General features: G+C 42.0%; 4 protein-coding genes across 8 annotated transcripts; 3 read left to right on the top strand and 1 right to left on the bottom strand.

Moving 5' to 3' along the window:
* Positions 1-3,105: 3,105 nt before the first annotated feature.
* On the top strand, positions 3,106-85,693 carry LOC145356550 (uncharacterized). Its single transcript, XM_080209312.1, has 18 exons — positions 3,106-3,209; positions 5,109-5,345; positions 17,346-17,469; positions 19,844-19,933; positions 22,432-22,562; positions 29,065-29,117; positions 31,574-31,716; positions 35,185-35,271; positions 43,211-43,282; positions 43,389-43,444; positions 56,279-56,402; positions 56,657-56,748; positions 63,978-64,029; positions 67,853-67,922; positions 68,708-68,792; positions 73,910-73,971; positions 76,179-76,245; positions 85,584-85,693. The coding sequence occupies exons 1-18, from the start codon at positions 3,106-3,108 to the stop codon at positions 85,636-85,638; spliced, it is 1,704 nt and encodes a 567-aa protein (XP_080065438.1). The 3' UTR covers positions 85,639-85,693.
* On the bottom strand, positions 82,306-127,763 carry LOC145356394 (splicing factor U2AF 65 kDa subunit-like). The gene is made up of 11 exons (XM_080209084.1): positions 127,539-127,763; positions 112,490-112,655; positions 109,733-109,836; positions 109,454-109,605; positions 107,597-107,713; positions 104,603-104,741; positions 102,749-102,828; positions 92,026-92,148; positions 89,601-89,687; positions 87,278-87,526; positions 82,306-86,292 (listed from the first exon to the last, which is right to left on the bottom strand). Exons 1-11 carry the CDS (start codon positions 127,585-127,587, stop codon positions 86,161-86,163), a joined length of 1,398 nt encoding a protein of 465 aa, XP_080065210.1. The 5' UTR covers positions 127,588-127,763; the 3' UTR covers positions 82,306-86,160.
* Positions 127,764-133,515: 5,752 nt separating this feature from the next.
* On the top strand, positions 133,516-170,492 carry dhrs7cb (dehydrogenase/reductase (SDR family) member 7Cb). Of its 2 annotated transcripts, none has more exons than XM_080209082.1 (7): positions 133,516-133,735; positions 145,943-146,100; positions 159,930-160,042; positions 161,177-161,387; positions 163,665-163,757; positions 165,395-165,550; positions 167,290-170,492. In XM_080209082.1, exons 2-7 carry the CDS (start codon positions 145,947-145,949, stop codon positions 167,496-167,498), a joined length of 936 nt encoding a protein of 311 aa, XP_080065208.1. In that variant the 5' UTR covers positions 133,516-133,735; positions 145,943-145,946; the 3' UTR covers positions 167,499-170,492. The 2 variants fall into 2 exon arrangements, with proteins under 2 accessions (XP_080065208.1, XP_080065209.1); XM_080209083.1 differs by lacking the exon at positions 133,516-133,735 and adding an exon at positions 138,544-138,632.
* A 13,217-nt stretch (positions 170,493-183,709) lies between these two features.
* On the top strand, positions 183,710-199,367 carry LOC145356392 (protein NATD1-like). 4 transcript variants are annotated; one of them, XM_080209080.1, is made up of 4 exons: positions 183,710-187,192; positions 188,075-188,126; positions 190,411-190,529; positions 196,407-199,367. In XM_080209080.1, the coding sequence occupies exons 1-4, from the start codon at positions 187,037-187,039 to the stop codon at positions 196,521-196,523; spliced, it is 444 nt and encodes a 147-aa protein (XP_080065206.1). In that variant the 5' UTR covers positions 183,710-187,036; the 3' UTR covers positions 196,524-199,367. The 4 variants fall into 4 exon arrangements, 1 of the variants encoding a protein (XP_080065206.1); XR_013889130.1 differs by lacking the exons at positions 190,411-190,529; positions 196,407-199,367 and adding an exon at positions 188,330-190,376 and having other exon boundaries at positions 183,710-186,489; XR_013889131.1 differs by lacking the exons at positions 190,411-190,529; positions 196,407-199,367 and adding an exon at positions 188,330-190,376 and having other exon boundaries at positions 187,160-187,192.
* Positions 199,368-246,411: the final 47,044 nt, after the last annotated feature.

The following is a 246,411-nucleotide window of genomic DNA, read 5'->3' as shown; positions in this document are numbered from 1 at the left end:
AAATGACCCTCTGACAGAAGGGAATATGTCAATTATTGCCCTGAATGCTTTTGTAACTCTTGCTTGTCGACACTGGCTTTTCAATGTTTACGGTAACTTACATGTTTGGTACCAAGTCCAAAATTATGAAAGAGCAGGTACAGAGACAAACAGGAAATTCATGGCAGATTGGTTGGTACATGAGGGACAGGGTTAGGTTAACCTTTCATCCGTGCCTCTTTGTCGAACTTACCAATTTTCAAGGAAAGATGTGTGGTTTTAAGGTGTCTCCTGATGATCCAGATTTCTATCCAGCCTTGATTATGAGTGAGAGTTTTGTAACTGCGTCCAATTCTTTTCACAAAAAGGCTGCAAAAAGGTTGAATTTTCTCCCTCCCCTGGCTCCACCCAGAAGACAATTGATGTTGGGTCAATTGCAATTTTGATGACTGAGATTGACAGCTTTTTATTTGGAAAGAACATCTGGACCTAAGTATCGAAGTCAGGTGAATGGAGTTGAGCCAAAGATCAGTTATGACCAAGTGGTGGAAACAGGTCTGAGGGGTTGAAGGGGGGCATCCCTTGTTCCTATGTTCAAACCTACAATGAAAATACTTCAAAGTGGATACAAATACTGAATCCATGTGACAGCCCAGCTCAAGATCTTTGTTTCAACACCTCATTGATGTTATCATAACTTGGTTGGACGGAGATGAAGAGAAGTTTTTCTCCCAGAGGGTCCTGAGATTGTGGAACTCTCTTCCCCAAAGAGTCGTGGGGTCTGGATCATTGAATATTTTTTAAGGTAGGGATAGGTAGATTTTTGACCAACACGGGAGTCAAAGGATATTGCGAGTTGACAGGAAAGTGGGGTTGAGACAAGGATTAGATCAAGCATAATATTATCAAATGGCAGAGGAGACTGGCGAGGCCAAATAGCCTAATCATGACCCTAATTCCTACATCTGGATGTATAGGAAGGTCATGTAGGTTAAGGGCCAGATTTTCTGCACACCCACATGTGTTTCATTGCGGTAGAGGTGGCCTGCCATTGGCTGGTGAGAGGATATTCTGATCCCACCATTGTCAATGGGATTTCCTGTGGTTTGCAATCCCCTCCTCAGAGGAAAATGTGGTGGGGGGGTTCTCCATCGACTGGACTGAAAGATCCTGGCCCTAAGTACAAACAGAATACGCTGGAAACACTCAGCAGATCAGGCAACATCTGTGTAAAATTCCAGCCTAGAGGTCAAAGGGATACTATTGCCAGAAATTGTCTTCAAAACACATGTATGTGTAACAATGCGATAAGCAAAGGAGATAAGCAAAGCCCACAGTGTAGCTTTATCAGTTGCAGCAGTAGATGGCAAAACTTTGTGGGTTTTAAGTTGTGCATTCCAAAGCTGCCACCATCAGAGAACTGTGAAAATTATAATGATAAGAATGACAGATTTCAATTTTGTTCAAACATATGGTGTGCTAACTTTAGTTGTTCCTGCCAATTTTCCTCCTCCTCTCGCAATGCTGTTGACTTCTGCAGAGATCCAGCTCCCTGGGTGTGGACCGCCTGCCACTACTTTTTGCCTGATCAAGCATTCTTCATGTGTGAAGCTTGATCCAGAAGGCTTGTGGGAGTGGGGTGATGGTGGTGGTCGTGGTGGTGGTGGTGGGGAGGGGGGGGGGGGTGGGTAAACCACAGCTAAGTCCACTTCTATTCTTAACCACAACATAGCTGCCTGCAGACGTTGACTGAATTTGTGATCAAGAGCATGACAGATCTCATGATCTGTCTCTCTAGAGTGATTGAGATCATAATTAAGGACCCCATGCACCCCGGGCATATTCTCTTCTACCTTCCTCCACTGGGAAAAAGATACAAAAGTCTGAGGACATGTACCAGCTGACTCAAGAACAGCTCCTTCCCTGCTGCCATCTGACTTTTGAATGAGCCTACCTTATATTAAGTTGATCTTTCTCCACACCCTAGCTACAACTGTAATGCTATGGGCGGGATTTTATGGCCTCAATTGAGAGAGACTGGAAAATCCCGCCTGAGGACAATGGATATTCCCATTGACCGCCCCTTGTCTGCTCCGATTCCGTGGTGGGCAGGGCGACAGAATTCCGGTGTACATTCTGCACTCTCTCCTTTCCTTCTCTATGTATAGTATGCTTTGTCTGTTTAGTGCACAAAAAACAACTGTATATGAATACATGTGACAATAATAAGCTAAGTCAAATCAAAACAATGCAGAGTTCAGCAAACTCAGTGCAGACTTGGAAGTTGAACCGAGGACGTTGCTGATCTCTACATAAATAGGCTGGGATTTTCCATCCCGACCGCAACAGGCCACATCCACAGGCAAGACCGGAATATCCCAACCCCCTGAATACAAGCAGATGATGCTGGGAACACTCGACAGGTCAGGCAACAGCTGTGAACAGAGAAATAGAGCGAATGGGTGGGAGTTTCATTCTGGGTACAATTAGGGATGGGCAATAAATACCAACGTAGCCAGTGATGCCCACGTTCCATGAACAATTAAAAAATATAGAGCTTGGGATTGTTTCTGGGGCCTAAAACCACACAGGGGGCATTCACTGTCATTTTCACAGTGCTCGTTTAATTTCTCTGGAGATGGATTTACCGTCCAACTGAGGTCAGTGGGTGGGCTCTAAAAGCTGGAGGGCCAATCAGAGACCTTCCAATTTGAAAGAGCAAAAGGGGGTAGATAAGTAGAGGGGAGGACACATACTCAGGGTGTCCTCTCTTCGACTTCTTAAAACCTAAATTAAGAGATGGCTTTTGTAGCCAGGGCACTGTTGTTGAAGGCGGGGGTGTGGGGGTGAGGGGGGTCGGAGGAGTCGCGGGGGGGGGGGGGGGGGGGGGGGGTTGGGGGGGCGGTAGGTGTCCCCACATAGGGCAGCCTGTGGCTGCTCATTCTGCAGGTAGGCTGGGAGGGCTTCTTGGCCTGCCTGGATTATTGGCACCACCTGGGCCAACCCCTGCTCGCTGCTTGGCACCCACCCCCAGGCACCTAATCTGGTTCCCTCCACTTGTGGAAATATAGAAGCCAACTGGAAAATCTCAGCAGGCTTCCTTTCATTGGCCTCAAGTAGCTTATAATGAGCTGTGTTGGCTACCTGTTGTATCTGCAGAAAGTGGCCCGGAGGCAAGATGGAGCCGGGAAGCCATTGTTAGCTCTTGCCTGCCTCCAATTCAAGCCCAAGTGAGGGCTGAACATCCAGCCCAATGTTTCAAGGCAATGGCCTTTCATTAATTTTGAAATGTCAATTCTGTTTCTCTTTTCGTAGTTGCTGCCTGACTTGGAGTGCTTTTTTCTATATTTCAGATTATAGGTTGCCAACCCTCCAAGATTAGCTTGGAGTCTTCAGGAATCAAAGCTCAAATATCACACAGCTGTGTGTGCAATCTTGGAGAAAATCACGAGGATATTAAAAAAGATGGTTTCTTTTGTAGTTTTCTTTGAATATTTTGCTGCACCAGATATAAAACTATTGAAAATGGGGGAAAAGGCTGTTTGACTGATGGTCAAACAGCATCCAATTGGGTAATGCGTCTTCTTTCTTTCCAATTGGTGTAGGAAGACAGTGCTTTATAAGGATGGATGTGTTAGCCAAATAATGGTGACAGGGAGGCAAGTCATGTGATGAAACCTCCAGGAATATTTAATCACAGGTGGCAACTCTAGTACAGCAGGGTCATTTGAGATCTCAGAGGGTGGTCACCCTTTTGCTAGTCATCCCAGGTACAGGTAATTATCCCGTTTTCAGAATTACAAGTTATGGCCAAAGGCAGAACCAGCAAAATTTCAGTGTTGGTGATAGAAGAGCTTGAGGGACAACAGCTGCTGATGTGCTGTTGTGCCTTCTAGTTCCCATAGGTTAGAAATAATCACACCTTGGACACAAAATGCTGGAGTTTCACTGAGCGTATTTCTTGCATCTCTCCATGTGGCTGGTGGACTGACAGACTGATGCACTGTTATTTGGCTGTGTAGCAAAATGTGGCACTCCCGGATATGTTCACACAACAATTAGTTCCTATTTCTTTATGAATAAAGTAACAATATAGCAGTACAACATTTGGGTATGACTTACATGTCCATCTCCTGTATTCTTTTATCTTGTCATTTTGTTCAAATGGGAGTATAACAGGGCTAAAACATCACAATATATTTTTATGCTGTATATATATATTTATACCTATATGGGTATATCCTAGAATTTTGAAACTGTCTAATGACCTTCTAACTGGAACCATAAGTGGCTGTGACCCTTGAACAATAAGAGCTATTTGGCAGGATCACATAAACTTGCATTTTGTTACCACTGCCATCTACATTCAGGGCTAACCACAGGAATGCATGAGTCTGCCTGGACAAAGGACCCTGCAACCTTTCCTTCAAATTCGTAATGATTAGAACCTGAACAATCTTAGGAACCCAGCTGGGGGAACCAGTTAGATTTGCTGTACGGCAAATCAGTCTGCCATCTTCCATTGACCATGCAGTAGCTCAGAAAAAGGACCCTATTCAAGTTTGCATGTCTACCTCTATGTAAATTGTTTCTGCTGGAACTTATGAACCATTGCCTCCAAGACTAATTCTTGGCAGATCATGGGGGTTATCACAGCAGTATTTTGTTTATGACTCTGATGCAAGATAGCTTGCGCAGCACAGTGATGAGCATGACTGCCTCACAGTATCAAGGATCCACGTTTGATTCCTGGGTTGGGTCACTGAATCCGTGGAGTCTGCACATTGTCCCTGCGTCTGCATGGGTTTCCTCCAGGTGCACCGGTTTTCTCCCACAGTCCGAAAGACGTGCTGGTTAGCGTGCATTGCTAAATTATTCTTCAGTGTACCTAAACAGGTGCCGGAATGTGGGACGAGGGGATTTTCACTAACTTCACTGCAGTGTTGATGTAAGCCTTGTGACAATTGTAAATAAAGCTTTAACAGCTGAGTTACTGGAGCAAGCTCAAAACCAAACTTTTCTATTTACTTACAATATAACCATTGCTGAAGTATAATGCATTGAAGTTATGTTACAGTGCGTGCTTTAAGTCATTACCAACTAACACTATCTCCATTCTGCCATCCCAGCAAAGATGCTCATCTGCAGCACAGGCCGCTGCTCCTCACTGCGCATGTGCTTAGTCCCCGCGGGCGGTTGCTAGGGACGCGCCTCCATTACCAGGACAACGGTGGGGCCCGGATTCCCACCCCGGCGCCGGACCGAGGGACAGGCCCCACGAACCAGGCTCGGAAATCCCTCGGCGAAGGCACGCCTCAGGCTGCTGCCATGGCCAAAAGTCAACACGGAGAAGAGACGGCCGCAGGGTGAGTGAACTCGAGTCCGCTCCGGCTGTGAGGCCTAGTATGTCCATCACCCTGTATTACAGCCAGTGTCCAAATGTCCATCACCCTGTATTATATATAGCCAGTGCCTAAATGTCTTTCACTCTATTATAGCCAGTGTCCAATTGTACCCAAAAGAACTCCCCCACCCTGTGTCCAATTGTCCAATATCCTGTATTATAGCCAGTGTCCAATTGTCCATCATCTTCTATTATAGCCAATGTCCAAATGTCCATCAGCCTGTATTATAGCCAATGTTCAAATGTCCATCACTGTATTATAGCCAATGTCCAAATGGCCATCACCGTGTATTATAGCCAAAGTCCAAATGTCCATCACTGTGTATCATAGCCAGTGTCCAGATGTCCATCACCCTACATTAAAGCCAGTGTCTGTCACCTTGTATTATAGTGAGTGTCCATCACCCTGTATTATAGCCAATGTCCAGATGCCCATCACCCTGTATTATAGCCAGTGTTCAAATGTCCATCACTGCATTATAACCAGTGTCCAATATGTCCCATACTCTATAGCCCGTGTCCATCACTCTGTTATAACCAGTATTTCCATTGTCCATCACTGCCTTATAGCCAGTGTCCTGTATGACCCTCATCCTGTATTATAGGCAGGGTCCATGACCCTGTATTATAGCTAGTGTCCTGTATGTCCATCAACCTGTATTATAGCCAGTGTCCAAATGTGCATCACTGCCAGATAGCCAGTATCCTGTATGTCCCTCACCCTGCATTATAGCCAGTGTCCAATTGTCCATCACCCTGTATTGTAACCAGTGACCAATTGTCCATCACCCTGTATTATAGCCAATGTTCTGTAAGTCCGGCACCCTGTATCATGGTCTGTGTCCTATCCCCTGTATTTTGTCTAGTGTCCTATGCTCTGTATGGTGCCTGTATTATGGTCAGTGACCAATGTCTTGCATCATGGTCAGTGTCTTTTATTGTGGCCAGCACCCTATATTATGACTGGCGCTATATGTTATGGCCAGTGCCCTGTATAGTGTCCAGTGTCCTACTCATGGCTCGTGTCTGGTGCCAATATCATGGTGAGAAGTCTCACAACACCAGGTTAAAGTCCAACCAGTTTATTTGATAGTAATCCCACAAGCTTTCAGAAACGGCGTTTCTTCGTCAGGTGTGTGGTAGGCGTCAGAACGGTGTTCCTTCATCAGGTGTGTGGAAGGTGTCAGAACCTTCCACGCACCTGATGAAGGAACACTGTTTCCAAAAGCTTGTGGGATTACTATCAAATAAACTGGTTGGACTTTAACCTGGTGTTGTGAGACTCCTTACTGTGTTTACCCCAGTCCAACGCCGGCATCTCTACATCATGCCTATATCATGGCCAGTGCACTGCCTCGTGCCAGTTTACCAGCCTAAACAGAATCTGCTTGTTAAATGGTACTTTAAAGTGAGACTCAGTTTAACATGTGTGAGGTTGTAGCATGATCAACATTTGGTTTTTACAGTAAGTTCATGAATCAATCCATAACCAGTTTCTACAAGCATTGCTTCCAGGTTGGAAATGAGGTGTGTGTTTTGTGTCCTGGTCTGCGCCGCATCTGTTGGTTTTACTACCAGTGCAATACCTTTGAAATGTTGACATTATTATACTGTTGGAAGTGCAATGCTCAGTTTTCCCACAACAATATCCCATAAACACTGTTGTGATAATCATCTAATTCTCTGTTTTAGTAAAGATTGTTGAGGGGTGTACATTTTCCAGGGTGTGGGGAAAACTGCTGCTTTTCCTTTCACTGAGCCATGGGATCTGCAGAGGCAGATGGGGCCCCATTATACTGACTGATTCAAATTACAATGCAACACTACCTCAGTATCCCACTGAATTGCCAGCCTGGGTTATATGTTCAAGTCTTCTGGTGTGAGACTTGAGCTCGAAACTGTCTGTCTAGGAGATGAGAGGTTTACCAGTCAAGCAAGGCTAACACCTATACAAGTTGAAGGAACAGAAAAGATAATTCTGAAATATCACTTTTAAGTTCTAAGGATAGCACAAAATAGGTCTCAAATCCAAGCTGGTAAAATATAAGTTTAAGACTAAGGTAGAATAAAATATCTGTCCTTGTAGTTAGTCGGTCATGAGTTGCTGAGGTTCTGTTTTTGTTAATTTTTTATTTTATTTATTAATACTTTTGAAAATTTATGCATTCACTTTAATTTATTTAATTCATACACCGATTTTCTACATTCAATTTTTCTTCATACATATGATTAATGTCACTCCAGTGCTGTTGCTTGGTGCATAGCCACCAACAATTGCATTAATCCATGTAAACTGTCGCAGTCAACATCAGCTGTTCTGGTTGAAATGTATTGATACCAATTATTCACTATCTGTCTCGGTCTAGTAGTTTGCAAAGTATCCACTTTGAACCATCAGAGAGGCTTTAAATAGCGCATAGATTGTAAAATGTCTTTCATAGTCAACAATGGGTTACCATGATTAATGTTTACACTGTCTATCATCTACACGGACGAACAAACGTGAAACAAATCACGAGCTAATTTATGCAATTCACATCAGTTTTTAAAAAGAATTACCATCATTGATCAATTTTCTGCTCGTAAAGTATTGTCAGGAAGATCCAACAAGGTGAATGGATGTTTGTTCATTTTAAGTGTGTGTATTTGGTTTTAAATAAAATTATTAGGTTGAATCCAGAGTTCAGAACCCGTATTTGTGCTCACTCCCTGGTATTGCACAATAAGAAGTCTCACAATACTAGGTTAGAGTCCCAACAGGTTTATTTGGTATCACAAGCTTTTGGAGCGCTGCTCCTTCAACAGGTGTACCTAACTGTATTCTGCTTGGCACCCTGAAGCATGCCCAAGACTTGGGGCCCTGTATTGTGCTTGTATATTGAGACAGAAGCCAAGTATTGTGTGTGGCAGGACTCCTTGGTTATTTATTTTTGTCTATTTTAATTCATTTTGTATATAAGATCATAAGAAATAGGAACAGGAGTAATCTCCTCGTGCCTACCCTGCATTCAGTAGGATCATGGTTATCCAAAAATTCCTAATGTCCACTTCTCTGCCCTTTTGCCGTAACCCTTGATTCCCTTACTGATCCAAGGTCTGCTTATCTCAGCCTTAAATATACATAAGGACTCCGCCCCCACAGCTCCTTGTGATGAGTTCTAAAGACTCACAACCCTCTCAGAGAAGAAATTCCTCCTCATCTCAGTCTTAAATTGGGATCCCTTTATCCTGAGACTACTCTGTTTGCTCCTAGACTCCCCTGAGGGGAAACATCTTCTCAACATTTACCCTGTCAAGCCTCTTAAAAACCTTTTATGTTTCAATGAGATCCTCTCTCATTCTTCTAAATTGCAGCGAGTAGAGTTCCAACCTGTTAATCATTTCCTCATAAAACAATCCCTCCATACCAGGGATCATCCTTATGAACCTTCTCTGAAATGCCTCCAGTGAATAATATCTTTTCCTAAATAATGGTCCCAAAACTGCTCTCAGTACTCCAGATGTGGTCTCACCAATACTTTGTACAGTTGCAGCAAGACTTGCCTACTCTTATACCCCAACTCTCTCGAAATAATGGCCAACATTCCATTAGCCTTCCTGGTTAACCGCTGCACCTGTGTGCCAGCTCTCTGTTTATCATGCACCAGTCCCTTTGTGTTGCAACTTTCTGCAGTTTTTCTCCACTTAAATAATACTCTGTTCTTTTGTTCCCCCTTCCAAAATGAACAACTTCACATTTTCCCACATTCTACTCCATTTGCCAACTTTTTGCCCACTTACTTAACCTATCAGTATCTCTGTCAACTGTTTGTATCCGTCTCGCAAATTGTCTTTCCACTTATTTTTGTATTGTCTACAAACTTAGCTGCAGTACATTCACTTCTTTCCTCCAAATCACTAATTTATATTGTAAACAGTTGCGGTTCCCACACTAATCTCTGTGGAATCCCTCTGGTTCTAGTTTGCCAGATTGAAAAAGAACTCCTTATCCCCTCTTGCTGTTTCCTATCCATTTGCCAATTCTCCATCCATGCCAATACCTCCAATACTATGGACTCTTATCTTATGATAACCTTTTATGACATATCTTGTCGAACAGCTTCTGGAAGTCCAAATACAACACATCTACTGGCTCTCCTCCATCCAGTCTAGTTGAGACTCCAATAAATTAGGCAGAGATGATTTTCCTTTCATGAAGCTGTGTTGATTCTGCTTGATTAGATTATGATTTTCCAAATGTGCTGCTATTCCTTAATAATTGATTCCGACATCTTTCCAACAACAGATGTTAGGCTTATCGTTGCCTGCTTTTACCTCCCTCCATTTCTGAATTAAGGGTTTCACACTGACAGTTTTCCAATCCTCTGGTACTTCTCCAGAATCCAAGGATTTTTAGAAAATCACAACCAATGAATTCGCTATCTTCACTAGTGATGGTGATGGTACTTAATTTCACTTTATATTCTTTAGTATTAATGGGATGTTCAAAGTATCTTCCACCATAAAGACCGATGCAAAATACCTGGCTAAAAACAAATTACTGCAGATGCTGGAATCTTTGACAAAGGGTCATCTGGACCCAGAACGTCAGCTCTTTTGTCTCCTTACAGATGCTGCCAGACCTGCTGAGATTTTCCAGCGTTTTCTCTTTTAGGTGCAAAATATCTCTTGAACTCCTCTGCCATTTCATTGTTCCCCATAATTATCTCCCCAGATTCATGTTCTAAGGGGCCTATGTTCACTTTGATCTCTCTTTTTTATACAGTTAAAGATACTCTTATTGTGAGATTGAAGCTTGCCAATAGCATTGTTTGTAAATGCATTACCTGATATTTACCTGAATTTTACAGACCAAGAACATTCCAAGTTTAGCCCGCAACTACCCACCTCATCCCAATCCAACCACAGTATTTGCTGTGTTAGTGAGTACAGCTGAGTAGCAGTTCTAGGGGTACATGTTCATAGCTCCTTGAAAGTGGAAAGCATTTGGCATGCTTGGTTTCATCAGTCAGAATATTGAATACAACAGTTGGGACATCTTGTTGAAGTTGTACAAGACATTGATAAGGCCACACTTGGAAAACTCTGTGCAATTCTGGTCACCCTATTATAGAAAGGATATTATTAAACTAGAAAGAGTGCAGAAAAGATTTACTAGGATGCTACCGGGACTTGTTGGATTGAGTTATAAGGAGAGGCTGAATAGACTGGGACTTTTTTGTCTGGAGCGTAGGGGGCTGAGGGGTGACCTTATAGAGGTCTACAGAGTGATGAGGGCATAGACAAGGTAGATTGTCAATATCTTTTCCCAAAGATAGGGGAATCTAAAACTAGAGGGCATAGGTTTAAGGTGAGAGGGGAGAGATACAAAAGTGTCCAGAGGACAAATTTTAAAACAGAGGATGGTGAGTGCCTGGAACAAGGTGCCAGAGGTAGTAGTAGAGGTGGGTACAATTTTATTTTTAAAAAGCATTTAGATAGTTACATGGGTGCGATGGGTATAGACGTATATGAGCCAAATGTGGGCAATTGGGATTAGCTTGAGGGTTTCAAAAAAAAGGGCGGCATGGACAAGTTGGGCTAAAGGAGCTGTTTCCATGCTGTAAACTGCTATGACTCTTAAGTGTTTCAATTCATCCTCTTGCTGTTGAGATGGAATGGGGAGGAAATCAGTTCGAAAGCTCATTAATGATAGCTACCCACTGAAAATTACAGGAAGATATATGACTCAACATCGGACAAGGACAGAATCAATTTTTGGTTATGAGGTCCTATGCAGTTGAATAGGCTGACAAGACTCTGTATGTTGATCCACTGCAGTATTTTGAAACTTCTGCTATAAGGCCTGAAAAGAATTTTGTTTTGGTTTATGTTGTGACAGAGTTATAGAGGATAAATTGAGATTACAGAGGGTTAACTCCCAGAGATACATAAAATATTTCAGGTTACAATTAGGCTAGTTTCAAGGTACAGCTAAATCAGATATCAGTGTTACCTTCCTGACAGCCAGTTGGTGAAGGAGACCAGAAGTCAATTTTTGCTCAGTTTTAGATTTACTCACAAAGTGAAACATTACAAATGTAAAGCGGAGTTCCTAACTCTGTAACTCACCACCAACATCAGTAAGTGTTTCCATAAACCTCTGTTGATACTAATAAATGTCTCTTTAGATGCTCAAGTCATCATCTAATGATTGCCTTCCACCTTAGTTTATACAATTAAACTTTAATTTATACAATTAACAAAGTGTTTACTTTTGCATTATCTTGGTTACGTTCCATTATCTTTGAGAGAAAGATGCCTGTTAAGTTTTGTCCTGGCTTCAGTAACATTCTGTGGCGTTGAATCTCAGGGGATTCTCACAAACCTCATAAAGTTCCGCATCATGATAGCTGAGGAGGCTCCATTCCCATGTGGATGCATAAGTATATTGTCTATGTGAAAAACAACAGATTCAAGCAGCAAACATGAAGACATATGGGAAAGTGATGGCCTAGTGGTATTATCGCTCAACTAATAATGCAGAAACTCAGCTAATGTTCTGGGGACCTGGGTTCAAATCCCCCCCATGGCAGCTGGTGGGATTTGAATTCAATAAAAATGATCTGGAATTAAAAGTCTAAGGATGACCGTGAAATCATTGTTGGAAAACCCATCTGGTTCACCATTCTCCTTTAGAGAAGGAAATCTGCTGTTCTTACCTGGTCTGACTCACATATGACTCCAGAGCAACAGAAATGTGGTTGATTCTTAACTGTCCTCGGGCAACTAGGGATGGGCAATTATGCTGGCCAGCCAGCGATGCCAATGTCCCACGACTGAATTAAAAAAACCAAAATGAAAACACAGTAAAACAGTGTATGTGAGGAAAAGTCTTTATTCAATTTGATCACACCTTACAATGGCCAACTTTGTAAAAAGCTGGAACTTAGCATAGAAAAATGTCAGGAGTTGGCTCAGGAAAATCTCCTTTATCTTTTTCTGCTTAGCATGCCTTGTCTTGAATTGATCCAGCCATCCGTTGGTGCAGGTGAACTTCTCATGTCCAAATATCTTGGACTGGGGATAGGAACTTTCTTTGCTCAGCCTGCCATGAGCCATGTCAGCAGAGCTTCTTCAATGTTGGGATAGGGAGCTCTCTCTGTTTCTTATTGAGGGAAAGCCTGCTTGTTGAACTGTTCCAAGATGTTTATCTTTGGTGTTTCCTAACCACGGACAAACCCGATGATGCAATATCCTACGTCATTGCAATGACTGCTCTGCAACACGGTTTCTCAATTGTTGTACCAACTCACCTCTCTGATCAACAACACTTTTAACTTTCTCATAGGTTGAGCCATACTCACAGGCTTTGCATCTTCTTTCACAGGGAGATCTCTGTGTTAAGTGATAGATTGCCCAGCTTGATTTTGTGCTTGTGTGGTCTAACTCTACGCTGGTAGGGTCTTGTGACAAGTTTGGATAAATTCAGCTAATCCAGAGTTACGAGTACAGAAATATGACTTACCAAGGGCATCATTTTATGGCATTTGCTATTCTGCCTATGGGAATAGTTCAACATAACTGGAATTTTGTGTTATCTGAAATCGACTCATTAGAATTCCACTGTACTTCTTGCCATTAAGTTGGAATGAGTTACGTTCATTGTGCCCGTGATTTTAAGGAAATAAAAGGAAGAGATCATGTCATTAAAAGGTTATATCATGGTCAACATAAAGTTGAGTGGACAAACAGTGGAGTTGCCTCTCCATGTGATCCATGATAATTTTCCCACTCTATTTGAGAAATCATGGTTGAAGAAGATAAAACTTAACTGAAGTATTGTCAACAGATTGATCAATCCCAAAACAAACTTACAACACTTTCTGGATAAATACAAGAGTGCATTCGAAGAGAGACTTGTCTCAATGAAGGGAGTTCAAATGAAAGTCAATAAAGCCTAATAGTCAACCAGTAAATCTCAGAGCAAGAGCAGGTACATTATGCAATTTGTTCCAAGGTCAAAGAAGAATTAGTATGACTTGTTAACACTGGTGTGTTAGAGCTAGTTACAATGAGTGACTGAGCTATCCCCATTGTACCTGTCATTGAAACCAAATGCTTCTGTTTGTATTTGTGGTGATTTTTTAAAACAACCATAAATCACCATTATGTGCTGATCAATATCTGCTTTCTTTAATTGAAAATTTGTCTGTTGGATTATCAGATGATTAGAAATTCAGCAAGATTGATCTTCCACAAGTATATTTACAGATGAATGTAGCCATTGATTCTCAACTGTTGCTTACCATTCTTTTTCATATAGGTCTTCTTTATTAAAAAAATGCCTTTTGGAGAAACATCTGCACCAGGCCTATTCCATAGATCAATGGATCTGATGTTAAGTGGTCTTTCTGGTGTACAATGTTACGTGAATAATATTCTGATTGCAGGGTCCAGTGAACCAGATCATTTGAATAATTTACAACATTGGGTGTCTTTAAGAACATAAGAAATAGGAGCAGGAGTAGGCCATCTAGTCCTTCAAGCCTGCCCCGCCATTCAATAAGATCATGGCTGATCTGTCGTGACTCAGTTCCACTTTCCCGCCCTCTCCCCATAACTCTTAATCCCCTCGCTTATCAAAAACCCATCAACCCGCTTCTTAAAAATATTTAGCGAGGCAGCCTCCACCACTTCAACGGGCAGAGAATTCCAGAGATTCACCACTCTTTGAGTGAAGAAGTTCCTCCTCAACTCCGTTCTAAACCGCACCCCCCTTTATCTTGAGGCTGTGCCCCCTAGTCCTACTGTCCTTTCTGAGCGGGAAGAGTCTCTCCACCTCTATCCTATCCATCCCATTCATCATCTTATACGTCTCAATGAGATCTCCCCTCATTCTTCTAAACTCTAACGAGTACAAGCCTAGTTTATTCAGCCTCTCCTCATAGCTCAACCCCCTCAACTCCGGCATCAGCCTAGTAAACCTCCTCTGCACTCCCTCCAAGGCCAAAATATCCTTGCATAAGTGCGGCGCCCAAAACTGCACACAGTACTCCAGCTGCGGCCTCACCAGTACCCTATACAGCTGCAGCAAGACCTCCCTACTTTTATATTCAATCCCCCTTGCTATGAAGGCCAGCATCCCATTAGCCTTCCTGACCACCTGCTGCACCTGCAGGCTGGGTTTTTGCGACTCATGCATAAGGACCCCGAGGTCCCTCTGCACCGTCGCCTGCTGCAGTTTTTCGCCACGTGAGTAATAATCCTTCCTACCATTATTCCTACCAAAGTGGACCACCTCGCACTTGCCAACATTAAATTCCATTTGCCAGTTCCTGGCCCATTCGCCCAGCCTATCTAGATCCTTTAAGCACATGGTCGGCATATCAAGAAAGAAAAGTTGTCTTTTTCCAGATGTTGGTCCAGTGTTTGGGTCACATTATTGATAGTAAAAGCCTACATAAAGCATCTAAAAAGATAGAAGCTATTTTAGAAGCACCACGTCTGACAAATGTGATGCAACTGAGGTCTTTTCTAGGATTCATAAATTATTATGGCAAATTTGTTACTAACTTAGCTATATTATTGAAGCCATTGCATAACTTACTGTGTGAAACAGTCATGGGACTGGACAAAAGAATGTGAGAAAGCATACAAGAATGGAAAAGATGCTTTGTAGAAGTCTGAAGTATTGGTTCATTTTAATCTGAAGCTACCTTCACTGTTTGCTTGCAATACTCATGGAGTGGGGCTATCATTTCACATATTATGCTTTTGGGAGAAGAATGACCAAGAGCTTCTGTTTTATGTACTCTGACTAGTCTGAATCTAACAATGGTCAGCTAGAAAAAGAAGCATTGAGTACAATTTTTGGCGTACAAAGGTTTCATCATTATTTATATGGTTGTAATTTCACGTTATTGACTGATCAGTGGCCCTTAGCTATTTTTGGGTCATATAAATGTTTGTTAGCTGCTGACTAATTGCAAAGATGATCACTGATCTTATCTGCAGACTGTTATGGTATAAAGTTTCATCAATCAAAGCGCCATGCTGATGCATTATTGTGCTTACCTTATCTATTGAGCAGATAGTTTTGTGAACATTCTTTATTTTTCGCTGGTAGATCATTTGCCTGTGACAGCTTTTCAATTCAGAGACATAGCAGAGATGACCCTGTGATAGGTAAAGTGATGAGTATGGTATTGAAAGGAACAATAATAGCTGGAATGGATCATATGCATCTGATTTGAAATGTTTTGCGTCAAGAAAACTTGAGTTGACCGTCCAGGGTCGGTGTCTTTTGTGGGGAATCCGAGTGATCATTCCTTCTAGTCTGCCTAGTTCTTGAACAACTACATGAAGGATATTCTGGTATAGTCTGAATGAAGGAACTACATGGAATTATTTTTGGTGTCTGTATCTGGATTCTCAGATTGAAGAAAAAGTGGGTTGGCGTCAATATGTGCACAAATAAAAAATATACCACCATTGTCTCCTTTACACCCTTGGGAGTTAGCAATGATTGGATGTAGATTTTTGCTGGTCCATTTAAGGGTGATATGTTCTTCATCATAACTGACACATACTTAAAGTGGCCAGATGTTGTTATCATGAGATCTATTGAACAAACCATTGAAAAACTAAATGAAGTTTTTGCAAGATTTGGTAATAATGGTTCACAGTTTACTTCACATTTGAGATTATCTCAAAGTAAGTGATATTTAGCAAATAAAATCCACACCTTATCATCATCAACCAATGGATTATCTTAAAGATTCATAGAAACCTTGAACCCCATTCTTTAAAATTTTCAAGAGAGCAAGGTTCATCATCTCAACATGTGAATAGCTTTTTGGCATCTTATATAAACACTACTCATGTGACTTCCCAAAGTTCACCTGCGTTACTACTCTTAAAAAGAAAGTTGAGAACTAGATTTGATTTGTTATACCTCCAGAAACTTCAGAGATAGCAGCGCATCAACAACAATCTAAAGTTGCTAGGTGAGAAGGGCAATATAATGCTCATTTCAACAGGAAGCTTGAGTGGATGACACATAATTATGCCACAAATGAGCAATGGCTTCAACTGTAGTTAGAGCAAAAACAGGTCCAATCTTTTACAAGGTTCAAACCGAAGATGAACCAGTTTGGCAATGCCATACTGACTAGTTTTTGCCATCTCAAAAAGATTTCTCAGAATAATTTCCAGAATTGTTTAGTTATTATATGTGAGTGCTATTATGGAAGGAAAACTTAGTTGAATCTGAGATGCCTAATGATTGTGTTTTTGCTGCTATACAAAATGAGAATGATGCAGAATTAGTTCCAAGAGAAAAAGGTCTACTGAATTTCCAAATCATACTTCTAGGGTGAAGGACAGCCAAATTCCAGAATGTCATATACAACCAAAGAGGAATAGATGTCCTCCTGATTGACTCTTTTTTTAACTGTGTATAATGATTAATGGTGCAAATCTCAATAAACCTGTTGTGTGTTACTTTGAATCTAAGTGTGCAAAACACTTCTTTTTCTTTTTCTTTGCACCAACGATCCCTAGCAGAGCTAGGACATTATAGTTGTGTTACAACTTTAAGGGAAATATTTCTTCTGGTGTTTAGTGTATTAGTTACCTACTAACCAATGTTTAGACAATGTTAATTTTAGTCTGTTACATTAATAGTCTTATAATGTGAAATCTTGTGTGATCCTTTGAATCGGTCACTGGGGAATTCAGATGATTTTTAAAGAGTTATTGGTCTCGGTATTGTAACAAGACAACGATGACCGATAAAGCGACATATTGAATTGGCTCCCTAAAAAGTTTAATAGATGTAATTACAAATTCAGGAGAGACGTGTGGGTGATCAGGAGAAAGGTAAAGAGAAACAAGATACATTTGGGTGGCTGATTACATTGTAGTGAACATTTCTACTTCTGTTTTGTTTTAAAGTTTAAAATATCTATCCATTCCTTAGGCGTCGGACCAATGTGAAAAGACTACATAGCACTCAGGTTGCAAGATCAGCTTGTTCCAAAGCAAAACCATCTGCTTCTGTTAAAGATGTTACAGCAGATAACAGGGATACTTCAGAAGGCCAGGTTAGTGTAAATATAACAGTATTTGAACTTATATTAGCTGCTTTGTAAGTTCCCATGTCGGCAGTAACTCAAAAAAGGGAAAGCATAGCCTAAAGCTCGAGATGTGTTTTGAGTGGATTTTCCCTCCAATTGAAGAGAAGAACAAAAAAAGGAGATTTTGCATCATTAACATAATTATGAAATGTGTATAGGTGAATGTTAATCTCACTATATTTATTTTATTTTAATGATATTTCCAGTTCTGGCTATTTTCTGCTTGTTGAAGTTGCTTCACTCTTGAATTTCATTGACCTCTTAAACTGAATCTTGGGCAGTGTGAAGAAATCTGATTGTTAAAAATTAACATTTTTGTAATTATCCTTTGAACTTTGAAATACAAACAAAGAAGAAACTGGTATTCAAGTTCTAAACAATGTTTGGCATCTGCTTATGTAGTCTGCACTGGAATATTATATGTAAAGGAACTACTTGAGTAACACTCTGGTTATTTTTTTACATGCAAAGATTTATAAAAAAAACAACTGCACCTTCAGATTTTCAATTTCCCAGAGAAGAGAATGGGGAGGACAGTGCTGATCAGTCTGTGGAGACTTTAGGTTTGTTCTGCTTTTAAAGTGATGATGGGTAGGAGTGTTGCTTAGTTGGTCAAAAATGCTTGTGAGCAACTGCAGTGGGCTAAGTGATGACAGAGTTGACAGAGTCCTCTGTGGATGTGGGTAGCCTCCTCCTGCTGCCAGGAATGTGGGATCAGAATTACTGTGACAGCTACAGCAAAATTAATGTTGTGCAGATACTTTGTCAAAGAGTTTAACTGTTCCATTATTCAATTATCAGTCGATGAGCTCATTCTTACCTGGTTTGATTCCGTTTTTCCTCCAGTGGGAAAACAGCCATATCTTGCCTTAAAAGTTAACAAATGAAGTCTTAACATGCACCAGGGTTTTTTCAAATTTCAGCATTTCAACGAATCTCACTTTCTGTTTTCTGGGAGGGAAGCCAGGATGAGCACACTGTGAGAGGAAAAAAAATTTTGGTTTCAGTTCGTTTCACAATTGTTCACATGAGGGTCACCCTTATTTCATTTTACAGTGTAGATTCGTTGTAAATTACTGCACAGGATAAACATCCACCAATTGAAAAATCCATTTCCCACACCAGCTTCTGAATGAAGATGCTAACTTTTGCTGAGTTACAGGCAGATTTCTGTTGTGGACATATGCCCAGGAACCAGCTTGAGGTTTCCTAAGCACATTTCACACAGCAGCCTTGGAATTAGAAGACAGGGAATGCATTCATCTGATTAGTTGAAATTGGATGCAAATCCAGTTGGCAAAGGTGAAAGCAAGCGCTCTAACCTATGGTGGAAACAATGTTATTCCATTCTTTACGAAATGGAATTCAACCTTAGAATCATAGAAACGGTACAGAAAGAGGCAATTCAGTTCATCGTGGCTGCACCTGCTGAAAAGCTAAAAAAAAAATGAACTAGCTGCCTATTCCAGAATACCACCTTCCAGCACCTGCAAATGATCACATTTTAGGTGCAGGTCCACGTACCATTTAAACTGGTTGAGGTTTTCTGCTTTCACTACCAAACCAGGCAGTGAATTGTTATTTTATTACTAACATTATTATTTTGGAAAGGCTTATTTCATCCCTTCAGAACTTCCACCCGCCCATCCCAGTAATCTGAAAATATATCAAAACATTTTGCTTTCTCCTGTGGCACGGAAGGTGAAGAAACAGGAGATTTTATGTAGTAGGAAACTCTATTATGATTCGAGTCCTGGTGCATCTGGAGCAATCAAAAGCCCCTTGTGCTGAATTCAAAAAAACCATAAAGTAAAAAACGTACTCTTGTTTTTGTAAGGATCTGAATTTGTTTTGTTTGTATACAGCAGAGGCAACATACAAGCCAGTCAATACAGGCAAACATAGACGAAAATCTGATGTTTATAAAATCTTAATATTCCCACTCTGTCTCTCTCCCTCTCTGTCTCTTTCATGCACACACAAACACACACACACACACACACGTGACAATTAATCCTTACATATACGGCTGTTTCACTCTTGCCCTCCAACTAATGCAGTCTAACAGCTGTTATCCCTCAGGCTTTCCATATCAGCTATGCAAAGGACATCTGCTTCTCTGAGTGAGATTGCCAAGGAGAGCATGCTCATACTTTAGGGTACTCACATGTTGTAATTCTCCAAACTCGTTACACTTACCATCTTCATAATGAGTGCAGGGAGGATACCTTTTATCAGTTTGAACCAAAATGAAAGGTCAGTACATAACCCACTATGCCTACACATTCTCCCAGCTGAGAACACTGACATTCCATTAACTAGCTCTTGATTATTTTACAAGTTTTCGAAGGAAAATTTGGATGGATGTAGGAATGGCAACACATTAGACCTGCATGGAAAAGGAATAAAAAAGATACATACGTTTGAACGGGTAAGCATTCGCCATTCCTTATTAAAAGGATTTCTTTCCTTTTCTAATTCTTAGTTAAAAAGCATGCATTAAAGCAAGTTACTAGAATTTGTTAGCCTATACAAGGGCGGCGTGATAGCACAGTGGCTAGCACTGCTGCCTTGCAGCACCAGGGACCCGGGTTTGATGCTTGACTTGGGTCACTGTCTGTCGTGAAGTCTTCCCGTGTCTGCGTGGGTTTCCCCTGGGTGCTCCGGTTTCCTCCCACAGTCCGAAAGATATGCTGGTTAGGTGCATTGGCTGTGCTAAATTCTCCCTCAGTGTACCCAAACAGGCGGAGTGCGGCGACGGGGGGATTTTCACAGTAACTTCTTTGGAATGTTAATGTAAGCCTACTTGTGAATCATAAAAATCTGTTTTAAGTCATGAAGTAAGTGTACTTTCTGGATAATTTCCACAGTTTAGTTTCTGATTTTTGAAGATCTTCATTCCTCATGGGCCAATCCTTTACCAAGACAAGTTTTTAAAGGTCTAGATTAATGTTAAAGCACTAGATTAATGTTCTTGAAGATTGATTATGATGAATCAACCTAGTGGGTGGTAAATGGATAGATCTTTCATAGAGCTGGCAAAAGCATGATGGGTTGAATGGCCCCTGCCACACAATTCTATATTAATCATGTTAGGTGATGGAGGAAGTGGGGTGTCATGAGGTCCTGTGGGCGAAGAGGACAGGGGAAAGAGACAAAAGATTTCCTTAATTAGGCTTGTTAAACCTGCCAATGAAAACACTGGGGCTTCATCCACTCATGTGTACACAGTTTTCGTCCAAATTTATAAACAGATTATTTTCTGAATATTTGAATTTCTTTGACCATACCTCCCTGAATATAAAACAAAGGTGAAGAGGTGAATCTGTTAAAGTGTAATGAGATAGAAATGGCAAAATCGATTTATTTCCTTTTCTAATTCTTAGTTACAAAGTGTACATTAAAGCAAATTACTAGAAATTGTTAGCCTGTACAAGTACAGCATGGTAGCACTGTGATTAGCACAGCACCGGGGACTGGGTTCGATTCCTAATTTGGGTCACTTCTGTGTGGAATCTGCAGGTTTTTCCCATGTCTTCTGGTTTCTTCACACAGTCTGGAAGGTGTGAAAGTTAGGTGCATTGGCTGTGTTAAATTCTCCCTCTGTGTACCTGAACAGGCTCTGGAGTGTGGTGACTGGGGTACTTCCACAATAACTTCATTGGAATGTTAATGTAAGCCTACTTGTGACACTAAAAAATAAACTTTAACTTTATAACTTTTGTTATTGTATAGCCCACTCCATCATGGTGTGCTGCTGATAGAAATATGCAAGTCAGTTTGGTTGTGTACCACAGAAGCTCATTTTGGCATAATTGAGCAAATGTGCTGCAGTAATAACTTCTGATTTATCAAGTTTAAATGTAGAGGTCATGCTGCTGTGTTCTTCATCTAAAGAATAAAGGAACCCAGAAAGGTCTTGATTTTAATGTCATTCTGTTTGGTAAATTGAAGAAAATATATCTTACCATGATCTCCTCCTCTCCAGCTGCTGCTTTGCCAGATTTGACTAGAAGCTAGGAGGGGTTTAGGAAGGCTGTTCCAGAGCTTTGGGTTTAGGCAACTGAAGATGGAGCAATCAAAGTTGGGGTTACATGACAGGCAAGAATTGGAGGGCTGGGGACTGGGGGAGATTAGAGATGAGAGGGGCAAGGCCATTGATGGATTTGAAAACAAGAATGAGAATGTTAAAATCAAGATGTTATATGACTGGGAGCCAGTGTCGGTTTGTGAGCACAGATGTGATAGGCGAATGGGATTTGGTGTAAGTTGAGAGTTGGCACAGATGTATTGGATGGGTTGAAGTTTATGAAGGGCAGAATGTGGCCAAAAAAAAAAGCCAGGATTGCATTGCAATTGTCACGTCTAGAGAAAAACAAGACATTAATGAGGGTTTCAGCAGCACTTGAACTCAGATGTAGCTGAGATTGGGTGACGTTACAGTGGGGAAAATAGGCACTTCCAGCGATGGAGCAAATACTTGATTAAAAGCTCATCTCTGTGTCAAATATGACACCAAGGTTACAACCAGATTGGTTTAGTCCCAATGTTGTCAAGAAGGGGATGAAATAAGTAACTGGAAAAACAGAATTTGGAGTAGAGACTGAACAAAATGCTTCAATCTTCCCAGTTTTGGTCTGAGGTTGGCAATGGCAAATGCTCTAAGCTATTGATACCCTCTATACAGAAGTGTACTTATAATGTCCTGACATCCCTGCTTATTTTATCAACCATAATGGGGATTGAGGCAGGTTGTTGTAAATCAGTGATTTATTTGCTCAAGTTGCAAAAGTTAACATCCAATTTTTTCTGAAATCTTGTTCAGATAACGCAATGTACCTTTATAGTTGTAAAGGATATATATTTTTTATATTTGTATTTATAAAGGATGGAATATATTTAGACATCCTGCAATTTACTTTATTACAGTTGCCTGGAGTAAAGATTTTGGACCTGTCCTGTAATTCCATTGATGAAATTGAGAATTTGGAGAATAATTATGAAATTACAGAGCTTAAGCTGTATGGTAATAATATCAGGAAAATCAAAAATCTTGAAAGGTAAGTGATACATTCATTGTGAGATAAATACAATCATTGTTTGGAATCTGTAAGTGAATTAGTTGCACTTCTTTGCTTACACATTCAACCTGTGCCGCTGTGACGCAAGTTCTTTCAAGAATTTAAATCAAGTTTAAAGCCAAACTATGCTGTGATGATTTTCATTACACAACCACATGTACCTGATTCATGTAGATTTACAATTATTGTAAAGCACATTCTTTTAATCAAAAATTTGAAAAACAGAACCCAATGGCAATATGTAGCATGATGTGGAGATGCCAGCGTTGGACTGGGGTAAACACAGTAAGAAGTCTCACGATACTAGGTTAAAGTCCAACAGGTTAATTTGGCAGCAAGACTTCTTACAATATGTATCATCATAATAAAACAGTCACTGGTAAGCTACTTGCTACATGCAAACAAGATAATTTATTTGTATCTGTATCATGCACGTAATGACTGGAAACAACAAGCATGTTTTCAAAATAGTTGTCCAAACTTTTGATTGAAAGACTTGTGCTTTACAATGGGTCAGATGTCCAATGTGATAGGACTCCTGGTCACCTCAGAGGCTGGTTCTGGCCAAATCTTGAATCCTGAGATCAATTGAATGCAGAAAGTAGTGGATTCGCACCAGGCTGGGAGGAGAGATTTGCTATAGTATGTCTTCAGGGGTGGGAAGGGAGCGGGCCTGCCTCACCAGAGGTGTAAGGCAGTTACTTAGCTATCTGGGGAAAGAAAATCTCTTTGTTGAAACCCTTGTTTTGCTGCTGGGGCTTGAACACGACTGTAGTCTGAGTGCACTAGCGCAAGTCCCTTTAAGATTCTGCTCCTTGTGGTTCCCTCTGTCAGTCTTTAAATACTGACAGATAGTTCAAGCATTCTGTGTTGAACTGGGCAGGGACGGATTGGTTGTGATGTGTGTGTTACGTGTTCTCTGATGTGTTTGTGTCTATGTACAGCAGAATATTTCACAGAAGCTGTTTTCCTTGATTTTTAATTCTTATACACCTTCCCATAGAATCGTTGAAACCCTACACTCCAGAAAGAGACCATTGGGCCCATCACGTCTGCACTGACCACAATCCCACCCAAGCCCTACCACTATATCCCTACACATTTACTGACTAATCCCTCTAACCTACGCATCTCAGGACACTAAGGGGCAACCTTAGCATGGCCAATCGACCTAACCCGTACATCTTTGGACTGTGGGAGGAAACCGGAGCACCCGGAGGAAATTCACACAAACATGAGAAGAATGTGCCAACTTCACATAGACAGTGACCCAAGCTGGGAATCAAACCCGGGCCCCTGGAGCTGTGAAGCAGCAGTGCTAACCACTGTGCTACCGTGCCGTCCTTATATGGGTGATGGATGGGTGTATTCTGTACCAACAATTCTGCTGATCAGAAAATTGGGGTGTTGTGAGAGAGCTAGTGATGTGACAGAGCCCATATGTGAGTAAGTCTCTGCCTGAGGTACGGAGCTGTACCTGATGTGCCTGAGGTACGGAGCTGTACCTGATGTGCCTGAGGTACGGAGCTGTACCTGATGTGCCTGAGGTACGGAGCTGTACCTGATGTGCCTGAGGTACGGAGCTGTACCTGATGTGCCTGAGGTACGGAGCTGTACCTGATGTGCCTGAGGTACGGAGCTGTACCTGATGTGCCTGAGGTACGGAGCTGTACCTGATGTGCCTGAGGTACGGAGCTGTACCTGATGTGCCTGAGGTACGGAGCTGTACCTGATGTGCCTGAGGTACGGAGCTGTACCTGATGTGCCTGAGGTACGGAGCTGTACCTGATGTGCCTGAGGTACGGAGCTGTACCTGATGTGCCTGAGGTACGGAGCTGTACCTGATGTGCCTGAGGTACGGAGCTGTACCTGATGTGCCTGAGGTACGGAGCTGTACCTGATGTGCCTGAGGTACGGAGCTGTACCTGATGTGCCTGAGGTACGGAGCTGTACCTGATGTGCCTGAGGTACGGAGCTGTACCTGATGTGCCTGAGGTACGGAGCTGTACCTGATGTGCCTGAGGTACGGAGCTGTACCTGATGTGCCTGAGGTACGGAGCTGTACCTGATGTGCCTGAGGTACGGAGCTGTGTGTGGGCAGAAATACTAACCCTAAATGGAGACTTGGAGAGCAAGAAAGAAAAAGCCTTTAAATCCTTACACTGTTTTGTAACTCCTATTTCTGATTACCTATCTGAAAACAGTCTAGTTAGCCCATTTGAAGTTGAAATGCACAGTAGGCCTTCACAGTAGAATACAAACTAAGAAAATATCTACCATCCGTGCACTCTGTTTTGCAGTGCAACATGCTGAACTCTTGACTGAATCTTTCTTTTGTGTTTCAAAGAATCAGCATTGTACATCACATCTTTTTTTTACCCCTTTTTAAAGGACTAGTTGGAGGTTGTGCCCATTGTTATTGGCTAACTCAATTAAACATTTGCAGTGAGAATAATATTCCTGAAACATTTATGCTCAGCCTGTTGAATTCTCAATTTGATGCCCTTTACGGTGATGGAAGATACAAGTGGAAATTCTGCATTCCTAGTGTGTAAGCAATCGAAATCTATATTAATGACTTGGATGCAGGGATAGAGAGAGTGTACTACAGCCATATTTGCAGAGGACACTGTAATAGGTGGGAAAGCGAGTTGCAATGAGGAAATAAGAGAAATACAAATGCAAATGGATAGGTTTAGTGAGTGGGCCAAAATTTGGCAGATGGAGTTTAATGTGGATAAGTGTAAGGTTATCTATTGTGGTCAGAGGAATAAAAAGGCAATTTATTATCTCAATAGAGAGACTTCAAAATGCTTTGGTACAGAGAGATCTGGTATGAATCACAGATAGTATAGTATGCAGGTGTAGCAAGTAATGAGGAAGGCAAGTGGAATTTTGGGATTCATTGCTAATGGAATAGACTACGAAAGTAGGGAGGTGCTGTTGCAATTGTATTTGGCATTGGTGAAACCGCATTTGGAGCTCTGCGCACAGTTTTGATCCCCTTGAGCAACAATGTAAATGCATTAGAGGCAGTTCAGAGAAGGCTCGTTAGATTGATTTTAGGGATGAAGGACTTGTCTTATGAAGAGAGATTCTTCCGGTTAGGCTTATACCTGCTGGAGTTTAGAAGAATGAGAGGAGATCTAATTGAGGTGTATAAGACACTAGGGATTGAGAGGGTAGACGTAGAACAGATACTTATGGTTTTAGACTAAGGGGTGGCAGATTTATAACAGAAAAGGAGGAATTACTTCACTCAAAGGGTCATGAATCTGGGGTTCTCTACCCCTGAATGCAGTTGAGGCTGGAGCATGAAACAAATTTAAGGAGATATTGTTAGAGACCAGATCAGAAACTCTAAGGTATATTGTGAAGTTAGCCTAGACTCTAACCTTTCCTTTTGATTTTAGGGTGATTATAAGGTATTTTACTCTAGATACAACACAATTGACCCATTAGGAAGCTTTTATTGAAAGAAATTGTATTTAAGAACACAGTTAAAATATAACAAAAAGAATTAACATAACTTTTACCAATTAAAATATTTAAACATGGCAAAGTGTAATTTTTAATAATAAGCAATCTCTATAGTTCTGATTTAAAGTCATATCTCCATAAACATAATCCTTCTTCAGAATTAGTTATCACAAAAAACAGACATGCTCATGTGAATGCTATGTTTTCAGCCTTTTAATTCCTCTGGACAGAGATCCAGACAGGCACCTGTTCTTCTGATTCTCATACAACAACCTCCAGACTGCAGAATCTCAGAGAAGGAGACTTAATTCTGTCAGATTCCACTCCCCAACTCCAGACAGAGAAAACAACCTCTCTCTAAAGATCCCAATAGCAGGCTGCCTTGATTTCTCTGTGTAAGCCTAGCTCCACCCTGTCATATGACTTTACTTGTCAATCAACCTAATCAAACCCCACTCTGCAATATCCCAGGTGACAAAATAACCACCCAACATTAATCAAAACTAAAACAGACATGGTAGCAATTAAGATCAATATGCTGCTGCAGTAACAACGTAGTGCATAGACCTGCTACAACAAATCCTGCACAAAAGTGACACAAGTACACTTGTGGCACAGTATCATCACAGTAGTCAGAGTTTTTAATTAGTAGCAGGACAAAGAGTTATGGGGAGTGGGCAGGAAGGTGGAGATGAGGCCAAGATGAAATCAGCCATGACCGTATTGAATGGTGGAGCAGGCTCAAGGGGCTGAATTCCTACTCTTGTTCCTAGTTCTTATGCTGTGCTTGAAGGGAGCGAGGATGGTAGAGAGAGCTACATGGTTGAAGCCATAATTCTTCACCCCAGTTTCCCTGCTAGACTGTAGGACATCCTTGTACTGTAATAACGTTTTAATTATATATTTCATAAAGATTGCTGAAAACGTTCAGTTAACAAGATTTTATTATATTAGAAATATTCAGTGAATATAATTGAATTCAATCTGGATGCTTTTTTAAAAACAGTCTGATGATTTTTTTTTTCATGAATGAACCATGACAATGTCTGGAGGCTATTTACCAATGCGATTGAACCTGATCTAGTGTTCATCTCAAGCCCACGGGGCAGTTAGATGAAAACAGGATAGGGCTCAGTAACCTCCATTGAATACACTTTTCAGCAGTCGTCATTGGGTAGGATTTGGGGCAAGCAAGTTAATGAGTTTAATTTTTTAAAGTATTTCTTTAGTCCAGGTTTAGTGATATCAGTTATGTATTCTTACTACCATGGCAGCTGAAGTCAACTAAATTAAATAAACTTGATGGATTTTGCTTATATTAAGTGTGATGCCAGTTGATGCCTTGATACAGTAGATCATCACGAGCTCTCAATTAAACTGTTGTTATCTCCTGTGGATAATATTGTAGTATTTTTTAATTTTCACGTACTAAATCACACACAGTTAAGCAGAATAATAGAATGAAAGCACATACATGTGGAGCAATCTACAGTGCAATTTATTACACAAGCACATGTACCACAGTAATTAATGAAGGTTCCTGAAGCAATTGCTCTACTCAGAACCTGGTCACAGCAGGAGACTCCCAGGACGATATGCTTTCGGGATGGCCTCAAGGCATCCCTGGAAGTCAAACATTCCTGTCCACTCATGGAAGGACCTGGCCTGTGACTGACCAAAATGGGGAAGGCACATTGAGAGACTTCACTGGTAACCTGCGGAGGTAAAGTCGAGGCACAAACTTACAAACAAGGCCTCTCCCCAACTCGTCAATCACCATCTGCAGGCTTATAGATCACACATTGGACTTATTGGCTGAAATGGAAAAGCGCTTGATTGGAAAAATAAAACATTGTCCCGGGTCTGCCACTTAGTTGGGACATTATTATGAATTCCCTTGACTGCTGTGCCGAAGATTCTAGGTAGCTGTATTCCTTAGAAATTTAATGGGCAAAAAACCTTCCTGTCAATTTCTTTCTTCAAATCAGTCTCTGTGCTACAACAAAAGTGAAAGGTTTGCAGCATGAGAGACGCAAACTGGAGTGTCTAAGTAGACTGGTCAAAAATCTAGAGATGGGAGGAAATCCCACATGCAACACACCACTAAAGTAGTAAGAAAAAGGATGAGGTGAATGAAGAAATACCCATTTGTCTGCAATATGGCTGAAGCCTCATGTCAATGTGGTTGACTTTTAACTGACCTCTGATGTGGTGTAGCAGGGCACTCAGTTGTATTAAACCACTATCAGTGGTTCAAGAAAAAGGCCCCATCTCTTTACCATTTTCTAACTAGGAAAAGATATCAGTGCCAACTTTGCCAGAAGTGTCCTCATTCCAAGAATGATTTGGAAGAACAACCTGAAAATACAATAAAGTGATGCTAAACTTGATTTTTTTTTGAAACATTGAAGATTATGGGAGGAGAGGATGAGGTGGAGGTGAGGTAAATGCTTATTAAAAATTAGTGTATACATCAGCAGTTAGTCAAGTGTTAAATTAGTGCACAACTGCTATGTACCTGGGTCAGTGGCTCAAAGCTTCAACTAATAGAACTGTGCTGTCTTTATTCACTAAGTGCGTAAACAGACAAGAGTGGGAAGGGGAATGGAGGGGAGGGTCACCGTAATCCCAAGGTTTCAGTGAATCTATAAAATGATATCCCAATCCATTCAAACCCACTACAGCCAGCCAATTCAGAGCTTGATTTCTACAAGATAGGGATGCAGAGCTGATGAAGAATCTGTAAGTTAGTGATAATCTATCTCCCATTTAAGTAGCTAACCTCTGGCAAATTACATAGCAGGATGATGTACTATCCTTGCATTGCACCATTATATTATCACTTCTTACTGTGTGCTGGATGAATGTAATTCAGAAAGTAGCCTAGGACTGTATGGCAATATGGAATTCATAATTTATGTGGTTTACTGTGGATGTCTGATTTAAGCAGATCAAACTATAATTGCAAACTGTTCTTCATTACTTCATCTTTTATTTATAGGTTGCAAGAGCTCCAGATTCTCCAGTTGCAGTTTAATCGTATCACAAGTATAAGTAAGTGAGACTTGCCACAGGTTTTCAGGGTTAGGAGGGAGGTGCAAAAAGTGGAGGATTGCCACAATGTTTAAATTAAAACTATATTTTCAGCTACAGCACCTTGCACTTTAGGAAAAAAACTCTTTGAGTTGTAGAACTTCCTTGAAGGTCCACAAGCGGTCGCAATCAGCAGAAACTCTCAATGATGATGAATTTAGTTGCGGGTGTGACCAGTTTTGTGGGTGGGACCAGCTTTCAGCAAGTGATCTTTTAAACTAAAACGTGGAGGAAAACCAGATTTGCCCTGAATTTGCTTTGACCTTTTGCACCGGTTTCTGATGAGCTGTGTCAAAAAAAATCAGTGCAACCTAATGGAAATGCCAGGCCACTACATCAACTGAATGTAAAACAGAGATCCACAGAACGTTCATTCTATTCCAAGGGAGCAAAGGACTATATAGATTACAGTGATTGAGGCTAATGTTGTATACTGACTTTACATAGACCAATGTATCATATAAATGCAGTGCAGTCATGAATGAAATAATGAAATTTTACTGTCTCTGTGACATAGAGTATTTTAAATTAGGCTTTGAGAAGCAGCAGTTCTGTCTTTTACCCATTATGTAACTGAGTAAGTGGGAGCACGGTGCTTTTTCTGAATAAGCTTTGGGGTGATGCACAGTAATTGTTTCAGTTGATTTTTCTTTCACTTGGTGTCGCAGACAATGAGAGCAGCAGCAACAACAACAACACCACATTCATCTGCTATTTGACACGTTTCTTTGGGGGTAAAGTGTTATACAGGGGTCATCCTCTGAAACATGCCGAAAGCGCTTTTTAGGAAATGATGCACTGTGAGTTATTGATTTTCCACCCATTAGAGGCAATGGATGAATGAAACAATAGATGGAACGTAGGGCTGAATCATGTGCACTGCTTGTCGCCTCTGGAAGAAAAGTCGATCCTGAACTGACTGACTTTAAACAAGGTCACCGCACAACCATTGTACACTCAGGGTGGCCTTAACATGGTGCAAGTTGGACTTCTGCCCCTCAGTTGGAGGAAGTGCTGTCCTGGGAGTTGCTGGCCTGTCTGGTTGGCTGACAGCTCTACCAATTCCAGCAGCATCAGTGGTGGATGGTGCTAGGTCTGCAAGCATCTCCATGAAGATGAGCAATGGTGACTGAATTGAGATAAATCCTGGGCTTTTAGGGTGGGAAGCAATCAGGTGCTCTAGTTTGGTGGATGGGCATCAAAGGGAGATGCAGAGCAGGTTTTGGTGGGGTGGAGGGAAGGGTTAACATCTTGGAGGTGCTTCTCCTAATGTTGCACAGGCACTGCCTAAAAAATGTACCCCTCCCTCCCGCCTTTTAATCAGCTGCATTTTAGAAAGGAAAATGGCCTCCTCACTCGCGTCTGCCTGCCACTGCCCAACAGATAACAGTTCTGGAGGCAGATTGAGGGCTTTAATTGGACAATAATTGAAAGACGAACAGGCTAAGAGGGCCCGTTGGAGTTTGTGTCTAAACCTCCAGTCCAGGGAATGTTTGCTTCCCTCCTCTTGTGCATGGGAAAGCCTGACACCCCTTATCCAAGTCATCATAATTTATGTATGGGCCCAAGAAACAAGTGTTAGCAAATTGCACCCATCACAGCTGATCATTTTCTTGTCCTCACAGAATGTGTATCATGGCAATGGACATTAGATAGCAAAAGGGTTGAAAATTCTAGCTGATTGTTTTTTTTTCCATTTCTCCCTCTCTTTAGCACTGAGATGTTGATGCCATCTATAATGTCCTAGGAAGTCAGCTATGGCTCAGTGCTAGCACTCTTGCCTCTGAGTTTGAGTTCCACTTTGGAGACCTGAGTGCATAATCCTGGCTGTCACTCGAGTACAGCACTGAGAAAGTGTGGCACTTTAAGAGGTGCCATCTTTGGAGGAGACATTAACCCAAAATCAAAGGCTCATAGATCTTCTCAGATGGATATGAACCTGTGGCATCTTTTCCAAATAACAGAAGAGGAAGTCTCCCCAGTTTCCTGACTTATGTTTGTTAAAACAAGTTAGCTAGTCAATATAACATTTACTGTGTGTGTGACCTTGCTGTGTGCATATTGGCTGCTGTGTTTCTTATATTACAACACCAATACAATTCAAAGATACTTCACTGACTGTAAAGAACTTTTAGATATTCTGAAGTCCTCAAAAGCATTATATTCATGCAATGTTTCTCACAAGTGGGAAACTAATGTCAACTGAATCATTGTGGACCGGTGTTCAAAGTATGCAATCTTCCTGGTGTATCTGGCTCAGCTCAGCACCACACCAGAAACTAATATACTTGTTAAGTTATTGAGGTAGTCCTAATGAGCATTGTTTTGGACTCAAATGTACCAGTTAATCCATTGCTGAGTGCAGCGTGGGGCCAAATCTAAAATGTTAGTCGTTAACCTTTCTCTGTCATGTTTAGGGAGAGGTCTGCTCAGATGCCGGAAATTACAACGATTGAGGCTGGACAGTAACCAGCTAATCTGCGTGGAATCACGAGAGTTTTCAGGATTATCACAACTGACGTCCCTGGATATCAGTCATAACCAGTTATCAGACATCACTGTAAGGAGAACTGCAGTGGTTACTCGGGTCTGGGAAAATGGTGCAATTACCCTTTTGTGAATTGTTTTTGATAAGTAGTTTAGGACCTTAACTAGTTTTTAGAAAGTTAACTAAAGTTTACAAGATCAAGTACATTTTAAACAAATGCTTAGAATTTAAGAAATTTATTCTTGGATGTGTAGAAAACAAAATCAAAGTTAGTGGGTATAATTTACTTTACCTCACCTTACTCCAACTCATCGGATGATTTTTAGGCCCCACTGTGGCTGGGATGTGGGGAGGATAGAGGTAAAATTGACACTGCCAGCCAGCAAGCAGTTCCCAGGCTCCATTTAACCCTGGGCCATTTCTTTTGAGGAGTGGAGGTCAGGAATGTGGTAGAGCTATCTGCCCACATGTGATGAGTTTGTTAATGGCTACTTAAAGCCAATGGGGCGGCACAGTGGTTAGCACTGCTGCCTCACAGCACCAGGGATCTGGGTTCGATTCCCAGCTTTGGTCACTGACTGTGTGGAGTCTGCACGTTCCCCCGTGTCTGCGTGGGTTTCCTCCAGGTGCTCCTGTTTCCTCCCTCAGTCTGAAAGACATGCTGGTTAGATGCATTGGCCTTGCTAAATTCTCCCTCAGTGTACCCAAACAGGCGCTGGAGTGTAATGACTTGGGGATTTTCACAGTAACTTCATGTAATGTAAGCCTACTTGTGACAAAATAAATAAACCTTAAAAAAAACTTAAACTTCAAAAACTTTAGAACTTTTAAAAAAATAAAGAAGGCCGACTGGGATTTTCCAGCTGGGCTCTCGGTCCTTGCTGGCAGTAGGGGTTAGCTTAGCTACATGGAAGCAGTTGAGAGAGGGTGTCTCCATTTAGAAGCACCCTGAACCTTACATGCCATTGTCGCCTGCTGTTGCTGATTTCAAGCTGGAAAGCCCACCAGCCCTCCTTTATTGGACAACGATTCCATCCTCTGGTCATTAATCAACCACTTTGGGGAAAGTCAGTGAGATCCCATCAGAATTCCCTTTTCTTCTATAATCTATAGATTTTATGATCGTCGGTTCGGTTTTACATAACCACGACTTCTTCCAACTTCAGCAATGTTTGATTAAGAAAGCCTAAGATGATGGTGAATTCACAAATTTCCTCATTAACTTGCTCAAATCCTGTTGAAATTTGAAAAAAAATAAAGATTTTTTCCAACTAAAAAATGGCTCAACTACATTGCCTGCCCATGTTCTTCATACCAAAATGTACCACCTCAATGTACATTGAACTTCATCTGTCACCTATCTGCCCATTCCACCAACTTGTGTATGTCCTTTTGAAGTTCCATACTATTCTCCTCAGAATTTAGAATGCTCCCCAAGTTTTGTATCGTGTGCAGTTTTTGAAATTGTGCCCTGTACGTCAAGGTCTAGTAGAGGTAGTGATTTTTCTAGGACTATCCTTTTACTTCTTGCTGCCAAATATTATGTTGTTGGGGTGGAGTTGTTTCAATAACTCCCGAAACCTCTTAGTTGCAAACACTCTAACTTTATTGTAACGTATTTGCAGTTATGCGATCACTTTTTTACACTAGCTCCTTTCCACTTTGCTTTCTTCTTGACTCTCAGATTACATCAGTATGTGTCACTTCCTTCTATGACATTACAGACATTTACAGTTCACCTTTTATTGGAATCAATCTAAAATATTCCATTAGCATTTCATATAATTAGAAGGGAAAGATAGTGCAAGAAGCATATATTCTCATTACTCTCTGTTTGAGCTCTTCCAGTCTGGTTTCCACTCTCCTTGTCAGCAAAACAAGCTAGGTCATAGTCATTGATGACAGACTACATAACTGAAACTCAACTTCCCTCTTTGACCTTAAGATCCTTTGATACTATTGACTATTTAGGCACCACTTTCTACATGGTCAATCTCCACGGGACTGCCCTCTTGTGAGTCCACTCCTTTCTGCCCCACTTCTGTCAGTACAGCTCCTCAGAAATGTTTCCCCTCTTTACCTGTACACCTGACATGTCCCAGGGATTCCTCTTAATCATCTTCCATTTATTATGTACATTCAAACTGTTGGCAATGTCTTCTGTAGGCACAGAATTTTCTTAAGTACACTGATGAAGCCTCATGCTGCCTCAATGCATTGACTATCATTGATTTGATTTATTATTGTCACATGTAATGGTATACAGTGAAAAGTATTGTTTCTTGCATGCTATACAAAGTATACTGTTCATGGAGTGCATAGGGGAGTAGGAAAGGAGAGCAGAATGTAGTGTTACAGTCATAGCTAGAGCACCTTATCTGTAAGAGATTGAAATAGAGCATTGTTAGAGAGTTAAAGTAGTTTTAAAAGCATAGAATTAGAGAAATCGCTGTGCTCCGGTGCCATTTTGATATAATTGATTCCATGGCTGCTGCTACCTTTTCCAAATGCCTATTCTGGATTAATTTTCTACTTCTCGGTTCAATTCTGGTAAAGCTGAGACTGTAGCATTTTTGGCTACCAGCAGCAACTGCACAGCTCTGGCCTGGTGCATCCAATGGTGCACAGACTTGGCATCCTACTTGATCTTGAGCCAAGCTTTCAAACCCACAACTGATCAGTTACCAAGCTTGATCATTTTGACTAAATCGCATCAGTCGACCTCCAGAAAAATCCTACTTTGTCTATTTTTTCTTCTCCCTCACCTATTGAAATCCTCGTCCATGTCTTCATCCTTTTCAGACTGACTTCTCCAGCATCTTTTATCAATTGTCTGCCAGTGACACCCTCAGAGCTCTGTGGCTCAAACCCACACTAATTTCATTGTTCTCTTCCTTGCTGAGGCACCTGAAATGTAAGAATGTTTGTCTACGTTTCATGTTATAGATTGCACACCCTTTTTGATTTTCTGAAGAACCTTTTACTGATGTTTTGTTTGCACTTCAGTCACACGCTCCTGATCTACGGACACCTGGTGCGGAGAGGGGAGGGTTGGGACACCGACCTCCTCGTGAACTTGCTCCTGGGCCTGGCGAGACGCGCCATCAATAGGTCCAGGCAGCGGGCGATGGAGGGGGCCGTCCATCCCGACTGTCTGCCCCTCTACTGTGGCTACGTTCACGGCCAGGTGTCCCTGGAGAGGGAGCATGTGGTGTCCGCGGGTGCAGTTGACGCCTTCCGTGCCCGCTGGGCACCGTAGGGGCTGAGGCGCTATAGACCCCGACAATCACATTTTGATTTGATGTGTCTTAAGTTTTCCTTGTACTTTTGCTTTTGTTTGGGCTGTTCCCCTTCCTTTTGGGGGGGGCTGCCCCTTTTACTTTGTCCTAATTTAATTTGAGTTTGTCTACTTGGTTTGACCTGAAAGACCCTGAGCCGAGATGTGAACAAGAGTTAGTCTGTAAGTTAATTAACATAAGCAGCCATGCTGCAGAAGCGGAGGTTCACTGAGGTTCAGTAACTGTATTATGTCTTTACCAGGCTGTGAATGCGTTGCCCTGCCTCGAGGAGCTGCTTGCATCCCATAACAAGCTGTGTGGGATTATTGACCTCAGCAAATGTAATAAGGTCAGTATCAGATGCACAGAACACTAAAAAGCCTTGCTGAATATTTACTGCATCTTTAACAGTTACATCAATAGTATTGTTATCTTCTTCCTTCCGTGCAATGTGAATTTGGAGAATTGGACTGTAAATCTTGATGACAGCAGTTAACTCGTTGCTTGTGTTTTATTAAAAAAATCCTACACTGAGCGAACATGAACTGGTTTGTGAACACTCTCCTCCAATAGTGGATTTTCAAGGGTTGTAGAAGTGGTGTTACTGCCACTTAAATTCTGAAGATCGTGAATATGTGAAATGTACTAAACCCAACATTATCCCAGACCAGGATCTCGGGGTCCTCGTTGATTTGTTACCTGGGTCAGCAGTCTGTAAGTTTTGTCCAATCCAATTCATCATTATTAGGAGCCAGACAGCTTGGCAAATCTTTGAACTCAAGAGTCCATCACATTTTGGACCCTGAAGGAGACCTGTGAAAAATTTCATGACTTTCAGAAGAGAACCAGGAGTTGTGAAAGGAATTTCTGTGTTATGCAAATGATTATGATCAAGGGACTTATTTGGCTATTAAAGGTAGTTTTGACTAAAAAATGGTAATGAAAAATAGTAAGATGTGTATAATTAAAATACATAAATGTGTTGATGAATAAATGAATACTTTAAAATGATCCTACTTGGCTGTCAAAGTTTAAATTTAATTTGATTTATTATTGTCCCATGTATTTATGTACAGTGAAAAATATTGTTTCTTGTGCACAATACAGACAAAGTATTCCATTCATAGAGAAGGAAAGGAGAAAGTGCAGAATGTAGTGTTACAGTCATAGGGAGGGTGTAGAGCAAAATGAACTTAATGCGAGCCAGGTCCATTCAAAAGTCTGATGGTAGCAGGGAAGAAGCAATTCTTGTGTTGGTTTGTATGTGTCCTCAGACTTCTGTATCTTTTTCCTAATGGAAGAAGGTGGAAGAGAGTATATCTGGAGTGGGTGGGGTCCTTAATTATGGTGGCTGCTTTGCTGAGGCAATGGGAAGTGTAAACAGAGTCAATGGATGTGGGGGGGTGGTTCTGGTTTGAATCATGGACTGGACATCGTGACTTTTTGTAGTTTCTTACGGTCTTGGACAGAGCAGGAGACATATCAGGCTGTGTTATAACCAGAAAGAATGGTTTCTATGGTGAATCTGTAAAGGTTGGTGAGAATTGTAGGGGACATGCCAGAATTCCTTAGCCTCCTGAGAAAGTAGAGGCATTAGTAGGCTTCTTAACTATATTTCGGCACTGAGGCACCAGGACAGGTTGTTGGTGATCTGGACACCTAAAAACTTGAAACTCTCGAACATTTCTACTTTGTCCCCATTGATGTAGACAGGGTTTAAATTGGTAGATGGTATAATTTGTGTATTAAATATTGAGAGATATATAAATACGTAAATGTGCTGCTGAACAAGTAGCTATTTCCAAACATGGTTGAATTGTTTTTTTGTGTAAATTCCACCTTCTCTCTTAATACTGGTTATTGATCAATTGATTAAATGTCAGATTTGTCTAGTTTTGTTCTGTTAACCGGCCAAAATGGTCTCGACCAACATAACAAGAAACTCAGATAAAGGTGTAAAGAGAAATCAAACAAATTGAGAGAAGGTGAAATCAGGCCGTAATTTTTTAAAATTTATTCTTTCGTTGGATCTGGCTGTCACTGGCAAGGCCAACATTTGTTGCCCATTCCTAATTGCCCTTAAACAGAGCCACTTAACATCAATCATATTGTTGTGGGCCTGGAGCCACATGTAGGCCAGACCAGGTAAGAACGGCAGATTTCGCTCCCCACATGGCATTAATGAATCAGATGAGCTTTTATAACAATCAAAGGATTTCTGGATTACTAACCCTGTAACATTACCGTTATACCACCAGCTCCCTGTAAAAAGTGGAATAAAAGTAAATTAGCTCATGTACTAAAAGAGACACTGCTGAGGTTGTAGACGTGGATGAATTTGGGTATACAGACAGATGATCTAGTATGTATAATCTTAAATGTACACACTTTACATATTGTGTGTACTTATTAAGTTATATCTATGTCCCTGTAATCTGTTTATAAATGTTTCATGTGTCATGTTCAAGAAAAATAGGCAAATTGATAAGCATGCAAAAATACAAATAAGATGCTATCTACTCTCCAACAGCATGACCAACCAGTGCTCTGCAGCAAGACACAGAACAACGTAATTCATAGAATCAAAGGATCCCTACAGCATAGAAAAAAACCTTTTGGCCCATTGAGTCTGCACTGACTCTCTGAAAGAGCATCTTACCCAGGCCTATCCCCTACCCTATCCCTGTACCGCTGCACATTTACCCGGCTAAGTCCCCCTAATCTACACATCTGGGTACAGTAAGGGGCAATTTAGCATGGCCAATCCACCTACCCTTGATTTGATTTCATTTCATTTATTATTGTCACATGTATTAGTATACAGTGAAAAGTATTGTTTCTTGTGTGCTGTACAGACAAAGTGTACCATTCAAAGAAAAGGAAAGGAGAAAGTGCAGAATGTAGTGTTACAGTTATAGCTGGATGTAGAAAAAGATTAACTTAATGCAAGGTAGGTCCATTCAGAAGTCTGATGGCAGCAGGGAAGAAGCTGTTCTTGAGGTAGTCGGTATGTGTCCTCAGACTTTTGTATCTTTTTCTCGATGGAAGAAGGTGGGAAAGAATATGTCCGGGGTGCGTGGGGTCCTTAATTATGCTGGTTGCTTTTCTGAGGCAGTGGGAAGTATAGACTGTGTCAATGGGTGGGAGGCTGGTTTGACCAATGGACTGGGCTTGTTTTTTGTGGTCTTGGACAGAGCAGGAGCCATATCAAGCAATGATACAACCAGAAAGAATGCTTTCTATGGTGCATCTGTAAAAGTTGGTGAGAGTCGTAGCGGACATTCCAAATTTCCTTAGTCTTCTGAGAAAGAAGAGGCGTTGATGGGCTTTCTTAACTGTAATGACGGCATGGGGGGTCCAGGACAGGTTGTTGGTGATCTGGATACTTAGAAACCTAAAGCTCTCGACCATTTCTACTTTGTCCTCATTGATGTAGACAGGGGCATGTCCTCTGCTACGCTTCCTGAAGTTGAAGATTCTCTCCCTTTCTTTGACATTGAGGTAGAGATTATTGTCATTACACCAATTCACCACATTCTCTATCTCTTTCCTGTACTCCCCTCATCATTGTTTGTGATCCAATCCACTATGTGGTCTTGCAGCAAAGCTGAAAATCAAGTTGGAGGGGAACCTTTGGACTGTGGGGGGAAACCAAAGAACGCAGAGGAAACTCATGCAGACACGTTGGGCAGCACGGTGATACAGCATTGCTGCCTCATAGTGCCAGGAACCCGGGTTCTATTCCCGGCTTGGGTCACTTCTGTGTGGAGTTTGCGCATTCTCCCTATGTCTACGTGGGTTTCCCCCAGGTACTCTGGCTTCCTCCCACACTCCAAAGATGTGCAGGTTAGATGGATTGGCCATGCTAAATTGCCTCCTGGTGTCAGGGAACTAGCTAGGGTAAATGCATGGGGTTATGAGGCTAGGGCCTAGGTGGGATTGTGGTCAGTGCAGACTCGATGGGCTGATTGGCCTCCTTCTGCACTGTAGGATTCAAATCAATGACATGGGGAGAACATGCAGACTCCACACAGACAGACACCCAAGACTGGATTCAAGCCTGGGCCCCTGGCACTGTGAGGCAGCCGTGCCAACTACTTTGCCACGGTGCTGCCCCTACACAGCCGCACGGTGAGGTCTAATAGGGACCGCTAGATAAATAGCTCATAGTGATTAGTGACACGGATAAAGCAATATTAAAGGAGCTACATTTTGCAGATGCATGCTGATAGGCCAATACATCGTGGCTGGAGATCACAGTTGCGATTTGCTCTTTAGAATACATCTGGGAAAGCTAATTAGTGGGCTTGCTTTTCAAAGAAAGCTGTTGTAGCACCTGGAACACATTGAGCATTTCTGCACACCCATGACTTTGCAGGATGTGGAAGAGCAGTTGGCTGTATTATAAATTGCTATTAGGCAAGAAGCTACACCAGTGATCAATCTCATTAATGCATGTCATAAACACATTAGATGCAACTCAAATGAATGTTTCCTTGGTTGAATTAAGTGCTTTGAGGTCCAGGATTCAAGAATCAGACAAGGCCAATACATATTCTGTGAGGTAAGCTTTGTGTGCAATCATTAGGCAAACCTTCAGGGAGCCAGAGTGTTACATGTGGGAATCTTCAGCCTTTCTCAGGTGATTTTCTCTAAATGTAACATATATGGCAAGGAGGACTAACCAAGGGCTACTGCACTCATGGCAATGCAAAAAGAAGTGAACAGCAGATCAAAAAGTATTGGATCCCAGCAACCATAAGTTTAAGTTCATTCATTAGTGTCACAAGTAGGCTTACATTAACATTGTAATGAAGTTATTGTGAAAATCCCTTAGTCGCCACACTCTGGCACCTGTTCGGCTACACTGAGGGAGAATTTAGCATGGCCAGTGCACCTAACCAGCATGTTTCTCGGACTGTGGGAGGAACCCAGAGCACCCGGAGGAAACCCACGCAAACCCAGGGAGTACGTGCAAACTCTGCACAGACAGTGACCTAAGCTGGGAATCGAACCCGGGTCCCTAGTGCTGTGAGGCAGGAGTGCTAATCATTGTGCTGCCCCATAATACAGAACTCTTGTGGACTGTGACACCACAGTTATTTACATGTTGCACAGACAGCTCAACAAGTTAAGGGAAGATTTTAGTATAGTGCATATGAGGGAATGTGATATAGATGTAAGGGACAATCTGAGTATGAATGCGTAAGTGAACTTGATGTTGGACTTCTGGCTTCATTTTAATTACATTAGTAAACTGCAGACACCTACTGGGTGTCTCCAGGAACCACCCTGTTGAGTTACTAACCACTATAGAGTTGCTATGCTTTTGACAGTAGATGCTTGTAAGTAAGTGAGTGATTATGAGAGATAATTAGGAGGGGTGGTGATGGGCTGCCATTAATGTTTTCTTTCCTTTTAATATCTGATTCAATCAAGGTTGGTGAGCGGCTTCAACTTAGAAGGGGACAGTATCTTTAAAACAGAGTGCCGCCAGATTCCAGCATTCCTTTGAATTATAAGTGTATAAAAATGAACAAATGACATAATAGATAGTTAGTTTGCCCCTGTAAATTGTCCATTTACAAATAATCAGAATATTTCCAAATCAGAAAGTGAACTGGGCCAGCCGTATAAATACTGTGGCCACATGAGCAGGTCAGAGGCTGGGAATTTTGTTGTCAATAACTTATCTCCTGTCCACAATCTGCAATGCATGATTCAAGAGTGTGATACTGTCCACTTGCCTAGATGACTGAGGCTCAACATCATCCAGGACAGATCAGCCTGCATGATTGGCAGTGCATCCCCTACCTTGAACATTCATTCCCTCCACCATCAATGCACTGTGGCTGCAGTGTGTACTATCTACTGATGCACCCAAGTCAACAAACCTCCTTTGACAGCACCTTTTGAACCAACAGCCTGTTGGTTTGTTGAGACAAGGGCAGCAGGTGCACAGGAACGTCACTACCGCACATCACCCTGATTTGGAACTTTCTGCTTGTTGCTTCACTGCCACTAAGTCAGAATTCTGGAATTCTCTTCCAAACAGCACTGTGGATATAGCTACACCACATCGACTGCCGTGCTTTGAGAAGGTGGCTCACCATCATCATCTCAAGGGCAACTTGGGGTGGGCAATAAATGCTGGCCTAGCCTGTGAAGCCCATATCCAGTGAATAAATAAATAAATCGGAGCAGTAATTTTTAGACAGTGGAGTGACCCTAGTTGTTGATGTATTCCACCTTCCCAATGATAACGATTGTGGTGAAAATCCAACCTACATTGTCATCCACTTAGGCTGAAGGGCATAGAAGTGGGACAATCGACCTGACAAGTCCACGTGAGCAATTATGCTCCAACCCAGCCTCCTCCCATCTTTCCTTATCTGAATCTATCTGTTCTGTTCTCCATCATTTGCTTGTCTAACTTTCCCTCAAAGGCATCTATACTATTTGCTTCAACCACTCCCTGTGATAGTGAGTTCGGCACTTGAGGAAAATGCGTTTCTTTTGGATTCCTGCACTTTCTTTTTGTAAAGCTCTTTCCCCACAAGTGGAGACATCTTCTCTGAATGGGATTTTGCAGTCCTGTCACAGATGGGGGATAGGAAGTCCCATCCTCTGTATCTACTCTGTCAACATCTTTCATAATTCATACTTCCTCTATTGGGTTACCCCTCAGCTTTTTGCAAGAGAAAAGAAACCCAGCCAATCCATCCTTTCCTGATATGTATACCCAATCATTTCTGATATCATCCTTAGAAATCTTCTTCAGACCCTCTAGGGTGCCTGTATATCCTTTTTATAAGATGGTGAGCAGACAGCACTTGGTGACTTTTTAAGTCTGGCCTAACCAAGGTTCAGTACAGGTTTAGTGTAACTACTTCCCTACTTTTTAATTCTGCTCCTCAAGTAATAAAGCGTAGTGCTTGGTTTGCATTGTTACTGCTAAATAGGGTACTTGTTGGCTCTGTGCTACACGTCCTATGATGTACCCTAAGTAATCGCCGGGAGTGCAGCCCATTCATTGATTCCCTGGCATGACTATGAGGACAAAAAGCCTAAGGTGTAACATCACTTAGCACCTCCCCCCAACCCCCTCCAACTGACTGCTGAAGATTGCGTTGCCTTACGGTGGTGATAAAAATTATTTGCTTTCAGCGATCTTGTATAGAAACCTTGGTTGTTTCCGTCATGACTTACTCACAGGGCTGAAAGTACATAAATAGCCAAATTTGTAGTTTACTAACCCAAACAGTCAAGTTTCCAGACAGATTAGCCTTTAGCAAAGTCTTTAACAAGCAAAGTGCTTTTTTGTGGCCTTGTTCCCAATAACGCTTTTAGCTTGTGGGAAAAACCGTAAGCATCTGTTAATAATGAAAGAAGGGTTGTCGCTCTTCCAATTATTTTCCTCTCGAATGTATTCAGATAGCTGCTGGTTAAATTCAGGTCAGTTTAGACATTTTACCCATAGAAAGTGCAGTGGAATAAAAACAGATCCAAGACTTGGCTCCTGAAAACACTTCCAACATATTTCAACTAGGGCAGCTATAGGATTGCAGCAATTATCCATAGCATTTCTGTGTTAGGGAGGAAATAAATTGCCAGGTTACATTCTTAACAGCTACTGCAAGCAGGCAGCAGGTAAGGATGTGCCACACTCAGCTGTGATGCTACTGTAGTTGAACAGCCTGCTGATGCTTATGGTGTCAGCTCATGTGTGAAGGATTAGCATGTAGTTGAGCTGTTGGCATTTGTAGAACTGCACTTCAGCACAAGTTATTGCCTTCAGGAAAGTCAATTTTAAACTAAAACACAATATCTTTCAAGTTAGACTGCAGTCCCACTTTTTGACTCACTTCAGAGAAGAATCAGCAACAAATTGTTTCTTTTAAAAGTGGTTCGCATGCTGATTTTTTTCAGCTTCCTTTCTCTTCTGTTGGGGACAATTCCACCAGGGCTTGACTCTGGTACTTGATTCTGCCCATTATTTGTGTGTGGAGGATGTTAGTCAATCTAGTGATGCTCTCAGCCAACACCCATACACCCATGTTTCCAGTCAGGGATATCTCTGCATAACAATCAGCAACAAGAACTTTACTCCATCCTCCACCCATAGCCATAAGCCCATGTTAAATGTATGTTGCACATTGGGTAAGATTGGTTTGAAACTGGGGATGAAACCTGAGATCATTCTGGCCTCTCTTATCAGGGAAACTGTAAACATGAAATATAATTCATTGATACATCTTCTAATGCAACATTATTTTTCTTCCTTTCAGTTACAGGAACTGGATTTATCCAACAACAAAATATCAGAGGTCCGAGGGTTGTCCTTACTGGAAACTGTAACAGTGAGTGATAGAACAATTCAATAACTGTGGTCAGACTAATCTCATGTATTTTGCCAGTACTGTCATTATTGAATTGAATTGTGCCGCCTTCTTGTCTCCACCACAGACTGTCAACCTCTCTAGCAATGTTCTATGCAGCACTGAATGTCTCGGATCTCTTTGGTGAGTTTGGAGTCATTGCATAAATCTGTAAAGAAAGCCAGTAGTAAGAAAAGGTTTTTCATCTGCTTCCTTCCACAGATCATGCTTGATTGCTTCAGTCATGGATTACCCCACTCTCCTCCTCCACTATCAAAATCTCAGATTCACATTGCAGCTAGATCTGTTAATCTGAAAGGAGGAATCCTCTGTGCATAGAGTGTGGCAATTAAGACTATAACCATGTTTGCAAGCAATGTCTTGATAGCCTTGTTGCCCCTTATTATATAGAAGAAATTTCTCTCAGTATTTCTGGAGCCCTCAATCCCCTGTTTTTGTCTTATGGGCATTGATTGATCCTGTCTCTTTTCTCTGTATGACTTCTGTTCATATTTTTATAACCTGCCCAGCTTCATGCTTGAGTTATATTTGCATGATGGTGCAAATTCAATAAATCATCTAAAATACTGGTGAGCCAGATCCCCTCTCCACTGTGCTGTCTGGCCTGCTGTCTGTCATGGAGCCCAAGTGTGATGACTGTTGAAGCTTTTGTGCATTTATTTCATGCCCCATTATACATAAAAATCAGTACTAAGTGATCAACAGTCCCATGATTTTATTTCAGGCATTTGATATTCATCCAAGTGTTTATTGCAAAACCAGTTACCTAAAACGTATTCCCTTCTTCATAAACACTAATCTTCCTCGTTTGCGTGCACACCAGATGGGGTACTGTTAGATAATAAATCATCTTGTCCTTTGGCGCCTCCAGCTGCTTTCTAATGTGCTGTTAGAAAAATGTATTTGTGTTTTTCTGTTATTGCTTTCATGTGTTCCCCTTCGCCACCACCGAGGCTGAGCAAATGAGCCACTGATTTCCCCAAAAATTGTTGCCACTGCTTGAGAATACAGCTCTGTACACACTGGCTACCAGGCAGTAAACATTGCGTCGCCTTGCTGAATATTGCAGGAGGATAACCTGATTATTTACAGACCAGATTTGTCTTCTGATTTAATCCCCAACATCTAAGCATTTACATTCATAAATCTTGAGGTTGGAAAGCATGGGGAGCATTGAGGGACAGAACACTGATTGAAAGCCATTTTGACGTGTGTAGGGGACAGTATGTTTAGTGCCTGTTACCCTTCTGTGAATGGGAACCTTTGGTGGATGTATCGTGATGGATGACTGATATTTGACTGCAAGGATTGACTGATATTACAGCTGTTAAATATAACCTTCTTGAAACAAGGTATTAGTTGCTACCTTCCTACACTCACCTACTCCCACCCCCACAAACACAAAAGAAATTCCTCCTGACTCTGCCAATGCTGCCAGTTTGGAGCTGCATGGTTTCTGAATTTAAATCTTGAAATCCCAGCTGAACTGGCCTCTTTGTCTCTGGATGTGTCTTTCTTTTTCACTTGTGTGCACTTCTCTCTTTATCTCGCTGCGTGTCTCCCAACGGTCTTGCTCTCTCCCTTTATTTTTGTTTTATTTATTAGTGTCACAAGTAGGCCTACATTAACACTGCAATGAAGTTACTGTGAAATTCTCCTAGGTGCTTTCCTGCTCTCTCTGCTATCTCTCTGTTCCACACACCATACTCTAGCATGGATCATTGGATGGTGTTGGGAATGTTGACCATTTTATCTCCCAGCCCATGCTCAGGAGTGCTATGTTATAATGCTGTAACTACTACCCTGGCTAAGATTCGCTAATTTAGCACAGATTCAGAAGAATTCTGAATTGCCTGGTTTTACTCTCCTAAATTATTGCCTCTTTTATCTCTCCCCTTGCTCTCAGACCCAAGTCTGTACTACTTTACCAGCTGCGTCGGGTTGTGGAGACTGTCCAGCAGCAGGGTGATTCTGCTGACCTTTCCCATTTTCTGTTGTGCACGGAATCACAGAATCGTCACAGTGCAGAAGGCAATATGGCCCTGAATTCCATTCCTGCACATCCTTGCAACAGTGGAAGTGAAATTCAGAATTTGTAGTGTAAGGAATGTTCACACTTGAGTTTGCACAGAATGATTCCCTTCCAATTCAGCAATCCCCAAAAAACAAAACAATCAGTGTACTGCAGTGCACTAAGCAATCACCAATTCAAACCTCAGTCTATGCTGAGTTCCCTGCATAATGCCCTTGGATTAGAGACCGCAAGAAAGTCTTGCATCTATATTGTACTTTTCACAGCCACCGGACTTCCAAAGGTCTTTACAGCCAATGAAGTATTTCTAACATGTAGCCACAATTGTAATGAAATGTATCAGCTAATTTGCACACAGCAAGCTCCCAGAAACAGCAATAGGATAATGATCAGATAATCTGCTTCTGTAAGGTTGACTGTGGGATAAATATTGACTGGGATTCCAGAGATAACTCCTGTGTTCTTCAGAATAATGCCATGGGATCTTTTACACCCACATGAGAATTTAAAATCTCATCTGAAGATAGCACTCCTGACAGTGTAGCACTCTCTGTGTCAGCCTAGATTCTTATTCTTGCTTTTATGGGATGTGGGCGCCACTGGTTGGGCCGGCATTTATTGCCCATTCCTAATTGTCCTTGAATTGAGGGGTATTTAAGAGTCAACCACATTGCTGTGTGTCTGGAGACCAGACCAGATAAAGATGGCAGATTTCCTTTCCTGAAGGACAGTAATGAACCAGATGGAACCAAAAGAGAAAATGCTGGAAAATCTCAGCAGGTCCGGCAGCATCTGTAAGCAGAGAAGAGCTGACATTTCGAATCCAGATGACCCTTTGTCAAAGCTTTGACAAAGAATCATCTGAACTCAAGACATCAGATCTTTTCTCTCCTTACAGATGCTGCCAGACCCGCTGAAATTTTCTAGCATTTTCTCTTTTGTTTCAGATTCCGGTATCCACGATATTTTGCTTTTATCCAATGTACCGGATGAGTTTTTACAACAATCGACAATGCTTCCCTGGTCATCATTAGACTTTTAATTCCAGATCTTTTAATTTAATTTAAATTTCAGTGGGATTCAAACCCATAGAATCCCTAAGTGCAGAGGAGGCCATTCACAATTGTTTTTTGGGGATTGCTGAACTGGATGGGAATCATTCTGTGCAAACTCATGTGTAAATGACCATTCATCGGGTCTGCACCGACTCTCTGATAGAGTATCTTACCCAGTCCTTCTCCCACCCTATCCTATAACGCATATACCATGGCCAATCAATCTAACCTACACATCTTTAGACATGAAGGGGCAATTTAGCATGACCAATCTACCTTACCTACACACATTGGTCTATTAAGAAGCAATTTAGCATGGCCAATCCTCCTAACCCACACATCTTTGGACTGTGGGAAGAAACTGGAGCATCTGGAGGAACTCCATGCCGACACAGGGAGAACGCGCAAACTCCACACAGACAGTGACCTGAGGCCGGAATTGAACCCCGGTCCCTGGCGCTGTGAGGCAGCAGTGCTAACCATTGTATCACCGTGCTGCTCATCCCAAGATACTTTATTATCCTCACTTAAGTAATCATCATCCACATGACGCCCAATAATCTTGTTCACACTGGGCATCCACATATTACACAATGTGAATGGTAGGAGTGGATGGGGAGCGTGGGATGGTGGGTCACTTAGAAGTGGCTAGGTTGGGAGCTAGCTAACTTCCCCTCCCTACATTTCAGCTATGGCTCACTTGGAAGGATAATTGCCTCAATCAAAAGATTGTAGATTCCAGTCCCATTTCTGCGCCTGAGCACAAAATAATGGGGAGGTAGCAGCGTAGTGGGTTTGTGATTGGACTAATAGGGATTCTATGATAAATAGTGGCCAGCCAGCAACGCCCATGTCCCATGAATGAATAAAAGAAAAATAAACTGCTGCCTATAGAACTATATCTACCAAGAGTTGTCACTTTAAAAAGGGAGGGGAGGAATCTAACATTAGGATAATTTCACAGAGAAAACGTAACTAAGCTGATGATGAAGTCTCCATATCAGCCTCTCAACACATCAGAAAAGAGCAATAGTGATGAGAGTTTATGGGAATCTCTCCAGTGTTGTCACCTTAAGATCAGGGACCCAAGGACCTGTGAATCAGGTAAAGGCCCATTTATAAAAGACTTGTGTCAGATACAGTATATGGAGGTGGATTTCTCCCAGTGATACAAGAATTGCATTTACGGAGAATTTGTGACAGCTGTTAATACACATGGAGTTGGCAGTATCTGTCAGGCTCAGGTTCCAGTACAGGTTGTCATGAGGGCTGAGTGAACAAGCTTGTTTATAATTCCGATACTATTCTCAAAAGCTCACAATTTTTTATTCTCACTGCAAAAGCTATACCTCAGCATGAGATGCCATGACTTCAGTGACTGCAGACTGGGAAGGACAATGATGGCAATATTACTTGTGGTTGGGATTCGATGCTTTTTTTGGATGGTGCGTGGAAGGGTGCTGTGGTTGTGTTGCAGTCACACGTGTTTTTCAATGCTGGTCTGCAGATTCCTGCAGTAGATAAATAGTAATTTTACTCTAAGTGGGCAAGTTTGGGTTAGACGCCTGTTCTTCATTTTGCTTGATTTTACAGTCCATGGAGGTTATCAGGATGTAAAATCGGGCATGGAATCTATCAGGCAACTGACCCAAACCTACCCTGTTCTGGTCAGGCCCTCAAAGTTACAATACCTGCATTTTCTTTAAATAGAATAAATATACCCCCCACCATGAATGCAGTTGTTGCCTAGGATTAATCAGAATCAGAACAAACATCAGACTTCACGTCCCCAGACCCTGTCCTGTCCAAGTTTGCATTTAGATTTGGCACACTCTTTTATGGAAACCACAAGAGTGCAGATTAAACAGGCAAAATGCTGCAGTGATGGTAGTGATTCTTGTGATAGATTTTATTGGCTGCAAATGCATTTGCTGTCCAGCCTTCGTGCCTTTGCTCCCTGTAGCCATACATCTTCGGCACCAGATGTCCCCGGTGATGTATTGTTTCAGCCTTCAGGTCTCTGGAGGTTAAAATAAGTCTTTTATGTAAATCCAGAATTGAGAGCTTTAATGTGAAATCTGCGTGCATGCATATAATTACTGAAAAGTGGCATCAGCTGCAGAGTCAAATCTCATACAATTGCAGCAAGATACTTCTTTCCCATTAACTAAACATAAAAGCTGTTTGTGCACAAGCGCCAGTACCTGAGGAGTGCATTTAAATCCACGTGTCTTTTGGTTTATTTCAAACTTTTGTATATTTGCCTTGGAAACCTAAGACAGTGATAATCTCACTGCTTTATTGTAGCTTTACAGGTCCAGCTGTTTCTCACTCTTAAGGGCAATGAGGCTGCAAGTATATCATATTAATCTGTGGGTAATATGAGTCTGCTCCATCCCCTAAAGCCCTCTCTAGTTTATCTGCAAATAACAACAGCCTGTATTTATGTTGCACCTCCAACATAATAATATCTGCCAGGGCGTTTCACAGGGGTATTGTAAAGCCAAATAAACTGAGTCGGAAAAGGAGATACGTGGGTGGATAACCAAAAGCTTGGTCATTAAAAAAAAAGCATCTTGGGAGGAAAGAGAACTAGAGCAGCAGAAAGGTTTAGGAGGAAATTCCAGAGACTAGGATCTTGGCAGCTGAACAATTAAAATTGGAGATGTTTAAGAGGCCAGAAAAAGAGGAACGCAACTATCTTGGGCAACTGTGGGACTAGAAAAAACAAAGAGATGAAGGAGGAATGAGACCATGGAGGAATTTGAACACAAGGATGAGAATATTAAAATGGAGGTGTTGCTTAACCATGAGCCAGTGTAGATTAGTAAGAGTGGGGATGTGTGAAGAGAGGTCAGAAGCAGGGAATTTTGTGGCGAGTAACTCACCTCCTGACCACCCAGACTCTGTCCACCATCTACAAGGTACCAGTCAGAAGTGTCATGGTAATTTTCTGGATGAGTGCAGCACCAAAAACATTTAAGAAACGTGACCCCATTCAAGTCGAAGCAGTCTATTTGATTGACACTCCATCCACCACCTTGGACTTCTACCCTCTCCACCACAGAGTGCACCAGTTACAAAATACATGACAACAACTCGTCAAGGCTCCTTCGGCAGTAGCTTCCCAGCTCATGACCTCTCCCATCTGGAAGAACAAGGGTAGCAGATGTATGAGACCAGTACAATCTACCTCCAAGTTCCTCTCCAAGCCACGAATGACTGTTGCTGGGCCACATTCCTGGAAATTCCTCCCTAACAGCAGTCTAGTTGTATTTGTGCCACATAGATTTCAGTGATTTAAGAATACAGGTAACCAACACCTTCTTGAAGTCAATCAGGGATGGGCAATAAACATTGACTTTGCCAGTGACATTCACATCCCAAGAATGCATAATGAGAAAACAGCAACAGAGTCTGATCTGAGTTAGTGTATGGGCAAGAGTTTTGGTTGACTTCCATAGAACCATCTACAATGGTCACCTGGCCCATCGAGTCTGCACCAAATCTCTGAAAGAGCATCTTACCCAGGCCATCCCCTCCCCACTATCCCCGTAATGCTGTGCATTGAATATGGCTAATCCATGTAACCTATTACCTAACCTACACACCTATGGATATAGGGGGGGAATTTGGTATGGCCAATCCACCTAATTTGCGCATCTTTGGACTATGGGAGGAAACCAGAGCAAACCCATGCAGGCAGGGGAAGAACGTGCAAACTCCACACAGACAGTCACCTAAGGCTGGAATCAAATCCAGGTCTGTGCTACTGTGAGGCAGCAGTGCTAACCACTGTGCCACTGTGCCAACTTCAGTTTACAGATGGTAGAATGTGTAAGACTGGCCAGGAATGCATTGAAATAATCCAGTCTAGAGGTAATGCACAGAGGTGGATATAGGTGGTCTTAGTGTTGGTATGGGTGTGTCATCAGAATCTCCTCTCGGAACCAACTATGACACTAAGTTTGCAAACTATCTGGTTCCTTATCAGCCAGTTGCCTATGAGAGGATTGGCATTGATGGCTAGAGAATGAAACTTGTGGCAAGGACTATGGCTTCGGTTATTCCAGTATGAGGATGAGAAGGATAAGAAATTGATGACCCTGGTTTATTTTCCTCCACCATCTGTGGGTGTACTCTCAACCATAAAAGCTCTAATCTCTGGAACTTTCTCCTTAAACCTTTCCAACTGTCTTCTCATCCAAGATGTTCCTTAAAACCTACTTTTACAGCGTGTACACGAAACAGTTAGCAGGCTTCAAAGCTGCTAACTACATTCACTTTGGCAGTTCTGCTTAACCAATGGGTTCCCACCTCGTCTGGGCAGGAACCTGATCAGGGCTGGTGGGGTGGGCTGGGTGAATGGTGATGGATTTGATGCTCATCTGGAATCCCATTTTAGCCCCTACATTCCATTCTCTGGGCTATTGGGATTCTCATCCACAGCGGATGGGGTTGGTGAATCCTCACCGATGTGTACAGACCTCAAGCCATTGATGAGCCTTGGTAGTAAATCCAGGTGCATTCCTCTCATGGCCTTGGCAAGAATACAGCACTGTGCTCTCATGTTGCCAGCCTTCCGGTATAACATTGTCCTTCTCCACCCTATACACAATGTGAATGCAGATGCCCTGAGTTGTCTCCCTTTAACAGACATGTCCACATTATTTCCTCCAGAGACAATTTTCTTGCTTGAGGAACTTTCAAGGTCTCCTGTGCATGTGCAACAGATCAATGACTTGATTCCTTATCATAGAATCCCTACAGTACAGTGCAGAAGAAGGCCATTTGGCCCATTGAGTCTATACTGACCACAATCCCACCCAGCCCTATGACCAAAATCCCATGCATTTACCCTAGCTAGTCTTCCTGACGCTAGGGTCAATTTAGTATGGCTAATTAATCTAACCTGCACATCTTTGGACTGTGGGAGGAAACCGGAGGACCTGGAGAAAACCCACACAGACACAGGGAGAATGTGCAAACTCCACACAGACAGTGACCCAAGCTGGGAATCGAACCCAGGTCTCTGGCACTGTGAGGCAGCAGTGCTAACTACTGTGCTGCTGTGCCATCTTATAGGGGGATGATGAATTGAGACCACATGCAAAATGCAAATCTGAACTAAGTGTGCAGGATGGTTGCATTCTTTTGGGTGTCTAGAATGGTCATCTCATCCAATGGCCATTTATGGGTCCTGGATAAAGTCCATAAAACCCACCCAGGTGCCTCCTGGATGAAAAGTTTAGCAAGGTCATACGTTTGGATCAGGATTTGGAGAACAAGGCAAAATCCTATTGAGTGTCAGATCAACCAAAGATAGCACCACCAGCCATCACTACATCCATGGGAGTGGCCTGACCATTCCTGGTCCTGGCTTCATGCGGTCTTTGTAGATTTCTAGTCATTGTGCAAGTGGCTGGAAGCCCATATCTTGAGCAACATCACAGCTCCAATTACAATAGAGAAGCTGCACCAAGTTTTTGCCACTCATGATTTACTGAATTCACTTGTCTCTGATCATGATACAACTTTTACTAATGCCTTGTTCCAGGAGTCCATGCAGACAAGTGGAATACACTATGTTCACACTGCTCCTTTTTATCCAGCTTTAGTGGTTGGTTTAGCAGAGCAAGCTGTGCAGACGAATGAATGAGTGAGGGACTAACAAGAATGATTGGTGGAATCCTTGGATCCAAGCTCTCTCAGTTCTTGTTTCAGTACCACATCAAGCCACAAGCGACGTCAGGGCTCCCACTGGCCAAAATGCTGATGGTAGGAAGCCAAACTCTCACCTGGATCTGCTACTGCCAGATATCAAAGTGAGAATGGGCAGCAGGTAGGAGACAGGAAAAGCAGAAGGAGAGACATGATGCTAGGGAGAGGCGTTTCAATCCAAATGACTGTCTATGTAAGATGTTTCAGCAGTAACCAACATAGATGGTCTGGAGTCGTTCTGAAACAAAGTGGTCTGATCTCTAATGGTGAAACTACCTGATGGAAGAGTTATTCACAGACACCAGGATCACATTTGTCCGCGTCAAGACTCTGGCGCAACAACGTTTCCAGACCACACAGCAGAAGGGAATGCTACTGTGGAAACCTAACAGGAAATAGTTCTTGATGTACAGGGGCATCCAGTGGTCTCTGCTCCAGGAGAGAATGAGGAACGTTCATTCACAGACATCCAACCCACTCTTCTGCCCACAGGCCCAGCTCTGTTGGGGTAAGCTTCACCAATGTGTACTGAGACACCAGGAGGAAAGGTAAATTCGCCGTAGTTCCAGATGACCATAACCTCTCCTTTGAAGGTGAGAGCTGACTGTTGATGATTTAATCTGAAGGTTCCTCGCTTGGGACATTGTCTATGTGGAGTGTGGACATTCTCCTCATGTCTGCATGGGTTTCCTCCCACAATCCAAAGATTGGGTTGATTGGCCATGTTAAATTGCCACTTAATGTCAGGGTAAATATGTAGGGTTATGGGGTTAGGGGCTGGGTGGGATTGTGGTTGGTACAGGCTCGATGGGTCAAATTCCTTCATTCTACACTGCAGGCATTCTAAGATTATCACACCTCAGGCAAGGGGCAAGGTTGAGAAGGTGGGGCCTTCATGAAGAACGTCAATCAGTACGGGAATTTAACCTATGCTTAATGGCGTTGCTCTGCATCACTAACCAATTGTCCAGCCAATTGGGCAAAACCGTCCCCTGTGCAGGTCACAGTGCAGTCGCAAAGCTCCTGAAAGGCTGAAGTACAGTTGAGACATGAGTGCCGTTATGTGTTAGAATTTGAATGACAGACCCAGTTAAAAAGGGGTTAAAAAGTTTTGAAATTTTGGCTGCTTTCACAGGCCTTCAGTACGCAGATATTGTTACTTACCATTCCTTTCCTTAAGGGGATTAAAATTAAGAGGGGAAAGTGTTATAGTGTACACACTAAGCAATTTCCTATTGAATATGTATGTTGCTGTCATCAGTAAATGCAAGTATGCATGGGTGATGTAATCGGTAGCAAGGACTTGCACAGGTTACGTGAGGGATCTGTTCATTGCTGCCGCCAGGTTATATGTCCATGTTGTACTGTTCTTTTATATTTTTGCAAGTAAAGGCGGTGAACCATTCAAATGTCTGTGTCCTCCTTGACAAGCTACCACCCCCACCTTTTTGCCTAAACATTTGGTCGCCTGATCTAATCCTCTTCCTCCTTTGGCTCAGTGTTAATATTTGTCCTTCCTGTGCAGTGCCTTGGGATGCTTCACTATATTAAACATGAACTGTTTCTGACTTTTTTTTGTTCCTTTCTGGTTCTCCTCGATCCTTCACCTGATTTATCATTTCTCTGGTGAGAAAACAAGTGGTCTGCCCCTGACCTCTGCTCTTGTTCTAGCTGCTGCAAGTGCAGAGGTTATCAGGAAGTGACATTGCCCTGCTGATATTCAGCATGCCATTCCCTTCTCCACCCCGCACCCCTTTGGGAAAGCAGTTCTGCATTTAGCATTGCTGGGGTTGGTGTATGTGGGGATTTGTGAATGTGAACCCAGATTCTGTGGTGGACTACCTCAGTGCTGCCTTGAAATATGTCTCCTTACAATCTCTTCCTGCATTGAATTGGGAAATATATTAAATGGTACCATTCACAATCTCTTGCAATTCACATTCACGTTCTTTTTTTGGCATGTGAGGCTCAGTAGTTGCTTATTCTGTGGCAGAATGTTTTCTTCTCAAGGCTTTGTGTTTTAAATCCCGACAAAACTGGTTTCGGATAATCATATTTTCTTCAGGTACCCAGTATACTTTATTTATAGTTCTGTGATCAGCACTCTGGGAATAGAAATCTGGATTTATGTTCAAGAAATTTGATGTGGTGTGAAGTAACGAGGAAAATAAATCACTGCGCAAGCGCTAACAAAAACAAAACACTTTTTTTAATTCATATTGGTTTTGCCAGCTCCGGATGCAGTGCAATTGGATCATGTATTCAGTGCAGCCACGTCAGATCATGCACTGCAAGCTGAATAGAAATTGCTCTGTGTTTTTAAGCCTGTGAATCCAGTGAGCACCAGTTTGGTTTTGGCTTTGTGTGGGGTACAGATTTTTTCCCTGCCCCGTGGATGCAAAGCAAACTGGATGTGTTGGTGGGTTAGGCAGCGTGAATTTGTCAGCCGGGCTCAGCTGGTAACACTTACACTTCTGTGTCAGAAATTTGTAGTTCAGACCACGCTCTGCACCCGAGTACAATGTCTAGGCAGGCTTCTAAGTGTAGTTCCGAGAGAGTGCAGCAGTGTTGGAGATGATGTGATTTGCATGAGATTTTGTAACCAGTGGCGTCCACTTGAGCAATGACCGAGGCCGAGGATACAGTAAGTCTGACAACACCAGGTTAAAGTACAACCAATTTATTTGGTTGGACTTAAACCTGGTGTTGTCAGACTTCTTATTGTGTTTACCCCGGTCCAACGCCGGCATCTCCACATCATGACTACTATCGAGGCCAAGGATCCCAGAGCTCTATGGCAACATTCTTCCCTCAAATAACACCACACATTATCTGATTGTGGGAACCTTGCTGTATGAAATTTGGCTGGTGTCTTTCCCAATGTTACAATAGTAACTGCATTTCAGAAGCATTCCATTGGTTGTAAAGCAAAGTTAAAGTTTATTTATTAGTCACAAGTAGGCTTACATTAACAGTGCAATAAAGTTACTGTGAATATCCCCTAGTCACCACACTCTGGCACCTGTTCAGGTACACTGAGGGAGAATTTAGTATGGCCATTGCACCTAACCAGCATGTCTTTCAGATTGTGGGAGAAAACCGGAGCACCCGGAGGAAACCCATGCAGACACGGAGAACTTGCAAACTCCACACAAACAAGGACCCAAGTAGGAAATCAGGTCCCTGACACTGTGACGTAGCAGTGCTAACCACTGTGCCACCGTGCCATTTGAGATGTTATGAGAACATCAGTAAATTCAAATTCTTACTCCAAGATCTGGATTTTATTTGATTTTTAAATAAAATTGCTGAGAGGGCACCTTCATATTAATGCACCCAACAATTTCTTACCCTTTACTGCAGCCAGGTGCTCCTTTGAAGCAGAAAGGGCTGACCCTTTGGCTGACCCTCCAGCTTTGAGAGCCCACCCCACAACCCTAACCTGCCCCCATCCCAATTAAGGGAGCACCACAGTCAAAATTTGAAAGAGTGATTACATTCCCCTGGGAGTGAGTTCAGGATTCAGAAACATCCCAGCTCCTGCTTCCTGCCCAAAAAGCTTAAATTTAGAGGAGTGGTTGGGGGTGGGGTGGGTGGCAGTGTTGTACTGTTACAGTGAATAACACGTGAGCTCCATTTTGAACAGGAGATATTCTTGCTAATGGTCCCTTTATGGAGTATTGCTCAGCCATCAAAGTAGTTCTTTAATTATCTTTAAAGGAACTGGCTATTCTCTCTCCTGACCGAGCTTTCCTTTTTTTTCCTGGTTTGAGGACTGTTTGATAACCAATGGTGCTGTCATTCTAACTTACTGTTTTGGAGTATGGACACACATAAATTACTGAGGAAACTTGACTGTTTGACACTGAGCAACATGGTCGTATCCTGCACATCCTCTTTGGTGTTGTTTTCCTTTTTCATAGGCAAATATTATAACATTCTCTTGTGCAACTTCCTGTTCTACTTTTGAAAATAGTATTTCGATAATTAAAAATGTATTAAAAGATTAATATTCAAACCCGCGTCTGCAGTGTGCTGAAATCTGTTGTTTTGATGATTTTCATAAGGAGGCATATTCTCCTTCCTGTGAATTCTCAGTCTCCAGCTACAGGTACTATTTTTATTGTGCTCACAGTTGGTGTTTCTTAGTTCCTTGCAGGAGTTGAATCTTGCTGATAACCAGCTGAAGTCTGTTTGCAGCTTCCCTGAGCAGTTCCCTAACCTCGAAGTTCTTAACGTAGTCAACAATTACTTTGATTTCAGAGACGGACTGGTCAGTAAAATAATTTCATTTGAATACAGAACGATCACCCTGAATGATAATTATAACTTTTTATTGACTTTGTTTGTATTTTCCACCAGATTGAGAACAAAATTGTAATGTATGATTATGTGTCTGTTGCTTGTTTTATTAAGTGGACTGGAATGCCTTTATAAGGCAAATTTATGTTTGATTTGATGAATTGCGGTTGCTCGGGGGGTTGCCTGAATTGAAGAGCTAATGATGTCAATGTTCTTTCCTTCAAGAAATCTCTGGCGCAGTGCTTCCACCTAGTGGAATTGAATGTAGCTGGCAACACAGTTGAGACATCAGAGGAAACAGAGGAAGAGCAAACCATGTGAGAACTATAATACTTATCTGTAAGATCTATATATTTATGGGGAGCGGTGGGGGGGTGTGGAGGGGGTGTGGTGGGATAAGTGGTAACGTCATTGGACTAGCAGTCCAGAGGCTACTTCTCTGAGGTCTGGGGTTCAAATCCCATGGCAGATGGTGGAATAATGAATAAATCTGGAAATTTAAATTGTGCTTGCAGGAATGGTGAATATGAGAGCTATCATTGATCTGGTTCTCTAATGTTCTTTAAGGAAGGCAACTCCAGACCCACAACAATGTGGTTGACTCTTAAATGGTCTAGCAAGCTACTCAGTTGTATCAAAACGCTACAGAAAGTCAAACAGGAATGAAACCAGATGGTCCTCCTGCCATTGACCTAGGCACCGTAAATAACAACACGCCCAGCCCTATAAGATCAATTTATCTACATCTGGGGGCTTGTGCCAAAATTAGGAGAGTTGGCCCAAGCAACAGCCTGATATAGTCATACTCACAGAAAGTACAATTAATATCCCTGAAATAACTCCTCCAGGGACCTATGTTCCTTCACCAGACTCCCTTTATTTACAAATTCTATTCCATCCATAGAATGCTTCAGGTACGCAGTCAGAATCCGGAGTGCCAGTGGACCTGACACTCCCATATTTATATACAGGTGAGGCTCCCTGATTGGGCAGGCAGTTACGACCTCAGTTAGGGAGCTCATACTCCAAAAGCCCAACCTCATGGGTCTCGTTGAAGTTATTATAGTCCCAGGTACCATCATTGCCATCACTGGGCATGGCCTGTCCCACTGTCAAAGACAAACTCCTTGACGGATGGTGGCACAGTGATATACAGTCAAGAGGGAGTTACCCTGGGGATCCTCAACATTAACTCCGGATCCCATGAAGTTTCATGGCATCAGGTCAGACATGGAGAAGGAAGCCTCCTGCTGATTACCACATACCATCCACCTCCTTAGCTGCTGCATCAGTATTCCTCCATGTTGAACATCACTTGGAGGAAGCAGTGAGAATGTCAAGGGTACAGAATATGCTCTGGGTGAGGGACTTCCAACAAGAGTGGCGTAGGAGCATCACTACTGACTGAACTGGCTGAGTCCAAAAGGATATAGCAACTGGACTGGAACCTGGCGTCCTCACCAATTGACATAATAGGAGTGACTTCCACACAATTTTGTGGAGACTAAGTTCCATCTTCACATTAAGGATAGCTTCCATTGTATTTCTGGTACTACCACAGTGCTAAATGGCATATACTTCGAGTATAACTGCCAACTTAAAACTAGACATCCAAGTGGGCTATCACCAGCAGTAGAATTGTATTTAATCACAATTTGTAAATTCATGGCCCAATATATTCCCCATTCTACCATTACCATCAAGCCTGGATCAACCTTGGTTCAATGCAGGAGGTCCTGTCAAGAGCATCACTAGGCGTACCTAAATTGAGGTGTGAACACTGTGGAGCTATGATACAGTACCACAGGCCACAACATGCATGCTAAACAGTATAAGTGGCATGTGTTAGGCAGAGCTAAGTGATCCTACAACCAATGGTTCAGATCTAAGCTCTGCAACACCAGTTGTGAATGGTGGTGGACAATTAAACAACTAACTGGAGGAGGAGGCTTCACAAATTTCTGCACCCTCAATGATGGGAACATCCAGCACATCACTGCAGAAGACAAGGCTGCAGAGATGGATTTACAGTTTGTGGGCCCCATGCTTACCTTCATTTTTGTCCCCATCCAACCTCATACCCCTCCCAATCCCATCCACTGTTGTGGAATTATCTGCCACGGGAAAGGTGGAAAATCCCAACCTTTGACTTCCTCAGATAGAGTCATACAGTACAGAGGAGGCCCTTTGGCCCAACAAGTCTGCACCAACAATACTAGGCTAAATCTACACTAATTCCACATTCCAACACTTGGTCTGCAGCTTTGACTCTTATGACATTTCAAATGCTCATTGAAATACTTTCTAAAGGTTATGAGGTTTCCTGCCTCAACTCTCCTTCTAGGCAGCATATTCTAGACTTCTAGGTGAAAATATTTTTACTCTAAATCTCCTGCTCCTCACCTTAAAATTATATGCCTCATTACTGATCCTTCAACTAAGGGGAACAGCTGCTTCATATCCACCCTGTCCATATCCCTCATAATCTTACACACTTCAAACAGGTCCCCTCTCAGCCTCCTCTGCTCCACAGAAAAGAATCCAAGCCTATCCAGCTTCTCTTTATAGCTCAAATGCACCATCCCAAGCAGCATCCTGGTGAATTTCTTCTGCATCCTCTCAATCACATCCTTCCTATAGTGAGGTGATCAGAATTGCACACAGTTCTCCAGCTGTGGCCTAACCAAAGTCTTGTACAGCTCCAACATATCTTCTCTATTCTTATAGTTTATGCTATGACTGATAAAGGCAAGTGTCCTGTACGCCTTTTTAACTACCCTAGTAACCTGTCCTGTCCCCTTCAGGGACCTGTGGGCAAGCACCTCAGATCCCTCTGTTCCTCTGTGCTCCCTAGTGTCCTGCCATTCATTGAGTAATCCCTTGTGCTGTTAGTGTATCACCTCACACTTTCCGGGGTTAATTTTCATCTGCTATTGATCTGCCCATTTGACCAACCCATCTATATCTTCCTACAACCTTAGACCTTTTTCCTCACTATTAACCGCTCTGCTAATCTTTGTGTTACCTGCAAATTTACTTATCATCCCCCCACATTCTCAGCTACATGGTTAATGTATATCATGAACAATAAGGCACCTAGCACTGATCCCTATGGTAAGCCACTGGACACGAACCTCCATTTACTCAAACAGCCTTCTACCACCTCCTACCACTGAGCCGGTTTGGATTCATCTTGCCAAGTTATTCTGGATCCCATTTGTTTTTACCATCTTTATCATTCTCCCATTGTTAAAGGCTTTGCTGAAAGCCATAAAGTTCCAGTTCCTTTTGCCATGCAGGACTAAACTTCTAAACCTCAGCCAACTGCAACAGCCAACCAATCCAGATTCCACAGATATCGGTTTCACCAAAATGGTGTAGTCATAAAGGACCTCCAGCTCTGCTTGTGGTGACATTGATGGCATGGATTCTTCTCAGAAGCCCCAGATATTACCTGGGTCTCTCACCCCTGACTACTCTCCACCGTGTTGTCTCTCTGAATGTCCAATATACAAATATTGTAGTTGTAAATCAGATAAAAGCCTCTTATAACCTAGATAATTCATGTCAATTTTAGACCAGGGTCTCTGGATTACTGGTTAAGTGACAATACCACTACATCACCACCTCCTCTGGTAGCAGGACTGATGAGGGTATTGAAGTTGTGTTGTTGTATGTAGACTTTCAAAAGGCCTTCGGTAAAGTATTACTTAAAAAGGCTTTCCAGCACTGTTGAAATATAGGGAATAAAGGCAACAGGAACAACATGGATATGAAGTTGGTTGAGTGACAGGAAGAGAAAGTAAAAGTGAACCATTGATTTTTGAACTGGAGATAAGTGGGTTTCCCAGGGGTCAGTACCAGGACCACTGCTTTTCTTGATCTATATTAATGACTTCGTTTAATTGTTAACATGTGTTAGGAAAAATATAATAAAGGGGACAATGTCCTTTGAGGCTTTACTAATGATCAGTTACTGTAAACAACGCATGTCCAACTTCTTCAGCGAGCTGTCCCATTATAGACAATTCCGTCACCTAGAGCATCTCAGCTAATCCCAGTCTTGCTGTGGCCCAATGTGGTCACTTGGGGAAGGTGCCAGAGGACTGGCAACAACTGCAGAACTGTGCTCCAGGATGCGAGTTTTAATAAAAGGAGGGAATAAGTATGTCTATAATTAACATTTATCCAGTTTATAATAGACTTTTATCTGATTTACAACTACAATATTTGTAAATTGGATAATTCGGAGAGACAACACAATGGAGAGTAGTCAGGAGTGAGAGCCCTTGGTAATATCTGAGAAACTTGGGTCAGGGATCAAAAGGATTTGCTCTGCTTGGAGCAGAGATAGTTATGGGGTGATTTAGCAGAGATTTCAACAACATGAAAGGTTGTGATGGAATGAGTAGGAAGAAACTTTCCATTGGCAGAAGGTTCAGTAACCAGGGGACACAGATTCAATAAGATAATTGAGAAAAGAACCAAATAGGAAGTACCTGTGATCTTGAACACACTACTTCAAAGGGATTTGGATAAGTACTGGGAGAGTAATTGGAAAAGAACAGGAAACTAAGATTAATTGGATAACACTTTCAAAGAACTGGCAAACGCATGATGGGACAAATGGCTTCCTTCTGTGTTGTACAATTCCATGATATTTGCAGTTTCTTTTTCATTCCAATTTGCTGCTGTTTTCCACTTCTCTAATATAGTGAGTCAAAGTGAAATTGATCTTTTCATTGCCCCTTCATGTCCACACTTCCCAACACAACACAAAAAAACAAAGAACAGTACAGCACAGGAACAGGCCCTTCAGCCCACCAAGCCTGCACTGATCATGGTGTCCTACCTAAACTGTCTGTATCCCTCTATTCCCTGCCTGTTCACGTGTCTATCCAGATAAGTTTTAAATGTCGCTAACGTACCTGTTTCAACCACCTCACTTGGCAGTGCATTCCAGGCCACTACCACCCTCTGTGTAAAAAACAAACTTCCCCCGCACATTTCCACTGGACATTTTCCCCCCTTACCTTGAACTTGTGTCCCCTTGTGACTGTCATTTCTGCCTTGGGAAAAAGCTTCCAACTTTCCTGTGCCTCTTATAATTTTATAAACTTCTATCAGGTCGCCCCTCAGTCTCCATCTTTCCAGGAAGAGCAATCCCAGTCTATTAAATCTCTCCTCATAGCTAATACCCTCCATACCAGGCAACATCCTGATAAACCTTTCTGTAGTACCTCCAGAGCCACCACATCCTTCTGGTAGTGTGGTGACCAGAATTGGACACAGTATTCCAAATGTGGCCTAAACCAGGATTTTAGATAACTAACATAATTTTCCAACTTTTATACTCGATGCCCCAGCTGAAGAAGGCAAACATGCCATATGGTTTCTTCCCCACTTTTGGTGCTGCACACCCAGATCTCTTAGTGTATCTCTGCTCCTGGTGGTTCTGCGATTTATTTTATAGCTCCCACCTGAATCTACCAAAATGCATCACCTTGCATTTGTCCAGATTAAATTCCATCATTAAATTCCATTTCAGATTAAACTAAAGGGCGAAAAGCTGCAGCATGCTATGGTGCAGAGGGACCTGGGGGTCCTTGTGCATGAGTTGCAAAAACCCAGTCTGCAGGTGCAGCAGGTGATCAAGAAGGCGAATGGAATGCTGGCCTTTATAGCGAGGGGGATTGAATATAAAAGCAGGGAGGTCTTGCTGCAACTGTACAGGGCACTGGTGAGGCCGCAGCTGGAGTAATGTGTGCAGTTTTGGTCGCCGCACTTGCGCAAGGATATTTTGGCCTTGGGGGGAGTGCAGAGGAGGTTTACTAGGCTGATACTGGAGATGAGGGGGTCGGACTATGAAGAGAGACTAAATATACTGGGTCTGTACTTGTTGGAGTTTAGAAGGATGAGGGGGGAATCTTATAGAGACGTATAAGATAATGAAAGGGATGGATAGGGTAGAGGTAGAGAGATTCTTCCCGCTCAGAAAGGACAGCAGGACTAGAGGACACAGCCTCAAGATAACCGGGGTGGGGGGGGGGGGTGCAGGGGGGGGCGCAGTTTAGAATGGAGTTGAGGAAGAACTTCTTCACTGAAAGGGTGGTGAATCTCTGGAATTCTCTGCTGGTTGAAGTGGTGGAGGCTACCTCGCTAAATATATTTGAGTCACAGGTAGATAGGTTTTTGACAGACAAGGGAATTAAGGGTTATGGGGAGAAAGCGGGAAAGTGGAACTGATCCACTTCAGATCAGCCATGATCTTATTGAATGGCGGGGCAGGCTCGAAGGGCTAGATGGCCTACTCCTGCTCCTATTTCTTATGTTCTTACGTTCTTATGTTCATCTGCCATTCTCTGCCCAGTTTTCCAGCCTATCAATATCCTACTATATTCTCTGACAATCTTCATCATTATCTGTAATTCCAGCAATCTTAGTATCATCCACAAACTCACTAATCAAACCAGTTACGTTTTCTTCCAAGTCATTTATATACATTACAATATATATTACAAACACAATGGAGAGTAGTCAGGGGTAATCGCTAAGGTAGCATCTAACAAATGAGCTTAGATCAGGGATCAAGATTTTCCAGGCTTACGTGACCCAGTAACACAGATAAAAGAGTTTCTCGGTGGACTTTCATGGTGATCCTCATTTCATATTTTATGCGATTTCAGTGAAGATTAGCCTTATTCTAATATGAAAGCAAATTACTGTGGAAGCTGGAATCTGAAACAAAAACAGAAAATGCTGGAAAGTCTCAGCAGATCTGACAGCATCTGTGGAGAGAGAGAATAGAGCCAGCATTTTGGGTGGAAGACTAGGCGCTTTATTCAATGCCTTGACTAGTCAGCGCCCCCCCTCCCCCACCCAGCTGAAACATCTATAATTTGGAATCCTACCCTCAGCGCTAAGATGAGAATTTTCTTCACCCGACTGCCATGAGCCTTTAAAAGTTAAAGTTTATTTATTAGTCACAAGACTTACATTAACACTGCAATGCATTTCCCGTGAAATTCCCCTAGAAGCCACACTCCAGTGCCTGCTCGGGTCAATGCACCTAACCACATCTTTCAGACTGTGGGAGGAAACTGGAGCACCTGGAGGAAACCCACACAGACACAAGGAGAATGTGTAAACTCCACACAGACAGTGACCCAAACCAAGAATTGAACCCAGGTCTCTGGCACTGTAAGGCAGCGGTGCTACTGTGCTGCCCCGAGTCTTTGAAATCCTCTACCTCTGAGGGCTGTAGATGCCCAGTTACTGAGTCAAGACGGAGATCTGATGAACTTTGGCCACAAAGGAAATCAAGGGATATGATTTTAGAATAAGAAAGTGGAGGTGATATAGAAGTTCAATCATAGCCTTATTGAACAACGAGGAGGCTCAAGAAGCCATATGGCCTACTCCTCCTGCACTTACTTTTTATGTTCTTAATTGGTGCCATAGTGTTGTATTTTACAGAGTCTGTAGAGTGTTGCACTTGTTTCAATCCATGCTGTCATTTAATATCATTGGTAATAACTTTCCCCAGGAACCTCATGGAAATCTCTTACCTCATGCCTCAGCTAGAACGTTTGGATGGGGTGAGTCTGGTCCAGCTTCCTTTTCTAGAGCAGATAAAAGCCTAAAGTCAGTTAGAATTTTTTTTCCAGCTTTCTCTCCCTCTTCTGAAAGTGTAAGTGTATGAGACGTGGTTCCACAAGCATGCATAAAATTGAGCTAAATTATAAATCAAAATACTACAGTGCTGGCAATCTGAAAAACAAGCATTGGAAAAACTCAGCAGGTCTGGCAGTATCTGTGGAGAAAGAAACAGAGTTAATGTTTTGAGTCCAAAATGAGCTATATTATACCTGAGTAACATCGCATCCAAAGCCGTCATCTGCTTGGACTGTAGTAATTAATTAATAAACTAATTAGCTCTAATTAACCAGGTTCAGTAGCCTGGTTCAGTCCCGATCCCTACAGATTGTTTTAAGTTTACATTCAGTTCCCATTCTGTGAAGAAGTGAGCTGATTTGGGGTGCTGCTGTTGGCTGCAATTCCCCAGGATAGACAGGGAAGGATTTGGTTGCTGCTCCTGCTTCTAATCAAGAAATGCTGGAAAGTGTAGGTGATAGATGAAGGCTGATTATAGCACGGCTGTGACACCAGTCCAGGCTGAACAACCTGGCAATGATGACCATCAAGGCATTGTGGCACAGTGGTTATCACTGCTGCCTCACAGCCCCAGGGAGCTGGGTTCAATTCTGGCATTGGGTCACTGTCTTGTGGAATTTGCACATTCTTCCCGTGTCTGCGTGGGTTTCCTCTGGGTGCTCCAGTTTCCTCGCACAATCCAAAGATGTGTAGGTTAGGTGGATTGGCCATGCTAAATGGCCCCTTAGCGTTGGGGGACTAGCTAGATTAGAAGCATGTGGTTATGGGGATATGGCCTGAATGGGATCATAGAACATTACAGCGCAGTACAGGCCCTTCAGCCCTCAATGTTGCGCCGACCAGTGGAACCAATCTAATGACCCTCTAACCTAAACTATTCCAATGTTATCCATATGCCTATCCACTGACCATTTGAATGCCCTTAAAGTTGGCATGGTTGGTGCAGACTGAATGGGCCGAATGGCCTCCTTCTGCACTGTAGGACTCTATGAAGGCAAACCCATGATTATAAATCACCAAGGTAACTGGAATCTATGGAAGCCTAACCCTGTCAGGAGAGATAAGAAGAAAAACAGAATTATTTAAAATACCACAAGTACCATGTTGTCCAAATCGTAGAGTGGAAAGAACGTAGTGTTGAATGCAGTGGGCTTGTTTGTAACATTTCAAAGAAAGCAAAACCGTTTGTTTTTTAGCTGTGGCTTACTGTGTAGTACACCAAAGGATTTCCCCCATGTCAGATCCAGGATCGAATCAAAATGAGGTTTAAACATTTGGCACTCATTGCTTCAGCCCCAGAGTGTGCAAATAAAGTGAAGCTTCCTTATGTTGCTTACCCAATTATATTGTTTAAATTAATAAAACATCACTGCATTGGTTATTTTATCAGTGACTTCCAGATTATCTTAAACCATTTAAATATATTAAGCTGGGTTAAGGGATGGATTTGTGTGATCAGTGACATTCAGTCCAGTTTAGTTAAGAGCTGGTGTAAATCTAGCCGGAGGTGTATGCACTACTGAGAGGTAGTTTTCCATAGTCACTGGGTGAAAATTCCTCTCTTGACAATGTGTCAACTCAGGTGGGAAAAATGGAGTGTAGCCCACTGGCTGCACTACTGGCTTTTCCCAACATATTTTATGACAAAGCATCCTGAAGGCAGGTCCCACGATGTTAACCTGGCGACGCAGGATGAGACCGTTCCAACAGGGTGCCTATTTAAAAACTATAAAAACAAACACAACGGAACTCTTCTTGACTTCTCTCCTTCATGATGTGGAGATGCCAGCATTGGACTGGAGTAAGCTCAGTAAGAAGTCTCACAACACCAGATTAAAATCCAACAGGTTTATTTGGTAGCACAAGCCACAAGCTTTTGGAGCACTGCCCCTTCATCAGGTGAGTCTCACCTGATGAAGGGGTAGCACTCCTAATAAACCTGTTGGACTTTAACCTGGTGTTGTGAGGCTTCTTACTGTGCTCCCTTCTTCATTCCATGGGCTAGGGACACCCCCCACCGCCCCCCCCCCCCCAACCTAGAGTACTGTTGGGCATGACTGTCTTTCCCCCTAGGGCTGTATGTAACTGTGCACCCCTGGTGGGGACCATTCTCCAGGTTCCCGTTTGTCAGGACCTGTTGTAATCCTACTGACATGTTGTCACACCAGTGTGGGCGGAACTCGCCACATGGGGGTTAACAGAGCGGGGAAGCCCACTAATGATATTGAAATACATGGTAATGGTGTTCCTGACCTTTCATGGCAGGAACACCATTACGTCATTGGTGGAGATAATTGAATGGGGAAATCCCACAAACTGTTTTGGGACTCCCCTTCAATTCTCTGCTCCTTTACTGCTAAAAATGCGGGCAGGAAATCCTCCTCATTATATTTACATGGCTTGCAATGCAACATAGTCGAGGTGAAGGAAGCTAGTCCAATATGGAATTGGTGAATCATATTGTAGATGCAACTTAAAGGGAAGTAGCCTTTCAAAGTTAAGTGCTTAGATGGGCAAAAGTTCTTTGCATCCATTAGAGAGGGTCAAAATAATGATGTGTCTGCAAGGACTTGGGGAAAGAAGTGACAAAGACATTAGAATGAAATGATAAGAGCGATATGTGGTACATTTACATAGAGCTTTCCCTTTTTATTTTTCACTTCTTTAGGAGTAGCGTGACCCGGCAGCCACATCCACTTTATCCCCATAAAGCAGCGTGTGGGTCGCAGGAATGCTGAAAATGGATCACTGGGCCAACCTGTTTAAATAAAAATGTGGTGTTCTGTGGTCCTTTCCCAAACGTGGCAAGATGTTCTGTGATTTTGTTCAAAAGAAAAGTGGGATGTTCTGTTCACAGTGCGCAATTTGTAGGAAGTGGCATGACAAAGAGGATCTCTCGATGTAGCCAACATCGAGTGCACATGTTGGCACTCAGGAGGAAAAGCTTAGTGTTGCCTGATACAATTCAAGTTTACGTGCACTTTACGAAAAGAAAAGATATGGGGGGGTGGATTTTTAAATGTACAGTAAATCCTGTTTAGATTGCGAGTGTACAAAAGAACAAAGAACAACACAGCATGGGAAACAGGCCCTTTGGCCCAACGAGCCCACGCCGCCATTTTAACAGTGGAGTAGTGGAGGTACTGCAGCTTGCCTGGTCAGTGAGGGGTGGCCATGTTATAAAAGTGGGTCGCTGGACAAAGAATTTGCAAACTACTGCTGTAATGAACAGTAGTGATGTGGGAAGTGGTTATTAGAAGGATTTCCCTCTTAGGCACTCTAGAGTAACGACGTGCAATGTTCTTATAATAAGCCTGGTGTGCAAAGATAAGGAGTGGAGAGAACCTTGCAGTCACTGAGTCCAGACCTGCCTGCAGAATACAACACGGTAGCCTCCCTGGTGGATGATAGTGTTGAGGTACATTGTGTCTCTGACAACTCGACAGAATCCATTGACTGCCTGTGGTGGAACCCAGCTTGCCTGAAACCCTTTTATTCTTCTGGTTCTTCCTCCAACAAATAGAGCGGGTGTTTTGATTAGGATATCCACGTTAGCAAACGGGTTTGTGCTCAAACTCATGACTGCAAAACCATTTCACTCTCTCAAGGTTAAATAAAGTAAAAGCTGCATCCTAGACTGTCTGTTGCAGCACAACAGTACTTGTGTAACTTCACTGAAATGACAGTACTGGAAATGCCACACTGATGCTTGTCGCTGAATAATCGGTCTTTGTCGTTCTGCTGTAGGTTCCTCTTAACCCAACCAATGATGAGAAGCAGAATGCTTCATTAACGCAGAAATCAACCTTGGCGAGTGGTAAGTTACTGTGTAGGAATTAGTAAAACACTTGAATCTTTGACTTAGTTTATACGTATGCCATCGTACTTAATTTCTTAGTTGAAGGTGGTTTAGAGGAGGTTTACTAGATTGCTTTCTAGAATAAGCAGATTGACGTGAGGAAAGATTAGAGAAACCGAGCTTGTTTCTACTTGAGTTTAAGAGAGAGTTTTGATTGCAATGTGCAAGATTTCACATAGTATTGACAAGGTGAACGTGGAAAGGAAATATCTTCCTGTGGAGTCCAGAATTAGGGGGCACTGTTTTAAAATTAAGAGTCACCCTTGTAGAACTGAGATGAGGATTTCTTTCTCTTGGAGGGTTTGAGACTTTGGAACACTCTGTCTCAGAAGGTGATGAGACGGGATCATTGAATGTTTTTACATGGAGGTAGATTCTTGTTAGCAAGGAGTTCAAAGGTGATTAGGAGTAGATGGAATTCAAAACAGAAACATATCAGACGTGATATTTTTTAATGGCAGAGCAGAATCAAGAGATCTACTTCTGTTTTTCCACATGTCTATAATGTATAAACCCCAGAATTTATCTTAAATATTTGTTCTATTTTAACTTCTTTAAATTCCCTTGCCTCTATCCACAGGAAGAAATTTCCTTTCCACGTTCACCTTGTCAATACTACGTGAAATCTTGCACATTGCAATCAAAACTCTCTCTTTTAAACTCAAGTAGAAACAAGCTCGGTTTCTCTAATCTTTATTATCCTTTGCTAAAATTAATCTCTCCCTTTCTTCAAATACTTGTAGCTTCCCTTGAGAGTACACAAATTGCAAGCTGCTTGATGGACTTTGAGTTGCAAATGGAGGATCTGCAAAAATCACTGGCTGAAAGGTAATAACTCCTTTTAAGAACATAAGAACATAAGAAATAGGAGCAGGAGTAGGCCATCTAGCCCTTCGAGCCTGCCCCGCCATTCAATAAGATCATGGCTGATCTGTCGTGGCTCAGTTCCACATTCCCGCCCTCTCCCCATAACCCTTAATCCCCTCGCTTATCAAAAACCCATCAACCCGCGTCTTAAAAATATTTAGCAAGGCAGCCTCCACCACCTCAACGGGCAGAGAATTCCAGAGATTCACCACCCTTTGAGTGAAGAAGTTCCTCCTCAACTCCGTTCTAAACCGCCCCCCCTTTATCTTGAGGCTGTGCCCCCTAGCCCTACTGTCCTTTCTGAGCGGGAAGAGTCTCTCCATCTCTATCCTATCCATCCCATTCATCATCTTATACGTCTCAATGAGATCTCCCCTCATTCTTCTAAACTCTAACGAGTACAAACCTAGTTTATTCAGCCTCTCCTCATAGCTCAACCCCCTCAACTCCGGTATCAGCCTAGTAAACCTCCTCTGCACTCCCTCCAAGGCCAAAATATCCTTGCGTAAGTACGGCGCCCAAAACTGCACACAGTACTCCAACTGCAGCCTCACCAATGCCCTATACAGCCGCAGCAGGACCTCCCTACTTTTATATTCAATCCCCCTCGCTATGAAGGCCAGCATCCCATTCGCCTTCCTAACCACCTGCTGCACCTGCAGGCTGGGTTTTTGCGACTCATGCACAAGGACCCCGAGGTTCCTCTGCACCGTCGCCTGCTGCAGTTTTTCGCCACGTAAGTAATAGTCCTTCCTACCATTATTCCTACCAAAGTGGACCACCTCGCACTTGCCAACATTAAATTCCATTTGCCATTTCCTGGCCCATTCGCCCAGCCTATCTAGATCCTTCTGCAGATTCTCCACACCCTCTGTGCAATTTGCCGTTCCACCAATCTTGGTGTCATCAGCAAATTTCGACACCATACACTCGGTTCCCTCCTCCAGATCATCTATATAAATGGTAAATAGCTGAGGCCCCAGCACCGACCCCTGGGGCACTCCACTAGTCACCAACCGCCAATCCGAATAGCACCCATTAACCCCCACTCTCTGCCTCCTATTTGACAACCAATCCTCTATCCACGCTAACACCCTACCCCCAACTCCATGTCCCCTGACCTTCTGCAATAACCTCTTGTGAGGTACCTTGTCAAACGCCTTCTGAAAATCAAGAAAGACCACATCCACCGGCTCTCCTCTATCCACCGCCCTAGACACATCCTCATAGAACTCCAATAAATTTGTCAGACACGGATACAAGCAACTTTGAAATGCATCATGTTTGGTTGAACTCATTCCCCCTCATGGACTTGGCAGTAAATTAAGGGAGATACAAGGGCCGGTCGGTTGACTTTTAGTCTCAAGTTCCACATTGGTACAAAGAGGACAAACTACTAAACCCTGACTAAAGGTAGTTGGTTGGTTGACTTGCAGAGATTCTTGCATGTTACTGTTGGGTTCACGTTTACTCAATATTCCCACCTTTAATTTTGAATGGAACAGAAAAAAATAAGAAGGGGTTGAAGCCAGCTTCAAATAGATGTGTTATTGAGGGCTCGGATTCTTCCCATTTACCGCCCAGTAATTCTGCTACCCAAGCAAGGTGGTTGAGGCGGACAAATTTTATTTATCTTCGTGACTCTCAATGAAGAAGATGGTTTAAAAAACCTTTTCTCCTGTAATTCTTACGAAAGCAAAATGTGCCATCTGACAGACTGGAGTGATCATATTAAAGTTTTCACTCCGTCACAGATGTTGTAATTGACTGGCTGTGACATTTTCTTGGTTTGCCTACAAGATATTCTTTGGGCTTGAGCATTTTAACCTCTTCCATAAGTGAACCTCACATCTTCTGTGACCAAGAATGCACTATTCACCGCTTATCTTTAGTTAAACAATTTAACATAAAACTCTGCTGCATATGTCAATATCTAGCATCAGATATACCATCATGTGTGTTTTTCATAGAATCCCTACGGTGCAGGAGGACGACATTTGACCCATCGAGTCTGCACTGACCACATGCCCTATCCCTATAACTCCATGCATTTTTACCCTAACTCGTCCCCCTGACACTAACGGTCAATTCCACCTAAACTGCACATCGTTGGACAGTGGGTGGAAACCGGAGCACCCGGAGGAAACACGGGGAGAATGTGCAAACTCCACACCGACAGCGACCCGTGGTCGGAATCAAACCTGGGTCCCTGGCCCTGAGACAGCAGTGCTAATCACTGTGCCACCCTGTCTCGACAGAAAGCAGATTGAAATTCACTCTGGTGAGATTCAAACCACAAATTAATTTGTTTTTCAAAAAAATACAACATTTTCAATGCATGATTTGTTAATTTCCTATGGGCTTCACATTATGAATATGAAAATGTAACCTAACTGATGCCCAAGGCGTATGCCAATCCACTTTAACGAAAACACATTTATATAACCAGAGTTTTGCTTTACTTGTTGCTTTTGATGTTTGAATAGACCTGGTTTCTTCAATATCCTAATGTGATACTAATTCAAATGCAGTTGCAGCTTAAGACTATGCTGTTTAATGTTTTCTCGGAATTAAAATTTATAAGTAAATACAGCAGAGGAGGCCATTCAGCCCACTGATTCTATGATGATTGAAAGTTATGCAGTTAATCCTGTTCCTATGTTCATTTTTCAGTCATGCAATTTTTCCTTTAAATGTACAATTCACTTTTGAATATTAATATTAAATTTGCTTCAACCAGTGCATTCTAGATCACAACTGGCTGCATTAAAAAATCTAATTTCCTCTCGGAACTTTTGCCATTCATGTTAAATCTGTCCTGTGGTTACCAACCCTCCTGCGACAGCAAACAGTTTCTCCTTATTCACTATCAAAACTGATCAGAATTGTAAACACTTGTTAACTATTGGAAGCAGACCAATCCTAGTTTCTCTAATCTCCACACATAACAATGTCCCTCATCCCTGACATCTAGTAAATCTCCTCTGAACTCTCTTCAAGACCATGACATTCTTCCTGAAGTATGGCTTTCAGAATTCAACTAATTTAAAGAATTTGGGTGCATCGCAACACAAGACAAACCTTAACAAAAGTAGACAGAAGTACCAGAGTTAAAGAGGCTATTATCACATAGCTCACCAACAGCAGAGGACTGGAAAGGTTCCTGCCATTCAAGCTAGGATCACTGTATCTATGAGGGTACAGGGAACAATAGAGCACAGGAACAGGCCCTTCGGCCTTCCAAGCCTGCGCCGCTCATGCGCCCAATTAGACCATTCATTTGTATCCCTCTATTCCCAGTCTGTTCATGTGGCTATTTAGATAAGTCTTAAACAATCCCAGCGTGTCCGCCTCACCACATTGCTTGGGTAGCAGAATTACTGGGCAGTAAATGGGGAGAATTTGAGTCTCGATAACACATCTATTTTTCTAAATTCCATTAACAAGCCAGAAAGCTTGACTAGTCATTAAGACTTTCCATGAGACCTGCAGACCTGCCTGCCTCAGAAAGCAGAAATTGGGTACTTCCGTTAAGGCAGAGCCATCCCAGTGCTCTGTCAGTTTTGGTGCAGCACAGGTAACGTCCTGGACACAGGTTGTCCACAAATTTTGAGCCTCAGCAAGTGCATGGTGTATGGAGATTGGGGAAAATATAGACAGCCTGAGAGAGTGAGTTTTATTTTCTAATGAATCATCAAGAAACACATTGGTCCCACTCAACACCTTTTAAGATTGTAACACCATTCAATTTGTCTTTGATTTCTGAATATCTTCACACTTTTTGTAAATCTTGTAGCTATGCTGTCTGACCAAACATCTGTAAATAACAGCTGAAGTTGGCTTCAGCCCGTTCTTATTCTCTTCTGTTCCATTCAAAACTAAAGGTGGGAATATTGACTAAACATGAACCCAACAGTAACGTGCAAGGATCTCTGCAAGTCAACCAACTAGCTACCTTTAGTCAGGGTTTAATAGTTTGTCCTCTGAACCAATGTGAAACGTGAGACTAAAAGACAACTGACAGCTGTAACATATCAGATAGAGGGAAATTGCAGCAAACTGAAAAAAGCTCAGTAAAAAATGAGACATTGAAAACCTGAATGTCAGTTAGAACTACAGATTGAAAGCCCGGTGTATACCTCGGTGAGATTACTGGTTGCTTATAAACTGAATATGCAACGTTCTTCACTTCCTATGGTAGATATTTTAGCACATTGCTATTTTGTTTAAATTCACCTTACTCTCTCCACCATCTACTCCCATGTCCATTCTCCAACCAAGGCAAATTCAATCTGAACCTCAGTGATTTGTGGCTCTGTCACTTGATCTTATTTGAGAGAGTCACCCCAGGAAAGTGTAGCCATGCTATTTTTTTTAAAAGGCTGGAGGGCATTGTTCATAAGTCTAACTGGCTAAGTGCAAATAATGGCCCAGCAATTTTCTGAATGCTCACCTCTCTGATGGTACAAGGATAAACACAGTAAGAAGTCTCACGACACCAGGTTAAAGTCCAACAAGTTTATTTGATAGTAAACCCACAAGCTTTCGGAATGCTGTTCCTTCATCAGGTAAGCGGAAAGTCCTGATCAGAGAAGGGCCTATAAAGGCACACACAGTTAACAAAATACTGATCAGAATGCGAGTCTTTAGAACTTTGCACACACCTGATGAAGGAACAGCGTTCTGAAAGCTTGTGGGTTTACTATCAAATAAACTTATTGGATTTTAACCTGGTGTTGTGAGACTTCTTACTGTGTTCACCGCCGTCCAATGCCGGCATCTCCACATCATGGATACAAGGATAACCATACAATGTTCCCAATGGAACAAGCTCCAAGCAGTCACACCAGACGATAAGTAAGATGGAGTAAAGGTTCAATGTATCAGAACTGCCCAATAAATATCTAATTGGCTTTAGAATTCAGTCAAACGGAGTCTCAGGACTTCATTGTGAAGTAATTTCTATTCAGGAATAAGATTGGAAACTTACTGTCAGAAACTAATTTCCCTAAAAGATGTGTTAGAATTAGCTTTGCAAGATAGTTCTTTACTTACTGTGTGTTGTGCTCTTGACTCAGGTTTAGTCTGGTAAAGAATCTGATGGAGTCCTTACCGAAAAAGTTGCCATTCAGACCTTCACGTGAGTAATTGTTTTAGATTTTCCTGTATCCTCAGGCCCTTTTGAACTGTAGGCAATAAAGTCATAGGAATTTTACTGGCATGCCATGGGTCCTGCTGCCTGGACCAAATGCAGGTCCTGAACTCACACTGGTGAATGGTGGGATTGCAGAAGGGATTTTGCTGGCAGCAGATAATTATGAGGCCATCACTGGGATTGCTGTTCCATTAAGGATGACAGCTAGCCTGCCTGTCTCTCTGAGCTATCAGCATAATCAGAGAACCAGCAGTGTCCCAACAGATGTGCATCTGCTGAAGTTGCACAGAGAGGGCATGTCTGCTTTTAAATCATGTATATAAAAACACATTTTACACCTTGAAAGTTCACTCAACAGCAAAATAGGAAAAAAGAAAAGCTGAATCGTTTATATAGCATCTTTCATGTTGTCAGGTGTCCCAAAAGCACCTCTGATTTCACTTATTACCCTCATGTATTAACATACAGTGAAAAGTATTGTTTCTTGCACACTATACAAAGCATACCGTTCATAGAGAAGGGAAAGAGAGGGTGCAGAATGTACTGTTACAATCATAGCTAGAGAAAGATCAACTTAATGCAAGGTGGATCCATTCAAAAGTCTGACGGCAGCAGGGAAGAAGCTGTTCTTGAATCAGTTGGTTCATGACCTTTGTATCTTTTTCCCAACCAAAGAAGGTGGAAGAGAGAATGTCTGGACTGTGTGGGGTCCTTGATTATGCTGGCTGCTTTGCTGAAGCAGCAGGATGTGTAGACAGAGTCAATGGATGGGAGGCTGGTTTGCATAGTTTACAGCTAGTTTTTGGAAGTGTAGACACTGTCGTAATGTAGTGGTGAAAAATGGCAACCGATTTGCACATACTATCCGGCATAAAGCAACGCGACAATAACCAAATAAGTTTGTAATGTTGAGGGATAAATATTGACCAAGACAATTTCTTCATTTGCATTTTTTCAAATAGTTTAGATCCTACGAGAGCAAATAAGGCCTCAGTTTAACATCTCATCCAAAAGACAGTACTTGTTCAGTATTCACTGAAATGTTGGGTCTAGAGTGAGGTTTGAACCCACAACTTTGCAACTCAAAAGGCAAGAGTACTACTACTGAGCCACGATTTATATCTTCAAGGCTCTGATGATGTTGATCAGAACAGCAGAAGTCCCTGCTCTTCAAATGATGCTGTGCATTTATTTAATATGCACCTGAACCACTGGAACAAGCAGACGTGCAAATTGGTTTCAGTTATCAATGCAGCACTCAAGTGGCAACCTGGCTTTATTCAAGTTCTGGATCAGGTCTTGGACCTTTGATGCAGAGGTGAGAATGTTCCCAAGTGACCACAAGCTAGGAGGCACAGAAATCTGTTTTAAATTTCAGAACATATTTTAGTATTATTAGGTGGAGCTTGTTACTGATGCAACTGTGAGAAAATGTAGCAGAAATTATTCTCTCAATCTGTTTTGGAGCTTAAATTACACAATTGGTTTTTAAAAATGGTTAAGGATAATGGAAGATGAATAATTTTGAACAAAGCAGGGTTAAAACTGAAATTTGTCTTTCCTCCTATTAGACACCAATCACTCGCTACACTGGTTGTTGCAGATTTAGCTCAACTTGGAAGCTGCCTTTTCAACAGGCAAACCCATGAAGGCAGAGAGCTCAAGCTGTTTATCAGAATAGCATGGTGGCTATTGTCACTGCCTCATAGTACCAGGGACCTGGGTTTGATTCCAGCTTTTGAAAATTGTGTGGCATTTGCACACTCTCCTGTATCTGCGTGGGTTTCCTCCACAGTCCAAAAATGTGCAGGTTAGGTGGATCAGCTATGCTAAATTGCGCTTCAGTGTCCTGTAGGTTACAGAATTGTGGAGTTATTTGGATTGGTGGCCTATGCACCTACCAGCACGTCTTTGGACTGTGGGAAGAAACCAAGGCAGACATAAGGGGAATGTGCAGACAGTGACCCAAGCCAGGAATCGAACCTGGGTCCCAGGTGTTCAGGCAGTAGTGCTTACCACTGTGCCATCCCACTTGGGTGTCCTGTTTTTTTCTACATCTTCTGAAGCAATGGTGTTTAATGGATACCAGAGAAAATAGTAGAGCATAGTCTGATAAATGTTTTCATTAAAAACATTATTACCTGTATATCATTCAGAGCTTGCCATAATACTGTATTTGTATGAACCCACAGGTGCAATATCGAGAAGATTGACCTCAGTGATCAGCTCTGGATCTCACCCACAAACAAGCTGCAAGCGGTAAGGGAGCAATGTATGAAGAATAATGATTTAGTACGAATTAGATTATTTCCCTGGGCAAGCTTTTTAATTGCTCCTGGCTCACCCTTCTTTTACAGTACCCTGCTTGGATAGACATCTCATTTGCTGTTAAATACTTTAGTGGAGGCATTATTCAGTGCCCCTAGTGTGACTCCATAAAGTAACCATAGAATTGCATTGTTAAAAGGACAAAAGGTTTAGTTAAAGCAGTTCATCGTGTTCAAATCAACAAACGCGTATTCTACAACTTGTAGTTGTATAGCACCTTTAATGTAAAAGGATCCAAAGTGCTTCACAGAATGTTACAAAACCTAATGTGACAATGAACATAAGAAATAGGAGCAGGAGTAGGCCATCTAGCCCTTCGAGCCTGCCCCGCCATTCAATAAGATCATGGCTGATCTGTCGTGGCTCAGTTCCACATTCCCGCCCTCTCCCCATAACCCTTAATCCCTTTTCTTATCAAAAACCCATCAACCCGCGTCTTAAAAATATTTAGTGAGGTAGCCTCCACCACTTCAACGGGCAGAGAATTCCAGAGATTCACCACCCTTTGAGTGAAGAAATTCTTCCTCAACTCCGTTCTAAACTGTCCCCCCCTTTATCTTGAGGCTGTGCCCCCTAGTCCTACTGTCCTTTCTGAGCGGGAAGAGTCTCTCCACCTCTATCCTATCCATCCCATTCATCATCTTATACGTCTCAATGAGATCTCCCCTCATTCTCCTAAACTCTAACGAGTACAAGCCTAGTTTATTCAGCCTCGCCTCATAGCTCAACCCCCTCAACTCCGGTATCAGCTTAGTAAACCTCCTCTGCACTCCCTCCAAGGCCAAAATATCCTTGTGTAAGTACGGCGCCCAAAACTGCACACAGTACTCCAGCTGCGGCCTCACCAATGCCCTATATAGCCGCAGCAAGACATCCCTACTTTGATATTCAATCCCCCTCGCTATGAAGGCCAGCATCCCATTCGCCTTCCTGACCACCTGCTGCACCTACAAGCTGGGTTTTTGCGACTCATGCACAAGGACCCCGAGGTCCCTCTGCACCGTCGCCTGCTGCAGTTTTTCTCCACGTAAGTAATAATCCTTCCTACCATTATTCCTACCAAAGTGGACCACCTCGCACTTGCCAACATTAAATTCCATTTGCCAGTTCCTGGCCCATTCGCCCAGCCTACCTAGATTCTTCTGCAGACTCTCCACACCCTCCGCGCAATTTGCCGTTCCACCAATCTTGGTGTCATCAGCAAATTTTGACACCATACACTCGGTTCCCTCCTCCAGATCATCTATATAAATGGTAAATAGCTGAGGCCCCAGCACCGACCCCTGGGGCACTCCACTAGTCACCAACCGCCAATCCGAATAGCACCCATTGACCCCCACTCTCTGCCTCCTATTTGACAACCAATCCTCTATCCATGCTAACACCCTACCCCCAACTCCATGTCCCCTGACCTTCTGCAATAACCTCTTGTGAGGCACCTTGTCAAACGACTTCTGAAAATCAAGACAGACCACATCCACCGGCTCTCCTCTATCCACCGCCCTAGACACATCCTCATAGAACTCCAGTAAATTTGTCAGACACGACTTCCCCTTAATGAAACTGTGCTGCGTCTGCTCTATCAAGCAATTCCCCTCAAGATGCCTCGCTATTTTCTCCTTGATCACGGATTCTAACATTTTACCTACAACACACTAAACTAACCGGCCTATAATTCCCCGCCTTTTGCCTGGCACCCTTCTTAAACAACGGCGTAACATTAGCCGCTTTCCAATCTTCCGGCACTTCCCCGGAATCCAGCGACGTCTGGAAAATAACCACCAAGGCATCCACTATCACCTCCGCCATTTCTTTCAGTACCCTCGGATGCATTCCATCCGGTCCTGGGGACTTGTCCACAATCAGCCCCTCCAGTCTGTCGAGCACCACCTCTCTAGTAACAGTAATGTCATTGAGACCCTCCAGTCCTACCACCTTTCCATCTCTAACACCCGGCAAATTATTCACGTCCTCCTCCGTGAAGACCGAAACAAAAAAGTTATTCAAGACCTCAGCCATTTCCCCATCCCCTACCACTAAGTCCCCCTTCTCATCCTCTAAGGGTCCAACGTTCACCCTAGCCAGCCTCTTCCTTTTTATATACTTATAAAAACTCTTGCTATCCTTTTTTTATATTAAGCGCTAGCCCAGCTTCATAGTTTCTCCTACCCTTCTTTATCAACTTCTTTGTCAATCTTTGTTGACATTTAAACCTCTCCCAATCCTCTTCTCGCCCACTACTCTTAGCTACTCTAAACGCCTCCGCTTTTAACACTTTCCTTCACCTCCTTCGTTATCCACGGCTTATTACCTCTCCTCCTACGGTCCTTTTTGACCATCGGAATAAATTTCTGCTGAGCACCAAGAAAGATCTCCTTAAAGATCCTCCACTGCTCCTCAGCAGACCTACCTTCCAACGCGCTCCCCCAGTCCACATTCGCCAATTCCTCTCTCATCCTACTGTACTCCCCCCTGTTCAAACAAAGGACGTGTGTCCGGGAACCCACTTTGTCCTCCTCCATCTGCACCAGAAACTCTATGGCAACTTTATAGATAAAGGATATCAGAGCAGATGACTAAAGAGGGAATATCCTAAAGGAAAAGGAGGTAGATAGTTTGAGAACTTTGTGAAGGAATTTCAGAGTGTAGGATCTTGGCAGCATGAAGGCACAATCTTGGAGTGATGAAAATTGGGGTGTTCAAGAGGCCATAATTAGGGGAAATGCAGGAATATGGGAGAGCTGTGGGGGCTTAAAGATTACAAAACCATTGAGGGATTTGAAAATAAGCATGAGAATTTTAAAACTTTGTTGTTAACCATGATGCACTGTTGGTCATTAAGCACATGGTAAATGGGACTTGGTATGAATAAGGATGTGGATGGCAGAGTTTCAGATTTTGTTACCTTAATTTTACGGCTGACTTTAGGCTGGAATTCTTTGTAGCCCAACAGTTGAAAAAAAATGGCATGGATGAGCATTTCAGAAGCAGATATGCTAACACAGGGACAGAGTTAGGCATTGTTACAGAGCAGAAAATATAGACTCTTAGTGATAAGAACAAAAAAAATTACAGCACAGAAACAGGCTCTTCAGCCCTCCAAGTCTGCACCAGCTATGCTACCTGACTGAACTAAACCCCTTACTTTTCTGGGGACCACATCCCTCTATTCCCTTCCTATTCATGTATTTATCAAGATGCCCCTTTAAAAGTCACTACTGTATCTGCTTCCACTATCTTCCCCGGCAGCAAGTTCCAGGCAGCTACCATCCTCTGTAAAAAATTTGTCTCATACATCTCTGTTAAACCAATGCCCCCCTAGTAATTGAGTCTTCCACTCTTCAAAGAAACTTCTGACTATCCACTCTGTCCACACCCCCCCCCCCCCCCCCCCCATAATCTTGTAGACTTCTATCAAATCGCCCCTCAACCTCCGTCATTCCAATGAGAACAAATCAAGTTTCTTCATGGCTAATACCCTCAATACCAGGCAGCATCCTGTTAAATATTTTCTGTACCCTCTCCAAAGTCTCCACATTCTTCTGGTAGTGTGGCAACTAGAATTAAACACTACATTTCAACTGCAGCCTAACTAAGGTTCAATAAAGCTACAACATGACTTGCCTATTTCTGACTACATAGAAATAGTTGGAATCTTGAGATCAAAAATGACATCAAGGTTAATTAAGTGTACTCTTAAAACAGAAAATGCAGGAAAAATTGAGCAGGTTTGGCAGCAACTGTGGAGAGAGAAACAGTTAGAGGTTTACAGCATGAAAACAGGCTTTTCGGCTCAACTTAACCTGCTGCCCTTTTAAACCCCATAAGCTAATCCCAATTGCCCACACTTGGCTCATATCCCTCTATACCCATGTAACTGTCTAAAATGCTTTTTAAAAGACAATTGTACCCACCTCTACTACCACCTTTGGCAGCTTGTTCCAGACACAATTGCCCCTCTGGACCCTTTTGTATCTCTCTCCTCTCACCTTAAACCTATGTCCTCTTGTTTTAGATGCCCCTACTTTTGGGAAAAGATATTGACTATCTAGCTGATCTATGCCCTTCGTTATTTTATAGACCTCTATAAGATCACCCCTCAGCCTTCTAAGCCCCAAGGAAAAAAGTTCCAGTCTCCCCAGCCTCTCCTTATAACTCAAACCATCAAGTCCTGGTAGCATCCTAGTAAATCTCTTCTGTACTCTTTCTAGTTTAATAATATCCTTTCTGTAATAGGGTGACCAGAATAGGGTGTACACAGTATTCCAAGTGTGGCCCTATTTTAAGTCCCTATGTTTTAAGTCCCTATGACTTCTTCAAAGTTGAAAAGAGGTAGAAATGTGATAGAGTTTATTCTGTTGAGGAGAGTGGCTAGAACTAGTGGAGGAAACAAGGTCAGGAATTGCTGAGAGCTCAGGAGAGATTGAACAAAAATGTGGACTCAAGACAAAGGGAGCGTTTAAGACTAAGGAAGGTGCTAATTGTGGTATAAAGGTTAGATAGAATATATTAATAGCAGGTTTTGAGCCAAGGTTTTTGACAGTGCAGCATTTCCTTAGTATTGTAACGGAGTATCAATCTAGATTTTTATGATCATGTCCCTAGAGTAAAGTTAACTTTCACAAAATACTACCACTGAACCACAGATGACATCACAGCAAACACTAACAGCCAGGGCCTATTTTATTAAAATCACAAATTCAGTCAAAGTCTGTACTTGCATGAGAGAAAGCTGTGCATACCATCATAATTGGATACCTTCATAAAAGGCAGAAGAGGATTACTTGTTTCTAAAAAAGGATGAATTGTAGTCTAAAGGAACAACAGACTGCACAAACTATGTGCAGTGTTGAAGCTAGGTGTACAGCAGTCATTTTGTAGAAACATACAACTTGGCAATTTCTGGACTCACCACATAGGAATACTGCAGTGAATAACTCACCTCCTGACTCCCCAAAGCTTATCCACAAGGCATAAGTCAGAAGTGTGATGGAATACTCCCCACTTGCCTGGATGGGTGCAGCTCCAACACCACTCAAGAAGCTTGACAACATCAGGGACAAAGCAGTCCACTTGATTGGCACCATGTCTACAAACATTCAATCCCTCTACCACAGATGCTCAGTAGCAACAGTGAATGCTATCTACAAGATGCACTGCAGCAATTTACAAAACATTCTTAAACAGCACCTTCCAAACCCACGACCACTTCCATCTGGAAGGACAAGAGCAACAGATAAATGGGAACACCACCACCTGCAGTTCATTAGTTTGTTTTTTTAATTAGTCACAAGTAAGGATTACATTAACGCTACAATGAAGTTACTGTGAAATCCCCCGAGTCGCTACAGGCCAGTGCCTGTTCAGGTCAATGCGTCTAACCAGCATGACTTTCAGAATGTGATAGGAAACCGGAGCACCTGGAGGAAACCCATGCAGATACAAGGAAAATGTGCAAGCCAGGAATTGAATCCGGGTGCCTGGCACTGTGAGGCAGCAATACTAACTAATGTGCTACCATGCCACCCCTGCAACTCCCTACAAGCCACTCACCATCCTGACTTGGAAATATATCCTACGCAGTCACTAGATCAAAATCCTGGAATTCCCTCCTTAACAGCTTTGTGGGTTAACCCACAACACATGGACTGCAGCGATTCAAGGCAGCAGCTCACCACTACAACGGCAATTAGGGATGGGTAATAAGTGTGGCCAGGTAGCGACGTTCATGTGCCACGAATGAATAAAAGAATTTCTCATGGTTGGATGTTCTCATTTTTAGCCTGCACCGAAGTTTTGGCATTACAAAGTGTATGACAGAGGCTGATCTCTGTTCTGTAGAAATCCACATATTAGTCAGGCAGAAAATAAATGAGGTTGACATTAATGGGAAGGAAGAAGGGAGGAGTACCATTGTAAATTCATAACCCATCGCTGCCAACACATGAAGAAGAAAGACTCTAGCTTTCTAAATAACCACAGATGCATGAAAATCATCCAAACATGGTTTTAATTATATACAAATTTAACAAAACAGGTTTTTGTTTTTACACACCGGTCATGAGCATTAACTTTTCCTAACAACATTCCAAGGGAGATTGGTGCACGCATACACCACCAGAGTGGTACAAAGTACCTTCCTGACAGTTATACTGCTGATCAAGGGGCCAACCAGAGACAATATAGGGAAGGCCACCTCCCCGCCCCCAGCTATTCAATTATCTTCCGCAGCTTGGTCCAGCAACAGCATTGCCACTAATTCTGTCAGATGTGCAACTCAACAGTAAGAGTTTGGGAAAGAGATGATTTCAAAAACAGTGACACAATTTACAAATGCAAACAAATAATGTACATCAACAGCAATCAAAATGAAAATTGGTCAGTAAAACTCTCAGTGAACAGCGGGACATAAAAGCACTCAAAATACTGACTGCACATAGGGAGTCAAGTACATTGATTGAAAAACCATCTTCTGTGATTTTGTTAGCATTAGTTCATATTCTGATTCAGCATAAACACCACTGAATGTGCCAGAAGTAATTTCACTTACCTTGAATTGACACAGATGCATTGCCATTTTTATCTTTAAAATCACAATCTCAAGTTACATAAACAAAACCATGCACTGTGCCATGGAAAACAAATGAGCTCATTTTCAAAGACGCTGCACAAGATCACCAAATTATCCAACACAACTCTCTGTAGTACATTACAACTTATAACAAAGCAATGGTTTTTCAAGTTATTTAAGGTACTTAACCTTGTACACCATTAATTGTGTGGATACTTGTTTCTCAAACAAACAGCCATCCAAGACAACAATGGAGATTTACTCCCCATTTCTTGCTGAACTTCACTCCTCTTCACAAACTACCTGAGGAAGAGGATTGCTCTCTTTTCCCAAAAAAGGCAGCCAGATGGCTTCAGGAAAGTCTGCAGTTGGAATTGTAGTCTGTAATGAGATGCCACCAAACTAAATTTTGCTTGGTTATATGCACCACAGCTTGTGAAGTTCAGAGGGTAGGCAAGCTGTGTCAAGGGTGCCCATGGGAAAACTGGGGAAAAAGATTCTGCTTAAAATGTTACTAATGTATGTAAAAAAAAAGTTAAAGAGGAACTTGTTGGCCAAACCATGACAGTAAACTCAAATTACATTTAATAAATAAAAATGAATATTTCTTCATTTTGTCTGGTTGTTTGTGGAGGAAGGAGAGAAAAAGTGTAACAATTCACATATTCGAAGTGATTTTCCAGTTTCTCAAACTCTAACACTATATTTTGTACCCACAATTCAATGAAACTAAAGTCTCAACAGAAGGAACAAACCAATCTCCAGTAGTATAAATTGGTATCAACAGCCAATTCTTCACCCTATTTTGTATTCCTCTTCTGGACTGCTTCTAGTGCAGATTTTGGCCAAATCAGAGTTGTGTTCAAGACAGTGATGTTCACCTGACAGTTAAAATGTGAACAGTGAGGTTCACATTTTAACTGTCTAACCTCCCTTTTTTATGCCATAGTGCCCACGATCTCATCTACTAGTAATCATGTTCACCACAAATTAAAATGCATTTTGGTAAAAAAGTTCATATTTTGAATGGTGAAAGGTTGGTTGATGCGGAAGAGACTGATTTAGGGACAAAGTTCCCTGGATGTTAAAGGATAAAAGACTCGCAATTATACAGCACATTTCAGTCACCAGATGTCTGAAAGCTCTTTAAAGCAAATGAAATATCTTTTTGTGAAGTGTAATCACCATTGTAATGCAGCAGCTAATTTGCACTTAGCAAATGCCCACAAACAGCAATGTGATAATGCCCAGATATTCTGTTTTTTTTTGTGATGTTGATTAAAGGATAAATATTGACCAGGACGCTATTAGAAGCTGCTGTGGAGAAGCTCATTAAAAATGTACAATAGGAGTGTTTTAATGGCAAGAGATAGAGTTGAGATGTAACAATGAATCTGTGTAAATCTCAGTTGGGAGCAGTAAATGCAGCTCCTGATTCACACAGTAAGCAAGGTACTGAGGCAATGTTGTGTCTGGTATGAGAAAATAGGAAAGGCTTGCAAATAGAGGAGATTATGGTGTGATTTGATAGGCATTTAAGGAATGAGACAGAAATGGTGTGTGCTTCAGTAATTAAAGGAATAAGAACAAGGAAACAATTAAAACAAAACAAATTAAATCTATTCCCAGAATGACCAACTGAAAAGCAGAAACCATAGGCTAGATTTTCACATTGGTGTTCAACACCAATCAAGTGTTGTATAAAAAGCAAAATCAAATGGAAGAATTCTATGCCAGTTAACCCACCAGTTTTCTTTTATTTGCATATTGGCCAGGTAGCGATTACAAATGTTTTGCCCACTTGTTAAGATTGTTATCTGAAAGAAAATCAGATAAAGGGAAAGGGACTACTGGTTGTGTTGGATGAGGAACACCAACATGCACTGTTGGATTGAAACACTAAAATTTGTGTGTTGTAATTTTCATGGTAAAATTCAAATCCTTCCACAGGTACTAGGGATTGTGAAAGACAATCCAGTCTCGAGAGAATAATGTTCTTTGGTTTTATTGGTTTAATTCTGTATTACCTAGTATTTACACTGCTGTTATTAGGGGATGATGCACATAACTGATCTGCTGCCAGTGGTAGATTGGTCACACACCTACAGGTGGAAGCTGAAAAGAAATTGCAATTCAGACTCTCTCCTCACCAGTGAGAACCATTGCATTAGCACAGTATGTTTTGCAAACAGGGCAAGAACCAAACCCTTCCCAAATTAACATCTAAAACAGTATGACGGTAGTCTGTGGCTGTGGAAACATCCAGCTCCAAATGGGGTTGAAGAAACATTGATTCCATTGCTGCTGTTGGAGAAGGATAGTTTTTCTTACTAAGTTATATCACAAAGATACAAATTAGCATTTTATACACTTGCTTTTCGCATCAATCTGTCTGGATCTTATTGTATTATTTTAAAGTCTGCAATTGTATTTAATTATAGTTGTAACTCTATCTATGCTCACATTTATAAACCATAGATAAGAGAATTCTCCCTCACATTGCGTGTAGCGAAGCTGTGAACCAATTCTTTGTATAAAAGTAGTTTACACATGTACACACAATGCACAAAGAAAATGCAATTGGCGTATTGTTGTACTTTGCCTTTTGAAATGGAAGTTGACTCCACATCTCTATAATACAACTGAGCTTTAGAGCTGGTCCTGTAATAATAATAATTAATAAATAATGTCTTTACAGTCGCTCCAGAATTGAAGAAGCCAGATCATTTGCTGCCCAGCACTTTGAGAAGTAGCCTGAGTGTCACGATGGAACATTTCATCAAAATCGCTTGTTTAGTTACAGCCAGGACAGAAGCAACAGAGAGCCAAAACACGAAGCCCAAGGAGAAAAGCAGTTGTTACTGGTCCAGACATTTGCAAGTAGCTTGTATGATGTATGACCAGTAAACCGATTTTTTCCATTTCAAAGTTTATTGGATGAAACCAGGTATATTGCTCATACCAGTTTCACCAGACTGGCAGAAACAGCCCGTACACAGCTTTGCTCTGTAAGCTGAAAGAAATTTTGCCCAACACTATATAAAAGATACAATCCCATTTACAAGTCTCTTGCTATTTCATCTCTTGTAACATCGATCTTTACCCAGATCAATCAGATCACTTACAACACAAAGACATTCGTGCTAAAAATAAACTGAATTTGACTACTACAAACCTATCCAAACCTGTGCCATTTTATACAAATCTAGTAGCTATAAACAAAGCTTTTTAGTCAGAAATGCAGACAGCATGTTGACCCCGCCTGGGGTGTGTTGTTAGAAGTCACGTCTGTGGTACAATTCTGGGTCATAGTACTTGGTAACCACAACTCTGTTGGCAAACTTTCGGCCTGTTAGTGCTTGCATTGCTTTTTGGCAGTCTAGAGGAGAGATGAATTCTACAAATATCTGTTCAGAAAAACAAAAAATTATTTGTTAAGCAAAATAAGGCTCAACAAAAAGCAAATCAGCACAGCAATAAAAACTCCCCTTGCTTCGAACCACAGGAAAAGGCCTGAGGATTGAATTGTCCATTTTTGTAGTTATCAGCTTCACCACTGAACAGCAAAGTCGATTTTCCCCAGTTTTAAGTGCACTTCCTATTGCTAACTGCAATTGTTGTGAGCATTAATGTCCACTTCATTTACTGAAGACTCAATCTTCATTCAAGAAGATTGAGACTTCCTGGTAATTTGTTTAGAATAGACAGCTTGCTGCACAAAGCATAAATAATTTTGTATGTTTGTTATTGGCTTTCTGCTCTTAGTTATGTTATTAGACTGGGGGTACAATCGGAATGGTGTTTGTTGTGGGGGTGGAGGAAAAACAGAAAGAGGCCAGTCATCGGGAACCTTATTTTCATCTACAACTAGAGTATGAACAGTCACAAGATCTACCCTCAATAATACAATGTACGTAGTTTCCAGCTACAGTTCTTCCACACCCTCTCCCCACATGGAAACCAAGAGCAGCAATATTAGCAACATAAGAGATATTAGCAACATAAACACAAATCCTTGTTGGCCAGAATTTATCAGCTAATCCAACTGGACAGCAGAGTTTATATTAATGATGTGATATTCTGGAAGCCTCAAATTCCTGATTTTGTTCGACCAATTTTTAACTAATGTTGAAGAAATCTTTGGTTTTGCTATCAGAGTCATCTCCAAATATAAATGGTTGAAATGCTACCACGAGGGAATTAACTAAATAAAAAATTAGGTTCCACAGATTCTGATCAAATACTGACTAAAACTTAACCATTTTCTCATAGCTTTGTTACACACCGAGCTGGCAAATGTAATAGAACGATTAAGTGGTTCAAACATTCAACTTCAACAGCAGCTCATCAATTAGAGATTTTAATCTGTTCTGACCTAACGCAGTCATTTACCTTGCCGCAGCCAGGCACTTCTAGCCCATCCAGTGGTCGTGGGATTTCAATGGATTTCACAGTCCCATATTTGCTACACTCCTCTCTAATGTCCTCCAGGATTTCCTCATACTCCTCATCGTCAATAAGTTCATCTGGTGACACCATATTTAACAGGCACAACACATCAGTGGGCATCCCTGTGTTCTGAGCTTGCATTGATGGAAGGCCCGGTACCTGCACAGTCACTGGTGTTTGGATAATGGCACTCTGTAACAGAGGAAAAAAATGGGATTTGTTGCAAATTAAATGCTTATCAGTTACTACCCCACAACATTACAGCTTTAAAAGGATGGGAATATAATCACGTTCCCCTACATCCTCAAAGGTTTGAACTAAGTCATCCTCGCGGCAGTTGATTATCACTGCTAACACTGGAGGAAAAACTACAAGTAATGAAAGAAAGGATGACAGGCACTAGAAAAAAAACCAACAGCATCCCATTGGTCAACAGCTTTGCTAATTGCCATACAGTCTAAACTAGCAACTATTTTGTGAAATAAAAACCCAACTGCATAGAGTGGGATGAATGTCAAGCCTAGATAATGTGCTCAAAGCCCAAGACAACATCAGACAAAGGTGAAAGGGCTACTCCAATTGAGGTAAATAAAGGAAATGCACTGCAGATTTAAATCTAACTGAGAAGCTTCTTACAGTAAAGAAGACAACAATTTGGCTAACTATTTGTGCTAGCTCTTTACTGATAACCCTATAAATACATATCCTACTGACCTCTGAAAGTTCAGATGGAATCAACCCCTTTTTAAATACAGCATTAATAACTGAAAAAGAAATCTTATTTCCTCTCTCATTCTTTAGCCAATTATTTTAATTCCACAACATCTGGTTAAAAGTCCTCATTAGAGGAGTTATTTTCCTTGTCAAAGAAATTATTTTCATGTTACTTGCTCCATCAAAACTCTGAAATTTTGGATAATTTAAGTCATCACTTAACCTTCTCTGCTGAAAAGAAACCAACCAACCCCAGGTTCTTAAATCTTGGTATTTTCCTGGTAAACCTTTGTACAACATTTATGGGATTTAGCCAAGGCAAATTAATTCTCAGTGAACTGTTAAAAAGCACCTCTCATTTCATGTGTATAAATGGCACATGAACTTGATGGTCCGAACAGCTCCTCCTGTGCCAGAAATAACTCGATGACTACTAAACTATTCTTGGTGGATTTGCATGCCTGGATCAACTGGATGAATAGCTGAGATGCACAGTACTGTATATCCAGCTTATAATGATGTATCACTAGCTGATTGACTTTTTTTCTAAAAGGAGCAGTACAATTTCAAACTCAAGCAAAGTAAACATATTTAGCAGCCCAGAAAATGCTAATATCACTTAGAGTGGCAGAGGTCACAGCTTTTTCAAAAAAAAAGGTAAAACTCAAGGGACAACGCTGTATGATTTTTTTGGATTATTTTAGCAAACAGCTAGTATAAATATGATGAAGTAAATTGCTTTCTTCTGTGCTGTAAATGCCCATTGCTTTATGGTTTGCAGAATGACTTTCAGGACCTACCACAGCATGGCAAGAAACCATCAATTCAACTACTAACTATATTGCTGTGGTGAGAGGGTTATCTTATCCGAAAGTGTTTGCCAAGTGTAGGTGACACAGCCATGAAACGCATAGACAGAAAATCCTTGGCAAGTTTATTCAGCAAGGACACCTGAAGCACACAGATCCAAAGCCCTCAGAATGTATCTCCACAGCATGTTGAGTCAGACTAGGTGATGGGAGGAATACTCCAATTGGCTTCAGCATACAGTGTTCGTGAAGAGAAAAAGATGGGTTCCACTTCTCATTCCTAACCAGCAACTCCCCTACTGGAAGTGTGCACGTGAGTTCAAGGGAAGACAGGATAAATTCCAATTGTGATAGTCTTTCACCAACTGAATAGCCTGCTGACCAAAGTTTATGTACAAGTAGATACTTGGTTGAAAAAGATATGCTAGGTTGATAATTGGATTTGAAATCTGAATCCAACAAGAAGTCAAATTTCTTTAAAGGCGAGAAAATTTGATACTGGTAAGTATGAACTGAATTAGTCGTGTGGAAATTATTTGAGAAACTACAACCTTTATTCAACCCTGTACATCTGTAGCAAACAGATCACATATAGTAGTGTAGAATTTGAAAAATTCGTGAGGAGAGACTTGATGGGGAAGAGGGCAGATTTTACAAATATAAGGAGATAGCTGTTCTGTGCCTGGGAAGTTTCCTAGCAGTATGTGAAGGTCAGATTGACAAAGGAAATGGAAATTAGTTACCGGATTGGCATTCTTTGCACCAACGCTTGCCCTCTGCACTATAAGCTTCTTATCCCCAAGCTGCATTCCATTCAACCCTGCGATAGCCTAAAAAGAACACATATCATTCAGAACAGGCAGGATAGAAGCATGTTTGGTGAAAACTGTCCAAGAACTGTATCATTTTCAAATGTTCAATATTATCTAGACTCAAAACACAAGCACACAAACTGGGGAAGACTTCCTTTGTGGACTTTCATGCAGCAAACTGCAACAATGTTCTTTATAATCCAGTTATGATTTCATTATTCAGTGGATAAAACAAATCATCCCCAATATCAGCCAATTTAAATACATTCTACAACAACACAAATTGCACATTGTTACATATGCTGTATAACAGTACAGAACAGCATGGATTAGGTTTTACCAACTCCCCATTTTGAATCCCAATTCCCTACTGACATTCCATTATACACCCATCAAAAAGCAGCCAACTGAATCCGTGGGCTTCTCCACAACTTTGCAAGGATCAGCTGGTAGGAAGTAGACATACCTGAAGCCCCTGGTGGAGACCCAGCAGAAAACTGATGAAACTCATCATGCTTATGGTTTGCAGGCTTGAGTGTTGGTCTCCACAGAAGTTTAAGCCTGCAACCAGAGATGCAATGTGATCCCAGGCTGTTTGAACCAAAAGGATGGCCGTCACCAAGCTCTCCTAGAAGCCAACGACTAAGGTAATCTTCAGGACAGTGGTCCACTTCCCCCTTACCTGCGGCCCTCAGGAGACACCACTGCTCCATGTGCTCTCAGTCCATCACCAGAGACAATAAATGCAAAGTGTGCAAGAGTGAGAATGACCGGTAAGATGTCATGCTCAGTTAATGAGTTAAAGTTTTATTAGTCACAGGTAGGCTTACATTAACACTGCAATGAAGTTAATAAAAATCCCCTAGTTGCCAGACTCTGGTACCTGTTCGGGTACACTGAGGGAGAATTTAGTATGGCCAATGTACCTAACCAGCACATCTTTTGGACCGTTAGCGGAAACCGGAGCACCCAGACGAAGCCCACACAGACACGGGGAGAATGTGCAGACTCCACACAGAGTGAACCAGGCCGGGAATTGAACCCTGATTCCTGATGCTATGAGATAGCAGTGCTAACCACGGTGCCCCCATGCTGCCCAGTGAGTCACATGACCTTAGAAGGAAACTACTGGCTGTAGTCATCAACAGCTCTGCATACAGAAATGTTAATTTACATCAATGGTACATTTAGCATACAAACTGCATGCAGCAGGTTAGAAGGCTGATGTTCTGGAACTGCTGCTGGTTTACCAGTCAGGACTGGCTTGTTGAAACGAGTTGCCATTTCTTATTCCTAAACATTTTTGTTCTGTTAGCACTAGCACCACTGGAAATCGATGTTGGAAAAATCCTTGATCAATTCGTGAACGCTATCACCGATTCTTTACACATTTGTTCAAGGCCATGAAAAGTTGTGATTGCACAAGTTTAGTAAACTGGCATCAATGGTCATTTTAGGTTTGTAACAGTTACAAAGTAAGGATTTCCACCTTTTTTTTAAGTGTTAGGTATGACAGCACTGATGCAAACTTACCGAGTGTAGTCAGTCGAAGCACAAGTGTGTTGACCAAAAGCGAGAAAAGTGATGTGAAAGGATTCACATGACACCCATCATGCAAAACAAGGCAAGAGACAGTGTACAATATACCGCGACAATGCAATTAACATCTGATCTCCAGTAACCACATGTGAAAAATAAATAGGGACCATGACATTAAAGTGAAGCACAGCAAACAAAAAAAAAACAAAAAAGCAAATGCAAGATAGAGAGAAAGGAAGTGGTCTAAACAGTGCAACTTTTTTCGATGCAGCCAAAGAGGGAGAAACAGCAAACTGACAAAAGCGAGTGCACAACAGAATGAGAAGTGGGCAACCTGCAGCATTACCAATCCACTTAAATTTTGATATTCGCAATGATCTTTTACTCAAAAATGTCACAAAGTACATTCCTTACCTTTTATTCAATACACCCAGGTTTTACCCGTCATTTTTTAGGCCTATTACCACTTGGAAAAGGTTGCCTCTGGTTGACTTAGTTATCCTCAAATACCCTCCCCTCAGTCATTTAAATTCTATCACTCCAAAAACCAACATAGTCACTTTACCAAAACAATCAGATCAAATTACAAACTCTATCATTGCACCTTTTCTGGCCTGCAGCACAAGCAGCATAAATACTCTGTTAACCAAGGCACAGGAACAGTTAAACTATCAACTGGGCAATGAATTGACAAGATATTGCTCACTTATCCAAAACATGCTATCCCATTATATTCAGTGACCTGTTATGGATCAGTGATATTCAAAAGGAACTCAGTATGTTATTTCCAATTCCAATAATGTAGAATTGCTCATACCTGATCAGTAACATTGACATCCACATATTCACAGAAGGCATAACCTTTGGATAGAGATGTTGCACTGTCCTTTACAAGGTTAAAAGCTTTAAGAGGGCCAAATGAAGTCAGAAGTTCTTTCACCTGCAAACAAAAACCAAAAGTGCAACGTTGAATGAGTAATTCTTCAAAACTGTTACAATGAAGTATTAAATACTGTACAAATTCCCCAAATTATTAGAGTTTGGAAATTAAAAACTCTATACTTTAGGTACTGTGCATAAAATGGTGAAAGAGCCAATTCAATAAACTATCCCTTTTACAATCAATGTGATTTTAAACATAAGCAATTCAATTATATGGCGACAGTCTGAAGTTTAAGAACAGGCCTTTAGTCAATAAAGATTTCCAGCTAAACATGCAGCAGTCAGCACCAGGCACTGCTACACACTAATCCACATCAGAATACCAATCTTTCAAATTCAACAGGGAATCCAATTGGGATGGTCCCGGAATTTGGCTCTGTCCTGTGTCTGAGCTTCCCAGGATGCTATTCGTCCAGATGTCTGAATTCATCATGTCTGTACTCTCCAGTGGGTGTGGTCCCAGTTAGTGGTGGCAGTCTTGGTCATGATTCAGAGTGAAGGTAAGTGGAGTTCCAAAGTCAGGTCAGAAAGCAGAGGCCATCTCTTGCCCAAATTCAGGCTGGCCCCCCATCCCTCCCACACACGAAAAGCTCCAATGGGCTTGTCAGCAACAACCCACAGTATAATCACTCCCCTTCCCCAATGGTCCCATCAGCAACAACTTGCCACCATCAAAGCTTCCCTTATTTTCTAGTTTAAACAAAACTATCCAAATGTAGAAAAAAAAACAGCCACCTCTTGCCTCCATATAACAAAGCTAGAAAGAGACACCCAAAATTTAAGAGATGATCCTACAGAGTCACTTAGTTTAAAAAAGGTTCCTTCACGTTCATCTTACATAATCTAGTTTGTCAAATTTGAAAACCTACTTGATTACTGTAGCAATGGAAAATGCTACTTAATGTAAATACAAGTTAGCTAAATCTCAGAAGTGATTTTCACAGCACAGATGATAAAATGTGGAATTGAAGACAGAGGAGAAGGAGGAAGGACCAAGGATCTACATCTTGGTGTCAGAGGCAAGCACAATTCACCAAAGATATTCCTTTTATAAAATGTAATCTGACTGTAGGTCTGTTCTTATACTTGCACTGATCCGCTAATTACAAACAACTTGGACAGCAAGGATCTGACTGGATTAACTTTAAAAGGACTTTTAAGCATTTTTAAAAAACACAATGGAATTGGACAGCGAATGACCCAACAAGGTCTACATTAGACCATGCCACTAAAAGAGTTTGCATACCATTAACAACTGGTACCACACACCATCAGAAAGTGTTAAAACACCATGCAATGTTCAAACAGGGGATACTATCTCAAGCATCACCCTGGCACCCAAGCCCATCAAAAATATTTCTAACAATTTGCTTTCTGGCCCCAGTGTTGTGAATTTCTTCCTTCACACTCTTAACATTAAACCACACCATTATCAACTTCACCAAATTAAATGCTGACAACACTTTGAAGCACTTACACTAAAATAGGTGAATAATCCCTTTGGAATTCATACAAATAAATATGTGATCACCAAAGTGTGTGACTGGAGGCCAGAGTTCTGTTTTACTGGATTGCTTGTCCCCAGCTGCTTGCAAACCCAGATTTTAATGTAAAAAAAGGCAACATTTTTCTTAAGGGAAATAGAAACTGAAAATTTTATTCTAATGTCAGTTGTTTACACACATTTATATCCATGGAGTAGACACACAGGAGGAAACAAACCACCTCCTTTATCTAGTTATACCTGTGACAGCTGTCAAGACTGCTCCTCAAAAAAACAGTAAGAGCTTATACTAGTGTTTAAAAAGAGAGTAAGTACTGTGATTGTTGGCCCTCTGAAGTGTGACAATGGGAAGTTAATCGCAGATAATAAGAAATTGGCAGATGAAATGGACTAATATTTTGTTTCTGTCCTGACTACAGAAGTATTAAAAATCCAGTTATAGCCGTAAATCAGGACGTGGAAAGGAGAGGATGGCATGGTAGCACACTGGTTAGCACTGCTGCTTCACAGCTCCAGGGACCTGGATTTGATTCCTGGCTTGGGTCACTGTCTGTGTAGAGTTTTGCACATTCTCCTTGTGTCTGTGTGGGTTTCCTCCAGGTGCTCCAGTTTCCTCCCACAGTCCAAAGATGTGCAGGTTAGGTTGACTGGCCATGCTAAAAATTGCCCCTTAGAGTTGTGAAATGCGTAGGTTAGAGGGATTAATGGGTAAATATGTAGGGATAATGGGAGTAGGGCCTGGGTGGGATTGCGGTCGGTGCAGACTGTGGGCCGAATGGCCTTCTGCACTGTAGGGTTTTTACGATTTCTATGATTCTAGAAACTTGGTGAAAGTACAATCACTAGGCAAGCAGTACTCAGCAAACTGATGGAGGTACGGCTTGACAAGGCTCTGATGGACTTCATCCGTGACTTAGGTTAGGACCTGAATATTTATGGTGACATTTACAAAGGACAGGAAACATAGTGTGCATGTGTCTGTTAATTAATGATGATGTTAGTACACGAGAGGGGGATGACCCAAGTTCAGTAAAACAGGATGTAAAAGCAGGTTCGGTTAAGATGAGAAATCCCCTAATTATAACTGCATGGTTTGAGATAATGGGAGCTTCTCAAAGGTACTGCAATAATCAGAGGGCTTTTAATCTACACGTAGTCTGGAAAAATCAGACGGGTAAAGGTAGCATAGATCAGTAGCTAACAGAGTGCTTTTGGGATAGTTTCTTAGAACAACATGTCCTGTAGCCTAATGGAGAACAGGTTAAACTCGGTATTGTGCAATGGGATTAATTGCTAACCTCAGTGAAGGCAGCCCTTGGTAGTAGTGATCATAATATGATTGAATTTTACATTCAGTTTAAGGGAGAGAAAAGTGCGTTCAAGGCTAGTATTTTAAGCTTAAATAAGAGCAATTGTGAGGGCATGAAAGCAGAACTAACTAGAACGAACTGGCAAATATGCTTAAAGGATAGATCACTGGCAGACATTTAGAGGGATATTTCAGAATATACTGAATAGACATTCCAATGCAGAAGATAGATTTCAAACAGAAGGCCCATCATCTGCAGTTACCTTGTGGCTAGGTAGCCGACAGCACCAGTGAGGGCAACAATAACAAAGAGAATCCTGCAAGCTGGAAATTTTGGTCTGGTTATAATTAAACACCGTGCAGGTTAGCAAGTCATGAACTATCCTGTGAAATGTGACTGGATACTTTCCTGTGTTGACACAATAAGGATGATTGTTTGGACTATGGTAGACACCCTGGAGCCACTGTTACCTTACACGATGAGACTATATGCCTTACATGCAGCTTGGTATAAACATTTGGGAGTTGTTTCTGAGTAACTCCTTTGTCTATAATTGAACACTGATCAGTTTCCAGTGCTATCATTGACTGAGTGCCAGAGAATATGCTGGAAGAATGTGAGAAGTTTAAGATATACTTTAAGTCTTTGTCTTCAGCAAAGACTCCATCACAAAGTCTGCCTTGAAGACAATCTTCAGAGAAGACAAAGAACCATGAGGGAATATCTATACCAGAGAGCAGCCAGGCCAATTTGCTCAAACCGGTAGCATTAATTTTCAGTCAAAAGCTTGAAGTTAAATGAGTTAAAGTGCTGCAACTAATGTGAGTTCAAGTACTGGTACCTAAAATACTGAATAAAGAGAATTGTTTTGTTAAAGTGAATTTGAGTTAACTCCTATCCTTTGGTTTGTCATACCAAGGAAAAGAACCTGGGAAAATTATTATGTTTACAGTTGAATAAGAAACTAAAAAAAGTTAACGACTGTATTAAACTTAAAGGAAAAAGCATATTTGCACAAAGACGAGTGGCAGGTCAGAAAAGAATGACAAAAAGGTTGATAAAGAAGGATAAATTAGAGCATGAGAGAAAGTTAACCAGCAATATAAAAATGGACAGCAAGGGTTTCCATAGATGTTTAAATAAGAGAAAAGTTAGCAAAGTGAGCATTGATCCCACAGAAAGTGCATCTGGGGAATTGGTAATGGAGAAAAGGGCTATGGTGGATGAATTAAATGGGTTTTTCTCACCTATAGAGGACACAAGTAACATCTCAGAAATTGCTGTGAACTAGGAAATGGAAGGTAGGAAGGAACAAGAAAATTACAAACACTAAGGAAGCGGTATTGAGCAAGTTGTTAGATTTGCAGGCTGACAAATTCCAGATGGATTTCACTCAAATGTCTTGAAAAAAGTGGCTCGTGAGATAGTTGACACATTTGGAAAATTAAAACCAAATTCCCTAGATTCAAGGAAGGTTCCACTAGATGGAAGATAGAAAATGTAACTCTTATATAAAAAGGCACGGAGACAGAAAAAAAATGGAACACTAGGCCAGTTAACCTAACATCCATCACACGGGAACTGTTAAAGACCATTATCAAAGGTATTAGGCCACTTGGAAAAAAGTCAAGACAATCAGGCAGAGTCAACATGGCTTCGTGAAAGGGAAATCATGTTTAACCAATTTGTCACTCTTTGAAGGAGTCACATGTGTTGTAGATAAAGGGGAACCACTGGATAAACAGTACTTAGATTTCTAGGAGGCATTTCATAAGGAGTCACATGAAAAAATTCTTGAATAAAATGAAAGCTTATGGTATGAAGGGCAACATATTGACATGGATTTAAGACTGGCTAGCTAATAGCAAACAGTTGGCATAAATGGATCTTTTTCTGCTATGAAGGATGCAATGAATAATATGAGGAGTGGTGTGCTACAGGGATCTGTGCTGGGGCCTCAACTTTTTACCATTTATATAAATGATTTGGATGAAGGGAATGAAGGTCTAGTTGCTAAATTTTCTGATGAAACAAAGATGGGTACAAAAGTAAATTGTGAAGAGGATCTAATGAGGCTACAAAAGGGACACGGATAATATTGAGTGTACAAAAATCTGGCCAAATGAGTATAACGTGGACAAATGTGACATTGTCAATTTTGCCAGAAAAGGCAGAGTATTAGTCAAACAGAGAGCAGCTGCAGAGTTCCAAGGTGCAGTGGATCTAGGTGCTCTAGTGAATGAGTCGCAAAAAATTAGTATGCAGATACAGCAAGTAATAATCCTTCATTACGAGAAGAATTGAACATAAAAGAAAGGACGTTATGCTTCAGTTATACATGGCATTGGTGAGACCACATCTCGAATATTGTGTGCAAGTCTGGTCGTCTTATTTAAGGATGTAAGTGCATTTGGATGCAATTCAGAGGTTTACTAGATTAATACCTGGGATGAACACATTGTCTTACAAGAACGCTTGGGCAGACTGGGTTTGTTTAAACTGGAGTTTAGGAGAGTGAGAATGACTTGATTGAAGTATAACATTCTGAATAGGTGGATGTGGAAAAGAAGTTTCCTCTTGTGGGGCAGAACTCAGGATATTGCTTTAAAATTAGGGTCACCCTTTGAGGACAGAGATGGAGAGAATTTTTTTTTCCTTGAAGGGTTGTGTGAATTTGGAACTCTATCTCAGAAGGCGGTGGAAGCGGATCACTTAACATTTTTAAGGCACAAGTAGATAACCTCTTGTTTGGCAAGAAAATCAAAGGTTACTGGGGTAGGTGGGAATGTGCAATCTGAAACAAACAGATCAGCTATGATTGTAATGAATGGCAGAGCAGGCTTGAGGGGCTGAATGGCCTACTCTTGTTTCTTATGTAACCTTCTGATGGCAGATGGACTTGCATACATCACTCCCACCCTTCTTCCAACATGAAACAGTTAACCCAAGCAGACATGTTCTGTCTACCAGACAGGCCAAAAAAAAACTGAACAATCTGCATGAAAGTCCTCTAGAATCAGAGTGCAGAGAGGTCATTCAGCCAATTGTATCTGTGCTAACTCTTTGTAACAGCAACTCAGCCATTTCCACTCACTTGCCCATCAAGTGCTTATCCAAACCTTTTTAGAAAGCCATGAACAAAACTGCCTGCACCACATGCTCAGGCACTGTATTCCAGTTTATAACGAATTGCTGCATTAAAGAAAATTCATGTCTCTATTCTTCATTTTCCAGTCACTCCAACCCTTTCGATGAGAACAGTTTCTCCCAAACAGTTTCTACTCTAGCTGGATCCCTCATGATTTTGAATACTTCTCTTAATGTTCTGCAGCACAGTTGCACAATGGTTAACACTGCTGCCTCACAGTGCCAGGGACCTGGGTTTGATTCACGGCTTGGGTCACTGTCTGTACATTCCCCACATGGGTTTCCTCCAAGTGCTTGGTTTCTCCCACAGTCCGAAAGACATGCTGGTTAGGTGCATTGACCATGCTAAACTACCCCTCAGTGTATCCAAACAGGCGTGAAAGCGTGGCAACTAGGGCATTTTCAGAGTAGCTTCATTGCATGTTAATGTACGCCTACTTGTGACATTAATAAATAAACATATAAACTCTTGAAAGAGGACCAACCCCAGCTTCTCCAATCTATCCACATAATTAAAATCTCATATTCCTGGAATCATTCTCAAAGCTTTATTTTGTGCAGGTTCTCTAAAATCTCACATCCTTCCTAAAGCCTTGTATTGGGCACAATACGATAGTTGAGCCAAACCAATGTTCTATAGGTTCATCATGAGTTATGTATAGCTCTAGTGAAGTAGTTCAGGATCCTGTATGCATTTCAACTGCTTTCTCAGCCCATCTAACCACCTTTAATGATTTGTGCATATACCCCTCAGATCACTGTTTCTGCACTTTAGAATTATACCCTTTAATTTATATTGAATCTTCTTGATCTTGCTACCAAAATGCACCATTTCATACTTCTCGCCATTAAATTTAATCTGCCACGTACCTGCCCATTCTATCAGCTTAAAGTCTCTTTATAGGCAGCCTGTTATTGCATTACAATTTTGCCTGTGAATCTCGTGTCCAATTTAAGTGAATCAAAGCTACTTGCATCCCACTGAAATTGGCCTTCCTCCAATTAAGTGATTTCACTATAGATTGTTCCTGGACCTTTCTATAGCTAATCTAAAACATGATGCAGTGATCACTATTGCCCAAATGTTAGTACGTTTATTCTCCAAAATCAAATCCTTCTTTATGGGCCAGAAACATATGGATCAAGAAAACTATCCTGCACTCTTCGCCCTCTCTGCCCTTTAATTATCCAAATATAGGTTCAGAGTGTAAACTCCCCTTTTATCACTACACTTAAGTTTTTGCACCATTATAATTTCCTTGCAAACGTGTCCTTTGATATGGTTCCCACTAGTTGATGACTACTAGGAAACAGCCACTAGAATACAGACACCTCTACTGCTTAAGCTGCCAAACTGCTTTCCGCATTGGTGACTTTGACACTACTGAGAAAGAGCACAATACTTGGAAGTGCCAACCGGCAATCACTGCACACATACAAGCTCTTTGCTTCTTTTGAAAAGAAGGGATCTCCCTTCTACATGATCATTGATCCAGAACCAGAGACAACCTTTAAGGGAAGTTTCTTCATAATTGTCCAGCTTATATTTTAAAATTTACATGATCAAAGAAAATGGTCATGGACGAGGGATTACTACTTCAATTTCATTTAATAAAACTACATGATAACAAGAGGGCTGTCACCTTTGCTTTAATTCTTGAAGAAAGACTTGAAATTAAGGGGCAAGATAATTACAAAACCAGTATGTAAATTGCCAGAAATTTCAAGAAACGTGTTATCCCAAAGCGTACATTAAAGCTTGGCTTTATTTGTTTTGAATCTGTTGAGAGCACAGGGATTCAAACATTTATCAGGCATTCCTTTAACTAGGATTCACACACTTGAGCTCCCATCTTGTACTTGGGTTCACATATCTTGTGGATCCTGTATCCAAAATACCAACAGAATCCAGGTATATTTTTCAGAACTCTGGACTCCAGACATAGGTTATTTTTCTAAACGTACAAGCATATTGAAGTGTCTTCAGCCTTCAAATTAACCCATTGAGGACAATCTGCACCTATTCAATTATATGGTATTATTTGTAGATGAAGAAATGTTTGTATGGTTTCCAAACATTGATATTTTAAGGATTCAAAGTGATTGGAAAGCAATGAATACATTCTTACTAATCAAACAGCATAAAATAAATGTGGTTCTCAAGGGGTTAATAAAGGCAATTGAGGAACTATAGGCTCAAAGATCTCTCCCAATAATCCTTGACTATATGAAAAGTTGGAAAAAAAAGGGAAAAAAAAAAGTCTTACCTCCTACAGACACATATCATAGGTCTATATGGACTACTTACACCACTACTTAAAGTGGTTTATTCATTTGTACCAAAAACAAGTTTATATTTGTTTTCTCTTTGTTTTAGGTCTACCCTCAAAGCCAGCGAATGCTCCCAGAAAGGCTGGGCAGGTCCTAGAGTTGAGGGCAGAGCAGAGCAGCTGGCTCCAAGGGTATCCGAGTGCGGGACATGAGCTCTTACTTGCCTTGTCTTACAGGTTGGCATGGCAGCAGTAGATCAGTACTACTGAACAAACTATGCGCCAAGACTTACGATCTTACAGGCCCCTAGCTGGGGACAAAGTGGGGGAACAAAAATGAAAGAGCCATGAGTATCAACCAGCAGTGACTACAAAGGAAGGAGTCAGTATAACACTGGCTCACAAATTTAGAATTAGAAAACAAAACTCCCTGTTCTCATTAAACCGTGCATTCCAGATTTTCTAATGCTGAATATCAATTACAGATTAATATCAATTTCTCCAATTGCTTCCCCTTCCCAGTTTTAGGTGAGTGTTAAGATAGCTAATATAGATAGCTACAGAAATTAAATAAAGTGTTGCCAAGGATCATATCATGTTTTTAACATTTGGAATCTATTAAATATTTAGCATAGAATTAAGAAGTGAAATTGCACTTTAAGCAAAGGTTTGCTATTAACTATTAAAGTGAGAATTGAACTATCCAGTAAAATGAATTAATTTATTCATGCAAGGCACATAAATCAGGGCTCAAAATTAACAGCGATCCAGTACTTACAGATGGAAAAGTAAATTCAAAGTTTGTTTTAAATAATGCAGTCACAGTGCAAACCTCAATAACTTCTACAAGAACTTAATTAAAGTTGAGTTTTCCCAAGAACATCTCAAATCATCGGTTTATAACCAGTGGTTATAATTAATTTGCCAATCTGTACGGCCACTGGAGTAGTTTTATTTTTTGCTTTGAATTTACTTACAACAGTTGAAGTCTAGTGCTTCAGGCATGCATTAAATTATTCTTTCAGATTGTTCAAAATTTTTTGTGTTTCATCTTTAGGAAACTTACTTGCAGATAGTCCAGTCTGGGGGAGGAAAGATTCAGAAGACATTTAAAGCCAATGATGTATTTTTTAAAAATTGGAAAATAAAAACTGCGTATTGGTCAGTACTGTACGTACAAGTGGATCCAACAGTTAAGTTGTAGCCCAAAATTTGTGTGCCCGCCAACCACCTCTTTAGTTTAACAAAAAAAAATACAGATCAAGACCATTTTATAAAAATAATAAGCCAACCTGATATGATCCTTCCAGGGCAATTTTATAGTAAAACCAAGCTCAAACTATACAAATTTATCAATTTGTTTTTAATACTACATATCATAAGGTAGTAAAGAAATTGACTGTAATTGCATCTCACCTTAAAGTGCCGAACGGTTTAGGAATCTAAAAACCTGTAAAAACTGAACTGCTGTGAAAAGAAAATGGGGCTAAAAACGAAAAGCTTTACCACTGGAAAAATAGGCCATGTTTGAAAACTGAAAGTTCTACGATTCAAAATACCTGCACTAATTTACAAATAATTGAAATGCTGAAATGGAAAACAAAGCCAAACTCAGGAGTCCTAAAGTAAAAAAAACCCAAATTTCTGCAAAGGGGAAGGAAAGGCCCTCTTAAGATGCAAAATATCTTCCATTAATGTTGCTACGGAATGGATTTCACTTTTTTGTTTTGTTTGTGATGCTGGTATTGCAGATCTGGATCTTTAAGACATTTTGTCACCCTTCAGCAGCTTGAGTTGCTAACTCCCTTGCTAAAAAAGGAAGCTAGTGAAATTTGCTTGAGCAAAAATGGTGACTCTATATGTTAAGTAACATATTCTACACCAGCCATTTTATTAGATCAGCATTTTCACACAAGCATTTTCACATTAAAAAAAATGATTTGGGGAGAAATTGGGACAAAAAAAAAGAAAAAATGCGCTATTATCGATTACAAAACAGGAAACAATACGATTCGCCCATCATCCTCACCATAAAACAATAGATGTTCCTTCTTCAGTGATTTTCACAAGGATTTTATACATAAATCTCATTTTAAAACACCTCAGTATAAGGATTGGTCCAATTTAACTAGTTCATTGAAAACAGTAAGTGATAAAGAAAAAAAATGCCATCTTCAAAAATTAGTTTGGAATTGCATTGGAGAAAGCTGACACCTTGAACAGTCAATAACTGCTTCACAACTATCAGACCTGCCGTATTTGGTCAGTGGCATAAATCAATGCAGCTTTGGATATATGAAATTGATGAGGAGAAAGAGCAGGACCACACTTGTCAGCTTTCTCCGAGTGGGTTGTATCCATAGCTACCTGATCATCATTGAGGTAATTGGGCAAACCGCCAATGAAAAGCTTGTGTGGAGAATCCGGAACCACTGTGGAGACAACACCTACAAAGAGACAAGAGAAACAAACATGGCAATATAAACATCCTGGACTAAAAGCTAGTGGGATTATGGGTCATTATGTTGCACATTTAACAAAAAAAAATCAAGGAAGGAAAAATATCAGGATCACACAAAACATTTTACCTCATGGTGGGAGGTAGGCAAGGGATTCAGAATGTCTGAATCACTGTGGCGATTTCTATTTAATGGGTAGGAAGACATGTTGCAATGAGATACACAGAAACTATATCCTAGAAGTAAGATGATCTGTTTCCTTGTGGTATGTGAGTGTAACTGCAGACTTGACGATGCCATCATGCTTATGGATGATGTGTGCCACCACCGGGACTCGAGCCATCTTAAATTTGTGGAGGGGACAAAGGAAGGGTTCAGATAATGGACCTTAATTATATTTTGTCTCCGAGAACAAAAGATAAATATATATATATAGAACACTTAGGAAAACATTATATGTTGGAAGTTTCTTCCTGTACCTTAATTTGAATGAACTCACCCCTCGTTTAAAAAAAAGCAAGCCACATATGGGTCAGAGGAAAGCAGAAGCGTAACTGGTAAAACCTTCTGACTTACAGTGTTGCGAATGTGGCCCTAGTCACATGCGCACGTTCCCAGGCTGGCGTAGAATCTTGCTGCGCCAGCTGCTCCAAACCGGAACATAAAGACTCTGCAGGTTTCCAAAATCCACAAGTGAGTGAACTTTTAATAGTTGCAGGGATTAAGAACCGGTGAGGATGGAAGAGATTAAAATGAAGAAAAAAATTGAGAAAATGTCAAAAGGAAACAGGAAAAAATAAATGTTCAAAAGGCAAGAGGAAAAAAAAACAAAAAAGAGAAAAAGAGCAAAGTGAAGGTGAATTCTTTTCATAAAGTGTATTTCCTCCACCACCCCATGCCCAACAAGAGCTAAAGTAGCATTTTGTTTCCAAATTTCAAACCTTAAATAATGGAAGCCAATGAATTTTATGTTTAAACATTATCTGAACCCATTGACTATCATTACTGAATCTCTGCTCAATTTACTTTCTGCTTAATATTACAACATCTAATATAACAAAGTAATAGGGGCTTTAGTGAAACAATTGCCAAGCTTCTGCTTAAGCTAAAGATGCACATTCACTTATCTAAGTCAAATGTTTTAACACGTTGTGACACTGTAGTGCTGCTAGTGTTGCAGGCACATGAGTTTGAACATGTAATGTTCATCTTCCACTATGGAAAGATGGCAGAGTCAGCAGCTTCCTTGGAAGACAAGACTCGAAGATCTTAGCTTAACTCTTCACCACTTGAAATAACAGCACCCCCCTACCCCGCGCGCACCCCCCCCCCTCCCCCACCATCCCCCCAGCATATATTTGAAGTTACTTCAGGTAACAGGAATAGCATTGTACAATATTTTCTGACCCATTTTAACGTCATTTCTGATGTCAATATAATAGTTCTCAGATCAGGTTGCAACTCAGAGTGTTCACACATTCCGAGTCAGATAGTCACCCTGAGTTTTTCAGCCACAGAATTACAATTCTGCTGTGCGTGTTCTGACACTGACTTTCCTTGCATTTTGTTTGAAATAGTATCTGCATTTTGTTTTCAATTTTGTTTTTGTAGATGTTTAAATATATAGTTTTAAAAAAAATTTTAGTCAACAAATAGCTGATATGAATAACATTTTGGTGACCTGACATTACATCTGATGCATGCAGTATACTTAAACCTGCAAAGGAAGTCCAGCACACAGATGTTGCATTTTTTGACGGACCTGGAACATGGAAAGAAGGTTGCTCAGACATGCCTGGCAGAGGTTGGTAATCGTGGGGACGTCGGATCTTCAAAGACTGACCCTGGAAGATGATGCCATCGAATGCCATGGCTTGTGTCGTTTCATCAACTGAACGGAACTAGGAAGAAAGACCAATAGAAGAATATTAAAGATACTATATTTTAAAAAAGGCAGAGCAAACAGACAATTAACCAGACCCATAAAATGCTTAAGTGCTTTTAGGGGAACTGGTCTTAAATGAATCAAAACTCAAGGCAAAGCTGTAGCAGCAGCTCTGTCCTCTGGCAAGATTTAAATAAGATGCAACTTTCACACAGGGAGGGGAAATTCAACCGCTCCTTGCATAACAATTCAAAACCAACACTGTTATAATTGCTTTAAGAGGCCAATAACTTTGAAAGAAATTTGAACGTCCCAGTTAACAGCTGAAAGGATGACCCAAAATTTCATGTTACTCTAACAAAAGACTAAAAAGCACTACTGACCAAACATTTAGCACACCCATAAACACACTTCATAGATATAATTTACACTGTCCTTTAAGTAGACATTCAATTCTCATGCTACCAGTCTAAGGTAAATTGTAGTGAGGGTTTATTTCTATTTTTTTTTCTCTCTCAAACTGGGAACTTTTAATCGCAGGGCTGTCTTTCACAGTTAAGTTTTCTCTTTCTAGCTTAAGCTATACGAATCTACTAGCCTAATTTTAAGTCCTCACAAATTGTCTTTTTAATCCTACCTAACACAAGCTCCCATCCACATTCCGGCTTGGTGAACCACAACATCTTGCAATTTGTAGCTCCCTTCCCTCTCCCAGATTCTGCAGGCTAACTTTGTTTCAGGTTTTCAGGGATATCACCCAAAATCCATCTCCGTGGCAATGGACAAATGTGATTCACAAGAAGAAATGTTGATTAACCACACCCCCCTGCACCTCATCCCTGGAAATAAATGTACAGTTTAAAGCACAACTTTTTAAAAAAAAATTCATTTGTGGGACATGGGTGTCACTGGTTGGCCAGCATTTATTGCCCAGTCCTATTTGCCCAAGGAGAATCAACCACATTGCTCTGGCTCTGGAGTCAGATTAAGGTTAGGCAAGGTAAAGAAAGCAGATATTAGTGAATCAGATGGGTTTTTACAACAATCGACAATGGTTTCATGGTCATTGTTCGATTCTTAATTGCAGATTTTTTTTTACAACTCAACATTCTCAACACTTTTTTGGAAGTTGAGACTCAAGCTGAATAGGAGCACGCAGGCTGTGCCAATGCCTCAAAAGTTTTAACACCTTCTTCCCAGGAAAAAATCCCCGCCCCCTTTAATCTTTAACAATCAAACACCACCTTCACGAAACTGTGGATCTGTGTGCCTAGATCCCTCTGTATACTAATATTTCTAAGGGCTCTACTATTTACTGCATACTTTCCTTTTGCAGTAGTCCTTCCAAATCCATCACCTCACATGTGCCCGAGTTAATTCTGCTATCTTTCAGACCTCATCTCCAGTCAATTTATATCTTGCTGTATCCTCCGACAATCCTCCTCACTATCCAATACCCCCCCCGCCAAATTTTTGTATCATCTGCAAATTTACTAATCAGACCATCTACGTTTTCCTCCAAATCATTTATATATATTTCAAACAAGAGACCCCAGCACTGATCCTTGTGAAATACTGCTTGCCACAAACCTGCAGTTGAAAAGTACCCTTCCACTGCCACTGTCCGCTTTCTACACTCAAGCCATTTTGTATCCATCTTACCAGCTCACCTCAGATCCCAGATGACTTCTATATCAGCCTGCCATGAGGAACCTTATTGAAGGCTTTACTAAAATCCATGTATACAACATCCACTGCCCTGGTCACTTTTTTCCTCAAAAGAACTCAATCAAGTTTGTGAGACACAACCTCCCCTTCACAAAACCATGCCACCTATGGCTATTAAGTCTATCTTGTCCCTAAGAACGTTTTCCAATAATTTTCCCACCACTGATGTAAGGCTCACAGGCCTATAATTTCTCAATTGTTCTTCTATTTAAAAAGGACAGAACAGACAACGTTAGCTACTCTCCAATCCTCTGGTACCCTGCTCTTGACTAAAGAGGATACAAAGATTTTGGCCAAGGCCTCAGCAATTTCTTCTCTCGTCTCTGTCTCTCCGCCTATCTGCTCTGAGGACTTGTATACTTTAATGTTTTTTCAAAACCTCCAATACCTTCTTCTCCCCTTTTATCTCAAATGTCCTAGAATGTCAACATCCTCCTTTCTACATTCACCGCATTCTTCTCCTTTGTGAATACTGATGCAAAGTACAGGTCATTTCTGTCCTTTCATTTTACCTTAAATTAGAGACAGGGTCTCAAAATATAACATCGTTATAAATCCCATAATTGTAACAACTGCCAGACTTGGAAGCAGATCATCTGTCTACCCTCTCCAATGGAAACATGTACACAACCTAAGCAACTAAAGGCAGATAATAGTGAAATTCTTACATAAGAATTTAAAAAAAAACTACAGGGTCATTTTGTAAGCAGTTAGCTAAGAGGCAGAAAATACAATGCACTTCTTCAACAACTGTTAATAATTCAAATATTCTTCTCATCAGTTATAGATTTTCTTCCCGTAATTAACGCATGCATGTTTAATGACATGCCCAATTATGGCCTACACTGTCAAGCTCAAATTCAGTTTAACCATTCAATTAGATTACGGTTTTAACTTTTCAAATAAATATTATTCTATATTTTGATATGCACATGCCTTCAGAAGGATTAACCAAAGGCAGTGCACAAGGAACTATCCATTTGATGGCAATTCTTCACTTCAAAATAGGATCTTTATCAATGATCCCTGGACTAGCACACATTTTCTATTCAGTCCAAGCATCCAACAACTTGCCCTTCAAAGGCGGCTGGACAAATATTTGTTTCAGAAATAATTGGATAGAAATTGAGGACACAGGCTTACCTCGAGAAAAGCAAAGTTTTTATCTTGGTTGATTTGCACAGCCAGTACAGGGTTCCCTGGAGCCTGCGACAACCCAGCAAGGCGCATCTGAGCATTAAAGAAATCTGCCATGGCTTCCTAAGGGAATAAAGGGTATTCATAGACACTTTAAAATCTGAAATTGAGCACCACTGTATCACAAACGCATGCACTTTTCCCCATACTGACATGCTTAAAAAGACAGCAGGTAACAGCTCAGTTTTCCATTAAACTCATACAATTCTACCTACACAAGAACCATTATCAAAGTTGGTTTTTCTGACAATCTGCAAACATGTTACACAAATGATTATGGCTGGGAGAGGAAGGCATTGCTATTTATAAAAAAATCATAAAAACAGCTCAAATTGTTGTTCCTGTCTCTCTACCTTATCAAAGATGCTATGGGGGAAAATTTATATATGGTTTTATGACTGATTTCCATGTGTTCACCTTGGCTCTGAGCATTGAAAGGTCTATCTGATCAGAGAATGAATGCTGGCAACAGACACATGCTCACTTCACTTCCGGCAAGGGTTGTACAGCAATCATAAAATAAACCACAGCTAAATTTTACATTATTGAGCCTAAAGATTTAAATATCAATTCTAATCAGCTCAGTGTCACATTGCACGGCACACTGACCCATTAAATTTTTTGGGGGGCGGGGGCAGCCAAAAATGTTACAAAATCCAAAAAGCTCCATGCTTGTAAACAGTTAAATAGAATTATTAATACTGTCTTTAGATGCTGTTAATCCCCACACATCTTATTCCCATAAACAACACAGCAATAACTTTTTGAAGACAGAATTATTAAGACACTGACCCATGGAGGATATAGCAACCTCCATACTTTGCTAATTCTGCTTACACCCGATTTCTGGCATGCTAAGGCTTCATTTAAAATTTCTTATTCCCTTTCTGGCCTTGTTTCTCCACAACTCTAAACTCGTCCATGGTTTGAACTCTTCACCCCTCCGTCTCTGTCCCAACTTTTTGTCTTAGTTATGTCTTCAGGCAGCGCTGGCTGCATACTTTGGAATTCCTTCTTTATATCTATTATTGTTTCCACCTTCCTCTCCAAGTGTAAGCCTTTGCTCAATAGTAACACACATCTGAGCTAACATAGATTCAAACCTGACTTGAGACTTGAGCAAGGAATCGAGGCTGACAATGCAATGCCATACTAAGAGTGCTGTGACATTACAGCCATTGGCTTTTGGATGAGGAGTTGCTGATCTGAAGCTTTGCCACCATCAACTGGATGCAAAAGATCCCATGGCACTATCTGAAGAACAGGGAAATTAATCTTGCGCCCTGACAGACATTTATCTCACAAAGAATACTTCACTGTGTACAAATCAGCAGTTACGTTTCCACATTACAACAGCGATTGAAGTTCAAAAGAAAGTATGTTGAGATGTCCTGAAGTCATGAAAGGCACTATAAGAATGCACATCTTCCTTTGTTTGCAATGGTTTTTAATTGTTACACATTTTCATCCAATTTTAACCCAATAAATTCAGGAAACCATCAAGCATAATCTTTATTCTCCTTCTTAGCTGCAAACTAGTACAGACTGGGATTTTCCAACTCCTGTGTTTGTAACCCTGAAACACAGTATCTACTATCTGTCCCACCATTCATTTTGAAAGTGGAAAGGCAAGCACACAATCATTTTTAGCTAGATGACCCATTTCTTCTCTAGAATTTCCAGTGCTTTGACCCATCTACCCAATCTTTTCTTTCAATCTTTTTAATTAGATTGGTTTTTGTTGTGTCATTAAGTCAAACCAACACAAGGACAATAAAATACATTTCGAAACTTTGCACTTGCCTCTGTGACACCAAAGGGTATGTTACCAACATACAGTCGTCTGGCTTGCCTGGTCATTTGGCTCCCAATGATAGGAACCTGTGTTGGTGTGATCGTCACACCACCTACTGTGGAAGTCGCCAACAGTGCTGTAGCAGGGATCTGACCGGCAGCTAAGGAAAACAGAGGGAGACAGATTCTTTTTCTTAGTGCAATATGGATATGTTCCCTGAACAGCAACACTACAACAGCCAGATCTAATTCTCACTAAATGCAACATAATAAATTGGAAGAATCTACCTTGCATTGCCTTGTACTGCATTGGGGTAATGTGCTCAAAGCCTGGAGGAGGCACATCCCAGTATCTGTAGGGCTTCTTTCTGCGAGAGCGACGGGGAGACCGACTGTCGGAAGAAAGCAGACAAAACTTGCAAAATGTAATGCTTTCACAGAGAAATGTATGCTACTGAAGTATCAAAAAATTATCCTATCTGGGTGCGATATAACTTATCTGTGATTTGAAAAATTCATCACATACTACAGAAGGGTAGATCATAAAAAAACTTCTTGAATCCAGTGAGAGACTGCCCTACAAGCAACATAAATAAGAACATAAGAAATAGGAGCAGGAGTAGGCCATCTAGCCCTTCGAGCCTGCCCCGCCATTCAATAAGATCATGGCTGATCTGTTGTGGCTCAGTTCCACTTTCCCGCCCTCTCCCCATAACCCTTAATCCCCTCTCTTATCAAAAACCCATCAACCCGCTTCTTAAAAATATTTAGCGAGGCAGCCTCCACCACTTCAACGGGCAGAGAATTCCAGAGATTCACCACCCTTTGAGTGAAGAAGTTCCTCCTCAACTCCGTTCTAAACCGCCTCCCCTTTATCTTGAGGCTGTGCCCCCTAGTCCTACTGTCTTTTTTGAGCGGGAAGAGTCTCTCCACCTCTATCCTATCCATCCCATTCATCATCTTATACGTCTCAATGAGATCTCCCCTCATTCTTCTAAACTTATCCTGGCACACCTCTGCCCCAGAGAAACAGCAAAACTATCAACAGAGGGCACCTTACAAGGGAAAGGCAAGCTGGCATCATGGAATCTCTGGTGTGCATAGCACCTTATGTTGAGTAAGATAGATTCATCTATATTTGGTGCATTATATGGATTTTACTTTTCATAAAAAGCAGATGGCTTTTAAAAGTAAGTAGTGTTTTAATACAATGTGCTATGTGGTTATCCTGCAGAGTTCTTCTGCCATAGATTTTAGCCAGATGGTCCATTTCTTCTCCAGAATTCCTAATACCTTGACTTGTTCTCTTTTTCAATGAGAACAGCTGCACTGAGGGTTGTATCAGTCCTCTTGGTTCCTCAATTGTACTTACTCAATTTTTTCTCCCTTAGGGCTACAGCTTTCATTTCCTACTTGGATATCCTCAAACAGTACAGAAAGATGGTGAAGTCATAACCACTACCTGTTCAAAAACTGAACAACTATCTTGAGTCTTTTATCTGGCAGAGTCTTCTGTAATTCCTCTACATACCTAAAATACCTATTTCCACAAAGACTACGCAGCCTCTGAACTATACCTGTAATAATTAAATGATCAACTGCCACTTTGTTAACAGATTCACCACTGAATTCAAGATGGTGCAAGTTGCTTTCATCTCCGAGCACATCAGGACACATTAAGAACTGACTGAGAGTAAATCGTCATGTTGACACAAGGTAAGGAAACTATTGACTTGATTTTGACACCAGTGCCCAAGAGGACCAGCCCTCAGTGTACAGGTACATGTTATACCATTCACCTTGATAAACATTAATTATTTCTGGACTACAGCATAATATTTTGTCAAGGTTAATAGCCCGCTTTGTGCTGTTAAAGGGACTCAAGTCCATGAGACAGAAACCCACGTTTTCCTAACTTCCCAGAATTCTTAACCCATTCTGCTCTTAGAGCCACTACTTTAAATCTTGGGATGATGTGGTTGCCTCCAGACAGAAACAAGTTTAAAAAGGTGTGGGGAAAAGGACAGCAGAATGGAACTTCAAGTACTAGTACAGATATGACAGGCTATATGGCCATCCTTCGACTGTAAACCTGAAGATAGTGGTCAGCAGCAGATTTTTTTTCTTTCAAGAAAAGAACATATTTTTGAAGGATGAACAAATTGCCTCATCACATGGAAATTCTTTCTAGATTTGTCCAAAGAAGAATGTTTGCAGGAGTGCATTCTGTTTTGGCTCTGGTGTAATCAAAAATTAAAGACTGGAGAAGATGCAGACACCCCACTGGATAATTATCCAGTTTGTCGAAATAATGTTCAGAAGAGCTAGTCCTATAAATATATATGCACATGTTTGAGTGATGGTGCAATGGAAATTGGTGTGCATAAAGAGAAACACTCTGCACTGGCATTGAGTGCTGAGAACAATTCACCTTGACTGTTGCCTCCTCTCAGTAGTGTTTAGCCTTTGAACCAGAGTACAGTGTGGCACTGTATACCACTATGATTTTGCACCTTTTGGACAGAGAGGGAGAAAATGACAGGCAAACAGGTATCTTTTCTAGCAGGAATGTTAATTAGATCAGTTGAATCAACCATGAACATTCAAAATAACGACTCTTTAACAGGATGAGGGCTTCACTAACTAGGTCAGCATTTATTACCCATCCCTAATTGCCCTTGAGAAGTTGGTGGTAAGCCACCTTAATCTCAAATGGCACAATTAAAGAGAACTAAATATACTGCAAATAGTTTCCTGTGTTTCGACTTTTTGCAGAAAAAGTCAGCCAGTCAAATCCTCCAGTTTTCAACCTGGATCATCCGCTGCCACCACCTGACCGGTTTCCAGTCCACTTCCATGCTGCTCCGTGATAGCTGTCATCAGTTCACAAATCTCATGATTTATTCTTCCTTCTTGGGAGTCATCTGGCCTCTGTCAAGTGCCCTTCAAGATGACTGGCCATGGTAAGCACTGCTACAGCCAGCACACTCACTACTCTTCAAGTGTTATTCATGAGGTGTGAACAATCAAGAAACAGCAAGTTACCTGTGACGCTTCCGTTCCCGGGAAGTGCTTCGCTTATCCCTGCTTCTGCTTCGTCCTCCTCGACTTCGGCTGCGCTTATCTCTGCTTCGACTTCTCCGTTTTTTGTCCCGGCTTCTGCTTCTGGAAACACTTCGACTTTTCTTCTTGTGCCGTTCCTTTTCTCGTTCTAAAAACGAAGGCCATGAAATTTACAATCAACTCACTGAATGGAAAAAAAACCTGGCATGCTCCAAAAAAGAGAGCAGCTAATCTGATATTGCCTGCTTTACAACATCACCCAAAGGCAGTTCCACTTGTGGGCTGGAATTCTGAATTTGGGTAGCCTCTGCTGGAGGCCAAACTTAATTTAAGTAACAAAATAGCTGATCACACACACAGCAAAATGGAAGATTAGCAAATTTGCAATATCACCCTAGTGCAACACAGTTACTCTTCTAAAGGAAATGGAAAGAAGAACTGTTAGAACACATTTCTGGACAGCATGTAAAAAGTTTCACTTGTCCATTCTCTAGGACTGGCATCTATATTTTAAGTTTGGGGGAAACAAATTAGTCACACCTTCCAGTCGCAGGTCAAACTTGTTCAGAATCTAAGAGTGAAGTTTAACGCCTTGCCCCGTGCTAAGCATTACTGAATCCCCAAAGGAGACCATTTAACCCACTGAGTCTGCACCAGCTCTCCGAGACAGCATCCCACCCAAGTCCCACCTCCCTAACCCCACATATTCACCCTTCTAATTCCCCAATCTACACACCTTGAGATAATAAGGGGTAATTCAGAATGGCCAATTCACCTAACCAGCATACCTTTGGACTGAAAGGAAACCAGGGTGCCCATGGGAAACTCATGGAGACACAGGTGGAACATGCAAACCCCATACAGACAGTCACTCAAGGCTGGAATTGAACATGTGAGCTAACGGTGCTAACCACTGCGCCATCCAATAGTTGTATGAACAGCAGACTCCAAAGTGAGACCATCGTCACCTTGATTAAACACCACCCTAAGAATATAAAGCACACAAGCAAATAAGAATGCATTTCACCGCATTTTACTGAGTTTGGGGTGAGTATATAGCTTTAGAGATGTAAATTTAAGCAGACTGAAAATACTGTGAGCTGCTACCACTCTAAGTATTGCAAGAGGCACTGATTATCAGAATTTTCCAATTCAACAACAGCAAAGTAATCTGAATTCAAATCCAAAGTTGCTCTATTGACAAAGCGAGTCTTATTCTAAAATGAAACAATGTTATACTGGCATCTTATTTTAATGATACCAATATGGTTCTGTCACACTGCTTATTTTCTTTAAATGGGCACCTTTAGAATTTCAAAGCTTAACTTTGTTTTATCTCAATTTTTAAAAAACTCATTTGTGGAACATGGGTGTTGCTGACTGGCCAACATTTATTTCCCATCCCTGGTTGCCCTTGGAGGGCAGTTGAGAGTCAACCACATTGCTGTGGCTCTAGAGTCACATATAGGCAAGACCAGGTGAGGAACGTAGACTTCCTTTCCTAAAGGCCATTACTGAATTCACCCCCACTTGCAACTGTGAAAACTGTTCTCAATTCAGCTCATTAAAACTTTGAAATCATTATAGACTCTAGGCCTGACACCCCCACTTTCAACTGCGAAAAACTGCAGCAAAGCACTGATAAGCAAGTAAAATAAGATAGGCGGCAGATTCAGTAATGTAGAACAGCATAGAGAAAAGAAGCATTTATTAAATGATAAGAATTTAAAATGGGGTAGAAAAATCAGAAAAACCATGAGCACATATATAGTGCATGAGGCAGCAGCACAAGTAGGCAAGGCTACTAAAAAAAATGGAAACCTAGTTTTGTATTTAAAATCATAGCCTAAAGATAAAATAGCAAGAAAGTAACAGTTTAAGACCTTAGTTAGGCTCCATAAGTAATACTGGCTGCCCCAATGCAGGATGATTTAAAAACCATTTAATTATACTGGGATGTTTTAATGGGGGGGGGGTTGTAACAGTTACAAAGACAGACTTAAGACTTTACTCTCACTAATATCAATAGGATTTTCAAAAAAAGAGAGATCTTTAAGGTCTTTTCAAGAGAAATAGATTAGAAAAACTAATATTATGTGTGAGAAGGTAACAAGAGGAAAAAAAAACTTTAGGATTACATAAGCACAGAAACAGACCATTCAGCCCAGTCAGTCTATGTTGGAACTGACACTCCACTAACGCCTCCTCCCAGCTTTCTTCATCAAAAACCACCATTGTAACCATTTATTCCCTTCTTTCGCTTAAACTACTCTGTGGTAGCGAGATCCACTCTATTCTCATCACGCTTTGGGTGAAGAAGTTTACTTGGAATTCTTTGGCTACGTTCCTATATTGATGTCCTCTTGGAATGTTCTTCCCCACAAGTACCTAGCCCATCAAAATCTTTCATACTTTGAAGGAATTTTGAAGTCACTCCTTAGTCTTTTTTTAAAAAAAATCATAAATTGAAGGAAAATGTTTATTTGCACAGAGAATTAGAAGGTACTATCTACGGCCATGAACCTTTGTTAAAGCAGTTCAGAAAATTAAGAATTAGCTGATTGAAAACTAGGGATATTTACAGCAGGGGTTAGGATTAGACTAGGTGGCTCACATGATTAAAACTGCTGGCCAGATTCGAAGGGCCATCCAATCTGCCTCATCACTGTACATTCTATAATTTGTCATTTGTACTGTAAACCAAGCTCATAGTGTAAACAAAGACATGATGGTTGGATTATAGTACTCAAGCTCCCCCCACCACTTGAAACAATACCCAGGCATTTTGTAGCTTTGATGATATTGACAGTAGTGACCGTTCCCATCTTTGAGTCTTATTATTACTGCACTAAATAATAACCCATATGTAGAATATCTTTCAGTCTTTACTCATGGTATTTCTCTTGTCTACTGGTCCACTTTACAGTGTCCCTTCAATCCCCAGGATCAGAGTTTTTGTTGGGGGAGAAGATAAATGAATGAAGAGAAAGATACTTCATGTTCTTTCAACTGCTCTACGCAATTTTTGAATTAACTTCATGCTAGAGTTCTGTGATTAATCAAAGAATGGACCTTGTCTCATGTAGCTGTATGAAACATTATGACTCTATACAACAGAGACAAAACTAAGTGATGATTTGAAATTGGGAGCATCACATGAATGCTCAAAGTTTCACATTTACGTTGCACTTCCATTTTAAGTTGATGATTATTTTCCAAAATAATCCAATTACTGTAGAGAACAGTAGAATGAAATGTCATTGTCAGGTAGGAAATTACACAGAACAGAATTCATTCATAAATATCAGAAGACAGAAGTGTTAATATTCCCACGGGTCCTAAATTTGTATGCCTTGATGATTATTTTCCAAACCTTGCTGGATTCCGGGGAAGTGCCGGAAGATTGGAAAATGGCTAATGTTACGCCGTTGTTTAAGAAGGGTAGCAGGCAAAAAGCAGGGAATTATAGGCCGGTTAGTTTAACGTCTGTTGTAGGTAAATTGCTTGAATCCATAATCAAGGAGAAAATAGCGAGGCATCTTGAGGAGAATTGTTTGATAGAGCAGACGCAGCATTGTTTCGTTAAGGGGAAGTCGTGTCTGACAAATTTATTGGAATTCTCTGAGGATGTGTCTCGTGCGGTGGATAGAGGAGAACCGGTGGATGTGGTGTTTCTTGATTTGCAGAAGGCGTTTCATAAGGTGCTGCACAAGAGGTTGTTACAGAAGGTTAGGGGGCATGGAGTTGGGGATAGGGTGTTAGCGTGGATAGGGGATTGGCTGTCAAATAGGAGGCAGTGAGTGGGGGTCAATGGGTGCTATTCGGATTGGCAGTTGGTGACTAGTAGAATGCTCCAGGGATCGGTGCTGGGGCCTCAGCTATTTACCATTTATATAGATGATCTGGAGGAGGGAACCGAGTGTATGGTGTCGAAACTTGCTGATGACACCAAGATTGGTGGAACGGCAAATTGTGCGGAGGGTGTGGAAAGTCTGCAGAGGGATCTAGATAGGCTGGGCGAATGGGCCAGGAACTGGCAAATGGAATTTAATGTTGGCAAGTGTGAAGTTGTTCACTTTGGTAGGAAGGACTACTACTTACATGGCGAAAAACTGCAGCATGCTACGGTGCAGAGGGACCTTGGGGTCCTCGTGCATGAGTTGCAAAAACCCAGCCTGCAGGTGGTCAGGAAGGCGAATGGGATACTGGCCTTCATAGCGAGGGGGATTGAATATAAAAGTAGGGAGATCTTGCTGCAACTGTACAGGGCACTGGTGAGGCCGCAGCTGGAGTACTGTGTGCAGTTTTGGTCGCTGCACTTACGCAAGGATATTTTGGCCTTGGAGGGAGTGCAGAGGAGGTTCACTAGGCTGATACCGGAGTTGAGGGGGTTGAGCTATGAGGAGAGGCTGAATAAACTAGGCTTGTACTCGTTAGAGTTTAGAAGAATGAGGGGAGATCTCATTGAGACGTATAAGATGATGAATGGGATGGATAGGACAGAGATGGAGAGGCTCTTCCCGCTCAGAAAGGACAGTAGGACTAGAGGGCACAGCCTCAAGATAAGGGGGGGCAGTTTAGAACGGAGTTGAGGAGGAACTTCTTCACTCAAAGGGTGGTGAATCTCTGGAAGTCTCTGCCTGTTGAAGTGGTGGAGGCTGCCTTGCTAAATACATTTAAGACGCGGGTAGATAGGTTTTTGATAGGCAAGGGGATTAGGGGTTATGGGGAGAAGGCGGGAAAGTGGAACTGAGCCACGTCAGATCAGCCATGATCTTACTGAATGGCGGGGCAGGCTCGAAGGGCTAGATGGCCTACTCCTGCTCCTATTTCTTATGTTCTTATGTTAAGTTCTCTCTCATTTAGTTCTACTTTCCCTCCATTAACCAAATTTGGAAATGTCTGAAATCTACAGTCTTCTCCTCTAGCAAGATGCTCAAGCTCTGAACATTGCTAAAAAAGGTGAAAAATAACAGTTGCAAATCTTACGTGAAGCAAATAATTGACTTGGTGACCACCTGTGAAGTTTCTCATAAGAGTCACAAGTTCAGAACAATACTACTATTCAGTTGTTAACATTTGCTTAAAGGGCCTTAATTATTTCCAATGGGACATTAGAGATAAAATAATGCTACATGGCCTCAATTTCTCTAGATTGGTTCCTGGGCTTTTCCCATGATTGCTCAATAACCTCTCTAATTTATCTCAAGATCTGGGAGAAGAATTATTTTTATTTCAAAAATTTGGAGTGCGAAACAAAATACGTAAAAATAGGTTGTCCACCAATTCCTGTAGAGAACAGTGGAATGAAATGTCAGTGTCAGGTGGGAAATTACACAGGACAGAATTCATTCATAAATATCAGAAGACAGAAGTGTTAATATTCCCATGGGTCCTAAATTTGTATGACATTTGCCCACTAAGTCTAATTCTCCATTCACACAAACAAACCTCACCAAAACAACATTCTTAAAAAGTGTGCATCAATGTTGATTTGTTAAATTTACGAGAAAGCAACAGATGTACAAACAGTTCTTCAAGAGAGCTGAGGCTATACAGTTTAGTCCATAATGCCATGCACTGAAAATTCAATATCTATAATCAAGTTTTAAAAATTCTTTGATGGGATGTACGTGTTGAACCATATTGCTGTGGACTTGGATTCACATGTAGGTAGATTGCCTTCCAAGAGACATGAGTAAACCAGCTCTGTTTTTTAGAATAATTGGTGACAGCTTTACGAGTGACATTACTGAGATGATCTTTCAATGTCAAAACTTTTAAATTAAATTTAATTTAAATTCCATCAGCTGGCATGGTGGGATTTAAATCCATGTCCTCTGTGTATTAACCTGGGCCTTTGGAATGCTAGTCCAGTGACATTGCCACTCCACCACTGTAATTTTACCATTGTGAAATTCATCATGTTTGGTATGGCAAGGACTGAGTGAAACCTGGATGTGTTGGCAATTTCTTCAATACACTCCATCTTGTATTGCTTTGTTCAGTAAATGCATAATTTACAGAAGGTAAAAGCTGGTCAAAACTGAATGATTCAAAGAAAGAGTCTTATCACAATGTCTGCATTATTGGACTTCCTACACCTGTTGCCATTTCTCAGCTATCGAAACAGCTGGAGAAACCGCAACAAGTCTTACTAAACAGCAGTACAATACTACATCCTTAGACAAACGGATTCAGAAAATTTGGGGCTTTGCTCAATTAGAAAATAAATCATAGATTGACAAATTCAATTAATAGTCATTAATTCAAATAAAAAAAAATGCAGTTGAACAAGTTCAAAAACTGAATTAACTATTTAGATAGAATTGAAAAACATGGTGAGAGGTTTAAAATATTTGGGTTTGGGAGATGAATACACATCTGCAATTATTTCAGCACTCTCCCAAAGCAAATTGCAGGCATCAATTTACATATTTGAAGTCTTTAAAATACGTATTTACCACATTGCCATACAGACCCAGTTGTCAGTTATCTCACAAATGGTTATACCAGAGAGGAGTTCATAATCCAAGTGAACAGAGTTGTATATGTGCTGTCCTTCAGGCAAGGACTCTGCCTGCTTACATGTGGATAAAGGTACATAAAGCATCGGTGGTATTATTTGGAAAACAGCTAAATCCCTTTTCCTCATGAGCCTTGACCAAAACTCCACCTTCAATCAACATCAAATGCACGAAAAAAGGTCAACAGCTTATGTATAGGACGCAAAATGGCTGCAATGTTTACCTCCAAAATAAGTCACTGCACTTCAAAGATATCCATGATATAAAGCGTTTTGATGAATTTCAACACAATTAATTATATAGGCTGCTGATGCCTTTCTTTCTCTTAAGCATTTAAAAACATTGAAACAGTCTGAACCACACACACATCCAGAAGTTGAACAAGTTACCATGATTTAACAAGTAATGACAAGTGACAAAGTTGAATTCAGCAGTAGGGTTCAAGCAGCCATTCAAATAGAATTTCATCAAATTTACAGCACATAAACAGACCACTCACTCCAACTGGTCTATGCTAGTGTTAATATTCCATACACCTAACAGCATTTAACCCGATTGCCAGGTTTTTATATTTATTTCTCCCTGGTTTCAGCTAGCCTCTTAAAAATGTATTAATGCTAGTCATCTCAACTACTCCATGTGAGAGCATTCCAACCAATTTTCCAGACTAGCATGCGGAACCATTGAATCCACACAGTGCAGGAGGTGGCCATTCGGTCCCAACTCTCCAAAAGAGCACCTCCCCCCACCTCTACTATGGCTAATCCATTTAACCTACACATCTCTGGACATGAAGGGGCAATTTAGTATCACCAGCCCACTTAACGTGCACAACTTTGGACTGCAGGAGGAAATGTATACAAACACAGGAAGAATGTGTAAACTCCACACAGACAAGGCCAGAATTGAGAAATCTTAAATTTGGATTATGCCCAGAATGGCAATATTTCTAACATTTGCACTTTCAAATCTCAAACCTCTTTAGAACGTTAAGGATCTCTATTAGGTTATCCCTCAGCAGATTATTCAATAATGTAACTAAATTCGAGAAAGGATATTGAGGTACGTTGTAGTGCATGCACTGTTACTTTTTTCCTGTTCAGGCAACCAAAACTTTTCAAAGGCACATGGAAATTTGGTCATTATCTTGGAGTCGGAATTAAAATAGTTGAAAGTTAATGTTACACCTAAATAAAGATTCCCTTTGGATAACTACTGACTCCTGGGCACCACAACTCACAAAGGATATATTGCTTTTGGAAGAATTACAGCATAGATTCACCAGGACAATACTCCTTCAGATACCATGCTCAGATGCATTGGCAACTTTGGGCTTCCATGGGATTGGTCCATAATCATGCTTGGCAAAGTATTGCAGTAGTTTGTGATAAGGCTGACAGGAAACTCCTATTCTTATCACCTGCCATCTGGCATATTGGAAGCATCTGCAGACTGATAACCTCTTTAGCCATGCTGGGAACGTAATTTTTTTGGCCATCAAGTCCATCTGCTTGATTTCATTGGTCAGAACATTGAATACAGGAGTTGGGATGTCTTGTTGAAGTTGTACAATACATTGTTAAGGCCACACTTGGAATACTGTGTACAGTTCTGGTCACCCTATTATAGAAAGGATATTATTAAACTAGAAAGCGTGCAGAAAATATTTACTAGGATGCTATGAGGACTTGATAGTTTGAGTTATAAGGAGAGGCTTGATAGGCTGGGACTTTTTTCCCTGGAGCATAGAAGGCTGGCGGTGATCTTATATAGGTCTATAAAATAATGAGGGGCATAGACAAGGTAGATAGTCAATATCTTTTCCCAAAGGTAGGAGCGTCTAAAACTAGAAGGCATAGGTTTAAGGTGAGAGGGGAGAGATACAAAAGTGTCCAGAACGGCAATTTTTCACAGAGGGTGGTGAGTGTCTGGAACAAACTGCCAGAGGTAGTAGTAGAGGCAGGTACAATTTTATCTTTTAAGACGCGTTTAGACAGTTACATGGGTAAGATGGAGGGATATGGGCCAAATGCAGGCAATTGGGACTTGCTTAGGGGGTTTTAAAAAAAGGCAGCATGGACAAGTTGGGCCAAAAGGCCTGTTTCCATGCTGTAAATCTTCATGACTCCATGTATGACTTGAAGCCAGAACTTCTGGCCCACGAACCCACTGCGCCAGACCCCATTCTGACTAGAATGATAACAGAATTAAATTAGCTCTGGTGAAAGTAACTCTTGTTTCTCTCTACAGATGGCACGTTACATGCCGAGTATTTCCAGCATTTTCTGTTTATGCAGTTGCATAGACAAGGTCCAATTCTTTCGAATATAGGAAAATACGGATTGATCGGTTTTAAAAGATTTGAGTGAGAAATTGTATCAAATGTAGGAAATCAAAACAAAGAAGCATAAGTGAGGCTGGCAGGGATGCAGTGGGTTGATACCAAGGAAAATTATACAGATTGTTATCCAAGCATATTAAAGAATTGAAAAACCAACGCTGGTAGATTATGGAATGTGGAGAGATCAAAGAATGGTTACAGCAGAGATGGATGTTGGATGTTTTACCAGATCTCAGCAAGCGCAACTTGGTCTCCCTCCCTTGTCCTTTCCCTGTAGCCATGCCCAACTATTTCTCTTCAATTACTCTTCCAAATCATATTTGAAAGCCAAAATTCAACCTGCCTCCACCATACTCAAGTAGTACATTCCAGGTCCCAAAGAGACACAACCTAGAAGTTTTGCCTCATGTTCCTGTTTGTTCCTTTGTCAATCACCACTGGATCACAACCGTTCGACCATAGTTTCTCCTTACCCACTTTGTCCAGATCTGTCATGATTTAGAACATCTCTAGTAAATCGCCTCTCCATGAAGAGCAACTCTGGCTTCTCTAATCTATTAACATACATGGTTCCGGGAATGAGGGACTTCATTCTCATAAATTTTTGCGCTCACTCCAAAACATTTACTGCTTCATAAAATGTCCAGAATTTAACACAATTTTTCAGTTGAGGCTGAACCAGAGTTTTATAAAGATTCATTACAACTTTCTTACTTTTATACTTATGCCTCTGCTTATGAAGCCCAGGATCTCACATGCCTTTTAAACTGCCTTGCCAGCTTCAATGATTTGCACTCACACCTGCAGGCCCTTCTCTTCTTGGATCATTTTCAGAATTGTATCCTTTATTTTATATTGCCTTGTGCTTCCTACCAAAATTGATAATTTCATGGAGTGTGAAATTTCACCTGCTACATGTCTACCCATTCTACCAGCCTGTCTTAGAGATCTAACAAAAAATGAAAATCGGGGGAAAACTTTCTGCTGGTTGGAGTCACCAAGGAAGATGGCTGTATTGTTAGAGGTCAATCATCTCAGACCCAGGACTTCATTGCAGGAGTTCCTTAGAGTAGTGTCCTAACACAACCATCTTCAGCTGCTTTATCAACGATCTTCCCTCCATCACAAGGTCACAAATGGGGACATCTAGTTATGTTTACACTGTGAAATTGTCTGTGCCCATATGTAGAAAGACCTGGACAGCATTAAGGCCTGCGCTGATAAGTTGAAACCAACATTTGTGCCATATAAATGCCAGGCAATTACTATCTCCAACATTAGTCAATCCAACAGCATTACCACCACTGAATCCCCATTATCAACATCTTGGGGGCTGCCACAGACCAGAGACTGAACTTGACTAGCCATATTAATACTGTGGCTACACGAACAGTCAGGGGCTGGGAATTCTGTGAGAGCAAGGAGCAAAGGAGGACTAAGAGATTGATTAAGGTGGGGAAAATGGAGTACAAAACATAAAAACTGACTTATAAGTTTCTATAGATATGTGAAGAGAAACAGATGGATGAAGACAAATGTCTTTACAGTCAGGAGCAGGAAAAATTATAATGGGGATCAATTAATTGGCTGACAAACTAAATATATACTTTGGTTCTGTCTACACAAAGTAGAACACAAATAACATATCAGACATGTTGGGGAACACAGGGATTAGTGAGAAAGAGGAACGGAAGGAAATCAGTATTAGTAGACTGGGGAAATTGATGAGATTGAAGGCCAATAACTCCCCAGGGCCAAATCATCTACATTCAGAGTACTTAACAAAGTGACCCTAGAAATTATGGGTGCATTGATGGTCATATTCCAAGATTCTATAGGATAGCTAATGTAACCCCTCTATTTAAAAAGGGAGGTAGACTGAAAATAGGAATTATAACCAGTCAGTCTGATGTCAGTAGTGGAGAAATTCTAGAGTCTATTATTAAAGATTTTGTAGCAGGACACTTGGTAAACAGTGGTAGAATTGGACAGTGTCAGCATGGATTTATGAAAGAAAAATCATGTTTGACAAACCTACTGACATTCTTTGAGAATATAATTGATAGACTTCATGAGAGGGAGCCGGTGTATGTAGTTTATTTCAAAAGGCTTTTGACAAAGTCCCACAAGAGAGATTAGCATGTAAAATTAAAGTGCATGGGATTGGGGGTAGTGTATTGAGATGCAGAGAAAGCTAGTTGGCAGACAGTAAACAGAGCAAGAATAAATTTTCATGATCATTTTTCAATAGCAGTGACTAGTGGGGTACCACAGGGATTGGTGCTTGGAGTGTTGCATGAGTGGGCAAATGCACGCCAGATGCAATATAATATGGATAAATCTGAGATGATCTACATTGTTGGCAAAAATAGGAAGACTGATTATCTGAATGGCTATAAACTAAGGAGGGGAATATGCAACAAGATCCGAGTGATCCCACAAACCAGCCACTGAAGATATGCATGCAGCTTCAGCAGGCCGTGAAGAGCCAAATGGTACGTCGGTTTTCATAGCAAGAAGACTGAAGCACAGGAATAGGGATGTCTTACTGCAATTATATAGGGGCTTGGTGAGGCCACACCAGGAATACTGTGCACAGTTTTGGTCTCCTCACTTGAGGAAGGATGTTCTTACTTTAGAGGGAATGCAGAGAAGGTTGACTAGACTGATTCCTGGGATAGTGGGACTAACATACAAAGAGCGATTGAGCCGGTTAGGATTATATTCGCTGGAATTCAGAAGAATGAGGAGGGATCACAATCTTGTAGAAACCTATAAAATTCTAACAGGAGTAGACTGGGTAGATACAGGAAGGATGTTCCCAATGGTGGGGCTGTCCAGAACCAGGGGTCATAGTCCAAGGATGCAGGACAAACCTTTTCAAAATCAAGATGAGGAGAAATTTCTTTACCCACACTGCTAAGCCTGTGGAATTCATTACAACAGAAAGTAGATGATGCCAAAACATTGTTCTGTTTCCAAGGAGAGTTAGATATAGTATGGGGCAAAGGGGATCAAAGGAGCAGTTCTGATCCCCTTATTTAATGAACAATATTATTTTTATCAAGGCAGTTCACAGAAAGTTCACTAGGATGATCCCAGTGCAGAGGGATTCTCGTATGAGGAAACATTAAACAGTTTGGGACTCTCCTGGAATTTATAATAGTGAGAGATCCCATTGAAACATATAGGATTCTTAAGAGGCTTGAGGGTAAATGCTGAAACGATGTTTTTCCTCGTGGGAGAGTCTAGGGCCACAGGACATGGTCTCAGGTTAAAGGGATGCCAATTTAAGTCTGAGATGAGGAGGTATTTCTTCTCTCAGAGGGTTGAGCCTTTGGAACTCCTTGCCACAGAGAGTTGAGGGGGCAAAGTCCTTGTGTATATTTTAAGACTGAGATAGATTTTTGATCAGTAAAAGAATCAAGGATTACAGGGAAAGGGTAGAAAAGTGGACATAAGAAATGTTGTCAGATTAGCCATGATCCTACTGAATGGTAGAACAGGTTCAAGGGGTCAAACGGCCTACTCCTGTCCTTATTTCTTGTGGTGTTTTATTATATTAGGAGGCGGGGAGAGAGATCAGGCATTGAGTTGGATGATCAGATGAATGGTGCCACAGTCTCAAAGGACAGAATGGTTTACCCCATTCTTATTTTTTCTATGATAAACTCACCTCCTGAATCCCCAAATCCATCACCAAGGCACAAGTTAGGAATTTGCCTTAGATGAGTGCAGCTCCAACACCGCTCAGAAAGTTCGACACCATCAAGGGCAAAGCAGCCTGCTTGTTTGACACCGCATCCGCCATCTTACAAATTAATTCCCTCTACCATCGATGCAGTGGCAGCAGTGTTTACCATCTACAAGATGCTCTGTAGCAACTCAAAAAAGCTCTTTGCAAACCCACGACCCCACTGCCCAGGACAAGGACAGTAGAGAGCAGATGCATGGGAACATCATCCATTCCAAGCCACACACCATCTTGACTTGGAACTATATTACTTTCCCTTAACTGTTGCTGGATCAAAATCCTAGAACTTCCCAACAGCATTGTGCATGTATCTATATATACACCATGTGGACTACAGTGGTTCAAGAAAGTGGCTCAAGGAAAATTAAGGGCAATAAATGCTGTCCTAGCCAGTGACACCTACATTCAGTGAAATAATTTTTAAAATATTCTTTTTATTCCACTTACTAATTCTCCTCCACGATACTTCCAAGCTGTTTGAAATTAGAACATAGGAAAACTACAGCACAAACAGGCCCTTCGGCCCACAAGTTGCACTGATCATATCCCTACCTACTAGGCTTATCTATAATCCTGAATCCTATTAAGTCCCATGTACTCATCCAGAAGTCTCTTAAAAGACCATATTGAATTTGCCTCCAACACCACCGACAGCAGCCGATTCACTCATCCACCATCCTGAGTGAAAAATTGTACCCTGTACACCCAAGTTAAAGGTATTAATGTACAATCAAGAAATGTGGCCCTACACAGGCCCCTGGGAAATCCCACTGTTTATCTTCTTCCAGTCACAATTTGTATGCATCACATCAACTGCATTACGTTCATCAATCCTTTCTGTAATCTTATCAGAAAACTTAAACACAATTTGCCTTTAACAATTCCATGCTGCTTTTCCACAGCAAATCCACACTATAAATTCTTTCCATTCTAAACATTTCTCCACCATATAACTGACTGCCCTGCAGTTGCTGTGATTATTGCCACAAACTTCTGATGAAGGACAAGCCATTTGCAATTCTCCAGTCCTCCTCAAAAGGAGGATTGGAAGATTCTGGCCAGTAACTGCAATTTCCACAGTTCCTGCTCTCAGTACTCTCAGGTGCTTGCCATTTAGTCCTACTTATTTATTAAGTAATCAGCCTAATACCACCAAATATTAATTTTAGCCCTCCAGTATATCAGGAACCTCTTCTTTCACTATAACTTTGATCCACATATTTTTCATTGATTAAAAAGGAAAATACAAGAGAGGGGGCTAATTTAGTACCTGCACAGATCCTTTTTTGGGTCTCAAATCAAATCACTTCTTGTTTGACTATTTATACACCTATAGAAGACTTTTGGATTCCATCTTATGGTATCTGCAAGTCTCTTCTCATATTCTCCCTTTTTAATCTTTAACTTTTGCCTCTAAACTTTCTATATTCAGCCTGGTTATTACTTATAATTAACCAAATTTCTTCCATACACACCCTGTTTCTGCTTCATCTTATTCCCCATCTCTATACAGGGACTTCTGACATTGAACTGATGACATAAGGTCATCAACCCAAAATGCTTATACCATTTCTCTCCCCACAGACACTGCCTCCTGTATATTTCCAGAATTTTCAGTTTTAATTTCAGACTTCCAGCATCAGCAATAATTTTTGTAAAATAATAACTTTCTCTTTGTTCTGTTACAACTTTGCTGGCCAACCTTTGATTCCAGATATACAGAACTTTCTTCCTGAAAAGTCACGTGAAAGAAGAATCTTTTAATATTTTTAAGGTAGAGGGGAATAGATTCTTGTGAAAGTGGGGTGATAAGCTACTTAGGGTAGGCAGGATGCAGATTTGAGATCACTATCAGATCAGCCATAATCTTATGACATGGAGCAGGCTTGTGGAGCTAAATAGCCTACTCCAGCGCCTTGTAACTGAATGGCGAGACAAGACTATAGGTCTAGGCAAAATACTGTGGATGCTGGAATTTGAATGAAGAACAGAAAATGCTGGAAAATCTTTGCAGGTCTGACAGCTGTTAGACCTGCTGAGATTTCCCAGCAAGACTGTAGGTCCACTTCTTCTGATCAGAGATACAGGTCAGACACATTTACAACAATGGGGAAAACCAGACTGGGGGCGGGTGGAAGAAGAGGATAAGAAACCAAATGAATGGGCAGGCCGGGAGGGCGGGGCAGATTGGAAGGGGCGGGTGGAGGAGCCGAATACTCTCTCTTGGTCACAGCCAGCGGCGCCGGACAGGTGCGGGCTCCGAGCATGCGCAGTGCCCTCCTTTCTCCCCTCCCCCTCCGTCTCGACGGCCGGGGCCACGAGTTTTAATTAAACTCCGACATGCAGACAGCCCGAACCCGATTTAAAAAAAACAAACCAACGGAAGCCTGTTTCCGCAGGCCGACTCACCTTGCCGGTTCTCGTGCAACTGTTTCTCGAATTCGTCAAAATCTGACATTTGTGTCTGTCTAATCTCAACGCTTTTTAAAAAGGAAATAACGGAAATTTAAAAAAAGGTGTTTATTGTTTTCCCGACGGTGCCTTCATTCGGTGTTGAGGAGCGGCCGACAAGGCCGCGACTCGATCTCTCACACACACAATGGCCGCTTCACCCAGCGCCTCGCGCTTGCATCTCCCCGACTGGGCTTCTGACTGACAGCGCGTCCGGCCAATCCCCACCCACCCCGGGCTCCGTCCGGCCAATCCCCGCCCATCTCGGACCCACCACCTCCCAGACCGACCAATGGCTGCAGCGCGAGGGCGGGACTTCGGCTGGAACGGCGCACGCGGAGGGACAAACCGCCACTGAGATCTCACACCATCATCCCCTTGTACCTTCCACCTCATCTCCACATATCTTCCACTTATACCAGTTGGAAACGTCGCCTTATACCTTCACGCTCATCTCCTCACGCCTTCCACTTACACCAGCTGGAAACCCTCATCCCCTCACATCCTCCACTTCCACCAGCTGGAAACCCTCATCCCCTCACATCCTCCACTTCCACCAGCTGGAAACCCTCATCCCCTCACATCCTCCACTTCCACCGGCTGGAAACCCTCATCCCCTCACATCCTCCACTTCCACCGGCTGGAAACCCTCATCCCCTCACATCCTCCACTTCCACCGGCTGGAAACCCTCATCCCCTCACATCCTCCACTTCCACCAGCTGGAAACTCTCATCCCCTCACATCCTCCACTTCCACCAGCTGGAAACTCTCATCCCCTCAGATCTCCACTTACACCAGCTGGAAACTCTCATCCCCTCACATTGCTTACACCAGCTGGAAACCCTCATTCCCTCACATCCTCCATTTACACCAGCTGGAAACATCCTCTTATACCCTCCGCCTCATTCCCTCACACCTTCCATCTACACCAGCTGAAAACCCTCATCCCTCACGTCCTCCATTTACACCAGCTGGAAACTCTCATCCCCTCACACCCTCCACTTACACCAGTTGGAAACCCTCATCCCCTTATACCCTTCACCTTCATCTTACACCTCATCTCCTCACATCCTCCACTTACACCAGCTGGAAACCCTCATCTCCTCACACCCTTCACTTACACCAGCTAGAAAGCCTCATCTTCTTATATTTTCCACTGTCATCCTCTCACACCCTCCATTTTCAGCAACTGGAAGCCCTCATCCCTTTATACCCTCCATCCTCACCCCCTCCATTTACACCAGCAGGTGGTCAGGAAGGCGAATGGGATGCTGGCCTTCATAGCAAGGGGGATTGAATATAAAAGTAGGGAGGTCTTGCTGCAGCTGTATAGGGCATTGGTGAGGCCGCAGCTGGAGTACTGTGTGCAGTTTTGGGCGCCGCACCTGCGCAAGGATATTTTGGCCCTGGAGGGAGTGCAGAGGAGGTTTACTAGGCTGATACCGGAGTTGAGGGGGTTGAGCTATGAGGAGAGGCTGAATAAACTAGGCTTGTACTCGCTAGAGTTTAGAAGAATGAGGGGAGATCTCATTGAGACGTATAAGATGATGAATGGGATGGATAGGATAGAGGTGGAGAGACTCTTCCCGCTCAAAAAAGACAGTAGGACTAGGGGGCACAGCCTCAAGATAAAGGGGAGGCGGTTTAGAACGGAGTTGAGGAGGAACTTCTTCACTCAAAGGGTGGTGAATCTCTGGAATTCTCTGCCCGTTGAAGTGGTGGAGGCTGCCTCGCTAAATATTTTTAAGAAGCGGGTTGATGGGTTTTTGATAAGAGAGGGGATTAAGGGTTATGGGGAGAGGGCGGGAAAGTGGAACTGAGCCACAACAGATCAGCCATGATCTTATTGAATGGCGGGGCAGGCTCGAAGGGCTAGATGGCCTACTCCTGCTCCTATTTCTTATGTTCTTATGTTCTTATGAAATCCTCATCCCTTTATACGCACCCTCATCCCCTCACATCCTCCAGTCACAGCAGCTGGAAACCCTCATCCCCTTCTACCCTCCACCCTCATCCCCTCCATTTACAGCAGCTGGAAACCCTCCTCCCTTTACACCCTCATCCCCTCACATTCGCCACTCACACCACTTGGAAAACCTCAATCTCTCATCCTCTCGCATCCTCTATTCACACCACCTTCAACCCCTCATCCCCTCACATCCTACACACACACACGTGTTTTGTGTATATATAGGTTTATAGCAATAATTAAATCCTCCAAGTTACATCCAGTAAGATGCAAAGTTTTAAAATTTGTTTATTTTCCCCCATGTTTGTAGTAATTTGCATTTCCATAGTTCATCTGTTCTCTCTTAGCCATTCCCTAAGGATGGAGGATGAATTAATTCCGCTCTGGTTCAATGAATTCTGAAATAGAGAGGCACAGAGATATACAGTACGGCAACAGGCCCTTCAGCCCAATTCACCCATATTGACCAGATTTCCTAAATTGAACTGGTCCCATTTACTTGCGTTTGGTTGATCAGTGCGTGGTCTGCCATCTCTGCTGCATGCGGGGCAGATGGTCCTGAAGGGTCGGGCAGATGAGGTATTTGGAAGTTTGTGCTCTGATACCTCGACTTGCATGATTCCAACAACATCTTGATGTGTTCAGTGCCTTGTCAAGTAAACCTATATTTTGGCTGGTCACAAGCCAGGGACTCCCGTCAATCAACAGTTATACTTTGAGGACATCGCTAAGGAATTTCCACTGTACTCCTGGGAGTATCTTGCCATGACTGAAGTAGAGCAGTTACTTTGTAACTAAATGGAATAAAAGGAATAGAATATAAAGGTAAGGAAGTATTGCTGCAACTATACAAGGCATTGGTGAGGCTGCACCCTGGAGCATTGTGCAGTTTTGATCCCTATATTTGAGGAAGGATGTGGTGGCATTGGAGGCAGTTCAGAGGAGGTTCACTAGATTGATTCCAGAGATGAGGGGTTTGTCATGTAAAGAGAAATTGAACAGTTTAGTCCAATACTCTCTAGAATTTAGAAGAATGAGGGGAGATCAAATTGAGGTATTCCAAGATGATGAAAGGTATGGATAAAGTAGACTTGGAGTGGATGCTTCTGCTCATGGGACATTCTAGGACAAGAGGTCATAGTCTTACGATAAGGGGTAGCAAATTTAAAACAGAATTGAGGAGAAACTACTTCTCCCAGAGGGTTGTGAATCGGTGGAATTTACTACCCCAAAGTGCAGTGAATGTTGGGACAGTGAGTAAATTTAAGAAGTTAAATGGATTTTTAATTGGTAATGGGTTGAAAGGTTATGGGGGGGAAGACAGGAAAATGGGATGAGGAGCTTATGGGATGAGGATCAAATGGTGGAGTGGGCTCATTTAGTTTAATTTATTCTTTAACTTTGTGCATTTGTATGTAGAGCTTTTATTTGGGCCACATGTTCTAACCTGTCCCTCAGCACTGATGCTTCATTCACCTGTTTACTACTATTTGCGATTAACCTCTGTAGATTCCTTGTCAGCCAATGAGCTCACCGCTTTCCCGTGATGTCACTTTTCAGTTTTCTGATTTGTTTTAGTTCAGTCGATGCTGTTCATCTCCCCAGATTCATCACCCCCTGCCCCCCCCTCTCCAAGGTCCAGCTTCCCCAGGTCTCCACACGCGCCCCCCCCGACGGTCCACCATTTCTCTCCCCCAGGTCTGTTCCCCCTTTCCAGGTTCCTACCACCCCCCCAACCCCCTGCCAGGTTGACACCCCTCCCAGGTCCACACCCCCTCACTTCTGAGGTCCACCCCCACCCCCCCAGTCCCTCCCCCTCAAAGGTCTACCCTCTCCCCACTACGTCCACCTCCCCCAGGTCCAACCCTTAGGTTCAATCCTATATTAACTCTTAGACTGAGACTGAACCAGGGAAATCTTTCTCTCCACCATCTCAAATCCCCACCCTCCCAACTCTCTATCCTTCCTCCCTGGGAATGAACTTGGGAATAAATCCTTCCTCCCTTCATCTCCCTACATCCCCTCCAATCTTACTCCCATCCTGCAACTGTCTATCCTCCTCACTCCATCCCTTCCTCCAAACTCAAATCTTTCATTCCCTCCCTCCCGTCTCAAGAACAGCTTCTTCCTTGCTGTCGTCAGACTTTTGAATGGACCTACTTTGCATTAGGTTGATTCTTCAGTACAGCCTAGCTATGACTGTAACACTACATTCTGTACTCCTTTATATATGGTATCCTTTGTCTGTATAGCATGCAAGAAACAATACTTTTCACTGTATGTTAATACATGTGACAAATCAAATCAAATCGAAAATCAAATCCAACCTCTGTTCCAGTCTCAGCCTCACACCACCTGGATCCCGTCTTGACACTTTGGGCCTGGATCTCCCAGTCTCAATGCTCTAAGTCTGAGCCTGAACTCCCATTTTGATCCTGGTCTAGATCCCTATCTGGGACCGGGACTGGACCCGGTCTGAAGCTCCAATCTCAGTATTGTTGGTCTTGGGAAGTCGCCATGTTGTAGATGTAATGCTGAAGAGCGATGTGCCCGATCCACTACCAGTGGTATGTCAAAGCTCCCCCTGTTCCACACCCATCTTTAAATTAGTATCAGACTCTGTGGTTGATAAAACATCAGGCCCTATTTCATTCTGATAGTGTTTGCCTCTTGGTTTAGGTATTTCTAAGGTATGTTGAGCATCGGAATAAACCCCAAAACACTGATATTCAAAAAGCTGAATCTTTAACCCAATACCAGTAATTTTTATAGGGATAGATCACAGAAATTGTGGGAGCTGTCTATGATCATGTCTTACTCCATTCACATCGTGTGACCTTTACCAAATGTTATAATTTTATGGGTGGTGCAGGAATCGAAAGTCCTGGAGTTGTATTTATATAAATTTTTAAGATTGCAGGACAAGACGAGAAGGTTATTAAACATGCAAAAAGGACCCTTGGGTTATTAACAGAGGAATAGAGTACAAAAGCAAGAAAATTACGCTGAACATTTACAAACTTTGGACAGCTCGGCCCAGCACGGTATCCTGGACAGACAACAAACCCTTGGCTTTGCCTGAGACTGAAGGAAACTGCATGTGATCAAAGTTTCCACTTTTATCTTGAGTATCAGCTGGAGTATTGCGGATAACACCCTTTTGGACGGATGTCAAAACTTTGGAGAGGGTGCAGAAGAGTTTTACTGGTGCGGTGAAATAAGGATGAGCGACTTCAGTTATGTGCAGAGACCAGGGAGGCTGACTCATTTTCCTTAGAACAGAGAAATTTTAGGAGGAGATTTGACCAAGTTATCCAACATCATGAATGGTTTTGAAAGAGTGAATGAGGAACTGTTACCCCGGGTTGACAGCCAGAGGACACAGAGTTAAAGTGATAGGAAAAGAGCTAGAGGCAAAATGTGGGAACTTTTTTTTACACGGTGAGTTAGTATAGTCTGGAATGCACTGCCTGAAAAAGCAGTTGGGAGTAGAGTCAGAGGTACCATTCAATAGAGAACTGATTAAAAACATGAAGAGTAAAGAATGACTGATTCTGGGGAAGTGTAGGGGTTGTGGGATTAATTGGAAAGTTCTACCAAATAACCCATGCAGGCACAATGGGCCATATGACCATTTTCTGTGCTGTATCATTCAATTCTGTAATTCCTTGTCTTCCATCTTTCGGGAATGTCTCCACCTCAGTGCCTTATGCTGACCAATTGGAAGAATCAGATCATTTTAGATATTTTGTTCTATGAAGCAAGAAGTTCTTTACTCTGAGACTGCTTGGAAAAGGGGAAGCAGTAAACCGTTGTTGGGTCATGTAGCTGATATACTGTACAGAGGCTTGCATGTTCATTAGTAACATGTAGCTGTTTCTGGCTTGGATATTATTAGAATGACATTAGTTGGATCACATGACACTCAGAGAGGGAGAAACCAAGGGTGGTATTTGGGAAAGGATTCAACCCAGCTGTGTTGAAATGACTGGCTCAGCTTTTAGCTATTAAAACACTTTCTGAGAACTCATTTGGTGCGCGGCTCACCAGAAGGTGTGAAGGATGAAGCTTTGAATGTGGACAGACAAAGGTTTTTAGCTGACACACTTGGGATTATTAGCTTGGTCTGGAACAACATACAAAGCCCTCTGATTATCTTTTTTTACACTTGGATCAGCTTTAACTGTAAGTGAATCTCTCAATTCAAAGTGGTTTTAAAACATACTGTATACTTGTAGGTCTGATGAATGATTTGATTAGATTCAAAATAGTTCTAATTCAAAAATGACATAAGGAATTGTTCTGCTGTTTTCTAAGAAAAATCTCTTTATAGTTTAGGGAAAAATGATCGACTATTTGACAGAGATTAGAGGGATTAAATATACATATCAGACTTAAAAATTGCAACTGGACACTTGTTTAGCCAGTGAAGCAGAACAGGGGCATGTTACAGATAACCAAACTCTAAAATCATTGCTATGTAACACATTTATCTAGCACAGGATAACTCTGATAAAGAAAGAATATTCTTGCATTTACGTAGCACTTTACTCAACCTCATGATGTCCCAATTATTTAGTGCTTTTGAAGTATAGAGTTGCTTTTGCATTGTAAGGAAAATAGCTAGCTAACTTGTGATCAGTGAGTTGCTGCAAGCAGCAATAAGAAGGGAGCTGGTGCTGTGTTGGTACTGTCACTAGACTAGTAAACCTGGGTAATCCTGTGGGGATCTGAAATCCCACATGGCAGATGGTGAAATTTGACTTCAGCTTTAAAAAAAAGCAATAAAAAGAGTGATTGTGGTGTGTGGTATTGTCACTAGATTAGTAACTCAGAAACTTATGGTAATCCTCTGAGGGCTTGAGTTCAAATCCTGCCATGACCGATGGTGAAATTTAACTTCAGTTTTTTAAAAATTTGGAATTGCAAGCCAAGGCCTCCACACATTCCAAAATCTCTGTTTAATTATATCATTCTTTGCAAGTTTTGGGTTTCAGGCTCACTTAGAAGTTCAGTTCTCTAAGTTGAGACTCTTTGCAGGATTAAAGGAGTTTTGCATTGTTGAATGTACAGTCCTCTGGATATTAAACATAGGTCCCCTCGGCCTTTTGGCTAAGATCAAGTGTAGTATCGACATGCTGCACTTGGTTGAAGTCATTAGGTTACATTTCAGCTTCATTTGAAGCAATTTTTTAAAGTGGCATCTCGGCCTTTTGGCTAAGATGCAAATAAGATCAAGCCCTGGAGGAGGAGCTACACCTACTCCAATCAGCTTGGATCATGTAGATCAAGCCCAAGACAGGAGGTGAGAGCCCTGTCTTGTCAGCTTGGATCGGGAATGTCCCAACTTGTTGGGACTCTGAATTGGGTTTAATTTGACTTGATTGGATTGGAATAAAGTTTAAAAAAAAATAGGTCCCCATTAAAGATCCCGTGGCATTGTTTTGTAGCTTCTTCTCTCAACCAACACAAATTAAATAGTCATTTTCTTTGTGATTCTTGATGTATGCAAAATGGTTGCCTTCTGGAACTACATGCAGCAGTCACTGCATTGCTAAGTAACTCATCACAATCAGATGATTCTGGATGATGTGCTATTTAACTACAAATCCTTATTCTTTTTTAATTGAGAACAGCTGGTAATACAAAAAAATCTCTAATAACCTCACAGAGCATAACTCTACAATCTGTGCACCTATTTAATCCCCATTTAATCATCAGTGAAGCGGCGTTGGTTTGACTTAAATGGGCTACTGTTGCCACAGGTGCAATCTTTCTGTACTGGTATTTACACTGGACTGTACCAGTAACTTGGGTATCTCGTCCAGGATCATAACACAGACAGCAGATTCCTAAACCAATTGTTCAACTCGGTTATGGCAAGGGACTCTCAAGGGAAACATTTTAGGGATGTTCTCAAAGCATTCCTGAGGAGATCAAACCTACCCACTGGCTCATGGGTGGCCCTGGCTTGTGACCAAACAAACTGGAGAATGTTCGTCAGGAAAGTACCGAATACATCAAGAGGTTTTAGTGGGAACATGCAGAGACAAAGTCGACGCATCAGAAAGAGCACTCAAATCTCCAAACAACTCATCCATTTGACCCTTCAAATACCACCTGCCCTACATGTGTCAGAGTCTGCAAATCATATGTTAGATTTATCAAACATCTCAGAATCCATCAAACTAGAATGGAAGCAAGTCACCCTCGATGCTGAGGGACTGCGTAAGAAGACAGATTATGTGTGTAAGGCTCATTAAAACCAAGTGCCCTTATTTCCACTGCCATAATATTGCCCTTGGCTCAACCAACTGCTGACGATACTGCTCCAATAATCTCTTGGCTGATTTCCTAGCATTCATCCACTATAAACTTGAATGTATCCAAGCCTTGTATCAAGTCCCATTATCCTTTGCTTTCCTACCTAGGCTGGTTCACCAATGCCTTGATTTTAAAATTCTCATTCTCATGTTCAAATCCCTCCATGGCCCTGCTCACATTTGCCTGTATAACGTTCTGCAGTCCTATAATCCTCCAGGAACTTGCATTCCTCTAACTTCAACCTGTTGTGCATCTCCATTCCTTCTCCTGTCTGTCCTCTGGAATTTTGTCCATCCGATTCCAATCCTCTTCCCACACATAATGGTGCACTAAGGCAGACTTTCATCTTTTTCCATAGCTAGTAATTCCCAGAACTGGTTGTAGACTGTCACCAAGGGCTTACAATTTGAGGAAGCCACTCCACATCAAGTGTGGCTGACCATGTGTCTCTCCCACTTTTATCACTCGCCATCGGCATGTAAGAAGGAATTACAGATTGATGCTCTCAATCTGTTTGGCAGCTTTATGAATGCATCTTCCATGGTCTCCAAGCCCTGGAATGGGACTCGAACCCAAAGCTTCCAGCTCAGAAGCAGGAACTAATCGGCCTATAGAACATAGAACGCTACCCATTGCATCACAAGAGCTCCAAATTTTGTCCATAATTGTCTGTAATTCACCAACTCTTTTTCTTCCTTACAACCAACTTCCCCAATCAAGCTTGTGGTCACTTGCCTCCCTTGGTTCAGTGTCAAATTCCATCTGCTTCTTGCTATATAAATGCAAGTTGTTGTTGATTTTACTCCAGTAATTTTGAAACCCCCATACCCTGACTTGAGAGCTTGGGCATAAATTCAGATGCTCAGTGTTTATTAACAAAGAGAATCCTGAAAGGGAGCCCTGATTTTAAAATCCAGTTTTTTTTTGTTGGGTAGCCTTTTCTTGGAACAGGTCCACGTAGCTGTTTGTGCTTACATTTTCTTACCCTACATTCATTATTCTCATGTTGGAACCTGAGTGAAATGTGACGTCAAGTGACAGTCTATGAAAATGTAATCCAGTTGTTTCATTATGAAATTATAAATTCCCCTGTAAGAACCTATAGATTATAGACCAAGTTGAATGTTCCTCCAAAGAGCAAAGAACAGTACAGCACAGGAACAGGCCCTTCGGCCCACCAAGTCTAGTGAACTGGAGCAGCAACAATAATTGCTCCCTCAACGTCAACAAAACGAAGGAGATTGTCATCAACTTCCGGAAGCATAAAGGAGAGCATGTCTTTGCCTACACCAATGGGGACGAAGTAGAAAGGGTCAAGAGCTTTAATTTTTTAGGTATCCAGTTCACCAACAACTTCTCCTGCCTGCCTGCACCCCCGCACCCCCCGGCACTCCCCAGCACTATAGTTAAGAAAGCCAACCAACAGCTCTATTTTCTCAGAAGACTAAGGAAATCTGGCATGTCAGCTATGACTTTCACCAACTTGTACAGATGCACCATAGAAAGCATTCTTTCTGGTTGTATCACAGCTTGGTATGGCTCCTACTCTGCCCAAGACCGCAAGGAACTACAAAAGGTCGTGGATGTCGCTCAATCGATCGTGCAAACCAGCCTCCCATCCATTGTCTACACTTACCACTACCTCGGAAAAGCAGCCAGCATAATTAAGGATACCACACACTCCGGACATTCTCTCTTCCACCTCCCATTGGGAAAAAGATACAAAAGTCTGAGGTCAACCAACTCAAAAACAGCTGCTGTCAGACTTTTGAAAGGACCTACCTTGCATTAAGTTGATCTTTCTCTACACCCTAGCTATGTAACACTACATTCTGCCCTCGTTTCCTTCTCTATGAACGGTATGTTTTGTCTGTATAGCACGCAAGAAACAATACTTTTCACTGTATATTAATAAATGTGACAATAATAAATCAAATCAAATGTGTTGACACAGATGCCTCTCTAATCTAATAGTTTCTTGATTCCCTCTATTTCCTGCCTATTCATGAATCTATCCAGATGCCGCTTTAACATTGTTATAGAATCTGTTTCCACCATCTCCTGCGGCAGCGCATGCCAGGCATTCATCACAGACTGTGTGAAAAATGTTTCCCTTCAATCTCTTTGAAACTTTCCACCTCTTACTTTCAACCTATGCCTCTGAGCAATTGACCCTTCTATCCTGGGAAAAAGACTCTGACTATCCACTCTATCCAAGCCTGCTATAATTTTATAAATCTCTATCAGGCCCCCACCTCATCCTTCGCACTCTAATGAAAACAATCCAAGTTTGTTCAACCTTTCTTCATAGTCCATGTCCTCCAAACCAGGCAACATTCTGGTAAATCTCTTCTGCACCCTTTCCAATGCATCAATATCCTTCCAGTTCTGTGGCAAACAGAAGTGTACACAATACTCCAAATGTAGCCTAGTCAAAGTCTTACACAGCTGCAACATGATGGTTCAATTCCTATACTCAATGCCCCGACCGATGAAGGCCAGCACGCCACATATCTTCTTAACCACCTTGTCCGCCTGAGCTGCCACCTTCAGAGAACTGTGGATCTGCACGCCTAGATCCCTCTGTATACTAATATATCAAAGGGATCTATCATTTACTGTATACTTTCCTTCTCCCTCCTTTGGTTCCTTAGGATGTACTGTGTGAAGAAATATTTTCTCGATCCGTGTGGGCGACACAATAATTAGCACCGCTACCTCACAGCGCCAGAGACCCAAGTTCAATTCCCAGCCTAGGGTGACTGTCTGTGTGGTGTTTGCATGTTCTCCTTGCGTCTGCATGGGTTTCTTCCTACAACCCAAAGATGTGCAGATTAGGTGGATTGCCCATGGTGAATGCACAGGATTGCAGAGATTTGGCAGAGGGATGAATCTGGGAGGGATGCTCTTTTGGAGACTCGGTGCAAACTCGGTAGGCCGGTTGGCCTCTTTCTGTACTGTAGGGATTCTATGATTATGTGGTTCTAAGAAGTGAAAAATCACTTGCAATTCACAGACTGTCTTTGCTGAAATATTTTGTATTTTTAAACTGAGAAACGTATGTTGAGGGGCAAAATTGTAGTTCAGGACATTATTAAAGATGAAAAAAATCAAAAGAGAAGTCAAAGTAAATCAGGATATAATGGCAAGTAATGTGAAAGTTAAAGTTTATTAAGTTAGCAGTGGGAATGCCTACACTTTGGGCAGATGGTGATGTGGTGGTAATACCACTTAGTTCGTAAACGAGAGGCTTGGACTAATGCTCTGGGGATATGGTTCAAGTTAGCTGGTGGAGTTTAAATTCTGGAATTGAAAGCTAGTCTCAATAATAGTGACTGTGAAGTCATTGATTGTCATAAAAACCATCTGATTCCCAAGGAAATCTGCCGCCCTTACCTGGTCTGGCTACATGTGACACCAGACCCACAACAATGTGGATGATTCTTCACTGCCTTTGCAATAACCTAGTAAGTCGCTCAGTTCAAGAGCAATTACGGATGGACAACAAATTCTGGCCTTGCCAGCAATGCCCATATCCCATGAATGAATAAAAAAAACTAATTGACGTGGTCAATGGTCCCAGTGCTAAATTTGTGGGGTACATTTTTAGGCATTCTTAGAGGATGCAGAAAGTGAGCATCAGGCCCCTTGATTGTGCAAATTAGGGGACTGATATCTATTCAAGGCTCCTTTTCAAAATGTGTCACTAAGGAATGGGATAGGACCAGGCCTTTGTTCAGGATTCAGCTGCCTGTGTGGATGAAGCAGGGTGAAGTAAGGAGAAGAAACTGAGAGAGTTAACAAATTCCATGGTTTTGAGTAGTGTGGGTGTCAATAAGCTGGTGAAGAAAACAATTTTAATACCTGTCTCTCAGGTATGTACAGCATTAGCATCTTCAATGCAATTAATTTTATCTGAAAAATTCTGGATAAATGTGAAAATTTCAGATTTGTTTTATTTGTTAGTCACAAGTAGACTTGCATTAACACTGCAATGAAGTTACTGTGAAAATCCCCAAGTTGCCATACTCTAATGCCTGTTCAGGTACACTGAGGGAGAATCTAGCATGGCCAGTGTGTCTCACCAACACGTCTTTCTGACTGTGGGAGGAAACCAAAGCACTTGGAGGAAACCCATGCAGACATGGGGAGAGTGTGCAGACTCCACACAGACAGTTTCCCAGGCCGGGAATTGAACTTGGGTTGCTGGCGCTGTAACCACCGTGCCGCCCAGTGCCAGTTTGTTAGCTCCATGGTGTTTCTTGTACTGACCAACATTCCAGTAGCACTAATCCCTGTTGTTTTAACGAAAGATCACTAAGTTTTGTTATTTTCTGTTGTAACAATTATTGCATTTGTAGTACTTTATTCGTTATATTGCTCCATTTTAACAGTGCTAATCACTGTGTTTGCAGTGTTCATTGCTATATTTTCACCAGATCTGATTGTCAAGTTGTGAACAGTTGGGAGGGTATGGGCCTGGGAGTCCTCAACATTGACTCTGGACACCATGAAGTCTCATCTCATCAGTTCAAACATGGGTGAGAGAACATCATGTAGGACAATCCAATCCAGCCAACTATCGCTCCCTTAGTCTACTCTGAATCAACAACAAAATGATGGAATATGTTCCCACAGCACTACCTATTCACTCAACAATAACTGATAAGCATTGAGTTCCACCAGGGCACCCGACTTCAAAAATGGCCCAAAGAGCTGAACACTAAGATAACATGAGTTTAACTGTTCTACAAGGCAGCATTTGACAGAATGTAGCATTAAAGAAGATCGAGGTTAGAGTCATACTTATCACAGTGAAGGATGGGCATGGTGTTGGAAGTTAATCACCTCAGTCCCAAGATATCATTGCAGGAGTTCCTCAGGATGGCGTCCTAGGCTCAATCATCTTCAATTGTTTCAACAATTCTTTTCATTAAAAGATGAGAGGTGGGGATGTTTGCTGATAATTACACAATGTCCAGTACCATTTGTGACTCCTCAGATGTATATGCAGCAAGGCCTGAATAGACAAGACCTGAACAGAGAAGTGGCAAGTAAAATTCGTATTGTGTGCCAGGCAATGACCATCTCCAACAAGAGAGAAACTAACATGTCTCTTTATCACTCAGCAGCAGTACCATTGCTGATTTTAAAAAAAAGATTCTTTCCTTTTTGTGTGTCAGAGGCAAGGCCAGTATTTGTTGCCCATCCCTAATTGCCCTTGAGAAAGTGGTGCTAAACCATCTTCTTGAACTACTGTAGCCCATTTGGATTGAGGAGAGAATTAGTGATAGGGTAAGGAGGTATTGTGAGGAGAACAGATAGACATGAAACAAGGATGGTATGTTGCCTCCTGATGTCAGGGCCAAGGATGTCACTGAGAGACTGCAGGACATTCTGAAGGGAGAAGGTGAACTGTCAGAGGTCATGGTCCAAGTTGGTGTCAACAACATCAGTAAATAGAGTGATGAGATTCTGCAAGTAGAATACAAACTAGGAAATACATTAAAAAGCACAATCTCAAAGCTCAGGATTACTTCCAATGCTGTATATTAGTGAGATCAGGAACAGAACAGACTGGATGAGTGTGTGACTGGAGAGATGGTGTAGCGGGGAGCACTGACGGTTCCTGAGGTATTGGCACTGATTCTGGGATAATGGGCTCCGTGTAAGATGGAAGGGTTGATAGAAGAAGACACAAGTAACTTCCCAGAAATGCTAGGAAAGCAAGGGTCTAGTGAAAAAGAGGGGTTGAAGGAAATTATTTTTTGTTAAAAAAAAAGGTGTTAGAGAAAGTAATGGGACTGAAAGTTGATAAATTCAGAGGGCTTGATAATCTGCATCCTAGAATACTAAAGGAGGTGAAGGAGGTGGCTATGGAAATAATAAATGCTTGGTTGTCATCTTCCAAAGTTCACTAAATTCTGGAACAGTCCCAGCAGATTCGAGAGTGGCAAATGTAACCCAGTCATTTAAAAAAGGAGGGAGGGAGGAAACGGAATTATACACTGGTTTGGCTAACATCAGTAGTAGGGAAAATGCTAGTCTATTATAAGGGATGCAATAAAATGTCACTTAGAAAATATCAACAAGATTAGACAAAGTCAACATGGACCTATGAAAGGGAAATCACAATAAACCTATTGAAGTTTTTTGAGGACGTAACTATAATAGATAAGGGAGAACCAGCGAATGTGGCATATTTGGATTTTCAGAAAGCCTTTGATAAAGTCCCATATAAGAGGTTAGTATACAAAATTAAAGTGTTTGGGATTGCAGCAAATATATCGGCATGGATTGAGAATTGGTTAGTAGAAAGGAAACAGAAAGTAGGAATAAATGGGTTCTTTTTTTGGAGTGGAAGGCAATGACTAGTCAGGTACCACAGGGATCAGTACTTGGGCCCCAACTATTCGCAATCTTTATCAATGATTTGGATGAGGGAATCAAATGTAACACTTCTAATTTTGCTGATGACGCAAAAGTGGGTGGAATTGTGAGTAGTGAAGAGGAAGCAAAGAAGCTTCAAGGCAATTTAGACACATTGGGCAGGCTTTAGCAGGCCTGTTGGTGAGAGGCCAAAACTGGATTTGTGCCAGAGAGGTTTTGGAATGCGATTCTCCTGGGCTGTCCCCAATGATGTGATCAGGTTCATGACCAGGAAGGGCACAAACCTGATTTACATCATTTTGAATGCAATACAATATACTTAGTGTGGTTAATGTCACATCTCAGCCCCGTTGAATCTTCCCACCCACCAGGCGTGACATTGTGTGGGCCCAAATTATACTGGTTTTTAAAAATGGCAACCAGGCACCATGGTCTCTGAGAGGGAGGAAGGAGGTGAGGACCACTGTCTCCACCTAGTACTAGGGAATCCAAGGAGGCAGAATCTGCTGGCTAGCTCCAGAGGGTGGGAGGGAATTTGTGGGTGTTTGGGTGGGGAGAGGGGATTGGAGTGGGGGGGGGCGGTGTAGAGGAAGGCAGCCTGGGGTTACAGGGTTGGGGTCATGGCTGGTGTGGGCAATCTTGAAGTTTGCTACTATGTTTTTCTGCTGCCTGTGTCATGGGGTTACAGGGCTGCAGGTCACAGGGTGTAGGGGATGGGGTGTGATGAGCAGTCGCTGCCTTATACATTCACTCCCTACACCACAGAAGCACTATAGCAGTAGTGTGCACTGTCTACGCAATGCATTGCAACAATAGCTGGGGGAGACTGTGGCATTGTGGTATTGTCACTGGACTAACAACTGGGGACCTGGGTTCCAATCCAACCATGGCAGATGGTGGCAATGAACTCAATAAAAAGAAAATCTGGAATTAAAAATGTCTATGATAACCATGACATTGTTGATTGTCATAAACACCCATCTGGTCCATCTGTAGTTATTTGGATGCCCAATCATATTGTTAGCTGTTCTCAATAAAATAGCAATTATTGATCTGGCCTACATGTGACAACAGACCTGACGCTTTAATTCCTTTGAAATAGCCAAGCTAGTCAATCAATTCAAGCGCAGTTAGAGATGGGCAAGTGACGCCCAGAATGAATAATAAAAAACTTGAAGGCTCCTTTGAAAGCATCTTCCAAACCAGTGAACTCTAATACTTTGAAGAACAAGGGCAGCAGACACAAAGGAAGACCACCACTGCGACTTCCCCCTCACTAAACAATGATTTTTAGGTATATCACTGGTTTGGAGGTTGGGACACTTACAGCTGAGGGGGACAGGTGGAGGAAGAATGGTTGGAGTCAAGCTGGTCCTGCTCTGAACTTGTAACTGTTGCTGGGTCAAATAACCAGAATGCCCCATCCTTTACTGTGGGAGTACCTATACATTGAGATACAAGTAGAAAGCTCACCACCATCTTCTCACCACTAACGCCAGCTTTGTCAGTGATTTCCATATAAAGTCATAGAGTAATAGAGAATATAGCACAGAAACAGGCCCTTCAGCCCAATCGGTCCATGCCAACCATGGTGCCCTCCCAATTGCCTTCATTTGGCCCATATCCCTCTGATCCTTTCCCATCCATGTGCTTATCCAAATGCTCTTTAAATGTTGCTGTTGAACGTGCCTTAACCACTTTTTCTGGCAGCTCATTCCATTTATGCATCACCTTTTGCGTTACGAAGATGCCCCATAGGTTCTTTTTAAATCTTTCCCTTTACACCTTAAACCATGCCCTCTAGTTTTCACTTCCCCTACCCTGGAAAGAAGACTATGTGTGTTCATCTTATCTATGCCCTTTATGATTTTATACACCTTAATAAAGTCACCCTTCATTCTCCTATGTTCCAAGGAATAAAGCCCTAGCATGGCCAATTGTTCCCTATAACTCAGGCCCACTAGTCCTGGCAACATCCTCGTAAATCTTCTTTGCACTCTTTCCAGTTTATCAATGATATCAATGATAGCTCCTAATGTAATATCATCTGCAAACTTACTAACCCATGCCTTGTATACTCACATCCAAATCATTTATATAAATAATGAATAACAAGGGTCCCAACACTGACCCCTGAGTAGCCACAGGCCTCCAATCTGAGAAACAACTTTCAACCATTACCTTCTGTTTCCTACCATCCAGCCAATTTTGAATCCAATTAGCTAGCTCTCCCTGGGTCCCATGTGACCTAACCTTCCAGACTAACCTGTCATACGGGACCTTGTCAAAAGCCTTGCTAAAGTCCAGATAAATAACACCTACTGTCTTATCTTCATTCATCCTCTTGGTTACCCCTTCAAAAAACTCTAAAAGATTCATCAGACATGACCTCCCACGCACAAAGCTATGCTGACTATCCCTAATCAGACCGTAACTATCCAAATGTTGGTAGATTCTGTCCCACAGAATTCCCTCCAGTAACTTACCCACCATTGACGTCAGGCTCACTGGCCTGTAATCCCCTGGCTTGTCTTTGCTACCTTTCTTAAATAATGGAACAACATTAGCCACCTTCAGTCTTCCGGAACTTCACCAGTGGAAAGACATGAAGCAAAGGCCCCTGCAATTTCTTCCCTAGCCTCCCACAAGATCCAAGGGTGCACTTGATCACGCCCAGGGGGTTTATCTTCCTTAATGTTCTTTAGGCTGCAGGTACCTTCTCCCTAATAAAATGCATGTGGCCCAAGACATCAAGACTTGTTTCCTGTATATCTTTAGCACCCATAGTATTCGTTGCTGTGAACTCGGAGGAGAAACATTCATTAAAAATCTCACCAATCTCCTGTGGCTCCATACACAGGTGGCCATGCTGATCTGTAAAGGTCTTGTTTTTTTCACCAGCCACCCTTATACTCTTAATATAGCTGTAGAATGTCTTGGGATTTTCTTTAACCTTACATGCCACTTCCACCTCATACCCTCTTTTTGCCCACCTGATTTCACTTTTAAGTGTATTCTTACAACTTTTTATAGTCATCAAGAGATTTACTTATCCCAGATGTATGCTTCCTTCTTTTTCCTGACCAGAGCCTCAATGTCCCTTGTCAGCCAGGGATCCCTAAACGTGCCAGCCTTTCCCCTCACCTTAACAGGAACGTACTGCCACTGGATTCTTGATATCACACTTTTAAAAGCCTCGTATTTTCTAGTTGTTCCTTTCAAACAGACTCACCCAACTGACCTCTGCTAGGTCCTGTTCCAGTTTAGGACCTTAACCTGTGGATCTGTCCTATCTTATTCCACAACTATTTTAAAACTAATAGTTCAGGAATGAATTAAAAAGTGGACTGATCACTATTAACTGGGGTCTAAACATGTGCAGATTAGGTAGATTCACCATGCTAAACTGCCCCTTAGTGTCCAAAGATCTGTAGGTTCGGGGGTTTAGCCATAATAAATGCATTAAGTTATGGGATGTGGCAGGGGATAAGATGCTCTTACGGAGTGTCGATGCAGACTCGATGGACTGAATGGCCTCCTTCTGCACTGTAGGGATTCTATGATACACTGATTAATGCTTCTTTAGTTCTGACTGTGTTTATATGATACAGCAAAATATATATTTTTTTAAAGTATCGATGATTAATTTTTGCGGTATTGATTGCTGTTGTTTTGCAGAGAGATGGGTGCCCTAGCTTTATTGATTCTTCCATTACTGGTGGCTGGGATCGCTGGCATTGCTTACATTTACAAAAGAATAATGCAACTGATGTCCAAATCAGCTGTGCGGAATAAAGTGATTGTGATAACTGACGCTATATCAGGACTTGGGAAAGGTGAGCAATCAATTGTTCTTTGTTTCTTTTGGGAATAATATCTGTTCATATTTTAATTCTTACATAAGTCTACCATATATAAAAACTTGAAATTATATACAGTAGTGGCTTTAGCAGAGTAAAACATCTCAAGTTGTTTCACAGCTGTGTTATTAGACAATTTGACATTGAATCACATCAGGATGATAGACTAGGAGCACTGAAATAATTGCTATCTTATTGAGAACAGCTAACAATATAGATTGGGAATGCAAATAACTACATTAATGAATGGCTTTATTAACAAGGCAACTGAGACAGCTTTCTATTTATTTCTGGGCTTCCGTTTATGGTCTGCCTGTATCAGTTTAGCTCAGTTGGTAATGTTCAACTATGATGGTTGAGCAATTAGCTTTCTATTAGAATTGAAGCAGGAATGTGACCTAACATCAACCCTTTATTCCCAAGTACATCTCTGACACTTTCTGCCCTTCTCCACAGTCCAGTGTCTTTTCCCGCAGCTAATGCTCAACAGTGGATTCCTTCTACTTACCCAACATCTACCAACATCTGGCCTTCAAAATAAATATTGCACATTACTTACTTATAATCACTCAACAACCACCCTACAGCACAAACATGTGCGGGTTTTAGCAGGAGGAAAAGGCTTGACTCCAGTATTTCAATATGAAGAGGCCTGCCAACACTTACTCTTTAGTGATGAAATACTGGACAATAGCTGAAGCCTGCAGAACTATACATAGGAAGATAGGATTAAAGCAACTTGCCTGGATGGTTGCAGCTCCAACAACACTCAAGAAGCTTGACACCAACCAGGACAAAGCAGCCCGTTTGATGAGCCCCACCTCTCCGCCACTGACGCGCAGTAGCAACAGTGTGTACTAGCTACAAGATGTACTGCAGCAATTCACCAAACCCGTATCCACTTCCATTTAGAGGGACAAGGACAGCAGATAAATGGGAACATCACCACCTGCATGTTCCCCTCCAAGCCACTCACTATCCTGAATTGGAAATACATCGCCGTTCCTTCGCAGTCGCTGGGTCAAAATCCTGGAATTCCCTCCCTAACAGCATTGTGGGCCAACCCACAGCACATGGACTGCAGCAATTCAAGAATGCGGCTCACCACCACCTTTTCAAGGGCAACTAGGGATGGGCAATAAATGGTGGCCAGCCAGCGAGACCCATGTCCCACGAATGAATAAAAAAAATGAATAGGTCATGTAATCCATTGACCCTGTTCCCACTATTCAATGACACAATTGCTAGTCTGTGACCTAACTCCACATGCCCATCTTTTTTCGCATATAACAAACGCTTAATTAAATCTAATAATTTCAGATTATTACATCAATAGTTGTTTGTGGAAGAAAGTTCTGAACTTCTTCCTTTCGTGCAGGGAAATTTTTTCTAACTTCACATCTGAAAGGTCTGGTTTTAATTTTTAGTCCTTAGCCTTAGACTCTGCAACCAGTGGAAACAGTTTCTTTCCAGCTCTCCTGTTGCTCTTAATATCCTGGAAACTTTAATCAGATCACCCCTTAACTTTCTAAATTCCAGGGAATGCAATCCTTGTTTAATTTAACATTTGGAGTCCTCTTTCTCATTCTCTTCGCAACTTTATGTTTCCACCTCTGTCATCAGCAAATTGAATTTATGTCCATCTATTCCATCATCTAATTCATTACTAAATATGGTAAACAGTTGAGATCCCAGCACCGAGTTTTGTAGTACACCACGAATAACACCCTGCCAATTAGACTGCCTGCCCATTATCTCAACTTCCTGTCTCCTGCCACAGCCAATTTTCCAATTGGGTCAATAATTTGCCTTCAATTTCATGAATTTTAACTTTAGCTAACAGCTCCTCATGAAAAACTTTATCAAATGCTTTCTCGAAATCCGTATAAATAATGGCTGTGGACATTCCTCTGTCCACTTCCTTACTCACATCCTCAGAAAATTCAATCAGTTAGGCATGATCTACCCTTTACAAATTCATGTTGGCTATCTCTGACCTGCTGAAAAATCATCAAGATGCCCCATACTTAATCATCCTATACTTAATTATAGATTTCAGTAATTTCCTGACAAATGTTTAGCTAGCTGGTCTATAATTCATTGGTTTCCCTTCCTTAAATTGTGGAATGGCAAGTGCCTTCCTTTTACAAATCCAAACGAAATGTTCCTTAATTGAGAACACTTTGGAAGATTATAGTTAGGACACCTACAATATTCTGTCCTACTTCCTTTAAAATCCTGAGATAGAAACTATCTGATCCTGTAGATTGGTCATTCAATATTACTATTATCTTGTTCATTAATAGTAATTCAAAGTGCTAACGTTAACTTTGGCATGTGGCTATGCCTTAATCATAATGACTGTCCCTGGAATTTCCAACATGTTGGCCTCTTTCTCCACTGTAATTATTTTACAATTGTAATTGTTCAGCATGTCCATTTATTTTATTTTGTTGACAATATTGTCATTATCAATTTTCAAAAGGCTCATATTGCTGCTGACCACTCTTTGTTTCTAAGTATAATTGTAAATTTGTTTTAATAATTTTGATATCTCTCCCAAATTTCTTTTTATACTCTATTTGTGTTGCTCTTACAATGTGCCTTGTCAGTATTTGCCATTCTTCGCATCTTTCCTGTTCACCGGCATATGTGGTATTTTTTGAATTTTAGAAACATAAGCCAGAATTTTATGTTCCTCTGTGCCTCCTGAGGATCTGAGGTGGGGGTGAGTGTGAAATTGCTCAGACGGGGTTTCCCACAGGTTCCCACTTGCCCTGACCCCATAGTGATTTTACACTAGAGCGGGCAAGACCTTAGACAGGAAGCATGTTCTTGCCCCAATTATGGTCTATAGTTGGCCCATTAATGGCCACATAAGGGCCGTTTTACACTCAGCCTCAATTTTTAAGTAGACAGGTGGATTATAGCACCTTGGAGGAAACCCATAAATAAGGAAAGTTGGATCTTGGGTGGAAAAGGGTGGCAATCTCCCTTCTGACAGGGGCGTACCCGTCTTAGAATCCAATGACCTCTGAATTTCCCTCTCTCATCCTTTTCTATCTCTTGAGACCCCAATTGCCTCCAGCCCCCCCATGTATCACCATCCACCTCCCCCCTCTCCCAGGCCTTCCGTACAAACTCCCTGCCCTGGGACCCACTTTTGGGACTTAGTTGAGGCTGGTTGGTGCAGTTCCTCTTCCAGCCACTGCATCACTGTTGCTAGAAGATCTGAAGCGCTGTTGGTCAATCTTATTGACCTGCAGCACTCTATGGTGGGACTTATTCTCGGGTGAGGGTGGAAGTCCCTGATGCTAATCAACACTCGTTAGAGCATAAAATATATCTGTCCTATCTTCAGGGATCTTTGGAAATGGACTCTACCATCCTTCTATTTCTCTACACTTTTTAGAATTGTACTATTTATTGCATATTCCCTTATTTTGTTTGTCCACTCCAAATACCTTACACTTCTTCTGATTGAATTCCATTTGCCACCTTACCAGTTCATTGATAGCTTCCATCAGATAACAGCTTTTTTCATCACTGTCAACCACATGGTCAATTATAATTTCATCTGAAAATTTCATGCCATTGAAAATCAGCACTGACCCCACAAAATTCCACTGGAACTGGCCTTCCGGCTATATCGACCATAAACTATCACTGAGTCTATTCTGGATTCAAACTTGCCATTTTCCTTTGGATTGCAAGAGCTTTCAATTTGCTGAACGATGTGCCATGTGGGACCCTGTATGAGTTTTCTTTTAGTTTTATGTTATCTCCTACCTCTTTAATTGTTCATAGCATTTTTTGGCAAAGAAGAACATTTTTCATTCATATAGCACGCCTTACGTTCTCAGTACTTTCCAAAGCACTTTATACCTAGTGAGGTATTTGTGAAATGTTGTCACAGCCAGTTCGCACACAACAAGATCCCATAAACAACAATGTGATGATGACCAGATAATTTGTGTTTTCTCTTTTGAGATATTGATTGAAGGATAACTATCTGCCAGTACACCATAGACAATTTTCCCACTCTTCTTTGAAATGGCTACCATGCTACACTTCCCAGCTTGAATTTGCGCATGCACTTTATTCAATTTGCTCATGGATGTCAGCAGGAGCCAGCATCTTCTGCTGGTGGTAGAGAAGAAGTGCAAAAGGGTGAACGTGTTCAAGTTACAAGTTCTGCTTCACTTGCAACATTTATCAAATCTAAAGATTTTATCAGTCTTAACTTGCCCTTCAAATTGTTATGGTTGCAGTTTCATCTCTTTGCAGTTTCCTCCAGAGTTTGAGCACAATATCTGCACATTACAAGATTGGAGCAGGGCTAGTAAACTGCCCATTTGGGTGTATGAAATAGATCCTAGGGCAATATTTGACATAAGAATGAATTAACTGGTCATCAGATCACTTGCTGTTGATTGGATTCTTGCTGTGTGTAAATTGGCCGTTGTGTTTGCCTATAAAACAAAAGTGACTTGATTAACAAGACCTGTTGAATCATATTTCCACTGAAGTTACAGTTCATCATAGAATTCCTACAGTGCGGAAGGAGGCCATTCTGCCCGTTGAGCCTACACTGACTCTCTGGCAGCATGTCTACAGGCCCTTTCCCCATAACCTCACATATTTATATGGCTAATCCATTTAACCTACGCAAGTTGAGGCACTAAGGAGCAATTTAGCATGGCCAATCCACCTAACCTGCATATTTTTGGACTATGGGCGGAAACTGGAGCACCTGGAGGAAACCCAAGCAGACATGGGGAGAATGTGTGAACTCCAAACAGGCAGTCACTTGAGTCTAGAAATGAACTTAGGTCCCTGGAGCCATGAGAAACAGTGCGAACCACTATTAGAGGATGGGTATTTTTACATATAATTCTGTAAGTTTTTCCTCAAAATAAGAAAGTTCAGAAGTATTTATTTATGTTCGTAAGGTATTAAGCATAGTGATAACTATTCTTGATAATAATTTTACATACAATTAAGTGTACATTGATGGCAATACCTTGTGAGTTCACTGGAGATGCTGATATGGACTTCTTGGACTGAATAACCTCCTCCTGTGCCATCATGGCTCTATTTCACATGCTACAGTGCATAAGCTTCTGGCAAGGGGTTTAATTCTGAGACCTCTTTTAAATTGTTTCTTTTTCATCCCACCTACAAGAATCCACATTTATCTGTTTATTAACTGTACTTCCTTATCAATAATGGTGCTTTAACAAGAATCACCCCCACCTTTGTTCTAGCTGTCCCTTGGCCTTGGACAGATTAAAAACAAAGGCTCTCCTAAATATGACATTATAATGTATCTTGTATGGAAGTGACCTTGTCTTGGGAGGGCAGCTGAGATGTTTCAGGACAAAGGAAGTTCGTAACCAAATTTTGATCAGCTAGATATCTCTGCCCATTGATACCTTCTGAATGTCTATTAATAATACTGTCTCAGTCAGGGATTTGGATATGGGATGCAATTTACAACCAACAGTTCCTCTGTCAAACAGTGCATTTTTCATGAAACAACAGTCTACTTACAGGGTCTATTTAAAAAGAGTCTTTATAAACAGAACTTGTTGTACAATCAATCACAGTCACTACAGTATTGTACTTACAGGAGTAATTGACGGGGGAATTACTAATCACCTCCATTCTGGCTGGGATTAGTGGTGTCACTATACTTGTTATGGTCAGGAGCGAGGCAGACTATCCTTCTTCATTCTCTCACCATCTGTTTGTAAGCAGAATGTTTTGAATGCTTTCCCCTAAATCCTCAATTTTCTAAGTAACATGCAAGAAAATTCTCTTTATGATTAACTTAGAAGATTAGTTTATTTCACATTCAAAACCAGAGGTGTTTGTTCACAACCCCAAACACACACACATGTACAGTAAGATAAAAAAGAGGGAGTTTTTACAACTATTGGTAACAGTAAAAGAACTACAGAAACAAATAATAGTTCTTGTGATTTCCAGTGTTCATAAATTCAAAGTCCAGGGTGTGATTCCTTTGTATCAGAGTTCAGTTCAGATAATTTCTTGGTTGGAGACAGCAGTACGGAAATCCTTGAATGTGAATGAGGGTGCAGCACAATAAAGTTTCTGTATCTCGATTGTTTGGCTGGTGAAGGTTGGACGCTTTTAAAATACAACAGGCTTTAAGGAGTTGAGAAATGGTGGCCGACTGCTTGATTAGCTGAGATCTGCTGTTGTTCCTTTCAGGTTGGAGGTAATCAACGAACATCCCCACTTCCAACCTCATGATTGAGGGAAGGTCACCAAACCATCCTGCAGCAATGTCTTGAATTTGAGATGATTGACTTCCAACAACCACAACCATCTTCCTTTGTGGCTGGTCTGACTCCAACTAGTGGAGAGTTTTCTCCCTGATTCCCATTGACTCCAGTTTTGCTAGGGCTTCTTGATGTCATACCGAATGAAATGTGACAGTCACTCTCGCCAAACCTCTTCAATTATGTTCTTTTGTTCATGTTTGGCTAAGGCTGTAATGAGATCAGGAGCTGAGTGGCCCTTGTGGAATCCAAACTGAGCATTAATGAGCAGGCAGTTGCGTGCAAGTGCTGCTTGATAGTACAGTCTATAACATCTCCCACCACATTGCTGATGATCGAGGAATGGTAGTAATTGGTTGGATTGGATTTATCTTGCATTTTGTGCACAGAATGTACTTTGGCAATTTTCCACATTAGTGGGGAGATACCCAGTTTTGTAGCTATCCTGGAACAGCTTGGCTAAGGGAGCATCTAGTCAGGAGCATAAGTCTTTAGTACTATTGCCAGAGTGTTGTCAGGGCCCATTGCCTTTGCAGTATTCAATTCCTTTCACTACCACTTATATTTTTGTGTGTGCGTGAAATTCCATTCAGAGCGTAGACAAATTAAAAATCATATAAAATTTGCAGACCAAAGACAAGAAGCTATGAAATGGTGAAAAATGCTAATCAATGCTACTGCTGATATATAGGCTTATGCTACCTAAAAAAATGAGATTACCACAAGTCATTTCACCTAGAATTATTCCCATTAACAGACGGAGTAAGCTTTATTCTAAGCTAGATTCAAATCCAAACCTAGAGACGGGAGCACAGTATGTAGAACACTTCACCATCCAGTCCCTTAGTAGTTTTTACAAATAAACAGGACAGACTTTTTTTTAAACAAAAGAACTGTGTCAGACAGTACACATAGAATGAGCAGTATCAAAGTTGGTCAGATTACTACAGCATTTGGCTGGGATTTTCTGGCAAAGTCGGTCAATGGATACAAAAATCGGTGTCACACCCGCCAACCAAAATGGCATTTCTTTTGTGCTGTATTGTGCACTCCCAGCTGAAGTAATCAGTAATTGGCAGAGATCATGCCACATTGTTGGCGGGCAGCCTCTGGTTCGCTCACCCCTCCATGACTTAAGAGCCTGGATGTCATATTTAATGGGTTCCCCTGAACAGTGTTCATGCTCTTATCAGCTTGAGAAAGCTGCAGAAAACAAAACCCGAAGTGAGGAAGCATGCAGCACCCAAGTTTTGTGACAGCTCACTGGAATGCTTGTTGGATGCAGTAGAGGCCCGCTTGGGTGTCCTCTACCCCTGCCTTGGACTCTGGGTGCAGGATTGAAAGCATGTTGACCAATCCAGCTTGGGAGGTGGTGACAGAGGTGGTCAATGCAATGAACTTCAAAAGAGGTCAGCCACCCAATGCAAGAAGAAGGTGAATGATCTCTTCCATTCTGCCAGGGTAAGTCACCCATCCCATCATTTTCAAATCTCACACTCACAAACTCGTGACCTATTCACAAGAATCTTGCTCACAGCCACTTCAAGGGATGTCACCACTCATTCTCACACCATCTCACATTTCCGTCTGGCCTCATCTCTTCTGGGACTTGCATCCTTATCTTGTCCAGGGCTCCGCTCACCACCCATACATGTCAGGAATCCTTGTCATCTACACTTGTATATGACTTCCTGACACTGCCTCTATCTGCCATTATGCAGGACAAGTTGGCACACAATAAAAAGGCATACCATACTGGCAGAGCAATTGCAGAGACCAAGGTCTGTTCTGGCTTTAAGAATAGAGCCATCCAACTGGCTAGTGAGGGTGTGGTCCATGCCTGCACTGACGGCAAGGTTAACCACGCTCAATCAAGTGAGGATCCTGCACTACAGCACCCATCAGAGAACCATACTGTGAGTGATGACTCTTATTTCTCAGTCCCCTGCCGTGTACTAATTTTGGGCAGCACAGTGGCTAGCAGTGCTGCCTCACAGTTCCAGGGACCTGGATTTGATTCCCAGCTTGGGTCCTGGCACGTCTTTCCCATGTTTGCATGGGTTTCCTTCGGGTGCTCCAGTTTCCTCCCACAGTCCAACGATGTGCGGATTAGATGCATTGGCCATGCTAAATTGTTAGAGGCATTAGCGAGATAAATATGTGGGTTTACGGGGATAGGGCCTGGGTAGATTGCTGTCGCTGCAGACTCAATGGGCCGAATGGCCTCCTTCTGCATGGTAGGTATTCTGTTCTATTTCTCTGTTCTTTCGCAGACCTCTCTACAAAGCAGCCAAGGTCAGGCATGTGTCAGGCCACTGACTCCAGCCCTGAGATCTCAGATGAGGAATCTGAGGGGAGCCATGTTGAAGACCTGCCACAGAGCTCACCCACACCCTTCACCAATGCAAGACACACACCTTGGTGGGATCTAGTTTTAGAGTAGTGGTGGGGTCAGAATCTGGTGAACACAGTGCACTGTTTGATTTACAGCAGGCAGAGGGAGGGACACCCCAGGTTGCTGGCACTGGAGGCCAGGAGTCTGCTAAGTCCAAGTCAGATGACAAACCTCCAGACTCGGTCTTCAATCTAGTGGAGATTCAGCAACGTCGTGGCATGTCAGCTGCACTCGCCAGATTGCAATGTACGATGGAGGAGTTCATCCGCCTTCAGTCTGAGATGATAGCGCTGACATGCCAATACATGAAGTCAACACTATCAGGTTAGCAGCTACTGTGGAAACCTTGGTCCATGACATTGGCCCTGTACTGCTGCAGGAGCTATACTCCATTGCTGTAGCCTTTGGTTGCTTCCATCAGTGTCAGTTTGAGAGAGGGGGTGGGGAGGGGGAAGGCATTTTCATCTCATTGTCGCTGCCTCTCCTCAACGGCCTATCAGCATCCCTCAAGCACTGTAGGGAGGAAGACCAGCAGCTCGACACTGTGGGGTCATCCACCCAGGTGACTCTGGATAGCTTCCAGCTGATCCAAATCCCCTCCTCCTGTGACCCCATCAGCTCCAGCTCTATAGGCTGAGGACGTGCAACTGGCCTAGAGCAGGACTTCAAGAAAAGGCCAGGGTTCCCAAATCTTGGCCCTCCAGCATGCCCTCCAAAGTCATTACAGACAACAGAGTGGAGCAAACAGCAGGCTACCTCCATCTTTGCTACAGATTTTGGGGGAGTAGCAGGAAGAAGATGGAGCTGCACAGGTGTTAAACACTTGTGCATAATGTTTATGAATGCAAATACATTCTCAATCATTTCATGTCTCCTTGAGCTGTGTTAATGTCAATTAGGTGTGAAACCTTGGTCCCTGCACACACTAATGGCAAGTATCCTGGGTCTCTCTTCGGTGCAGTTTGTTAGCTTCTGATCACAATGAGTGTCCTATTTTAATGTCACTCTCCAGATCAGTCATCAGTTAACGTAGTGTAGATGCTGCAAAAACCTTGTACCCAAGCATCTCAGGGTCACTGGATGTGCTGTGTTGGCTCTGCACCTCCTATCTCATCTGCATTCTTTACAGGTGAAGGTGTGGTATTGAAGGGAACAGGTGATGATGCTAGTAGAAGGCTCATGTACTCTCAAACTCCATGCTCCTGCTGTCTCTCAGCAGTGTTGCCATGCTATGGCACAAAAACAGAAAAGGCTGGAAAAAAAATCAGCAGATCTGACAGCATTTATGGAGAGAGAATATTTTGAGTCAGATATACAGGCCCACACTGCCTGAAGATGTAGTCCCCACCATCCGTCTGCTGCCCAGACCGATTGCCGCCCCCCACCAAATGCAACTGCAGAGTGCGTAGCGGGGCCCTCTTCCCCCCTTCCCCAATTTGATGCAGGTTGCCCAGTGCCTCCTCCCTTCCAGGCTCCATCCCTTCCAGGCCATGTGCACAGACCCTTGCCCTTGGTCTCTTTGGGGTTCTCAATGGCCTCCGATTCTAGCAGTGAGGCTAACACAGCTGTTCCCAGTGGAGCTCATGGGGAGCAGATGTTTTCCTCGCCGGAGAGAACGTCTCCTGGTAAGGCCATAAAAGCAAGTGACCCTGGACGACTGAGCACTGGGCTCACTGCACGCATGTAAATCAGCATTGTGATATATTTAAATAAGTTCTTTAGCCTTTCGCCGGAAATGGGCAAGGGGCTGACCACGCAGAAATCTGGTTCCAGTAAGGTCGCGAGAGCCGAGAAATCAGGCACGATCCTGATTTCTCAGCTCTCGTCTGATTTTACCAGCTCACTCCGCCCGTTGATGGATGGGGTGAACTGGTAAAATTCTGCCCAGTGACTATGCCCTCGCAGCACCAGGTGGAAAGGAGTTCCAAAAACATTCTGAGAGAAGAAATTCCTTCTCATCGCAATCTTAAATTGGCATCCCTTTATTCTGAGACTATGCCCTCTAAATCTAGACTTTCCCATGTGAGGAAACATCGTCTCAGCATTTACCCTATCAAACCCCTTAAGAATTCTATATGTTTCAATAAGATCATCTCATGGTCACTTCAAAGGGGTGTTCAAACTTGTCCTGTCACCCAATAGTTTTCCTGTTCTATAAGATTGTTGATTTTGAAGGTTTGGCACAAGGGAAGCAATCATTGCCACTTTGAGGAGTCAATGTTTCTTAAGCAGACAAATTGCTTCACTTGCCTGACTGCATGCATGTCAGTTGAATTGACGTTAGACTGTCTCCTAATCCCGGAGTGAAAAATCCCAGTATTCATTTCAGAAATTGAACAATTTGCCCCAGAAGAAAAAATTTCTTCAACTTCCTGATACGTCAGTGGTTCGTTTAATGAAAGTCTGTTCCCATACACACACCATGCTAAAAAAAATGGGAAAATGCCCTTGGAAATGATATGACTAATGCCACTGGTAGTTGATATGAGGGTCTGCTACACAACCTTTCATCAACATAAATGGTTTAAAGCTATATATAGGGCTGATCAAAATGCCTCTGGGGCAGCAGTAAAGGCCTATATTTAGGCATGAAGTCTTCCCTTCCTGTTCTTGGCAATTAACCTGTGACATTCTGTGAATGAAGGATACAGAAGTCCTGTTTAACCAGTGAAGTAAATTTATTGTAAATTCTGTTGTACATGAGCATTTTTCTTTGTTTTTATGGTTTGGATTGAATGGTCTGAAATAGAGGGTAATAGATACAAGAGTAAATGCAATTGATGTGCTGAAGCAATCTATTTACCAGATGGTTGTGAGTTTGTGATATACAGCGCTTTAAGTAATAATTGAAGCAGAGACTTTTTACACACTGAACATTTCAGAGTAGAATCAATAAGTGATGAAAGGAAAGGGGGATAAAGGGGTAGGGTACCTGAGACACACACACAACCTCCCCCCCCCCGGGCTAAATCTGGGCTGAATTTTACCAGTCATACTGAGATGAGCTGGGAGGTGGGAGGACACGTAATATGCTGGCAGAAGATGTTAGAATGCTTGATGACTTTGTACTACCTTGGGATAGTCCCAGAAGTGGGAATGGCAGTTCTTTGGTTACCTGCTGGCAGGAGGTGGGTGACCAGTGATTCCAATTAATTGTTATTTTATAATGGACACTCGGATTTTACCAGGGGTTGAATTAGAAATGGTTGAGAGCTTCAAGTTTTTAGGTGTCTAGATCACCAACAACCTGTTCTGGTCCCCCAAATGCCACCAACGCCTCTACTTTCTCAGAAGACTAAGGAAATTTGGCATGTCAGCTATGACTCTCACCAACTTTTACAGATGCACCATAGAAAGCATTCTTTCTGGTTGTATCATAGCTTGGTATGCCTCCAGCTCTGCCCAAGACTGCAAGAAACTACAAAAGGTCATGAATGAAGCCAATCCATCATGCAAACCAGCCTCCCATCCATTGACTCTGTCTACGCTTCCTGCTGCCTCAGCAAAGCAGTCAGCATAATTAAGGACACCATTGACCCTGGATAGTCTCTCATCCATCTTCTTCCGCCGGGAAAAAGATACAAAAGTCTGAGGTCACGTATCAACCCACTCAAGAACAGCTTCATCCCTGCTGTTTTCAGCCTTTTGAATGGACCTACCTGGTATTACACCCTAGCTATGACTGTAACACTACATTCTGCACTCTCTAGTTTCCTTCTCTATGAACAGTATGCTTTGTCTGTATAGCATGCAAGAAACATTACTTTTCACTGTAAGCTAATACATGTGAGAATAATAAATCAAATCTAATCAGATAAACCAAAGCGTCAGCACTATTCCCAGCCAGACTTTCCCGGTGTAGAAAGCCAAATAAACCATAATGGTCTCCCAGTGGCTTCCTGATAATGGGGGAGTTGGGAGTGTGGAACAGGAGAGAATGCAGCTTTCCTTAATGGTTACTCCATGGCCAACATGGCCCTCCACCCCCCATCCTCTTGTCCAGCCCTCATCAGCACCAAAGACAATGGCTGGCCCTGCGACTGGAGGGTTCACCCCTGCCTGCCTGGTCCCAACATGTAAATAAATATTCTTATCGGCCTGATGGTGCCTTAATACAGAGGCAACCTCTTCTCCCTTCAACGTCAGCAGTGCCTACCTCTATCGATAGCACGTTCCAGCATTCTAAGTTGCTGACCCTCTGATTGGGCTGGATTTTGTTTTGAATAATGTTTATTTATTAGTGTCACAAGTAGGCTTACATTAATACTGCAATGAAGTTACTGTGAAAATCTCCTAGTTGCCACACTCTTGTGCCTGTTTGGGTACACTGAGGGAGAATTTAGCATGGCCAATCCACCTAACCAGCATTTCTTTCAGGAGCAACTGGAGGAAACCCACACGGATACAGGGAGAACGTGTAAGCTCTGCACAGACATAACCCGAACTGGGAATTGAATCCAGGTCCCTAGTGCTGAGGCAGCAGTGCTAACCCTGTGGATCACTGTCCTCAATTGGACAGCATTCCCAGTGGTGTTTTTCAAAAATTGGCTGCTGCTGGTAAAACCACACCCAATTCCCCCTATACACATCTCCCAGCAATCCTGCTGTCGCACCTTCATGAGACCAGTCTTGCTTTCCTTCGCGGCGGCTAGACCTTATGTTATTTTGTGGAATCTAGCCCTCTGTGCAAGTCTCTGAATTATGACATTTCTCTGACTTAAGATGAGAGTGTTACAAAGTGATCCAAGTTGACACTACATGAGATTTGGTCTACTGATCATGGAAGGAAAAACACTGAAAAATTGGCCCATTTCCCTGTTTGAATTCCTACGTAATTCAGAGATTGGGTAGTTTCCACATGTACTTCTCCCAAGTGGCTATTCTTCACATGTTAGTGGACAATTCCATCATACAGGGGCCAATCTATGCCCCTTAAAAAATGAAGTGGGTGACACAGCCTTGGAATAAAATATGAACCAAAGCCCTAGACTCAAATCTACACTGCAGTAAATGCATCTTTCCATTGGATTGAAAAAAACTGAATTGGAGTTCAAGTGTATTTCAATTTAACATAAATTAATGCTTAATTTAATGCCCACCAGAATGTTCCAGAGTGTTTCACAGTGGAGGAGGGCGAGTAGTCTTGTGTGGCAACGACTGGGAAAAATTAGAAGCCCTACACCAGGCCCTAATTGATGTTGCTGACCCTAGTCGTGTGAGTATTGTTTTTAGAAACATCTCTTTGATATTTTCAGCATATACTTTAAACTTAGGGAGATGGGGTTGAAAAATAATACGATTTTCTCCTGTCACTTCCGTCTTCACCATTCGAGACTTGCAAGTGCAGTGACTATTGCATTTGATTATGTAACTGGTTATTTTGTAAATGTATGCAAATATAAACAGAAGTAGTGACATTAAACACAAATCTGTAGAAAACTGAAATAAAGGACGGGTCTATTTACCTAGCTATGCAATGGTAAATAGCTATGCTAGGTAAATATGGACTTTCCAACCAGGAGCACTGTTCAAACCTGTGGCTGATGTGATTTAGACTGTTGTTTGAAGGCATGCTTTGTTAGTCTCGGATAGGATATCTATAACGGTGACAGGATAAACAAAACAGGTAATCTAAAGAATATAATTTACATGGCATTAGGAGACATCCAAAAATTGGACTGTCTTGAACATCCCAATTTTAGATTAATTACTACATTCCTGGGTGTACTATTTGTATCAGGTGCCAATCTGCATGTGTATTGTTAACTTAAAAGAGAATAAATCTCAGGATATTGGTGTCACTAGCAACAACAGCTCATTCCTGCAGAAGGTGGTGCAGAGCATTCTTCTCGCACTGCTGGAATCTGTTTGGTGGCGGTAATCACAAAATGCTGTTGAATGGCCAGTTTCATGATTCTGAAACGTCAGCAATGGTGATAAATATCCAGCTCTGAATAAATGGAGGGGAAATTAGAGGTGATGGTGTTCCCACTCTCCTGCAGTCCATGTTGTTCTTATGGTGGGGCTGGTGGGTTTGTGTTGTTCCTCGGTTAGTATTTCTACCAGTGTGGGAATAAGGAAAGACCGGTAATTGGGTAATTGAAGGAGAAAAGCAAACATTTATAAAGGCAATAAAATATATATTTTCCAGATGTAACTAGATTTACCATGCAGCAGCTGACTGGGTAGTAATTTACCCATTCTGACAAAGTTCTAACATGGAATGCAAATCAACACATGTGTTTGGTATTTTATGACATTTTTACATTCAATCCCTTATGATTGAAGAGAAACTGCTGCAGCTTGGACCTGGATATATGAGGATCTGTTGATGTCTTTTTTTTTGTAGACATTCAGTCCAAAGCTTGTGCTTCTGGACCTCAGTGATATAGGGAATGTTCCTGAGATGGCTAAGGAAATCCTGGAATCCTATGGATGTGTGGATGTGCTAATTAACAACAGCAGTCTGAAAGTTAAAGGAGGTGCTCTCAATGTCACCTTAGAAATGGACAAGAAGATAATGGATGCAAACTACTTTGGACCAATTTCCCTGACGAAAGGTAACTAATAGCCTAAGGCTTTACCGTCAATAAGATGACACAAGATGATAAAAAAAATTACTTAAAAGTTGTGGACTTGGTAGCAAACTTAACTTTTAAATAAATTGACACTGTATTCTGGAGTAAAGGGACTTGTAATCAAAACAAGGTGCAGCAATAAAGGGCTATGAGAAATGCATAGAGTATTGAGGTGATTTTTGAGTGTCATTTCAATTTGATGGCAAGATGAATTACAGAGAGATTACCTAATAAACCTGATGACAATGGGTGACAGTCAAAAGTTGAGCATGGACATGGTAGTTGAGAGAGTAATACTGGAACCAGTTCCCGGTAACGTGCAGAGACCGAGGGCTAGCAGAGGAGGTAAATTGACAATTGATATGCTCTCATGACTGCGAGATACATTAGAAATAGGGCACCCAAACTTTGAGGCAGAAAGAAGTTTACCTGGGATATCAGAAACTAGGTTAACTCGAGAAGATGATCATCATTACAACAATAAAGGCTCATAAGAAATGTGACCAGGGTTGATAAAGTGTCAGGGACCCAGATTCGATTCCAGCCTCGGGTGACTGACTGTGTGGAGTTAGTATGTTCACCCCGTGTCTGCATGTTCTCCCTGTGTCTGCATGGGTTTCCTCTGGGTTTTCCTGTTTCCTCCCACAATCCAAAGATGTGCAGGTAGGTGTATTGGCCATACTAAATCGACCCTTAGTGTCCCAAGGTGTGTACGTTACACAGATTATCCATGGTGAATGTGCGGGGTAGAGGGCCTGGGTAAGATACTCACTCTGTTGAGAGTCAGACTTGATGGGCCAAATGGCCTCCTTCTGCACATTAGGTATTCTATGATTGGGCCATATGGCGCAGCAAACTGCTCTGCCATTCAGTAAACAAAGCAAAGAACAAAGAAAAGTACAGCTCAGGAATAGGCCCTTTGGCCCTCCAAGCCTGTACCGATCATGATGCCCTAATTAAACTAAAAAAAACCCTTCTGCCCTTACTTGGTCCATATCCCTCTGTTCCCTCCTATTCATGCACCCATCCAGATGTCTTTTACTTGTTGTTAATGTGCCTGCTTCCACCACCTTCTTTGGCAGTGAATTCCAGACATCCACCGCTTGCTGCATGAAAAAATTTTCCCACACATCTCCCTTAAACTTTCCCCCTCTTACCTTGAATCTGTGCCCCCTTGTAATTCCACCCATGGGAAAAGCCTCTGACTATCCATCCTGTCTATGCCTCTATCAACCTCTATCAGGTTTCCCCTCAGCCTCCATTTTTCCAGTGAGAACAATCCTAGTTTATTCACCTCTCCTCAGAGCCAACACCCTCGAGACCAAGCAACATCCTGGTGAACCTGCTTTGCACTCTCTCCAAAGCTTTTATGTCCTTCTGGTAGTGTGGTGTTACAGCCATTTTATATCTTAGGACTTAGGTGAGGGGTTTGAGTAGCCATGTTTTCTGATTATACAGAGCAAGGTGGGAAAGTTAGCAGGAAAACACAGAGGTTGCAAAAGGCTATAGACAGACAACTGATTGGCAAAAATGTGGCAAATGGAATATAGTGTGAGGAAATGAGGTGTTATCCACCCTGACAGGAAACATAAAAAAGTCAAATATTTGTTAAAAAGTGAAAGATTGAGAAATGTAGCTAATCAGAAGAATCGGTGGTCTGTAACATGCTGGTAGCAATTAGGAAAGCAAATGGTATGTTAGCCTTTATTACAGAACAATTGGAGTATGGAAATAAATAAATCTTACTTTAATTACATAGTCATAGACCACACCTGGCATACGGATAGCACAAGAATGTAGAGTTGAGGTAGAAATCAGCCAGGATCAAAATAAATGATGGAGCAAGCTCAAATTGCTGCATGGTCTGCTCTTGTTCCTGTTTCTTATGTTCGTGTGTTAAAATACTGCAGATGCTGGAAATCTCAATTTCAGGCTATGGATATGGATATGGAAAATCATAGAATGACTTACTCTAGTTGACATTTTTAAGCTGAAAATGACAAAATTAACAGCAGGGGTCTACTACAACCTACAAGGTTAGGTCGAGACAATTGTTTACTGCATGAGAAAATAAGAGGGGTAATTAAATGACTGCAATTCTGGAGAGGAGCTGTGCTCTCAGGAAGTCAATTCAAAGTGATTTAATTCAATGTTCAAACATTTATCAGTGCACCATATCAAAGGGAAATGCAAGAGTTTGCTATAATTTCAATGCAGGCTTTTACAGTTGGCCATACAAAGTTTTCTTTCTCTTCACAGAACTTCTTCCATCGATGATCTCCAGACATAGTGGTCAAATTGTGTTAGTCAACAGCGTCCAGGGGAAATTAGGACTCCCATTTCGTGCAGCCTGTAAGTTTATACATGCTGTGAGATCGATTTGTCTACTATTATCCTAAAAAAGGGCCTATCAGTGCATGCAGATGGCACACTTCATTATTAAGTGTGAAACAGTTTTAGCATGGGTGTTTCTGATCCATGCTTCTAATTTCCAACCTGAAACATTTTCCAAACTTCAAAGTTGCTGACCAGACAACAATTAACCCCCTTGTTTGCTTTGCAAAGATCAGACCTAATAAAATCATTAAACTACAGCATCTTAGTAGCGTGCTTGTTTCAGCATTACATGGTAACACACTAATACTTTCCAAATAAAGCAGTGTTTTGCAAAGCTGCTTCAAGAATGTAAACTGTTATTTTCTTAACTTTGAAGAGGGAATGAATACCATTGGAAATTTGAAATTTTTGGCTTTCAAGTCTCAGATTCCCACAGGTAAACAAGTGCCATAAACCCTCTGATTCAGTTCACTGACATTTAGATTCCATTACAATTTCCCAGGCCAGATTGATTTATTTTCAATGTTTAAACAAGAAAAAGACCATGTCCCTCTGTTTCTTTAACTGGATGTTGCAAGCATGGGATTCAACTGAGATTAGATTTTAAATATGGTCATGTAAATTGAGTAAACAGATAAGGGAATCAGCAAGGGCAGGGATGATCCTGTTAATATAAATTCAAAACCTCCACTCTACAATTTCTTCACCAATTGCATATTGTGGGTCCTTGAGGTTCAAAACCTGTCACGTGCAACATCCTTACAACCTTTCCAGTGAATGTAACGAAACAAACAACACAAACGTTTTAGGAGGTGCTGAGGAAAGCAACAAAAACGAGTATAAGGAGTGGTGAGGAAAGCTTATGGAAGGTCAAGGTCTACAGTCCAGAGGAAAGATTTAAACAGACACGTATCATGAGCTTTGATAATCACAACTCCTTTTAGCCTTTTGGCTAAGATCAAGTGTCGGTTCAAGCCCATGATGGGGTGCAATGCCTTATCTTGTCAGCTTAGATCTTGCTTGTCTCTCTTGTGGGGACCGTGAATTGGATTCAATTACAATTTGAACTTTAAGGATGGAATAAAAGAAATTACAATCCTGGTATGTTCTAGTTACCTAAGCCCAAAACTTCCCATATTTCAGTAAACGTTAGTGAACATTTGTAACCTCACTCAGGATGAATGTAAAGGTGATTCATGTGGAAATAGTAATTAGAAACTGATATATTTTCTGTTCTGAAATTAGGATTAAACTTCATAGTTGACATAGAACAGTGGAAGCTCATAATGGCATCATGTTCTTTTCCACTCATGATATCATAGAACCTTCAGCCTGGAAGGGGGTCCTTCAACCTACTGTGCTGCTGAAACAACTATCTTCTTAGTCATACTCTCTTTCCTCTTATTCCAAAGGCCCTGTAAATATTTCCTTTTCAAGTATGTATCCAATTCCCTTTGAAACTTACTTTTGAAACTGATCACGCTGCTTTTTCGGCAGTGCATACCAATTCATTATTCAAGTGGGGGAATAAGCAATCTCTAACTGAGATAAGAGAAAAAGTACAGTAGTTGCCATTCATGGCAGGATGTTTCATTTCCGCAAAAAAAAGAACTACAAATTTATATTCTTACTGTGTATTTTTTCCCATGCAGATGCTGCTTCTAAACACGCAATACAAGCCTTTTTTGATTGCCTGAGGGCTGAAGTTGCAGAATTTGGGATCACTGTGAGCACTGTGAGCCCAACATTCATTCGCTCCTATCACCAAATGCCGGAGGCTGGGAATTGGGAGGCATCCATTTGGAAATGTGAGTATCAGCGTCTTTAATCATTAATTTTAAACAAGGCCCTAAGGCTCTTGAAAAAAAAGCTGTCTGTATGAGCATTTCTTAATTGATACGTATCTTGCAACTCCCAAGTGTGTGAGTCTTTGGGCGATTGAAACCAATTTATTTTTGGTGGGAATTGTTGCCCTTGCAGAATGATGATTGATATAAACTGAATTTCAAACCTGCTCTTGGAATTTCATGAAAGTAGTGGTCAATTCCTTGGTTTCATCTTTAATATCAGCAACATGAAAGGAACCTATCTTTGTCCTCACGCTGATTTTCAAACGATTCTGTGTTCGTGCCAAGGAACCGAGATCTAGGATTGATGTGACATTCATTAACTCAGAACCAACTTGCACTGTATAAACAAATCCTTATCATTCTATTCCTTGATATCAGTTTTAACTTTTAAAAAAATCTTTCATGGGATTTGTGCATCATTGGCTAGACCAACATTTAACACCCATTCTTAAATGCACTTGAGAAGGTGGTGGTGAGCTGGTTTGTTGAATTGCTGCAGTCCATATGGTGTTCCCATGCATCTGCTGTTTTACTTCTTCTAGGTCAGTGATGAGCGACCTGCAGCCTGGCAATCTGTGGCCCAGAAGCCACATGCGGCCCACAAGACATTTTGTTGACTTGCCCTGCACACAGTTGCCAAATTCCACTGGTTTCCATCCCCTAGCTTTTTTCCCCACAGATATAACTGACATGATAGGCATGTAAAGCAAGGGCACATGAAGCGAGGTGTGTGCTGATTGCACACAGCATTGGCTGTCAGAGCCGTGCGCTCCCTCTGCTTCCAATCAAATGTAAATATTTCTTGTTCTTAATAATTGAATTTGATGACATTTCTATTAATGTATGAATGATTAAGCATTTTCTATAACTTATGAAATATTTAGCATTTATTAAATGTATTTAATCTTATTCAAGGATCATAGTTAGTGAACGAGCCTGATTTGAATCTTGCGGCTCAGTGAGATGAAGGAGGGCCACTCAGGCAGCCCACTCACTATCCTAATTTGCCCTCACTGTTCTAGGTGATAGAGTTTTGGAATGTCAAAGGAGCTTTAGTGAGATGCTGCATTGCATCTTGTAGATGCTGCATTGCATCTTGTAGATGGTACACACTGCTGCATCGGTGGTGGAGGAGATGAATGTTTAATCTGGAAGGAGGGCAATCAAGTAGGCTGTTTTAATGGTGTCAAGCTTCTTGAGTGCTCATCCAAGCAAGTGGATTATACCCACTGTATTGTAGATGGTGTATTGTAGCTTTTGGTTAGTCAGGAGGTGGGTTACACTCCATAGAATTCCCACTTCTTGTAGGCACATTTATAAGGCTGGTCCAATTCTGTTTCTGGTCAATATTAACTTCCAGGATGTTGATAGTAAATTATATATTATTTACATAACTGTTACGTAAGATGATACAGCAGACCTTAGAGTACAGTAATTGCTAATTCATATCATTAAAATAAACAACCGTGTGTTTCTTTGAGCCAACAATGTTGACCAAGAATATTGGCCAGGCCATCCATTGCTTTCCTTCAAATTGTGACATGTGATTTTAGATCTGATAAGGATAGACAAATGAAATCATGGTTGAAAGACAATAATCCACAAATAATCATAGAAGAAGCAGGCGTCCATCCAAGGAAATGTGTTTGGGAGAAATCTTAATTGTGTTCTCTCTTTCATTGTTTTTTGCTATTTAGTTTTTTTCAGGAAGTGGGCCTATGGTGTTCACCCAGTGGAAGTAGCAGAGGAAGTGCTGTACACGGTGAACAGAGGCAGCAAGGAAGTGATGATCGGGAACCCAGTGCCCAAAGCATTTGTTTATTTAAGAACATTCTGCCCTGAGATCTTTTTTGCAATTGTCGCTGCTGGAATCTCAAACCAACCCATAGCAGAAGAAGAACAATAATTTTCTTTGCTTGTACGTTACTGTCTCTACATCTTTATTGCTCCATCTTTCCTTTTGTCTCTTCCATTTTTTTCTGCTTACTGTTTCCTTTCTGATCCACTTATCTCTCCCAGTTTGCCTGCTTTGAGAAGCTACTTACATGAACATCACTCCACTTTCCTGTCTTCTGCTTTCCCTTTCTATCCTGAAGAGTTATATCATCTGTTTCCTCTTTAGAGGCTCACTGGTGTAAATCGAGGCAGGTCACGTAAAATTGGGTTGCATTCTCTTGACAATAGGAGACTGAGCATAATCTGATAGAGGTGTTTAAAATGTCAAAGGGATTTGACAGGGTAGATCCATATAAACAATTACCTTTGCCCTAGGGAATCAAAAGAGTGACATAACCTTAAAAAAAGCATGGTCATTCAGGAGCAAAATCAGGAGACACAAAAAGTTGTAGGAATCTGTAATTCATTTCCCCTTAAGAGGCTGTCAGTGCCAGGATAATTGGTGCTTGCAGGAAATAGACAGATTTAAGTTAAGTAAGGATATTAGGGTTTGTGGAGCAAAAACAAGTAAATGGAGTTGAGGCACAGATCAGCAGAATAGGTTCATGTCGCTGAATAACCTAATATGTTCTACCTTTGCACTTATCACTTTTGCTCTTTAATATCAAAAAGAGTCAAGCTGCATCCAAACAATTTTACAAATTTTAGATTGAAACAATTAAATCACTCTTATACAACAGTTTCAAAATACTTGGGAAAGGAGCAGTAATGTTGTGCCTTTGCAGACAAGCTGGATAATTTGGCCCTCTAGATCAGAGAAGGACAACTGAAATACAGGAAAAGAAAGTTAGACAAAGAAAATGTGAACACTGAAAGGACTGAAGTATTGAGGTAAAAAATATATCGATCAGTTTTCTAATTCATGTATAAAAGCAAATTATTACGGATGCTGGAATTTGAAACCAAAAGAGAAAATGCTGAAAAATCCCAGCATGTCTGACAGCATCTGTAAGAAAAGAGCTGATGTTTTGAGTCCAGATGACCCTTTGTTAAAGCTAAAAGGCATAGAAAGTGGGAGATATTAAAATAACCCCCACCTTGTAAAATGCCCCCTTTGCAGAGGCCCCCCACACATAAGGCCCCCAGTCATTGTGCATAAGCCAGGCCATAGCCCCACTCCCACTCAGACCCCACACCCACTAAGTCCATGCACTCCTGGCACTGCTCTGGCACACTTATGGTGCCAAGGTTATGCCCCCAGCCACCCAGGTCTTCAATGGCCTCCAATTCCTCCTGGCCTGGCCATCACGCCTAGTCTCTGCTGAGGGAAGCATCCTGGAGACCGGAAACAGCCGTCTCAGATGTTCTAATAGGATTGAAATGCAGTCAATCCTACAGAAATTGGCTTCGTGCCCTTCTTGGGTGCAAAGCCAATCCTGCTGGCAAAACAGGGCCAGGAACATGCAATTTTACCAGCTCACTGCACTGATTGACCAGCATGGTGGCCATTGAGTCTAGGCAAATAGAAAATGTCAAAACTGAAATTGATAGATTTTTGTTTGGCAAGGGTGTATTATGGATGAAGTTGAGATACGGATCAGCTGCAATCTAACTAAATGGCAGAAAAGGCTTTAGGGGCTGAGTGGTCTCCTCCTGCTCCTGGATTCCTACTTCCTTTCAACTTGCAATTGGAATAATTTGTTTGTGGGACAACTCTAACAAGGTCATAACATGCTCTTATTGATTCCATTTTCAGCAACAAAAGTAAAACTAAGTAGATTCAGTGGTTTGTCACAAGCGATGGGCTGGTATGAATGTAACTTAAAAAAAACTCTTAACACAATGGTGCATACCAGCTCCATAAACAATGGGCCCTAATTGAAATCAGTGTGGCATTTCAATTTATTTTATAAATAACATTAATTTTGAACAAGAGACAGGAAATTGGGATTGGAGTATAATTAAGCACATTTTATATCTGATTGACGCCTGAGATCTCCATAGGGCACACAATAGCTGACTGGTTATCATTTCGCATTCAACGAACAGTAAGTCAATCAAAAGAAAAAATGCTCAATCCTCAAGCATCTACACAACATACTTCATGAGTTTAGATATTCACAGTATCCTGGTGCTATTTCATGAGGTATCTGTTTATAGCATGTGCATTTTAATGACTTATCTTCGCATTGTAAATAAATATCACTTGAGGCAATTATCGCTGTCACACCAAACCCACATGATGATTTAGTATTTACACAATCAGAAATAAAACTAACTTTTTACACCCCCTCCACATCTTCTCCTGATGGTGCTGACTCATGATAACATATGGCTCCACATGGTACCACAACAGTCCTCCAGTAGTGAGGTGCCACAGCTAAATTTGATCCTATTTTCAATCATGTTCCATACACAGGCACGTTCCAGTATATATAAAGCAGCCAAATATAAGAACCCTGACTAGACTTTCTGTTCTTATAGATTAGGTGAAACTCAGATAAAATTGCAGTGGCTCCACTGTCATTGCCACTGAAATTAATCAACATCAATTGAAGATTAAACTTGAAACATTCTGATCAGTGTAAATTAGTACCAAATTTTGAGGTGCATTCACCCACCAAGTAATTTAGGGAGCCTCATCTTTACTGATTTATTAAATACAGGAATTTGAGAAACATGTCCTGAACTAAATTAATTATGCTTTGACAAAATTACTCTCTGTGACATTAAATAAGATATCGTGCATCCTATAATATTCCCATCTGCTAATCTAATGGATTAATGCTTGCAATTTAAATAGCTGACAGCAAAATGGAGGACAAACATATTGTGCTTTCCTCTGTCAGCTCTGCCAACTCTGATCTCTTGTCCACAATATGGACTGAACAGGTCTGTATGCAATATTAGTCATGTCAGAAAAAATATACAATGTGCTTGTGCATTCTTAAATGTTATAGCTTTAACGGGAAATCTTTTATTGCTCTGTGGAATTTACCTCTAATAAAGCAATACATTTAATTCCCTGTGTTGTTCAAAATTACCTTCTCAATGAATTACATGATGTGGAGATGCCAGGATTGAACTGGATTGGGCACAGTAAGAAGTCCCACACACCAGATTAAAGTTTATTTGGTATCACTCACCTGATGAAGGAGCAGCTCTCCGAAAGCTTGTGATAGCAAATAAACCTGTTGGACTTTAAACTGGTGTTATGAGACTTCTTACAATGAATTACATGGCACTCAGCACCTTATTAAGAATATTTAGAATTTCATATTTCTGGTCTGATCACTGGGTTCCTTATACTGAAAGTATTGGCTTGGTAATACTTGCCTTAAGAGTGGTGTGAGTTGGCAGCAGCAAGATATACTTCAAGCTCCATGTAGCTGTTTGGTCAAGCAAAGCAGGGCTTCGAGCATTAAGTTCTGAGTCAGTATGCATCTGTACCAAGCTCTGCTTACTGACCAATAAATACCAGTTAACGCTATAATGCCCAGAGACAAACTATTGATGTTGCCCACTCACTTACTTTGCTTAATTTTAAAGATTCTTTCAGCCTTCTGCACTACTTGAGCACTGTCGTGGGCTGGGAGACATCAGTGGGGGGGGGCCTGTAGCAGGACTCACGACTGACATCCAGCCAACTGGGAATCTCCCAGGTTATGTTTTTCCCTGGCACCAAGTGGGTGTGGCCAGAGCCTACTTTTGTGGGGGGTGGGGAATCCACTGCACACTCTGCAATGGTGCCAGTGGGAGAGGGAGGGAGGGGGCAATCAGAGCTAGCCATAGGTGTGGGCAGTCAGGGCAGGTCATGAGAGGGTGGGGGTGATCAGGGCTGGCCAGGGGGCGTTTGGGAGACAATCGGGAAGGCTGGTGATCGGGATGCTGGCGATAGGGGGGGTGGGGGCAATGTGCATGTGCTGATCTCCCTACTGATAGATTGGGGCATAGGCAGTGACTCGCTTAGCACTATGCTACCGGGCTCTCCAGCCAGATGAGGCCTCATACCTCACTTTCTCTGAATCTCATGAATCTCTGAGCCACTCTGTGATGCATAGAGTTTCTTAATTTATTCCACTAAATACGCCCAAAAAATGGGCAGAAAATTCTCCTGTTTTCCCAACCTTTTGTTTTGGAGAATCCTAGCCTTTCTTGTGAATAAGAAAAATGATAACCAATGTTGTTTTGTTTGAGTTAATGATGCACCTTCTGGCATCTACTGCATTCCCAGTTATAATTATTCCATTATTGTTGGCCATGCATCAAGTTGTCTTGGTCCCTCCAAACTCTGGAATTCCCTTCCTACATTTCTCTGTCTTACTTTTTCCCATTATGGCACTTCTTAAAGGCTCTCGCTTTGACCAAGCTCAACTAATATTTCCTTATGTGGCTCAATGTCACAAGAGTCTACATAGGGATTTAGATAGGTTGAATGAATGGACAAAAATTTGACAGATGGGAGTATAAGGTGTGGAAATTTGAACTTGTCCACTTTGGGAGGTAGAAAAGCAGTATACTATTGAAGTATGGAGAGACTGCAGAACCAGGTTTCCTGGTATATGAGTCACAAAAAGTTGATACACAGGTACAGGAGGTGATTCAGAAGGTAAGTGGAAGTTCGATGTTTATTACAAGGGAATAAAAAGTAGGGAAATTTTGCTGCCACTGGTACAAGACCTTAATGAAACTGCATGTGCAGGCGTGTGTACAGTTTTGCACTCCTTACTTAAGAAAGGATATAATTGCATTAGAAGCAGCTCAGAGAAGGTCCACTCAGCTGATTCATGAGATGAAAGAATTATCTTATGAAGAAAACTTGAGCAGCAAGGGCTTGTACCCAATAGAAGAATGAGAAGTGATCCTTTGGAAACATGAAAATCCTGAGGAGATTTGACAGGTTGGATGCTGAGAGGATGTTTCCCCTTGATAGGGAGTCTAGAACCAGAGGGACAACAGGTTAAAAATTAAGGGTCTAATTTAAGATGGAGTTGGGGGAGAATTCTTTTTCTCCAGGTGGCTATTAGTCTGTGAAATACTTTCCAGAGAGCAGTAGACGCTCAGTCATTGAATATATTCAAGGCTGAGTTAGATAGATTTTTGATTGGCAAGGGAGTCAAAGGTTAAGGGGGATGAACAGGACAGTGGAGTTGAGGCCACAATCAGATCTTATTGAATGACAGAGCAGGCTGAGGATCCGAATAGTCTACTCCTGCTCTTAATTCTTGTGATCTCGTCTTAAGTTCTCAAACACACCTAACTGATTATAGTAATAAAGTAAACTGAATAAGTCAATCTAGCTAAAATCTATATGTTAAATAATACATCGTGCTTATTAGTGGCAGTAGCACAGCTTCCCCAGTGAGTGGTACCAGATCACAACTAAATAAGATATATTTTTGCTCTCCAGTGGCAGAGAATCAGTACTGCATGAACTTGACCACTTGCTGATTTTGCATGCGTGAAATTCTTTTTTAAGAAAAGCACCTCTATCTTTTGTTTTTATCACTAGAATACTGTTTTCATGATGCTATCAGAAGCAGTCGGCTTATCTGGTATGTGTAGAATTGGTCTCCTCTGCAGAATAGCTAACAAGAAAGATCTGTAGGTGCCTTTGGGATTGAACCTCTAGAATAGTTGAGACTGTTTTTAGGGATGATGATGCTGAATTTTACAAGGGCTCAGTTTGCATGGGTCTATTTCTCATTTGTCTTTAACGCTGGTTTGGATGCAACATGTGGGCTGTGGGAAAAGATCCATCTGCCTTTGCTCCTATGACCTTTCAGCACGAAAGAAAGAACAAGAACTTTCAAAGAATCATAGAATGGTTACAGTAAAGGAGAAGGCCCACTCAGTTCGTCATGTACATGCCAGCTCTCTTCAAGAATAACTCAGCTAATCCCACTCCCCTGCCTTTTCCCTGTAGCCCGGTAAATCTCTCCTCTTAAGTTAACTATGCAATACCCTTTTGAAAGCCTGGAGGAGATAAAGAAGCAAATGTAAGATACCTGGAAAGGCGGCAAATGGTCTGAAATGAAGAGAGGCACTATTTTAACCGTGAGAGAGTAAAACAGCATGAGAAAGAACAGAGAAGCAACCAGGCTCGGAACTTTAATCACAGACATAGAATATGTGAGTTACCAGTGCTGAAGCTTGGGGAGAGAGTACGGGTCCAAGACAAGCAGTAGGAAGGCACAATCATTGAAAAAACTCCACAACCAAGAATGTATAGTATGCCATATGACGAAAGATTGGACAGGTTGGGTCTGTACTCTTTAAGAGTTTAGAAGACTGGGAACTGATGCGATTGAAACATACGAGACTCTTAGGGGGTTAGACAGGGTAAATATCGGGAGGATGTTTCCACTCATAGGAGACCAGAGGGCAATCACGGAATAAGGGGCTGCTCATTTAAGGAAGTGGACTTAGTGAGTGTTAGATCAGCCTGATCTTATTAAATGGGGGAGCAGGCTCAAAAGGCTGAATGGTCTACTTTGGTCTTATTTCTTATGAACCAGACTAAGGTATCATTGGGACAAACTGCAGTGCCTTAATATTCTTGGCAAGACAGCCAATAAAAACATGGGCTTGCTACACAGATTCTGATGGAGAAGAAAGACTTGCCACAAGTTCGATAGCTACCCAGGAGAAAATGGCTCACACCAACAGAAGGGAGAGTATGGAATATCATTGATCTCAAAAGGAGATCAGAACAAGGTCAGGAAGATTAGTCAAGGGATGTCAGAGACTAACCCCACGTAGGCTCCACAATAAAACGCTATCAAAGTCAAAATAATCAAACAGAGGAAATAATACTTAAAATAGAGCAAACTGTCATCAAATTCAAAATTCTCCCAATTTTTTTTGTGTTATGGATTATCCAAGGATGTAGTTTGTGCATTTAACAACAATGCTATGGTATTCTGGAATAGGAAGGGCCCTGCAAATCATATGTGAACATTCACAACAAAAATCTTGCTGTTGCCTGTACTTTTTTATTATTTCATGGAACGTGGGTGTCACCAACAAGGCTAGTATATGTTCTCCATCCCCAATTGCCCTTGAACTGAGTGGCTTACTAGGCCATTTCAGAGGGTAGTTAAGAGTCAACCAATTGCTGTGGGTCTGGGTAATGATGACAGATTTCATTCTCTAAAAGAAGGGATGTCCACTCAAGTGGATTAGTGAATCAGATGGAATTTTACAATAATCAATGATATCCAATTTATTAATTGAATTCAAATTCCACTAGCTGCCATGGAGGGATTTGAACTCATCCCCAGGGCCATTGGATTATTAGTCCAGTTTCATTACCACTATACACTGTTTTCCTCTTCCCTCCCCATGTATGTAGGTATTGCTTTTTTTTGCAGACTGTAACTCTCTGTGCTGCTCCAGATGATTAAAACTGTCTTCTATCTGGCATGTCATTGACCTTAAATGCCACCATGAATCTCTCAACTGCTCATGTGTCGATCAGACACATGGTCATTAACTACCCATCAGGCTAACCACTCACAAAACTTCAGAAACAATCTTGCTGCATCTATGAGAAAACCTACAGAAGGAAAGTCAAAAGAATCATTTGGGAAGGTTGTGCAGATGATTGGCATCTGCCCTTAAGCTCTCTGAAGAATTCCTAAAAGACCTTATTCTCAATCTGACATTTGTAAAAGGGTTTGTTGCAGTATGACAGAAATCTTAATAGGGCCTGCCACCTTAAAATACTACATCTACAAGCTCATGTGCTGTGTCAGCACATTGCACTGTAGCTTCAAGCTATGATATTAGTCATAGATCTAATGATAGATTCTTCCTTTTCTGCAGATGAAGATCAGTCCACGCAAAAGCCTCTCTAAAATAGCTTCTAAGATTGATCTATTAGAAAGTTTCTTCCATATTAGAATTCTGTGATAGCCAAGAAAAAAGACACTGAAAAAAGTGTGATGAAAATTAGTGCAGCCTGAAGGACGGACACACAATGGTTAGCATTGCTGCCTCACTGCGCCAGAGACCTGGGTTCAATTCCCGGCTTGAGTCACTCTTTGTGTGGAGGCTGTGTGGGCTTCCTCCGGGTGCTCTGGTTTCCTCCCACAGTCCAAAAGATATGCTGGTTAGGTGCATTGGCCATGCTAAATTGCCCCTTAGTGTCCCAGGATGTGTAGCCTATGGGGATTAGTGGGGTAAATGCGTGGGGTTACAGGATGGGTCTGGTTAAGTTGCTCTGCCGGAGAATCGGTGCAGACCCGATGACCTGAATGGCTTCTTTCTGCGCTGGAGGAACTCAGTGGGCCTGATTTTACCATTTTCAGTCTAAGTGCTGAATCTGGGCATAATTCAGATCCATTTTAGCAACCTGCTTTCAGGCACCACATAAGCACTCAGCCTGAAAAAAAAATTGCGAGTCTCATTTGCACTGTAGGTGGTGCTTAGCGCATCTGAAACGATTGGATCTCTGAACTGCACATGCACAGTTAGAAAAAAATTTGAAAAAGCGCACCCATGTCAGATCGCTCCCGGGCTGCAAAAAGCGGAGAAAGCAGCTTGGGAGCAAAAAGCAGGCGCGATGGCCCCCACAGACATCATGTTCCCCCTTATCCACTCACCCCTGCTATCCAGATCAATCGCGACCCCTGCCCTCTTCTCCCTCCCACTGATCGCCTGCAGAGTGGCAGTGGATCCCTTCCACCTCCAACCCTCCCACCAGAGATCCATCTGCGCCCCCCTCCCCTCCACCAGTGAGAGATCGGGCCTCCCCCCCACAGAACAATCCAGCTTCACTCCTCCCTCCCCCAGAGAATGGTCTGGCCTCACTCACCGCCCCCCATCCCAGAGAACGATCTGGCTTCCCCGCTCCACCCACAGAAATAGGTCTGGTCTCACTCCATCCCCCCCCCCGCCAAGAGGAACATCTGACCTGCCTCCTTCTCCACCCCCCACCAGACAACGATCAACCCTCCCCCCTCCCCAGACAACAATCGGCCCACCCCTCCAGCAGACCAGTGATCGGCCCTTTTCAATCAATCTGATGGATATTTTGAATAAATGTCATCTCATCTGATTGTTTAGAAGGAATAGTAAATCCACCCATTGAATAAAATACCTAGTAGGGGATTGGTTTCGCTCAATTGGTTGGATGGTTGGTTTGTGATACAGAGTGATGCCAGTAGCTTGGGTTCAATTCCTGCACTGGCTGAGGTTATTCACTAAGGCCATGCCTTCACAACCTTGCCTCTTGCCTGAGATGTGGTAATCCTCAGGTTACACACCAAAATCAGCACCAGTCAGCTCTCCCCCTTAAAGGAGAGAGCAGCCTATTGTCAACTGGGACTATGGTGACTTCACCTTTCAACTTTACCAAAAATGTCTACTCTTCCATTAATGTGATTAGCCCATGGGAACAATGCTTCCAGTTAGATAGCACTTTTGAGACAATTTGACTTCTTCTCTTCCAACTTGTCAGCTTAACTTTATCATGCACATAGGAAATTACTAAGACTGGACTCACTTGATAGTACTCTTGTCTCACAGTCAGAAAGTCATAATTTTATTACGATCTTTATAGAGACAGGTCATTTTTAAAGAGAAATTTGTCTTGTAATTAACAATTTAAAGAATAACACATTTAGGTTTCAGATTTTAAAACTTTTACTCCATCAAATGACTATAAACACTATTGACTAAACAATATTTTCTTTGATAGGCAACTTATTCATTAATTATAAACAGTTCCTTTTCACTCATCACACACACTCCCTCTCTCTTTCTAAGGAACTGTAGTTCTTGATGCAACCATTTCATAGGTGCTCCTAGCTTCCTACTGATTGGCTCTGTTTTTGCTTTCCCAGATAGGTAACTTAAGAATCCAGAACTCCAACGAAATGCCAATTAGGTTGATAGGCCATGGTAAATTGCTCCTTGGTGTCAAAGGAATTAGCAGGGTAAATACTTGGGGACCTGTGAATAGGTCCTGGATGGGATTGTTGTTGGTACAGGCTTCATGGGCTAAATAGATCCTTTCTGCATTATAGGGATTCTATGAACTCTCTCATTGTGAAGCTTCCTGTAGATATTATATGAAAGTAAACTCATTCTCCTCCTCTGTCAGGTGCAATGCCCCTAAGAGGATGTTGGTGACCATGGGCATTCATTGAATTGGGCCATGATTATGCTTGGCAAAATACTGCAGTGGTTTGCAGTTGGTTTCTGCTGAATGACCAGGAAATTCTCCCACTCTTTATTGCCAGGGTTTGGAAGGATTTAGGTGTGCAACCTCTTTGGCCATGTTACAAAAACACTTTCCATGGCCATCCAGTCCTGAAGTGGGATGTGGACCTGGAGATTGTTAGGTAGGGATGCTATCACCATGCCATAAGACATCCTCCTTTATACTAGAAAAGTGAATTATTTACTCATAATTCTGTGTAAAAACAGTTGCATCTGTTGGGGATTACAGTAAAGACAACCGTGATTCAACTCCCTGTAACAACGTAAGCATCTTTAATGAAAAATAATAATCTGATATTGACGTTTGGTGTGCAAAGTTATTTTTGCATTATGAAAATATGCATGACAAATTTTGTTTGATAAACTCCTGCGAAGCGCCTTTGGATGTTGGACTATGTCAAAGGCGATAGAAATACAAACCTACACGTTTAATGACTACATTCTACAACATGAAACATAAACATAATATTATAACAGTGCAGTCAAGAAGTAAATAATGACTAACAAAATCAATTGTGTATTTAAAAAGTCCTTTTGCAGCATTATACTGGAACCCTGTGAAGAAAAATATTACATCATAATTTACGTGAATATACTCTAACTTGATACTGATTTTTTGATAGTTAATATGAAGATATAGTTAGTTGTGGTTTGCGGAAGCTATAATACCTTAGGCAATTTTCCTCATTTATGTTTAATGGGCTATCATTATCCAAATGGATTTGCATTAAAAATATTAAGGTACTACGCTAATTAATATTTTAAATGATACTTAAGTTATATGGTCATTTTCGGAATAATTTCACTTCTGTGTTTACTCCCTAATGACATATGCGAAATTGAGCAGGGCCCATTGTTCAAGCTTTATGCTCTTAATTCTTCTTAGTATTACACTAATTTGTGGATAAATCATGGCCTTTGCTAGTTTTATGTTTGACGGGGGTGTGTATGTTACACCACAGGGGCTCCTTAATAACTCCAATGCTTTTGCTCGAGTTAAGTCCTAGAGAAATTATTATATTTCAAGCACATTACCCAGTTCTACTGATCCCTGATTTATCTTATTCACCAGGTAGAAATTTGCAAGTGGTTGGCAGTTTTGGGTCTGCGTTTACACACTGTGCTTCAGTCTCGCTTTGTCAACATTGAATGTCAATTGGCCTCCTTTCCCCTTGCTTTGGGTCAGCAATATCATTCTCCTCCATAAGCAGATTCCACATCCCTAAAACCCAGCAGTTTGCCTGAGGATTTTAAAATGCACACCACCGTATCCAACTCATTTCAAATAACTATTCAATGCAACTAAATCCATCGCCTTAATCAATTTAAACACCTCCATTATATGTCATGCTGTGAAGGAAAAACATGAATAAATAGCCTAGTGGTATTACTGTTGGACTATTAATCCAGAGACTCAGCTAATGCTCTGGTGACCCAGGTTCGAATCCTACCACCTAAATGGTGGAATTTGAATTCAATGAAAAAAAATCTGGAAATAAGAATCTACCAATAACCATGAAACCATTGCTGATTGAAGGAAAAGCTCCATCTGGTTGACTAATGTCCTTTAGGGAAGGAAATCTGCCATCCTTACTTGGTCTTGGCTACATGTGACTCCAGAGCCACAACAATGTGGTTGACTCTCAACTGCCTCTGAAATGGCCTGGCAAACTACTCAGTTCAAGGGTACTAGGGATGGGCAATAAATGCTGGCTAGCCAGCGACACCTTGTCCCACAAATAAAAAAAGGTATGAATTCACAGATATTTCAGGTATTATGCTTCAGAAATGAGGAAGTGGACATATAATCATGTGTAGCCATTTTTACCCAGAAGCCTTAAAGCACATTATACATAGGTTGCGCTATGAACAATGAACAGTTATAGCACTTCGGCCCATCAAGTCTGTATCGACACAGATGCCTCTCTAATATTTTCTTGCCTCTATGTGCTCCATATCCCTCTTTTCGCTGCCTATTCATAAGAACATAAGAACATAAGAAATAGGAGCAGGAGTAGGCCATCTGGCCCTTCGAGCCTGCCCCGCCATTCAATAAGATCATGGCTGATCTGTCGTGGCTCAGTTCCACTTTCCCGCCCTCTCCCCATAACCCTTAATCCCCTCTCTTATCAAAAACCTATCAACCCGCTTCTTAAAAATATTTAGCAAGGCAGCCTCCACCACTTCAACGGGCAGAGAATTCCAGAGATTCACCACCCTTTGAGTGAAGAAGTTCCTCCTCAACTCCGTTCTGAACTGCCCCCCCTTTATCTTGAGGCTGTGCCCCCTAGTCCTACTGTCTTTTTTGAGCGGGAAGAGTCTTTCCACCTCTATCCTATCCATCCCATTCATCATCTTATACGTCTCAATGAGATGTCTCATGTAGCTATCCAGATGCCTCTTGAACGTTGTGATAGAATCTGCTTCCACCACCTCCTCCAACAGCACATTCCAGGCATTTTCCACCCTCTGTGTGAAAAACCTGCCCCTTACATCTCTTTTAAACTTCTCCCCTCTCACTCTCAACCTATGCCCCTGAGTAATTGACCCTTTGACCCTGGGAAAAAGACTCTGACTATCCACTCTATCCAAGCCTGTGATAATCTTGTCAACCTCTATCAGGTCTCCCCTCATCCTTCGAAGGTCCAATGGAAGCAATTCAAGTTTGTTTAACTTTTCTTCATAGTCCACATCCTCCAAACCAGGCGACATCCTGGTAAATCTCTTCTGCACCCCTTCCAAAACATCAACATCCTTCCGGTAGTGTGGTGACCAAAATTATACATACTACTCCAAATGCAGTCTAACCAAAGTCTTATACAGCTGCAATGTGATTTTCCAATTCCTATACTCAACGCCCCGACCGATGAAGGCCAGCATGCCATAAGTCTCCTTGACCACCATGGCCACTGAGATGCCACCTTCAGGGAACTGTGCATCTGCAAGCCTAGCTCCCTCTGTATGCTAATATTTGTCTAAGGGCTCTACCATTTACTGTATACTTTCCTTCTGCAGTAGACCTTCCAAAATGCGTCACCTCACATTTATCCAGGTTAAATTCCACCTGGCATATTTCGGTTCGGGTCTGCAGTCAATTTATTTCCTGCTATATCCTCTGACAATCTTCCTCACTATTCGCTACTCCAATTTTTGTATCATCTGCAAACTTACTAATCACGTTATGTTTTCCTCCAAATCATTTATATATACATTACAAACAATAGAGGCTATATTTTCCTCCAAATCATTTATATATATTACAAACAACAGAGGCCCCAGTGATCCCTGTGGAACAGCACTTATCACAGATTTCCAGTTAGAAAAGTACCCTTCCACTATTACTCTCTGCTTTCTATGCCCAAGCCAGTTTTGTATCCATTGTACCAGCTTACCTCGGATCCCATATGACTTCACCTTCTGTCACAGACTGCTATGAGGAACCTTATCGAAGGCTTTACCAAAATCCATGTATACAACATCCACTGCCCTGCCCTGGTCAACTTTTCTTGTCACTTCCTCAAAGAACTCAATAAAGTTTGTTAGATACCACCTTTTCTTCACAAAATCATGTTGCCTGTTGCTAATATGCCTGTGCCTCTTCAAGAAGCCTTGTTGAGTTATTGCAGTGCATTTTGTAGATGGTACACACGGCTGCCACTGAGTGTAGGTGGTCACCATGTAAGGTGGTAGGATGGGGTGCACAAGCTGACAGCTTTGATTTCAACAGGTGTTAAACAGACGTTGTCTGTGCTACATATAAAGCAATACCAGGGCCTTTCAAGTACTTTTCACACAAAGGAAAGATAATAAAAAGCTCGAAAGTCATTTTCAAGAGAAATCATTTTCAAAAGAAAAGTGGACTGGAAGGACTATACCTCAGGGTTCTAAAAGAGATTGCTGAGGAAATTGTGGAGGCATTGTTGGTGATCTTTCAGGAATCACTGGAGGCAGGGAGGGTACCAGAGGACTGGAAAGAAGCAAATGTTTAAGAAGGGAGGGAGGCAGCAGATGGGAAATTACAGGCCGATTAACCTGACTTCGGTCATTGGCATGATTTTAGAGTCCATTATTAAAGATGAGATCGCAGAGTACTTGGAAATACACAATAATAAAGTAGGACTGAGTCAGCTTGGCTTTGTCAAGGGGAGGTCGTGTCTGACAAATCTGTTAGAGTTCTTTGAGGAGATAACAAGGAAGTTAGATAAAGGAAAACCAGTGGACGTGATTTATTTGGATTTCCAAAACGCCTTTGACAAGGTGCTGCATAGCAGACTGTTAAATAAGTGCTCATGGTGTTAAAGGTAAGACTCTGGCATGATAGCACTCACCTGATGAAGGGGCAGCAAGCGCTCCGAAGGCTAGTGGCTTTTGCTACTAAGTAAACCTGTTGGACTTTAACCTGGTGTTATGAGACTTCTTACTATGATAGAGGATTGGCTGACTGGCAGAAGGCAGAGAGTGAGGATAAAGGAGTCTTCTTCAGGATGGCAGCTGGAGACTTTAGGTGTACTTCAGGGGTCAGTGCTGTTACCACAACTTTTCACAATATACATTAATGATTTGAAGGAAGGAACTGAAGACACTGTTGTTAAGTTTGCAGATGATACAAAGATATGTAGAGGGACACGTGGTATTGAGGCTGCAAAAGGACTTGGACAGGTTAGGTGAGTGGGCAAAGAAGTAGCAGATGGAATACAATGTGGAAAAGTGTGAGGCTATGCACTTTGGAAGGAGGAATGGAAGCATAGACTATTTTCTAAATGGGAAAATGCTTAGGAAATCAGAAACACAGGACTTGGGAGTCATTGTACAACATTCTCTTAAGATTAATGTGCAGGCAGTTAGGAATGCAATGTTAGCATTCATGTCGAGAGGGCTAGAATACAAGAGCAGGGATGTATTTCTGAGGCTGTATAAGGTTCTGGTTAGACCCCATTTGGAGCACTGTGAGCAGTTTTGGACCCCATATCTAATGAAGGATGTGCTGACCTTGGACGAGTTTCACAAGAATGATCCCTGGAATGAATAGCTTGTCATATGAGGAACAGTTGACGATCCTGGGTCTGTACTCGTTGGAGTTTAGAAGGATGAGGGAGGATCTTATTGAAACTTGCACGCTATTGCAAGGCCTGGATAGAGTGGACATGGAGAGGATGTTTACCCTAGTAGGGAAAACTAGAACCAGATGGCACAACCTCAGGCTAAAGGGATGATCCTTTAAAACAGAGATGAGGAGGAATTTCTTCAGCAAGAGAGTGGTGAATCTGTGGAACTCTTTGCTGCAAAAGGCTGTGGAGGCCAGGTTATTGAGTGTCTTTAAGACAGAGGTAGGTAGGTTCTTGATTAATAAGGGGATGAGAGGTTATGGGGAAAAGGCAGAAGAATGGGGATGAGAAAAATATCAGCCATGATTGAATGGCGGAGCAGACTCGATGGGCCAAGTCTGCTCCTAGGTCTAATGGTCTAACTTTTCCTCTCCTTCTCTATTCAGGAGACATTCTTAGAACTTAGCAAACTCAAATAAAAACTTTTATAAAAATCTATTCCTCTATTAAAAGCTAAAACTCACTTCCATAAAAATAGAAACTATTTGAGGTAAACAGCAAAGATATTAAGAACATATCTAAGAACATGATGACCATATACCAGACTCACAATATGGAAAAGGCCATTTTAACAATTAAGTCATAGTGAATAATAAAGAATGATGTAACCTGGTTTAGAAGGGTATAACTGTTTCAGTCTCCTTTCAGAAAATTAGGAATGTTGTAGAAGGGAGCTCCCCTTCAATATTCCTCCTGACCTCTGTATCCAATTTCTCAACAACTAATTCACTTGGGGATTCATGTAAAACATTACTTTGAATATTGATGGGTATTCTTAAAATATTTGCTGATGCATTGTATTTTTAGAGTTTTATTGGATTCTGTATTAGAACTAAAACTGTATTTTTATCTTTTACATTCATTAGTTTTATGATGTAATTAGCCACTTTAAAGTTTATTGTATGTTAACTACTTCTGTAATAAACTTGTAAATTAGTAAAGTATAACAACATAAGAACTCCCCCATCTCTCTTGTATTTTCTGAAAGTGAGAAGATACAATTTTTGAAGAGAGACCCCCAGACTGTCACAATAACAGAGTAGTTACAACTAGGCCAACAAATTATTTAACAGGCTCTCTAGGAAAAGATAATAGCTTTTAATAGTCCTTTCCCTTGGGAAGACGCTGTTCACTTTCTCAGACCCAAAATGTTGAGATAGTACTCTTAATCTCAGGCGGTCTGTATTTGATTTATTATTGTCACATGTATTAACATACAATGAGAATTGTTTCTTGTGTGCTATACAAACAAAGCCATACCGTTCATAGGGAAGGAAAGGAGAAACTGCAGAATGTAACGTTACAGTCATAGCTAGGGTGTAGCAAAAGATCAACTTAGTGCGAGGTAGGTCCATTTAAAAGTCTGATGGCAGCAGGGAAGAAGCTGTTCTTGGTATGTGACCTCAGACTTTTGAATCTTTTTCCTGACAGAAGAAGGTGGAAGAGAGCAGGTTCGGGATATGTGGGTTCCTTAATTATGCTGGTTGCTTTTCCGAGACAGTGGGAAGTGTAGATAGAGTCAATGGATGGGAGGCAGGTTTGTGTGATGAACTGGGTTACATTCACGATCCTTTGTGGTTTCTTGCAGTCTTGGGCAGAGCAGGTGCCATACCAAGTTGTGATACAACCAGAAAGAATGCTTTCCATAGTGCATCTGTAAAAGTTGGTAAGAGTCGTAACTGATATGCCAAATTTCCTTAGTCTTCTGAGAAAGTTGAGGCATTGGTGGGTTTTCTTAACTATAGTGTCCGCATGGGGGGAGACCAGGACACGTTGTTTGGGGTTCCAAGAACTAGTTATTCTCTGGTCATCCCCTATTGTAACTTCCGCAACATTTTCATGTCTTTTGACATGTATGATGATCAAAATTAGACACAATACACCAAGTGTGGTCATACCACAGCTATAGATAGGAAGTATAATGCTTTTCAATTTATACTTGATTGTTCCAGTTGTACAATATTTGCTTCATAGACTTCACACTGCTTATAGACACTTATTAGATTAACAGCTATTCTCCCAGATTCTGTCCTGTTTTGCCACCTTAAACAGGTACCCCTGCATGGTGTGTATATGCCAATGCTGAGATTCAATTTGGGTACAAATTGGACGCTGAAGATATAAACTCTCAGATTCAACTCCAGAACTGGCAGAATTTGGCACTGGATTAGGATCAGGTTTAAAATTGAATTAGGAGTTTAGGATTGGGCAAAATTAGGTCTAAAGTAACTTTAACTGAAGGAGGGTCAGGTTTGGTTTGGATTTGATGTAGCACGGTATTATTTAGGAAGTGATTATCATTAGTTTTTGGTTGGGTTTTAGGTGGAAAAGGGAGACTGTTGGATTGATACAAGGTTAGGTTTAGAGCCAGTTTGGAATGTCTGTATTTGAAGGAGGGAGAGGATTGGGCTTAATTAAGGATGATTGTAGTTGGAGGTGAAGTTTACAGTTAGGTTTGGACAGGGATTAAGTTTTGAGTGGACGGTGGAGAGTGAGGTTAGGGGATGCCTTTACTTGGAGGAGGCTTAGAATCAGAGCTAGGTGACTTTATTTTGGAGGAGGATGATTAAACTTTGAGTTTCCAGGTAAATGAAAGTTTTCTGCCTTAAGGCTATGATAGATTTGGAATTAGTGGTCAACATTAGGCAAGAGGGAATTCATTTGCAAGTGGAATGGCAGTTATGTTTTGGAATGATAGTGAATTTAAAGAAGGAGGCTCCGTCCTCTCTCAGGCTGATGTTCAGGGTATTGAATTTAAGGGTTTAAGTTCATTTAGAGTAAATTAATTTGGATGAGGAGGGTTACATTTTGGGTTGGTGTTGGGTTCAAGGGGTGGAGAAAGAAGGTTACATGACAAATCACCGTTAGAGTTAGACTGGAGTTTGAGGGATATTGTTGGGTTTGGCTTGAATTGGGTTTGAGGGATGGTGTAGGGTTTAAATTGAGTTTGAGGGATGTTGTTGAGGGTTTGAATTGAGTTTGAGGGATGGTGTTGAAGGTTTGAATTGGGTTTGGATTGAGTTTGAGGGACGGCGTTGAGGGTTTGGATTGAGTTTGAGGGACAGCATTGAGGGTTTGGATTCAGTTTGAGGGACAGCGTTGAGGGTTTGGATTCAGTTTGAGAGACAGCGTTGAGGGTTTGGATTGAGTTTGAGGGACAGCGCTGGGGGCTTGGATTGAGTTTGAGGGATGGCATTGAGGGTTTGGATTGAGGTTGAGGGACGGCGTTGAGGGTTTGGATTGAGTATGAGGGACAGCGTTGAGGGTTTGGATTGAGTTTGAGGGACAGCGTTGAGGGTTTCGATTGAGTTTGAGGGACGGCACTGAGAGTTTGTATTGAGTTTGAGGGACGGTGTTGAGAGTTTGGATTGAGTTTGAGGGATGGTGCGGGGTTTGTATTGAGTTGGAGGGATGGTGTTGAGGGTTTGGACGTTGGCTCGCAGTTACCACGCTCCCCCACAGGGGGCGCTGGCGGCACATCCGGGCTCCGCCACCCGCGCAGAGGCAGGTTCCAGATGGCGGCGTGCCGGAAGGCTGCCGTCAACTTGTTGACGGTGATGTTACCCAAAATGAGTAGGTCAAACCCAGCCAGTAGCTCCTCTCGCACTCCCGCTCACCCAAACGTCCAACACGACAGAAGAAGGTACCGGTTTTCTGTTAAGCTGGGCGGTAAGTAGTCTGGGCCGGGAGCGGAGACGAGGAGAAGCCGATGGCCGGGCCGGGCCGGGCCGGGCCGCTCGGTGAATGAATCCACATTATACCGGGGCGGCGGCGCTTCGACCGGGCCACTGAATAAATCATGCAACATCCACTGCGCAAGCGCAGAGTCGGCGTGCCGTGGGAACCGGCGGCAATGCGCATGCGCTTTGTTTCACCTTCACTTTCCGCCCCCTCACTTAACAAGTCGTACCCTTTCTCTCGGCTGTCAACTCATTGGGATGGATTACGGGGTACTGGTGGGTTTCTAAATAACATTATGTTGTGCAAACACTTTCCTCTGGTAGCAGGCCAATGCAACCCTAATGGAACCAATCTCAGCAGACCAGTGACCATCACACCTTCATCACTTGAGATAAAGGCTAAAATATTTTGTGGATTCATCATATACTTCAAAACCTATGGTTGAAAAAGTGTTAAGGGTTCCATGGACATTGATTCTGGAAGAATTACTTCCTGAGTATCTTCTATCTTTAAGTGCCAGAAAATAAATCTGGAGATGGATTCCCCCCTGAAAGAATGTGTTGAGTGTTCAGGACAAGATTCCACATCAGACAGTACTGTCAGGTGCACAAGACTACAAATCATAAATCACAGCCATCAAAGGATCTGCATAACAGAAGCTCTTAGAGAGTGCCCAGATGTTTGTCTGCCTGTAAGTACCTTCCCTCCTTCACGATGCTTTCCCCTGAGTAACAAATCCATAGAATCCCAACAGCGCAGAAGGAGGCCATAAAAAATGCTGGGTTATCATAGAGTCATTGGACAGTACTTTGAAATGGCCATGGGGACTTTGATGTAAGAGGTATTTCAGCCCAACCATGTTGTCAGGGTGGCTGCTGACACCACCTTCTCTGAGGTGGCCCTCCTACTCGCCTTCGCAACTGTTAGCATTTAACATGGTTGATTTGTTTGTGCCACACTTTTTGCCACACACCATTCATGCAATCCAATGTACCATCATCCTACGAATCAGCAATATTGACTGCGCTCTCAAGGATATAACCATGTCAAATTTCCCTGATTGTTGACTTATTTTGGGGGGGTCTGTCTCCTTGATGAGCTGGCTTAAGGCATGATGTAAATAATTAATAATTAATCTTGAGTATTGCTGTTTCTCCCTTCCATGGACTGTTGCAGTGTGTTGGGTGACAAGAAAATAGCAATAACGTTTTCTGATATGTCATCAAGATTAACAAGACAACCTAAGGCATCGTCTAAGATACGCAATGTCTTCAAGTACAGTATTCCTTCCAAGCAGGGTTGGCATAGGAAGAATTACTAAATTACCAGAAAATCTATTGATTATGCGCTTCAAACAATATCAAAATGGTGCTTCTACATCCACATGACACACCATTGTCTCCCACTGACAAACAACATAAATAGCGAATGTTGTGATGTTAAAATGACATATGTTCCCTATTGTATCAGTGAGGTTATAACAAAGCTACTCTGATTGAATCGGTGTTGAGTTAGGAATTACTGTACAGTCAGCCTTTTTAGTACCTCCTCTATTTGCTTTTATTTCATGCAGCATCCAAACAACTTTCTCATTTATCACAGCCTTGATGAAGTCCTCTTCCTTGGTAAGTACTCATTTAGTAACTGAACCACGCTTTCCACTTATATCAATAGATCTCCACCTTGGTCCCTAATCGCCACTTTTCTTCTGATATTTTACTGTTAGTATGCCTGTAAACCATCGGTTTCTCTTTTACAATTGCTGTTATTCACAGTCGCAAATTGTCTCCTTTGCCCTTTTTTACTTCTCTCAATATCCTATATTCAGCCTGATTCCTCCAGAGGACATCTCCCTCTGCAACTGGAACCTGAACTTCCTAACTCAGACCACAATCAGTAAGGATAGGCAACAACACCTCCCCCACGATCATCCTCAACACCAGTGCCCCATAAGGCTGTGTTCTCAGCCCCTTACTATACTCATTACACACCCATGACTGTGTGGCCAAATTCTTCTCCAATTCAATTTTCAAGTTTGCTGACGGCACCACCATAGTGGATTGGATCTCAAACAACGATGAGGCACAGTACAGGAATGAGATAAAGAATCTAGTAAACAGATGCAGCAACAATAATCTCTCCCTCAATGCCAACAAAACGAAGGAGGTTGTCATCGATTTCAGGAAGCGTAAAGGAGATGGGAACGAAGTAGAAAGGGTCAAGAGCTTCAAGTTTTTAGGTGTCCAGATCACCAACAACCTGTTCTGGTTCCCCATGCCACCGCTATAGTTAAGAAAGCCCACCAACGCCTCTACTTTCTCAGAAGACTAAGAAAATTTGGCATGTCACTTACAATTCTCAACAACCTTTACAGATGCACCATAGAAAGCATTCTTTCTAGTTATATCACAACTTGGTATGGCTCCTGCTCTGTCCAAGACCACAAGAAGCTACAAAAGGTCATGAATGTAGCCCAATTCATGATGCAAACCAGCCTCTCATCCATTGACTCTGTCTACACTTCCCACTGCCTCGGAAAAGCAGCCAGCATAATTAAGGACTCCACGCACCCTGGACCTTCTCTCTTCCACCTTCTTCTGTTGGAAGAAGGATACAAAAGTCTGAGGTCATGAACCAACCGACTCAAGAACAGCTTCTTCTCTGCTGCTGTCAGACTTTTGAATGGACTTAATAAATTGATCTTTCTCTACACCCTAGCTATGATTGTAACACTACATTGTGTACTCTCTCGTTTCCTTCTGTATGAACAGTAGACTTTGTCTGTATTGTGCGCAAGAAACAATACTTTTCACTGCATGTTAATACATGTGACAGTAATAAATCAAATCAAAACATCAAAGATTCTCCCTTGTATTAACAAACATCTGTGATATGCCCCTTTTTCAACTTCACCCTAGTCTCTCACTTCTTTGTTGTTCAGGGAACTCTGGCTTTAGTTGCTGTCCCCCCTTTGGTTGCTCTCCCTTTTCCTCTTCGTGGGATTGCTCTCTTTATAGGCCCCCCCAGTGATCTATTACATTTTTGCTTGCTAGTGTTTGACTCCAGTTTACCTGGGCCAGATCCCTCTTCAATTTTCAGAAATAGACCCACCTCCAGTTAAGTATTTAAGAACAAAGAACAATACAGCTCAGGAAACGGGCCCTTCGGCCCTCCAAGCCTGCTCCGCTCATTGGTCCAACTAGACCATTCATTTGTATCCCTCCATTCCCAGTTCTAAGGGGAAGGAGTCAGAGTGTAGGACTAATTGGTAGCTTGGAGAACTGACCCAGGCACAATGAGCTGAATGGATCCCTGCTGTATTCTATGATTGTACAACAAATAAGCGTACTAAATTTTGGTTAAAAATTGTTTGTAAAATTTTGTTTCACAACATTACAAATACTGTACACAAAAGGACTGTCTAATGCTTCTAAGTGTTTCGATCAAAGACATGAAGGCGTATAAGTTCTTGTCTAAAGTTAGTAGTGGAATGAATTTTAGTTCCCCTGTTGCCATCAAATTACAGATCTGGAGTGATAAGTTAACTCCTTTGGATTTGATTTGCCACTGCACAATTCTGACTGGTGAAGAATGAACTGCCAGGAATGTGGTGGGTCCAAAGAATTAGCTTTTTAATGATGTTAACAAAAAGATCGTCATTATGACAGCTAGTTGTTAATACTAAAATGTATGCCCAGAAATCTTTTTTTTCAGGCCACAGAGTGACACAGCACTGGCAGTATAACTCAGATCTGCCAACCCTCTATTAGTTTTAAGTATACACTAATTAAGCTTCAGCTATAACAATGTCTAAGATAGTTTTGCCATTAGATCCTAGATGTTTTACACATAGTTATAACCATTCAGAAAGCTCCTATCACTGAAATAATGTCAGTTGTGTATTGACAGATCCTAGAGACGAAGCTGTTTTGCAGTACAAATACATTGGAAATAAAATGATTGATGTGTACAGCACAACAGTACCACAAAAGTTCAGGGGACTTGGAGTTGGCGTACTGCTAGCGCAGGTATTGAATGTTGCCGTAATATGTTTTGATTTTCTATAAAATATACAATAATTTGCATGTCTGGGATGATCAAGGATGAGAAGCAGCAATCTTGGGTGGTATGTATGTGTGTCTGACCTCTGAGGTTCTAATCCCACTTAGAGACTTCAGTACTGAATGTGGGCTGACAGTCCAGTGCAGTATTGAAGGAGTATTGCACTGTCAGAGGTGCTGTCTTTCAGATGAGTGTGGGAAGGGAAATAAATATGCCCTTTTGAATCTGTTCTGCCATTCAGTAGACCATGGCTACTCTGTAACCCAACTCCTTGTACTCACCTTTGTCCCATATCTCTTAATGTCTTTGGATAACTAAATATCTTTGGATAACTAAAATCTATCAGTCATAGTTTAAAGTTTGCTGTATGTCTATCATTGATTGCTGTTTGTGGTACAGAGTTCATTATTTCTACCACCTGAAAAGTCTAGCTTTAAATTGTAGACAATGCCTCCTAGTCTTAGACTGCTCTCCTAACAAAAGTTTATCTACTCTGTTGGTTCCTCTAAATACCTTGAAAACTTTGATCAAATGCTTGCTCCTTAACCTTCCAAACTCTGTTTAAACTCTCCTTGTAATTTAACTCTTGGAGTCCAGGCATCATTTTGGTAAACTTACACTGAATGTCTCTCAAGGCCTGAATATCCTTCCTAAGGTGTGGTTCCTCGGATCACTCACAGCAATCCAACTGTCATCTAATGACATCTTTTTATATCTGTAGCATTTCTACCTCGTTTTCTATTCCCCAATATATAGGCCAGCGATTCAGCATTCATATTGGCCTTTCAGATTATTTTCTGTCCTTATGACATTTTAATTATTTTTTCTGAAAGATAAACTTTATTCATAGAGTTTATATAAGTACATTACATGAGCATTCAAAATTGCCATTACATGAAGTGCAAACCAAAAAACTGGAACAATAATTTCCCTTCAATGTTATTGGCTTTAAGGTTATATAACAGTTGCTTATGTCAGACTTAATCAAATGCCTTCTGGATTTTATTAAATGCCTTCATTGCGAGACCATCTGATGATCTTAAATTGGTGGTTAGTGTAATCCTTAGCTGAACTAGCAGCATTAATAGTGAGAAACAGATTCAATATAATCACTATTAAAGAGGCACGGTAACAAGCCTTTAAAGTAAAGTTTATTTATTAGTTATAAGTAAGGCTTACGTTAACACCATGATGCTGTTACTTTGAAATTCCCCTAGTCGCCACACTCTGGCGCATGTTCGGGTCAATGCACTTAACCAGCACATCTTTCAGATTGTGGGATGAAACACATGCAGACACGAGGAGAATGTGCAAACTCCACACAGACCGTGACCCAAGCTGGGAATCGAACCTGGGTGAGGCAGCAGTGCTAACCACTGTGCCGCCCATCCACCATGCCGCCACGAGGTGAACAATGTTGGGAAATAAATATTCCAGGGTACAGAACATTTTGAAATGATAGCCAAAATGGCAAAGGGTTGGGAGTAGCCTGATAATAAAGAATGACATGAGAACAGCAGTAAGGAAAGATTCTGGCTCAGAAGATTAGGCAGTACAATCAGTCTCTTCTTTTGACTTCTTCTATTTTACTTGGGGTCACCACAATGCTGATCGATCACCTTTCTTCTCCTCCTGTCGGTTACCAATTTCTCTTCCAGTTGCACCCTGTTTAAGTCTCTCACTGCTGCATCTTTCCATCTTTTCTTTCCATCTCTATCACTTGCCTCATCTCCGTAACAAATGACCATACTATATCAGTCTTATCACTGACATTTTTGATGCTCCCACAATCTTTCCTAATTTCCTGATGTGTTGGTTCAAGATTTTGTCCTTTCTTGTTACTCAACACATCCATCTCAGCATCAGCATTTCATTATTATTGAGTCATAGTCCTTCTCCTTAATGTTGCTTAAGTTTTGCTCTGTACAACAACTGGCTCATGGATTCTTCCTTATAGTTTTAGTGATACTTTTCTATCATGTAATGGTCCACTGCACTTAGAGGTCATAGAGGTCTCCAACCGTGGCTAATCCATTGCTTAATTTCAAATTCCATTTCTCCATCTTTTGCCACCACTGACTCCCAGGTATGTGAAACTACTCTCTCCAAGTCTTCAGCCATAATCTTTTCGTCTTCACTGTTCCCTAGGCCCAAACTGACAGTCCATACATAGGATCACTGGTTTACTGATCTTCATATCCCTGTCTTCCCGAGCTTCTCCCTATTTCTCCAGATAATTGGTTATGTTTTCATCATCCCCACCTAATAGCTCAAACATCGTTGACCATGGCACTTTCCATGTCACTTACACAATTAGACCATCCGTGACAATCAGGAGGAGAAAAGTGCTAATCATTGGTGTAACCAACTTTGACTTTGAAGCTTTCACTCTCCCTCACACTGTTTCTTTGGCCTGCACTCCTTGCACATGTCCTGTAATAGCCGTACATACTTCTCAGGGACTCCCCAAATTCTGACTCATCTCTGGACTGCCTCCTTAGGTACCCTGTCATTTAAAAAGTTGAAGACAATCTTCACATTTCATTGGCCTTCCTGATATTTCTCCATCACTTGTCTGAAAAAACAGTAGCCTGTTCAGGAGCTGGTCCCCATATTCACCTAGGAAGGTCTGTTGGTTTCTGATTTGTTCTATGATTTGCAGTTTTTCATTCCTTTCAGTGTTCTTATAGTCTTTCTCTTCTGGTCCACGCCTACTTTGCAGTGTATAACAAGTAACTGACATTTCATCTCCAACTAGCTATACTTTGATGATTCTGTCACTGATTTTGTCCCCTGCCAGCATCTTGCCCTTAATTTCCTTGCTTAGTAGTCTTCCAAAGCAATTTCTTCTCCCATCTTCTCCACAGTAGTAGTGAATATAAACTTTACCTGTTCATGTACGTGTTCATAGCTCATTGAAAGTGGAGTCACAGGCGGAAAGGGGTGGTGAAGAAGGCATTCGGCATGCTTGGTTTCATTGGTTAGAACATTAATTACAGAAGTTGGGACATCATGTTGAGGTTGTATGGAACATTGGTGAGGCTACACTTGGAATACAGTGTACAGTTCTGGTCTATGATAGAGAGGATATTATTAAACTACAAAGAGTGCAGAAAAGATTCACTAGGTGCTACCAGGACTTCATGGTTTGAGTTATGTGGAGAGGCTAGATAGACTGACACTTCTTTCTCCAGAAGGTAGGAGGCTTAGGGGTGATCTTATAGAGGTCTATAAAATAATGAGGGGCAAAGATCAGTTAGATAGTCAATATCTCAGTTGTGGACTCGCCAACTTTAAGGGCGTTCAAATGGTCAGTGGATAGGCATATGGATAACATTGGAATAGTTTAGAGGGTCATTAGATTGGTTCCACTGGTCGGCGCAACATCGAGGGCCGAAGGGCCTGTACTGCGTTGTAATGTCCTATGTTCTAAAAATGTCCAGAGGGGCAATCTTTTCACACAGGGTGGTGAGCCTCTGGAACAAGCTGCCAGAGGTAGTAGTAGAGGTGGATACAACTTTTGTCTTTTAAAACACATTTAGAGAGTTACATGAGTAAAATGGCTATCAAGGGATACGGGACTAGCTTAGTGGTTTTAAAAAAAAGGGTGGCGTGGACAATTTGGTCTATAGGGCTTGTTTCCATGCTGTAAACCTCTATGACTACCAATTTCTCTTGCTTTGTTGCTTTTCCACATTGTTTCTTGGAGATTAATGATTTGTTTCCCTTTTCTCACCATCAGATCAGTTACTTCACTGCCTTCCCTCAAGTTCCCAGCATTTAGACTTGCAGTTTTGAGTTTGGTCATCTTTTCATCTCTTCTTCATGCTTTCTCCTTTAGCTATCTTTGTTCATTAGATGGTAACCCTTGCCCGTTCCACATAAAGTTTGGGCAGAACCAGGCATGACAGTAATGGCGCGGCTGACATTAAATGCTGAGATTGCCAAATTCCAAAGGGAAATTTAAAACAACTGCAAAAAATGTTCTTTTGCAACTTGTATATTATGAGGAGAGATTCCGAAATCAGGAAATTATGCCTTTGACTATTTGCTATGATTTTATATTAAAGTAAATGTTTATTTTTAAAAAAAGAGAAATGAACTAAATGCACAAACATAAGTATGGCCTCAAATAATACACAATACTTTAAAAGTTCCAAAAGATTTTAAATTAAACTACTCTCTGAATAACCTTCTCCATTCCCTACTTAGCAACAACTTATAGATTTAAAATCTATAGAATTCCAATAATTTTACCATGCAGTGCCCTTTTTTCTCTTGGAATGTCCTCTGAGGCTGAGAGCACCTCGCTGTTTAGTTCTGGCCCTGTTCAAGCTATCTTGTGGGAGATCTAAGCAGCTAACCCCTCACATAGGTTTCAGTATTTCCTTAAATACATCCCTTCAGTTTGATCTCACAATTGTCTCAACCAGTCTCTTCAGAAGTGCTTTCTTACCAGAGTTTTTTACTTTAACTATACTGCTTTAAAAAAGCAAACTTACTTTACTTTGCTTATTTACACTTTTTCAACTTATAGACATCTTCCTTTGAACTAAAACAACCTGCCTCAAAATTATCCCTCTTACTGTCTGATGCAAAATTCTGATTGAAGTTCCTCTTGGTTCATTAAAATGTCAAAACCACTTCTTCCTGTTGGTTTAACAGTCACTGTCTCATACTCTAATTAGCACAATTACAACTGCCAACAGCCCTTCTTGCAGTACACAAGCAATATGACAGTGATATTACCAAAAGAACAATATTACAATTCCTTTCTTTATTGACTGGGTTGCATGCAGGGTATTGCCTAACATGGGCACCATTTCCATTCATAACATCATCTGGATTTGGCGGGCGATTTTACAGTTGGATGCCCTAACCTTCCCTTTTATCCAGACTTGTGCCAAACACCAATACACACTGACTTGCTTGCAACAGTAGTGTTAAACAATTAAACAACTGACTGACTGACCTTCCCAGTTTGGTTTTTCTGCCAGGGCTACTCTGCCCTTGATCTTGGTCCAAACATGGGCAGAGAACTGAACTCGAGAGGTGAGCTGGGAGTAATTGCCCTTGACATTAAGGCAGCATTTGACCAAGTATGGCAGTAAGAAGCTCTAGTAAAACTGGAGTCAGTGGGAAACAGGGGGAAAGCTCTCCATTGGTTTGAGTCAGTGAAGAGGAGCTGGGGAAATGGAGAAAGAATATGTGAACAACATTGTTCGTCCATTGATAGCCGTCTACACATCAGTTAGATTTTATTGCTGATATTTCCATCTATCCTGTCTTACAGATTTACTTTTCACTAACTTGCTGACTCATGCCTGTGATTGTCGGCCCTAACTAATCTATGCAAGTTGTATGCAAAAGGCAAAATTCCCAAATTAATGGTTCCTGCTGCTTTACAAATCAGAACGTCAGAAACATTATCACGTGCTCCATTGAGGCACACTTCAATTTCTGGATTTCAGAAGAAGCCAGCTTACTGGATTTGTGGTGTTGTTGCATCCTTCAGTGAAAGCAAACATCTCAATGTTCACTGTGATTGAGGAAGGAAGGTCTGGACTATTATTAAGAAAGTCTTAAATTTTTTGGTTGTGGTTACACCAGTTTCCTTTAAAAAAATATTGATGGCCAATATTTATTCTCAAATCAACATCACTAAATTAGATTGTGTGGGACCTTGCTATTCACAAACTGAGTGCCTCTTTTCCCACAGTATGAAAGGCACTATGCTGAAAAAATATTTAACTGGCTGAGGGCAGCATAAGGTGCTATAGAAATGCAAATACCTTTTTATTTCTCCCATCCCTTAATTTTTGTTTAACTGGACTTATCCACAGGCTGCCTTGAACTTTATAGTCGAGGATGACCTCAAGGCTCGCATCAGCTGCTGGTTTGTAAGGAAATATGTGCAGGATAATCCACAACCTCAATATAAGGATCGGATACTGAACTGACAGGGGAGATTGTTGATCCCTTTGACATTGGTTTGGAACAAAGATCTCAAACTCAACATTACATAAATAATAAACACAGATAACCTCATATGGTTTAAATGATTTAATCATTAAATGAATTATCATTTACAGACAGGTATATGTATATGCAGTAGTTGATGGATAGGGTTGTGCTGATAGTTAGACAGTTATGGGTAAAAACTGACATAGATCTTTTGAGTTGAATGGTCGATTTCTGTGCTTTTTTTAATGTAATTATATTGTTCTATGTAAATTAAAAATAAGACTGGCAGAAAATTTAAAAAAACACTGATGGAATTAAACTCAGGTGGGGGGGGGCGTAAAAATAGTACCTGTGGAGAATTAAACTTCAAGTAGATAGTCGCTTCCCAAGTGTTTTCCTTCTGTGTTACGCTTTTCCTTTGGCCATTTTTTTTGGCTGAAATGTATTTTACATCTTTATTAATTCAAAAGCTTATTGTTTCTGTAAACAAATTGCCCTTCTGTACAGTTTGTATGTTACGGGACTCCATGAATGATTAAATTTAAATGTCTCAGTTAAAAATGATGTATACATATATATAGAACAAATGTCTTCTGATGAAGGGTCAGAGACCTGAAATACTAGCTGTTCCTCGCTTCACAGATGTTGCCAGACCTGGGAGTTCAGATATTTTCCGTTTTTATTTCAGATTTCCAGTGTTCTCACTGTTTTGGTTTTGAAACATATTGCTGTTATTTACCATGGAATAAGTGTTAACATTCATAAAGTGCCTCCAACATAGCAAAATGTTCCAAAATGTTCCACACTTGAAAGGGGTTTGGACCTGAGTGGGTAGTGGCTGATGGCACTCTGAGGCAGGTGGGTTCTCAGGAGGTTTCTGAAGGCATTAAGAATTGTAATAGGGTGAATATTTTAGGGAGGTTGTTTCAGAGTAAGGGTAGGCGGACTGAAATCTTTGCTACTGATGATTGAAGAAAAGGAAGAGGAACAAAGTGGGCCAGGTCAATTGACTTGCATATCCTTTCTTTCCCTCCCTTCCCCCTTTTCTGTTTTTCTACATTTAGTGCAATTCTGGGTGATCCTGCCATACTTTTGTTCGTACTCAGTCACACATTAGGCTGTGACCAATTGATATCATGAGGAAAGGCATTAACCAACACCAAACAATACCACAGGCTTTGAGGTCCATTTGTTGGAAGTTACTACCATTGGGATTCCCTGGCTTCCCCAGAATCAGAAAATTGAGAACGTGCAAAGTCCACTTAAATAGTGACCCAAGCAGAGACCTGGGTACAATTTGCAGCTTGGGTCACTGTCTATATGAAGTTTGCATGTTCTCCCCGTGTCTATGTGAGTTTCCTCCGGGTGCTCTGGTTTCCTCACGCAGTCCAAAGATGTGCAGGTTAGGTGCATTGGCAGTGCAAAATTGCCCCTTAATGTCCTGGGGGTGGCACAGTGGTTAGCACTGCTACCTGACAATGCTAGCATCCTTGGTTTGATTCCCAGCTTGGGTCATTGCCGGTGTGCAGTTTACATATTCTCCCTGTCTTTGCATGGGTTTCCTTGGGTGCTGTGGTTTCCTCCCACAGTCTGAAAGACATGCTGCTTAGGTGTTTTAACCCGAACAGGTGCTGGAATATGGCGACTAGGGGAATTTCACAGCAACTTCATTGTAGTGTTCATGTAAGCATACTCATGACACTAATAAATAAATTAAAAATTAGGGATGCGTCGATTAGAAGAATTAGTGGAGTGAATATGTGGGGTTATGGGGATAGGGCCTAGATGGGATTGTCGGTGCAGACTTGATGGGCCAAATGGCCTTCTTCTGCAGTGTAGGGATTCTGCGATTCCATGCAGGAAAAGCCAGAAGATCGTGCCGAATTGCTGGGTTTCTCTGGCCTCTTCATGCTGCTTTTCTCAGTGGCAGGAGGTGGCGTGCCATTGCCCAGTGACAGTATCTTATGGTCCTCCTGCTTTCAATGGGATTTCCCATTGATTCACCCCATGCCATGGGAAGGGGTGCACTGTCAGTGGGACCAAAAGATCCTGAAGAGCTGGAAGAACGTGCTGCCTGTCTTTGGTCTGGGAAGGACCCTGTGAAACCAGGTGTATTTTGCCAACAAAAGGAAGAATTGGGTTAATCAGCTTGTAGCCTCGATTGCTCCAAAAAAAGTCTCAAATAAGAAAGAATCTATTTTAAAGTGCCCCTCTCCCCATCCTGTGAGTGGGTCAAAAGGAGCACCATTTTAATTTGATCAGGTATATATGCAAAACGCTTTTGAGTTCACGTCCCATTTTCAGAAGTACACCTCAGCAACGTACTGCCAATTCCTCAGCTCTTTTAGCTTCACAAGATAGACAAATACCTAAAGGTCCTGCGGTATAGATATGAAACCTCACTGGTGAAGTTTTGTTACGTACACTTGCCCGCTTTAGCCTTTGGCTGCCAGATTATTTTTATTGCTTTTGCTTTCCTGAGGAGGTGTAGGGATTCTCAGTAATTAAATGGAATTTTCTGTTTTGATTTCAGGCTACTAAATTTGTTTTTAATAAATTGGATTTATAATTTATACTTATAAACCAGTTTGGTATAGCAATTATTCTTCTGATATCCTATAGGAGAACATGAATGGGTTTATGACAATTCAGTTAGCTAAATACCACAACAAGGTAACCCCTCTTGACCCCTGGGAAATGCTACATTACTCAAATCTGAGAAAAAAATATTGTGGTTTGTAAAGAGCAGTAAGGACTCAGGTGCAAGTGTGGTTTCTGGTGCTGAACATGAAAACATTGAATATAAAACTTAAAAACATTACACTCTTATCCTATGGAAAAAGTTATTTCCCAGGAACGGAATTGTGGAGAGCAACAGGGCCACAATAAAGATGTTTTGTGAGTAGCATCTGTTCTGAAAGTCTGTTCAGTTTTTCTTCGTGGATTTGGTGTCTGTGTTGCCCTTTCTCATGGCTTACTTTCTGCTTTTGTTGTTCACCGATCATACTCACGAAATCTTCTCTCCAAACTTTCTGCTGTTCATGTGGCTTTAGACCAGGACAATGGATGGTATTTTTCCCAGGCAGATTTGGTGGCAGGAGTCAAAATTCCCCGCAGTGTAATAACATGCCACAGTCCTCCCAATGGTAGGTTAATGGTGGGTCGGTCTTCCCGCTGGTTACTGGCGTGAACACTGCATTTGTTTGCATCTCATGAATGCTCGATAGAATAACTCCTTGCCCACATCCTGTCAGCTCTTCCAATCCAGTCTAAAACCTGCTTGCCAAAGAGTGGCATGCACAAGGTGATCCTCAGTTCGTGAGAGACTTGAGATCATTGCAACAAAACCTTTCTGCAGTTGTGCTATGTTGCTCCCATTGTGCTGTTCATCATTCTGCCGGGGTGGACTGGCTTTTGCCCTGCAGATCCAGGCTGACCTAGTCTTCATGGACAGCACCTTGCTGTTGGACCCATGGACCTTCTTTGTCGCTGTCTCGGATCAGTACTGTGCCGGGGTTGGCGAATACAGTGGTCTCCTTCCTCTAGTGCCCCAGACCAGTGTCTGTCTGAACAACACTGTGCTGCAGGATTCATGTAGCCACCGCAACAAAGGTCCGAAGTTCAGGTGCAGTGGACTCCAGCAGTGGAGTGTGAGGTGAGTCCTGCGGGAGCAATGTGGAAGGAGGGCTGTGCAAGGGAGGGTGGGTTTGAGGGCTCATGATATAAGCAGAGGGGCAAGGAGGTGAATGAAGAAGACAAAAGCACAGAGGGAAGACCCGGGGGAGAGAAGTTAGACCCAACAAGACTGCCTGAAAAGTTTACAGGGGGGGATCGAAGGGATACCACATCATTTACTTGAAAGGGATACACAAAGACTCAATGTGGTGGTTAGGGTCTTGGGACATGGGAATCTCGCAGGTGATGGGCTTGGGGTAGGGTGATTAAATCAAGGAACAGACTTCTTGAGACTTAGTCTTTTCCCTTTGGGTTGTTGACATGCTGCTTGGTCTGGCACCGGGGCCTTTGAACCTGCCAGCCGAGGGCCAGAGGATGAATCAGCTACTGGCCTGCTAGGAGATTTGGAGGGAACTGGCATGTGCAGAGTTAATGATGTTCCAATGCAGAATGTGAGCGGGAAGACACTGCTACAGTTACCCACCACTGCACTTAGTCTCAAAAATGGAGAATTCCACCCTATGATTTTAGGAGGGTGTCAACGTTCATATTAATGTTGACACCAGCTACCCATCAGAGAATGGAGTAAAGTTGAGAAGCAGCAGGAATCTGGGTCACCTCTTAAAATCTTTGAGTCTTGACCTGTCAGACTTTTGAATGGACTTATCTTGCATTAAGTTGATTTTTCTCTATACCCTAGCTATGACTGTAGCACTACATTCTGCACTCTCTTGTTTCCTTCTCTGTGAACGGTATGTTTATCTACTTAGCGAGCAAGAAACAATACTTTTCACTGTATGTTAATACACGTGATAATAATAAATCAAATCAAAAGTCTCCAGCAGCACCACACTGATGATCCCAGCAATGCTCCCTGACCTCCAAACATAGAAAATAACAATACAACAGCTTCTATCGGTCTGATTTTGTTTGACCTTTGGTTCTGCCTAGCTCCCTACTTGACCTACATTTGGGTCTTGGGTCAAATTTAAGGCCCTGATTTTCCTTTAGACCTCCTGACAGCTTCATGTATGGTTGACCTAAGTACTCCAGCTTGGCTCCCATAAACTCTCCTCTTGAGTTACCTTCCTGCAGGCATTTACTCTTGCATACACTCACATATGCTAATAAGGGGCCAAAGGCTAGTTTTCAGATCCCTCTTGAGAGGTTGAGCAGTTACTGGGCTTGGTTTATATCAGTTTGTGCAAATATGGCCGATGAACAAGTGCCACTGGAGAGGTAAATCTGAATTTTTGAAGAAATTTAGTATTAACGAGGACTGCTTTCCTCCCCCTACCCACCCACACACAATTACGCACCATTTTTGATGGCTACGAGTAGTTCCTCTCTGCCTTCCACCTCCAACCATCCCCACACAAGCTAACCCTGGAGTCATAGTGTTGTAATGGAGGATTTCTTGTTTCCTGAGTTGTGATAATTAAACTTAACAAGGTTTGCTTTTCTAAAAATCAACTAGTTTTTATCATCACAAAACTGCATGCAGCATATGGCCAAATCTTGGAAACAGAGAGCAGTCCATACTAACTGCTGATTCTATCCAAAGGCCACGCCCACTACAAGGATCAATTCAATAATTATACATTTTCTTATCAGCTGACATGATTTTAGTAATACAAGCAGTGGTACATCGAACAAAACAAATTCTGTGACTCCGTCATTCCCGACCTTGGTTCTGTGACTCCTTTATGCCTTATTTTCTGTAATAAACAAATTCTGTGACTCCCTCCTTCCTGACCTTGTCTAATGTCTTGTATGTTATCTCACGGTATATGGAGTCAAAACAGACTGAGGCCAAGCAATTTCTGTGTTCAGAGTCAGTCAGTTTTACAGGGGTCTGGCATTTTAAAATGGCTTGGTCTGCTGTCGTTATTTCATACTAAATACTTGACCATTTTCCCCATCATGCCACTGCTTCATTTGTACACTATCACAATAGGGCTGACAATTTGATCTGGAATATGGACAGGCTGCCTGTGGTGGTGGCGACAGATGGGGTTTGATTTCATATCGTTAGCTTCACACTTGAACCTGGGCATCGCGAATTTCCACCCAAGAATAAGTGAAAAAATAAATGAAGCGATACAGTTTATGTTACTGCCTTTCAATGACCAAATGGGAGACCAACCAGCAATAAATAACAACGGAATAGAACCATAAAATCATGTCTATTCTGGCCCTTTGGAACATAGAATATGTGGTTATCCTTTTAACTTCATTTCATAATATAATAGAATCATACAATGCTGAAAGAAGCCAATTTGTCCATTACACCTATGCTGGCTGTTCAGGCAATTCCTTCCTATTCAAGTATTTATCCAATTCCCTTTAAACCCATAAGGAAATCAAGGGTTATGGGGATAAGGTGGGGAAGTGGAGTTGAGGGTTAGATCAGCCTTGATTTCATTGAATGGTGGAGCAGGCTCAGTGGGCCAAATGGCCTACTTCTGTTCCTACATCTTATAGTTTTATGGAAAATTATTATTGAATTGACTTCCATTTCCAATTCAGGCAACAAATTCCAGACTGTGACAACTCTCTACATAAAAAAATTCTCTTCATCAGCTTCCACCAATCCCCTCTAACCTCCCCCCCCCTGCCCAACTCTCCAGCGATTCTTTGCCAATTATCTTAAAGCTGTTTTCTTTGGTTCCAGACCCTTCTTACAGTTTCTTCGTATTTATTCTATTAAAATCTTTCCTTGCTCTTTTAGGTTTTTGACATATATCTTGAAAAATGTCCCCCCCCCCACTCCGGTAGTTCCTTTTAGAAATTATTAGGTTACAGATCAGAAACCCCAGAATACATTATGAAGTTATACTACACTCTTCCTTTTTGCTATTTTGGCATTAATGTGAGGATATCATGGTTCATTCCAGGTGTGATTTTACTGACAAACTGGAAAGCTTTTATCAAGCTTTATTTGACAATGCAGTTTAACGATAACAAACGAATTAATATTTAACATTTGATCAATGCTTAAACGTGATGTGTTAAATTCTTAACTGCTAGCCTACCCCTATGAGTTCCAATTCAAGCAATATTTCTCTTACAGACTTAAAATCCTTCAAAATCAATTAGCAAGCAAAGGTTAATGTGCTTGTATTCAGGTTGCTAGTCCTAGAGTCCTCAGAGCACTTCTGGAGAGAGAGCAGCAAGATATGTCTTGTTTCTTTCAGAACCGGACAGGAACTGACTTTTAAAATGCAACAGAAGCTGTGTATCTTTCCTGGAAGCTTAATTCCCACCATTAGCATACAACTCTGTCTCTGTCAATCAACCTAATCAAAACTCTACTCTGATCCCAAGGGAGACCTAAGTAAACACAAATGCATTCATTCCGTTTAGACAAACACCATTAGCTAAAATGAATTATTATCCTGCATTTTCATCATGAAGCTGCATGCTTTTTCTAGGCAAATCAGCACCTTGTAAAACAACTGAATTTTAAACATACTGCTTACAAGAAACATGATATAAAGGCATTCTTAAAAGAAATAGCATCGTCACAATGTATACAATTCATTTAGCCACACACTTCCTGAATCTGAACTTCAAAATAAATATGACTGCTGGTGCCTTGAGGTCTACCCTGAGTTTGTTGATGTATTGCTGAAATGTAGGCATAGGAAAAAGTAAATCAAATTTTGACTTCTGTCTCCTGGCTGCAGGTGCTAAATTGCAATTTGTCAGTGGTTTCTACCTGCACATTCTAACAGTCTTGTAACTCAAAAGATAATGGCCACAATTGGCTTTTTAAAACTTCATTTGCGGGACATGGGGTTCGCTGACGAGGCCAGCATTTATTGCCCATCCCTAGTTGCCCTTGAGAAGGAGGTGGGGAGCTGCCTTCTTTTAAACGCTGCAGTCCATGTGCTGTGGATTCACCCATAATGCCATTAGGGAGGAAATTCCAGGATTTTGATCCAGCAATTGTGAAGGAACAGTGATATATTTCCACGTCAGGACGGTGAGTGGCTTGGAGGGGAACTTGGTGGTGGCCTTCCCATGTAACTGCTGTCCTTGTCCATCCAAATAGGAGTGTTCGTGGGTTTGGAAGGTGAGGTTTAAGGATCTTTAGTGAATTGCTGCAGTGCATCTCGTAGATAGTACATACTGCTGCTACTGAGCATTGGTGGTGGAGGGATTGAATGTTTGTAGATGTGGTGCCAATCAAGCAGGGCTATTTTGTCCTGGATGGTGTCAAGCTTCTTGAGTGTTGTTGGAGTACACCCATCTAGATAAGTGGGGAATATTCCATCACACTCCTAACTTGTGCCATGTGGAAAGGCTTTGGGGAATCAGGAGGTGATTACTTGCTGCAGTATTCCAAGCCTCTGACCTGTTCTTGTAGCCATTGTGTTTATGCGGTGAGTCCAGTTGAGTTTCTGGTCAATGGTAACCCCAAGGATGTTGACAGTGGGGGATTCAGCGATAGCAACACTGTTGGATGTCAAAGGGCAGTGGTTAGAGTGTCTCTTACTGCTGATGGTCATTGCTTGGCATTTGTGTGCCACGAATGTTACTTGCCACTTGTCAGCCCAAGCCTGGATATTGTCCAGATCTTGTTGCATTTGAATATGGACTGCTCCAGTATCTGGGCAGTCATGAATGGTGCTGAATCTTGTGTAATTATTGGCAAACATCCCCACTTCTGACCTTATGGTGGAGGGAAGGTTGTTAATGAAGCAGCTGAAGATTGTTGAGCCTAGGACACTACCTGAGGAACTCCTGCAGCGATATCCTGGTATGTACCTATGTACAAGCTATGACTCTAACCGGTGGAGTGTTTGCTCCCTGATACCCATTGATTCCAGTTTTTCTAGGTCTCCTTGATGCCACACTCGGTTGAACGCGGTCTCGATGTCAAGGGCTGTCATTCCTATCTCACTTCTGGAATTCTGCTCTTTCATCCATGTTTGAACCAAGGCTGTAATGAGGTCAGGAACTGAGTGACCCTGGCGAAACCCAAACTGGACATCACTAAGCAGGTTATTGCTGAGCAGGTGCTGCTTTGATTGCACTATCAATGACCCCTTCCATCACTTTACTGATGATCAAGAGTAGACTGATTGGGCGGTAATTGGCTGGGTTGGATTTGTCTTGCTTTTTGTGTACAGGACGTACCTGGGAAATTTTTCACATTGTTGGGTAGATGTCTGTGTTGTAACTGTACTGGAAGAGCTTGGCTAGGGGAGTGGCAAGTTCTGGAGCACAAATATTCGATACCATTGCCGGAATGTTATCAGGCCTTTGCGGTATCCAGTGCCTCCAACAGTTTCTTGATATCACGTGGAGTGAATTGAATTGGCTGGAGATTGGCATCTGAGATGCTGGGGACCACTAGGGGGAGCAGTGATGGATCATCCACTCAGCGCTTCTGGCTGAAGATTGCTGTGAATACTTCAGCCTTATTTTTTGCACTGATGTGCTGGGCTTCTCCATCATTGAGGATGGGGATATTTGGATACCTAATATGGTGCTGGAGCAAGGTGACTTCTTGCAAGCTGTGCCCAGCATACCTTCTAATTCTATCTCTTCCTCTTGTTCTATGCTTCTAAAACTGCATCCTAACTCTTTTAAACTCTCTACAATGCTTTTAATGCAATTTCTTACAGATTTGGTGATCCTTAGAACCCTAGAGACAACCCATCCATTGATTCTGTCCACACATCCTGCTGCCTCAGCAAAGCAGACAGCATAATTAAGGACCCCACGCATTCCCTCTTCCACCTTCTTCCTTTGGGAAAAAGATACAAAAATCTAAGGTCACATACCAACAGACTCAAGAACAGCTTCTTCCCTGCTGCTGTCAGACTTTTGAATGGACTTACTTTGCATTAAATTGATCTTTCTCTACATCCTAGCTATGACTGTAACACTACATTCTGCAGTGTCTCGTTTCCTTCTCTATGAACGGTATATTTTATCTGTATAGCGTGCAAAAACAATACTTTTCACTGTGTGTTAATACATGTGACAATAATAAATCAAATCAAATCAAGTATTTGTGGAGTAACCTCCTCCAATGAGTTTTTGTTGTCCACCACCATTCACGACTGGATGTGGAAGGACTGCAGAGCTTGGATCTGATCTGTTGGTTATGGGATCTCTTGCTGTTTTTGCCAGTTGGCATGCAAGTAGTCCTATTTGGTAGCTTCAACAGATTGATACCTCATTTTTAGGTATGCCTGGTGCTGCTCCTGGCATTGCCCTTCTGCAATCTCCATCGAACCATGGTTGATCCCCTGGCTTGATGGTAATGGTTGAGTGGGGGATATGCCAAGCCGTGAGATTACAGATGGTGCTGGAGTACAGTTCCACTGCTGTTGATGGCCCACAGTGCTTCACAGATGCCCAGTCTTGAGTTGCTAGATCTGTTTGAAGTCTCCCATTTAGCACGGTGATAGTGCCACACAACACGATGGAGGTTATTCACAATGTGAAGACGGGACTTTGTCTCCACGAGGACTGTGCGGAGGTCACTCTTACCAATACTGTTTTGAACAGATGCATGTGCAGGCAGTGGATTGGTAAGGATAAAGTCAAGTATGTCTTTTTCCTCTTATTGGTTCCTTCATCACCTGCTGCAGACCCAGTCTGGCAGTTATATCCTTTAGGCCTCGACCAGCTCGATCAGTAGTGCTACTGCTGAGCCACTCTTGGTAATGGACATTGAAATCCCACATCCAGAGTACATTTTGTGCCGTTGCCACCCTCAGTACTTCCTGCAAGTGTTGTTCAACATGGAAGAGTACTAATTCATCAGCTGAAGAAGGACGGTATGTGGTAACTGGTAAGAGGTTTCCTTACCCATGTTTAACCTGAAGCCATGAGACTTCACAGGGTCCAGAATCGATGTTAAGAACTTCGAGGGCAACTCCCACCTGACTGTATACTACTGTGCCACCACCTTTTCTGAGTCTGTCCTGCCGATGGGACAGGACATATTTCTGGGTGGTAATGGTGGTGTCTGGGGTGTTATCTGTGAGATATGGTTCTGTGAGAATGACTATGTCAGGCTGTTGCTTGACCAGTCTGTGAGACAATTCTCCCAATTTCAGCACTAGCCCCCAGATGTTAGTAAGGAGGACTTTGTAGGGTCGACAGAGCTGTTTGTTCTGCCATTGTCTTTTCTGGTGCTTGGGTTGATGCCAGCTTTCATTTCTTTGTTGAGACTTTGTAGTGATTGATACAACTGAGTGGCTTGCTAGGCCATTTCAGAGGGCAGTTGAGAGTCAACCACATTGCTGTGGCTTTGTAGTAACATGTAGGCCAGACCAGATAAGGATGGCAGATTTCCTTCCCTAAAGGACATTAGTGAACCAGATGGGTTTTTCCAACAATCGACAATGGTTTCATGGTCATCAGTAGATTCTTAATTCCAAATATTTTTATTGAATTCAAATTCCACCATCTGCGATGGCGGGATTTGAACCCAGGTCCCCAGCGCACTTTCTGGATTTCTGGATTAATAGTTGAGTGATAATACCACTAGGCCTTTGCCTTCCCATAAATCTGATCTAATTCGCCCTGCCCTCACTGCCAGCGAGAGTGGGGAATTTGGTAGAGAATCCCAGCTAATATTTTAGGATTATAGCTCTCAAAACCAATCCATATCTATATGCCTGATTGTCATCTTGAATGAAATGTTACTGAGTTGTGTGTGTCAGCTATATTTAGCTGACATTTGAAATTCTCTCAAGCCTGCGTATAATAATATAAATTTCACATTCCTGATGGCTAATGCCAGTCAAGATTACTTTGTGCTGTTTACCATGCCACTTACTCAACCCATTTCCATCAATTATTGTGACTCTCGTCACTAACATTTAGAATCTTGTGTCTTTCTTTCTATCAAAGGCAAGGAGCAACTTGTTTCAGTTAAAACTCTCATAGATTGAGTTAACACATGAGTTAACGAAGCTGTCGTGTACTTTTGTAAAAGTGCTGAAGTTCAGAAATCCTTCTGTAGAAAGTCATGCTGGGACATTCATAACTCGACACAGCTTTGAATAGTTTCCAAGTGTGTAAAGTGGCTTTGGCTATAGTTCACTTTATAAAAACAACAAATAATTGCAGGCATCTTGAGCATCATTGCCCAATTTTTAGTATCTCCGCCACTGAACTGGTAACAATGAACAATGTTGGATGTTAAAATACGCTCTTGTCAATTCAGCATACAAACATGATAATTTGGGCATTACAATGCCTCCATTCCCTATCCATCCCAAAAGCCATGAAATCTGGGAGAGGTAAAATTGTTCAGGGGTATCTGGAGATCTGGGGTGTGAGGTGGTTTGGGTGAGGGGAGGAAAACTTGAAAATTTCTGACTCAATTGGATGATCAAAACTAGTTCAGGAGACCATTGTAGCTCTGCTTAATATTCCTTGCATAAGGTGATCTCCACCCCAGCCGGAAACAGTACCAGTCTTCATTCCACAGGACCACTGTTCTTGCAAAGAATCACTTCATCACATCTAACCTAGTTCTATTTAGAATCTGTGCAGTACAAAAAGAGGCTATTTGGCCCATTGAGTCTGCACTGACCTCAATCTCACCCAGGCCCTAGCCCTGTTACCCTATGCATTTACTCTAGCTAATCCTTCTGACACTAAGGTGCAATTTACCATGGTCAATCTACCTAACCCACACACCTTTGGACTTTGGGAGGAAACAAGAGCACCCGGAGGAAACTCATGGAGATACGGGGAGAACATGCAAACTCCACAAAGACAGTGACCCAAGTCAGGAATCCAATCCAGTCCCTGGCGTTGTGAAGGCAGCAACTGCCTACTTATCTACCTATCTATTTAGAGCCTGGTCCTTCCTGAGTCGTTACATAATTCCTGACTGTGTCCAATGGACAGCAGAATGCATCGAGTTTTGAGCCAGTCCTGTGCAAAGATAATAATTTTCAGACTTTGACGTGGGGCAGCTGAGTGGTATAGTTAGACCCAACATTGTTAAGGAGTTATTAAGACTAAGGCCAATCTCATTCTTGTCTGATGTTAACACAGTTTTGCAAGACTGACTGGAAAGCAATAAAGAGCATGGACCCTGCTGATTTGTCATTCCTTACCCAAGGGCACTGAAGCTGAAACATTGAGGGATGAAATTTAGGAGCTTCCTCATCTTAATAACTCTTCTACACATTTGGGAATGTGCTCTTACCAACAAAACCACTGGGGTGAACTATTCAAACATTATTATGATTCAAGCAGAGAGAATTCTAATATACTCTACAATTTCCAATCTATTCCCATTGTATGGAATTACAAATCAAGGCATGACATTTATATACACAAAACCTAATAAAGGAATCCTCAGTGCTCTATTCTTTTAGGCTCAACACACTGACTACAATTAATTTCATGTGAGCACTACAGTATATTTTAGAAATCAAATTCATTTTGATGCAAAATATTTGTTCAGTGGTTGTGTTTTCTATCCTCTAAATTGCTAAAGTGAATGATTTAATTATTTTTTCCTCTCAAGTCTTGAGATAATAAAAGCACAAAATGTCTTGTCAAATCAAAGAAAGAGTTTGTATTTGTCTAGTGTCCTTCAAGGATCCTTTCAAGTGCTCTTCAGCCAATTTGAGAGCTTTTGAAGTATAGTCACTGATGTGATATAAGTGGGGCAACAGATCTGTGCACAGCTATGATTCTGCATCATGTAATGTGATAATGACCACTTAAGTTGGCTTAGTGATGTTGGTTGAAGAATAAATAGAAAGAAGTCTCACAACACCAGGTTAAAGTCCAACAGGTTTATTTGGAATCACGAGCTTTCGGAGCATTGCTCCTCCTGCACCTGATGAAGGAGCAGCATTCCACAACCTGTTGGACTGTAACCTGGTGTTGTGAGACTTCCTATTGTGCCCACCCCTGTCCAATGCCAGCATCTCCAGGTCGTGAAGAATAAATAAACATTGACCAGTGTGGCGAGAAAAAACTCCCCCCTACTCTTCTTCAAAAATAACCTTATGGGATCTTTTATGCCCACCTGATAGACAGCACCTCCAACAATACAACACTCCCTGAGTAACGCACTGAAGAGCCAACGTAGATTTTGTGCTAAAGACTCTGGACTGGCACATGAATCCTCAGTCTTTGGATGTAGAGGCAAGAGGGCTACCAAGTAAACCACAGCTAGTTCAGAAGATGTGAAACTAGCAACATAATTAATTGGATTTAGTTGTATGTATAATAATAATAATTTCTTTGATTAGCTGGTCTGTATAATTATTACAACTGAGGTTTATTAAGGCTCTCAGTAATTCAGTAACACTGAGTCTAAATCTAATTGAATAGTATTTCCTTTGGTTCTGACTGATAACAATATCAATTTGCTTCAGACATTGATTACCATTGTACTCTGCATTGTTTTTTATAAATTGGCCTGATTATTATTAGGGCTATCAGAATGCAATGTTTGAATTTCCTTCTGAGATTTTATTCTGCCTTTTTTCTTATGTTTCTATAATTTGTAGAAGGCACCTGCCAAGGAAAGCAAAATAGCAAGGAGTTTGGTAATTTTGCTAATTCAAGATTCAATGCTTTCAATGTGAAAACAGGTTTAAATCTTCAAAATGCCAATTTGTAAAAGGAAAGACTGGATTTTTCAACATTAAAAAAAAACTTTAGTTAATTTGGCAACATGATGGTGCAGCAACAGGGGTCCGGGTTCAATTCTAGCCTTGGGTGACTATGTGAAGTTTGCACATTTTCCCTGAGTCTGTGGGTACTCCAGTTTCCTACCACAGTTCAGAGATACGCAGGTTAGGTGGATTGGCCACGCTAAATTGCTCCTCCGTGTCCAAAGAAGTCTAGGTTAGGTGGATTGGGCATGCTTAATTGCTCCTTCATGCCTAAAGACATGTAGGTTAGATGGATTAGCTCTGGTAAATATGCAGGGTTGCAGAGATAGGGCGGAGGGGAGGGCCTGGGTAGGATTCTCTTTTGGAGAGTCAATGCAGACACACTGGGCCTGATGGCCTCTTTCTACACTGTAGGGATTCTATGCTTCTATGTATATTGTGTCAACATTGAATACCTTGAGGCTAATTATGTTACAGTGAATGTTTAATACAAATGTTCTGTTGTCCCTACAGACTTACAGAGCTTGTACATCACAGAATGTGGCTCCCTGACATTACTGCTGAATACATTACTGTAAAAAAAAACTGCATGCTTGTATTTCTGTAGCACCTTTCATATCCTATGGATGCTTTGAAGAATCCTACAGCTGATTACATATTAATGAGCTGTTGACATTGTAGGGAAGCACAGAACAGCCAATTTGTGCATGGCAAAATTCTGCAAACAGCAACGAAATAAATGACCAGATAATGTATCATGAATGTTGGGAGAGGCACTGGGACAACCTCCCTGCTATTCTTCAGATAGTGCTAGGGGATCTTTTATGCTTAATTTCTTAATGAAACATCTCCTTTTAATGCCGGACTACCTCAAAGCTGCCTTGAAATGTCAGCCAACATTACATGCTCAAGTCTTAGAGTCATAGTCATAGAGGTTTACAGCATGGAAACAGGCCCTTCGGCCCAACTTGTCCATGCCGCCCTTTCTTTTTTAAAACCCCTAAGCTAATCCCAATTGCCTGCATTTGGCCCATTTCCTATCTAAATGCTTTTTAAAAGACAAAATTGTATCCGCCTCTGCTACTACCTCTGGCAGTGCATTTCAGACATTCACCACCCTCTGTGTGAAAAGATTGCTCCTCTGGATACTTTTGTATCTCTCCCCTCTCACCTTAAACCTGTGCCCTCTAGTTTCAGACTCTCCTACCTTTGGGAAAAGATATTGACTATCTAGCTGATCTGTGCCTCTCATTATTTTATACAATCTCTGGAGTGAGCCCACAACCTGACTCAGAGACAACATTTTTTGTCCTCTTAGAGGAGTATCTGAAGCTCTTCCTCAGAAGATAGTTGAAGCAGAGTCTTTTTAAGACAGAGCTAGATGGAATCTTGATTAGCAAGGGGGTAACAGGTAGTTGGGGGTTGGCAGGAATGTGGGGTTGAGGTTACAATCAGATCAGCCATGATCTTATTGAATGGCGGAGAAAGCTCAGAGGCCAAGTGACCTACTCCTGCCCCTAATTCATATGTTTTAAGAATGCTACAAATGAGCCAAGGCAAACATGACCAAAAGCAATTTATCTGGCCATTGTCTTATTACTGTAAGTCCCATATTAAATTGGATTTAGCTTCTTAAGTTTACCCAAACTGTCACTTTTCTTCAGTAAGGGTGGCACGGTGGCACAGTGGTTAGCACTGCTGCCTCAAAGCGCCAGGGACCTGAATTCAATTCCGGTCTTGGGTCACTGTCTGTGTGGAGTATGCATGTTCTCTCCGTGTCTGCGTGGGTTTCCCCTGGGTGCTCCGGTTTCCTCCCACAGTCCAAAGATATGCGGGTTAGGTGAATTGGCCATGCTAAATTTCCCCTTAGCGTCAGAGAGATTAGCAGGGTAAATAAGCAGGGTTATTGGGATAGGGCTTTGGTGGATTGTTGTCAGTGTAGGCTCAACAGGCCGAATGGCCTCCTTCTGCACTGTAAGGATTCTATGAATCTTGCTGTTGGAATCATGGTGAGTTCTGAAGCAAGTTATCTGAGGACAGAGGCAAATGTATGGAAATGTCCTGCCCCTTTGTTTAATCTGGTAAAAGTACTGGCAGTAGCCAGAAGCCTCGTTGCTTCATTTCCTCTTTCCTCCCTTAATCTGCTGATTTTCCTTAGCCCTGGGAAGCCCAGGCACCTTGTGTAAAAGATAGAATGACAACTAAAATGAAGGCACATAGTCTAATCATAATATTGAAATGAACAGCTCATAAGCCTGTTGGTCACGTGCCCCTCATTCTAGAAATGTACAGGTTCAAAAGGAAGGTGTGTGCCAGTTTCAGATTTCTTATATTTTAATCTCTGATATTAGCCCAAACTGCAATCATTTTTTGGGAGTTACATTTCAGCTTGTTTTCCTTAACTGTGCATCCTAGTCCTTGAATCCTGTGTCAAAAGGAGAACTGTCCTACATCCAAATTCTCCATGCGTGTGAAAAATCTTAAGGAATGAAATATATGATGTGTTGGAGTGTTTTCCTGCAATTGGGGAGGTCAGGAGTATATGTCAAGCAATCCATGAATCTTTTGTCATTTTAACCTCTTCAGAAAAGATTAGTTTTAGACATGTTACATTGCAATCATTAATTTAATCAGGCTAGTTTTGGTTCACAGACCTACCCATGAACATATGATTTAGGAGCAGGAGTAAGCCACTCGGCCTCTCAAGCCTGCTCCGTCAATCAATAAGGCTGATTTGATTGTAACCCCAACCCCACACTCATGCCTACCCCTGATCGCTGCGGCACAGTGGTTAGCGCTACTGCTTCACAGCACTAGGGACGGGGTTCGATTCCTGGCTTGGGTCACTGTCTGTGCAGAGTCTGTACATTTTTCCCATGTTTGCGTGGGTCTCCTTCAGGTGCTCAGGTTTCCTCCCACGGTCCAAAAATGTGCGAGTTAGGTGCATTGGCCATGCTAAATTCTCCCTCAGTGTACTTGAACAGGCGCCACAGTGAGGCGACTAGGGGATTTTCACAGTAACTTCACTGCAGCGTTAATGTAAGCCGACTTATGACTAATAAATAATTCTTACTTTCACTCTCTTGTTAATCAAGAGTCACACCTTAAAGATATTCAAAGTCTCGGCTTCCACTGCTTTCAGAGGAAGAGAGTTCCAGAGACTCCCCACTCTCCGAGAGAGAATATTTCTCCTCATCTCTGTCTTAACTGAGTGACCCCTTTATTTTTTAAATAGGGGCCCCTAGTTCTACAGTCTATGACAAGAGGAAACATCCTCTCCACATCCACCCTGTCAATATCCCTTAGAATCTTAAAGTCACCTTTTAATCTTCTAACCTCTACTGGATAAATATCTAACCTCTCCAACCTTGCCTCATAAGACAACCCATCCACCCCTGGTATTAGTCTAACAAACCTCTGAACTGCTTCTTACTGCTGGCCGTTTACTTAATGCATATATTGAGTGTAGCAATGACAGTGTTTAGATTTCATCAGAGTCCCAAGTGATCTGTCACAGAATTAAAGCTTTGTATATACCGGAGTTGAGGGGGTTGAGCTATGAGGAGAGGCTGAATAAACTAGGCTTGTACTCGTTAGAGTTTAGAAGAATGAGGGGAGATCTCATTGAGACGTATAAGATGATGAATGGGATGGATAGGATAGAGGTGGAAAGACTCTTCCCGCTCAAAAAAGACAGTAGGACTAGGGGGCACAGCCTCAAGATAAAGGGGGGGCGGTTCAGAATGGAGTTGAGGAGGAACTTCTTCACTCAAAGGGTGGTGAATCTCTGGAATTCTCTGCCCGTTGAAGTGGTGGAGGCTGCCTCGCTAAATATTTTTAAGAAGCGGGTTGATGGGTTTTTGATAAGAGAGGGGATTAAGGGTTATGGGGAGAGGGCGGGAAAGTGGAACTGAGCCACGACAGATCAGCCATGATCTTATTGAATGGCGGGGCAGGCTCGAAGGGCCAGATGGCCTACTCCTGCTCCTATTTCTTATGTTCTTATGTTCTTATACCAATGCATGGCTCTGGGCAGCATGCATGACTTGTACACTGGCCTTAATTCATATGCGCCAGAGCAAAGAGGTTGCGTAAAGGATGGCTCCCTAGAGACTGGGGGTCGTGGGTCTTCAACATTTCTTCAATATCCCTTATTGAAATGGACACGGTGGCTAAAACACTAAGCAGACATTAAACTTGTTGAGCCAAAGATCCCTGTGTTTAGATCACTCAAGGGTGCTTTTACTGCATATGCTTAATACATCCTCCAGAATGACTGTGGGATGCTGCGCAGCAAAGCAATGGACAGAGGTTTTCGAAGAGCTGTTTGACACTCAAGTACAAGCACATTAATCAGATTAAACTAACACAAGCAATTGGATCTAAACACTGTATTGGGTTTGTATCAGAATATTGCACAGTATGATTTCACTTCACTATTACTTCATTTAATCAGTAGTGTGCGTTAGAAGAGATCCAGATGGTGGTGGGTGGGGAGGGACAATTAAACCTTTTCCCCAGTGTATCTTCCAGCTGGTTCTTATGTAAATGTTCAGCTCATTGCTGCCCTGAGTCAAATAGACCAGAAGGTCATAAGCACCTTGGGATATGTTACCACGTTGAAGGGGCTATATAAACGCAAGTTGTTGTTGGTTCAATCTATGATCTATGTTGAGTTGACAGATCTCAACTGACTGTTGGCTGGATTTCAATAAACATTTTCTGTAAATTTGAGTTACTAAGTTACCATGGAACACTTTTCCCCAATCTCAACCAGCCTAATTCCAGCACCTACCCGATTAACTTATCCCTTATTTTTTGATAGGACTACACATTTAATTTTAATGAACATGTTGTGGTGGAGTCTTGGGAATCAAGTTTATTTACTGTTGGGAGGGCAGACAATGGACTGGATTTTAAAGCCTCACTCGGGCGAGACCGGAAATTCCCGCCCGAGGCCAGCAGAGATTTCTGTAGTCACACCTTCACCTGCCCCGATTCCGTGGCTGGCGAGGTGGTAAAGTTCCGGCCATTGAGTCGAAACAGATTAAGTGTACCCTCTGCTGGTGAATTGCGCCTGGAACCAAAGACGTGTTTAATGTAAACCTATATGTAGAAAAGAATGGAATTTAAACAGTATTCTGTGTATGTTACCAACAATGTAGAAATCTAGTGGGAATCTGGGATTTTGCAGAGTGCTGTTTCTGGGGTACCTCTGCGTCAGTGCTCTCTCTGCATACTTGAATCTTCAATAAATGATCATAGCCTGTACCTGGATCTTCTATGATCAGTTTGCAGTAGTCTACCACAACAGAGTACAATGTAATCAGGGTGTTTCCAGTCATTCAAGCCTGTATTATTCCTGCTTTAATTCCTGACATAATGTTGCCTGAAATGCAGTATAAATTCTCATGTTTCTGTTGATCCTCTGTTGAAGTTATGGTGATGGGACAGGAGCTGCTCCAAGTAAATTCTCAACCATAGACACTTAGCTCCTGAACATCTATTTATAGAGGGTTGTACTCCCTCCCCAGTTCATACTCCCATTTCTGGAAAATGCTCAGCAGCATCTTTGCGGAGGGAAACAGTTGCCCTCTCCAAACAGAGAAGCTGCAATCTTCCCAAAAATGCACAGAGCGCTGGCTCAGGAATAAACCAGTGTGAAGCTCGCAGCCTGCACAGATTTTCCCGCCGTATTCAACAGCACTCTGTGAAATTTCAAAAAGGGAATCGAGATCCACACCGTCAGCTGGAGGGGCAGGACCTAAGAAAACCAGGAATCCCGAGAGGGGTTTAAATGCAATGGTGGCACTGTTGTTGGACATCGTGGAGAATTAAGGAGTTAATAATTGCTGCCATGTGTCTTGGAGACTTTCTCAGAAAGAAAAATACAATAGGATGCCTCAGAAAGGAAATAAGGAACTTGGACATCATTGACAATGAGTGATTAAGAAACAACTTTAACAGTCTGTGCAGTAAATGTGGGAAGAGAGTTCAGTCAATTCTTAAGGAATGTTTAGAAAGATAAGAATTTAGTAAATCTGATTTTAAAGTGTACAAGAAAATATAGGTCAGAAGTCTTGTTGGAAGATAATACCTTTCAAATAACGATGATTATTTATGTAAATAGACTGCTTTCAAAGATTCAGGCATCTTTTAAATCATTTTGACTCTAATCTGTAAGATGTACCTAAAGTTTAAAATTTATTTATTAGTGTCACAAATAGGCTTACATTAATGTTGTGATGAAGCCACTGTGAAAATCCCCTAGTTGCCCCACTCAGGCGCCTATTTGGGTGCACCGAGGGAGAATTTAGCATGACCAACGCACGTCTTTTGTGGGAGGAAACCGGAGCACCCAGAGGAAACCCTTGCAGACACAGGAAGAATGTGCAAACTCTACACAGACAGTGACCTAAGCCAGGAATCAAATCCAGGTCCTGTTGTAACTATTAGTTACATGGGTACTATGGGTGTAGAGGGATATGGGCCAAATGCGGGCAATTGGGATTAGTTTAGGGGTTCTAAAAAAAAAGGGTGGCATGGACAAGTTGGGCTGAAGAGCCTGTTTCCATGCTGTAAACCTTTATGACTCTGTGATTCTATGACCCCGGCACTGTGAGGCAGCAGTGCTAACCACTGTGCCACCCAACCTCTGATGTAGGCAAACTAAAGGAGCATAGATAGAGAAACCAGAAGACTACTCTGTCTTTATACTGTCAGGTTGATCACCTGTGCTGTATACAAACAAAGTCTGTCTAGTATGCTCCACCATCAAGTGCCTTGTGCTGATTAGAAGCAATGTTATCAAGCTTAAATGGAAGAAGGTTGATTCTAAAAAATTTGCGAGAAAGGAAATGTAACAAGCCAAATTATGGTGCTGCTCTAACTGCTGAAACCCTTTTATTAACTCTATTTTTTCAGTGTGGAAGGCAGCCGCGTTTTAGTTTCTCTTTAGGGAAATGAAGACAGCGGCTCTGAAGTCACCAAAGCAAATTAATGCCTAATCAAAGGTGGGGGTGGGGGGATCCTCCATTGGCTGGAGTCATTTCTGGTTCAAGGAAATGGTTGTGGTTGTTGGCAGTATATCATTTCAACTCCAGACTCCACTGATGTTCCTCAGGGTATTGTTCTAGGCTCAACCATTCTCAGTTACTTCATCATTGACCTTCCATCCATTGTAAGTTCAGAAATATAGATACTTACTGATGATTGCACAGTGTTGAATTCCACTTGCAATTCCTCAGATAATGAATGACAACATCCAGATTTGGGTTGATAACTGGCAAGTAACATTCAAGTGCCAGATAATGAATATCTCCTACCAGCCAGAGTCTCACCACCTCCTCTTGACATTACAACCATGGTCGACCCCATCACCATCAACATACTGAGGAGCTGCCTTTGATCTGAAATTTAACTGGATAAACCAGATAAATAACATGACCAAAAGAATGGGCCGGTGACTGGGCATTCCACGGCAAGTAACTCATCACTCCAGGCGTCACTGTTCTTCCAATCATAGACTGTTTCTCTCGAATATTTGTTATTGTTGGGCTCACGAGTGAGCCAATGAGCAGGAGATACAGGAGAGGCATGGCCTGTGATTGGAGAAGCAGATCCTTGCAGAAGATTTCACTCCACTTATCTGTCTTATTGGCTCTATGGGCTGTTATAGAGAAGGCTACCTGGGCTGCATCTGGCCGGTGTGCCACAGGTTGGGCAAACCTGACCTACAAGATGTGCTTAACAACCCATCGATCTTTATTCGGCAGCACCTTCCATACATATGACCTCTTCAGCCTCAAAGAGCAACAGCAGAAAATGCATGGGAAACCTCCACGTTTCCCACGCACCATCCTGTCTTGGAATATATCTTTATTCCTTCATCGTCACTAGGTTTAAAATTCTGGAACTCTGTCCCTGATTGCATACCTGCACCACGTGGACTGCCGCAGTTCTAGCAGAAAGCTCACCGCCACCTTTTCAAGGGCAATTGTAGATGGGCAATAAAATGTTGGCCTTGTCAGTGACACCCATATTCCGCGAATGCATAAAAAATACACAGCTGAAATGCCTTTGCCTTCTATCTTTATGTGCGTGTTGACCCAATTATTTTAAAAATATGCAACGCTTAACTTCAAAGTCAATGCCTCATCAGAATTATATTTTATTAGGGACCCATGTTGTAAATGACCTATAAAACTAGTCCTTCAACATCCAAGGTCAACAAATGAGCAACATTTCCAGGGTGAGATTGTGCTGTGTCGCATACAAATACATTAATACATTTGAATGCAGCACTGCTGCCATGTATTCTAAACGGGCTAATGTTGCTGCTAAGATAGCAAAGAGAGGATCCAAGACTTGTTTGCAAATTTTGCAAGGCCTCACTTCAGAGTCAATATAGCTTTTATTTTTTGGTTGGCTTTTGTCGGCTCTGCAGCTAGAACACCACAATATCTGGCATTTGTACAGGCTCCAGATTGCACAGGTTTGCACGTCACCCATGCATTAGCTGTTGCAGCACATTTTGAACCTATTTATAGGTCTAGAATTCAGTTTTCCCCTGTTACATCGAGAGAACAATCTTCCAATACCTCTGCAGGTCCGAAGGTATAAAGAAACAAAGAAGGTTAAAAGCCAGAAGAAAGAGATTTGAAATGTGACAAAGCATGTATGAAGGGGCTGAAGAATCGATTCAAGAAAAAGAATTGTAATTATATCAGCAACTTTCTCAACCTTTGGTTGCTAGGTAGCTTGCCATCTGTTGTGGGAATGGGTGCTAGAATCAATCATTAAGGAGGTTATAGCTGGACACTTAGAGAAATTCAGATAATCAGAAACTCAGTCTGCAGGTGCAGCAGGTGATCAAGAAGGCGAATGGAATGTTGGCCTTTATCGCGAGGGCGATAGAATATAAAAGCAGGGAGGTCTTGCTGCAACTGTACAAGGTACTGATGAGGCCACAACTAGAGTACTGTGTGCAATTTTGGTCCCCTTATTTGCAAAAGGATATATTGGCTTTGGAGGGAGTGCAGAGAAGGCTGACCAGGTTAATACCGGATATGAGGGGGTTAGCTTATGAGGAGAGATTGAGTAGACTGGGCCTGTACTCATTGGAGTTTAGAAGGCTGAGGGGAGATCTTATAGAGACATAAAAGATAATGAAGGGGCTAGACACGGTAGAAGCAGTGATTATTTCCACTTAGAAAGGAAACAAGAGCTAGAGGGCACAGCCTCAAAATAAGGGGGAGTCAATTTAGAACAGAGTTGAGGAACTTCTCCCAGAGGGTAATGAATCTTTGGAATTTTCTGCCCATTGAAGCAGTGGAGGCTACCTCGTTAAATGTGTTTAAGTCACAGGTAGATAGATTTTTGTCCAATAAGGGAATTAAGGGTTATGGGGAGCAGGCAGCCAAGTGGAACTGAACCACTATCAGATCAGCCATGATCTTATTGAGTGGCGGGGCAGGCTCGAAGGGCAAGATGGCCTATTTCTGCTCCTATTTCTTATATTCTTATTAAACAGTCAGCATGCTTTTATGAAGGGGAAATCATTTTGAACCAATTTATTGGAGTTATTTGAAGGAGTCACATGCGCTTTGGATAAGAGAGAGCTTGTAGACATACATTTGCAGAACGCATTTAATAAGGTGCCACATCAAATATTATTGTGGAAAATAAAAGCTCATGGTATTGTGGGGGGGTGGAGGGAAATGGGGGTAACATATTAGCTTGGATAGAAGATTGGCTGGCTGGCAGAAAACAAAGAGTATGCATAAATGAGTCTTTTTCTGATAGCAGGAATTGATGAGTGGAGTCTTGCAGGGGTCTGTCTAGGCTGGGGCCTCAATATTTTTACAATTTATATCAATGACTTAGATGAATTAAGTGAAGACACGGCAGGTACATTTGCAGATGACACATAGACAGGTATGAAAGAATGTTGTGAAGAGGACATAAGGAGGTTGCAGACAGATATAGATAGATTAAGAGAGTGGGAAAAAAATCTGGCAGCTGGAGTTTAATGTGGGAAAATGTGAAGTTGTTCACTTTGGCAGGAGGAATAAAAAAGCAGAGTATTACTTACATTGAGAATGCCTGCAGAATCCCAAAGTGCAGAGGGATCTAGGTTGTCTGGTGCATGAGTCACACAAAATTAGAATGCAGATATAACAAGTAATTCAGAAGACTAACAAGGTGTTATCCTTTATTACGAAAGGAATTAAACATAAAAATAAGGATGGTTATACAAGGTATTGGTGAGACCAAATCTCAAACAGTGTGTGCTGTTTTGGTCTCCTTATTTAAGAAAGGATGTAAATGCATTCTAGGTGGTTCAGAGATAATTTACTAGGTTGATACCTTGAATGAGTCAGTTGTCTTATGAGGAAAGGCTGGACAGACTGGGCTGGTTTGCACTGGAGTTTAGAAGAATGAGGGGTGGCTTAATTGAAGTCTATAAATTCCTGAATAGTCTTGACAAAGTGGATGTGGAAAGGATGTTTTCTCTTGTGGGTGAGTCCAGAACTAGGAGGTAGAACTTTCAAATTAGAAGTCATCCTTTTACGACAGAGAAGATTCTTTTCTCTCAGAGAGTTGTGCAACTTTGGAATTCTCTACCTCTAAAGGTGGTGGAAAAGAGGTCATTAGATATTTTTAAGGCTGTGGTAGGTAGATTTTATTGTGTTTATGTAGATGGATTTTTGTTAGGCAAGAAGATCAAAAGTAATCAGGGAGTAAATGGGAACGTAGAACTTGAAACACAAACAAAGCATTCATGATCTTCTCAAGTCCATGGGCAGACCTGAGGGGCCAAAAACCTACTTCTGCCCCTATTTTGTATGTTCATGTGATGCCCTAAATTGGTTTACAGCCTTTGAAGTAAGCCTCTCTGACTCTGAGGCAGTTTAGAGAAAGCTTACTAACTAATAACAGGAATGGTGGGTTGTTTAATGAGGAAAGATTGGATGGGCAAGGCTTGTTTCCACTGGAGTTTAGAAGAGTAAGAGACAACTTGATGGAAACATTTAAGATTCTGATGAGCATCGACAGGTTGGACGTTGAGAAACCACTTCTTCTTGTTGGTGAAACTAGAACCAGAAGTTACCATTTGGCTCCAGTTAACCCAACCACGATGGCACAGTGGTTAGTTAGCACTGCTGTTGCCTCACAGCACCAGTGACCAGGGTTCAAATCCAGTCTAGGGTGATTGTCTGTGTGGAGTTTGTACGTAGTCTCTGTGTCTGCGTGGGTTTCCTCCGGGTGCTCCAGTTTCCTCCCACAGTCCAAAAATGTGCAGGTTAGGTGGATTGGCCATGCTAAATTAACCCTTACTATCTTAAGATGTCTAGGATGGGTGAATTAGCCATGGTAAATCTGAAGGGTTCCAGGGATAGGTCTGGGCAAGATGCTCCGTCAGAGAGTCAATGGGCTGAATGGCCTCTTCTGCACTGTTGGGATTCTATGCTCCCATGATTCTATCATGATTCACATGGGATTCAATCCTCAGTCTGGATAACATCAACTCAGAACCTACCTTCTCACCTTGACAGTAGTAATGAATCATGGCACTTTGATTTGTGATTTGATCAATAGTCACCAAGGACTTGCTTTCAGGCAGAGAACCCAACACGAAGAAATACCAAAAGCCATTTGGAAGCCAGGGAATTGAAGTTGATCTGGAAAACCTTGCGATGTATTATTACATTAAAGGTGATTTACAAATGCAATGTATTATTAAACATAGGAAATTCTCCTCAGAGTGTGTGGCATAGCTGGGATTGAGGCACTATAGTGCTACCATGTGTGAGCAAATGGAATTGCAGCATGTTAAGTTTACATAGCAGGTTTCCATTGTAAATGTAGACATTCATTTATACAATTTGAATGCAGAAATGTGTATGGTTGCTAATAGAAATGATATTTCAGGCAATCAGGTGTCAGACATATACTTTGCATATACTACACCTGAAGTGATGAATGTGCAGGAGACAAGATTTTAAGTATGTGCAGACAATCATGCATCATGTCAGGTTTCTGGTTACATATTGAAAACCTGATGGTTAAAGTGACATTGATGTCAAGTAAATTGCCTTGCAAGACAATTTATTGAGGGAGACAGTGCAGTTTCCCCTGTGTAATTTGTGTAGGAAAATCATCAGCTTATATGTTATAAACGTGTTTGAAGTTTTGGAGCTGATTCTCTCTGCACTGTTATCTGTATGGTGCACAGGAAATCTACTCCCCAGATTATTCAGCACCATAGAGGATAATGTCATGTGATAATTGACCTCTTGTATCAGTTCTGTTCATGATTGTTATTTACTGGGCAGTTAATCCAGACAGCGTGAGTTCAAATCCCACCATGGCAGTTTGAGAACTTGAATCACAGAATCATAGAATCCCTACAGTACAGGAGGAGGCCATCCGGCCTGTCAAGACTGTACCTACCACAATCGCATGCAGGATCTATCCCTGTAATCCTCATGTACTCTGGTAATCCCTCTTACATTAGAGTCAATTTAGCATGGCCAATCCACCTAACCTGCACATCTTTGGACTATGGGAGGAAACTGGAGCACCCAGAAGAAACACAGACAGTGAACAGAGGCTGGAATCAAATCCAGGACCCTGGCACTGTGAGGCAGCAGTGCTAATGACTGTGCCACCGTGCCACCCATGTGGTTCATTAAAACAAAATCTGTGGATAAGTGTAAAATAAAAACGAACACTAAAAGTGACCATGAAGCTGTTAAACTGTTGTTTAAAAACTCGACTGGTTCAACTAATTTCTACTAAAAACAGGATACCTGTTGTTGTTATCTAGTCTGACTTATAGATGATTGTGGTCCCACATCAATCCAAGAACTTGACACTATGAAGTTTCATAAGATTCCCCCTCCAACCTTCTAAACTCCATCGAGTACAGATCCAGAGTCCTCAAATGTTCCTCATACATCAGGCTCTTCATTCCAGGGATCATTCTCATGAATCTCCTCTGACCCTCTCCAGGACTACCACATCCTTCTTTAGATACGGGGCCCAAAATTGCTCAGAATACTCCAAATGTTCTCTGACCAGAGCCTTATACAGCCTCAGCAGTACATCTTATGTTTTGCGCTCAGAATAAAAAAAAACGAGGTGAGGAGGAGTTCCTTCAGCCAGAGGTGACGAACTGATGGAATTCATTGCCACAGAAGGCTGGGGAGGTTAGGTCATTGAGTATATTTAAGAGAGAGATAGATAGCTTCTTGTTTGGTAAGGGAGTCAAAGGTTACGGGGAAAAGGCGGGAGAATGGGGTTGCGAAACATATCAGCCATGATTGAATGATGCGCCAAATGGCCTAATTCTGCTCCTATATCTTATGGTCTTATGGTTTAAGTGGCTTAACAAGCCACCCAGTCAGGTCAACTGGAGATGGAAATTAAATAAATGATGACCTTGTCAGAGACGTCCACATTTTGAGAATGATTTAAAAAACACGTTAATAATAGTCTGTAATTTCAATACTCAGCAGGTTAGCATTATTTTCTTATCCTCTGTGGACTTAAAATAGGGTCGGAATGTAAACATGGCAGTCTATACACAGAAGGCAATACATAAAGCAACTTAAAACACCACAAGTTAAAAAGGCTTGCATACATCATCTTTCAAGACCTTGAGATGTTAGAAAGCACTTTACAACCAACAACTTGCTTCTGAAGCACTCACACTGTTGTAATGTGTGAAATATGGTAGCCAGTTTACACACAGCAAGCTCTTACAGACAGCAATAACCAGATCATCTATTATACTGCCATTGGTTGAAGGATAAATATTGCCAGAATACCCAAGATGAAATCCTCTACTCCTTTTTGAGATAGTGCGATGGGATCTTTTTATGTTCATTTGAGAGGGCAATGGGAACTCAGTTTAGCACTACCATCGCTGAATTCCCCACTAACAACACTCTGAGGGACCGGAAACTGAATGGGACTAACCATATGAATACTGTGGCTACAAAGCAAGTCAAAGGCTAGGAATCCTGCAGCAAGTAGCTCATCTCCTGATTCCCCAAAGCCTGTCCTCCATCTGCAAGACACAAGTCTGGAGTGTGATCAATACTCCCCACTTGCCTGGATGGGTGCAGTTCTGAAAACACTCAAAAGGCTCGATACCATCCAGGATTAAGCAGCCTGCTTGATCGCAGCCCCTTCCACAAACTTTCAATTCCTCCACCACTGATGCACCATGGGTACCATCTACAGGATACACTTCAGCAACTCACCAAGATTCCATAGGCAGCACCTTCCAAACCCACGACCATTACCATCTAGAAGTACAAGAGCAGCAGACACCTGGGAACACCACCACCTGCAAGTTCCCCTCCAATTCACACACCATCCTGACTTGGAAATATATTGCCGTTCCTTCACAAATGTTGGGTAAAAATCCTGGAATTCCCTCCCTGTACCTACACCTCAAGGACTGCAGCAGCTCAGGAAGGCAGTTCACCACCATCAATTCTGAAGGGCAGCGAGGGCTGGGCAATAAAATGCTGGTCTAGCCAACGAAGCCTTAAATGAATGAAAAAATGTTTAACGTCTCATCGGAATGAAGGCACTTCTGACAGTGCAGCAATCCGATGGTACTAGGCTGGAGGATCAGCTAAGATTGGTGCATAAATGTTTACCGTGTTACTTGAACCTATAACCGTCTACATAAGAGATGATTGTGAACGTTGCCACAGCTAACACACAATGCAATGTGCTAAAATGAAAGAATAATTGTATTTAGGAAAGTACAAGATGAGATTACACAATACCCTTGCATGAACTCCGAGATGAGAAACTGCTTTAATATGGAGCACTGTGATACAAGAGCTGATCTCCTCACTGCTGCTCAGTCTCACACTAACTTCCCATTTGTGAGTAAATTTCATCATTCACATTGAAGCAAGTGCACCGAAATAACACATTGAAAGGTTCAGCTTGCATTCATACACTGTTGGAGTTATGTTATTTTGGCTTTGATGGCCACAAAACCTGTGCCATCATTTATCTATCCCGTAGACTTTCCCACCCATAACTATTGTGTAAAAAGTTCTCAGAATGTGACTTGGATAGCAGATTATGTTATCCTACTAGGGCTAAAGTAATGAAAGAAAGATACCCCAAAGCCAAATAATCAGGTGGAGTTGCCAGTTATAATAATAGGTTCATAAAATCCTCACAGTGCAGAAGGAGACCATTCGGCCCATCGAGCCTGCTCTGCCAAAAATCCCACCGAGATCCTATCCTACCCTGCTGGTCCCCCTGACACTAAAGGGCAATTTAGCATGGCCAATCCACCTACCTGCACATCTTTGAGCTGTGGGAGGGAATTGGAGCACCCGGAGGAAACCCATGTAGACATGAGGAGAACGTGCAAACTCCACACAGACAGTGACCTGAGGTTGGAATTGAACTTGGATCCCTGGTGTTGTGAAGTTGCAGTGCTAACCACTGTGCTGCCCTATGTACGGAATGCAACACCCAATTTGTGCATCATGGCAATGAGATAAGAGAACAAAGAACAAAGGACAACACAGCACAGGAAACGAGCCCTTCGGCCCTACAAGCCCACGCCGCTCATTCTAACACTCAGTGAGTGCCTCATTCCAATCCTTCTTTTACCTATGACTTTTGTCTACGCCTTTTGGAGTCCACAGTAAAGGTCAGATGATCCATTTTTGACACTGTTGGTTGAGGGATAATCGCTATTTGGGACTCTTCCATGCCCATTTTTCACTTGTGAAACCTAAACATAGGATAAGAAATAGGCCATCCAGACCCTTGAGTTTGTTCTGCCATTCATTTAGATCAAGGCTGTTCTGTACCTAAACTTCATTTACCCTCCTTGGTTCCCTGCCTCTCAATGTCCTTGCCTAACAAAAATCTATCAATTTGAGTTTTGAAATTTTCAATTGAATCCTCTCCTGCTTTAACAGCTTCTGGAGAGAGAGAGTTCCAGATATTCCATTATATTCTATGTAAAGAAGTACCTCCTGACAACATCCTTAGGGTTGCTAACCTTCCAGAACGGCCAGGAGGCTATCCAAATTGACATCAATCTCCCGGTAGCCAAAGAAAGCAATCAGTGTGATTTTTAACAAGTTGGTCCTGTTATCAACAACAGCCAAAAAGGAGAAGGGACTCCCATCATGGGGCATTGCCACACAGTGACATTGCAGTGACGTTGTGTCTGACACAGCATCGTCCAATCAAATTCAAACCAAAAAAGAGACAGGAGGACTCTGGTTGGAGGATTCATAGAATCATAGAATCCCTACAGTGCAGAAGGAGGCCATTCGGTCCATCAAATCTGCACTGACTCTGACAGAGTATCTTGCCTGGACCCTATCCCTGTAGCCCCACGTATCTACCCCGCTAATCCACACATCTTTGAATATTAAGGGAGCAATTTGCATGGCCAATTCACCTAACCCACAAATGGTTGAGAGCTTCACATTTTTTGGTGCCCAGATCACCAATAACCTGCCCTGGTACCCCCCATGCCGACCCTATAGTTGAGAAAGCCAACCGACGCTTTTACTTTCTTAGGAGATTAAGGAAATTTGGCATGTCAGCTGCAACTAGAAAGCATTCTTTCTGGTTATATCACAGCTTGGTATGGGCTCCTGCTCTGCCCAAGACTGCAAGGAACTACAAAAGGTCGTGAATGTAGCCCAATCCATCACGCAAACCAGCCTCCCATCCATTGAATATACCTACACTTCCCGCTGTCTCGGAAAAACAGCCTGCATAATTAAGGACCTCACGCACCGCAGACATTCTCTCTTCCACCTTCTTCCGTTGGGAAAAAGATATAAAAGTCTGAGGTCATGTGCCAACTGACTCAAGAACACTTCTTCCCTGCTGCCATCAAATTTTTGAATGGACCTACCTCATATTAAGTTGACCTTTCTCTACATCCTAGCTATGATTGTAACACTACAATCATACAACCAAAAAGGAGAAGGGACTACAACTCCCATCATGAGGCATTGCCACACAGTGACATCGCAGTGACGTCGCGTCTGACACAGCATCGTCCAATCAAATTCAAACCAAAAAAAAAGACAGGAGGACTCTGGATGGAGGACTCATAGAATCACAGAATCCCTACAGTACAGAATTTATCTTTGGACTGTGGGAGGAAACCCATGCACACGCAGGGAGAATGTGCAAACTCCACAGAGACAGTCGCTCGAGGCTGGAATTGAACCCGGTTCCTGGTGCTGTGAGGCGGCAGTCTAACCACTCTGCCACCGTTTTGCTCTTTTAGCGGGTTGCAAAGATTTTGGTGGAGTTTGAGGGTTGAATGCGAGTTGCGAGTCTTAGTCCGAGTGTGCTGGGCACGAGTAGGGTTTTGGCTGGCTTCATTTCATTACAAGCCCAGAGGAAGAGAGTGAGAGAGAAATATAGTCCTCAGTTTTAGCAGCTTTTAATTGCGGCTGTATTTGCTGCAACCACAGTAAGAAGTCTCACAACACCAGGTTAAAGTCCAACAGGTTTATTTGGTAGTAAATGCCACCAGCTTTCGGGGCTTTTCCCCTTCGTCAGGTGAGTGGGGAGTTCTGATCACAAATAGGGCATATAAAGGCACATGCTCAGTTTACAGAAAACTGATTAGAATGCGAGTCTTTACAGCTAATCAAATCTTAAAGGTGCAAACAATGTGAGTGGAGATAGCATTAAGCATAGGTTAAAGAGATATGTATTGTCTCCAGACAGGACAGTAAGTGAGATGTTGCAAGCCCAGGCACATCATGGGGGTTACAGATAGTGTGACATGAACCCCAGATCCCGGTTGAGGCTGCCCTCATGTGTGCGGAACTTGGCTATCAGTCTCTGCTCAGTGACTGTGCTGTCGTGTGTCGTGAAGGCCGCCTTGGAGAACGTTTACTCGAAGATCAGAGGCCGAATGCCTGTGACTGCTGAAGTGTTCGCCAACCGGAAGGGAACAGTCTTGCCTGGTGTTTGCTGCAACCTGCAGGGAGCGCATTATCCAGACATACAGTTGCAGTGCCTGTGACGTCACTGCCAGCCACAGGTAGCAGTGTGCACTAAAGAATAGAACCATCCATGATACTGAGCAATGTGTAAGCATTTAAACAGGTTCAGTATCAACAAAACATGCTTCTTTTCATCACTTGCAGTTTTCACAAAATATTGAACCTCAAAACGCCAGTTAAAATTCCCAGGATCGTGGTTGTAATTTTTCTTGCCTCTCGGCTGACTGCCTGACTGAATGCCGCACCCCCCCCCCCCCCCACCCCGGGCCCACTCATTGCCTCTGTCCCACTCACCACCCTGTGTTGTTGTGACCTACGGGCAGTGAGTGGAGTGGCGAGCAAAGCAGCAGGTGTGGCAGCGGGTGAGGTGAGTAGGGTGGGTGACAAGTGTTCACTGGGCCCTTAATGATGATGTCAGCAGCACTGTGCATGCACCAGCAGCGGAGTGGGTGCCGACCTTCTGTTCAGGCACAGAACGATGACATCAGTGACACCGTCCCAGTGCGGTGGCAGGGGATACAGTGGTTTATTAACTCTAAACCATGATCTTACATCAAACCTCTTCAGGTTAGGTGGATTGACCATGCCAAATTGTCTTGTAGTGTCCAAAGATATGTAGGTTAGTTGGATTAGCATGGTAAATGTCTGGAGTTATGGGCAGAGGGTGGGAGATTGTGCCTGGGAAAGATGCTCTTTTGGAGAGTTGGTGCAGACTTGATGGGCCAAATGGACTCCTTCTGCACTGCAGGGATTCTTTGATTCTATGGTTCTAAGAGTGAGTAAAAATGTCATTCCCTTGAAGCTACTCATTATTCACCCTCACTTCGAACCCATCCTCTTTGCCTCATTAAAATTGTCTTCTTTTCCTCTCTCACATTCCTGCGAAACCACTTGCACCTCACCACCGCTTCCACCAGCATCTCCTGGAATATGTCCAGCCACAGTTGGCAACCCCTGTATAGGCTAGCTCCGATTTTAACCTGATGCATCCTTATTCTGGCTGCTTCCACTGGAGAATTTATTACTTTGGATCCAATTGACCTCATTCAGAGCCCATTCACTCACACCGAGTTAACGTAGGGCCCTTCGGATTTTGTCCTTACCAATTCCTTCAACGTCTCGCTTAAAGCATTCCTTATCCTTCTTTTCCCAAGGAAAGAGAAGTCCGTGTCCTCACAATGTCATCCTTTTGACCTACTGCATAATCTGCTCCCTCGGCCTGGCTGCCTCAGCCACAGGCTGGGAACCAAGTTGTGATAATTTATGATCCATGTGGATTTGTACTTCAATAAATTTGCCAAAGGCACTTTGAAGGAACGCAGTCAAATGTTTTAGTTATGAAGATACCACGCCATTTGTGCAATACTTATCATTTTAAAGTTAAAGATGGACACTTTATTGATTGGTCTGTAGAAAGGTACATTGCATTGGGCTACTGCGCATAAATACTACTGATCGGAGTTGCTGCAGTGTTATATGGCGCTGACTAAAGTGGTGTTCCTTGTACTGAGAAAGTCCTTTGATGGGAAACATTTATTTTATAGCTTAATCTGTTAGAGCGACATAAACAAGTAAACTCTCCTGACACCTTGGTTGGTTTGAAGAAGATGAAGTTACTCCTTCCTCTGTGCTTGACTAAGTTGCTGACAGCTCCAGGGAATCTGGGCAATGGGATTGCAGGGGTGGGGAGGTCAAAGAAGAAATTGACGATATCTCACTCGAACGTGATCTGTGTAAGTCATTTCCATCTGTAGCAATTGCAGTTTATGGTCTTTTACTGAGAGAGCTCATAAATCCTGTTAAGTAATGAATTTCCCTTACACTGGAATGATAGGCAATGATATTCAATAACTTTCCAACATTGAGTGTCCCCCAAAAGGAGAGAAAGACAAAGAACTCAGTCTAACTGGAGGAGGTTATTCCCAGGGTTGATATTTACAAGCTGAGGCTCTTTTCTCCAGGAGCAAGAGAAGGCTGAGGGGTGACCTAGTGTAGGGCAGGTAGAGGGAAGATCTTTCAGCTTGTGAAAGAGTCAAATACTACGGGCCATAAATATAATACAGTCACCGATAAACAACTTTGTTACCCAGAGGATAGTTAGAATCTAGAACTTACAGAGTATAGAGGTTTACAACATGGAAACAGGTCCTTCAGCCCAACTTGTCCATACCGCCTAGTTTTTATCACTAAGCTAGTCCCAGTTGCCCGTGTTTGGCCCATATCCCTCTATACCCATCTTACCCACATAATTTTATGAATGCTTTTTAAAAAGACAAAACTGTACACACCTCTACTACTACCTCTGGCAGTTTGTTCCAGACACTCACCGTCCTCTGTGTGAAAAAAATGCCCCTCTGGACCCTTTTGTATCTCTCCCCTCTCACCTTAAACCTATGCCCCCTAGTTTTAGACTCCCCTACCTTTGGGAAAAGATGTTGACTATCTAGTTCATTTATGCCCCTCATTATTTTCATAGCGTTCCCAAAGTGCAGAAGGAGGCTTTTCGGCCCATCGAGTCTGCACCAACCACAATCCCACTGAGGCCCTATTCCCATACTCCACATATTTACTCTGCTAATCCCTCTGACACTAAGGAGCAATTTAGCATGGCCAATCCACCTAGCCCACACATCATTGGGCTGTGGGAGGAAACCGGAGCACTTGGAGGAAACCCATGCAGACATGGGGAGAATGTGCAAAATCCACACAGACAGTGATCTGAGTATTATAGACTTGCTAACACTGGGAGTGGTTGAGGTGATCAACATAAATGCATTTAAGGAGACATTAGCTAAATGCATGAGAAAGAAAATGAAGAGAAAGTTATGCTGATAGGGTGAGATGAAGATTCAGAGAAGGCTTGTGTGGTGTATAAACCTTGTCCAGATCCTCTAACAGTGGCTGAAATATTCTACTTACAGAATCGCTGAGGGGTAACTTGGGTTTTGTTTCCTTGTTCCCCACCACCGGCCAAGTTACTTCTCTCCCTCAACCCTGAGGTTGTCAGACACCCAGCCCGCCCTCTGGGCCATGACCATTCCCCCTGTGTGTGAACTTAGACAGTGAGAGTGGACCAGCTGTTTGACCATGGGTAGCATCATACTTGATGTTGACCTCACCTGACACCCTCATGCAGGCACTTTTCAGTAAGTGTAGGGGTGGGAGTGGTGGGGGTTTGGAAGGGGTATGGGGCCACAGGTATGGCAATATAGGAGCAGCAAATACAGCTGGTTTTGTGGGCTAGCCTGGGGACACTGAGCCCAGGAATCTCCTCCTACCATCCCCCAGCTGAGCCCAGGCCCAGGATCCCATCTGAGCCCTTCCTAACCAGGGGCATAGCCCTGTGGATTCATTCTCCCATCCTGCATGCTGAATTATTATCTCATCTCGCACACATTAACTAATAATATAATCTCACTGGGAACTGAATTAGTAATTTATTTTGTTCATAAAGTACATATGAGAACAGGTCCTCCTGTTATTTACACAACTTTACATCACTGTCTATTTGTTTCTGAGGTGGATGTAGGTGGCATGGTAGCACAGTGGTTAGGGACCTGGGTTCGATTCCTGGCTTGGGTCACTGACTGTGTGGAGTTTGCACATTCTCCTCATGTCTGCATGGGTTTCCTCTGGGTGGTCTGGTTTCCACCCAGAGTCCAAAGATGATGTGGGTTAGGTTGATTGGCCATGCTTAAAATTGTCCCCTAGTGTCCTGAGATGTGTAGATTAGAGGGATTTAAGTAAAACATGTAGGGATACGGGGGTAGGGCCTGGGTGGGATTGTGGTCGGTGCAGACTCAGTGGGCTGAATGGCCTCTTTCTGTAGTGGAGGGTTTCTATTTCATGTTGGTGTTGGACTGGGGTGGGCACAGTAAGAAGTCTCACGACACCAAGTTAAAGTCCAACAGGTTTATTTGGAATCATGAGCTTTTGGAGCGCCACTCCTTCATTGGGCTCCTCTATCGCTCACTTGATGAAGGAGCAGCGCTCCGAAAACTCGTGATTCCAAATAAACCTGTTGGACTTTAACCTGGTGTTGTGAGACTTTGTATTGTGTCTATTTCTCGGGGTGAAGTTTACATTCATGACACAAGGTGGCGTTCCATCCCATAAATTAACAGCTCAAACAGGGAAAGAATTCATCCTTCATTTCTGTCTAAACTCCGGTTTCCTGATTCTTCTGAAATTACTTCTCCAGGCTCATCCAAATCACTCCCTTACGTCATACGGGCTTCTCTCCCCATTCGTCTGTGACTCTTAACCTAAGGTTAGAGCAACCGGTTTACTGTTAGCAATGTAGCCGATAACTTGAAAAAGTTATTTCAAAACTAGAGCAGTGTGCTTGTGTAAAACTGTTGAAGAACATCCAGCTTTTCAATGTATCTTTATGGATAATGTTCTTCTAATAAAGTGGAACAGTCACATTTTGTTCTTATTTTTATGTGGGACGTGGCTGTCACCAGCATTTATTGTCCATCCCTAACCGTCCTGGGATGAGTAGATCAGATCGGGTAAGGATGGCAGATTTCCTTCCCTAAAGGACACTAGTGAGCCTTCATCGACTTCAGGAAGCATGGTGAAGGACGTGCCCCTGTCTACATCAAAGGTAATGAAGTGGAAATGGTTGAGAGCTTCAAGTTTCCAGGTGTCCAGATCACCAACAACCTGTCCTGGTCCCCCCATGCCAACACTATAGTTAAGAAAGCCCACCAACGCCTCTACTCTCTCAGATGACTAAGGATATTTGGCATGTCAGCTATGACTCTCACCAATTTTTACAGATGCACCATAGAAAACACAGTTGTATCACAGCTCGGTATGGCTCCTGCTCTGACCAAGGCCGCAAGAAACTACAAAAGATCGTGAATGTAGTCCATCACGCAAACCAGCCCCCCATCCATTGACTCCGTCCACACTTCCCGCTGCCTCAGAAAAGCAGCCAGCATAATCAAGGACCCCATGCACCCCGGACATTCTCTCTTTCACTTTCGTCCGTTGGGAAAATGATACAGTCTGAGATCACATACCAGCTGACTCAAGAACAGCTTCTTCCCTGCTGCCGTTGGACTTTCGAATGGACCTACCTTATATTAATTCTTTCTCTACACCCTAACGCTATATTCTGCACCCTCTCTTTTCCTTCTCCCCTGAGTACTCTGTGAATGGTATGCTTTGTTTGTTAAGCATGCAACAAAAATTTTCACTGTATCCCAACGCATGTGACAATAATAAATCAAATCACAATGGTTTCATGGTCATCATTAGATTTTTAATTCCAGATTTTTATGGAATTCAGAATTCACCATGTGCCATAGTGGGATTCGAACCCCAGCCCCAGAGCATTATGCTGGGTCTGTGGATTGTTAGTGTAATGACACCAATTCCCACATCTTCCAATGAATATTGACTAATAACCCAATCTAAATCTGCCCAAAACAGACAAAATGGCCTGAAGAGGATTTGTGCTTTGCAGTTATTCAGAGGCCATTCGTTCTGGTTTTAAAGATGTCACTTTCATTTTGTAACATGATGGGATGCACAATATTTTGCACATTTCCTAGCGTTGTGTGTCAGGATAGTCCAGGTTTTTGGATAACCATTGATTTGAGGGTAAGTTCGCCCAGTGCCATGATCACAATGGGAAGCTGAGCTTGAATTTTGTTTGGATTGGGGATTGGCTTTGTGGGGTCGCGGCCCCATTTAGACCTGCATTTGAGCCTTCCCACCACTTGTCTTGGGCAAGACCCCACGGACCTCCTATCGGCCTTACCCCACCTTCTGTGACACCACAGAAATACTCATCAGAATTAATGGAAAGAATTATACTGCCTTTGATAAGTTACCGATGAAGTGACATCTGGTTCCAGGCTTTTTTTTCTTTATTTCTTCATGGGATGTGGGCATCTCTGGCAAGGTCCACATTTGTTCCCCATCCCTAATTGCCCTTGAACTGAGTGGCTTGCTGGGGCTATTTCAGAGTTAAGAGTCAACCACGTTGCTGGGGTCTGGAGTCACATGTAGGCCAGACCAGGTGAGGGTGGCAGATTGCCTTCCCTAAAGGACATTAGTGAACTAGATGGGTTTTTACGATGAATGATGATAGTTTCATGGCCATCCTTCTGAGACGAGCTCTCAATTCCAGGTTTATTAATTGAATTCAAATTCCACTGGCGGCCATGGTGGGATTTGAACCTGCCATGTTCAAAAGCATTAGCCTGACCCTCTGGATTACTAATCCAGCAACATTATCGCCATGCCACCATCTCCCTCTTGAAGCTGGAGAGCCTTAGTGTCATGTTGGGCTTCACATTCAGCTGGTTCCCCTCCATTATTTTCAGCCCCACCAGAGTTGAAAGTCCAATCTCACTATGCGGTATTTTCTAACAGTAATATAAATTTTGGTTATAAAATCACAATGTTGTTGCTCACACTTCTGACAACTTAAGTCTTACGTGCAGAAGTTGGCCCATTGCACAACATCACATGAGTGTTGGGGAAGAGGGTTTCAGGTTATTCTGTAAGGCATTGTGCAACTTGCATTTTGGATCAGCCTGTGCACTCCCTTGCAATGACCACATTTAAGAATCACTGCATTAGGTCAATTAAAGTGTAATTTACACCACATACAGCCATAGAATTCCTACAGTGTAGAAGGAATCTGCACGGACTCTCTGTGACACCGTACATTTACCACAGCCAATCCAACTAACCCGCAGATCTTTGGGAGGAAACCGGAGCACCAGGAAGAAACCCACACAGACATGGGGAGAATGTGCAAACTCCACAAAGTCACCCAAGGCTGAAATTGAACTTGAGTCCCTGGCGCTATGAGGCAGCTTTGCTAACCACTGTGCCAACATGCTGCCCTAACATCCCACCCCCTCCTGCCAATGGCCTGTAAATTTGGCTTAACACAAAAAGCACAATATTGCAATTCTTCCATTCATCCACCTCACACCCAAATTGTCAGCAAATACATCTTCCTCTGTCGTCTCTTATCCCAGAGACAGGACTGTCTATACATCTGGTTACTCTGCTTCTCTGGATTATGTAAATGGCATTTCCCCCTCATAATTTCAGCCTTGGTTCTCACTGTCGAAATGAGCATTGCAGAGTGAGCATTGCACAAGAGTGCAGCACTGCAGCATGAACATTGCAGAGTGAGCATTGCAGAGTGCAGCCATTGACAGGTGTCCATTGGTCTGGCGCTGTACTTTGGCCTTCTAGTAATCAAAGTTGCTTTGAGTCAATTCCGACATAAGTGGCAGGGATAGTACCTCACCTTGGAATCAGACCTTTATGTGTTCATAATTTCATCCCAGAGAACTTGAGCATATAATCTAGTGCACCACTGTGCACTGTTGCAGATGCCACATTTAAGATGAGATGTTAAAGCAAAGCCCTTCTATTCAGAGAAGAGAATTGCCTGATTCCACCTTCACCCCATATCCTTTGCTCCCCTTCGCTCCAAGAGCTATGCCTAACTCCTTCTTGAAAACATGTAACATTTTGGTCTAAATTGGTTTCTGTGTTAGCGAATTCCATAACTTAGCACTTTGGGTGAAGAACTTTCTTTCTACCATTGGGAACATCCTTCCTGCACTTACCCAATCTAGTCCTGTTAGAATTTTTTAGGTTTCTATGAGATTCCCCCCGTCATTCTTCTGAACTCCAGTGAATACAATCTGAACTGACTCACTCTCTCCTCATACCTCAGTCCCACCATCCCCGGAGTCAGTTATGTGCAAGCAGAAGACCCAACACCACCACTGCTCTCTCAGGGCGGGTAAGGGATGAACAATAGGCACTTCCTTGTCGGCATCTTTATGAACAAAATAAACAAAAGAGGCTAAAGAAGACCTCAGGAGCTAAGTGAGACTTCTGGTGATAGTTGAGACACTGGGGGCGGTCACACACTAGGCAATGACCACTTGAATCATCTGCAATTTTAGGCATTGCCATGAACTAATTAACATAGAGAGCGGGATTTTACCAGCACCTTATGTGCATTTTGCAGCAGGTAAATACTGTAAAATTGGGCGTAAAGCAGATAGCGCAAATGGTGCTGGTTTTTGCGACTGGTGGGATTTTACAGCAACCAGATTTCCAGCGCGGTCAGCCTCTCCCTGGAAATAGGCAAGGGACTGGTTAATGTATTTAAATTTGCTTAAATCTTTATCAGCATGTGTTTAGCGAGCCCAATGCTCAATTGTCCAAAATTTTGCAGACAGAGTGCGTAAGATTGGGCCTGAAAACTTGCCCAAAGAACGGATCTGGAATTCTCCCAGTTTCATGCTCGCCCGACACTTAGAAAAAAAGTCTTGTAAAATTCCGCCCAGAGAGTGAAAAGCTAGACAGTATACTGCTGGTAAGATCAGGGGTAGCCCATGATGGACTTGGCACATATCAGATGAACTGTTCAGGATCTGTAATGTGTCCTGGTGAACTGTGTGTGATTGAGACATCGTAGACTTGCACTGCTGGAGTAGAGGGGGCACTATGTGGCACAAGGCAACTCCCAGACAGCAAAAGAAGACAATCATCATACAGCTCAAGAGAGTCACAAATGTAGGTTCAAAGGTTGAAACAGAAAGATCAATTATGTGGCAAACATGAAAAGTGGAACGACTAGCTCAAGAAATCACTAAATGTCTATCTGTTTTAATAGGTATGCCATACAGATGAGGACAATGATGCCAAGAAGCTAACGAGGAGCATCATGTTATTCGAGGTATGTGTGTTATAAAGAAGTTTCTGGCTAAGTCCTTTATGATAGGAGACGTATTGGCTTGGTGGTATTTTTGCTAGACTATTAATCCAGAAACTCAGCTAATGTTCTAGGGATCTGGGTTCAAATCCCGCTGCGGCAGATGATGGAATTTGAATTCAATAAAAAAGTCTGGAATTAAGAATGACCAGAAAACTATTATCGATTGTCAGAAAAACCCATCTGGTTCACTAATGCCTTTTAGGGGGAAGGAAATCTGCTGTCCTTATCTGGTCTGGTCTGCAGGTGAATCCAGAGCAATGTAGTTGACTGTCAACTGCCCTTGGGCAACTAGGGATGGACAATAAATTATGGGCAGCCAGTGACACCCATGTCCCAGGAAAGAATACAAGAAAATTTGGTTTTTAGTAGCCAGGAACTTTGTATTTCGTAAAATATGTCTTAACTTTACTCCAGCTTTCTTTCATTTTCGACTGTATTCTGCAGGGAATATTCTGAAGTACAGTTCTTAGCGGAAAGTACTGTAAAGGCATTAATAACTCTTTGTGTGGGAAGAACTCATAGAAGCTACTGAGAAGCAGATAAAAATACAATATCAATAACTGAGTTTCTTTCCTTTCCCCGCTTCCTCTGATGTGCCTGCTGTGTACACTGACAGTTTTTTTTTCTGGAATTCCCGAATTAGCCACATTTCTTTGATCTGCACAGAGAATAGCTTCTTTGTCGCAAGCAAGTGCTTGCCGACTCATTCTGGAGAACAGCAATGTGGCTGCACAGAATGTAACTACAGGCAAATTTGAAAGTCTTCCCTCGTAAAGGTCAGAGCACACACCCACATACACTCCTTTACTCTGTATTATGATACACAGAATTGCCCACTCCACATATATTCTCCTAGCTGTAATACGCTTTATACTCAGGACGGTAGATTGAGAGCAGAATTTGAAACCCCTTGCTCTGCCTCTTCCAACGTCACCTCCAAAAACTTGTACGATTAGCTCACGAGCTAATTTGTCGCTGAGATTGAGACCAGCTGTTTGACTGCCTTTCCCGCTTTCCCCAGCCAAGCTCCTGCTAAGTTTCCCCGTTTGCGCAAGCTGTGTTTTGACCACTCATCCTCATCTCTCGGCTCCCCTGTGTTAGCTGTTATGAGTCTTTCCCAGGCACAAGCCTGCCCTTATTAGGGGTCAGATTCTCCAGCCGTGTGTTTCCCGCCGGTGGGAGGTGGCGTGTTGTCTTGCTCGCGGCGGGATTCTCTGGTCCCGCCGCTATCTATGGGAATTCCCACTGATGTCACACCATGCCACGGGGGCACCCACGGGTGGGGGTGCGCTGTCAGCGAGACTGGAGAATCCCACCAGCCGCAGAATTCTGGGTCACATCTCTCCTCCAAAACAAAATCTTCGCTACCTCTATCCTTCCAAGTTACCACCACACTCCAACCTCTCTTTTCTCCCCACAGTCCCTGAACTTGCTACCATTTCATAAATTCATGCTCATCTTTACTTCAGCTCCATGTTTGAATCCCCTATAGAGGGTCATTAGATTTGTTCCACTGGTTGGCGCAACATCGAGGGCCGAAGGGCCTGTACTGCGCTGTAATATTCTATGTTCTATATTCATATTTGTGTCTGTGCAACAGTATATATGATGTGGAGATGCCAGCATTGGACTGGGGTAAACACAGTAAGAAGTCTCACAACACCAGGTTAAAGTCCAACCAGTTTATTTGATAGTAATCCCACAAGCTTTCAGAAACGGTGTTCTTTTGTCAGGTGTGTGGAAGGTTCTGATCAGAGAAGGGCATATAAAATCACACACGGTTTACAGAATACTGATTAGAATGGGTTACAGAACCCCCATGACTTGCCTGAACTTGCACCATCTCACTTACTGTCCTGTCTGGAGTCAATACACATCTCTTTAACCTATGCCTAATGCTCTTTCCACTCACGTTGTCTGCATCTTTAAGACTTGAGTAGCAGGTTAGCTGTAAAGACTTGCATTCTAACCAGTATTCTGTAAACTGTCTGTGCCTTTACATGTCCTTCTCTGATCAGAACCTTCCACACACAGTGTTTCCAAAAGTTTGTGGGTTTACTATGAAATAAACTGGTTGGACTTTTACAACAGTATGTAAACAGCCCTTTCAAAGTCACCAGTTGACATCCTATGTGACGGTGACCTTGATAAACCACTCCTCCTCAACCTTCCTGACATATCTGCAGCATTTGACATGTTTGACAACACTATCCTCCCCTAATGCCTCTCCACTATTGTCCAGTTGGGTGGGATTACTCTTACCTGGTTCCATCCTTATCTGTCCCGTTGTAACCACCACCAGCAATGACTTCCCTTCCTGCTCCTGCTTGGGAGATCCCCAAGAATGTATCTATAACTCTCATTTGCTCCTCATCAACAGAAAATACACTGGCTGAGCTTTTCCGACCATTCACACTGGAGGGGTTTTCCAGTCCCACATATGCCGTGGGTTTCACGGTGGCAAGGGGTGCACTCAGTGTGAGCAAGCTTGTGGTTACCTGCCCTAATGTCCCCTGAGAGGGTGGGTGTCACACTTTATTTGTTAATGCTTTCATGAACTGACTGAGGAGGTTTTACAAAGATGCTATATAAATGCAAGTGTTGTTGTTGTATATGTGGGGTTGTAGATCTAAAACTAAAGCTCACTTATTAGTCACAGGTAGGCTTACATTAACACTGCTGTTAAATTACTGTGAAAATCCCTGAGTTGCCACACTCCGGTGCCTGTTTGGGTCAATGCACCTAACCAGCACATCTTTCGGACTGTGGGGGGGAAACCAGAGCACCCGGAGGAACCACACGCACACATGGGCAGAATGTGCAGACTCTGCACAGACAGCGACCCAAGCTGGGAATTGAACCTGGGTCAAGAGTGCTAACCATTGTGCCACCGTGCCACTGTAAGATCGGTGATAATGTGATATACGCTGGATTTTTGGTTAGTGATGAATTTCATCCATTGTATCGCAAACGGCCAGTTGAATGCGGGATTCTAAAGCTCTGTGAGTGAGTTTCATAAAGTGTAACTAATGGTTGGCACTGAGTTACAGAAATACTAATAGGCACCTGGCAGTGAGTTTCAAGGCTGTAACTGAATCAAAATGTTCTGATGATGTGCCAAATAGACCCAGATCCAAGAATAACAGTCCTTTGGCAAACTAATTGTGTTTAGAAGGTTTAGCAATATTTTGTTCCCTCCCTTAGGTCTATGATACAGATTCTTTATGTAAAAACCTGCTTTGTGCGCAGAGCTAGAATTTCAGCATTAGTTTAGCAAATTGGTTTTCAGTTACTCTGCCACGTAGGACTTTGACTACTTGCACACTCTTACTTTGTATTATTTAGTTATTGAGCCATAGGTCAGATCTGCGGCATTTGGTGCCAGTGGCGCCCGTTTTACGTTTGGCCCCATTTATTACTGCTTCGGTACAATTATTGAAGTCGCCAGCGCAGAAAGAGCCATTCAGCCCATCATGTCCATGTTAGTGTTTCACTAGTGCAATCTAAAGCCGGCTCCACTTCCCTGCTTTCCCCCCATGACCCCAAGCCCCGCTATGTTTCGCATGTTAACGCATTTGCAATGGTCTCCGCCTTAATGGCTCCCTGTGGCCAGGCATTTCATGCTCCAATGAGTGTCTGCATTGAAATCATGTTTATAAATGAAACGTTTCATAGTAATAACAATAATAACTCAGTCAAGGGACACACAGTCTTCATTTTCCAATACCAACTTGCAAATTGTTCTCAGCAATACAGAGTGGTCACTGGTTCTCTGGAGCACCATAATTTGACATTACTAATTCCCACTGTTCAATTGCAGAACTAAATTATGAGCGACATTATGGCTGATGAATACCTTAACTACTGACAACTGGTCTTTAATATAAATTAAAAAAAAATCAATGAGTAAACTTATCAATTATTTATGCATACTTAAGTTTATATTTATGACCCCAACACTGAGCCAAATGGAAATAGCACTAAAATATTAATGTGTGCCTATCACACCGGAAGAGTCAGAGCCATCCCCAGTACTTTCTTGTTATATTGCTTTGCTTGTGCATTTCATTAATGTGAGTGTGTTCATCAACCCTCAGTTGTTGCCAACTCATGAATATTTAACATCATTGTATTTATACGTGTCAAGGCCCAATGTGAAATAGGTTTAGACTGTCTCAACTCAGGTCAACTTAGAGCCTAAACCACGGACCTGCTCCTAACTTGTACTAAAGGATTGAGAGCTTCAAGTTCTTAGGTGTCCAGGTCACCAAAAATGTGTCCTGGTCCCCCCATATAGTTAACTATAGCTAAGAAAGCCCATCAACACCTCCACTTTCTCAGAAGACTAATGAAATTTGCCATGTCCACTATGACTCTCACCAAATTTTACAGATGCACAGAGAAAGCATTCTTTCTGGTTGTATCACAGCTTGGTACGGGCTCCTGCTCTGCCCAAGAAATTACAAAAGGTTGTGAAAATAGCCCAATCCATCACACAAACCAACCTCCCATCTATTGAATCTGTCCGAACTTCCCATTGCCTCGGCAAAGCAGCCAGCATAATGAAGGATCCCACTCACCCCGGACGTTCTCTCTTACATCTTCCATCAGGAAAAAGATACAAAAGTCTGAGGTCATGTACCAACCGACACAAGAACAGTTCTTCTCTGCTTCCATCAAACTTTTGAATGGACCTACTTGATATTAAGTTGATCTTTCTTTACGTGCCAGCTATAATTGTAACACTACATTCTGCACTCTTTTGTTTCCTTCTCTATGAATGGTATGTTTGGTCTGTATAGTGCACAAGAAACAATGTTTTTCACTGTATGTGAATACATGTGACAATAATAAATCAGATCAAATCGAATCAAATTAACTAGCCCTTGCTCTGCCCCTTTCCCTTTGGAAGTCACTGATGAACACCGTGGTGCACTTTCAATTAGTGAGCTGCAGCCTCATAGATCAGAGATCGGGGCACTGGTTCATAATGCCGAGTGATGCCAGCAGTGCAGGTTCAGTCTCCACACAGACTGAGGTTATCAAGCCTTCTCAACATTACCCTTTGCCTGAGGTGTGGTGATCCTCAGGTTAAATCATCATCAGTCAGCTCTCCCCCCTCAAAAGGGGTGAAGAGCCTATGGTCATCTGGGACTATGACGACTTGAGATCATTGAAGTGCACAGAGGACGAACAGAGAAACAGGGGTAAACACTACCAGCTTGCACCAGCATTCAAATGAGATCTTAGTTGATCTGAGTCTCACCCACCTGGGCACCAGAGCTCGTGCCAAATAAAAATCTATATTTTGAAATTTTCACTTGACCTGGCCTCAACATCCTGTAGAGTTCCAGATTTCCGCTTTGGAGGAAGAAGTGTTTCCCAATGTAGAATCTTACAACAGAGAAGGAGGCCATTTGGCCATTGTTGGTTGGCCTTCTGAAAAAGCTGTCCAATTTTGTCCGATATCCCAGCTTCTTTCCCATAAGCTTGCAAGTTACTGGCTGGAATTTTACCACCACACCCACCATGGGAATCGGAATTGGTGAGGGGCGGACAATGGGAAGGTCTGTTGACCTTGGGTTTTGGGACGAGCGAGGCTGTAAAATCTCACCCACTATGTCCAGAATTCTCTGACCTCGCCTGTGGTTAGGATTCTCTGGTCTTGCTGAAGTGAATGGAGATTAGCTCGAGTGCCAAAGTCTCTGTTCTCACTGGCAGCGGTAGCGGGGCGTGCGAGACCAGAAAATTCTGGCCTGTATGTCCAATTGCCTTTTGAAAGTTTCAAAGGAATCAGATTCTATTATTTTCAGGCCTTGCTTTGTAGATCTCAACAATCTGTGTGTTTGTAAATGTCTCCACATTTCTCCCCTAGTTCTTGTCAGTTATTTGAAATCTATGACTTCAGGTTTTTGACCCATTGGCAGATGAATCATTTTCTCACTGCTTGCTCTATCAAAGCCCCTTGTCGCTTTGAACACTTTGCCAAATCTGCCCTTAACCTTCCCTGCTTCAAGGAGAACGACTCTCTAATCTCTCCTACAACTGAACTCCCTCCTCTGTGCCATCTTCAAAGCCTTGCCATCCTTCTGGAAGTGTGGTGCTCAGACTGCTTGGATGCTCCAGCTGAGGGCTACTCAATGAGCTGTAAAGGTTTAACATGGCTTTTTGTGTTTTTGTATTCTCTGATTTACAAAACCAATGTGCTTTCCTCTCCGTCATATTAATGTGTCCTGCTGCCTTGAAGGATTTGTGTGTCCAACGCCCCTTGACCAGCCTCAGCTCTGATTTTAAGGTGATACTTTTAGCCCTGGATTTTTCTCACCAGAGGCAATAGTTTCTCTCTCGCTATCCCATCAATTCTTTTATTCAGCCTAATCACCCCTGTGTGTCAGTCTGTATAATGAGCGCTGATGGGTTATTGGACCACGGCAAAGTACATAGCCAATCAGGATACAGTCGATAGTCATCAGGAACGATGGTTGATTTTACACCTCTTCAGGTGAGGAGTGCTGAACTCAATTACATTGCTATGTCGCTTCTCTGACTGGAACAGATTAGCTGAGTAGGGACTTGGCATCGAACCAGAGACTTGCCTGATGTTGTCAGTCATTCAAGGGAGGTCATAGTACAAGTATGGGAAGTGGATAATGCCAAGCTGGTCTATTCTGGGTGCCCTTCTCATTTTGGAATTGAAATACCTTGTTAGCACTGAGTCAGCTTCACCTGACCTATCTGGGCGCCAAGATGTGGGAAAGTGTTTGATTCCTTAGTATTGGCATTTCACATCTTGATCTGCACAAAAGTATTTGGTTTGATTTGATTTGATTTATTATCGTCACAAGTATTGGGATACAGTGAATATTCTTATTTCTTGCTTGGAGTGCATAGGGGAGAAGGAAAGGAGAGGGTGCAGAATGAAATGTTACAGTCATAGCTAGGGTGTAGAGAAAGATCAGCTTAATATATGATAGGTCTATTCAAATTCTGATGGCAGCAGGGAAGAAACTGTTCTTGAATTGATTGGTACATGACCTCAGACTCTTGAATCCTTTTCTTGACAGAAGGTGGAAGAGAGTACGTCTGGGATAGTGGGGTTCTTGATTATCTTGGCTGCTTTTCTGAGGCAGCAGGAAGTGTAGACGGAGTCAATGGAGGGGAGGCTGATTTACGTGATGGACTGGGCTTTGTTCACAACTCTTTGTAGTTTCTTATGGTCCTGGTCAGAACAAGTGCCATACCAAGCTGTGATACAATTGGAAAGGATGCTTTCTGTGGTGCATCTGTAAAAATTGGTGAGAGTTGTAGTCGATGTGCCGAATTTCCTTAGCCTCCTGAGAAAGTAGAGCCATCAGCAGGCTTTCTTAACTATAGTGTCGGTGTGGAGGGACCAGGACAGGTTATTGGTGATCTGGACACCTGGAAACTTGACGCTCTCGATCATTTCCACATCACCCAGTTGATGTAGACAGGGGCATGTCCTTCAGTATGCTTCCTGAAGTTGATGACTATCTCCTTCATTTTGCTGACATTGAGGGAGAGATTATTGTTGTTGCACCAATTCACCAGATTCTCTCTCTTTCCTGTACTCTGCCTCATCATTGTTTGAGGTCTGACCCACTCCAGTGGTGTCATCAGAAAACTTGATGTCTTTTTCTCAATGTCCTTGAATAGCGAATTTAATCCGCTTCTAAAACAGACCCCTTTGTATTAAATATCTACAAACTGTTCAGAATTGAGCTGTTGTGTGGGGTCAGCTTTTTCACTGCGTCTCCCTTTACATTTCTTTTGTGCTGCTGCGCACACAGGGCATTAATTATGGACAAGGCCTGCATGGTACCATCCAGGCTGTTTCATTGCCACGCACCCACACAGCTTAGGAGAACATGGTTACCACTGCTGCCTCACAGCGCCAGGGACCCGGGTTCAATTCCGGCTCGGGTCACTGTCTGTGTGGAGTTTGCACATTCTCCCCGTGACTGTGTAGGTTTCCTCTGGGTGCTCCGGTTTCCCCCCATGTTCTCCCTGTGACTGTGCGGTTTAGGTTGATTGCCCCATAGTTAAATTGCCCCATAGTTTCAGGGGGATTAGCAGGGTAAATATGTGGGATCAAGGGGATAGGGCCTGGGTGGGACTGTGGCCAGTGCAGACTCAATGGGCCGAATGGCCTCCTTCTGCACTATAGGGATTCTACGATTCTATGAACATTGACCTTTGGTCTCTAGCACAGACCTGGTTCCTAGCCTGGTCACTCTCTGAAGCTGAAGAAGGCTGTTTGCAACTCGATAGCCACTCCGTTACAAAGAGTGGCCACTTCCACCTCAGTATCATTGCTCATCTCCACCCTTGTCTCAGCTCAGTTGCTGCTGCCACCCTCGACCATGTCTTGGTCACCTTGCCCAATCCAGTGCTCTCCTGGCTGACCCTGCCCCATCTTACAAACTTTGTTAACTTGCACTCATTCTAAACCTTACTGTCGGCAATCAAACTCTGGTCACTTTAACCCTTTGCTTGCTGACCTACATTGCTTCTTGATCTGACAGTGCCTCAATTTTAACATTCTCATCCTGACCCCTCTCTATCTCTATCCTTCTGTTTGAAAATGCTCTGTGGGATGTTTTTACTAAATCAAAGGTGCATTATAAACGCAAGTTGTGCTTCTTACATCACTACTACTTTATAATTTGGCATTCAAATCCCATAAATTCTGAAAGAGGATTTAATCTGTGGGTTGGTGTAAGAGCTAATGATGAGAGAAGATGCCAGAGTGCTG

The sequence above is a fragment of the Carcharhinus amblyrhynchos genome, chromosome 21 (genome assembly GCF_965287045.1).
Source record: "Carcharhinus amblyrhynchos chromosome 21, sCarAmb.v2.hapA, whole genome shotgun sequence".
NCBI lineage: Eukaryota > Metazoa > Chordata > Chondrichthyes > Carcharhiniformes > Carcharhinidae > Carcharhinus > Carcharhinus amblyrhynchos.
Note: the sequence above shows the minus strand (reverse complement) of the source record. Positions and strands in the feature narration are given on the sequence as shown.

Excerpts from the sequence above, each read along its gene's own strand:
- LOC145356550 (XM_080209312.1), top strand. The coding sequence starts at position 3,106 with ATGAGCTGTGTTGGCTACCTGTTGTATCTGCAGAAAGTGGCCCGGAGG. Across the intron at positions 29,118-31,573 it reads TAATCGTATCACAAGTATAA|GGAGAGGTCTGCTCAGATGC; the intron begins GTAAGTGAGACT and ends TGTCATGTTTAG. Across the intron at positions 31,717-35,184 it reads ACCAGTTATCAGACATCACT|GCTGTGAATGCGTTGCCCTG; the intron begins GTAAGGAGAACT and ends TGTCTTTACCAG.
- LOC145356394 (XM_080209084.1), bottom strand. The coding sequence starts at position 127,587 with ATGTCAGATTTTGACGAATTCGAGAAACAGTTGCACGAGAACCGGCAA. Across the intron at positions 107,714-109,453 it reads TACCCTTTGGTGTCACAGAG|GAAGCCATGGCAGATTTCTT; the intron begins GCAAGTGCAAAG and ends TTATTCCCTTAG. Across the intron at positions 89,688-92,025 it reads ATGTCAATGTTACTGATCAG|GCTATCGCAGGGTTGAATGG; the intron begins GTATGAGCAATT and ends TGTTCTTTTTAG.
- dhrs7cb (XM_080209082.1), top strand. The coding sequence starts at position 145,947 with ATGGGTGCCCTAGCTTTATTGATTCTTCCATTACTGGTGGCTGGGATC. Across the intron at positions 160,043-161,176 it reads ATGTTGCTGACCCTAGTCGT|ACATTCAGTCCAAAGCTTGT; the intron begins GTGAGTATTGTT and ends TTTTTTTTGTAG. Across the intron at positions 163,758-165,394 it reads ACTCCCATTTCGTGCAGCCT|ATGCTGCTTCTAAACACGCA; the intron begins GTAAGTTTATAC and ends TTTCCCATGCAG.
- LOC145356392 (XM_080209080.1), top strand. The coding sequence starts at position 187,037 with ATGGATTCCCCCCTGAAAGAATGTGTTGAGTGTTCAGGACAAGATTCC. Across the intron at positions 187,193-188,074 it reads GCCCAGATGTTTGTCTGCCT|CATCCAAACAACTTTCTCAT; the intron begins GTAAGTACCTTC and ends TATTTCATGCAG. Across the intron at positions 188,127-190,410 it reads TGATGAAGTCCTCTTCCTTG|ATCCTAGAGACGAAGCTGTT; the intron begins GTAAGTACTCAT and ends GTGTATTGACAG.